The sequence below is a fragment of the Chironomus tepperi genome, unplaced genomic scaffold (assembly GCF_022539635.2).
Source record: "Chironomus tepperi strain 1889 unplaced genomic scaffold, CSIRO-AGI_Ctep_v1 contig_7, whole genome shotgun sequence".
NCBI classification, from domain to species: Eukaryota; Metazoa; Arthropoda; class Insecta; order Diptera; family Chironomidae; genus Chironomus; species Chironomus tepperi.
The window spans coordinates 871,210-1,108,365 of NW_027226129.1; the positions used below are offsets into that span (position 1 = coordinate 871,210).

A 237,156-nucleotide genomic window follows, 5' to 3' on the forward strand; every position below is an offset into this window, starting at 1 on the left:
CTTAAAAGTGGAAAATGAATACTTAAAACTTAGCAACTTTACATGAACAATTTTTACTGTTAAATTTTTCATCAATAAAACTACAAAACTGTAACAATAAAGTTGAAAAAACTTCATTTTAATGACGGAAAGTTTTGAGTTGATATGAAGGGTGGGGTGGGGTTGGGAGTGGGGATGGAAAATGTTCAACTCACTTGTTGAACTTCAAGTACGAGCTGCTTAAATGCCTTTTCGACAATTTTAAAATAATTGGAAATTAATTTTAATTAAAAACTGGAAAATTTTCAACTTTTTTTTTCGACGGTTAAAATGCAGAGTTGGAAGGACTGGATTTTGGAGTCTGGACTCCAATGGGGTCAGTATACTTGGTGGAAGAGTAGATGAGTGCCTTAGATGTAGATTTAAGAGACACCAATACATCTGCCCTATACTAACCTAATTCCTTTAAGTACCCTGGGTATGCACCAAGAGTGCTCCAGGGTACGGTGTCAGGTATCAGGGTTAGGTGCCATGTGGCAGGGTTAAATACCAAGTACGTGTCAGAGTATGTCTAGGTTAGGTGTAGTGTAAGCTAACAGCACTCTACAGCTATCAGTGTGCTGACTGTATTGACAGACCTGCAACCAGCCCTTTTGGTGTCCAATTGGAGTATCGACTCCCAAAGTCCTCCCAACTCTGGACCAAAAATTTCAATTTTTAACCAATTTCTTCTTAATTTCCCAACAGAATCTCCCAAAAAATTTAACTTCAAATAATCAAAAAACATGAAAGAATGAAAATTAAAGACATAAAAAATCAAGTGTTGGAATTGATAAATATAAAGCAATAATAACAAAAAGTTAAAGGACATATAGTAATTTAAGTGTAGCACATCATAGTAGTCTGTTAGTTTATTTTTGTGTGTAAAAAAGTCAAAAAAACTTAAAAAAAATGATCGATCCAAGTTCATCTGAAGAGGAATCGGATGAGGAGCATCCACAACAATTGCCAAATGAACACGGTAGAGGACATCATCATCAGCCACCATCATATAGTGCTGGACGGAATTTGGATGTGCCAAGTTCAACACCAAGGTGAGTTTAAATTTTTTTTTGGGTCTGTTTTGGGTGCATTTGGGTCTGTTTGGCGCTTCCTTAGTCCTTAGTGTTACCCCAGGGCTCCTCAATCTACCCCAGGGCTCCTCAGTCTACCCCAGGGCTCCTCAGTCTACCCCAGGGCTCCTCAGTCTACCCCAGAGCTCCTCAGTCTACCCCAGGGTTCCTCAGTCTACCCCAAGGCTCCTCAGTCTACCCCAGGGCTCTTCAGTCTACCCCAGGGCTCCTTAGTCTACCCCAGGGCTCCTAAGTCTACCCCAGGGCTCCTCAGTCTACCCCAGGGCTCCTCAGTCTACCCCAGGGCTCCGCAGTGCTCTTCAGGCCTTTCCGATGCTCCTCAGTCTCCTCCAGTCCTTTCCAACCCTCCAATGTCCTCCGCAGTCTTGGTTAGTCCTCCTCGGTCCTCCCCCATCGTACCCCTTGTGCTTGAAATTCGGTTACAAGCTATTCTCCGCGGCACACCTTGATGGTAAGGCTCGATCGAAACCTTACACGATATACGGTTCATGACATATCCAAACTAGTGTGCCGCAACACCACAGGTTGTCCACCACTGCTCTTGAGTATAACCATACTCTGTGTACATCAATGAAATGGATTTAGCAACAACTTGAATGTCCTGAATCACACAATTGCACATGCCAAGCCTTAAATAGTGAAGAAAATACTCAAATCTACCTTAACAATCCCAAGACTTAAGCTCAGCACATCAACATACTTAACCGACCTCCTTACAACATCCGCTTACCCAACAACCAACAAAATTCATTTCCTTTAAAAGTTCAACGTCTTAAGGCGCCTTTCCTATTTTAAAAATTACGCGTCATGCTTCACAAAATAAGAATTTAATTGAAAAAAAAAGTCGTCCTTTTGTTGTGCTCAACATCAGCTTGAGATCAATGAACCAACTACACAATTATGTATGATTTATGAAGCAATCATGAGCATGAAGCAATAATGCATTTTCATAAGATTATGTACGAGTACTGAAAGAACTGATTTAATGGGTATTTAAGTGAGGAAAATGAGGCTGAAAAGGGGTTGTTTTGGTCGTGGTTGAAGGGGGTATGGAGGGTAAAGTTGGATGATGGCCATGAAAGGATACTTGAATCTAGATTTTGAGACAAAACTACAAAAAAAATGTCTACAAAGAACCGAGAAGGACCGAAAAAAACCGAAAAATGCCGAAAAGAGCCGAAAAGAGCCGAACATAACCGAGAAACACCGAAGGTAACCGAACAAAAACGATAAGGTCCGAAAGTAACCGAGCAGTACCGAGAAGAGTTGACTAAAATCGGGAAGGACCTAAAGCAACCTAGAAACAGCCAAACAGAGCCGAAATTAACCGAACAAACCGAATAGCAACCGAAAAGGACCGAAAGTAGCCGAACATAGTTAAGAAGAACCGAGTAAAATCGGAAATTACAGAAAGTTACCGAGCTACATCCGAGAAGAGCCGAAAATAATCGAGCAGAACCGATAAGAACTGTAAAAACTAGAAAATTGTCGATTAAAGCCGAAAAAAGCCGAACAAAACCGAACAGAACCGAAAAGGATCAAAAGTAACCGAGCAGAACTAATGACAACCGCAAGTAACCAAACAGCACTGAACAGAACCGAGAAGAAAAGAGTAAAACCGAGAAGGGCCGAAAACAACCGAGCAATAGCCGAACAGATCCGAAAATAGCCGAACAGATCCGAAAATAGCCGAACAAAACCGAAATGATTCGAAAACCATAGCTGAGCTAGCTAAATTCATGGTTAGATTAGAAAGGGCTAGATTTAGAAGAAGTCTGACAAATTAACCTCAAAACCCCAAAATGCGCCTTATTCACCCAAACAAACATAAAATTACATTTCTAACTTGATATTTATTTTCTCATCTTATTTTCTCTTTCCATAATCGACTCATAATCCCCCACCCCACACCCCACACAGAACATTATCACCATCAACACAAGAAGTCTCACAACATTCCAGCTCAACACGCGGCAATCAATTACAACGTCCAACATCACCATCACCATCCCTACCACCGGAACAACAAGATCCAGCCGAGTTAGCCGAACGACATAAAATCGAAGAAGAAGAACGAAAAAAGCGCATTCAACTTTATGTCTTTGTGTCACGTTGCATCTCATATCCATTTAACAGTAAGCAACCAAATGACATGACCAAGCGACAACCAAAAGTCACAAAACAGAACCTGGACACGATTGTTAATCGATTTTTGGCATTTATGAAAGGCGAAACACAAATTATGGCCGATGAGGCATTTCAGAATGCTGTACAATCATATCATGATGTATTCCTTAAATCAGATCGTGTACAAAAGATGGTACTTAGTGGTGCATGTACGCAACATGATTTTCGTGAAGTCTTTCGGAATAATATTGAGAAACGGGTGAGATCATTGCCAGAAATTGATGGATTAAGTAAGGAGACGGTGCTGACATCGTGGATGGCTAAATTTGATTGTATTTTGAAAGGAACTGGTGAGTAGTTGGATTTGGGAGGGGTTTGGGGATGTGGTGCTGTAGATTATAGCAATTGTAGTCGAATTTCGGTCGAATTTCAGTGATCAGATTCGGTCAAATTTGGTCAGATTCTGTCAAATTTTGGTCAAATTCGGTCAATGTTGGACAAATTCGGTCAAATTTGTGGCAATTTTGGCCGAATTTGATCAAATTTGTGGCAATTTTGTATCAAATTTGGTCAGATTCGGTCAAATTTGGTCAGATTCGGTCAAATTTGGTCAGATTCTGTCAAATTTTGGTCGAGTTTGTTGCAATTTTGTGTCAAATTTGTGGCAATTTTGGTCAGATTCAGTCAAATTCGGTCAAATTATTGGTCAATTTTGGTCAAATTTGGTCAGATTCGGTCAATTTTGATCATCTTTGGTCAATTTTTGTCAGATTCTGTAAAATTTTGGTCAATTTTGGTCAAATTTAGTCAGATTCGGTCAAATTTGGCCAGATTCGGTCAAATTTTGGTCAAATTTGGTTAAATTTGAGGCAATTTTGGTCAAATTTAGCCAGTTTTGGTCAGATTTAGTCAGATTCGGTCGATTTTGAGTCAAATTTGGTCAGATTCGGACAACTTTGATCAAATTCGGTCAAATTTGGTCAGATTCGGCCAAATTTTGGTCAAAATTGTGGACTTTTGGTCAAATTTAGCCAGTTTTGGTCAGATTCGGTCGAATATGAGGCAAATTTAGTCAGATTTGGTCAAATTTAGTCAGATTCGGTCGATTTTGAAGCAATTTTGATCAGTTTTGGTCAGATTCGGTCAAATTCGGTCGATCACAACAACCAACTAATAATTAATCCAAAATCCAGGTGACGACGAGCACAAGAGACCAGCACGTATGCAGCCCCTAAACAGTGAGAGTATCCTCACCAAGGAACAACTTTTTGACATGTTTCAACAAATTCTCGGCGTTAAAAAGTTTGAGCATCAAATTTTGTTCAATGCATTGATGGTAAGTACCCCAAAAGTACCCCAAAATTACCCTCAATTAATCTACCCCATTCAACCCCACAGCTCGACTCAGCCGACGAGCAAGCAGCCGCAATTCGACGTGAACTTGACGGTCGTATGCAGCGTGTTCAAGCCATGGAACATAATCGTAAATTAATGCCAAAATTTGTGCTCAAAGAGATGGAATCGCTGTACATTGAGGAGCTTAAGTCAAGCATAAATCTACTTATGGCGAATCTTGAGTCATTGCCAGTATCGAAAGGCGATCCAAAGTATGGAATTAAAAAGAAAATTGGAAAGTACAATCACAGGTGAGGAAATTGACACTGGAAGAAATTGGACTTGATTTTATTGGCATATTCTTATGGATCAGGCTAGCCATTGACAGAAATTGAGAATCTTTTTTTATATAATTTCCTTATTTTTATGGCCAACCCCCTCCTTTCTAAAATTTTTTGGTTTCTTTTTTTTGGTCCTGTTTCAAAAAAGTTTTAGTCTCAATATTTTTAAATATATGGAAATTCTTGTGCTTATTTCTAATCTATGCAGCTGTTCTATTTTAAGCATTACACATTTGAGCTATTTTTAACGGTTTTTTTTTGAAAATTTTAAAATAAAATATGGGAAAAAAAATTGAAGTTTTGGCATTGTTTTGAGGGAATTTTGGAAGATTTTGAATGGATTTGATGGAGTAGAATTGGGAAAATTCGGAAAATCTGAAAAATTGAGGAAAATTTAGAAAACTGAGGAAAATTTGAAAAATTGAAAAAAATTTAAAAAATTTGGAAATTGAGGAAAATTGAGGAAAATTGAGGAAAATTGAGGAAAATTTGGAAAATTGAGGAAAATTTGGAAAATTGAGGAAAATTTAAAAAATTTAGGAAAATTAAAGAAAATTTAGGAAAATTTAGGAAAATTCAGAAAATTTGGAAAATTCAGAAAAATTTGGAAAACTCAGAAAAATGTGGAAAATTCTGGAAAATGTGGAAAATTCAGGAAAATGTGGATATTCAGGAAAATTTTGGAAAATCGAAGAAAATTGAGGAAATTTTTGAAAATTGAGGAAATTTGGGAAAATTGAGTAAAATTGAGAAAAAGTGTGAAAATTGAGGAAATTTGGGAAAATTCAGGAAAATTTGGGAAAATTTAGGAAAATTTTGGAAAATTCTGGAAAATTTGGAAAATTCTGGAAAATTTGGAAAATTCAGGAAAATTTTGGAAAATTGAAGAAAATGTTGAAAATTGAGGAAAATTCTGGAAAATCTTCAAGTTTTTCCATGAAAATCCACCAAATAATCCCCAAAAAAGTCCACCAACAAGCCACAAGACTCATCCACAGCATATCCAAAAATCCAAATAATCCACTCAAGTTGTACGACCAATTGAAGCCTAATTCAATCCACATTTTCGCGCTTTTATTGCTTCACATTTTACGCAACACACAAAAATAAAAAATTTTCCATTTCTAATTTCCATAATTTTTCCATTCATTCAAATTTCAAGGCGAGCCGTCTGGTTTCTTTATTACTTTTTTTCCTTCTTCTTACTTTCCCGCCACAATCGTTGCTTGCTATTTTATTTTATGGATTTATAAATAGTCAAACTGCTTCTTTTTGTTCCTTCATATTAATCCTTTGGAATTTTCAATAAAATTTGATTTTAACGGTTTTTAGAATTTCAAATTGTTTAACGGATTTTTGGAAGCATTCTAGTGAATAATAGACCCGAAAGTCCTGTACTGACCCCAAGTCAGCTTGACTCTGTCCAAAAGTCATTTGCATTGGGTCATCATTGTTAGTCCAGGGGCGGATTCTTAACCCATCCCAAGATACCCAATTTGTCCTAAACTATCTTGTCTCTTTTCTATCAGTGTAGGTATGGTTATATGGCGAAGGGTAGCACTCCTATACCAACCCTAGAGTACCTAGGAAAGGATGAGATAGGGTAGTCTAGGGCAGCTTGGATAGGGAAGGGGTTAGAGTAGGGACAGAAAAAAAAAACAGTGAACAAGGGAACAGGGTGACAAAGGTACAGGGTGACAAAGGTACAGGGTGACAAAGAACAGGGTGACATAGAGAAAGGAAGAGAGCGAATAGTGGAGAGGGAATGAGGGGGACTTAGGGAGATGGAACAAGGACAAAGGGGTGTACAATTATGTTCCTTTTTCCAATTCCATTCATTTTCTTCTCCAATTTTTAAAGAGAATTTTTCCAATTTTTTTTCAATTTTTCCAAATTTCCTTCAATTTTCCAAATTTTTCCAGAATTTTCCAAATTTTCCACAATTTTCCATTATGTTATTCTCCAATTTTAAAGAGAAATTTTCCGATTTTCCTTCAGTTTTCCTCAATCTTTCCTTTACGACTCTCAAGAGGATAATTATTTCAAAATTTTCCACCAAAAACAATAAAATCAAAAAAAAAATTAAAATAAATTTCCCCAAAAAAATGTAGCACAACAAGCACCTGCTTTATTGTTATTGCAATGCGTGCAAATTGCTAGATTTTCTATTTTCTTTTGTTATTGTTATCTCAAGTCGATGCATTGGACATAAAAATGGGAAAGAAAGAAGACATAAATTTTACAAAAAGTAAATCGACTGATAAAGTTTCAAGTTTTTATGACTTTTTGTGCTGCTTTTTTATGATTTGATGAGGGATGAAAGTGCTTTATTGATGAAAATTTAGGAGTTTTTTGGTTTTTTTGTTTGATGGGAGATAAAATTGAAGATTTGAAGATGTTAAGGGTCATAGACAGGGGGGTAGCTAGATTATTATTAAGGAGGTTGACCCCAAAAAACCCCAATTTTGATCAACCAGCCCTTTAAAGCACCTTAAACCCAATCTAACGTTAATTCAGGGTTAAGTCGGTCTAGTGCCGGTTTCTGGATCGATTAACCGACTTGTGCTATTCGGGTAGAAGACACAATATGAAGATAAGTTGCAATATCGAGTGTCAAGCCGGTTTAATTTCGGAATAAGTCCGTATTTGATGATATCCAGATTAAGGGATGGTTGAGGGAGTGACCCTAGATGTAGGGTGTCTTAGGTAGGGATGTATATCGTGGAATTGGTCTCCGGAGGGGATGAACTCCTGGAAATATTGAAATTCATTGAATTTAATGTAGAAATATGTCAAAAATTCCAATTCCTAGCAAATCCATTCGGGTCAAATTTAACCAATTATTGACATTTTTTTTTGATCAGTCATTCCTTTTGCATGACGCCTCTTGCTGCTCTTTGATGCCAAAATTTTAAATTTTTTTTTTCTCTTTTTTATTTCAATCGATTTTTTTGATTTTATTTATTTATTCTAAGTCAGGGTATGGACATGAGATTGAGCATGAAATTTGGGTTGATAAATTGAGAGTTAAGACCGAATTTTAAATTTATGGAACTTAAAATTTAGATTTGGAATTTAAATAACTGAAAAACAAATTCAAATTTTTGATCAATTTTTGATGATTTAAAAAAATGAAAACTTTAAAAACAAAAAAAATTAATAATTTTAAAAACTTTAAAAATTGTAAAAAATTGAATTTCAGTTTTGAATATAATATCGGATTTATTTAGAAATTTAATTAAATATTTCAAATTTTCTGCATTTTTAAAAATTAAAATTTGACCACAAAATATCAAGTATTATTTAATTTAATATCTAATTTATTTAAATCACAATTTAATGAAATTTTTGCACATTTTTTTCAATTTATTTTCCTTCTTCTAAGCAAATTAATTTAAATAATTTCAAAGGATTATAACTTTTATTTCCGAAAACTGAAAAACTAAATTTGCAAAACTTCAAGCATCAAAAAAAAAATCAAATTTGAAAAAATTCAATACATTTACAAGTGAAAACGGTGTGAATATAAAAAATTTAAAAACTTTAAAAATTGAAAAAAAAAATCAAATTACTATGAATTTAAAAATTTTCAAAATTTTAATTTTTCAAAAAAAAATAAACTTTAAAATTTTTTATAAAATTTTATTTGAAAATTTTTAAAAATTTAAGTTTTAAAATTTAAAAAGTTCAAATTTTTAAATTGAAATAATTAAATTTTCAAGAATTTAAAAAATTCAAAATTGCAAATTCACAATTTATTATAATTCAATTTCAAAATTTCAAAATTTTGATACAAAAAAAAAGTAAATTAACAAATTTTCTTCCATAATTTCCTCAGCTATATGATTTTAAATAGCTCAAAAAAGGCGCCCTTTTAAAATGCTAATTGAGGAAATATTTTGAACAAAATTGCAGAATTTTTGAGATATTTAATTAAATTTTTATTAACATTCCTGAGCGGTTATGTGCTGTATATTCTCATTTTTCAATCAAAATGAGTCAAAAGTAATCATCAAGGTGTGACCAGAACACCTCAATTTGTACCGCTCGGGATTAATTTCCTAATAAATCCTCACTAAAAAATCATCCAAATTCTAACAAAAATCCGGGAAGGCACATGGGGTGTTAGGGGTTGATTTCGCTGGTTTTTGGTACTGACCCATGCATAACCTAACCCTAACCTACACCTAACCTACACCTAACCTACACCTAACCTACACCTAACCTACACCTAACCTACACCTAACCTACACCTAAGCTGGATAGTCAATTGAGATACCCAACCTAGTCTAAGTGACCCAGACACCAAACCCAGACACCTAGCCAAGACTCCTAGCCAAGACTCCTAGCCAAGACACTTAGCCAAGACACCTATCCAAGACACATAGCCAAGACACATAGCCAAGACACCTAGCCAAGACACCTAGCCAAGACACATAGCCAAGACACCTAGCCAAGACACCTAACCAAGACCTAACCTATATCCTGCCTATACCAGACCTAACCTAGACACCGTACCGTACCACAACAGTCGATATCAACCAGTATACAGCCATAGAACATGTCATGTGCCAACCCCCACCTAGCCACCCAACCCATCCCCCAAAATATACTCATTATGTCCACATCTTGACTTCCTTTATTCTTCTCGTTGAACTTTGTTGTTGTTTATTTCTTTTCCTATTGATTTATTTATATTTTTTTACTGTTTTTTTTTTCTTCTCAACATTCAATCAAATCAAATCAAAAAAAACACACTCAAAAATCAATTCGATTCCATTGAACCATTCTGAACACCACAAAAAAAAATCTCTTTTTTCCATCCTAATACACAAAAAAAAAAAAATTGAAAAAAATTTCTGTTGGACATAAAAAATAAAAAAAAAAAAAAAATTGTGACGTCGAACATGCAACAGCTCGGGGAAGAAAAGTATGAAAAGCTCAAGCTCATTCAGGTAAGTGTCAGATCCAATTTCTACTCTACACTCTATTTTCTTTATATTTATATATGTCCTTAACTGTTTGTTTTCTTTTGTTACTGGTGTCCTTGTGGGAATTTTAGGCAGAATTTTTTGGGGTTATTAAATTATTTTGGATATTTTGGAACTGAATTCTGGCGGATTTATGATGCTAAATTTTTGATTTAGACAAGTAAATTTGTCGGATTTTTTCAAACCAGAATTTTATCCGATTTTCGGAACAAGAATTATAACGGATTGAAAAATCGAAATTGTGTCAGATTTTTCTAACCCGAATTCTGCCGGATTTCTAAAACCAGAATTTTACCTGATATTTGAAACTAGAATTCTACCGTTTTTATTAAACTAGAAATCTGCCGAATTTTAAACCATAAATGGGCTAGATTTTTTCAACCAGAAACTTGACGGATTTTTAAAACTGGAAATATTCCTGATTTTTTTCAACCGAAAACCTGCCGAATTTTTAAAGTCGGAAATCGACCTGATTACCCTTACAAGAATTCTACCAGATTTTTAAAACCAAAAATCTGCCGATCGAGAAATCGACTGGTTTTTATGACCGGAAATTGGCCGGATTTTTAAAACCAGAACCAACAAAATTTTAAGTACCAAATTTTCAATACCGGAATTTTCGTCGATTTTTAAAACCGGATTTTTGGCCGATTTTTAAAACCCGAATTTTGGCAGATTTTAAAATTCAGAAATTTTTTGAGATCATCAAAATTAGAATGGTAAATTTTTAAATTCAGATTTTTGGCCGATTTTCAAACCTGGATAACTGACCGATTTTCCAAAACGGTTTTCTGACTGATTTTCAAAATTGTTTCCCTGATTTCGGATTTCTGGTGAATTTCTAACGGATTTTTAAAAGAAAAATTTAGCAAAAAAATAAGAAAAATTCCAAATACTTTCTGACCAAAATTCCCACAAGGACATCCCCCAACTCCAATCTAAACTTTCTATTTTTTGTTCCCTCACTCCACTTTTTTTCACTTCCCTAACTTTTAAGCTCACACAATTTTCTTCTTCTTTTTTTTTTGCTCTTTCTTCTGTGTTTTTGATTTATTTTTTTGTGGATTTTTTTGTTTTTTTACTTTATTGTAAGATCAGATTTCAGTTTTGCTTCATTTCCTTCATTCCACTTGATGTTTTAGGACACATGAGATGGAAATATTTTTTACTTCCCCTCTCTTCTCTTTTTGCCTTTAATTTTGGTGTTGCTGTTGTCGTCTTAATCGTGAATAAGTTTTGGTAATGTGAGATGATCAAGGGGATGAAAATTTGGATTAAATTGTGAATTTAAGGGGGTAAATTGGGTAATTTTGGGGTTTTTAAAGGAAAATTTAGATAATTTTATGAATTGTAAACAGTACACAGCGTGGAAGTTGAGAAATAATCGATTCTTTTATCAACTTCCACGCTGGTTTCTTCTTACAGAATTGTGTTGTAATTTTGAGAATTTTGTGGCAATTTTAAGAATTTTAAGAGTCATTTCAAGCATTCTGGGGCTCAAACCAAGGTCTGGTTTAATTTTTAAACAAGTAAGAAAGCCACAATTGAACAGTGCTTAAAGCGAAGTTTTTCAAAATTTGAACATAAATTCCAATTTGACTTAATAAACTTTAAAAATTGCAACTTTTAACCAAAATTTTGTTTTATTCTGATTTTTGAACAATTAAGAAAGTCAAAGTTAAGTTGTGTTTAAAGCGCATTTTTGTTAAATTTAAATAATATTTCTAAGTTAACCTATAAAGTTGAATATTTTGTGACAATTAGTCAAAATCTCATTCTATTCTGATTTTTGAAGAAGTAGGAAAGTCACTATTGAAATGAATTTAAAGCGCATTTTTAAAAAATTTGAATAAAAATTCTAATTTAACCTTCAAAACTGAATATTTTGCCAAAATTAGCCTGAATTTTGTTCTAATCTAATTTTCAAACAAGTAAGAAAGTCACAAAAAAATTATGTCTAAAGCGCATTTTTCGTATTTCATCCCCTTGTCAACAACATCATCTCATCGTCTTGTAATCTCAACTTACAATTTGCTCTTCAAAAATTCAAAAAAAATTCTTTATTCGTTCCTGTTTTGTTAAAACTCACAAAACTTCTTGGTGTAATTTTTTTTATACCCCACTTCACCCCCTCCCCCATTTCCCCCACTTTTCTTCTTCTACTTACTCTTACTTAACTCTAAATCCTCAAGTAAATGTGATATGTCTCGAAAAGATTATGTGACATATTTTTTGTTGCTGTTTGAATGAAACACGAGAGTTAATCATGCAGGAACTTGAGGAGGAAATGTCGACAGGAACTGGCAACATTTGAAGGGATTTTCGAAATTTTTTCGAAATTTTTCGAAATTTTTCGAATTTTTTCTTTAATTTTTTATGATTTTTGATACTTTTTTGGGTATATTTAGCGTATACAACACATGCTTTACTACAATACAAGTTATCCGCACTGTAATCCGATCTGAGATTGATTGTCAGGCGGACATCTTGGAACATGACATATGAGAACTCAAAAATCATGCTCATTTTTTCAGAAATGTCTCTAAAGTCATTTTCATCTCTTTTTTAAACTACTTTTGACTTATTTTATCTGAAGCTATGCATTGCAAGTTTCTTATTCCACTTCTAGCATGTTGTCTTTACAATTTTTAATGATTTTATTTGAATTTTAAGATTTTATTTAGTCGCAATTTTTGTAATTTTTTATGATTTTGAGGATTCTTATCTGAATGGTGCTAACAAGAAAGAAAACAACTGATTTTACTGTCGAATCAATGCAAGGTTTCAAAGTAAGCTTATTCGACATCGAGACCGGAACCTGGAAATTCCGACCGGTTCCGGTTCCAATCCCGTCACGAGTCCCGAAAATCTTCCGGGACCGAGATTTCATCAAATTTTATATCAAATTTTGATGAATTCTGAGGATTTTCTATCAATTTTGACTTGACAAAGGCACCACCTAGCCAATGGCGATGGTTTTTTTGCCTTTTTATGCCTTTCCTAAGGCACTGCCTATAAAATGAATGATTGTTACAAGGCACACCTAGTAGAGATTTGAGTAGTAGGTACCTAATGATGGACAATCGATATGTGATAGTTCTGAATTCTAGAATTCTCATAATCTAACCGGTTACTTACTTACTTACTGGAACCATGCTCCGACTTGGAGCCTAGGTTGCTACAAAAGGCCTTCCATCTGACTCTGTTGCTGGCTGTATCACAAAGCTTGTACAAGTTCTCAGTTTTGACATCTAACTGGCATTCCTTCATTACCGTCCTACGCCATGTTGCTCTTGGAGCACCTGATCAAATTTTTTAATCGATCGAAAATCTTGCCGCATTCCGTGACTTCCTAGCCCCATATCCTTCCAGAATACGCCACTTACTTATAGTGATAAGAAGCAGTATTGTTACGGTTGAATCAGTTGATGTTGATGCCATTCAGTTAAAAGAAACTTTAATAATTTTACTATCCTACTCTTAAGTAGCCTAGCTTCCTCAGAGAGCACAAAATGACCAAAAAATTCGGCATTAGTCCAGCGTCAGGTCAATGCAAAGTCAACTAAGACATGCAATTGTTCCAACTAAGAGTTTCCTGATGTCGAGACCGATTCCAAGACTTCCTAGGTGGTCTCGGGTCTCCTAAATTCCCGGAACCGACTACTCGGTCTTGATATTGGTTTCGAAAGGCTGTCGAGAGTAGTTCTAACCAGTTCACAAGTGCTTGAAGTCGTCTCGAGTACCATGCGGAGTCAATCGACGCCAAATTGACTTTTCCATCCAAATTTCGAGCTAACTTCAAGTTTCACTGACTCTGGTTCCAAAAATTCACTGTCTTAATGCCGAATTTTTGATCATTTTGTGTAATCTGCTTCTTTATTATTTAAACTAAACCAAAAATCCAACACTAAATTTACACCAAACAATGTCCTCATCCTTTTTAAATCACAACAACAACTACAACAATTTTTTAATTATATTAATAAATTTACACTCACAAAAAAATTGACACAAACATTCAGTTTTGAAAAAAAAATACTAAAAAAAAAATTAAATATATTATACATGACTGTTGATGTAACATTTGTACCAATACAACAATCTAGAAAAATGATACTCAGGTCACAGGGCTCGCTGGCAAAAATGGAAGGCGATGCCGATGGCAGTGATACACAACTAACAAAAATGGATGTTGTACTTACATTTCAACTTGAAATTGTTGTTATGGAAGTTAAGGGACTCAAATCATTGGCACCAAATAGAATTGTTTATTGTACAATGGAAGTTGAAGGTGGCGAGAAATTGCAGACGGATCAGGCTGAGGCATCAAAACCGATGTGAGTATTTTATGGACTTTTTTGGGTCTCTTTAGACTCTCCTGTCTCTCTGGAGACTCTCCTCTCTCACCTAAGACTCTCCTCTCTCACCTAAGACTCTCCTCTCTCACCTAAGACTCTCCTCTCTCACCTAAGACTCTCCTCTCTCCCATAAGACTCTCCTCTCTCACCTAAGACTCTCCTCTCTCCCATAAGACTCTCCTCTCTCACCTAAGACTCTCCTCTCTCCCATAAGACTCTCCTCTCTCCCATAAGACTCTCCTCTCTCCCAAAAGACTCTCCTCTCTCCCATAAGACTCTCCTCTCTCCCATAAGACTCTCCTCTCTCACCTAAGACTCTCCTCTCTCCCATGAGACTCTCCTCTCTCACCTAAGACTCTCCTCTCTCCCATAAGACTCTCCTCTCTCCCATGAGACTCTCCTCTCTCATCCAAGACTCTCCTCTCTCACATAAGACTCTCCTCTCTCCCATAAGACTCTCCTCTCTCACCTAAGACTCTCCTCTCTCCCATGAGACTCTCCTCTCTCACCTAAGACTCTCCTCTCTCCCATAAGACTCTCCTCTCTCCCATAAGACTCTCCTCTCTCACCTAAGACTCTCCTCTCTCCCATAAGACTCTCCTCTCTCACCTAAGACTCTCCTCTCTCCCATAAGACTCTCCTCTCTCCCATGAGACTCTCCTCTCTCATCCAAGACTCTCCTCTCTCACCTAAGACTCTCCTCTCTCCCATAAGACTCTCCTCTCTCACCTAAGACTCTCCTCTCTCACCTACGACTCTCCTCTCTCCCATAAGACTCTCCTCTTTCACCTAAGACTCTCCTCTCTCACCTAGGACTCTCCTCTCTCACCTAGGACTCTCCTCTCTCCCATAAGACTCTCCTCTCTCCCATAAGACTCTCCTCTCTCACCTAAGACTCTCCTCTCTCACCTAAGACTCTCCTCTCTCCCATAAGACTCTCCTCTCTCACCCAAGACTCTCCTCTTTCACTTAAGACTCTCTTCTCTCCCATGAGGCTCTCCTCTCTCACCAAAGACTCTCCTCTCTCACATGAGACTCTCCTCTCTCCCATAAGACTCTCCTCTCTCACCTAAGACTCTCCTCTCTCCCATAAGACTCTCCTCTCTCACCTAAGACTCTCCTCTCTCACCTAGGACTCGAATAATCTCTATTTCCTCTCACAGGTGGGACACACAAGGTGACTTCACAACAACACATCCCCTTCCATCGGTAAAAGTGAAATTGTATACAGAAAATCCAGCAATGTTGGCATTAGAGGACAAAGAGCTCGGACGTGTCGTACTTAAGCCCACACCACTATCATCGAAAGCACCCGAATGGCATCGACTAACAGTGTCAAAAAATCTTCCCGATCAAGATTTACGTATAAAAATTGCATGTCGTATGGATAAGCCACTTAATATGAAACATTGTGGATATTTATATGGTATTGGTAAAGGTGTATGGAAGAAATGGAAGAAACGTTATTTTGTGTTAGTTCAAGTATCACAATATACATTTGCAATGTGCACTTATAAAGAGAAAAAGTCTGAGCCATCGGAGATGATGCAATTGGATAATTTTACCGTTGATTATATTGAGGCAGCTAGTGGTGAGTATTGTGGGGTGTGGACAGAATTTTGGCGGAAATTTGATGTAATTCGGACAAAATCTGCCGAATTTTAGAAATATTCTGTTTTTGAGCTGGAATGTTAGCGGATTTTGACAAAATTTTACCAAATTCTGACGAAACTTCATTCAAGCCCCTGCAAATTATTCGGTCAAAATCTGGCAAATTTTTTGAACGATCCTTTTAAGCAACCAATTCAGCCAGAAATCTACAGGAAATTTGACAGAATTCTACAGAATATTTGACATGATTCTGACAATATCTGTCAAGTTTTAAGCAAATTCTGACAAAATTCCATCTAAAATTTGTCGGATAAAGTTCAATTTTTAAAAAATCTGCTAGAATTCAGGCAAATTTTCTGCCGAAATTGAGAAAGCTCTTTGAATCACATTTTATGTGGTTAAGCATTTCTGCCAGAATTTTACCGAAAATTTGAATTTCTGGACAATTTTTTCCTAGTTTGAACAAATTCTGACAAAGTTCCATCCAAAATTTGTCAGATGAAATAAAGTCTTCGAAAATTCGGAAACACTTCAGGCAATAATTCGGCCAAAAATCTGACAAACCTTTGGAACGATCACATTTGTCATAATCTGTTTGAAAATCGGACAAAATTTTGTCAGAATATTAAGAAAACTTCTGACTAAATCTACCAAAACTTGTGTAAATCCTAAAAAATTCATCAAAAAATTGTCGGAAAAAATTTAGTTTAAAAAAATCCGGTAGAATTCTGATCAAAAATTCAGAAAATTTGACTGAATCCAACCGGAAATTTGACACGATTCTGATAAAATTAAAAAAAAAATCCGATGGGAAACAGTCCAAAATTTGACATAAAATTCTGGCGTTTCTTTTAAACAATCACAAAAATCACAACAATTTTGCCAGAATTTTACCAGACTTTGTCAGAAAATTGACAGATTTTTGTCAGATTTCTACCAGAAAATTGAATTTTCTGAAAAAATATACCTAATTTTGAACAAATTCTGTCGAAACTTCACCCAAAATTTGTCGGACCAAATTTATTTTTTGAAAAGTCCGGTGGAATTCTGGCCATAATTCGGCCAAAATCTGCCAAATTTCATATATCAAACCTAAGAATTTCAAAAACAATTTCATAATAATTTCCCATTTTTTTCCACCAACCTCCACAGCCGCTCTAATGGTCGGCATGGATCTCGAAGGCGGTCGATTTTTCTTCAATGCCGTACGCGAAGGTGATAGCGTCCTATTCGCCAGTGACGACGAAAACGAATGCAGTTTATGGGTTATGGCACTGTATCGTGCGACAGGACAATCGCACAAGCCAACACCGCCAATAAGTTCAGGACAAAATTCATCAATATCAAAACTTCAAGGCGATGCCGATAAAGCCCGTAAACATGGCATGGAGGACTACATAAGTGCCGATCCATGTCAATTTGAGCATGCCCAGCTATTTAAATTATTACAAAATTTATCATTAGATTATCGATTAAATGATCCATTTTCATCAATGGGATGGTTCAGTCCGGGTCAGGTCTTTGTACTTGATGAATATTGTGCCAGATATGGCGTACGTGGCTGCTATCGACATCTATGCTACCTATCGGATCTTCTCGATCGTGCTGAGAAGAATTTAATGATTGATCCGACACTTATACATTATTCGTTTGCCTTCTGTGCAAGTCACGTGCATGGAAATCGTCCTGATGGTGTTGGAAGTATTACGCATGAGGAAAAGGAGAAATTTCAAGAGATTAAAGAGCGCTTACGTGTCTTATTAGAATATCAAATAACTAATTTTAGGTGAGTACCATTGTGGAAGTGTCTGTGGGTCGGGAAAATGGCGGGAAAATGACTAAAATGGCGGGAAAATGACTAAAATGGCGGTAAAATGGCTAAAAAGGCGGGAAAATGGCGGGAAAAGACAGAAATTAAGTAAAAATGGCGGGAAAAGAGAGGAACTGACTTAAAATGGCGGGAAAAGACAGGACCTGAGTTAAAATGGCGGGAAAAGACAGGAACTGACTTAAAATGGCGGGAAAAGTCAGGAACTGACTTAAAATGGCGGGAAAAGACAGGAACTGAATTAAAATGGCGGGAAAAGACAGGAACTGAGTTAAAATGGCGGGAAAAGACAGGAACTGAGTCAAAATGGCGGGAAAAGACAGGAACTGAGTGAAAATGGCGGGAAAAGACAGAAACTGATTAAAAATTGTGGGAATAGACAACAGCTAACTCAAAATGGCGGAAAATACATCAACTGACTCAAATTGACAGCAAAAGCAAGAAACTAACCTCAAAATGGCGCGAAAAAACTCATAATCTAATCCAAATCCTCAATTTTCCTTTTTCCACAGATTTTGTTTTCCATTTGGACGGCCTGAGGGTTCATTGAAAGCAACACTTTCACTCCTCGAACGTGTTCTAATGAAAGACATTGTAACACCAGTTCCACCAGAAGAAGTTCGTTCAACAATAAAGAAAAGTTTAGAGAATGCAGCACTCGATAATTATACGAGATTGTCAGCTGAGGCTAAAATTGAAGGTGAGTTAAAGTTTAGTTATGAGTGTCTTAGGCAACTCAAGTGTCCTGGGTAACTTAAGTGTCTTGGGTAACTCAAGTGTCTTGGGTAAATATTGTGGCTTTGGTTCACTAGTATGTCTTGGATAACTAGAGTGTCTTGGATAACTAGAGTGTCTTGGACAACTCAAGTGTCTTGGATAAATATTGTGCCTTGGGTGACTAGAATGTCTTGGATAATTAGAGTGTCTTGGGTAACTAGAGTGTCTTGGGTAACTAGAGTGTCTTGGGTAACTTAAGTGTCTTGGGTAACTAATGTGTCTTGGGTAACTTAAGTGTCTTGGGTAACTAATGTTCTTTGGGTAACTAATATGTCTTGGATAACTTAATGGTCTTGGGTAACTAGACTGTTTTGGGTAAATAAAGTGTCTTGGGTAACTTAAGTGACTTGATAAACTTAAGTGTCTTGGGTAACTTAAATGTTTTGAGTAACTTAAGTGACTTTTGTAACTCAAGTGTCTTGGATAAATAATGTGTCTTGGGTAAATTTTGTGTCTTGGGTAAATAGTGTGCCTAGAGTGCCCAGGGGAGATTAAGATGCCACCCCCTGACCTAACCTAAAAATGAGCAAAATTAACTAACTTTACATCATTAACAGAGGATCTTCGTGGTGAAATGATGGTCGCACCAGCCAAGAAACTCGAAGACTTGATTCACCTAGCTGAACTTTGTGTCGATCTCCTACAACAGAATGAAGAGCATTACGCCGAGGTGAGTAAATCTGTCTATAATGTCAATGAAAATTTTATTGATGTCATCCAGAAGAACAACAACAACAACAAATTCTGTGTTTTTTTACCACTAACTTTTTTCCTTCCTTCTTCTTGAGTTTCTATTTTTGTGTGTATTTCGACCAAAATAAAAACAACAACAACAACAACAAACAAACTCGACATTTTTTCGGCGAGAATATTCAAAAAAAAATGACATTTTTTCATTAATTTTTCACATTCATTATCATTCAAGGCGCGAATGCCTTGTCATCATTTTCATGCATGTTACTGTGTAAATGTTAATGATTTATTGTGCATTTGGATGTTTGTATGTGTGTGTATGTGTGTCCTTGCATCCAAACATATTCATATATTCTTATTATCATTCTTTATATTTTTTGGGTATCATATCTGTGTCTCCGGTTTCATTTACATACACATTATACGATTTGACGGGTTTTTTTGGGGGGGAAGTTACCGAGGAACATATGAGATTTGCTGGTTTTCGGAGGTTTTTATGTTGCACTGTGGTTTTGTGGAATTGCAGCTATGTGACAATGTTGCTTTGTGGCACTATGGCTATGTGACATTATGGCTTTGTGACACTGTAGCTATGCTGCACTGTGACTATGTGACACTATGGCTATGTGTTTCTGTGACTATGCCATACTTCTGTTTTGTGTCACTATGATCATGTAACACTCACATTGACTTTATAACTTGTGTCAACATTGACATTGTGGCTTTGCGACACGGTCACAGTGACTCATAGACACTGTGGCTATAGCTTTCACTTTAACCATGTGGCTCAGTGACTATGTAGCACTATAACTATGTGACATTGTGTCTATGTCACACGGTGACTTTGTTTCACTATATTTATGTGATATTGTATCTTTGTGACACTATAGCTTTATAACACTGTAATCATATATTACTGGCACTGTGTCAATGTGGCACTGCTTTGTGACAATGTGACCATATGACACTGTGTCAGCTACAGAGACCCCAGAGAGTTGCGAACTAACTGTCAACTTCCTCACAGTGTACTTAAAATCTCAAAACAACAACTTCATGTGTTCCTCAGTCTTCCAGTTCATTTGTCGCTCAAAAAGCTCCACTGCAACATCTACATAAGCTTAATATTCAGTCCAATGATAACAAAATAGCCGCAGCTGTCAAAAAAAGCAGCTGAACTAAGATTCAATGTTACTTTTTATGTCCTTCCGTTCCTAAAATCATCTCTTCATACTTTCATATTTAACCAACTGTATTTTATCTCCATCTACATCCAACAAACAATGAAAAATATTAAAAAAAACCTAAAATGACATTGAACTGAACTGCTCGTCTTTTTAAGCTTCATTGTCGTACACAGAATGGCAAAAATACTTTCGCATTTTGATGCCAAAGAATGCAATATTGTATGAACAATGAAACTATTCTAGCACAAATTCCATAGAATGATGATGTTCTGTTATGTACGACTAGATTGTGTGGGGATAATGGGATGATAAGTTGGGATGGATTATGTGGTTTGGTGTGGAGCTGGAAAGCTTTTTTTGTGGTACGACATGATACAGTGTGGTATGACATTGTACAGTGTGGTATGACATCGCACAGTGTGGTATGACATTGTACAGTGTGGTATGACATTTCACAGTGTTGTATGACATTTCACAGTGTGGTATGACATTGCACAGTGTGGTATGCCATTGCACAATGCAAAATGACATCACACAATGCAATACAACATCTTATTTTGCAGTACGACATCGCACCCGTTACATAACATCCAAACCATCCCCACCACTCTATGCAAAATATTACAAAAATTCCATTCAAACTAGAATTTATAATAGACGATATCATATGAATCTCAATTGACTTGCAATTGACTCATGTCAATGGACATTCTTTATTTCAATAGAAATTCTTCAATAATCGTCTATGATAGCTGAACACTTGCATTAATTTTTAATCAAATAAAAATTAAATATTTTTCCCTAACCTCAAAAACAAGGAACAAAAAAAAGACAGAAAATCAATAAGCAGAGCATTAAAAAGATGCGAGATGTCACACACATTCGAGTCTTAAAAAAGAGTTTTTCGATGCTATAAAAAAATGAGAAAAAAAATTGTTCGATGGAATGAAAATAAGACAGTTTTGTGTGAATATTATTGTGCTTTATTCATGGTTGGTAGCTTGAGATGTAGTTGGGGATGTTTTGTAGTTTGGGTATGACACAACACAGTGCAGTATGACATTGCACAGTGTGACATGACACAATACGGTGTCAAAGTGGTATGGCAAAGCAAAGTGTGGTACAACATCGAACGGTACAGTACGACATGTTACAGTGTAGTATGACATTCTACAGTGTGATATAACATTGTGCAGTGCGGTACGACATTGCACAGTGTGGTACGACATGATACAGTGTGGTATGACACAGAATAGTGTGATATGACACAACACGACCCCAACCATCCCTAACTCCACCCCATGCTCATCATGTCATCCATTAAAATTTCAAATACTTGGCAAGACACAAGACATAAGAATAAGAAATAAAAAAAACACAAAAAAATTCCACTTGAGACATATTGCATATTTTTCTCATCTCCATCGTGCCTAACTGTCTCAAAAAATTTTGTTGTTGGAATTTTTTATGCCTTAAAGCATTCGCACTTCATTCACAACTTCCAACATAACTCCAAAAATTTGAGCGATAAATTGCGGAATCGTCAATTGTATAATGTGTGACTTGATATTAAATGCGTGATTGTTGTCATCATTCACATTCACATTCCTTTATCGGTTCCTTTACATTTTTATCATTTGTCATTCACCAAAATTATTTTTTGTTTTTTTGTTCAATACGAATATCATGAATAAATTTGAGAAAATAAGCTACGATGATGGGAAAAAATATGAGAAAAAACTTCCGTGTGGATATGGGCCTATCCCATTCTTGAATTGGTTTTTTGGGTAGAAATTGAAAAATAGGGGATTTAAATTGGGAATTAAATTAAAATTTTACATAAAAATTAATCACAAATTTACGCACGGAAGTTCATCAAAAGGCAAAATCAACCAAAATAATCAAGAATACCTTTAGAAAAATAAGAAGAAGTGAACGTCAATGCTAGTGCCGCGTGGAAGTTTTAGACAATGTCATCCATTAAGAATCCATTCCAAAATGGCTGCCATATGAAGTCTTGAGTCCAACGGCAATGCTAGTGCCGCGTGGAAGTTTTAGACAATCCTAGTGCCGCGTGGAAGTTTTAAAAAAACATTTTAAATTCAAAATTTAACGACAAAAAAGCAGTCAAAAATTGTCTAAAACTTCCACGTGGTCAACATAACAGCCCACTTCCACCTGGAAGTTCATAACCTCAAAAAAAACACAAAAATTAAAAAATTCCAACTAAAAATAAAAAAAAATTCGTAATTAAAGTTACGCGCAATTGAACCGGAGGCGCCAAAGCAAGAGGAAGTCGAACCAGTCGAGGAAGTCGGTCCGCCAAACACAAAAGCTGGCCATGCTGCGATACAAAAGAAAGACCCAAGTCCGCCTGCTCCGTATCGATATTGCATGCCAACGCATGCCGTCTACACGCCTCCTAAACCAACGGCACGTATTTTTGTTTATAAAATAACAAAAAAAATTAATTCAGATTAAAAAAAAAAGTTTTTTGAGTTTTTTGAGCAAAGCAAAGTGCTTCAGAATTTAATTAAAGTGATAAAATAACTAATAATTTAGGCTGACTAAAATTATTTTTCAATTTTTTTAAGCTTAATTTTGATTTATTTATTGCACAATATTTGGAATGTTTTAGAGATTTGCATGAGATTTTTTGTCAACATTTAATGGATATTTTGAGTTATTTTACATTGAGGTTAAGTTTGATCAATCATTTGCCTATGAGGCAAATTGTGCATGCTCTCAAGAGCAGGGTATGCAAGCGAGCATGGTGAACTAAATATTGCAAGTTCTCAAGAACATGCTATTGGAGTCGTTTCTTTAAAAATCGTATTAATTAGCATTTCTGACCCCATCCTCCCTCCTCCAATCGTATCCATTCCTAACAGAATAATATTCCCATATTTGAACTCCGACTATCGACTATAGCATGCAAGTTTATACATAATGTTTGAAAGCATTGAATTCAAGTCCTAGAAATCCATTTAAATTTCCTAATATATTCAAAATTAATTAAAATGTTGACAAAAAAATGATTGTTTCATATTTGCTTGCTAATTGCACGTTTTATGCTTAATATAATAATTTTACCCGACGTCATGTAAATTTCTATCAGCATCATTTATTTATTGTTTGGTTAATTATGTTTCAAAATGTACACAAAAATTGTTTAAGTTTAGCAAATTTACTGTTAAATCCATATAAAATTCGAGTCCACTTGGGTCTCTGAAAAAGATGAATCGGATCCAAATAGCACATGTCGGTTAATCAATCTAAAATCCAAACCACACCGAATGGACAAAAATACAATATTCGTAGTTAATGGTTCATGGTGTGCAGCTTCTCTCCCTTATGAAGCTGGCTCTATAGCTGGCTACCATTTGCCAATTGCCAATTCCAAGTGTGGTACTATCTTTATCGACAGGTTATTTCCATGAGTTCTTTAATGTTATAACGCATTTTTGTCCATTCGGGTCACAATGCCAAAGTGACGCTGTATGCACACCCGATTCAAACTGAATCTGATACCAATTCGTAGTCACATTGGTCCGAGACTGATTAATCAATTTGTGCTATTCAAATGACAACGAAATTGACAAATTTTGTTAAGTTAATTTTCTAATGTTATGGACTCTGGAGCTCTAGACTCTGGAATTCAGTAAAGCCGCATTTCAATCATTTAATTAGACTTTAATTTAAAGTAGTTTTTTTTAACAATATTAAATTAAATTTGCATTTCTAGTCTTTAACACTCGCTTGCTTAGTTGCTTCAAATTGTTAATTAATTTTATAATTAAATTTAATTTTTTCTCATTTTTTCCCTAATTAATTTAATTAATTTTTATTTCCTCCCGAATGAAATTTGGTATAAAAAAATCATAAAAAAAAATTTAACAAAATTATCAACTTGATGATGATGAATATGTGACTATAATTATTATCTATCTATATATATAAATGTATATGTTTTGTGTTTGATGTATAACAAAAAATATAAAATAATGTGTAACTTTATCAACATCCAAGCAAAAAAAATAAAAAACAATTCTGATCAAAACAACAACAACAATTGCAAAAATTCTACAAAAATTCAATTTATTGACATTAAAGCAGTGCTTCTCAAACTATGTTTTATGGCACATCAGTATGTCGTCTACACAGCAATGGCTGCATGACTGCTCAAATCAATTCAATATTAAAATAATCGATCACAAACTCTAACTGTGAACCGCGGCACACAGGTTGCCTAACACTGAGGGGCTGTTCATTCATTACCGTAGCATAAAAAATTGACTTTTTTGAACCCGAATCCCTTCTTAGAGCGTTACATAAAAAGTGAACGGCCACTAAGTTAAAAGATCAAATTCAGATTAGGTCTAGACTGAGGAACTAGGCGGCAATGCCGGGATATCCGTCCAAATACCTCTAAATACCACGGTACCGTCTACTTTCTCATCCTGGCATTAGGATTTGTTCATTTATTACTAGGGTTTGTCCTAGTAATTTAGGTGCGCAGAGAGACCCTCAAAGAGATTTTATTTGCTGCGTCTAGCTTCAAAATAAAAGTTTGAGAAACACTGCATTAGAGCTCAAAGTCGATTAAGATTTTGTATTGAACAATTAGGATTGATTCATGAAATTCATCGAATATTTAGCAGATTTAATCTGAAAATTGGAGATAATCAGCTGATAATCGGTTGATAAATGGCCATAATTCAGAATTGTAGCCATTTTATTAGTTCTTTTAATCAGAACATTGAATAATTCTACGAAACACATCCAAAATATCAACTAAATTTCATACAAAATTCTACTCGACTTAAAGCTCTTCCAAATAGATTTTTTCCTAATTTTCTTCCTGTAATGACACAATTTTGATGACCAACTTTCCCTCCGTCCAACCCAAAACAAAATCAAAATTTTAATTAATTAATTTTTGTTGTTAAAATTCAAACCTTTTTGCTGTGCATCATTGGCATTTTTTGTTACCTGAACACAGTGTTGGCAGGACTCTGTTTTTAAGTCTGACTGCAAACTGGGGTTTAAGTCCGATTTTACATCCGATTCCAATTTAGTGTCCGATTCCAATTTTGGTGTCCGATTCCAGTTTTGTGTCCGATTCCAATTTTGGTGTCCGATTCCAGTTTGGTGTCCGATTCCAATTTTGGTGTCCGATTCCAAATTTGATGTCCGATTCCAATTTTGGTGTCCGATTCCAATTTTAGTGTCCGATTCCGATTTTGGTGTCCGATTCCAATTTTGAGTAAGATTCCAAATTTGAGTCCGATTCCAATTTTGTTGTCCGATTCTAATTTTGGTGTCCGATTCTAAATATGTGTCCGATTCCAATTTTGGTGTCCGATTCCAATTTTGGTGTCCGATTCCAAAATGTTGTCCGATTCCGATTTTGAGTCCGACTCCAAGTTGTTGTCCGACGTTGTCCTGCCAACTCTGCCTTAACCTTTAATGTTTTTTTTTGTCATTTTCACCACAGTAAAATGTTGTTAATTGGATACTGTCTCTATCTCTATCTCTCTCTCTCTTCCTCACACACATTTGCAAGCAAATCTAAAAATATTATCAATGACTGTATACAATACCTTGATGTCATGCATAAATTGCATGAGATACTTTATATGCTCTGTCGATGTTCCTTAATTTTTTTTTGTTTAAATGTTTTAAGTTTTTGTAATGCAAATTTTTTTTCTAATTTTTGGACAGACAAAATAAATGCGAAAATTGACATGTTTATTTGGTGCTTGCTGAAGCTTAAACTTGAAGATTTTGCTTGAAAATTTTTTAAATCAGAAAAAATCGTTAAAAAAATAAATTGGGTCACATGCGAATAATAATGACAAGGTCAAGCGATATAAGAAATGGAATTGACATTTTAATCCTCAAATTTCATATAGACCGTCGAACTTATACACAAACACAAACATATCCAATGGAAATAATCAAAAAATTGATCTAAATTCTAAAATAAAAAATTCCCGTTTTTTTTGGTTATTTTTTAGTTATTTTCGGATGTGAGATGGATTGGAGGGGATATGGGGGTTGGGGGGTCAGACTTGGCATATCTGGGTTGACTCCCAACCTGCCTGACTGTTCAAATTTGACTCCCGACCTGCCTGACTGTTCAAATTTGACTCCCGACCTGCCTGACTGTCCAAATTTGACTCCCGACCTGCCTGACTGTTCAAATTTGACTCCCGACCTGCCTGACTGTTCAAATTTGACTCCCGACCTGCCTGACTGTTCAAATTTGACTCCCAGTCTTCCCTAAATTGCAGGGAGCTTTCCTGCCTCAACTGACGAAGGTCACGGTCAATTTTGACAGTTCCTGTTCATCCTTAAGTCCACAACATCTCACATCTCAACACAAACTTTTTTACTTTATTTTTCTCTTTGAATCTTTCTGCTAGTTTCTAAGTTTTAATTTGATTTTTGGTTCCTTTGTCACAGATGAAAATGACACATTTTATTTTAGGCTAGGTCGCTTTTTTTGACTCTCTTTCTACTCAATTTCTTAGTTTTTATTTTCCTAAGAATTTTTTACTTTTTTTTATGCCACAAAATCTAATTTTTTTACTATTTTTTTTTCTTCTCTTTCTTCTTTCCATGGCACCATCCATGCACATGAATTTGAACAATTTCTTTTTGTTTTGTGACTATTTAGGCATTCGCATGGTTCAGTGATTTACTTGTGGAACATGCTGAGATGTTTTGGTCGATGTTTGCTTGCGATATGGAGCGTGTTTTGGCTGAGCAGCCGCCGGATACGTGGGATTCATTTCCATTATTTCAAGTGCTCAATGATTATCTTCGTACGGATGGTGAGTAATTTGAAATATTTAAATTTTGTCACCTAAAAATTTCAAATTTTAGTCACTTGTGACTCAAAACATTCAAATTTTGAACAATTTTGTCTCAAAACATTCAAATTCTGGTTAATTTTGAATCAAAACATTGAAATTTTGGTCACTATTGATTCAAAACATTCAATTTTTGGTTGTTTTAGACCAAAAAACATTCAATTTTGGACATTTCTTACTTAAAACGTTCAAATTTTGATCATTTTAGACCGAAAACATTAAAATTTTAGTAAGTTATGACTTGAAATTTCAAAATTTGGTCTTTTTTTTGCTTAAAACATTCAATTTTTCATCAGTTATGAGTTAAAACATTCAAATTTTGATCCTTTCTGTCTCAAAACATTCAAATTTTGGTCAATTATCACTCAAAACATTAAAATTTTGGTCATTTGTGTCTCAAAACATTCAAAATTTTGGTCTTTTGTGACTTAAAACATTCAAATGTTAATCATTTGAGACTCAAAACATTCATAAAACATTAAAATTCATTCCAGATAATCTCAAAAATGGACGATTTCATCATCAACTTCAAACAATATTTGCACCACTTGTGGTACGCTATGTGGACCTGATGGAGTCATCAATCGCACAATCAATACATAAGGGCTTCGAAAAGGAGAGGTGGGAGAGTAAAGGGTAAATTATCAAGGACATATAGATGTTTATTAACTTTGTGCCTCTTTTTCTACTTTCTCTCTCTCTCTCTCTTTCTCTCTCTTTTGGCTAAATATATTTTTGTATCCTGTGTGTGCTCTGAAAACTCACTTGTGTGAATAAATTATTGCTCCTGTATATATCTCTATCTCTCTCTCTCTCTCTCTCTCTCTTCCTATACTTGGTGGTGGATTTAACGTACAATTCTTATTTATATAATCCATATTATATTATACTATAAATATCGAAAAATTATGTGTATAAATTATTCATATGCTATATGCTATATGCTATATGCTACATGTGTCCATATTACCATTTATCGATTTATATCCATCTCACTCACTCACTCACTTCCTGCTTTTTGGTTCATCATTTTGGTATTATTTTGATGAATTTTGAATTTTTTTATATTTTTTTGATTTTTTTAACCTCAAAAAATTGAATCTAACCTCAAAAAATTGAACCTAACCTTAAAAATATTGAACCTAACCTCAAAAAATTGATCATAACCTCAAAAAATTGATTTTAACCTCAAAAATTTCAATCTAATATCAAAAAATTGCTCCTAACCTTAAAAATATTGAACCTAACCTCAAAAAATTGATCATAACCTCAAAAAATTAATCCTAACCTCAAAAATAATAATCCTAACCTCAAAAAATTGAATTTAACCTCAAAAATATTGATTCCTCCTTTAAAAAAATGAACCTAATCTCAAAAATATTGATTTTAACCTCAAAAAATTGATTTTAACCTCAAAAATATTAATTTTAACCTCAAAAAATTGATTTTAACCTCAAAAAATTGATTTTAACCTCAAAAATTTTCACCATAATTTCAAAAATTTCGATCTTAACTTCAATAAATTGATTTTAACCGCAAAAATGTCAATCCTAACCTCAAAAAATTGAATCTAACATCAAAATATTGAACCTAACCTCCCAAAAATTTAACCTAACCTCAAAAAATTTATTATAACCTCAAAAAATTCAAAATTTTGCTTACTAAAATTCCCAATCCTTTTCCAAATTTACCCATCATCAACCCTCCATGACATAACCTCATTTATGCTTTATATTCCATCTTATCTCAATGTCATACCTAAATGTCTAATTAAATATTCCAAAAAATGATGCATTTTCGTGTACTTTAATTCCCTATAAAATCTATGACAAATGTAATGTAATGTAATTAAATTAATTAATTTACCCCCCGTCCCCCAACTACCCCCCATACGCTATTTAAATGTTATGTTAATGTCTTTTTTTGTACTTTAATATGAAAAAATGGAATAATTAATTAATTTATAATCTTTTTTTCAACAAATTCTTTCTGTTTTTCTTCTTTTCTCTCTCTCTACTTGTTATACTTACTGTCTGTCCTTATGTCTGTCTTATGTCTTATCGACTCCTTTTTTGATAATTCGCGCGATTATTTGGAAAATTTTCATCATTTTTTGTTTGTTTTTTTTTGCAAAAATAATCACAAAATTGACATCCGTCTCACAAATTCACCTACTTAATGACCCCCACTTGACCCCATCACTTGACCCCCATCACATGACCCCCCCACTTGACCCCCCTATCTCATCCCCCCCACTCTATCCACCCTTCAATTTTCCACCTATTTTCTTCTTTAAAATTATTAATAATAATAAAATATAGAAATGGATGTGCAACATCAGAAGATTTATTTTGGAAATTGGATGCACTACAGTCATTCATACGTGATTTACATTGGCCCGATGCTGAATTTCGTCAACATCTTGAACAACGTTTAAAGCTTATGGCATGTGATATGATTGAATCGTGTCTACAGCGTACCGAACAGTCATTTCAGCAGTGGCTTAAGAAATCTGTGACATTTATATCGACAGATTATATTATAAGTACGGAAATGTGTGCCATGGTTAATGTGATACTTGATGCCAAAAATCAATCATTTAAATTGTGTTCGGTTGATGGAATTGATGTGGTGAGTTATGATGTGTGGGGACAATTTATAATATTGGGAATTAGTTTGTTATTTTGAGATTTAATTAGAGAATCATTGTAGAGTTGAATGGGGGATTTTTGTGAATCTTTTTAGTGGATAATTTGGGAGAAATTTGCATTTTTTGATAAATTTGCGTCATGTGTTTCTGGATTTTGTGAGGAATTGAGTTCTGTATTAAGAAAATCAGTAAATAAGTCAAAAATATTGAAAAACTTTCAAAAAATATCAAAAAATTCAGCTTTAACTCAATTTTTTTGAATTTTTTGTCCACCTCGAAAAGTTTTTTGCCTCAAAAATCACTGTAATGAGCTTTAAACCAGTAAAGTGCTAATTTTCAGATAGAAAAAAGTGGCAAAGATCAAACTTAACTATTTTAGAGTCAATTTAGTTCTCCAGATGAGAAATAATGAGCAAAAACCTCAATGTTACGCAATAATGTGTTAAACCAAAAAGTAAAAATTCATATTTAATCCATTGTGATCGCTGGATCGGTGTTGCAATAATTATGTACCGAAATATTAAATTTTTCTGCCACCGAGCCACTTCGACTAACTTTAATTCATATTTAGTACAGAAACTGGAGAAAATTCTTGAAAATTCAGCTAAAATTGAAATTTTTGAAATTTTTTCTCCACCTCGAAAAGTTTTTGGCTTCAAAAAGCTTCGTAATTAGCTTTAAAGCAATTTAGTGCTATTTTTCGGATAGAAAAAAGTGGCAAAGTTATTACTTAGCCATTTTTGAGTTAGTTTGCATCTCCAAATGAGAAATAATGAACTAAAGCCTAATGTTATGCAATAATGCGTTAAGCCAAAAAGTTAAAAATCACATTAAATCCCTTAATTAATCCAAATGCATATTTAGTAAAGTAACTTATGAAATATCAAAAAATTCAGCTTTAGATCAAAATTTTTGAATTTTTTCCACCTCGAAAAGTTTTTTGCTTCAAAAATCTCCGTGGTGAGCTTTAAACCAGTAAAGTGCTAATTTTCAGATAGAAAAAAGTGGCAAAGATCAAACTTAACTATTTTAGAGTCAATTTAGTTCTCCAGATGAGAAATAATGAGCAAAAACTTCAATGTTTCGCAATAATGTGTTAAGCCAAAAAATAAAAGTTTATATTTAATCCATTATGATTGCTGAATCGGTGTTGTAATAATTATGTACCAAAGGACTAAACCATTATGCCACCGAGCAACTTCGACTAATTTTAATTCATATTTAGTACAGAAATTGGTAAAATATCAAAAAAAAATCAGCTTAAATTGTAACTTTTGGAATTTTTCCCCCACCTCGAAAAGTTTTTGGCTTCAAAAATCTTTGCAATTAGCTTTAAAGCATTAAAGTAATATTTTTGAGGTAGAAATAAGTTGCAAAAATCAAACTTAACTATTTTTGAGTTTGTTTACATCTCCAGATGAGATGAAATGATTTAAAACACTATTGCTATGAAATAATGAGCTAAGCCAATAATTGAAAAATACTATTTAATCTAGTTTTTAATCTTAATTCATATAAAGTACAAAAACGGCTGCAAAAACAAAATAATTCAGCTTTAGATCACATTTTCTGAATTTTTTCACCACCTCGAAAAGTTGTCATCCTCAAAATTCTTCGCAATAAGCTTTTAATCGGTGATCTGCTGTTTTCCGAGTAGAAAAAAGTGGCAAGGATATAATTGAACTGTTTTTGAGTCAACATCCTGCTCCAAATGAGAAAAAATGAACTTAAACCTATATGTTATACAATAATAAGCTAAGCCAAAAAGAGAAAACTGCACTGTAAATTTACCAGCAATATTCAGAAACATGAAATATCCAAACATTCTCAATAAAGATTCACAAAATCTTCATTATTAAAAAAAATTCATCCTTATATTAAATATAGAGTAGACAATTTTCTAAATCTAGCAAAATTTCTCTTCCATTTGTGCTCTTTTTATGATTTTCCTTCGCCTCCTTCTTCTTACTCTACTGTTTTTTTATGATTTTTCTCTTGATTATTTACTTCTTCTTTCCTCTAAAATCAATAATAAATATTTCTTATCATTTACTGCATGAAAATTATCATTTTTTTCCTTCTCAAAAACACAAAAAAATTAACCTAAAAAATTACATAAAAAAATAACAACAACAACAATCAAAACAAAAAATACAATACAAAAATACACGTCTCTTCACATCTTCTTCTTCTTCTATCCACCTTTTCTTCATTCTTTCCTTCGTTAAGCATCAATATCATTCAAAGATCGATGATCAAATCGATAAGGCACTTGCATCGATGACACAAGGTTTAATCAATAAACTTGTGTCGGTTTTGGAAGGTGTTTTAGGAAAATTGGCGCGATATGATGAGGGTAGCTTGATTGGATCGCTGTTAAGTTTTACGGTAAGGATGACTTTTGTGAGATATTGTTGGAAACTTAACCTCAAAAATTTTGTCAGAATTTTGGTTACTTAACCTCAAAATTTTGGTTACTTAACCTCAAAATTTCGGTTACTTAACCTCAAAATTTCGGTTACTTAACCTCAAAATTTTGTCCGATTTTTAAGTTACTTAACCTCAAAATTTTGTCCGAATTTTGGTTACTTAACCTCAAAATTTTGTACGTTTTTGTCTGATTTTGGGTTGCTTAACCTCAAAATTTTGTCAGAATTTTGGTTAATTAACCTCAAAATTTTGGTTACTTAACCTCAAAATTTCGGTTACTTAACCTCAAAATTTTGTCAGATTTTTAGTTACTTAACCTCAAAATTTTGTCCCAATTTCGGTTACTTAACCTCAAAATTTTGTCAGAATTTCGGTTACTTAACCTCAAAATTTTGTCAGAATTTTGGATACTTAACCTCAAAATTTTGTCAAAATTTTGGTTACTTAACCTCAAAATTTTGTCAGAATTTCGGTTACTTAACCTCAAAATTTTGTCCCAATTTAAGGATACTTAACCTCAAAATTTTGTCCCAATTTCGGTTACTTAACCTCAAAATTTGCCCAAATTTTGGTTACTTAACCTCAAAATTTTGTCCGAATTTCGGTTACTTAACCTCAAAATTCATTCAATTTTCAACCAAAATACCCTCTTTAAAGTTTCCAACAAAATCAAATTTCTGTGCAAAAATAAAGCTCAACTTAAACATAACCTCAAAACATAACCTCATAACATAATTCATTCCAGAATGTTTCCGGCTCAGGAAAGGATCTCGGTCAAAGCTATGTTAATTTTACACGCAACAATATCGACTTAATACGTAGCAAAATAAATGACGATTTATGGATATTGAATTTCTTTGAGCAATGGTATACAAAGACGATAACATTATTATGTAATTGGCTGTCCGAACGTCTCGATCATTCATTACACGTTTTTCAATGTTTATGTTTATCGCATATTGTTAAGGTGAGTGATATTTATTGATAGATTTACAAGGGGGGTTTGGATTGGGGTACGGGTGAAGGGTAAAGTCAGACTTTATACAAGACATTGGCGAATTGAGCTACAATGTCATTTTTGGATTAAAATTGAGTGTCTATAAAGATTCTATCAAAAAGCACATGCCCTGTTACACGTGGAAGTTAATACTCGGACTCGGATACACTGACTCGGTTCCGAAATCGGTCATGATTCAGGATTAGGTTCCGATCTTGGTTCCATTTTAGGTTCCGAACTAAGTTCCGATCCAGGTTCCGATCTAGGTTCCGATCTAGGTTCCGATCTAGGTTCCGATCTAGGTTCCGAACTAGGTTCCGATCTAGGTTCCGATCTAGGTTCCGATCTAAGTTCCGATTTAGGTTCCGATCTAGGTTCCGATCTAGGTTCCGATCTAAGTTCCGATCTAGGTTCCGATCTAGGTTCCGATCTAAGTTCCGATCTAAGTTCCGATCTAGGTTCCGATCTAGGTTCCGATCTAGGTTCCGATCTAAGTTCCGATCTAGGTTCCGATCTAGGTTCCGATCTAGGTTCCGATCTAGGTTCCGATCTAAGTTCCGATCTAGGTTCCGATCTAAGTTCCGATCTAGGTTCCGATCTAGGTTCCGATCAAGGTTCCGATCTAGGTTCCGAACTAAGTTCCGATCTAGGTTCCGATCTAGGTTCCGATCTAGGTTCCGATCTAAGTTCCGATCTAAGTTCCGATCTAAGTTCCGATCTAGGTTCCGATCTAGGTTCCGATTTAAGTTTCGATTTAGGTTCCGATCTAAGTTCCGATTTAGGTTCCGTTCTAAGTTCCGCTCTCGAAAACCAAAACTTTTCATTTATTTCCACTACAAATTAGCATTAAAAGTGTGGCTGCTTTTCAACATTCTTATCAGTCACTATATTTATCATTATTTGTAAATGAATTACATTTTGATAACATTCTAGTTGATATTAAGCAATAACAATTCAAATGCTTTATAATCACATCAAATAGATAAAACATTTTATGACTCAATAATGTTGACATTTTGGATGAATAGACAACTAGTTTCCATTTAATTCCGCGTCTGATTCATCAATGTGCGTTAATTTGATGACTTTTTTTGGTCTATGGCTGATTATGCTATATAAAATTTAGTTTAATACTTTTAATGTTCACAATCTAGTCTTATTGTGTCGCTTTGATTGTCTGTATATCTAAAAAGTAGTCCCTCTAGTTCCTCTCTCTAGTTCCTCTCTCTAGTTCCTCTCTCTAGTTCCTCTCTCTAGTTTCTCTCTCTAGTTCCTCTCTCTAGTTCCTCTCTCTAGTTCCTCTCTCTAGTTCCTCTCTCTAGTTCCTCTCTCTAGTTTCTCTCTCTAGTTCCTCTCTCTAGTTCCTCTCTCTAGTTCCTCTCTCTAGTTCCTCTCTCTAGTTCCTCTCTCTAGTTCCTCTCTCAAGTTCCTCTCTCAAGTTCCTCTCTCAAGTTCCTCTCTCTAGTTCCTCTCTCTAGTTCCTCTCTCGTCTCTCCACAGTTCCTCTCTCTAGTTCCCCTCTCAAGTTCCTCTATCTCGTTCCTCTCTCTCGTTCCTCTCTCAAGTTCCTCTCTCAAGTTCCTCTCTCTCGTTCCTCTCACTAGTTCCTCTCGCTCGTTCCTCTCTCGAGTTCCTCTCTCTCGTTCCTCTCTCTCGTTCCTTTCTCTCGTTTCTCTCTCTAGTTCCTCTCTCAAGTTCCTCTCTCTTGTTCCTCTCTCTCGTTCCTCTCTCTCAAGTTCCTCTCTCAAGTTCCTCTCTCTCGTTCCTCTCTCTAGTTCCTCTCTCAAGTTCCTCTCTCAAGTTCCTCTCTCGTTACTCCTTCGTTTCTCCCAGTTCCTCAATTTGACAGATTTATAACATACTGGTGTGCCGCGGTACACAAGTTGACCACAGGATGCCCACAGGTTGTTCACCACTGGTCTAAAGGCTGAAATATCTCATAAATTTGCTTACATCTTCAATATTTGAACTATATTAATTCACACACAGTTCCTTATCCCTTCCAATTTTGTTATCTTATCATGGACATACATCTGATAAGATTGTCAACTATTAAGTTTTATGTCTCATACCAAGTCAGTCGCTCAGATAGTAAAGTCGTGATTTGTAGTTTGTGTACAGCTGCAAATATTCAGCAATGGATATCCAATGTCAATTTGAAAACTCAACAACAATTGATTCCAAAACATATTACACGTGCTATGTTGAAGACCAGACAATTCCTGAATATTCAGACCTAAAGTTCATCGGTCGACATGATTTTCGTAAATCCAACAGTACAGTCACAAGAATTTGGTTCCTTAACTGTAAAATGACGTCATTTCCGCGTGGATTAACAAAAATTTTTCCAAATTTAAAATCATTTGTTATTTTACATACAAATTTATCGACAGTCACGATGGATGCAATAGCTGAATATAAAAATTTAGAGACACTGTCAATTAAACGTAGTGAAATTGAATTTTTGGCGGGAAATTTATTTCAAAATTTTAAAAATTTAACGGAAATTGAATTTTGTAATAATAAATTGAGAATTATTGAGCCAAATTTGCTGGATGGACTTGATAAGTTGTGTTGTGTCAACTTTAGGGATAATCCAAATTATGATATATGTTATTCTATTGATAATGATAAGTCGAATGCGACACTTGAGGATGTTAAAATGGATTTATATGAAAAATATGAAAAATTTGTTAAATTAAATAATTAGAAAAAAAATTGTTAATAAAAAATTATTGTTGAATTTAGTCTAAATGGGATTGACTTTAGTGGACTTAAGTGCGTTGTAGCTATGTCATGTGTCTTGTCTAGTCATGTGTCCAGGCTAGTTTGATTCTTATGCCCAGACTACTCATGTATCTATTCTAATCATATGTCCTGACTAGTCATGTGTCCTGACTATTAATGTGTCTTGACTAATTATGTGTCTAGGCTAGTCTTTTCATGTAACTAGGCTTGTCTAGTCATGTGTCTAATCTAGTTATGTGTCCTGAATAATTAGGTGTCCAGAATAGTCGTGTGTCCTATCTAGTCTAGTAATGTGTGTTGTCTGGTAACGTGTCTAGTCTAACCATGAATTCAGGCTATGTGTCCAGGATAGGTTAATTCTTGTGTCCAGACTTGTTAGGTGTCCGGATTCGTCATTTGTCTAGAAAATATATGTGTCTAGTCTAGTCATGTGTCCAGACTAGTCGTGTGTCATTTCTAATCATGTGCCTAGTCTAATCTAAACATATGTCCAGTCTAATCTAAGCGTATGCCCAGTCTAATCGTGTGTCCAGTCTAATCCAGCCTAGTCTTGCATAGTCATGGTTTGTTCTGAATAGTTGTGTCTAGCCTAGTCATGTCAAGCCATAGTTGTTGTTTTCTTTAAAATAAATTGAATTTTAATATCAAAAACTTCATTGACTGACTTTTATTTAAAAGGGACTTAAGGTTGGTTTGAGGGTTGATTATGATTGACTCTGGGGAATTTGGGAAGCCAAAGTCTGACTCCAAAGCAGACCAAATATGTTAAAAGTCTATCCAAACCCTGCCTGAAGAGTGGCAACCCCACAAATCAGGATAGGAATGTTAAGGCTTACAACCTGCCATCTCCGAACCCAACATGAACATAAAAAGCAACAAAAGGATGCGGAACTGATCAAAATATGACAAATCAGCTCTATATCCTTCCATTGTGCTGCATATTCTCAGTTCCTTAATATTAATTATGTTCCTTAATATTTTCTATGTATAATTATTTTAGAAAATTTACTCGGATTTTGAGCTTCAAGGCGTAATGGAAGACAAATTAAATTCAAAGGCATATCAGACAGTTGCTCAGCGTATGCAAGCTGAAGAGGCTACATGTGCATTAACCATGCCTAGTGAGGATGGTGAAGATGAGTAAGTATTGCTTTTATAGATATTTGGGTGTCGGTTTCTCTTGCGGTGCATTTGGTATGACTAGGTATGTGTCTGGGACAGTTGTGTCATACTAGGTGTAGTATGGCAAGTGAAACGTACATAGGCAGCTCACCTTAGAGGTAGGCAACCCCATTGCTCAAGCACGGAACGTGTGATTGAGCAATGGGGTTGCCTACCTCTTAGGGGAGCTGCCTATGCTGCGCATACCAGGTGTACCCTACCAAGTGTATCATACTGCGGTGTCATACCAGGTGTACCCTACCAAGTGCATCATACTGCGGTGTCATACCAGGTGTACCATCTTAATGCTAAAACTCCATTGTCTCATTTTTAGGTTTGCTGACGGTGACGATGACGACGGTGCAGTATCGGTAGCAGCCAGTAAGTCCTCAAAGCACTTACCAGTATTAGATAAGCTTGGTGATGAAGATGGCAATATTAACATAGGCAGTGTAACGAATGCTGTCAAAGGAAAAGTTGGAAATTTATTGGGAAAAGGAATTGGCGGTATTGGAATGGGTGGATTAAATAAATTAGGTGGAAGTTGGTTCTAAAATAATTTTTTTTTTACTTCCTTTATTCGCATCCTCTAAATGTTCATTTTGTCTCTCTCTCCAATTTCTATTTAAATCTTGTCGAAATATATATATATATATAAATATATAAATCCTTTTTCCTTAACAGAGAAATTGTGAACAAAAAAAAAAATATTTTTCCATGCTTACTGAACAATAAATAAAAAAAATTTAAATATTTAATGATGAATTTTTGCCCAAACAACTGAACAAATCCCAAAAATAAATAAATTTAAAAATTACAAATATTTAAAAAAAAACTGTTAAAAAAAATATTTAAAAAAAAGTCAATCAATCTTATAACTAAATAGAATAGGACAGTGCTTCTCAAATGATGGTGTGCGGTGGGCTATTGACTATTGAGCTGTGCAAAAGTTCAGCTAATTTGGTTAAATGGGAATGTTTGAGAAACACTGGATTTGGATATGATGATGGCATATGACAGCGTGGAAGTTTTCAATTTCATCACCACCTGGAAGTTAAATTGAAATTTTTCTAAATTGTCGCAAATTCAATTTTTATAGGTTCAATCCTATTACCACCTGGAAGTTAGTTTAACATTTTTCTAGTGGTGGAAAATCCTATTTTTATAGGTTCAATCCTATCACCACCTGGAAGTTTATTGAACATTTTTCTAGTGGTGGTAAATCCTCTTTTTGTAGGTTCAATCCTATCACCACCTGGAAGTTTATTGAACATTTTTCTAGTGGTGGCAAATCCTATTTTTATAGGTTCAATCCTATAACCACCTGGAAGTTTATTGAACATTTTTCTAGTGGTGGCAAATCCAATTTTTATAGGGTCAATCCTACAACCACCTGGAAGTTTATTGAACTTTTTTCTAGTGGTGGCAAATCTATTTTTTATAGGATCAATCCTATCGCCACCTGGAAGTTACTTTAACATTTTTCTAGTGGTGGCAAATCCAATTTTTATAGGGTCAATCCTATCACCACCTGGAAGTTATGTTAACAATTTTCTTTTAATAACCTCAAAAAATGAAAACTTCCACGCTGATAAGGGGTTGGTTATTTATTATGCTAATTTTCAAGCTTAATAAGTAAACAGCCCTAAATATGAACCAATTTTTTCTAAAAATAATTTAATTTTACTCTTTAAAAACCATTAAGTTAACCAAATTCATTCAGTTGTTCCTTAATAACCTTCAAATATAAGAAAATTTCGACAAAAAAGAGTGTTTTATTTTGAAAAAAAAAAATTAAAAATTCCCAAAAATGCTCATCTTGTAAATAATTACAAAAATTAATCCTCAATCACTTAACCATCTACGCTTCAACAACCTTAACATTTAATCCATTAAGCTTTACGCGTGGAAGTTCATTAATCATTCTCATTATTGACTGAAAAGCTTTCATTTTCCATGAAAAAATATTTAAAAGTTGACGAAGTTTTTTGAAAAAAAAATGAAAAATTTAAAAAAAAACTTCCACGTGGAAATGGGCATGTTGTATGTAAAAAGCTCTTGGTGATATCTGAGCTAAGCTGTAATAAATAATTATTAAAATAATTAACAATAATGGGACCTAAATGAAATCTTAGAAAATGTTTTTAATTTTTTTTTGGTGAATTTTGTTTAAATTTATTGTAGTGAAAATATTTTAGGGGAAATGTTGAAAATAATTCATGGAAAATGGAAGTTATAACGGTCATTTTTTAAATTTTGTTGAGTTTTTTTGTGATTTAATTGAAAAAAAATTATTGAATTTTTAATATTAAATATTTGAATTTTAATAATTTTTAATGAAAAGTTTTGAAAAATAATTTAAAAAAAATAAATTTTAAATTTATTATTTTCAGAAATTTTAAAAAGAATTTTATGTTATTGGTGCCATCCCTGCCAATTATTAATTAGACTATAATTTTGAGCTTTTTAAATTTTTTAAATTTTTTAAATTTTTTAAATTTTTTAAATTTTTTAAATTTTTTAAATTGAAGTTTTTAAATTTTTTAAATTTTTGAATTTTTTAAATTTTTCAAATTTTTTAAATTTTTTAAATTTTTTAAATTTTTTAAATTTTTTAAATTTTTTAAATTTTTTAAATTTTTTAAATTTTTTAAATTTTTTAAATTTTTTAAATTTTTCAAATTTTTTAAATTTTTTAAATTTTTAAATTTTTCAAATTTTATTAAATTTTTTAATTTTTTTAAAATTTTTAAATTTTTCAAATTTTTTAAATTTTTTAAATTTTTTAAATTTTTTAAATTTTTTAAATTTTTTAAATTTTTTAAATTTTTTAAATTTTTTAAATTTTTTAAATTTTTTAAATTTTTTAAATTTTTTAAATTTTTTAAATTTTTTAAATTTTTTAAATTTTTTAAATTTTTTAAATTTTTTAAATTTTTTAAATTTTTTAAATTTTTTAAATTTTTTAAATTTTTTAAATTTTTTAAATTTTTTAAATTTTTTAAATTTTTTAAATTTTTTAAATTTTTTAAATTTTTTAAATTTTTTAAATTTTTTAAATTTTTTAAATTTTTTAAATTTTTTAAATTTTTTAAATTTTTTAAATTTTTTAAATTTTTTAAATTTTTTAAATTTTTTAAATTTTTTAAATTTTTTAAATTTTTTAAATTTTTTAAATTTTTTAAATTTTTTAAATTTTTTAAATTTTTTAAATTTTTTAAATTTTTTAAATTTTTTAAATTTTTTAAATTTTTTAAATTTTTTAAATTTTTTAAATTTTTTAAATTTTTTAAATTTTTTAAATTTTTTAAATTTTTTAAATTTTTTAAATTTTTTAAATTTTTTAAATTTTTTAAATTTTTTAAATTTGTAAAATTTTTTAAATTTTTTAAATTTTTTAAATTTTCTCCTCATTACGTCCCCACGTAACTGCTATTGCTATATACATACACAAAAAAAAACATATTTATAAATATATTTACATAAAAAAATGATAATAATTCATATATATAGTCTATATATACTTAAATATATTGAACTGCATTCCATGTTACGCGTGGAAGTTCAACAATAATAAAAAAAAAGTTTGTTTGTAATTTTTTCATTTTTCTTTAATTTTTTCCTCTCAAATGTTAAATTTTTTTCTTTATAAAATAATATCTAAATAATCTATTATTATTAATTATAAGATAGCGAAAAAAACAAAACAAAAAAAATATCAAATTTGAGCTTTTTTGATGAGAGCGCCCACAGTTACACTATTACAGACATAAACAATGATAAACTTAATTATTATTATTATTATTATTAAATAAGAATGAAAACTGTTAAAGTTATAAATTAAATATAAAAGAAGGACATGTAATAGATTAATGAATTAAATTGTAGGTCATGAATGAAAATTATGGACATAAATAGGAATTTCGAAAGAATTTTTATGATTTTTAATTAAAATTACGTTTTTTTATTCCGAAAATAGAAATAAAAATATTTAAAAATAAATTGAAAATTTTATAAAATTGACAAAAAAAGTAAAAATTAAATAAAAATTTTTTAAATTTTATTTTAAAAATATTTTTTTAATTTTTTTTTATTTTAAAATATTGTTAAACTTTTTTTTTATTTAAAATTTTTTTGAATTTTATTTAAATTTTTTGAATTTTATTTAAAATTTTTGAATTTTATTTAAAATTTTTGAATTTTATTTAAAATTTTTGAATTTTATTTAAAATTTTTGAATTTTATTTAAAATTTTTGAATTTTTATTTTTAAAAATATTTGAAATTAAAATTATTAGAGTTAAAAATATTGATAATAAAATTAAATTTTTTATTTTTTTTTTTTTTTATTGAAATTTTAGGATTTTTTATTAAAATTTTTATTTATTTAAATACTTTCAAATTTATTTTTAATTTTAAAATAATAATTATAATTATAATTAAAATAATTAAAAATTTCGAAAATTTAAAAACTATAATTAAAAATATTTAAATTATAATTATTTAATATTTTTAATTATAGTTTTTAAATTTTCCAAAAAATAACAAATTATATTTAATAATTATTTTGAAATTAATTTTGAATACAAATTTAAACAAAAAACTAAAAAAGTTTAAATTTTTAAAATCAATAAATTTAAAAAATTTGTTTTTTGAAAATTCAAAAAATTTTAAAAAATGATTTTTTTTAAAAAAAAAGAAAATTTTCAAATTAATAAAAATTGAGAATTCAAATTTAAATTTTAATTAATAGCTTTTTTATTATTTAATTTTAAATAAATTTTAATAAATAAATTAAGTTTTTGATATTTTAACAATACTTGACAAAAAATGGCAATTTAAATTTCAAAAAATGTCCAAATATTTTTTTTTTGATAAATTCAATTTTCAAAAAATGTGTGAAAAATAAAATTTAAAGTAGGACAAATGAGTATGAAAACAAAACAAATATATATAAATATATATATAAAAATATATCATTGTGAATGAAAATAAAGTAGAATGAAAATGAATGAAAAACTTAAAAAAATATTTAAAAAAAAACATATTTTCATGACGAAAAAAGCTTTAAAATATTTAACTACAACAAAAAAAACTTAATATTATTAAAATAAATTATATAAATGCATAATTGCTATTGTCGACTATCGTTAAATCGCAAATATTGAGATAATGACTAACATGCATGCCGCGTGGAAGTTTTTAAATACGTTAAATCATCAAAAAAAAGTCATTTTTTAATTATTTTTATTAAATTTGAATTTTTTTTAATAATTTTAAATTCATATTTGACTGATTTTTTAAATTAAGGTACATGACTACTGTGGGGGGGGGGGGGTACACCAGGGGAGGGGGGCGGGTAATGCACTAAGGTAGTCAAGTCAACTTGAGTTGATTTAAACTTGAAATTTCTCTAAAAATCTTCAAAATTATTCAAAAAAAAAAAAATTAAAATTTTCTCATCAAATTTAAATTTAATTTTTGAATTGGCAGTCGCTAGGTTGCTGACCCGAGCAACACATTATCCCAAAAAAATTATATCGCTTAAAAATCAAATTTCATTGTAAAGATTTCATCATTTTGTGACAAATAATTGTGAATTTAATTTAAAATTTTTATCGCCTCTTTCGAAATTTAAAAAAAAATTTATCAAAAATCGAACAAAATTAAAAAAAATTTTTGAACATAACAAAAAAAAAAAGACAACAAAAAATATAAAATAAATAAATTCACACAATACAGAAATAATAAAATGTGTAAAGCACGAGCATGCGAGCTCATTTAGAGATCAAATAAAATTAAATTATATAAAAAAATGAAGTTATTTATCAATAAATTAAAAAAAAATTAAAAAAAAAGTTGTGAACAAAAAAATGGAAATTAAACAAAATTTCAATAAAAATAACACACGTTTGTTATGCATTAATGATTATGAAAATAAATTAAAAAAATTGTGTTTTAATTGCGATAATTTTTTGAAATTTTAAATTTTTCTAATTTTTTTTTAAATTTTTTAAATATTTTTAAAGTTTTTTAAATTCTTTTAAACTTTTGAAATTCTTAAAATTGTTAAATTTTTTAAAATTTTTATGATTTTCGAAATTTATTAAATTTTTTTTAAATTTTTTAAAGTTTTTAAAAATTTATTAATTTTTAAATTTTTTTTTTTTTTAATTTTGCTTTAAATTTAAAAATTTTCTTAAATTTTTTTAAAATTATTTTAAATTTGTTTTAAATTATTTTATATTTTTTTTAAATTTTTTTTTAAATTATTTTAAATTTTTTTAAAATTTGTTAAAATTTATTTAAAATTTGTTAAAATTTATATAAAATTTGTTAAAATTTTTTTAAGTTTTTTTTGAAATTTTTTAAATTTTTTTTTTTTGAAAATTTTTTAAATAAAATTTTTTTAAATTAATTTTTTTAAATTTTTTTATATTTTTTTTAATTTTTTTTAAATTTTTAAAATTTTTTTAAATTTTATTGAACATTCATAATATCATGTCCATCGTACATCCAACAGAACACATTTTGACTCAATTTATTCCAAAATTAGTCACAATTGTGGCACTTCCGGTAAATTAAAATAATTATTTAAGTAGAAATTTTGTCATAAAAAAATTAAATAAAAATTTTTAAATTTGTTCATTACAGTCATGAAGTATTTAGCTATCATTCTTGTACTATACAGCATAACTTACATCACCAAATGTTCAAAAACTTATCGTTTTGTGTCACTTGACGACTGTAAGACTGACCACGAGTTGATTGTCGCATTCACAAAATGTGAAGTTGATGGAATATTTTTGACATTTAATGCTGAAGTTAAGGCTCCAATTACTAAGCTTGTTGTAAGTTTTAAACTTCCAGGTGTAAATGGGATAAGACATTTTACAATTTTTTACTACTGCTAAAGATCCAGAAATTGAAATAATTTGTAAATATGAAGCTTTAGTAGTTTAGATGCACTACTGTATGGTATGGATGTATATCCTTAATACCAAACTTCCAGGTGTAAATGGGATAGACCATTAAAAATTCATTTTAAATTTCAGATGAGTACACAAATGAGCATCATCCAAAATGATAAAAAGACGGTCCTTAAAGAGTCAATAACAACATTTAATTGGTGTGCCTTGTTTGGAAAGAATGGCAAAGTACCAAAATCACCTGGATGGAAGATTGTAATGAAAGGATTTGGAAAATATTTTAAGGATTACATGACATGTCCAATTATAAAGAATATTGAACTTAATCGTATACATGGTGATCCAAAAATGATGCTTTTTATTCCAAATATTAGAGCACAATTTCATCTTGCAATCAGTGCTTATAGCGTCAATGGATCAAAGGAATTGGGTAATATTACATTTACAGCTGAGGTTATTGATTAGATATTGATATTGTATGTAAAATTATTAAATAAATAAATAGCCTCAAATACCATTAATAATAATCTTTGATTATATTGTGACGTCACTGTGCATTTACATAACCTCAAATAAATCATGTCACAATTTCAGTATAGCAAGCTTGTATCTCTTGTCGCTTGTGAAAGGATTCGAAATTGTAAGCAAAAATTCAAAAAATATTTTACCGTTAAATTATTTTACAAAAATTATCAATACTTCTACTAAAATTCCATAAAATTAAGACTCAAATGATCATTGATATCATTGTTTATTTGAAAGAAAACAGTTACATGCAGCAGAATTTAAATAAATGTTTATTTTTTGTTTGTAACGTATTTTTTAATTTTGAAAAATTTCAACGGTCATTTATTTTTTAAAAACATAGTTTTTATCCCCGTATCGTATTTTCATTCAAATAATAACGGTCAATATTTGAAATGATTCAAGCAGAAAATAACGGTCAAAAAAAATTTGAAATTTGAAAGCAATTAACGGTCACTTCTGAGACATTCACACTCTGGGTGTAAGTATGGTTTAGTCGTCATATTAGGGATGCCATGAATCACATCTGATCTGTACATCCATCAAAGTAAGTCCAGTAATATCCAAATCACAGTTTGACTTTCTCAAACTTACTTACTTGCTTACTGGAACCATGCCTCGACTTAGAGCCTAGGTTGCTATAAAAGACCCTTCATCTGACTCTGTTGCTGGCTGTATCGCAAGGCTTGTACAAATGTTGCTTTCTCAAAGAGAACCGTTAAATTTTTTTTTAAAAAAATAATATTTTTTGTCGTTAAAATTCAAATTTTTTTTGACCGTTAATTTTATTTTACTTCGTAACGGAAATTTGTATTTTAAAATAAGTTGAGTTTGAATTTTTGCAGTAATCTAATGTCGAAAATCTTGAATTTGAGACGGTTACACTCTGATCCAAAGTAAGGTTTTTCTGTAAAAAGCTGTAACGGTTTTTAAAAATTTGAATTAATTTGTCACATAAAAAAAAGTCAACTGGATATCCCCTTGTTATTGTTTTGTTATCAGTTTAAGGACATATTAAGGCATAGATCAGAATTTAATAAAATAAAATGAATATCCAGTGTACATTTGAGGATAATATATTTTTATGTGGTAAAAGCTTCTATACCTGTATAGTCAGTAATCAAGTCATACCGGACAATACTGACTTAATATTAACAGATTATCATGACATAATGACTGATCATGTTAAAGCTGTCGTATTTAAAGATTGTCAAATAACAAAAGTACCAAAAAAATTAACAAAATTATTTCCAAATATTAAAATATTAAGCATATGGCGATCAAAATTGAGGATTGTAAGCAGGTCTGACTTAATTGAGTATCAAAATATTGAAAGAATTGGATTTTGTAATAATTTAATTGAATTCTTTTCCGGTGACTTATTTAATGGATTTAATAATTTAATTGAAATTGGAATGTTTGGTAATAAATTGAAAATAATTGAACCAAATTTGCTGGATGGACTTGATAAGTTAGAGCATGTTGATTTTAGAGATAATGATAATTATACAAAATGTTATTCAAAATTGGCAATATGTCAGTCAAATGGGACGTTGGATGATGTTAAGAATGAGATATTTGTGACATTTTATAAAGGATATAAAAATATTGAAAAAATACTTAAATTTGAGGATGAAAATAAGGCATTAATAGACACGAATGAGATGTTGGTCCATAAACTACATCGACAGGATGATGAAATTCGTGATTTGAAGCTGAAATTGGACAGAAAAAATGTCAAAATTAATGACAATATTATTAATGACCTTAAAAATCTGTTCCAAATTGATGAAACCTTCAAGGACTTCCAGATCCAAATTGGCGACCATAAATTCCCAGTTCACAAGTTCCTGATTGCTGCACGATGTCCAACTCTGGCTGAGATTCTCAAAAACAACCCTGGAGTTGAAAACCTTAAATTAATTGACATTCCAGTTGACATTTTTGAGATAATTTTGAAATATTTCTATACTGATGAACTTCCAGGTGTCGATGGGATGAACTTTTTGCATCTTTATGCTGCTGCCGGGAAGCTTAAGATCCCAAAATTGATGGAATATGCAGCAACAAATTTAATTAATCATGTAACTGACGACAATGCAATGGATGTCCTCAAAATAAGCAATAAATATAATCAAATGGAATTAAGACATGCTGCATTTATGACAATTAAAGCTAAATATCCAAAAATTATATTTGACGATGAATGGGCATTGGATATAGAAAAAGTAACAAATATTATTGATGCATATAAATTAAAGGAGGAACTGATTAATAAAGCTGAAAGAGATTTTCAAAATTTAATGTTAAAAAGTAAATATTCCTCATAGGGTGCGGCCAGATGCTGCATGCCTGCATCTAATTTTGGCAATCCCTAGTTCCTCATAATTGGAAGTAACTTTTTATATACTCAATAAATGACTGAAATACCTCAAAAAATTGTTTTATTTAATTCAAGTCAGAATTGGCAGGTCTTTGGCATGTCTGGACTGTTAAATTCCAAAAAGTCAAGTCCGCATTCCGTCAAGTCCAGCCAACTCTGGATCACCCCAGTCTGTGGAAATCTGAGTGTCGAAATCCTTTGTTTCAGGATTCAAAAAACGTCGAAATTTTAAATTTATTTTGACCGTTATAAAAATCGATGAAAAAAACGTCGAAATTTCAAATTTATTTTGACCGTTATAAAAATCGATGTAAAAATCAGTAAATTTATGACTTAAATTGTCACATCAAGCTTGATTGGTAGTTGCACAACCTAAATATAGTCCAAAGTTTAGGAAATATTAAAATTTCGTAATCATTTTTTGATTTTCTAAATAATAAAAATTTTATAACGGTCATTTTAAATTCAAATATTTTGAAAATAAAAATAACGGTTAATTAGGACATTTCCACAGTCTGGATCACCCAAGTACCATCCCAAGAAGTCGAATCTGATCAATTGTGATCCACGACCATCCTCAAATGACTTCTTCCTCTATTGCAGGCTTCTATTTTGCTGTCTCTGTCAATTGACTCCTTTCAGGTGTTCCTTGGTCATCCTCATGACGTCCTGCCTTGTTGTCTATACTCTTTTGGCATCACGACACGATTTGGTGATAATCCACAACCAAAATGGCATTTCCATGCGACTAATGTGGCACTGCTCATTATTTAGACAGTTTAATTCATGTCCTCTGGCTGTTGATGTCTGAAACTGACTCTATAGCTGACTATCCATTGTCAATTACCAATACTAAATGCTGATACTGTCTATATCAATTGCTGAGGGTTTTATGGACATCCTCGTGCTGTTTTGCGATCTACAAAGTCAGAATTATATCCATTTGGACATCAGCATAGATTTATCGACCATAAGGCACTTCCGAGTGACCACGTCAATTCTAGTTTCACGGTACACAGTCTGCTGACTACTGTATTAGGATATCACATATGATTAGGTCGGTCATCTGCTGTATTTTTGCCGAGACGCTGCTGTCCTTTTCAGTCTTGCTGCTGTGTCCCGTCAAAGCCTCAAAATGTCCCGAAAAGTATCCTGAATCCTCTTGCCATCCTACATTTGATGACATCAGCATAGCATGTAAAATAAAGCTCGAGAGCATGCAATTTACATGTCTGCAGTCATGGTATCATGTGATTGCCATAAAGGATGGTCATGTAGGTGTCTTAAGTAGCTAATTTGTTGGTAGGACTTTAAATTTGACATAAACAGCTGTTTTTAATCAATTTTTTTATAAGCAATGATTAGATTAAGCACATGGCTTCACATTACACCCCCCATTCTCCCTGATACCCCTCAATTTTCGCGTGGCTTCCGTTCATGTATCAGCAAAGGAATTGGATGTTTAAAATATAGATATGACCTTTAGGGATAGAAGGGAGGGAAGAATGTGAGAATGTAAAGGAAAGAAAGTCAAAAAAGCATGTTACGGAATAAGTGAACAGACCCAAAGTTTCATGGTCATATCCATATCTTATCAATATTCACTGTTATCTTCCAAGCATGCAAAGGACATTCAGATTGACTTGAGAAAGCATTCGAGAGCATGTTCTGTTGCCTGTTAGTCACTTACTTACTTACTGCAACCATGTTCCTGTGTGGAGCTTAGGTTAGGCTTTCCATCTGACTCTGTTGCTGACTATGTCACCTAGCTTGTACAAATTCTATGTCCGCATGTTGCAGCTGACATTCTTTCATTACTGTTCTGCGTCAAGTAGCTTTTGGAGCTTCTGGTCGCCTTCCATCCAAGGACTATGGTAGGTACGGCCTATCCAGCCATACTTCCTCATCTGTATCTCCATGTTGATGTCTTGTTGACCTTCTTTTTGTCACAAATCATGTCTCACAGCCATACAGCATGTATTGAATTGTATTCTCGGTGGATATACTTACTTACTTACTTTCGCTGGCCGTACAGATCAAGTGTGATCCATGACCTCCCTCAGTCGGTTCCTGAAGCTGGCTCTATCGCTGGCTAACGCTTGACAATTTCCAATTCCAAATATGACACTGTCTCTATCGACAGCTTCCTTCCATGATATACGGTTGATATACAGCACATATAAATGTGACTTAAAGACAGCATTGAGTCAGGTTAATGTCAGACTTACTGCCAAATCTTCTCTTATCAGTTGTAGCTGTTTTGTGCAATAACTTAATGTTATCCATACTATCTGTGGATTAAAGTTATAAATCATATTGACACGTTGTGTTGTGGCTTGCTTTATTTCATCATTTACTTGCTAAATTTGATTCATTTTCAGTTGATATTTAGTGTGGAAAGGAAGTAAATAAGCAGTTATTGTGTGTGGTTTAATTAATAAATTTTGATATTTTTAGGCAAATTCTTATTAAAATGGAACCAGAAATGAAAGTTAAGTGTCGCTACTATGACTCTACATATCCTGGCAATAAGAAAGTATATCAATGTCTTTTTGTTGTTCAAACAATTCCTGAAAATACAACAATAATACCCGATGGAAAACATGAGTCTGCTAGAGGAAATGAACATGTTAACAGTGTCGAATTTATTGCATGCAGCCTTACAAAAGTACCGCAAGGATTAACAAGAATTTTTCCAAATTTGAAAGTTTTATACATTCAGAGATCAGGACTAACAACAATAACCAAATCTGACTTGGCCGAGTACAAAAATCTTGAAAGGATTTACATCAACGGTAACGATATTAAGTTCCTGCCAGGTGACCTGTTTGATGGATTTAAGAACCTGGAAGTTATTGGGTTTAATGACAACAAAATAGAACTCATCGAACCAAACATTTTAGACGGACTTGATAAGATTAAACATGTGAATTTTAGGGGTAATCCAAATTATACAAAATGTTATTCACAATTTAGTTATTGGAATCCAAATGCGACACTTGAAGAAGTTAAGGACGAGCTTATTCTGATGGAAAATAAGAATTTGAAGGACAAAAATGCTGAACTTAATGCAGACAATCAAAACCTAAAGGATGAAGTTGATGACGTCAATGCACAAAATCAAAAATTGCAGGCCGAAAATCGAAAATTCATAAGCTTCCTAACTGATGAAACCTTCAAGGACTTCCAAATCCAAATTGGCGACCGTAAATTCGCAGTCCACAAGTTCCTGATTGCAGCACGAAGTCCAACTCTGGCTGAGATTCTTAAAAACAACCCTGGACTTGAAAATCTAAAATTGGTCGACATTCCAGTCGGCATTTTTGAGGTAATTTTGAATTATTTCTATACTGATGAACTTCCAGGTGTCGATGGGATGAACGTTTTGCATCTTTATGCTACTGCTGGGAAGCTAAAGATTGAGGAATTAAAGGAATATGCAGCAACAAAGATTATTCAATCTTTAGATTCCAAAAATCCACACGAAGTCCTTAAATTAAGCAACAAATACAATCACGATGAGATGAGATATCAAGCATATGAAGCTCTAAAGAAGAAATATCCAGATGTAAATTTCCGACCTGAATTGGCTGTCGACAATGATCAGCTTGATGCTTTAATGTCCCAAATTAAACGCAAGGAAGAAGCTGACAGGAAAATGGAAGAAATGTTCAATAATTAATCAAATTTGAGGTTAATTAACGTAGTAATCTGTGTAAAGATTGTAGATTAATAAAAATTGGTGCTTGGGACAATAAAACAGCTGTTTTTTTTTTATCTATATCCTGTATCTGATAAGTTGGTACTCTAACAACACGACACATCCATATCCACTCAATATCATCAACCAAGAAACAGAAAAAAATTTCTCATTTTTTACAGCAAAAAAACACCAAAAATAAAAAAAACTGCACCAGACTGTCGACAGCATAACATTCAAGTCACAATGACGCCAGAAATGCATTTTTTTTTTCTATTCATATCTCATATTATTCTCTCTAGTTTTTTTTTATTTGTTATTGTGTATGCCTTAATATGCCTTAAATCCATTGAAATCTTTTATGTTATTCATCGATGTGATTTAGCTTAAATAATCGATTGACAATGGGGCTGTTTACTTATTATGTAACGCAATTTTTTTGAATTCATCAACAAACCCTTAGTCGACCCCCACATACCCACACTTCCTTCCCCACAAACCCCACACTTCCTTCCCCACAAACCCTTAGTCGACCCCTCCAAACCCCACACTTCGTCCCCCACAAACCCCACACTTCCTCCCCCACAAGCTCCAAACTTCCTCCCCCACAAACCCCACACTTCCTCCCCCACAAACCCCACACTTCCTCCCCCACAAACCCTTAGTCGACCCCCACATACCCACACTTCCTCCCTCATAAGCCCCACACTTCCTTCCCCACAAACCCCACACTTCCTCCCCCACAAACCCCACATTTCGTCCCCCACAAACCCCACACTCCCTCCTCAATTTCCTCCTTGGTAGACAAATATCAACTCAATTCCCCACAACCCCTGAGGGTTATGTACCAAGTCAACTTGCTAGATATAAACTTGGCTAGATTCTGATCCTTAATCCCTAACCTACCCTGGTCTCTTGATGCACTGCTACCTTGCCACAACAAAACTATCAGCATTACAGTGCGTCCACACTAGATCCACACCATGAGACCAGAAAAACTGCTAAAATAGCACAATATAGTCACTGACTAACTGTTACATAAAGTCAAAGGTAACAGCATAGCCTGGGGCATATCCAGAATTAGATGAAGAAGGGTCCCTAACCCCCTCTATCCCAGAATATGTCCTTGAACTCAGATGGTCGAAATTTGTCATATTTTTAACTCTTTTGTCACTTTTAATATTTGGTGTCGGAACTACCTCAACCCCACATCATCTGCCTCTTACCCTATTTATCGCTAACTTGCCCCTCCTAGGCTTCCCTTTATTCCAGTTCCTCTACCCCACTTGCATGAAGCTCCGAATGCGAGTTGACTCAATTTTTGGTCAAATTTTAATCAAATTTTAATCAAATTTTAGTCAATTTTAGTCAAATTTAGTCATTCAAGTCAACTTGAGTCACTCAAGTCAACTTGAGTGTTTTTGAGTCAAGTTAAACTTGCATGACTCAAACACTTCCTCACATTCTACTTGATCAACAGCTTCCTTCCAAGAGTTTTATAGTCTTTAGTGGATGATAATACGTTAGAACTAGACATTAACTGGGTATTACGTCCATTTGAGTATGGACAATGTCATACTCAGTTCCACATTGACTCCATCCACCTAACATGATGCTGACTTGCATGTTTATATCTTTTAAATCCACAAATATTCATCAATTTCATATTTTTGATCCACTTTAACTTCTTGCAGCATTTTCATGGTAAATTTATCTCCTCACATTTAAGTCTATATCCACAAATGCATGCTTACATGGATTATAATTTTATAGACTCACTAAAAATGCAAAACTATTTAATCTCATAAAGTACTTTGTTGATTTATTTGACTTAATTTTTGTGTCGCTTCCTTTTTTTATTGCTGTTGTTGGTGCTGTGCTTTTTTAACCTTTTGTCTACTGCTGTGTCTAACGAATGGAATGTGAAAATTATTCCATACTGTATTACTGTATTATTATTATTATTATTATTATTATTATTATTATTATTATTATTATTATTATTATTATTATTATTATTATTATTATTATTATTATTATTATTATTATTATTATTATTATTATTATTATTATTATTATTATTATTATTATTATTATTATTATTATTATTATTATTATTATTATTATTATTATTATTATTATTATTATTATTATTATTATTATTATTATTATTATTATTATTATTATTATTATTATTATTATTATTATTATTATTATTATTATTATTATTATTATTATTATTATTATTATTATTATTATTATTATTATTATTATTATTATTATTATTATTATTATTATTATTATTATTATTATTATTATTATTATTATTATTATTATTATTATTATTATTATTATTATTATTATTATTATTATTATTATTATTATTATTATTATTATTATTATTATTATTATTATTATTATTATTATTATTATTATTATTATTATTATTATTATTATTATTATTATTATTATTATTATTATTATTATTATTATTATTATTATTATTATTATTATTATTATTATTATTATTATTATTATTATTATTATTATTATTATTATTATTATTATTATTATTATTATTATTATTATTATTATTATTATTATTATTATTATTATTATTATTATTATTATTATTATTATTATTATTATTATTATTATTATTATTATTATTATTATTATTATTATTATTATTATTATTATTATTATTATTATTATTATTATTATTATTATTATTATTATTATTATTATTATTATTATTATTATTATTATTATTATTATTATTATTATTATTATTATTATTATTATTATTATTATTATTATTATTATTATTATTATTATTATTATTATTATTATTATTATTATTATTATTATTATTATTATTATTATTATTATTATTATTATTATTATTATTATTATTATTATTATTATTATTATTATTATTATTATTATTATTATTATTATTATTATTATTATTATTATTATTATTATTATTATTATTATTATTATTATTATTATTATTATTATTATTATTATTATTATTATTATTATTATTATTATTATTATTATTATTATTATAAAAATCAATTGTGATTCTTGTGATTCTCATTCTCCCCAACATGCTACATGCTACATCTACCATTTCAAGAGAGACTTTCTCTCAAAACATTCCAAAACTTTCGCTCATTCTCAACCCTCCCACCCCCCACATGCATCTCACAACTACCCCACACCACTCAATCCCCATTCTATCTGCACACTGGCGACATTAAAGTGCGCTTCCTCATCCCAACACAATTTTCGTTTCTCATCATCTCGTGCATGTGTGTAAGGAATTGAATTTGTTTCTCGTCTCTCGACTGTCTCGTGAAGGCAACAACAACGATTTTAACGTTGAGTATTTTAAAATGGATAAAGAAGAAGGATTTGAGTCGCCCGCGTAAATGAGACTTTTTTTTTGTGGTGCTGCTGCTGCTGTTAAATGAAAAATAAAATAGTAATTTGGGAATTTTGGGGTTAGATTGGGGATGGAGCGCATTTGGAGAATTTTTAGGTATTTTTGGTGTGTTTTTATTGACGTCATTGACTTATTTGTCTGGATTGATCAGAATATGACTAAAAAATGAACCAAAAATTGAGTCAACTTTCTGACGAAGCTTCATGCAAGTTCAACTTGACTTGACACAAAAACTCTCAAGTTGACTTGAGTGACTAAAAATTGACCAAGATTGACTTAAATTGAGTCAAACTGCTGTCAAAGCTTCATGCAAGTTCAACTTGACTTGACTCAAAAACACTCAAGTTGACTTGAGTTGCTTCAAATTTGATTAAAATTTGAAATTTGAGGAACTGAGTCAGTAGTGCAGTCGACGCTTCATGCAAGTTCAACTTGACTTTTGTGTCACTCAAGTTGACTTGAATTGCTTCAAAAAAAAAAGTCAAAATTGTCTTCAATTTATTCCAATCTTAAGCATCAAATCATTAAAAATCAGCCAAACTGATTCCAAAAAAAAAAAAAGTCATCAAATTCAGTCGACATCCTCAAAGAGAGTCAGAGAATCATCTACGTGCTTGCCATAGCTTACAAAACAGCCACAGAGACTCAAAAAAGTACTCTCAAGTTCACAAGAACCGATAAAGAGCGCGCGAGAGTAAGTCCAGTGCCGAACTCATCCAACACACATATACAGTCACGTTGTGCATTGCAACTGCACTTGCCATTCTCTCCCAAACAGTCACAACAACAACAACAAAAAATTGAGAAAAATTTTTTTTTGAGTCTCGAAAAAATAAAAAAAAATTTTTTCGCCTTTTTTCATTCGCTTTTCTCGCTTCATTCAGACTGCTCAGCTGTGTGTGTATAGCTCTAAGTGTCGGGAATCAAAAAATTAAAAAATATTTAAAAAATTTTAAATTTAAATTTAAATTTGAAATTTAAAAAAAAAAAAAAAACTTTTTTTGTGGACGAAAAAAATTGAAAATTTGAAAAAAAAGGAAAATTTTTGTGTGGAAAAATTGAGGAAAATCTTTTTTTTATATAATAATTTTTCACACAAAAGAAAAAAATAAAAGAAAAATTTTTCTTTTTCTGAAAAATTTTCCCAACTTTTTTTTTTTTCACTCGCAGACAAAAAAATACAAAAAAAATTGAGAGAAATTCTCAAAAAAAGAAAATAAATTTTCTATTTTCGTGCCTTTTTGTAACTTTCGTGGGAAAATTGAGGAAAATTTTTTTACAGTTTTTCCCTCAATTTTTTTCACTTTTTTTTAATTTTTTTTTTTGTTGTGTGTGAAAAAAAAAGTTCAAAAAAAATTGATGAAAATTGAGGAAAATTGAGGCTGTGTGATGTGGGAAAAATTGAGAAAATTTATCGGAAAAACTAGTTTTTCTTCATTTTCCTTCGTGTGTGTCTCGATGTAATTAAAAATAAATAAAATTGAGAGTCTCAAGGATGACTTTAAAGTTTGTGAATTTTTGATGAATTTTACCTTTAAAAAGGAGCATTTTTGGGTGCCTTCAATTAAGGTTCAGTTCCAAAAATCTCAGGAAGTTCCAATATGTCTCCAAAAGTCAGCTTTATTTACTCAATGTTAAGACATTTTGATGATTTTCAGTTACACAATTTTTGTGTACAATTTTGAGTGATTTTGATTCATTGAAGTTAATTTTTTATTGACTGTCTAGACAAGACGTACCTCTGGATTCACCCTTGGGATCATGTGACTCATGGCCCACCTTAAAATGGATCTCAATTCCAACAATTTAAGTTTTTTTTGGGATTTTTTCATAAAAAACCTCAACAAACTGAAGAATTTTTATGCATAAAAAGGCGAGTGGGGGAGGGGAGAGGGGTTTTTGACCCTACCCTCCCAAAACCCCTTCCTCTTAAATATTCCCCATGTGTCTTCCTATTGCCAGAATAGGGTAAATCCATAGCATAGTCAATTGTGCAATCATTTCCTTTTCGCACCTCACCTTGGTTATAAACCTCGACCAAAACCGCACACGGAATACGATTATTGACCTTTCGAGGCATTTTGGTGGATTTCCTCAACTTGGACCTTAGGTTGCTCAAAAAGGCTTTAAAGTTGACTTTATTGATTGCCGAATCACAAAGCGTGTTCAAATTCTCAGTTTTTGACATTTAACTGACATTTATGACTTTATGATGCTTTTGAAGCACCAGATGTCCTGGATTCCAACAAAAGACGGTTTCACAAGCTTGAGCCGTACCCTCAGCTAGTAGTCATAGGCTAAGTTTTTCACTCTATATTAGGTGACCTAGAGCTGCAGTGTAGATTGAGTATGTTGGGATGTTCTAGTACAGTCATTTCTGCTAAAGTAGGATAACATTGATGGAAAGATTATCAAATTAACGTCGAGACAGTTAATTTGTACGAAATAGGTGACAGGGCCTGCAATAGAGTCAAATTAAATGGATTTTTCAGTAAACTAGGCTTTGCATAGTAAGCACATGGGTAAAGGAAGTAAAGTAGACCAAGTAGGATAAGATATGAGTAGGATAGGGTAGGATAGGGCATTCCGAGTATACCAATTTGACTAGTTAGTCAAACCTAGTCCACAATACTAGAAATATTCGAAATAAATCCACAAAATTCAATTTTCGTCCACAAAAAAGTCAAAAAAATCCCAAAAAATAATAAAATAATTTTTATTTCAAATTTCAATTACAGAACTTAATAATTTTTTTTATACCAAAAACTTTAAATAAAAAAGTGCAACAAAGAATATAAAAAAAAATGTGAAAAAAGTGAGAGAAAATCAATCGCAGGAAAAACGAAAAGTCGAGCAAAACAGAAAAAAAAGAGAAAAAAATCTCAAAAAAAAAAGATGAAAATTTAATTAAATGTTGTGAAAAATTCTTCGTTTTTTTATTTTTATTTAAAAAAAAGTTCACAATTGTGTGCGTTTGTGTGTCAATAATTTTTAATATTGAGTTTACAGTCGGACCAGCTGTTTTGTTGGATGTGCTCTTTAGTTTCTCCGGTTTTATTTTTTTCTGTAATTTTGTAAATAAAAAAAAATTAAATTTTTTGATAAGAATTGAAGTGAAATTAACTTGAAATTTCGGTGAGATTTTGAGGTTAAATAGTCAAAAATTGTCAAAAAAATCTCAAAATTATTCAAAAATTTAGTTAAAAAATTCAAAAATTCAGTTAAAAAAAGTGAATTTAAAATTTGAAAATTTAAAAAAATTCAATAAAAAATCAAAAAATTTACAAAAAATCTCAAAAAATTCTCAAAAAATCCAGAAAAATCCAAAAAAAAATTCACAAAAAAAGATGAAAAACTCAACCAAGTTTGCGGACAACAACACTAAGTGACATCAGTGTAAATTCCCACAAAAGTGCTTGATTGACTTCAGTTCCTTAAATAAACAAAATCAATAAAAAAGTGAATAAAATTGTTAAAAAAGTCAAACTTGATTGAATAAGTCACAATTTGTTGTTTAATGGTAAGATCCCTAACTTTTAGAATTATTAATTTAAATGCATAGCATTTAAGGGGGTTTTTGGACAAGAACAGACACATTTTGACTTAATTTCTTGGTTGGGGCGCGTTCCTGCCCAAAGGAAATGTCTAAAGACAGTTCTATCCTTCAAAACCTTCTGACAATTTGAAATAATAAGGACTTTAGCATCCTTAATGCTTTGTTAATGTATTATGATTCACAGTGGATTATACTTACTTACTTCGCTGGTCGTACAGATCAGTTGTGATTCATAGACTCCCTCAGTTGTTGTCTGAAGTATGCTTTCTCGCTATCGAGATCGGAATTTTCCGGGATATCCTTAAAATTTATCGGGACAGGGATTTCGAGAAACCAAAGTCTGAAGCTGACTTCCCCATCCAGGAAGTCTCGGCATCCAAATTGTAATAATTGATAGCAAATTTAGCTTATCTAAAGATTGTACTTGATATTAGTGATTCCTGACATTTGATTTGTTGTAATTTTAGTAATTATCACAAAGCACTTACTTGCTTACTGGAACCATGCTCCGCTAACTGGCAATCCTTCATTATTCCGTCCAGGGTCATGTTGATCAAAGCCCTGCTTATTGAGCATCTAAATAAATGTTGTTGAAATTTGTTTTTAGCTACTTTGAAACAACTGAGATTAATATATGGCCAACCACTGTACCGTCGCACACAGTTTGGACAACACTGAGTCAGAACATGTTAAGATTGGATCAACTTTGCTGTCAAAATATACTATTCCTAACTTACTTTGCTGACCGTTCAGTTCAGTTGTGATTCATGACCTCTCTCAGATGTTGCCTATAACCAACTTTACCGTTTGTCAATTTCCGATTCCAAATGCAATAATATCTCGCATATTGATGGTATAACCTCAAAAAATCCATCAATAACTCTTAAAACATCCAATTCCCAACTCTAAATTGCCTCCAATTGACGACAATAATCTTTATTAAGTAAAAATTTCCAATTCATAAATTCCTCAAAAAAAAAATCCAAATCAGAGCAAGCACAAAAAAAAAGTCAATAATTTTTGCATCCACAACATCTATCCAAACAAGCCACCCACCCAGTTCCACCCTCCCCAAAATTCGCATCAAATTCTTCCTCATTTTCTTTACATCACAATGCTCTGCTCTGCTTTAACTGTGCACCAAACTGTCGCGACACAAAAAAAAAAAAATCCTCACAATTTTGCAGTTCCATTTTTGTTTGTATTTGTGGAACTGCTAAACTGCTGTGCCTTCACATGGCATTTGTATGTAAAAAATGAGAGAAAATTGAGAGCAACAAAAAAAAAACACTTTTTTGGGGTGGTTGGGGTGCTAAATGTTCAGTATGATTTACATCCTGGAATAGAGCATAAAAAAAAGTGCACACGACTATGCTGCTTGCTTTTTCAATCGAACACAGCCACCCCAACTTTTGGGATGAAGAAAAAAACAACGACTTTACTCATTCACTGGCGGGTTTAATGTGTCTGATGTCTAGCGCGGATCTTTTTTCTTCTTGTGATGATGATGTGCAGGGGTGTAGTTGGGAATTTGGTGTAAGGGAGAGTCCTTTAGCCTCCTTGGTGGGTGGCATGCTGCATGAATTATGTGACATGCAACCTGGTTTAGGTGGCATGGAATCTGGATTAGGTCAAATTGAGCCTAGATTTGGTGTCATGGAGTCCGATTTATGTTGCATGCAGTCTGGTTAAGATGAGATGTAGCTTTATTTTGTTGGCATGGGATGTGGATTAGGAATCATTAAGCCTTGTTTCAGGTTGCATGTAACCTAGCCTAGATGGCATATAGTCTGGACTAAATTGCATTGAGACTGGTTTAGATGGCATGGAGCTTGACTTATGTGGCATGTAGCCTAATATTAGTGGCATGCAGCCTGTTTGAGGTAGCATGGGGCCTACTTTAAGTATCATAGAACCAAGTCTAGGTGGCATGGAACCTAGTTCAGATAGCATGGAGTCTGGTTAAGGTGATATGTAACTGAGTCTGAATTATGAGGCATGTGACCTTATTTTGGTAGCATGGAGCCTACTCTAAGTGTCATGGAACCTAAAAATTGAAGGGAAACTAATTAGAAATTAGAAATTTATCTCAAAAAACCCTTAACAAATTCTCAAAATTCATCCAAAAACGAAGGAATTAATCCTCTTTTCAACCCCTAACTACACCCCTGACTGATGCTGTTTGTTGAGTTTTTCTTTGAATATTAAATAAGATTTACAGTTTTGCAGATGATTTTATTTTTTTTCTTCAAAGAGGAAGTGCAGTGAATAGTTGGATTGCCTTGAATGTTATGAATGATGATTTGAAGCTCTTAGTAGCTGTATTCCTTTGTGAAATCTAATCCAAGTATGTCTTATAAATGATGTGATTAATCCAGTGATTATTTGTAAGCCTCTATTGAATCCTTATATGGCATATGGTTCATGGCATTCAGGATACTAGTGCTATGTTTTCTCAAAATTCCGGTTCCAGTAAATTTTCGGGATAGGAATTGAAATTTTCGGGATTTCCGGGCTTCCGGGTAGATAACTAGTGTGCCGCAACACACAGGTTGCCTACCACTGGCTTAATCAATAACAGATCAAATTTGACTTAAGTTAGCTCAATATGAAGCAAACAATGAGTAGACTTTGAACTCTTAATTAAACTGTCAGTCTGATAGACACATGAGATCCAAATTAACCCAAATATAGTCTAAGAACATTCAATATTACTTCAAGTTCATGTCAAATGCATCTTTGTAGCTCTTTATGGACTTTTGTCGAGTTGTGCCTTTCGAGTAGTCTGGATTGAGGGCTGATAATATTGATTGGACACTCAGAATCACACTCAAGACAGTGAACCAATTTTCAATCCCTTGCTGGTTACTCAGGGGTTTTTAGGGTCCTCATAGTATACCCGAAGACATCCCAGCTCACAATCCTTTGTTGACCTCATCCAAAACCCTTCAAAAATCTAATTTTTCATTTCTATCCATCATTCACATCCGTCCCCTAATTACCATCAGTCAAAATCAACTCTCATGGGAAAAACGCACTCACCACAGCCTGATCAACTGATGTAAAATGATGAAAAAGTAAAAAAAAAAATGTCGAGCAAGTTCGGCTGACATGACAAGAAAATCTAATTTTAACCAATCTTCTCAATTTTTATTTTCTACTTAATTGTGTTGGTCGTGAAGCTGACTTGTTCCTCACCTCTCAGTCAATGCTCAATTCTCTCACGCTTTTTTCACTGACACAAATGCATGGGAAAATTTTTTTTGTTTTTCATTTTTTTTTTTTGCTGTAAATTTTTTTTTTCTACTGAAATAAAAAAAAAATAAATACAAGCTTGACGTGATGTGGACGATGAAGATGAAGAAATTTATGATGTGAGTGTCGCGATGTGATGAGCAAGAAAAGAAGGAATTACGTAAATAGCGCGGACTTTATAGTTATTTTTTTTTTCGAGGTTTTGATGCACAATTTGATGCATTTTGAGGATGAATTTTTGTTGAGGAAGGGGTTTGGGGTGGGGTTGGGGAAAGGGGGGGTAATATAAACTGTACTGAAACTATGCCTACTCTATACCTACTTGTTAAATTGCCTAATCCTAACCCTATACCTAACCCTATACCTAACCCTATACCTAACCCTGTACCTAACCCTATACCTAACCCTATACCTAACCCTATACCTAACCTTATACCTAACCTATACCTAACCCTATACCTAACCCTATACCTAACCCTATACCTAACCCTGTACCTAACCCTATACCTAACCTTATACCCACCCTATTCATATAGGTAACTATAAGTATCTATACCGTACCTATACCTACACTATATCTACTCTAGTACCTGCACATGTCTGTACCTACCTACAAATGCCTATACCTCCCCTAATAAGCCCCAAATAAAATCAAAAAGCAATTTCCAATTCAGTTTTTAAATCAAAAATTTATTGACAGTTTTTTTCAAACATTTTTTAACATTCCAATCACATCCAATAACTTCATTCTTAGACCATCCAGCTCATATTCAGCACATTCTCAGGCATTCTCTTCATCAATCAGTTGTTCCTTCAATTCCTCAATCTTCAGATTCTCAGCAGCAGCTAAAAAAATTCAAAAAGTTATTCACATTAACACCTGGAAGTTTGAAGTCAGAGTGTTGTTGTCTCAAATTCGAGTTTTTCGAAATTAGATTGTCGAAAAAGTTCAAACTTTTCGAAATTAAATTGCGAAAAATTCAAAATTTCTAACTCAACTTATTTTAAAATAAAAATGTACGTTACGAAGAAAAATGAAAGTAACGGTCAAAAAAAATTTGATTTTTTTTTTGAAAAAGCGTTAACGATCGTTTTTGAGACAGCTACAGTATGTTGGAAGTCGAGCGTAAACGAATAGAAAAACTGACCGTTAATTTTGTACAGTTTAGCACGAATTTATAAAGTTTTTAGCACCAAAAATTTGAATAAAAATTTAACGGTAAAAACACGAAATTTTTATTGTTAATATCAATTGATTTTTACTGAATTAATCATGTATATAGCATAATTTCTGCAATTTATCAACTAATTAACAGTAAAATTTAAAATTAATGATTTAAATTCATGAAAAAGTTATATTTTTTGTAATAATTTTTAACGGTTTTTTAAATTTCAAACAGAATTCTTGATCCATTTACGCTGGGTTGGAAGTATTAGAAAATTCAAAATTACCTCAAAAAATGTCCAACTTTAGATTCCCAACCAGAGAAAATTTCCAAACCATTTCCAGGGTTGGTTTTTTAGAAATCTCATCCAGAGTTGGACATCGAGCTGCAATCAGGAACTTAACGCATATATCTCGCAAATCTATTAATCATAACATCCAGTTCATTTTGAAATTCATTAAATTCATTATCAGCAGGCATGCTCGGTTGCTGTGGTCGAAATCGTGGATATTTTCGAAAAAGTTGATCCTTAACATCCTGAAGTGTCGCACTTATTGGATAGTATGGATGACTAGTATAGAATGCATTATAACTTGGATTATTACGAAAATCGACATAAATCAGGTCATATAAGCTATTCAGGATGAATGGATCCACACATGTCAATTTATTGTCATTAAATTCAATCCATTCAAGCTGCTCAAAATTGGCAAATAATTTAGCAGGCAGTTCCTCAATCCTATTGTGTCCAAATCTCAGTTCCGTTAAGTTCTTATACTCAATTATGTCACTGTTGCTTATTTCCTTTAATTTTGAGTTATTAATCCACAGTCGGTTCAAATTTGGGAAGATTTTGGTCAGTCCTTGCGGTACTTTTGTGACTTTACAGTTACGAATTTGGACACTGTGGACGTCATTGTTGGTCTTGTTGGCATCGTGATTACCAACTATGTCCAGTTCCACCATTTCCGGTATTATTTGATTCATAATTCGACAATTGTAGTATTTTAAGCCATTATATTCCACTTCCATGTAGTCAGCTATGATTTCCATTTTTGATGATGATTTTTTGGGGCTAGTCAGCAATACGAAGGTGTTTGATGTCTGAATGTCAGGACTTGATGTTCCTTACTGATTTAAATTTAGTTGACTTTCTAGCTTATAATTGCTTTTGGTTTGGAAACTTTAGAATTTGGAAAGTTTATTTACATTAATTTTGGGACATAGTTGAAGGCCCCTTAGGTAATCTGAGATGTATAGTTGCTGCATACGAGGGGCGTAGTCCGACAGTTTATTTTTGAAACTTTATTAAAAAATCAAACAAAAAAATTTAAAAAATTCATTCAAAATTAACGGTTTTTGCAACTCTCGGAGGGGGTGCTCGTGCCCCCCAATGGCCCCCATTATTCATAATCACATGCATCAGCCATAAGTCAATCTTATCCCACAAAATCCTTCAAAAAATCCCAAAAAAAACTACAAATTCCTGCATTTTATGTCCAATTTTATTTCAATGACTTAATCTAACATTTTCAAATTCTTCTTCTAGCTTCCTTATTGCTTCCTCCTTTTTCATATAAATTTTAATAATATTTGATACACTTTCAGGCTCTGTCTCCCATTTGTCCTTAAAAATAATTTTTGGATATTTTTTCTTAATTTCATCAAATGCTTTGTGCCTTAATTCATCATGTTCATATTTGTTGCTCATATTCAGCAGTTCCATTGTATTGTACTTGTCAATCTGATCGATCAGCTTACGTGCTGCATAGTCCTTAACTTCCTGAATCTTTAACTTCCCAGCAGCAGCAAAAAGATGCAAAAAGTTCATCCCATCGACACCTGGAAGTTCATCAGTATAGAAATATTTCAAAATTACGTCAAAAATGTCCACTGGAATGTCGATTAATTTAAGATTCTCAACTTCAGGGTTGGTTTTGAGAATCTCAGCCAGAGTTGGACTTCGTGCTGCAATCAGGAACTTGTGGACTGGGAAGTTGTGGTCGTTGATTTGGATCTGAAAGTCCTTTGTGGTATTGTCATTAATGAAGCTTTTAGGTCTCTAAACAGGCTGGATTGAAGTTTAATTTCATTTTCCAGGGTTGGATACTCACGTCCAGCAACTTCCTCATCAAATTTCTTCCTCAATATCGCATGCTCTTCAACATGCTCACCATAAACTCTAGCAATTTCAGACCTAACTTCTACATATGTCGACTGTGCCTCATCATCATCATATAATGAGAATATTGTTGTATATCTTGGATTATCACTAATATCAAATACTTTAAGCTTATCATATCCAAATAATAAATTAGGTTCAATCATCAGCAGCTTATTGTCATTAAATCCAACTTCCTCTAAGTCCTTAAATCCATCAAATAAATTTCCAGGTATAAATTCAATTTTATTATCGATCATGTAAATCATCTTCAAATTTTGGTACTCAATTAAGTCATTGTTGGTGACTAACTTAAGGTTTGACCTCCATATGCTTAAATCAATCATATTTGGGAAGATTTGAGTCAATCCAGCTGGTATAATTGGAATGTTACATTTTACGAATCTTATTTCCTTGCTCTTCAAATGTGCATGTTAGAGACATTGTGACTGTTTGGTATGGAATATTTGCAGATTATTCAGGAATTGCTTGATTTTTTGATGTTGTGGTCCAATAAGCAGCTGTGATTGACATTATGTTGTGTCTTATGCTGTATATATTGATGAATTCAGCTTGGTAATCACCAAAGTTGTCTAATCTGTATGAAAATGATGAAAATTGTCGGAATTTTAATTAAATTTTGTAATTTTTGTAATTTTTTGCAAATTTTTGTAATTTTTTGCAATATTTTGATTAATTTCACCACAAAATACCTTGAACTTTATGGATTTGTACCTGATTTTGCCAAATTTTGCTTAATTTTATTTAATAAACTCACTTAAAATTAATAAACTTAAAATATAAACAATAACAAGGGGATAATCAGCTGTTATCTTTGTCTATGAACTATTTCAAATTCCAAAAAACCGTTAATCTAACTTTGATTATTAATTTATTACCGAAAAGCAGTAAATTTATGGGTGACGTCTTGAGACAATTTTTCCTGAAAATTATCGATATTTAAATGAAGAGAAACTCTCAATTCAAAGTATTAATTTTAATTAATTTATTTAATTTTAATTTGACGAAGTTCAAAAAGGGGAGTGAAAATATGAAAATTCGGTAAAATAATTCAAAAGGGATAAAGCCGTTACAAATTTAAATTTTAATTGACCGTTAATAATAAAAAATAATGAAAAGTAAAATGAATTTGTCGCAAATTGTGACATTTATGGTCGGCTGATTTGAGTCAAATCGAGGCTGACTTGACACTGGCTTGGCTTGGAGCTGACTTGAGGCTTATTTGATCCGACAAAAGCTAACTTGAGGCCAACTTGAGACCTACTTGAGGCTGACTTGTAGCTAACTTAAGCTGTTTTGAGTCAATTTGATGCTGAGTTAAAACTGACTTGAGCTGACTTGAGACTAACTTGAGGGTGACTTGAAGCTGACTTGATTCGATTTGAGGCTGACTTGAAGTTGACTTGAGGCTGACTTGAGTCAACTTGAGGCTCACTTGAGCCAACTTGAGGCTGACTTAAGTCAACTTGATAATAACTTTGGTCGACTTGAGCTGACTTGAATCTGACTTGAGGCTAGTTTTAGGGTGACTTGAGCCGACTTTAATCAACTTTGTCCGACTTGATCCCACTTGATCCCATTTGATCCTACTTATACTATTCAATTTAAATTAAAATTTAAAAATAAATCTAATTTTTCCTCAATTTTTTTTATATATTTTCAGATCACAACAGCCAATTTCCATCAAATCAACTAACTTAAAAAATACAATAAAAATCCAACCAAAAATGTGAAAATCGCAATAAAAAAAATGAGATTAAAATCAAAAAATTTAATTTAAAAATCAAAAAAACGTTAAAAAAAAGTTAAAAAAAAACTCCAAGAAAAAAAAAAAAGATTTTATTTATGTTTTTACCTGACACAATACGCAACTGCATGATCGAGACAGACGTATCATCGTATCTACAAACAACATCAACTGGACAGGTGGACACAAAAAAATCCCCCAAAAAAAATAAAAAAATTTAACTAACACAAAAAAAAAATGAGAAAAAAATTTTTGTTGTAACGTTTTTTTTTTTTTAAATTGAGTCAAAATATTTTTTTTTGGCTATGGCGCGTCGAATCTTAGACACCAACAATGATAAGACACACAGCGATGATTGTGCGCGCCTATTTATTGATAATAAATGATCCAAAATAGCAAATGTGTAATTAAAAAAAAAAAATATTAAAAAAATTAACTAATTTTTAAAAATTTGCATGCTTTTTTTGTGTGGTGTTTTTAGGGTTATTTGGTGGATTTATGTTGCATGATTTGATGTTGGGTTGTCAATTCCGGGAGCTAAATGTGCTGAATCTGTGGATTTATCTATGGAATTGCCCTGGAATTGAGCAACCTTAATTTGGTGTAATTGCATGTAGATTTGTGGCTTTTTGTGTCTATTTAATGGCTATTCCGTTGTTGAGGCTGACTTAAGTCAACTTGAGGCAGACTTTAGTCAACTTGAGGCTGACTTTAGTCAACTTGAGGCTGACTTGAGTCAACTTGAGGCTCACTTGAGCCAACTTGAGGCTGACTTAAGTCAACTTGAGGCAGACTTTAGTCAACTTGAGGCTGACTTTAGTCAACTTGAGGCTGACTTGAGTCAACTTGAGGCTGACTTGAGCCAACTTGAGGCTGAATTAAGTCAACTTGAGGCTGACTTGAGTCGACTTGAGCCGACTTGAAGTTAACTTGACGTTGACTTGAGGCTGACTTTAGTTGACACCTGTATTACACCCTTTAGATCTACAGTTAATAGTCCCGAAGCACATGACGTATAAATGACTGAAAATTCGGCTACAAGACGACTTGACTCTATCAAGGCTAATCTTGAGACTTGATACCATCGAATTTAGTCTATAGAGTCATAGTGCTGATCTGGAGCTGACATTTTAGCCAATTCTATGTCATGTGCCTTTAGGGTGTGTCATCTGAACCACTTGCAAGCTCTGCACATTGCAAAGACACAAGTACGTCATAAGACCTGATGTATCCTGCAATGTATACAGTTACAATTCGTTTGCTTAAGGTTTGGTCAAGAAAATCTTCCAAATACTAATATATCCTTGTATACTTAGCAGTGGAGACACATTATGTGCCAAAAACCTCAAAACTCCACCCAGCACACGAACCGAGCTTTATAACTAGAATGGTAAAAGAACTTCGAAAATAAGACATGAACTGGAATTGATCCTAGGGAATTCGGCATGTAAGACCAATATTCTACCATTTAGACCACTGATGCTAATTCACTGCTGAACAATATAAATAAATTAAATAATTTTTCAAAAGAAGTTAGCAGAAATAGCCGTTTTATCCAGGAACAGAAACCTGTCCAACAGCTTTATTAACGCCCTACAATTCAAAGTGGATCAATAGGAACCAATCATCATCAAATAATTTTTATTTTAACGATTGTCAAATTTTCAAAAATGGTATATTTTATTAAATTGTTATAGCTATGTTATCATCTGATAATTTTATTACTAAGTAATGTTATAGGCTATAACATAATATGTGAATTTTAGATTAGATAAGAGAGAAAAAACACCCAAAAATTGATAAGAAAATTTAACAAAATTGTTCAAATAATTTTAAACAGTTGTTCATTCTACCAGCCAGGATACTCACCTGAACTAGTGGTCTTATGAGCATTAGGGTATTCTAGAGGGTGAATGGGAGGTTGAGGGGTCATAACCCTACCCCCACCTTTTTGGAATCATTTTCTTAAATTTTCTTTGAATGACTTCCGTAGTCATACAGACAATGGCGTATCTTTTGGGGAAAGAGGGGTTTGAGATTACCCTTGAGTCAACTCCGGGTTACCCATACTTCTGACTATGCCCCTTCATACAGATCAATTTAAATTTAGTCAAAAAATTTTAAAATATTTTCAATTTCTCGAATTTTTTAATTAATTTTCTTTAATTTTATTCAATTTCTTCAAAAAAAAGAACGGATGGAGGGAGAAGGGATCATTTTGAGTTAACCTTTAACCCCAACAACCCCCCAAAATTTACCATCCCCATTAATATCCTCAAAAATTACCTCAACCACTTCTCAACTTAAAAATTATAAACTTTTAAATAAATAATTCAATTCAACAATAATACGAGTGCATTAATGAATGTAGATCAGTGACCGACTAACGGTCCTTATTGTCCACAAGACTATTACCATAATTCTTTAAAAATAAAAGAGACACAAATAAAATAAAATAAAATTTCACATGCAAAGAAAAGAAACACAAAAAAAAAACAATAAATGCACTCAAGTGAATTGAACGAATTGCATTTTGAATACTAAATTGAGTCAAATTGGTGAGTTATGAGTGTGGGGGACTGCAGTGAGGTGGAAGTGAGGGGAGGGGGGGTTGCTTTTTAAGATCATTTCTCGGATGGAAGAGATTGTTCTGGATAGAAGATGGTTAATGTAGATTTTGAGGGTGAATACAAAGTTGTCTACACACGTCAACCTCCTGTCGGTTCCCCAAGGGGGCCACTGGCCAAACTAGTCATCAGCTGGCCACCGTTCCCTCTCCCATTACCCCAGGCGATCACTGAGCAATCTAGTCACTTGCTAGCCTTCTGCTCTCTCCACTAACCCCAAGCTGGATCTTCGGTCTTCGGTTCTCTTCGGCTCTCTTCGATTATCTTCGGCTCTCTTCGGTTCTTTTCGGTTCTCTTTGGTTTTTTTCGGCTCTCTTCGATTATCTTCGGCTCTCTTCGGCTCTTTTCGGTTCTCTTTGGCTTTTTTCGATTCTCTTCGGTATTCTTAGGTTATTTTCGGTTCTCTTCGGTTTTCTTCGGTTCTCTTCGGATATTTTCGGTTGTTTTCGGTTCTCTAGTCTGTTCAGTCTTCAGTCTCTTTGGTCTTTAGTCCAGTAATCACATAACCAATTCATAATCCATCCTCATTATTTAATAACTCATCAATCTGAATTTCAATTCCACAAACTCATTTATTTAATCTTTTAATTCTACCATCACACAATCTCCCTTTCACATGTCCACATTCAACTGCACCCATTTTGCAATTTGCTTTCAAAATTTTTTTATGATTTTGTGCACACAATTGTGCACTTCTTTTTTTTATACAATTTACCGTTAATAAAGTCACATCACATAAGAATTTGAAATTAAAAAGGCTAAAAAAAAAATGTTCAGATGTGATTATAAATTCATCAAGTGTGTCTCGTTCATTGTAAGTGGACAAATGAAAGCAGAGTGAGGAAAAAGAAGAGATTGTGGACGAGTTTAGAATTTTTGATTCCGTTTTTGTATGGCATGTGGATTGAGGGAGAATTTAAAGCAAATAATTGTTAAATTGGTCTTGTTTTGATAAATTTTGTGAGGATTTTTTGGTCATTTTAAATCGATATGTTTAGGTTAGCTAATGACTTAGTTGCGAAGAGACTCGAAAAGACCGAGGAGAACCGAAGACAACCGAAGAGAACCGAAGAGAACCAAAAATAGCCGAAGAGAACCGATGAGAACCGAAGATAACTGAAGATAACCGGAGAAAACCGAAGAAAAACGAAGAAAAACGAAAAGAACCGAAGAGAACCAAAAATAGCCGAAGAGAACCGATGAGAACCGAAGATAACTGAAGATAACCGGAGAAAACCGAAGAAAAACGAAGAAAACCGAAGAAAAACGAAATGAACCGAAGAGAACCGAAAAAACCGAAGAGAACCGAATAGGACCGAAGAGAACCGAATAGACGGAACGACATCAGGACGTCAAAAAACCCCAAATCCACATCTCTCATTATAGCTCGATAATCCCCCTTCAAAATAATTTCCAAACCCACCCAATCACCCTACCAAAAAGAGCTAACAAGACATCCATTAACCATTATTACATTTAAGATAAAAAATGCAATTTTCTTGCACATATTGTTTAATGATGTGTAACATTTGATAAAATAGCAAAAATTTACTAATGGCTAATGCTTTCCATTTTTCGTTCCTTTTGCTGACTTTTTTGTGCATTCGTGCAGTTTTCTCAACAAGATTTGCTCACATTAGTGTCTTTCGATGTGCTATAAATTGATCAATTATGTCTCGTTAGATATAAAGTGTTAAAGGGATTAAGAGTTGAGCAGCAAAGGAGGTAGGAATTTGTTGGAATCAGCTCAGGGGCTGAATAGGCGATCCTCAGGATCTAGTCATGCAGTGTTGCCCTTGGAGCTGATCGGGTAGTGATGCTCTGGGGTAGATCAAGCAGTGATGCCCTGGGGTAGATCAAGCAGTGATGCCCTGGGGTAGATCAAGCAGTGATGCCCTGGGGTAGATTAAGCAGTGATGCCCTGGGGTAGATCAAGCAGTGATGCCCTGGGGTAGATCAAGCAGTGATGCCCTTGGGGCTGATCAGGCAGTGATGCCCTGGGGTAGATTAGGCAGTGATGCCCTGGGGTAGATCAAGCAGTGATGCCCTGGGGTAGATCAGGCAGTGATGCCCTGGGGTAGATCAAGCAGTGATGCCATGGGGTAGATCAGACAGTGATGTCCTGGGGTAAATCAGACAGTGATGTCCGTCAATTTTCGAGGTTAAATTCTAAATTCTTCAAAAAATTCCCACAAAATCGTCAATTTTTACCACAAATTCATCTCAATTTTCACTCAATCAGTCACACATAGCCTCATACAGTCACAAAATTACATCCAACACAACAAAACAGACTGTAAATTCTCCCAGAGATGATCACAAACTTTATCTCAATTTTTTCACATATTTTCACATCAGCTTCATCTTGTGTATATAGCCTGTAATGTTTACGATCTATTTTTATTTCCTTTTTTTTCACAATCGCGCTTAAATCAAGAAAATGAAAAATTCAGAGAAAATTGAGAGTGATTTTTCCGAGAGAGAGAAGAGGAAGCGAAAAAGAAGTGACAATTTTCATCTCACAGATCGTTTGACTTTTACGACTTGAGTCGATGTTTGTTGATGAATGATGTGCACTGACAGATGAGATTGGGTGCAGTTGGACACGATGCGTTTTTTTATTTGATATTAAATGGCGTTTTTTGATGGGAATTTTGAGTTTTTTGAAATTTTTGGTTTTTGAGTCGAGTTTAGTTGAGTCTAGTGGAGTCGATCCAAGTTGTTCCGAATGATACCGAATCGTCCCGAGTTGTTCCGAGTCGTTCCGAACCGTTCCAAATGTTTACGAGTCGTTCCAAGTCGTGTCCGAGTCATTTTGAGTCGTTCCGAATCACTTTGAGTCATACCGAGTCATTCCGAGCTGTTCCGAGTCGTTCCGAGTCGTTTCGAGTCATTCCGAGTCGTTCCGAACAGAACCGAGTCGTTCCGAATCACCCCGAGTCATTCCAATTCGTTCCGAGGCGAGTTCGGGTCGTTCCGAGTTGTGGTTATTCATTCCGAGTCGTGTCCGAGTCATTCCGAGTCGTTCCGAGTTAATCCGAGTCGTTCCGAATCTTTCCGAGTTGTGCCGAGTCGTTCCGAGTTATTCCGAATCATTCCGAGTCATTCCGAGTTTATCCGAGTCGTTCCGAGTCATTCCGAGTTAATCCGAGTGTTTTCGAGTCAATCCGAGTCATTCCGAATCAAATCCGAATTGTTCCGAGTCATTCCGAGTCGTGCTGGAGTCGTTCCGAGTAGTTTTGGTTTGTTCTGAGTCATTCAAAGTCATTCTGAGTCAATCCGAATCAAGAATTCCCTCAAAAATACCCAAAATTCCACTTAAAAAGTCACTGATCTTCGAACGACCGAATTAAAATCGTAAACAGCCATGCAATTCCCTTCTGTCGTGCATCAACAAAAATCCCCATTCTCAACACCTGTTTCAAAATTTTCTTCTTCACATTTTTCGTAATTAAATTAATGAAATAAAATAAGATTTTGAAATTTTATATTCACACTTACACACATAAATTTTAAAAATAAAATTGCATTGAAATAAGCAAAAAAAAATGTTGACGATGCAATTAATCATTAGTTGCGGAAGTTAGAGGAGATTATGACGGTCGTGTGATTGAGAAAGGAATTTTTTCATCAGATTTTTGATGAAGTTGTGAACTATAAACTTGAATTTAATTGTTTATTTTAACACTTTTTGATTGATTATTTGGATTTTGAGCATGAATTCTGTGGAAAATTGATTTATTGTGCTTGATTTTTGATTGATTTTGTAGTTTTTTTGTGGATTTATTTAGCAATGTAATTCCAATATTTTGTGTAATTTTGAATTGATTTTAATGACTAAAATGGGATAAAATTGCATGACTATAGTTAATTTCGACTTCCCGGGTAGTCTTGGCCTCAGCTGAGAATAGGTCGAGACCGAGACTTCAGGAAACCATAGCTTGAACATTGAGCTGGACGCCTGAATTAATGGAAGGACGACTGAGCGTAATTTCTAAAAAATCCAGTCCAAAGTCGTCATAACTCTTGTTCCAGGATAGATTTAATCAAATCTGTCCTCATTTTTACATCAATTTGGATGTGATCCTCAGAATTGACAGTTGAATTACTCCAGGCTGAGAAACTCCGCGGTAGTACCGCGGTATCCATACAAATACCGTCAAATACTGCGGTATTTCATATAAATACCGCCCATACCGCCTAGTTTCTCAGCCTGGAATTACTTCCTTTTAATTCCAAAATTGTCGAATGTTTCTGCATGTCAATCCCCTCACTTTATTGCATGATTTATTCATTTTTACATTAATTTCGCTTTATTTAACCTTTCTAACTATTTATTATCTAGACGACCACACTAGATTTGGTAATTATTTGTCCTATCAAAAAAAAACTCAATGTTTTAATTTATAATTTATTCTTTAACTATCTGTGTCACTTGATGGTTGGTGTATAAGATTTGTATCCAATATTTTTAAACCCTCAATGTGTGTTCCTTAATTTTTTTTTTTTTAATTAAAAAATCAACTTTAAATGTGTCATAAAATTGCAGAACCTTAACAGGCAATGAGCGTGGTCTCAGTGAATTTGCTGGCCTTAAATGGACAGCCAGATGAGCTACTCGTGATGCAGCTCATTTGAGAGCACGCTCATTGCCTAAAATTGAGGAATTTTGAAGAAATTGCCCAAAATTGCCCGAAATTTGTCTAAATTTGACATTAAAAATTCCAAATTTTTCTACAAAATTCGTCAAAATTTCTCAAAATTCCTCAAATTTCCCTTATCTGTGGTAGACTAAATGTGTCATTTTTTTGCAAGTTTTTGTCGTACAAATTTAACAGCCATTAATCCACAAAACTTCTAATAATTTCAATTTCTTGTTTCAAATTCACAGGATGAGTTTCATCCGTTCATTGAGGCACTCCTGCCATTCGTTAAATCATTCTCATATACATGGTTTAATTTGCAAGCAGCAAAACGTAAATACTATAAAAAGCATGAGAAGAGAATGTCATTGGAGGAGGAAAGGCATTGCAAGGATGAGTTGCAGGTAAAAAATTCAGCACTCGAAAATTTCAGTTAAAATTTCATAAATTTCCTTAAAATTTCAGAATGAAAAGCCAGAAGTAAAGCAAAAATGGGCATCGAGACTATTAGGAAAGCTTAGAAAAGACATTACACAGGAATGTCGCGAGGATTTTGTGCAAAGCATAACTGGAAAGCGACAATCAATTTGTGTTTTATCAAATCCTGATCAGAAAGGCAAAATGAGACGAATTGATTGTCTTCGGCAGGCTGATAAGGTATGGAATGATAATTTAGGACCGTTTGGACCAACTTGTGGTTCTTCTGTCACCCCCTGCTACTCCCTGTCATCCCATGTCACTCTTCTGTTACCCATGGTCACCCTATGTCACCTCATGTCTCCCCTGTTACTCCAAATTACTCCCTGACACTCATTGTTGCTCCATGTCACCTTCTCTTACCTCCTGTTACCCTCTGCCACTCGCTGTCACCCCCTGTTATCCGTATGTCGCCTTATGGCACATCTTATCACTCCTTGTTACCCTTTGAGCACTCTGTCACACCCTGTCACTATTCTATCATTCCCTGTTACCCCCTGTCACTCGCTGATACATCTTGACACCTTCTGTCATTCTCTGTCTTATCTTGTTACCCCCTGTCACCTTCTGTAAACCCCTGCTAGTCTGTTATAAATTCCTGTCACTCCTTTTTACCCTTTGACACTCCCTGTTACCCTTCAACCCCCTTCTGGTATTTCCTGTTACTCTCTATTACCTCCTGTCACCTTCTGTCACTCTCTGACACTTTCGTTTACCCCCTGTCACCTTTTGCCATCCTCTGTTACCCAGAGTCACCTTGTTGTTAGCCCCTGTCACATAATATCAACTTTTGGTCGCTCCTTACTACACCTTGCCGCTCCTTGTCACTCATAGATACCTTTTGCTACCTCCTGTCACACCCTGTCACCAAGTGTCATCTTGTGTTACTTCCTATTAACCCTTGTTACTCTCTGTCACCTCCTGTCTCTCTTCGTCACCCTGTGCTACACCCTATGACTCCCTGTCACCTTTTGTATCCCTTTGACAGCTCCTTTCACTCCCTGCTACCCATTTTTACTCCTTGTTACCCTTTGACACACCCTGTCACATATTGTCATCTACCGTCTCCCCCAATTACTCCCTGTTAACCCTTCCAACACCTTGTTACATCCTGTAACCATATTGTCACCCTCATCCACCTTCTATAGCCGCATGTCTCCCTTTTGACACCAATGTTACTTCATTATCACCTCCCTCCTACACCCCTGCAACTCTTTGTCACCCATGGTCATCTTATGCCACTTCCATTCCCCAAAATGGTCCCATAAATCACCAACATTCCCATAAATAGTTCTTAATTAAATTAATTTTTGGTAAATTTTTAGGTATGGAGATTGGATCTTGTGATGGTGATTTTATTTAAGGCAATACCACTGGAAAGTACAGATGGTGAACGACTAGAGAAGAATCCTGAATGTTCACAACCTGGTCTATGTGTTAATCCTTATCACATTAATGTTTCTGTTCGTGAACTTGATCTTTATTTAGCTAATTTTATTAATAGTCATGGTAAGTATGAACAACCTCAGAATTCAGCCTTCTTTTAACTAAAATCCGCTCAAAATTCCCAAACATAACCTCAAAAAATTCTAAATTCTTTCAGATTTCATAAGCTGCAGTAGTTATACGATTAACAATAACAATAGTCCAAATAGCAATAATAATAATAATAATAATAAAAAGGATGAAGAACGCAAGCATAAAGTTTATGCACACAATCCATACAATGGTGTCGTCTACAACGACATAATATTAGCGACGGGCGTATTTTCGTCCAAGGAATTATGGAAGCTATCAAAAGGTAGCGGTGAGTTCGTGATGAACTGAGAAAATCAAATTTTTAATGAAAAAAACAATTTTTTTGACATTTTGCAGCATCAATTTTACAGGACACGAGTGATCAGAACATCCTACAGACATCAACATCCAATAGCAGCAATGGAAGTTCTGCTAATAATCCAAATACTGGAAGTATAAAAATTGAAAATTCAAATTCTTATTATTGTAACAGTTATTCGAGTCCATTGCAAGGCAGCACACCGGCAATATCGGCTATAACTGGTGGATATAGTAAGTCATGTACAGAGTTGCAAGGCAGGCAAAAAACAGTACAATTTATTAATAATTTGTCATAAAACCATACAAATTATCAATAAACCAGACTAAAACCGTACAATTTCTTACAATATCATAAAAATTATCAATAAATCAGACTAAAACCGTACAATTCCTTACTAAAGCACACAAATTATCAATAAATCAGACAAAAACCGTACAATTTCTCACAAAAACATACAACTTAACAAGAATTTGTACGGTTTTTTGCCTTTTTTGCAACTCTGGTTCCCATAACATCAATGAAATCCACAATTTTAACCCCCAAAATTCCATCATTTTAGTTGACACAAATTCAGGCTTTTCCGTGATTTTACGTCCGAATGACACCCAACTTAATTCAAATCACGATCAACTGTCACTACAACGTTACGCAACACATCCAGCAACACGTCTCGTATCGCGTCACGATAGTGCCCTATTAAGTCAACAGCAACAAGTTGTTAGTCCAACATCAGTATTCTTTCAACATAGTCCATCGGCATCGGAACATGAGAATCAAAACATTGAGACAGATGGATCGTCAGCAAGTGCTGCAACCGGTGGCAGTAAATATGGTGAATGTCCATCAAATGGACATGATACGCTGTCGGATTTTGTGACTTTTGTATGTCAGGAGAGTGAACAATCGGGACAAAGTAATGGACATCGACATAGTCCAAAGACACAACAGTATACGCAATATAATACAATGTTACCACCGCCACCGATGCCAGCTGTGACTGGACCACTACCGCCGATGGCTGTTCCTGTTACATCGGGATATTCAGGTTGGTATGGTGCAGTTTATGGTGGTCAATGTGGTTGCTGTTAAGGGTTGGGTGATGTGGAAATGTTTGGGGATATTTGGGGATATTTAGGGATATTTAGGGATATATTTGAAGGATATTTGAGGATATTTAGGGATATTTTGAGGGATATTTGGGGATATTGAGGGATATTTTGGGGATATTAAGGGATATTTTGGGGATATTTTAAGGATATTTCGGGAATATTTTAGGATATTTTAAGGATATTTAGGGATATTTAGGAATACATATTTGAAGAAATTTAGAGATATTTAGGGATTATTAAGTGGGTATTTAGGGGACATTTAAAGGATATTTACAGCATATTTTAGGGGATATTTAGGGGATATTTAGAGGATATTTAGGGATATTTTAAGTATACTTTTGGGTGTTTTTTGAGGATATTTAAGGGAATAATTTGGGGATATTGTGGGGATATTTTTAGGGGTTATTTGAGGATATTTAAAGGATATTTGGGGATATTTTCCTTCACATTTTCAAACCTTCCATGTCAATTCCATTCCAGGCGAATCAATAAAAGGCGAAACAGACATCCGCGACTTTCCCCTACCCGTACCCATGGCACGTCCCGTCGCAATAATACGATCAAGTGATCTCACAATGGTTAATTCACCGCCAACTCCACCTGCCAATTCAATGTCATCACCACATCCCGATCATTCCGATCATGTGGGACAAAATGACATCAATCAATCGCCACCGGATAGTCCACAGGCTCAAATGGAACGTAAAGGATTGAGTCGTATTGCAAGTCCATATGCACCGAGTCGGGACTATGCTTTTAATCATTTTCATAGTCAACAGACGCAGGTTAGTGAATTTTGATGGTCAAAAATTGTTCAAATTGTTCCTAATTGCTGCTCATTTATAGCTTTTCAGTTATCCATCATCAATCTCAACGATGTCGGGTGTCATAAGTCCAACGAATTTAAGCTTATATTCATCACCTGTTACAACACCTAGGACAACGCCCAGGACACGATGGAATAATCCATTTCTATTGGAAGAGGACTTTAATATGATGACACATCCGGTGTCGAATAATAATCCGGATTCGGTTATACTTATGGAGGAAGGTAATGTTGGGATTTAGAGGATTTATGGAATTTTTGGAGTGGGGGGAAATTTTTGGTCGGATTTTTGGCGGATTTTTTGTCGGAATTTTGGCCGACTTTTTTGAAGAAAAAAAATTATTTCGGTGAAATTTAGATTAAACTTTTGAATTTTGGCAGAAATTTGGTCGGAATTTTGGCCGACTTTTTTGAAAAAAAAAAAATTTTAATTCGGTAAAATTTAGAATAAACCGGCTTGATTTTGGCAGAAATTTGGTCGGATTTTTAGCAGATTTTTGGTCGGAATTTTAGCCGACTTTTAATAAATTTCTTCTAGTGATAGTAAATTAAGTTTTAAAAAATTTTAGTCGTTTTCTGAATTTCAGCAGAAAAATGACGAATTTCTGGCGGATTTTCTGACCGGTTTTTAACCGAAATTTTTGACAAATTTATCAGCTGAAATTTAAGCAAATTTTAGAATTATTTAGGCAAAATTTCAATTTTAATTTTGGAATTTTGATGGAATGTTAGCGGATTTTTTGACCAGATTTTTAGCCGAATTTTAAATAATTTTTTTTAAATTTTGCATTTTTTTTTCAATTTTTTGACTGCACTATGGCTAAATTTCATGCCAAAATTCGTCCGAAATTCCATATCACGCCTTTATTACCCCAACCAAAACCCCCCAATCTTCCCCATAAAAAAATTTCAAACTAATTTCTAAAAACTATTTATTTTAGATAGATTTTTTCAAACATCATCAGCATCTGATACAGCAACCACACATTTAGATCATGGACTAATTGTTGCCTCAACAGCCGCCATCACATGCTCAAGTGATCATGTAATAAGTCATGGCGATGACACCCATCACATCGATAAGCATGGAAATTTAATTATTTCACCAAAACCCGAGGTGCTTTAAACTCAAATTTTTTGTTGTGAGCCAATCGCATTTTGTTTTGTAAAAATGCGCTAACCTAAAAATATGTCAATTGAGAATGAATTTTGGCACTTAAGTTAATATTTAGAACTGTTGTTGATTAAAAAATAAGGTAAAAAAAAAATTGACTTACATGAACTGAAGCCTAAGGTAACGTGCCTTAGTAATTAACTATTCGATGAACATTTTTGAATGTAAAAAAAATAATTGAAAAAATATTTGAGAAACAGACAGCAATAATAACAGAAAGACGTAAACATTTGGACACAATTTTGTGGGTGAATTTGGGTTGATTTGATTGATTTTTGGGGTTTGTGAGGCATTAGACATGATATACTCACCTAAATGAGTATGCTCTTAAGCTCATGAGTCTTAGTGGACATTAGGACAGTTCAGAGTCCTCTACAAATTTAACTCCAAAGTTCAGACTCCATTGGAGTCCTGTCAATAAGGGTTTCTCGAAGTTTCGGCAAATTTGATCGGTCTCTGCCTGGGTAAACTAACATTGAGTAAACGAAACTACCCGAAATTATCCGAGACCACCCGATATTTTCCGAAACTACCCGGAAATTTCCCGAAACTTCCCGAAACTACTCGAGACTATCCGAAACTACCCGAGAAATCCCGAGACTACCCGATAAAACCCGAGACTATCCGAAATTACCCGAGAAATTCCGAAACTACCCGGAAATTTCCGGAAAATCCCAGTCTCAGCATCGAGATCCCTTTTCGGTCAACTCTGAAACTAAGTTGACAATATTCAATTAATCCGCAGTCCTAAGACACAAAGAGACCACTGTAGGTACTGTAGAGCCACTCAATGTCCAAAATGTCAATCAAAGAAACTACCAAATTGACCCTCAATCCGTGTGTCCAAATTCAAAAGAAAAACTAAACTAAAAAATGCTTTAAAAACACTTACACATGTTATAAACTATGAAAAAATAAAACTGTTAAAAAATATGGCACGAGGCCGAAAAATCTTGACAAGAAAAATTTCACAACTAATCTGAAAAGGGACATGGGGTAGACCAAGGGGAGACAAATTATTGGATTTAAGGTTGAAGTGACTCTATTGTGGGGTCTAGTGCAGCTATGATGAGTCTAGGAACATCTGACAAGACTTTATTTACTCCAGGATGACTCTAAGAACTTCAGCTTGACTCTATTGGCTCTGAAATGACTCAAACGACTTCTAAAGGACCCCGACATGACTCTATGGTTTTGGGAATAACTCTAGTGACTCTGTCAGGACTCTATTGACTCCAACAACACTCAAATGACTCCAGCAAGGCTATATTGAGTCTGTCATGACTTTAATGACCCCGGAATGACTATAATAACTTTGATATGAATCTAGTGACTTCTGCAGGACATTAGTGATTCTAAAATTACTCTGTTGACTTTGGGATGACTGTATACACTTCAACATGGTTCTATTAACTACAAAATGACTGAAGTGACTCCGATAAGGGTCTATGGACTCCGACAAAACTCTAGCGACGTCGTTATGAGTCTAGTGACTCTGAAATGACTCTACAGACTCGAGTAAAGCTCTATTGACTCCGACGTAGCTCTAGTGACTCTGGAATGAATCCAAAATAAATCCAGATTCAGTAAACTTCAGCCTAGATCCACAATTGTCCCCCTTTTCTACCGCATGTCCCACTCCGGGTGCGAAATTTTGTCCTAAAAAAACTCTTTTTTTTTGTTAAAAACTTTTTAATGTCATTTTGTTTCAAAAAAAATTCACAATTTTTTGTTTCGTTTTTTTGTTCTTAATTAATTGTAGAAAATACTTAACATTTAGTAAAAAAAATGATGAAAAAAATGAAAATGAACTGAAAGCTTTGATAGAAATTAATGATATAAAAAAACAATTATTAATCCTTTATATAGAGACAGAACATTACACACAATAATTAATGAATTTATAATGGAAAAAATTGTAAAGAAAATGGAAAATTTTGTGAGGAAAAATTGTGCTGAAAAAAAAAAGTATTAATTATGGAAGTCATGATGATGATTTTGATGGAAATTGTCCTGGACAACCTGGAAATTATTAAAGTCAGTGATGGACAACCTGTGTGATGCGGTACACCTTGATGGTGAGCCTCAACTGAAACCGCATAAGGCATACGGTTCATGATATTTTAAATGAAAACTTAGCCATGAACCGTATACTGTGTGCAGTTTTTGGTTGAGGCTCACCACCAAGGTGTACCGCATCACACAGGTTGTTCACAACGAGATTAAACCAGAGTTGCAAAACAGACACCCATGACAGGCAAAAACCATACAAATTCTTGATAATTTCTATGGATTTGTCAGAAAAACCATACAAATTATCAGGAATTTGAACGGTTTTAGCCTATTACAGGTGGTTGTTGACCACAACTGGACTAAACTAAGGCATAGATACGACATCATGTCTAATCTCAACGACAGTCATTGAGTATAACTTGTGTCCAGAAATAGCAATAAATAGCAATAATGCGTCGACATCTAAAAAGGAATCCAAGAATTGAATTGAGCACAAATAGCAATAAATAAAACGTAAAAAGTGCTGACTGAGATTTGTATTTTTTTATTAGAGAAATTTTGGATTTTTGAAGATTAAATTTGAAGAATTTTTGGTGGTTTTTTTGGATAATTTGAATTTGAGGAAGCCGTTGGACATCATTGGGTCATTGAGGACATAGGGGTGCCATAGAGGGATTATGATTCATAGGACCGATAGAAGTATTGCTCGACTAAGCCTAGGCTCCCTAAGTGCACTAAGCTCTCTTGGTTCCCTAGACTTTCAAGACACCCAAGGCACCCAGGTTGGCAGGGTAATATCTCACTATCCATCTGAGACGTCTTAGGCTACCCTGTTCTACACTTTCTTATATAAGAGTAAGTTAAGGCAATATAAGGTAAGTTAGAGCTTCTTAGATAGGTTAAGACACCGGTTCAAGGGGTGCATTCAGGGGGAGTCAAAAATCTTTCAAATTTGTCCCAAAAAATCTCAAAATTTCCTTCAAAAATTTTAAAAAAAACTTAGAAATTCTTTTAAAAGATTCAAAAAAAAATCCAAAATTTTTTTAATAAAAATTTCATAAAAAATTCAAATTTGAAGAAAATTCATTTTTTTTTTGAAAAATTTGAAAAAATGTCAAATTTCAGTCACAAAAATAAAGAAAATAATCAAAAAACTTAATTAAACATTTATAGAAGCGCGAAAAAAGTTGAAAACTAAAAATTGTAGCCAAAAATTGCCTTTGAAAAAAAAAAATAAAAAAAAAATAATTTTTGAACTCCCAAAACTAAAATAAAATAAAAAGTAAAAAAAAACTGTTTGATAAAAAATTTAAAAGAAGTAAAAAAAGCAGTTAGACAATAAAATATTTAATAAAATAATTAAAAAATGGAGTTTTTTTCGCTATAAATACCAGGGAGATGAGATTTAAAAATTGTAATCAAAAAAACCGTTATATTAATTATATAATGATGAAATAATAACAATAATGAAGAAAATATTAAAATTAATTATAATAATATTCTAAATTCAACAACTATATATACGTAAATGACATTCAAGCATGCTCAATAAAAACTTTTCTTTTTTTATTTGACATTTTTTTCGGTTACAAAATGTTGAAAATTTAAAAAAGTTTTAAATTTTTTTGATGCTCAAATTATTGAAATTATTGCAAATTTGGTCGTGTCTTATAAAAAAAATTTCAAAAAAGTTCAATTTTAAATTATTTTAATTTTAAAATTGAAAGTTTTTAAAATTCAAACTCTAAAATTGAAATTAAAATTTTAAAAAATAAAAATTACAATTTAAAATATTTTAAATTTCAATTTTTAAAACTTTAAATTTCAATTTATAAAATTTAATTTCTTTTCAATTTAAATTTTTTATTCTTCAAAATTTAATGAATTTTTAAAATTCAAAAATCAAAATTTCGTATTTTTGAAATTTAAATTTAAATTTTTTTTTTGAATTTATAGATTTAAAAATTCAAAAATATTACATTTTAAAAATAGGAAATTGAAAATTATCAAATTTTAAAATCTTAAAAATTGAAAATATGAAAATTTGAATTTTGAATATTTATCAGAGACTAAAATTATTTTAAAAAATCATGAGCAAAAAAATCATTTATTTTCATGAGTAAAAAAATCACTGATTTTTTTGCTCATACGTAAATATTTACGTAGAAAAAAATCACGTAACGAAAAATATTTACGTAGCAAAAAATCATGACGTCACAATTTTTCGTAAAAATAATTTTTTCTTCGGGAATATTTTACTTATGATCATTCGTGTCAATGATAGTGAATTTAACTAATCAAATTTTACTTGACATGTGATTTTAACATAATTAATGTAACTGTTTACTCTTAAATTCAATTACTTTAATTAAATTATATTAGAAAATTCGTCTTAATTAATTAACTACAGTATAGTTATATTTAGTACTTTTTTGTCAGATTAGTCAAGTCAAATCCATTGAAAAGTTACTAAATACATGCAACAAAATTTGATGAATTAAATTAATTAAGACGAATTTTCTAATATAATTTAATTAAAGTAATTGAATTTAAGAGTAAACAGTTACATTAATTATGTTAAAATCACATGTCAAGTAAAATTTGATTAGTTAAATTCACTATCATTGACACGAATGATCATAAGTAAAATATTCTCGAAGAAAAAATTATTTTTACGAAAAATTGTGACGTCATGATTTTTTGCTACGTAAATATTTTTCGTTACGTGATTTTTTTCTACGTAAATATTTACGTATGAGCAAAAAAATCAGTGATTTTTTTACTCATGAAAATAAATGATTTTTTTTGCTCATGATTTTTTAAAATAATTTTAGTCTCTGATATTTATTGATTTTTTAAATTGAATTTTTTTAATTTTTTAAAAATACAAAATTTTCTAATTTTTAAAAGTTAACGGACATTTAAAATTCAAAATTTTTAACAATTATTTAAATTGTCCAAAAAAATAAAAAACACAAAAATTGGTGCTAAAAATTCTGCGATTTTTCTTCGATTGCTTCTCAAAATTCTCTTAAATTTCAATTTTTAATCATTTAATTTAATTAAATTTAAATTTAAATTTAAAAAAACACTAGAGTGATATAGTAAAAAAATGATATAAATTTAGTAGAACTCAATCTATCTCTATCTCTCTCTCTCTTTCTAATTCTATCCTTTTAACTTCCCACTTCTTTTTACTTTCTAATTTGTTCCTTAAAAATGTAGAAAATAAGAAAAAAAAATAATAAAAAAATTTGCGAATAAGAAAATTAAAAATTAAATTTAAAAAAAAAGTGAGGAAAAGTTCACCTGTTGATATACAATATTTGCATATATTTTTATAAAATATATATACATACATACAGATATATACATAATTAAATTATTACGATTATTAAAAACAATAAATTAATAAAAAATTATTAACGACAACCGCAACAACAACAACAACGATTGAATTGAATTATGTAGAATTAAATGGTTAATTTAATTAATGAACATGAAGATGAAAAATGTGAATAACATCAAAATTTAAATGATTTTTAAAATTGACATTTTTAATTTTTATTTTTTAAGATTTTTAATTTTTATTTTTTAAAATTTTTGAAGTTAACTTAATTTAAAATTTAAAAAAAAATTGTTAAAATTTTAAATGAATTGAATTGAATTTTTTGTACAATTTAGAAAAATGATTTAAAAATAATAAATTTATAAATAAATTGAATTTAAAATCGGAAATTTGAAATTTTTAAAACAAATTTTAATTTTTTTTGAAAATTAAAAAAATTTAAATTTTAAAAGAATTTAAATTTGAAATTTTAAAAATTTTAAATTTGAAATTATGAAATTTTTTTTTAATTTCAAAACTTAAATCTTTTAAAATTTTAAAATTTAAATTTTCAATAAGATTTTCACTTTTTTTTGTAATTTTGTGAAAAGATTAAAATTTAAAATTCAATTTTTAGTGTTATTTAAATTTTGAGGTTATTCCTAATGAAGTGAGCCAAACTATGAAAATGAACATCGAACTTTTTTGAGAATTAAAAAAAAATAAAAATCGTTAAATAATAATTAATTAAAATTAAGTGAAAAACTAGAAATGACTTCCATAATAATTTAGATAGCTCGTCATAGTGCTTTAAAAATTTTATTTTTAATTTTCTTTATTTTTGTTTTCTTTTTTTTTTTAATAAATTTTTAAATAATTTTTTTATTTTGCTGAGTTGTGAAAAATTCCTCTCAGTGTAGAACTCGTGATTAGATTTAAGGTTATTTTTGTGAAATTAAAAAGAAATTTTAGAAAAAGTTAAGATTTTTTGGAAGTTTTTGAAATTTTAAAATTTTTTAAAATTTTTCAAATTTTTTAAATTTTTCAAATTTTTTAAATTTTTTGGAAATTTTTTAATTTTTAAAATTTTTCAAATTTTTTGAATTTTTATATTTTTTTTAAATTTTTCTAAAATTTCTTTAAATTTTTTTGTTTGTTAATTTAGTTGAAATTTAATATTTTTTTGTAGAAATCGTTTTGCATAGTTGAAAAAAAAAAGTGAAAAAAGTTCTTCCTAATTTATTGACAATTTAAATGTTAGCACAAAAATAGAAATTAAAAAATAAAAAGTAAAACTTGTAGAAAAAAAAAGAATTAAAAAAGTGAAATAAAAAAAAAATCCAAAAAAATTGCACAAAAAGTCCTTTTTTCCCTTTCATTAAGTTATGTATTTTTGACATTTATATGAATTTGAAATGAAAAATTAACAAATTAAAAAAAGAAATAATAAAAAAACATTAAAGTGCCAACTAATCGTAGGAAATTTATAGAAAATTAAAAAAATGAATTATTAAAAAATTTTCAGCATTTTTTAATTTTTTTGAGATTTTGTGAAGGTTTAATTGGAAAAATAAGTTTAAAATTTTGATGTTAGAATTTTTAATTTTCATTTTTTTAAATTAATTTTTAAAAAATTGTGATTTTTTGCAAAAGATTGCAAAAGTTTAAATTCAAAACTTTAAAATTATAATTTCAAATTAAAAATTCAAAATTCAAATTTTTAATTTAAAATCTTAAAAATTTGAATTTTTTGAATTTTTTAAAATTCTAAAATTTTAAATTTTTAAAATTTGAGAATTAAAATTTTTAAAAATTAAATTTAAACTAAAAATTCAAATTTAAAAATTTCGAATTTAATTTTTTTCAAAAAACCTTCACGAAAACTAAAAAAAAAAACATTTTTTCAAAATAATAATAAAAAAACAAAACTCAAAGTGCTGAAAAAAAAATGAAAACTTTACAGTTAAAAAAAACAATTTAAATAAATAAAAAAAAATATTTTAGAATTTTTAATAAGAACAAAAAAAAATATTTAATAAAAATGAAAAAAAAAGTTTAGAAAACGCAGAAAATTTAAACTCATCGAAACTAAATAAGAAAAGTTAAAAAGAAAATAGTGAAACTATATACAACATTTATTAATGAAATAATACTCATTTAAAACAAATCCTTGAAGTTTAAAAGTTTGTCATTATTGGACATGACTTGACTAGTAAGTCATAGCTGATAATGATGGACTTGATGGACACGAGGAGCTCTTATGTTAAATTAAAAAAGCTGAAAAAATAAAACTTAAAAATGAAAGAATTTTTTATGGAATTTTATTGCCTTTTTTTTACAGATTCTGTCACAAGCACATGTCACACAAGAGACACAAGTCACACAGGAGACGCAGGACATAGATGAGAAACAAGAGACACACAAGATGCACAAGAGACACACAAGAGACACAAGAGACACAAGAGACACAAGAGACACAAGAGACACAAGACACACAAAAGACACACGTGAGACAAAAGAGACACACAAGAGACACACGTGAGACACTCTAGAGACACAAGAGACACACGTAAGACACAAGAGGCACACAAGAGACACATTAGAGACACAAGATACACAAGAGATACACTAGAGATACACAAGACACACAAGAAGCACACAAGAGACACACAAGAGACACAAGAGACACAGATGACACAAAAGACACATGAGACACATGAGACACATGAGACACAAGAGACACAAGTGACACAAGTGACACAAGTGACACACAAGATACATAAGACACAAAGCGACATTTAACGACAATTAAGGACACTAAGCGACACTAGATGACACTTGATGACACTAGGAGACTTTGAGCGACACCAAACGACATTAAAACAATAAAAAACAAATTTTACTAAATTCAATAATTTGTAAAAATTTTAATAAATCCTCAAATTAAAGCTTCAACTTCACTTAATTAATCTACAGCACCTTAAAATGACTTATTATCTCCAGTTTTCATTTTAAAATAATAAGTAATCTGCAGTCCATCAGGATCATCACCCGAAAAGATCCTAATTGATGTCTTATAATCACCATCCGGATACCAGGAACCGCCTTGCAATATCGGCCTATTAATATTCGTAACTGGACATCCACCCGGTTCAACACCTTCAGTATAGTTTAATGCAATAATACCCGGCAGTACTGGACATTTACGACATAAATTTGGATATCGTCGACTACAGTCGTCAAAGAATTTACCAAAGACATGAACTAATGGATTTGTCACAATTTCACATACTTTGATGGACTTGAAGTTGAAGACTTGATTGAAATTTCGTGAATTTGATGATTTGTAGGACAATTGGAGATCCAGCTGAAATATTAAGAGGTTTTAGATACTTTAAGTGATACAGTTGACTGTCTTGGATCCCCTGACAGGCAAAGAGCATGCATTCATGGTCTATGGTACCTAAAAAGCGGTTTTAGGGCAGAGACTGCTTTGAGGTACCGTAGAGACCATGAAAGTATGTTCTTTGCTTTTTAGGGATCCCCAAGACAGTTAGGGATCCAAAGTAGAGTTGGCAGGACTGTCTAAAGATGGATAGGCGACTGTACTGGAGTCTGCACTCTGGATCAGAGTTTGGAGGACTTTGGGAGTTCAGAATCTGGTCCAGATTGCAGTCCGGACTCTAGTCGAGGTGCCTTCACATTAGAGTTCGGCCAACTCAACCTTAAATTGGTGCAAATGGTCTTAAATTGATGATTAATCAGTTCCGAACCCTTAGACGGTGTGTATTGGTATGGTACAGGTATGTCATGCTGTGTTACACTACAGGTACGTACTGGTATCACGTGAGGTTGGGGTAGGGGTTAAAAAACTCATATCAGAGTGTGGCTGTCTCAAATTTGAGTTTTTCGACATTAGATTGTCGAAAAATTTGAACATTTTAAATTCAACTTATTTTAAATTAAAAATTTACGTTACAAAGAAAAGTTAAAGTAACGGTCAAAAAAATTTTGAATTTTGAAAAAAATTACGGTCGTTTTTGAGACAGCCACACTTTGACTCATATAATCTTGTGCTTTTTGATAGATCAATAGCCATTAAAGAATTGATCAACCCCACCCTACCCTCGTTTGAGCTACCCTCCTACCTGAGGGTAGCCTAGTACCATACCAGTACCATACAAGCACCTCCACCAATGACTACAACAAAATAGAAAAATAGTTGTCTTACAAATATTGGATTGACCTTTTTCAGCAATTCAGCTTCAAAGATTAACATTGAATTGTATCGAGCTATTGGAACTGTTCGGCATTTTAAGACTCTGATTGTTTTGTTACTCGACGTGCATTCTGATTTGTAGTGATAGTGACAGTACTGGAAATATTAAAAAAATGTTATGTAGTTGATTATGGCATAAAAGTGAGGTTCGTCGAAAAATTTAAGGCATGTATTTTCTGATGTTCTGGATGAGCATCGAGGTGCACAGGCCTGCTGCAGTTCTGAAGACCGGTACAAAAAATTTTGGCAAACTTTCATAGAAACGAAGGCAAATTAATTCTGGGCAAATTCTTGAGACCGAGTAGCCGGGAAGTCTCGAACTCGGTCTCGATCTCGATTTTGATCTGATCTTGATCTTGATCTTGATCTTGATCTTGATCTAGATCTTTATCTTGATCTTGATCCTAATCTCGATCTCGATCTCGGTCTCAGCATCGGCATCAGCATCAAGACTCTTTCTTAGTGCTGGATCCAGTTAAAATTCAAATCCCGGCACCATAGGTAGTCTCACCCTAGCCCATTTCAATTGACCGACTCATGCTGTTCGGATTTTACTTACGTAAGCAGCAGACACAGCCGAAATGTATGAAATAAAATATAAATTTAGTATAATTCCCATTTATATAAAAGATACAGTCTTGTCAACACGCCACGATCTATTGGAAAAAAAACGTTGAAAATACAAAAAATTTGTGAAATTTTTTACTTCCGCAAATTAAAGCTTTTTTTTGAAAATAATTTAAAAAAAATTTAAATTCTAATTGAAGATTCGCTTCGACGATGTTATAATCTGAAACTAAGCAACATTGATTTGAGTCGGGCATGTCTAATTCTAAAAGTGGGACTTAATAAGTGAAAATCAATTAGATTTTTAATAGACATAATATAGTTCTACATTTACAGCTAGTCAAAATGGACAAATCAACAAATGTGTGACGATGCTTTAAATTTTATGTCGAAGAACCTTAACAAGCTGAATATCATTTTTAATTCAGGAATTAAATGTACTCAATCCAAAATTTGATCCCGTAATTTCATACAAATTAATCAAGGTATAGCAATTCCTATTGCTGAAGAAATTGATCTAAAAATGTCGCAGTGCCTGGCAGACTAGACCTAGAATTTGAAACGTATTGCAATGCTGTCTATGCTTTTTATGCCATTGTTCCGGATGGAAGGTTAAAAAGCCTCGATTTTTCATGTTACTTAATATGTGAACAGTCTCTGGACTTGCATCATGACATTTGGATTGGACAGCATTACTATGTTTTGTAAATCGCAAAAGATCACGAGAGCGGCCAACGAATGTTTTGAAGGAGGCTGTTGATGGAGACTGAAAAGTATTTGATATTGGTAATTGGCAGATGGAGCTTAGTAATTGGTAATTGATCAGCAATAGAGTCAGATTCAGATGCCAAATGAACTGAATGCTAATTCTGATCAATTGTGATCCATGGTCCATCCTTCAGATAGGACCTAAAGCTTACCTAGAGCTAATCACACTCTAAAGTTTCTCTTCAAGAATTCTTTGTGAACGTCCACAAGCTATTTTGCAATCTAAAAAATAGTACATTATTTAATGAAGCTTTTGTTTTTTTCGTCAAAAATGACGCTTTTTTCCAGATCTGCACAGTTGCATGACCCAGCATATAACAAGCCTATTTACCTAGCCATCATTTTTGTGCCACGAATCACATAAACTGAATTGTGACTTTAACAAAGCTTACAGGATTTTGTGAATCAGATCCCAATCAGACTCTAAAGTCCAACTTGAACGAACTCCGACTCCATTTTACTCTGAACTTCACTAAAGTCGTACTTAAAAGTCCATTTGGAGTAAAATTTTAGAAGTTTTTACTTCGATTTTCCTTTAAGGAGTGAAACGTCATCTTCAAAATGGTCTCCTGCCAACTCTAGGACTTATTTACTTACTTCCTTTGCTTGGGCTGTAAACAGTGCTATTTTTTGATAACTCCTGAAAGTTCGGGATATTAGGAGCCCAAGCGTCATTATCAAATCTAGAAATGTAAACAGTAAATGCATCCGAATCTGACTAGACTTCCCAGGAATCAAACCCGGGTCATTAGGATCGGGAGGCAGATGCTTCAACCGCTACGCCACTGCTGCTGCTATTTCACTTCCTCTACAGAACTTCCACATACACACTAATTTAGATTAATTTACATAAAATACACAAAAAAATTTAACAAAATTTTCTTACAGATTTCTCAAAAATTTTAATCAGATTTTCCTCTCATCATCGACTTAATTACTACAAAATGTTCAACTCATCATCATGATTCATCAACAGAAACAACAAATTTTCTTCCTGAAAATAAAACTCAATTTTTTTCATGTTTTTTCATCCGAGCCGATCGCGTGTTTTTTCATCTTAAAAATGCCGACTTTCTCTTCAATTTTCTCAGAGACGATCGCAGAGAGAGGAAAAGTCGGAAAATTGTGAAAAATTTTCTCGCATCCCATTTTTCAGTCGATCAAGCCTCGGTGGAAGTAAAAAGTGTTAAAAAAGTGTGGATTTAAAATGTGCCTTAATTTAATTAAATTTAAGCCTTAAAATTGTCAAAAAGTTGACGAAAATATCAAAAAAAATGTAAAAAAGTTCAAGATTTTGTGGAAAATTTGTGGAAAATGTGGAAAATTTTGGAATGAAAATTTTCTTTTTTGTGAAAATTTTTTTCTTTTTGCCCCAGAAAAAAGTGCTCAACATTCGCTCGGGCTGACTTTTTCTGACTTTTTTTTTTCTTTCTTTCTTTTTTGTGATGCGAAAAGAAAGAAAAAAATTTTTTTTCATTTGTGATCTGGCGATTCTTTTTTTTTACTCAACACATTGTTGCTGTTATTGTTGTTGTTGTTTTTTTATATACATTTTTTGTGTCTGTTTAGTGAAATTTGAGGAAAATTTTTTTTTTTTATGATCATTTATTGAAGTGAAATTTAGATTAGACGATAAAACTTGTGAAGTTTTTTGAAAAAGATTTAATATTTTTTGAAAAAATTTATTTTTTTTAAATTTCTAATTTTAAATATATTAATACAAATTTAAAAACTTTTTAACAATTATTTTCAAAAATTTAAAAAAAATAATTCAATAATTCTAAAAAAAAATTCAAAAATTAAAAAAGAAATTCAAAAAAGCTTAAAAAAGTTTAAAAAATTAAAAAAATTAAATTTGAAATTTTTAAAAATTTTAAGAAGTTTTTAGAAATTTTTAGAAATTTTGAAAATAATTTTTTATTTTTTTAAATTTTTTAAGTTTTTTAATTTTTTTTTGATTTTTTGAACTTTTTTGAACTTTTTTTTAATTTTTGAATTTTTTTAGAATTATTGAATATTTATTTTTAAATTTAAGAAAATAATCAAATAATTTCATAAATTTTTCCACAGTTTTTTAAAATAATAATTGAGTGAATTTTGAATAGATTTTAATTAAATTTGAATTAAATAGCTTTGTAGCTAAGTAAAAAAAATAAATATTAAGTGAGAAACAAGTGACTTATTTAAATATTACACAATTTATTTTAAATAAAATCGACAATTTTTGTATGAAAATTGAAAAAGTAAATAAAAAGAAAAATAGTTTAAAAAATTACAATTAGTGAAAAATAATTAAAAGTGATTAAATTAATCAATTTGATCAAATCAACGAAAATAAGAGCAAATTAAGGATAATTCACAAAATATTCAGCAGGTAAGACACTAATTTGTCTATAGAGTCTTAAACCGACTTTGATGGAGACTCGACTTTAACTTCAATCAAGTCGACTTGAGTCTACCGTTTACTTCCTTACTTCACGCATCGTGCATATCGATCCATGATCTCTCATAAATGTTTCCTAAAGCTGGCTCTAACACTGGTTATCATCTGCCAATTATCAATACCAAAAGCAACATTATTTACATCAACAGCTTCTCTTCATGAGTTGTTAGGCCTTCCTTAAGCCGTACTCATTTGCCATCAAATGAATCCATATGAAATCCGACATCTAATTCTACATCTTAAATAAGAATTTCAATCCCTGCAGTTTAAAATGTACTAAGTCCCAGGAATTATCCAGCACTGGAGGCCACTTTCAGTGGAGATCTGCTAGTTCTGCCTGAAACTTAATATCCGGCTATGCAACCAAAATCTTGAAAATCTTAAATAATCTCCAAATTCTCAATAAACATATTCCCAAAGGTTCATTGTCTTAAACTGATCAAACAAACTCAATAATTAGTCAAATTTTAATCAATTTTTTTTCACATTTTCAATTTCTGACATTTTGCGTCACAAAACTCAACCTGAAACAGAGCAAAAACACTCAAAAAAAAGTAGCCAATAATTACACCAGACATGTGTTTACAGTCAAGCCACAACACAAAGATAATCTTCAATATTTTCAAATTTCATCATCAATTCTATTTTTAGTTCCAACAGCAGGCACAAAAAATTCCAGCTGCGAATTTTTTTTTTTTGTGTATTTTTTTACGACTTTTTGCAGCACAAAAAAAAACAGCCAGAAATTATTTATCATTTTTCAAAACATTTCCACGTCACTGGGATGTGCCGTGTCGCACCAAATATGCAGCACAGAGCATTTTATGAGTCACAGAGAGGAAAATTTTCGTGAAAAATTCTCTCGGAGAGGACTTTTTTGGATATGCTCTCGACACTCAGCTTTACTCATTTGTGCGAAAATAAATTTTACGATGAATTTTTTTTTGTTTAAGGTCGCGTGATCTACGCGTACTTTTAATGCTGGTGATGTTGACTTTTTCTTGACTGATTATTTGGCTTTATTTTGGAATATTTTAATAGTTTTTTAGACGATTTTTTGATGATTTTTGGGATGATTTTGACTTTCTGAAGAGCATATGGTGTGATAGAATTGAGAAATAGACGTCGTCCGCAGAACTGGATGGACTCCTGGAGTCTAAATTTGAAATCCATTTAAAGCCTGATATCTCGTCAGATTTTTGCTAGATCATCGTGAAATCATTCCATAAATTTTAATTTCACATCCTTATTTGATGTTTGTGGAAGGTGAAAAAAATGTACCCGGTCGACACAGGTGGCTTCCACTTGGCAATCAGGTGACAATCCATTCAAGTGACAGTTTTTATGACAATTAACATGAAAATTGGCTCAATTTGGAGTCTGATTCTGTGGTCTGGCTTTTAAGTCGATTTGAAATTTAAAGTCATTTTGAAGTTTAGTGGAGTCTGAATCAGGAGACCTGTCAGTTCTGCTGACGACGCTAGACGGTTTGAGTTAGACTCTACTGAACACCAAAGTCGAATTCGAAAGTCAGAATCTAGATTCCACTAGATTTGATCTTCAAAAAGATATCAAAAATTGAACTAATTCTGGTATTGTGGACAGCATGACTCTGGAATGGTCAAATTCACTTAAACCTGAGGACTCTATCTATTCCTATATAACTTTTAGACTTTTTCGTGCTATTTTCCATTAAGAGTTGTAATTATTGAAGATATTCGCATTTGAAATTTCCATTTATTCAATTTTATTAACAATTTTTAAGCTCTTATATCTATTAAATGCTTTAAAGACCCAACCATATGGGCTGAAGACCCATCCGTTCCCTTAAAAGATTCAACGATTACCCTAATATTTAATAAAACACAAAAATCATCAAATGATGTTGTAGAAGTGAATTCTATGCTGTTTATGTCAATATTTATAACAAAATAACTTAACTCATGTGACACTTGGCTGCAACTTTCCAGCCATAAGTTCTCCCAATCTCGAGAATGGCTCTTCAACAAACAAAAATGTCAACAATATTGGAATTGATATTTTCAGGATGTCCATCAAGAAAATCAGAATCTGCAAAATAATTTCAAATTTTAAAATTCAATTTTTTAATGTTTTAAGTTCAGAGTTGGCAGGACTTTGGTGAGTTAAGACTCTAAAATTTCGAAAAGGGCACCTTCTATGGATCCCGCACTCTAGAGGAAGGCGTCTCTTTATTGAAGTCTTGTCAACTCTGATTTCGACTGCATTAGAATGTCAGTTTTTAGCGCATTTTTGAAACTTGTTTTCAAATTACAAAAATCAAGTTAAATTATATGGAAGTGACTTGGATCCTACTGGATCTTGGTTTTGTGGATCTGGGAGTGACTTGGATCCACTGGATCTTGTTTTATTGGTCTTAAAGTGACCTGAATCCTACTGAACTGACTTATTAATCAAATACTGATCGCTGGGACAAAAATGCGCTTAAGTCCCTCGATCAATAACACGAGGACTTTTGTAATTTTTTTCTAATAGACAAGATTCAGACTAAAGTTACAAAACAGGTAACTGTTAGCAGCAACTCTGGCTCAGACACTCATGACAAAATTGTTCAAATTGTACAATTTTTATACATTTTCCGAGCCTAGGTATGTCATAGGACTAAGTTCGAGACTCGAATCCGAAATTTTGACAAATTCCTTTGAAGTCTCGACTGCGGTTTCTTTCTGGGAATTAGTTCCACTCTCGGTTCCGATCTCGGTCTAGGTTTCGATCTGGATCTCGGTTACAGTCTTGGTTCCGATGTCAGTTTCGATTTTGGTCTAAGTCTCGATCCAAAGTCTTGATTATCCATCAAAAACGAGGCTTCAGGAAGTTTTAGTTCCCTAGCAGACAAAAAGACCGCTTTTAGGTACCGAATTAGTCATTCTGAGCCACAAAAGCATGCTCTTTGCCTGTTAGGGGTAGGCATGCCACATTTTGTCCTGTTTTACATCATATCCACCCAAAGCACTGCCTCAAATCTCATAAATTCCCCAAAAAATACTCACAAAATCCAATTCATTTCTTATTTCAATCGGTTCCAGTTGTCGTTCATAAATTGTAAATTGAATGTAGGCAGACATTAGATAAATGCTGAAACCCATTTTTGAGATTGGTGTCCAAAAGTCGCTCGATAAGAACTTCTTGATCGTCCCATCCGAATGGTAACAGGAATTGAGGAGAATTAACAAGGAATAAATCGTAAAAATGTCAAAAGTTGATGCCAAAATTGAAATTTGCATTTTTCCGCATGTAAAAAATGACAGCGAATGGATGAAAAACAGGATGAAGGTTGGAATTACTGTGATCTGCAAGAAATTGAGGTTAAAATATGAATTTTGAGGTTAAAAAAAAATTAGAAAAATTCTCACAAAATCTTTGACTTTTGAATCTTTGGTCAAGAACTGCTCCAAAATAAATCCACCAAAAAATGGAAGCAGTCGGTAGCATGCTGCAATGTATTTGATGAAGATTTCATCATGATATGTGCTGAAAATAGGTTGAATTTAATTAGAATTTGAAGGAATTATGGGAATAAGATGGGGATGTTGGGGTTGATACTGATGGGACTAGTCAAGCATATAACAAGCATTATCGAGATCGAGATCAAGACCAAGACGTAGTCAATAAGACTAAGGTTAAGACTTATCAGTCTCAATCTCGAGTTTTGTTGAAGAATTCCTTGGATTCTTAGTCTTGGTACGGTTCTCATTGTCAGTCTCGGTCTCTGTTTTGGTTCCAATTTCTGTCGTCTTTGTGTCCGTCTCTGTCTCGTTCTCGCTTGGTCCTTGTTTCGATCTTGGTCTTGGTCTTGATCTTGATCTTAGTCTTGATGTCTTGATCTTGATCTTGATCTTGAACTTAATCTTGATCTTGATCTTGATCTTGATCTTGGTCTTGATCTTGATCTTGGTTTCGGTTCTAGTCTCGATCTCGATCTCGGTCTCGGTTGTGTCCGTCTCTGTCTCGTTCTCGCTTAATCCCTGTCTCGGTCTTGGACTTGATCTCTGTCTCAGCCTCATTCCTAGTCTCGGTTTCAATCTCTGTCCTGATTCCAGTCCTATTTCTGAACCTCAGTTCCTGTCTTGATCTCGTTCTCTGTTTCGATTTCTCCAAAAATTGGAGGTCTACTCCCTTATACCCCTTTGAATCCTCCCCAATTCATCCTATATCCTCATCCCCAAACTATATATACTCACTCAAATCCCTTATCAGTAAACAGCATGTAATAATATCCATCATATGTGTGATAAAATCTGATGACTGTCGATGCAAGCAAAACCAGTGCTTTGATATAATTTCCAAATTTTTCATGTTTAATCGCCCAAAACACAAACGGTGCAGCAAGTGTCAGTTGTAGATAGACTGATACAAACCAGATAAATGCTGCATACTGAAAAAGAAGAAGATTGTTTAAAAAATTTAGGATTGATTGTTGATTTGGGTAGTTTGGTGGAGGTGAAAGGGGGGAGCAATGGGGTAAAAGAGGGTACATTGGGTAATAGGAGGAACGTTGGGGTAGTAGGTGGTAGTAGGGGGAGCATAGAGTTGATAGGGGAGCATTGGGGTAAAAGCATGGGGTAGAAGAGGAAGCATTGGGAAATAGAGGATGCATGGGGTAAAAAAGGGCACATGGGGTAGAAAGGGGAGCATTGGGAGAAGAGGAAGCATGGAGTAGAAGGAAGTGCATGAGGTAGAAGAGGGATGCATGGGTTTAAAGGAGGAAGCATTGGGTAGAAGATAAACATATGGTAGAATAGGGGACATGGGGTAGAAATGAAAGCATGAGTTAGAAGGAAAAAATGGGGTTGAGGCAAAGCATGGGGTAAAATAGGGAGCATTGGATAGAATTGGGAGTATTAAGTATAAGGGGATGCATGGGGTAGTAGGCGGTAGTAGGGAGTGCATAGGGGTAAAAGGAAGAGTATAGAAAGATAGAAGGGAGAGAATTGAGGGTAGAAAGAGGTGCATGGTGTAGAAAGGGGGGGGGGGGGAGCATGGAGTAGAAGGGGCAGCATGGGGTACATGAGCATGGATTGGGTAAAAAGAGAAAGTATCGGGTAGAAGGAGGACAATTGGACTAAGAAGAAGGAGCATGGATGAATAAATAAGGGAGCATGAGTGGTAGCGGTGGGATCATGGGTGGTATAGGTGGTAGAACGACAACCATGCCGGAATCAGCCCTTCAACAACTCACTATCTGCTTCGCATCCATAAAGTTAAATGTCAATGCCATCCACCAATATTTCTTGCATGTTTCCTTCTCAACCCCAAAGCTATAAGGCGCAAAATTCTCAGAATTAGATGTGATTGTCAAAGCCACAATTAGCATCGTAACTGGAACTAAACGAGTGAATCTCTTGATGTAAAAGCTTAAAATCCATTTGATCTTGCTGGTTCCATTTTCACATCCCTTTTTTAAACTTTTAACTGCCAAAATTCCACCAATTATGAAGAATATTTCCATAAGTGACACAATAACTTGTATTGACTGATAAAAGGCACCGGTCAGCAATTCTTGTAGATTTTCACCATTTTTAAATGGAAATATGAGTCTTGATATTAAGCAGTGATACAGGATGATTAAAATAGTTGCAATAGCTTTAAATCCATTGAGATAAGCTGTTGATGAGGCATTGGAACTAAAGTTGAATAAGTCTTTGATTATGCTGGTTAATTTGAGTTTCTCGGGTCCAATTATTGAGAAAATGAGAGTAACTGATGTAATTCCGATGAAAATTCTGGAAGGATGATGGAATTAGGGATGAATATTATGTAAGGCTTCCCTGAGTTCCGGAATCCATGAGTTCCGGATTCTCTGAGTTCCGGATTCTCTGAGTTCCGGATTACCCAATAGTCCGGATTTTCTCAGTTCCGGATTCTCTGAGTTCCGGAATCCATGAGTTCCGGAATCTTTGAGTTCCGGAACCTTTGAGTTCCGGATTCTCTGAGTTCCGGATTCTCTGAGTTCCGGATTCTCTGAGTTCCGGAATCCATGAGTTCCGGAACCTTTGAGTTCCGGATTCTCTGAGTTCCGGATTTTCTGAGTTCCGGATTCTTTGAGTTCCGGAATCTTCGAGTTCCGGAATCTTCGAGTTCCGGAATCCATGAGTTCCGGCTCATCCTTCAAATTTACTCACAAAATTCTCGGCAAATTCAACCAATTCAGCATCGGAAGCTCCAATCTCTCAATTACATCATCAGATTGTCTATTAAATTCCTTTCGGCAGTAAATGACGTCCTTAAATGTCAGATTCTGATCACCAAAAGCCAATTCCAAAATATTTTTAACATCCACACTGGAACAGCTGTTTGGAAGACAAATTGAACCCAAAAATGACTCATCGAGGTCAATCCAAATGTTTTGGTATGAAAGTGATTTTGGTGGAACTAAAAACATCAAGTCTGGACTAAAATATTGAACTTGACAATATTGTGTCGATAGTTTGTTGATATTGATGCTTTTGCAGGCTAATATGTCACCAAAGTCATGTGAATTTCCATATTTGTGGCTGATGTTGAAGCTTGACCATGCGGAAAGTACTGAAAAATAATTAATTTTTGGATTATTATTGTCTGGGTAATGATAATTGCTTATAAATGAAGGTTAAAGTTCATGGGAATTTTTGACAGACTTTTTGACATAAAATGGTAGTTGGTTGGGACATGTTGGAATGAAGTTCGTTAAAAATTTGCAGACCTGGAGCTTTTTGGTCGAATTCTATATTGAAATAAAGTCAACTGCATTGGGAAAAAGGAATCCCGGGCGGAAAGTGTCTCGGGTAGAAAGTGTCTCGGGTAGAATGTGTCTCGGATAGAAAGCTCCCCGGGTAAAAAGTCAAATTTCCCAGTTCTATCCCAAAAACTAAAGTAGAAAGTGTCTCGGATAGAATGTGTCTCGGATAGAAAATGTCTCGGGTAAAAGGTGTCTCGGGTAAAAGCGCCCCGGGTAAAACAGTGAAATTTCCCAAAAACTAACCCAAACTCTTAAAATTCTTACATTCAAAAATTGTCAAATTATCAAAATATCCATTCCTAAAAATGTCACCACAAGCACTGCTGATTCTTGTATCATTTTGAATAATTTTGTCAATAATATCAGCATACTTAGTTGGTCTACAATAATTAAAGTTAATGATGATCAAGAAAATTGCACAAAAATTTAAAGCCATTAAGCACAACTTTAACAATCGGAACTAAAAACTCGACTGACTGAAATTCTTGAAATTTTTTATTTATTTATTTAATACGCAAAATAATCAAGCTTTACATTTTTACAGACAGATCATTTAGATTCGGAATTATTTGATTGCAGACATATTAACAGACAACAATTTTTGGGGTAATTAAGGGGGTTAAGTAAAATATATGAAAATTGAGCAAATATTTAGGGTAAATTGACTTAAATTTTTGTGTGTAAATTACACAGTGTAATTATGCAATAAGCAATTAATTTTGGAATTTTTTAGGTCCTTTGATGATGATGCTCGGGAAGTAAATGTAAATATCTTTGGAACGACCGAATTAAAATAATTTTGGTCTTTTTGTCCAAATTTTGACCGTCTTCTGGACCGAATTTTAGTCGTCTTTTGACCAATTTTTTTCAGTTTTTTCGACCAAATTTTGGCAATCTTTCCTTCCGAATTTTCGTTGTTTTTTGGCCTTATTTCAACCGTCTTTTTGTCCGAAATTTTGACATCTTTTCGTCCGATTTTTTGCAGTCTTTTCGCCCAAATTTTAGCCGTCTTTTCGTTCGAATTTCACCTGTCTTATTGTCCAAATTTCGGTCTTTTTGTTCAAATTTTGGACTGAATTTTTCTGAATTTTAAAGTTTATTCAGTTGTTGGATAGTTGACAAAAATTGGTAAAAAAAAAGCAAAATTCGATCAAAAAATGACAAAATTCATTTAAATAACGGCAAAATTCAACCGAATTAAGGCAATAAGTATGTGGAGGATAAGAGGGTTAAGGGCTCTTTATGCCGAGACCAACACAGAGACTGACACTCGAGTAGTCTCAGTCACGGTCATTTCAATTTGTCAAGAAATGACGACAAAGTCAAGAATTTTGACTTTCTCTTTATGTCACCAGAATATGGAATACACCCTAGCTATTGCTCAGAAGACACCACACAGAAAACCAACTTTGGGCCAGATACAAGTAAATCAGGTCTCAAGCTACAGTAAAGATGGACTAAAGCTAGATTTTCGGCAATTTTTACTTTATTGGAGACTTGGGGAACCATAGGTAGGGTTGGGGGGTTGAAGGATCAAAAAGTCAATTCCTTACGTTACCTAACATATGAACAACCCGCGTCAATGTCTCAAATCATCACAAAAAAGTGCGGAAGTCAAGAATTTTCTTTTCAAATTCTGTCTAATGCGAATAAAGAGAAAAATTTCTCTGAAAATCCAAAAGGAAAATAAAAAAAATAAATTTTCTCAATAAGATAAACAGAACCAAAAAGGAAGTAAAAAATTGTGTGTAAAAAGTCTTAAAGGAGACAAAATCCTTATCGGTGACTTTTCATCTCAAATTTATTGTTTATTTTGAGAGAATTTTCACAAATTTTCTCTGGCTGTGTCTCTCAAGGACACCTGTTGGACATTCTTATATCCACAAATTGGAGAGCATTTGGGGGTACTTTGGGGTTCTGAGGGGTTATCGGGGCAATTTTGAGGTTAGAATTGATGAAAATTGTGGAAAATTGTCAAATTTAAGTCGGAAAATTCAATTTTAAATCCTTCAAGTCGCCACGCATGCCCAGCACGCCGACTCTCATCCATAAAATGAGAATGAAAAGTGAAAAAATTGAGTAGAAATTTTCATTAATTTTCCTCAGTCGATAAGAGCTAGTCGCGACATTAACAGCGCCAAATTGTCGGATATCCAATAAAAAAAATATAAAAATTATTCACAAAAAAAATAAGAAAAACTTTTTAAGACGAAAAAATTATCAAAAAAAAAAAATTATTTTTTAAAAAAAGAAAATTCGGAAAATTCGGAAAATTCGGAAAATTTTAAAAATCCAAAAAAAGCTCCTTTTGTGCCTAAATCCCCCAAAAAGTGTTAAAAGTGCGTAAATTTCCATGCCAAATTTTTCTTGCCACTCCTAAAAGTGATGGAAAAAGTCGGAAAATTCAGTCAGTCGGAGAGGAAAACTCTCGAAAAAAAAGAAAAATTTTCCACTTTTTTCACATTTTTTTCCCCATCCAACCATGTTGTTGAGGACATTCAAGGAATTATCTAGTTGGTGTCTAGTGATGAATAATTAAGACATTTTTTGTTGTTGTTGTTGTTGGTGCTGATTGTGCTGCTTGTGTGGATGTGTTGGACTGATTGTGAATTGTGAACATCTGGTGGATATTTTTTTTTTTTTTTTTTGGCGGGATATGACTTGATTTTGGGACTGTTGTGATAGAATTGCGGTTGATTTTCGAATGTTTTGAGTAAAAATTGTTGTGGATTTTTGGGAAAATTTTGAAGAATTTGTGTAGAAAATTGGAAAATTTTTTGAATTTTTTAAATGAAAATTTGTGAAAATTTGAAAAACTTTCGAATTTTTTTGATGAAAGTTTGGAAAATTTTTGGAATTTTTCGACTTTTTCGAAGAAAATTTGACTTTTTAATGAAAACTTTTGAAATTTTGACGAATTTTGCAATATTTTAACATAAAATTGATAAGTTTTTGGAAGTTTTAATGTTTTTTAATGAAATTCTTGAATTTTTTGGTGAAATTGATTTAAATTTTAAGAATTTTCCAATTTTTTTGAAGAAAACTTTCAAGATTTTTATAAAAATTTCAACTTTTTCGCTGAAATTTGTTAAAATTTTGAAATTTTTTGATGAAAAATTGAAGAATTTTGAGAAATTTTTGAGTTTTTATGAGAAAAACATGCAAAATTTTGCAAAATTTAGGCATTTTCTGATAAAAATTGTCAGAAATTTGCAAAATTTTGATGAAATTATTCAAAAATTTTCAATAATTTTGAATTTTGTCGAAGAAAATGTTTCTGAAATTAATGAATTTTATTCAAATTTGATGAATTTTTGACCGTTTGATTAAATTTTTCAAAAATTCAAAAAAATTAAGGAATTTTTAGATTTAATTGGAGATTTGATTGGTATTTTGGCAGTTTTGTTAAGAAAATTGATGATTTTTGATGAAAAAAATGGAAAATTTAACAGAAAATTAGCAAATTTTGAAAGGAAATTTGAGAAAAAGTGCGAAAAGTTGACTTGGTTCTTTTCAGAAGTTGACCAATTTATCTCAGAAATTTGTAAAATTCTCCAAAAAATTTCACATTTTTACTAAAATTACGAATATAAAAAAAATTGCAAATTTCTCAATTTCACCCCAACTAACCAGATACAACCCCACCTTACCCATCCCCTCATCAAATCCCCCAAAAATCTCCACAAAAATTCATTACATCCAACACACACATGTGTCCATAACTATGTAAATTATATGTCATGACCTCTGTGTAGCACCCATGTCTGTCTATGTCTGTCTACATCTATGCCTGCCTGCCTAATAGTTTCCTTTGTCTCTCATTTTATCTTCTGTTCCCAACGGATGCTTTTAAACTTATTAAGATCTCATCTTTCACATGCATTATCAGTTCCTTTTGATGATAAATCTTCAGCCTTACTTGACATCCTTTTTAATGTTATCTTTGAGAATATGTCATGATATCCTTTTTGGATTTGGATATGAGATTCTTCTTATGGGAATATTTTGATAAAAAAAAATTATTTGAGATTTTTTTGGTTGAGATTTTTAAATGGTTTTTTGGAGTTTTTGAGATTTTGAGGCTGAAATTGGCAATTTTTGGATGGATTTTGGGAAAATTGTGGCAAATTTTGAGAAATTTCATCAAAAAAATGGTCAAAAATTCTTCAAATTTGGATAAAATTCATCAAAATTAGGAACATTTTGGTCAACAAAATTCGAAATTTTTGAATAATTTCATCAAAATTTTGCAAATTTCTGACAATTTTTATCAGAAAAAGTTCACATTTTGTAAAATTTTAAATGTTTTTCTTATTAAAACCCAAAACTTTCTCAAAATTCTTCAATTTTTAATCAAAATAATCGAAAACTTCTTAAAATTCTCCAAATTTGCTTCAAAAAAGTTCGAAAATTTCACAAAATTGCTAAACTTTTTACCAAAAACATCAAAAATTCTTCAATTTTTCACCAAAAAATTTCAAAATTTTGACAATTTTCATAGGAAAAAGTTGAAATTTTTGTAAAATTCTGAAAGTTTTCTTCAAAAAAATTGGAAAATTCATCAAAAAATACACAAAATTCTTTAAAAATTCAACAAAAAATTGCAAAATTCGTCAAATTTTTGCAAATTTTTATCCAAAAAAGTCAAAATTTTATTAAAAAAATCAATTTTCCTTCAGATTTCCATTTGTTTCAATCTGTCAGTTATTTGCCATTATTCTATTAACTTTTCTAAATTTCGGCTCAAAATCTGCCAATTTTCTACTAAAATTCCATTTTTTTTTATCAAAAAAAGTTGAAAATTCTGACAATTATCATCAATTTCAACTCAACAATTTCGCATTTTCCATCACAATTTTTCATTTTTTCTCAACAAAAATGCCAAAAAAATCTCAAAATTTTCCAAATTTTCAGAAATTTCCTTCAAAATTTGATTAAAAAAAATCAAAAATTTCACAAAAATCGTCAATTTTCCAGAAAATTCCTCAATTTTCCCCGACAGAACTGCCAAAAAAATCATAAAATTCATCAAAATTGAATCTCCGCAAAGTCCAATTCCCCCACCCCCACCCATCCAGCACATTGTCCCCTAATTTCCTAATCTCCATTGTTCCTCTCATTCCCCCCAAATTCCAACTTCATTCCTATCTAATTCACTGCCTTAAAATACATTTTATCATCATTTTTATTACCCATATATCAAATCCGCTCAAAACATCCCGTCCACCCGTCCATAAATATCCAAAAATCAGCTTCCCATCCCTAAAAATTCTCACAAAAAACTGCAAATTGCTTCGATGATTACGCAAAAAAAATTTATTATTTTGATATTTTTCTCTCTTTTTTTTGTGACAAGTGGCAGCAGTGGATTTAAAGGCGACACAGTTCCTTCGTCGTGTCTCTTTTGTGCTTCTTGTGCATTTTTTTTCTCAATTTTTTCTCAATTTTTTTTTTTTTTTGAGCTTTTTTGTGAGAAAATTGAATGAATTTTGTGAATGAACTTATGGAAGGAGTTCGTGGATCTTTTTTTGGTATTGATGACTTCTCTCTGGTTACTGTTGTTTGTTGTTGTTGTTGGAATGGTTTTGTGGTGAAATTTTGAAATGCGTTTTTGTGGCAGAAAATGGGAAAATTTTGATGATCTTTGTGGTTGCTTTGTGGATTGATACTGAGAAATTGGGAAGCATTGTTGGAAGGTTTTTGGATGATGTTTTGGGTAAAGCAAGGGGTAGGTACTATGGTATGGATCGGGGTAGTCAGAAATTTTGGGAATTTGGAATCTAAAAGTGCAAAAATACGACAAATTTTTGAGCAATTTTGAGGTTTTTTGAAGCATTTTGAAGGGCTACTCAACACTCTCATCACTTTCACTCTTCTCAATATTCTCACCATTTTCACCTATCCCACCACTCTCACCAATTTCACCACTCTCACCACTTTCACCACTCTCACCAATCTCATCATTCCCATCTCTTTCACCATTCGCACCAATCTCACCTCTCTCACCACTTTCACCATTATCATTATTCCCACTTTTTCACCATTCTCACCATTCCCATCATTTATACTACTCTGACCATTCACATTACAATCACATTTCCCACCAATCTCACCTTTCTTACCACTCTTACCATTCCCACCTCTCTCTCACTATATCCAACACTTCCACCTCTCTCACCATTCTCATCTCTCCTAGGTCAGATCTATAGCAACTCTAACACCAAGACTGGATCACTTTGTCTTTAAAACCGGATTTAAAACCGAATCCGAAACCAAGTCAAAGAGTCAGATTCACTTTAGATCTGGCACCAGCCTTTTTATATTCAAAATGCTCCAATTCTACTTCCTCTGCCTGACAACTCATTCCACAAATAAAATCCTCTCAAAAACAAATCAATAATCCTTACAATAACCAAAATAGTCGTTCTCATTACCGATTAAAGTCATGAAAATTCTCCTAAATCAAGACAAAAAAAAAAAGATAAGAAAAAGAAGCTCAAAGAAAATAATAATAATTTTGTGTTGACTATCAATTTCACATAAATCACTAATAATTCTCTCAATATAAGCCAAGAAGTAAAGCCAAAAAAAAAAAAAAACACAAATTCTGCTGACATGTGAGAAGAAAGAATGCTTTGACTGTGTTTAGACTTGAAGAATTGTTGAATGGAGAAAATAATAAAGGAAATTTAAATGAAATTAAGAACATTTTCACCACTCTCACCTTTTCCACCATTTTCACCAACTCACCATTCCAAAAATTTCCACCATTTTCACTATTCCAACAATGTCTATCATTCTTAACATTTCTACCACTTTCACCATGCTCACCACTTCCACCATTTTCACCATTTTCACCACTCCTACCACTCTCACAATTCAGACGACTTCCACGACTCCTACTACTTCCACCACTATGACCATTCTTACTAATGTCACCATTTCCACCAAATTCACCACTTTCATCATCTCCACCATTCCTACCATTTTCAATAGTTTCAACACTCTCACCAATCTCATCACTTTGACCAATTTCAACAATTTAACCACCTCCACCATTTTCACCCTATTCGCCGATCCCACCTTTTCCACCACTTTCACCAAAATCAAAAATTCCCCAATCAGTTCCCATTCCTTGAATTTTCTTCTTCTCATTTTTTTCTCTATGAAAATTCATTGAATTTTTTTTCTTTTCTTCTTTCTCAATTTTTCCTATAACAAAGTAAAGTTGAAAAATTGAGAATAAAAAAAAGAGAAGCAAAAGAACTTTCAAATTGTGCAACCAAATCGAATCATTTGTGAAAGTAAATTGAATTAGTTTCGATTGAGATTAAAAAAAAAAAAACGGAATTCTCGAGTGAATCAAGTAATTCAAGAAAGAGTGCAGTGAAGTTTTTGAAAAGTTTTGTCTTTGTGGATTTATTCACATTGAAATGTGGGATTTTGAACTTATTTAAGGTGGATTTGGGGTGAGGGGTTGATGGTAATGTGATGGGGTAAGGGGAGATAAGGTGGGTTAGTTCCTAGGCTGAGAAACTAGGCGATATCGGAGGTATTTATATGAAATACTGCGGCATTTCTTATAAATTTTGCACTGGGTTAGTTCAGTGGCAATCCAGCCTCATGGGGTGAGATTTATGGGGCATTTTGGATAGTGTCTGATGTTGATTCTGTTGTTGACTAATTGTCAATATTTAGTGAGTTGCTAAAATACCGTAAATTGGAAGAAAAATGTGCCAAAAATCTGGCAAAAATTGTTATCAAATTGACCAAAAAAAAAACTGAAAACTGAAGGAATTCGACAAGAATCTGACAAAAATTGACATAAATTTGACGAAAATTGACAGAAATTTCACTATAAATTGCAAAATGGCTGAAAAATTTACAAAATTTGACAAAGAATCCGGTTGAAATTGCCATAAAAGCAGCCATAAGTGACTAAAATACTAAAAATTGGTGAAAATAGGAGCAAAAATTGTAGAAACTAGAAGAAAATTATCCAAAAAATGCAAAAATTGGTCCATATCTCAAATTCAGATCACATTCATCCTCAATTCTCAAAAAACTCGCCCCCACCTCGCTTAATCCCCCAAAAAGCCGCCTCAAAACAATCAACACATCCCCAAAAAAAGCTCATTATCATCATCCCAATAAAAGAACGAGAGAAAAAAGCTATTTATCTCGAAACGCAATGACATTTTCTTAAATTATTAGCCAACTTTTTCATTTTTTTACTTCTCTCAAGCACGTTCCAATGATGATGATGATTGATTTCTTACAATCTACTCGTAAATGAGAAATAAGTTAAAAGAAAATGAAAAGCTTGTACTTATTTTTATTATTTTTTTTACTTTTTTTTCATTCAAACGATTGTAAAATGAAAGAGGAAATGCTGTAAATTATTGAGTGAACGTTTTTCTTTCCTATGCTGTGGGAATTGGAAATAAAGCTTCAAATAAGAAGAAAATTCTGTTATTTTGTATTAGATATTTTGTGTAATATTGAGGAAATGAGACTTTTAATGAAGGGAGTTAAATGGGTGCATGGGAAGAATCATGAGGTGGGGTAATCCCTTTACCACCTGGAAGTTTGAAGATTCCAACCTATCCCTTACCCACCTAGGAGTTGAAAATTATTCGATAAATCACTTAAATTATGATATTCTACACGAAAATTCCAAACCAGCCTATTTCCACCTGGAAGTTCAAAAATTCAAATCTAACCTCTATCCACATGGAAGTTTAAATTCCAAACAAATTCCTAAAACCCAAAAATTATGACATTTTATTCTAAAATTCCAACCCATCTCCTGTCCATCTGGAAGTTTGAAAATTCTAACCCTTCCCATACCCACCTGGAAGTTTTAAAATTCTAACAAATTCCAAAAATCCTCTAAATTATGAGGTGTTATGCAAATATTTTAATCTATCCTCTATCTGTCTGGAAGTTCAAAAATTCCAATCCAGCCCCTCTCCACCTGGAAGTTAAAATATTCCAACCCATTTCCTTCCCACATGGAAGCTTAGAAATTCAACTAGATCCCAAAAACCCTAAATTTCAAAATTCTACACAAAAAATTTTAACTCAGCCCCTCTACACCTGGAAGATGAAAATTTAAACCCATCCTCCATCCACCTGGAAGTTTCAAAATTCAAATAAATCCCAAAACTACCTTAATTATGAAATTTTATTCAAAATTTCCAACTCAGCCCATTCCCACTTGGAAGTTTAAAAAATCCAAACCAGCCCTTACCCACCTGGAAGTTCAAAAACTCAAACCCACCCCCTTACCCACCAGGAAGTTCACAAACTACTCACTAAACCTTCCCCATTGAATGTCGCGGATGGATTTAAAATTTATGAGACTTTTCGTCTGTCGTGTAATCGAAAAAAATTGTTAATGGATGTTGCTCAATGCATGAATTTTTTAATGTCTTTGACTCATGAAATATGAGTAAGGAAGTGTAATTAGAAATGTAAAGAGTGCATGACTTGCCTGGGGGTTGAAAGTAATAGCTTTAGATTGTCTATTTAAATGACATTTATTAAGAATTTTGAGGTTATGTTGTGGTATATTTAGATTGTGGATGGCTTTTGGGGGTTGGGATGACTTGAGGTAGTTGCAGGGGCAGTTTGGGTTGTTTTGGGATTCTTGGGTCGGTTTGAGTCGACTTCCTGGATAGCATGAGTCGGTTAGTTGATCAATAATCCAGTCATAAGTCGGTATGACTCTGAATTGTTACTGGATTCGGTTTTAATTCAAGTCAGAGCCATGCTGACCACTGCCGCAAATGTCATAAACTTTTGTGCCAAATTCTGACAGATTCTTGTCAATTTTTTTCAGTTTTCTGTCGAATTTCGACATTAGATTGTCAAAAAATTCGAATATTTCGAACTCAACTTTTAAAATAAAAATTTACGTTACGAGGAAAAAGTAACGGTCAAAAAAAATTTGAATTTTGAAAAAATTTAACGGACACTTTTATGTCAATTTCTGCTATTTTTCCGTCAACTTTAGCAATTTTCATCCGAATTCTCCAAATTCCAATTCCATCACACTTCCCCCACCCAAAAAAACTAAAAGTTTCCCCAAAAATTAGTCATCTAAAGCTTACAACTCCCAAAACTATCATTTCCATGCTATGTCCACACATGCAGCATAAAGGACTAACTTTATATCCATACACAATTATAAAAAAAAACTTTAAATCTATGACATAACATCCACACTCAATAACAATAATAAGTCAACAGCAAGCCAGAGACACTTTACACATCATTGTGTATAGGAACGAATGGAAGTAAAATTTTTTATTCATCTTATGAGTTTTTACAGTTCTGAGTGGCAGGCTTAAAAGGAAGGAAGGAAAGAAAATGAGACTTAAAGTTTGTCATTTGTGAATGTTGATGAAGTGTGAAGGAAGCGCGAATTTTTAATGAATGGAAATTGTTAAAAATTAATTAAGAAGCTTTTTGGATATGATGAATGGATGTGTTGCAGGGAAGGGAATAAGTAGGGGTGGGGTAGAGTGTCTGCTATACGACCCTAATGACTAAGGCTGCTCAAAATCTCGGTCTAGACAAATTCCCAAAGCCTGGACTGAGACCGAGACGGAAACTCTCCGGGAAGTCTACCCCGGACGTCTTCCCAGAAGACTATCCGGGAAGTCACAGTCTCGACATCGGCAACTCTCACTCACGACTCAGATTAAATCCCAGGCAAAGTCTGGTCAGATTTGGTAGCTTTTTTTGGGAGTTTTTAGTCCAAGACTCCATTTTGGAGAGAATATTCAGGAATCTGCACAAAAATGGAGTCGGACTACGTTGAATTCGGACCTAAGACTTCAATTGGACTCCGAGACTATTTGAGTACGGGATTGGTATATCACACTGTCATAAAAGGCTCTCTATGTCGGGTCCAAGACCCGGACTACTTAAAATAGTCAAGTAATTTTTCCTGAAAACTTCGGAAACTTCAAACATTACTTGCCAATGACTATTCGGCTAGGTCTCGACATCGGGAACCCTTAATGGCGAGGTGTTATAACTAGTCGGTACTACCGGTAACTGTGCACCAATGGGTGGGTGAACCAAGCTAGTTTTGGTCTTCAAACAGTGTCCTGAGCTAGTCTAGGTATTCAAAAAGTGTCCAAACAGTGTCATTGGTACAACATTAGTGTAGTAAATTAATAAATCGGTCAAATGATAGTCATATCCATATTTAACCCTAAAATATCCTAAATTCCGTCTCTTAAGTTCAGAATCCCCCTAAATTTTGCTATCCCGGATCAGTTCATGAGCGGAGGCTGCTTCCATTTGGTATTAGTAAAAAAAGATTTACCGGAGCCTTAAAAGCTCCATGTCAGATCCTTCTTCACATGTGTTGCTCGGGGTTAAATTGAGAAATTTTCACTCAAAACTCATCAAAGCCAATCGAAACAGCTTTCACAATTTAACCGCAGAACCGTCTTTAAATTACATAACATCCACAAAGACAAACCCTCAGCACAAAAAAGTCTAAAAAAGACCCAACAAACAATTCCGAGTCATCATCACACAGAACAACTAGAAGAAGAAAATTAAAAAATAAAAAAAAAAGTTGTGAAAAAATTTTTCTTTATCGCCTGACTTGTTGTTGTTGCTTACTGCTGCCTTGCCTCCCTCAAGGACAGCAACGTTGAGTGAATAACAAAAAAAAGTCAGGTCTTTTACAACTTTTTCTTCCTTATCATCCATAGAGATTGTGCAGTTCCCGATCCAATTATGAAGTGTCCACTTGGCATCTTCACATCACATCCATCCAGTTCCATTATTATTATTATTACAACTGTGTTAAATGCAATGGATATGAATTGAAAAGAAAATAAAAAAATCATGTCATGATAAAAAAGAGGAAGACAGTCACAGCACATAAACATAGAGTAGTGAATATAGATTAAGAAGATGATATAAAGGCACAAAAAGAAGTCACAGCGTAATAATCATAAAATAATATAAATAAAATAGATATTAGGTGGGTGCATTCAATTCTGGATTGTATTTTATCTTCTAACAGCTTGTTATATTAGTCTTGGTTATTCTAAGCTATTCCTATTCTTAAAATCAGTGTTCTAAGTTAGTCTTGTTCTTCAATTCGGTGTTCTAAGTTAGTCTTGTTCTTCAAATCAGTGTTCTAAGTTAGTCTTGTTCTTCAAATTGTGTTCTAAGTTAGTCCTGTTCTTCAAATTGTGTTCTAAGTTAGTCCTGTTCTTCAATTCAGTGTTCTAAGTTAGTCTTGTTCTTCAATTCAGTGTTCTAAGTTAGTCTTGTTCTTCAAATTGTGTTCTAAGTTAGTCCTGTTCTTCAATTCAGTGTTCTAAGTTAGTCTTGTTCTTCAAATTGTGTTCTAAGTTAGTCTTGTTCTTCAAATTGGTGTTCTAAGTTAGTCTTGTTCTTCAAATTGTGTTCTAAGTTAGTCTTGTTCTTCAAATTGTGTTCTAAGTTAGTCTTGTTCTAAAATCAGTGTTCTATGTTATTCCTGTTCTAAAATCAGTGTTCTAAGTTAGTCCTGGTATTCTAACTGTGTTCTAAAGTAGTTTTTGCTTTCTATTCGTTGTTCTAAGCTAATTTTGCTCATTAAACAGTGTCAAACTCCCCAGATAACCCCAAAAATCCACAATAAACCAAAGAACACGATCGAAAGTCATTGAATCTTACCAAACAACCTCCATCTTTTAACCTTCCATTATTCTCGCTTGTCTTTCTCTTAAAAACACCCTTAAGTGCTTGTCTCATCTCATTACTAATAAATTAAAGCTCATAAAATACAATAAAAAAGAATCTTCAGAATTGAGTGCATCCACCTAACAATCCATACATACATAAAAAATAGTAGAGTAGAGCTACGTGCTGCTCGCGACCGAGCGTGAGTCAAAACCATCCCAAAAGTACTGAAAATATAATAAAAAAAATTGTTGTTTTTGTTGTTATTGTTGTGAAATATAAAAAAAGTTTAACTTAGTGACTGACTGACTGACTGACTGTGAGAGTCCGTGAGAGTAAAAAAAGACAGCAAAGTTGTGCACATGTGTATGTGAAAAAATTATTTTGTTGTTGTTGTGAGAAAAACAAAGCAAAATCGAGGAAAAATTTTAATAAGGACGGGAAAATACAGCGCGGACAATACAACAGTCACGAGGGTACCGACTCAATTAATATGGATAAAGACTTTACTAAAAATGGTAAACGAAATAGAACAAAAAAAAAAGTTTTTTTTTACTTCTTTTTTTTTGGATCGGAAAAGTTTTTTTTTATCTTTTTTTGTTCTTTGTTTTTGATTTGAAAAAAGGTGGAAAAATTTCTTTTGTTTTTATGGTGAATTTTATCGGGAAAAATTGTGGGAAAAATAGAAGATTTCTTTCTTTTTTGTTGAGGTTTTGGTATTGTTTTGGAGACAATTTAAAGAATTTTTAAGTTAATTAAAATAGTTTAATATTTTTTTAATAAATAAATTTCTTGAATTTTCAAATATTTCAATTTTTACATATATCTAGAATTTCTTCAATTTATTTTAAAAGTTTTTACAATTTTAAGAATTTTCAAACTGTTTTGAAATTTTGAATTTTCTCTTAATCCGAACAATAGTCCAATCAGTAATCCGAATGAGAAGAATCCGAACTATAATTCGAACAATAATCCAAACTGCAATCCTAATGACAGTCCAAACATGATTATGAAATACTGTCTTAACTGTTGAATGACAGTCCGAATTTTAATCCGAACCACAGTCCGAATTTTAATCCGAACCTTAGTCCAAATTTTAATCCGAACTACAGTCCGAATTGAAATCCAAATGACAATACAAAATTTAATCCGAACAAAAGTTTGAATAGTAATCCGAACAGTAATCCGAATGTCAGTCCGAACTGTAATCCGATCAACAAATTCGAACTGTAATCCGATCGATTGTCCGAACTGTAATTTGAACGACAGTACAAACTATTATCCGAACGACAGTCTGAAGTGTAATCCGAATGACAGATCGAACGGCAATCCGAACGACAATCCGAAATATAATCCGATCAGTAAAAAAATCCAAAATACAAACAACTCGTCAACATGCTTAACCTTAAAAAAATTCACAATTTATTCACGATATCCATACAAATTACATTACAAATTTGCTATTGAACTTGAAATCATTAAGCATGTCAATGTCAACAACAACAACAAAAACAGTAAAAAGATGCTGTAAATCGTTATAATCCATCATAATCAATCACAGAATCTCGATTACATCTTCACAATGTTAACCAGATGCAGAAAAATTTTGTTCCTTTTTTTTAAATTTGAAGCTTTTATTGACGAAACTCGATTAATGTTTTGAAAAATTTGTGTGCTTTTTATTTTTTTTTTTTTGGGTAGTTTAATTGAGATTTATTAGAATATTTATGGCTAGAATTTGTCATGATTGAGCGATGTTGTGTCTAAAAACCAACAATGATGTGGAATATGTTGATGGAATTTCGAAGAATTTTTCAAATTCGTATCTTTATTTAAAAAACGGATTAGTGTTCGGATTGGCGTTCGGATAACCGTTCGGATTAATGATCGGATTAATGGTCGGATTAATGATCGGATTATTGTTCGGATTATCGTTTGAATTACTGATTTGAATTGAATTCTAAAATATCTTTTGCAATCAAAATAGACCAATAAGGGCATTCTTGGTGTTGTCAGAGAATCAACATCAATATTGACTTGGCGAAACTGTCTCTGACTTCATTTCAGTCACAGATCTGTCTAATAACATCCAAAATTGCTCATTTCCAACCAAAAAAAGCATGAATTTGCATGTTAAATCCACAAAAAAAAACAACAGAAATCCTCAATATGATACTTAAATGCACAGCCTTAAGGCAAGACAACTAACAGATCCAAAAAGAATTTTTTCAATTTTCCATCCACAACAAACAAACATACAATCGTGTATGCCTTAAAGCTCTAAACGACCCTAAAAATCCACCAAATTATTTCACAGCCAAAATAAAGGCTTCGACTAGCTTTTTGAGACCCAAAAAAGGCAGCAGTTCCAGCAATAACAATTCCCATTTCAGCCTTTAAAGCTTCATTTCCATTTCCATTTCCATTTTTTTCTCTATTTTTTGTCATTAAGTTCCATTCGTGATTCCCTTCAGGGGTAATTAAAGACAAGCTTGCCTTGTTGTTGTTGCTTTATGGCACAAAAAGCAGAGGAAATTGAAAAAATGCTTACGGTTATGTGATGTTATGGCTTATTGTGAGGAATTTTCTACTAAAAATAAAGGAATTTTATGGAATAAAGATTGGATTTTGAGATGAAAATTGGTTTCGATTCAGTGAACAATTTTTGAGGAATTTGTATGTGTAGAAAGTGGAGGAAATGGGAGGTTGTGGAAGGAAGTTGGTGATGAACAATAGAGGAATGAGTCGAAAATTAGTTGAAATTTTTGATATTAAAATTTGATGGATTTTTAAAACGGAATGGAACTGAGAATGAGATCTAGAAGATGCCCAATGTCATGGCTTTGTCTCATTAATTGCTTCCGTTTTGTAACTGGGTGCGATCCTAAGACTCAGCTCCATCTTGTTATTCGATACCACTTTGTGGCTTTATTTTGTTTTTTGAATCGATTCTGCAATGTGATTCAGTTCTGTCTTGAACCTTAATATAAATTGTAAATTCAAGCCTCAATCCGAACCAAAATCCGAACTCTAATCCGAATATTAATTCGAACGTAGTTTGAACCGTAATCCGAACAGTGGATAGCTACCTATAATCCAAACAGTAATCCGAATCATAATCCGAACTATAGTTCGGACCGTGAACAATAATCCAAATCTGAAGTTTGAATTTGAAATCTGAACAATTTCCGAGTAAAAGTTCGAAAAGAGGTCCAAAATACAGTTCGGATTACGTAGTTCAAACTATAATCCAATCCAAAGTTGGTAGGACTTTTGGGAGTCCGGACTCTTGTCAATTCTAAATTGGAGACTTGCCAACTCTGATCTAAGAAATCCGAACTACTGTTCGGATTATGGTTTCCAGATTGGTATCAAATAGACTCAATTTTGTCTTTAGCTTTAATTCCATATTGTGGCTCAGTTCTGTTTTATTACTCATTTCTGTCTTGTCACTTTGTTCCATCAGGTAACTCTCTAGTTAGCATCTAGATGTATCCTTAATTCCCTGATAATCTCCATAATTCAAAGCGTCACATCAGAATCCAATCCCAATTTTCAATTTCTAAAATGGAATCAATTTTTTCAATTTTTCTTCACAAAATTCTCAAAAAAAACTCATCAAAAAATGTCTAATTTGAGTCAACAAAAGCTCCATTCTCATCAGAAATCCATTAAAAAATTCCCAATCAAAACTACCTTATCATTAACAAAACTTCATAAGCTCACACAATCCAGGATCAATATCACTAAAAATCCATCAATATTCAGCCTTACTTAACAAAAGGACCCCATTTTGTGGGTCAAAAAAAAGAGATGAAAAATTTGTGAAAAATTTCACTGAAAAGCTCAGGAAAAAAGGATGGAAAAATAAGGAACAAAGCAGCTATGCTGAATATGAAGCTACTGCAAACTTTCTTATCATTTACTTCACATTAAAAATTTATACAAAAAAAATGGAAGGCATTCTTCAGGTTGTTGATTATGATGACGACACGTGTAATTTACTTCCTTTTTTGTGCTGCTTATTGTGGATGTAAACTCTCTCTCGTGTGTGCCTATCTATAAGGAATTGAATGAATGAATGGAGAATTGTGCCTTGATATTGTGAAGCTGGGATGGGATTGAAATTGAGGATATAAAATGTGTAATCTAAGCAGTGCTTTATAGTCAAGTAGAAGGTGGAGCTTTAGAGGCAGTTGAGGTTAAGGCGACGCTTCATATATTAATTATCATATTAAAAGCATTGCTTCAAAATTCAAAATTTTAACCATTGCTTTAGAATTCACACTTTAAAGCATCGCTTTATAAATCAAAATTTGAAGCATTGTTTTATAATCCAAATTTCAAAGCATAGCTTTAGAATTAAAGCATTGCTTTAGAATTAAAGCATCACTTTATAATTAAAGCATCACTTTAAAATCAAGTTTGTCTTCAAAATTCAAGTTTTTTTTTCCTTCAACACAACTTCCAACCGTTCTCTGTTTCACCATGCACACCATCCACATCCACCACTATCATCATCATCATCATCATCATCATCATTAATATTGCATAGAATCAATAAAAATAAAGCAAAGCCTCGAAAGTGATATCAAGGCAAAAAAAGGCAAAAAATCTGTTCCAGTTTAGTAAATGATAATTCTGAGTAATACAGATTCAGCATGCTTTTTGGGACAATTGCCAAGGCATAGATTCCTAATATGCCATTGCCAAAAGAACTAAGACTTTCCATTATTTCCTATCATTTCCCAATAATCTCATCAATCGAATCCTTTTTTGTGTGCTTTGTGCCTTGCCTGCCTGCAAATAAAGACAAAGACCAGCCGAAAAAGATTAAGATAATAAAGATCGGAACTGCTTGGTTCCAACAACAACAACAACAACAACAAATCCAATTAAATTATATGAAAATTCTTCAGACATTTATTTGTGAGGCGACGCTTCATAGATCATAAAAGCGCACAAAAAATCGTTAAAAAAATTCCGTTATTAGGAGACATTAAGCCGCGTGCATGCACACACACATGTGTGCGGAGTTTACATTCCATTTGAGAGTAAAAAAAGAAAATTGGAAAATGGGAAATGAATTTTTCACAAGGAAAAGCTTCAAAAGGCTTTTCATTCGGTTAATGTCTTCAGGCATTAAGGCTAAAGAGTTTCGAGATGCGATGGAAATAAGGAATAAAAGATGGGGTGACTTTAATGATTGTTTGAAGATAATTAGAGTGGGGGAAGCTGAGGGGGAGGGGATGAAATTGCTTATTTTAAGGATGATGGAATGAAGTGTTAAATTGCCAATAATTTTAAGGAGGGATCGTTGGAAATTTATTGCTTGATTTTACAGAATTGAGATATACTTGAATTAGAAGCGTTGCTGTGAATTTTTATACTGAAATATAACCTCAAATTTGATTTAAAATCACCGCTTCAAGTCAATTTATAAAGCTATGATTCTAAATTAACCATAAAGTGATGCTTTATATCATTATTGCGACAATTTAAAACATAAGCTTTATTTAAAAAAAGGAAAAGCAAATAAATTCTAAAGCGACGCTTCAAAATAAAATTTAAAACGACGCTTCAAAACTAAATTCTAAAACTATGATTTAAAATTGAATTTTTAAAGTGACGATTTAAATTCTTTAGAAATATTGATGCCATAAGTATCTTCAACTACCTTTCAATTCCTCCTTATTACAGTCACAAAACATTAACTTAATTAACTTCCACAATTTAAATTCCCCACTTTTAAGCTCACAAAGTCTTTTTAAAATACTTCCAAAAATGTAAAATTTTCCACAATTTATTCAGTATCGTTCAAGACTTGCTGCATCATTCCCAATGTTCTACTTGAAGAAAATTGCAGAAAAAGAAGGAAAATTTGTGTATTAAAAATTTATTTTCATTATGTTGTGCATAAAAAATTGGAACTGCTGCGTCGTTTTGATTTGATTTCATCAATTTTTATTCATTTGGTGACTTACATGCTTGAGTAGGGAGTGTGGGTGAGCTGACTGTCGTGGATATGGATGGTCTGGAGATGGCTGTACACTTTGTGGGTCTAGTAAGCACTCGTAGGCCACCTTGGTGTCCTTAATCTGGCAATTTTTGGGAATTTAGTACTTATTATTCAGCATAGCTTGTTGGACTGCTCCAGGGGGGCTCTGGGTTGCTTGTCAGGGCTAACCCAATCCTTATCCACAAAATAGACATTAATCTTCAATTTTCTAGGCTTTTTCGAGACCAAAACCCCAAAATCCCCCTCAAAACCCCCAAAATCCCTCTCAAAACCCAAATGCGCCTTAACCAACATTCCTCCAAAAATTTCCTTACTTGACGTTCCTCCACATTCTTATCAGCCACAAGCCATAAAAATGAAATTCCAAAGCACACAAAAAAAACTTCATTTTCATTCCCAAAATTTGTCATTAATTTAACAACTTTTCAACTTCCGCATTCCAAAATCGATGCGACATCAGTGCCTTCATAATAATGATTTTTTGTCGAGTGTAAGAGAGATTCAGCACAACAGCCGGACATGTCATTTTCCATCAGAAAGTCATCGACCAAATTGAGTTAACATGAATGTAACATAAAAAAAGGAAGAAAGTTCTGAATTTTGTGGATTTGTGCGGATGTGATGTCCATTGTGACCGACAAAGACCGATGAAGACCGAAGATGACCGACAAAGACCGAAAATGACCGAAGATGACCGACAAAGACCGACAAATACCGAATATGACCGACAAAGACCGACGAAGACCGAAGATGACCGAAGAAGACCGAAGAAGGCCGAATAAGGCCGACGAGGACCGACAAATACCGAATATGACCGACAAAGACCGACGAAGACCGAAGATGACCGAAGAAGACCGACAAAGACCGACAAAGACCGAAGATGACCGACAAAGACCGACGAAGACCGAAGATGACCGAAGAAGACCGAAGATGACCGATGAAGACCGATGAAGACCGACAAAGACCGACGAAGACCGACGAAGACCGACGAAGACCGACGAAGACCGAAGATGACCGAAAAAGACCTACAAAGACCGACGAAGACCGAAGATGACCGACAAAGACCGACGAAGACCGAAGATGACCGACTAAGACCGAAGATAACCGACGAAGACCGAAGATGACCGACAAAGACCGACGAAGACCGAAGATGACCGAAGATGACCGACAAAGACCGACGAAGACCGGAGATGACCGACAACGACCGACAAAGACCGAAGATGACCGAAGAAGACCGACAAAGACCGACAAAGACCGACAAAGACCGACAAAGACCGAAAAAGACCGACGAAGACCGAAGATGACCGAAGAAGACCGACAAAGACCGAAGATGACCGAAGAAGACCGACAAAGACCGACAAAGACCGACAAAGACCGACAAAGACCGACAAAGACCGAAAAAGACCGAAAATGACCGACAATGACCGATGAAGACCGACAAAGACCAAAAAGGAACGAAAAAGTTCGAAGACCCAAAACTAATCAGCCATCATACCCACTCAATCTCCTCCCAAATTATGAGCATGCAATTTACATTCAACATAATAAGGACATAATAAAAAAAAATTCCAATCATTGACAGAAACTTAATGACAATTTTTGCACTGAACTGGAAAGGAAAAAGTTTCGACAGTTTTCAAATTGATGTCCGAGGTTTTTTTTGTGTTGTGTCATGTCATACTTGTGCTGTACAACAGGATTCATTTTTTATGTATTTTTGATAAAAAAATATGTGGACAAAATTATGGAAGCGAGTAAGGAATGTCTTGGGGGAATTGAGGGGATGTAAGCGCATTTTTTGGAGGTTGTTGGTGATGTTGAGACATTGATGGTTATTTGTAGGACTGTGTTGGTATTCTGCGAGGTACAAGGAATAGAATATGGTTGGAGATACAGCTTTAAGTGGACATGAATCTGGATTAAAACCGAATTTCATGGACTTTGACATAAAACCTTAGCCATGCTGACTTGGATGTGGATTTTTGGTATTTTTCATGCCGTGTGCCTTTCTGGTGTCCTTACTGACTTCATTAGCTAGTCATGCAGCTCATTTGTGATCCGTGACTTCCCTCAGACGTCCCCTAAAGCTGACTCAATCATTGCCTTCTATTTGCCAACTTCCAATACCAAATCCAACACTATATCCATCAACAGCTTCCTGCTAAATGTCTTATGGTTATCCTCAACCTCTTTTAGCACCTTCTGGATATGATTCAGTCAACTTGCAAGCCACACTTCAATCTTGACATTTTAAAAAAGACGTTCCAAAAATCCAGGCTGAGAAACTCTGCGTTAGTTCCGCGGTTTTTCATATTAATACCACCTAGTTTCTCAGCCTGGCCAAAAATTGATGCATAGTCATCTTTTGTGCTATTAAAAAATCCATCCGTCATCTGTTTTGTTCACTGTCTGTAATTTAAAGAGGCACAAAAATAACTTTTTTTTATGTCTTCTTTTTTCATTGTAAGCCTATTACAGGATTCATGTGCTGTTGTTGTTGCATTGTAAATTGTTAGTTCTGTTGATGCTGTTTAAGATCATTTAAAGGAAGAAAATTTGAGGAAATTTTTTTAGGGGATTTATTGGAAATGGAACTGGAAGTGAATTTTTGTGTATTTTTAACAAACTTGCAGGTCTGCAGCCTTTTGATGGTTGCGTATCTAAAATGTATGCCTTTGGTTTTTGACCGTAATTTGTAAATTAATCTTCCCAACGGCGTATTCAGGGGTCAAGGGGCTTCGGAACATTTTTTTGTAATCCTGGCTACTCGCTTTGGTTTCCTCAAAGTCCTTGAACCTGACATACCATACCACATATGTGTCTAGTGTGGATTTAGTATGACCCAATCCCTTCTTTGTCCAAATTTAGGTGTAATTTGACCTGATGACAGTCTTATGGTTACTAATTTGTCAGGTATAGGAGGAATAGCCACCTGCACTTTGGGATATATTTTACCAATATTCTGGATAGTTGTTTAAGTCTAGATAATGTCAATATTAGGGCAAATGCTATGAATATATAGCTCTAAGTCATGATATTCATAAGCAGGGATTGAAGTCGGTTGACATTTTGTTTAGAGTCGGTTGGTATTTCCATATGAAATTTGAGTTGACTTCGAGCATTGTCCATAATTGAATAATTGTCTGTGGATATGAATCAAACTAAAAATGCTCATAGTTACCATTGATTTCTCCAAAAAATCATCATTTGTTGATAATTTGACCAATTTTTCAATTAAACGTCAGTGTTGAGAAACCTGTGTGTCGCGGTACATCAAAAAAATCATTAAAAATTCCTCGAACCGTACGCCATATACGGTTACAGTCAAATCTCACCACAAAGATGTCCCACGTCACACAGGTTGCCCACCACTGCCACACATTAATCCATAAAAACATCCAAATCCCCAACTAGTTAATTACTCAAAATATCAAGCCTTAATCAAGCCTCATTGCTGGATATGGTTCACATTAATTACATTAAATTGTCATTAAATTTATTGATTATTTTACACATTATGAAGTATATCCAAAAAATGTCGTGCAGAACTAATCAATTCCAATTTTTTTATTTCTATTTCCATTGCCATTGCCGATTCAACCCTAAAAATTTGGACATAAAACCCACCAGGGGACCATCAACAAACATTTTACGACCAACAGCCATCATTGGCGCCAAACGACATTACAGCCACAACAACAACAACAACTGAACATTTAAAATCAATCGAGGAATCAAGTCCAATAGCTGGTGCTGTACGTACATCCACCGTACCATTAACACGACATCATAATCATAAACGATCAATATTCTTCCGACGTCGTCGTCCATCATTAACGGATGTATGGCAAAAGACATTATCAGCAACAATGACAACAGCAGTCGCAACAAATGCAAGTGGTGGTGTCATATATCCAACACAACCGTCACAACCACAACCACAATTTAGTACGGATGATGCACAAACGACAATTAATGCAAATGGTGCACCGGGATCGACAACAGGTGGACCAAATGCAGCTGGTGCTGCACCGGCGGCACCACCAAAACGACCTGTAAGGAGGGGTGGGAAACCACAACCGGATCGGCCTGTACGGGCTCTATTTTGTTTGTCACTTAAGAATCCTATACGGAAGTTGTGCATTGATATTGTCGAATGGAAGCCATTCGATTATTTAATTTTATTGACTATATTTGCCAATTGTATTGCCTTAGCTGTCTTTACACCTTATCCAAATAATGATTCAAATTTAACAAATAGCTATTTGGAGAGAATTGAGAGCATTTTTTTGGTCATATTTACGGCTGAATGTGTTATGAAAATTATTGCATATGGACTGGTGATGCATCAGGGCGCATATTTGAGAAATGGATGGAATTTACTTGATTTTAGTATTGTTGTGATAGGGTGAGTATTGGGTGGGGGGTGTAGGGTGGGGTATGCGGAGTGACTTTAAGATTTTAACTGAATTCTGGCGCCAAAATTGAGTCAACTTTGAGTGTTGGCGCCAAAAAAGCTCAACTTGAAATTTTGGCGCCAAAATTAGGTCAACTTGAAGCTCAATTTGGAGTTTTAGCGCTAAATTTGGGTCAATTTAGAGTTTTGACTCCAAAATTTGCTCAACTTGGAACTTTGGAGCCAAAAAAATTAGCTCAACTTGGAGTTCTGTCGCCAAAAAAAGGTCAACTTGGAATTTTGGCGCCAAAAAAGCACAATTTTAAATTTTTGCACCAAAAAAATTAAATTTTAAAATTTTGGCGCCAACGTATGAATTTTGAAGCTCAATTTTGGCGCCAAATTATGAATTTTTAAAGCTTCATTTTGCATTTAGGCGCCAAAATTTGCTCAACTTGGAGCTTTGGCGGTAAAAAAGGTTAACTTGGAATTTTGGCGCTTAATTCAAAACATTTTGAAGCTTCATGTTACATTTTTGCGCCAGAAAGCTTGATTTAGAATTTTGGTGCCAAATTTGGAATTTTTAAAGCTTCTATTGACATTTTGGCGCCAAATTTGGTCAACTTAAAGTTTTGGTGCTAAAAAAGTTCAATTTGAAATTTTGGCGCCAAGTTATAAATTTTTATGCTCAATTTTGGCGCCAAATTATAAATTTTGAAGAGCAATTTTGGCGTCAAATTTAGAATTTCCGAAGCTTCATTTTACATTTTGGCGCCAAAATAAGTTTGATTTAGAATTTTGGCACCAAAAAAGCTCAATCTGGAATTTTAGCGCCAAATTTAGAATTTCTAAAACTCAATTTTGGCGCCAAATTACCCATTCTAAAGCTCCACGTGGTATTTTGGCGCCAAATTTCGCATTTTGGCGCAAAATTAGAAAATTGTAAGCTCAAATTTTGGTCCATTTTAGGAATTTTAAAGCTTAATTAGGAGCCAAATTAAAATTTTTGGCGCCAAATCTGAAATTTTAAAGCTCAATTTAGCATTTTGGCGCCAAAACTAACCTCAAATTTGAATAATATCCTTAATACAATTTATATCTACTTCCAGTATGATATCAGTAGTGCTATCAAGTATCCTGGGTAATTTTGATGTGAAAGCGCTACGTGCCTTTCGTGTATTACGTCCATTACGTCTTGTATCTGGCGTACCATCACTTCAGGTCGTTTTAAATTCAATATTGCGCGCAATGGTGCCTTTACTTCATATTGCATTACTTGTACTGTTTGTTATCATAATTTATGCAATAATTGGATTAGAATTATTCTCGGGTAAATTACATCGGACGTGCTTTCAAAATGGAACAAATTTAATGATGGATGATCCAAATCCATGTGGTGAGGATGGATTTGATTGTGGTACATTAGATCCAGTTGATGGTAATCCAATGGTATGCAGTTTATATTGGGATGGACCAAATAAAGGAATAACAAATTTTGATAATTTTGGATTGGCAATGTTGACTGTCTTCCAATGTGTTACACTTGAGGGATGGACTGATATGCTTTATCATATACAGGATGCTATGGGTAATAGCTGGCAATGGATATACTTCATTTCTATGGTTATACTTGGTGCATTTTTCGTCATGAACTTGATTCTTGGTGTTCTTTCCGGGTAAGTCCTAGTCATGTGCCTGGTCATGCCATGCATCCCGAGGTGTGCCTAGTCATGCATCCTAAGGTGTGCCTAGCCATGCATCCTAAGGTGTGTCTAGCCATGCATCCTATGGTGTGCCTAGTCATGCATCCTAAGGTGTGTCTAGCCATGCATCCTATGGTGTGCCTAGCCATGCATCCTATGGTGTGCCTAGTCAAGCCTAGCCATGCATCCTATGGTGTGCCTAGTCATGCCTAGCCATGCATCCTATGGTGTGCCTAGCCATGCATCCTATGGTGTGCCTTGTCATGCCTAGCTATGCATCCTATGGTGTGCCTAGTCAAGCCTAGCCATGCATCCTATGGTGTGCCTAGCCATGCATCCTATGGTGTGCCTAGTCAAGCCTAGCCATGCATCCTATGGTGTGCCTAGTCATGCCTAGCCATGCATCCTATGGTGTGCCTAGCCATGCATCCTATGGTGTGCCTTGTCATGCCTAGCTATGCATCCTATGGTGTGCCTAGTCAAGCCTAGCCATGCATCCTATGGTGTGCCTAGCCATGCATCCTATGGTGTGCCTAGTCATGCCTAGCCATGCATCCTATGGTGTGCCTTGTCATGCCAAGCCATGCATCCTATGGTGTGCCTAGTCAAGCCTAGCCATGCATCCTATGGTGTGCCTAGTCATGCCTAGCCATGCATCCTATGGTGTGCCTAGTCATGCATCCAATGGTGTGCCTAGTCATGCATCCTATAGTGTGCCTAGTCATGCATCCTATGGTGTGCCTAGTCATGCATCCAATGGTGTGCCTAGTCATGCATCCTATGGTGTGCCTAGTCAAGCCTAGCCATGCATCCTATGGTGTGCCTAGTCATGCCTAGCCATGCATCCTATGGTGTGCCTAGTCATGCATCCAATGGTGTGCCTAGTCATGCATCCTATGGTGTGCCTAGTCATGCATCCTATGGTGTGCCTAGTCATGCATCCTATGGTGTGCCAAGTCATGCATCCTATGGTGTGCTTAGTCATGCCTAGCCATGCATCCTAAGGTGTGCCTAGTCATGCAGTCAACCTAACCTCAAAATTCTAAAAAAATTTCAAATTTTCCAGTGAATTTTCCAAAGAAAGAACAAAAGCCAAAAATCGCGGTGACTTCCAAAAGCTTCGCGAGAAGCAACAAATCGAGGAGGACTTACGCGGCTATCTCGACTGGATAACACAAGCCGAGGACATTGAGCCCGAAAATGAGAGCAGTACAATGCAGGATGGCAAGGGTAAAATAACAAATGACATGGATTCGACCGATCAGCTGGGCGATGAGAGTGAAATGGTCCAAGAGTCGTGGTTCTCGAGGAAAAAGAAGGACATGGACAGGATAAACAGAAGAATGAGACGAGGATGTCGTCGGGCTGTTAAGTCGCAGGCATTTTATTGGCTGATTATTGTTCTTGTGTTCCTGAATACATGCGTATTAGCTACCGAGTTCTATCAGCAGCCAGAGTGGCTTGATCACTTTCAAGGTAAGGCATTGCTTAGTTCCATTTTTGAGGTCTAATTTGAGTCTAAATCCTTCCAGAAATAACAAATCGAATATTTGTCGCACTCTTTACACTCGAGATGTTGGTCAAAATGTACAGTTTAGGATTTCAGGGTTACTTTGTATCATTATTCAATCGATTTGACTGTTTTGTTGTCATCGGTAGTATAGCTGAAATGGTTTTAACAAATACGGAAGTTATGCCACCGCTTGGTGTATCTGTGTTGCGTTGTGTTCGTCTACTGAGAGTTTTTAAGGTTACAAAGTGAGTATAAGGAAGGATTCTTTGAAGTTTAGCGATGTCTAGTGCAATGTTGTTCATTCTGTGTGGTGTGGTAGACTTGGTCTAGTTCAGTGGTGGCTAACCTTTTGGCAATCAAAAATTTTTCAAAATACTATGGACGACATGTCACATGTCACACGATACATACCACATGTTACAAGTTATATGTTACATGCTACATGTCATATTCTACATCTTGTATGTTACATGTCACACTCTGCATGCTACATACCACATTCTACATGCTACATGATACATGTCACATTCTACATGCTAGTTGTCACGTTCTACATGCTACATGTCACATGCAACATGTCAATTTTACATGCGACATGCCTCATTCAACAAGTTGTATCCTACATGCTACATGTCACTCTCTAAATGCTTCATGTTACATGCTACGTGTCGCATGCAACGTGTCACATTCTACATGCTACGTGTCGCATGCAACATGTCACATTCTACATGCAACATGCCGTATGTCACAATCTATATGCAACATGTTACATTCAATATGCCACATGTTACATGCTAAATGCAGCATATAACATGCTACATTTCATATGCTACATATTACATGCCACATGTTTCATGTTAAATGCCACTTGTCACATACCAAATGTCACATGTTACATGCTACAAGTCACAAGCTACATATCACATTGGCACATGCTATATATCACAGGCTCACAAGCCACATTTTGCATCCTTTATGCCGCATTAGGCACGTTACATGTCACATACAACATGTTACATACACCAAATGTCAGATTGACCACCACTGGTGAACTCAGTCATTTTGAGGTTGATTCTTAGTCCTAGACTAAGGACCAGCCCCAATACCTCCTTACAATCAACTATCTAACCTCTAATTCCATCTTCATCTTCATCTATCCACAGGTACTGGCGTTCACTATCGAATCTCGTCGCATCACTTTTAAATTCAATTCAGTCAATTTTCTCGCTGTTGTTACTTTTGTTCTTGTTTATTGTGATTTTTTCACTACTCGGAATGCAAGTATTTGGCGGAAAGTTTGGTAATGTTAAGAAAATCAGCACCGAGGATAAGCCACGATCAAATTTTGATAGCTTTTGGCAGAGCCTGCTGACTGTGTTTCAGGTGAGTTTGGGGGGTTTTGGGGTTTTTGAAGGGGATTGTTGGGTACTGAGCCATATGTTAACCTCAGGTACCCTAGGGACCAAAGTTCGGATTGGAGTTCGGATTGGAGTTTGGATTATAGTTCAGACTGGAGTTCGGACTGGAGTTCGAACTGAAGATCGGACTGGGGTTCGGACTGGAGGTCGGATTGAAGTTCGGATTAAAGTTCAGACTGGAGTTCGGACTGGAGTTCGGATTATAGTTCAGACTGGAGTTCGGACTGAAGATCGGATTAGAGTTCGGACTGGAGGTCGGACTGGAGTTCAAACTGATCCTCAAATCAGTCCCTATACAGCTCCACATCCCCCAAAAATACCCAAAAAATTCAAATTCTAACCTCAAATTTCATCCTATTTCTACAGATCCTAACCGGTGAGGATTGGAATGCAGTCATGTACGACGGTATCGAGGCCTACGGCGGTGTTAAGTCATTCGGTATCCTAGCCTGCATCTACTTCATTATCCTCTTCATATGCGGTAACTATATCCTGTTAAATGTTTTCTTGGCTATCGCTGTCGATAATTTGGCTGATGCTGATTCGTTAACGAATGTCGAGAAGGAGGAGGAAGAGGAGGGTGCGGAAGAAGAGGGCGAGAAAAAGTCACATAGTCCAACGCCAATTGATAATGATATGGAATTGGATGAGGATATGGAAGGTGAACGTGATGGAGATATGTAAGTGATGTTGCTTTGTAGGCAGAGTTGGAAGGAGGTTTGGTGGAGGCTGGAGTCAAAATTCCCTGAACTGGTGTTCGGACTAGAGTTCGGACTAAAGTTCGGATTGGAGTTCGGATTAGAGTTCGGACTGGAGTTCGGATTGAAGTTCGGACTGGACTTTGGACTGGACTTCCAACTAGAGTTCGAATTGGAGTTCGGACTAGAGTTCGGACTGGAGTTCAGACTAGAAATCGGGTTAGAGTCCGGACTAGAGTTCGGATTAGAGTTCAGACTAGAGTTCGAACTAAAGTTCGGACTGGAGTTCGGACTAGAGTTCAAACTAAAGTTCGGACTAGAGTTCAGACTGGAGTCCGGACTGGAGTTCAGACTAGAAATCGGGTTAGAGTCCGGACTAGAGTTCGGATTAGAGTTCAGACTAGAGTTCGAACTAAAGTTCGGACTGGAGTTCGGACTAGAGTTCAAACTAAAGTTCGGACTAGAGTTCAGACTGGAGTCCGGACTGGAGTTCAGACTAGAAATCGGGTTAGAGTCCGGACTAGAGTTCGGATTAGAGTTCAGACTAGAGTTCGAACTAAAGTTCGGATTGGAGTTCGGACTAGAGTTCAAACTAAAGTTCGGACTAGAGTTCAGACTGGAGTTCGGACTAGTAGATCCTCATCCACATTGGAGTCCTTCCAACTTTGCTATCAAAATTCTTATTGGAAATCTTGACATTGTGGATTAATCGACAGGTACGATCGAGATGAGGAGACGGAATCAGAAACGAAAATTCGAATGCCGCAGGATGGATATGAGAATATGGAAAGTGCAGGTAAGGTTCAGTTCCTCAAATATTTGCATATTTTCATGATATAAAGTCATCTGCATTTAAAAGTTAATACACAAATTTCAAATTTAGAGGTTAGGTAAAAAAAACTTTAGTTTGTAGCCATCACTAAACTTAACGATTTTGTGATGTACTTGAATTGTCCTTCTTGAGTTTTTCTTGACTTTTTTTTTTTTTGATTATTACTTGACTTGACGGTGTTTAGAATTTCAATTTAGAATAGAACATTTAGTGGAATTAGTTTTGAGTTTTTGATTTTTGATGGAATTTTGAGGAATAAGATTTGAGGTTAATTGGAAATTTATATTTAATTTTAATATTTGAGTATTTTTAAAAATTTTTGAAATTTGAAATTTTAAAAATTTAAAATTTTTAGAATTTTTTTGAAAAAAAAATTGTTAAAATTGAGTTTGTTTAAAAAAAAATTAATTTTAAATTTTTTTAATTTTTTAAATTTTAATTTTTAATTTGAAATTTTAAATATTTTTTAAATTTTTTAATTTTTTCAAAATTGAAATTTTAAAATTATTAAAAATTCAATCTTTAAAAAAATTTAAAATTCAAATCTTTTTAAATTTTAAATTTTAAATTATTGTATATTTGAATTTCTCATTTTTTTTAAACAAAATTGAATTTTTATTATTTTTTTTTTAATTTAGTTTAATATCTTTTAACAATTGAAATTTTAAATTGTCTTAAAATTATGAAATTTAGGTTTTCTAAATTAGATTTTTGGAAAATTAAAACTTTTACAATTTTCAACTTTGAATATTTTTGAATTTCTAATTTTCTGAATAATTTAATTATTATTAATTTTAAATTTCTGAAACTTTCTGAAAATGTTTAAATTTTTATATATTGAAATTTGATAAAAATTTAAACTTTTAAAAAAAATTAAATTTAAAAAGTTTCAATTTTTTCTAAAAAATTCTTTGTAAATTATATTTTTCAATTTTTTTTATATATTATAACACTTTTCAATTTTTTGTTAAAATTTAAATTTTTTTTTTAAATTTTAATTTTTTTTTCAATTTTTAAATGTTTTTTAAACTTTTTTTTTAATTTGATTTAAATTTGATTTTTAATTTTAATTTTTTTTAAATATTTTCATGTTTTTAAAAATTTTAAAATTTTAAAATTTTTTTTAATTTTAATTTTTTTTTAAATTTCGAGGTCTCCTTAAATTTTAAAAAAAAATTGTTAAATTAAATTTCAATTTTTTTTCAATTTTTAAAAAATTATAAATTGAAAATTCAATTTAAAAAAAATCAAAAATTATCAAAAAATTCAAAAAATAACCTCAATCTTATTTGTCACCATAAAAACTCCTTTAAAATTTTTGCATGAAAAACTCAAAATAATTTGCCAAAAACAAAAAATCAAACAAGACCCCCAAAAAATAAGAATAATTTTTGATTTATATCCACTGCACTGGACATAAAAAAAAAGAATATTTTAATAATTCACATTTGCATCACTTAACCTAAAATACCAAAATAATAATAAAATTAAAAATTATAAAAAATCACACAAAAAAATCCCAAAAAAAAGACGAGGATGAGGACGACGACGATGATAAAATGGAACCAATAACTGCACGTCCGCGTCGAATGTCGGAAATAAGTGTTAAAAAAAGCAAGAAGCCAATACCAAAAGGAAGTGCTTTTTTCATTTTCTCGCACACAAACAGGTAAATTTATTGTGTGACTGCCTATTTTGTACTTACTTTAGACTCGACTTGACTTCACACTCAAAACACACACAAAATTATTTATTGTTGTTGTTGCTATTGCGTGAACGGATGTTCCTTAATTTATTTCTATTTATTGATGTTCAACGTGCTTCAAATCAGAGTTGGAAAACAGGTGCCTGTGACAGGCAAAAACCTTACAAATTCTTGACAATTTATATGGTTTTTCCTACAAAACCATACAAATTATCAATATATTGTACGGTTTTGAAGAGTTTTGTAGGATTTTGTAGGAAAAAAACCATACAAATTATCAAGAATTTGTATGGTTTTTTGCCTGTCACAGACACCTGTTTTGCAACTTTGCTTCAAAACACCCTCCATGACCCGGGCAACCTACTGAATGTTTATGATATCATGTATGATGGGACAGAAGTGGAACTAAACACATACATATGGTTATAATATGTTCATTAAAGGCAAAAAGGCCGCCAATGGCTAATCTCAAAGCCAAAGTCTCGATCATGTGAACCCTTAGGGAAGGAATAGGTTGAAAGGATTTGACTCAAGCATCATGAAGAGGAAGGGGGAAAAGGGACGTCTTGAATAATCCAGAAAAGTTTTGACATATTGACACCATTGAACTCATTTTGGGCCCACGATTGCCTATTTGAAGGCGCTTGGTTTTTAAGCTTAATTTTAAATCACTTTTGGTGTACTTTTTTATTATATAATGTAAAGCTTTAGCAAAGGCTGCTTATTGATAGAAGCTTAAACAAGATATGTTAAACATTCTGTGTTGCCTGGGTCTGTTGGTTTAAGGTTATTATAATTTTATATGTTTTTTTTTTTTTTTTTTGCTTTGCGTTTAACTGAAGAGTTTGAATTGGATGGAAATTGTGTATGGTTTAGTCAAATTTAAGGCTTAAATTCATATATGCTTAAATTATTGCTGATTATTTTATTAAATGTGATTGGATTTTAAATTTTTTTTAAAAAAATGTGCTTATGCTTATGATTTTTGCTTTGAATTAATGTTTTTCAATCTCGGAATTAAATTTTACTGAATTCCATGATTGATCAAAGTCAAACTTGAAAATCTTATTTAAATTCATCAAATTTAGTTCAATTAAAATGTGAATATTGTACTTAAAATATATGAAAATTCATAGAAAATCAAAATTGCCACCGAAAATGTTATGCTTTTAACCTGAGTAGCATAAATATCATAAGTTTACTTACTTCGCTGACCATCTTGATCAATTGTTATTCATGACCTTCATTTGAAACCCTTTCCAATAGGGTTACGTAATTTACAATCGTTCCTTTAAATTGGTTATAAATTTGGCTTTATTTCTAGCCACTGATTGTCAAAAAAGCTATTAAGAATTCATGTAAGGGTTTTCCAAAGTCTCGGTTTTAATGAATTCTTAGATTGAGATTGAGACCGAGACAGAAAGCCCTTACCAAGACCACAAGGCAGAGCTCAAAGTCGACTCGAATTACTCGACTCCATACAAAATTCGAGTTGATTTCGAGCAATGCTTGGAAGTATTGGTTTTGGCAATGCTGAGAAACTCCGCGGTATTTCATATAAATTCCGCCTATACCGCCTAGTTTATCAGCCTGGGGTTTTGGTCTAGAAAACTCTTAGTACTGCCCAAGATCAAGATGTTCCTATATTGCCTCAATCTTTATTACTAGAATTAGTAGGTTCTTGCAAAATGATGTGGAATCGATTAACTGTCGTTTGATTATGGATCCTAATGGAATTAGCTGGAATTAGTCAACCTTATGCATAGTAATAAACTTGACATATCCATGTCTGTTCCATTTGAATTCCGATCATTTTTTGACAATTTGCATCAATTCCACTCCTTATATCAAGCCCCAATACCAAAATAGCCTCACAAACCGATGGTTGAATAATCAGACGGTCAAAAATTCAAATTTTTTTTGACCGTTACTTTTAATTTTTTTTTCGTAACGTAAATTTTTATTTTAAAATAAGTTGAGTTCGAAATGTTCGACAATCTAACGTCGAAAAACTCGAATTTGAGACAACCACACTCTGGTCATAATCACCAAAATACATCCAGACATCAACCACGCCAGCCAACATACCTCATGCTACTCGGGTTAAAGCTGATAATTAATGACAGTCATTAATTAAATTAAATAGAAGCTAAATTAGTTCCATTTAGTCATTCCATTGCTCTCCTTCCTTCCCCCATTAAGTAGTCAATTAGTAAAGCAGCTCAATCATTTGTAGTCAACATCAACTAGATCGTAGTTCCATCATCAACTCTTTTTAGTTCGTCCATATCCAAAAAAAAAAAATTGTTGTTGTTGTTAAATTTTGTAATTCCAGACGATGGAGATATTGACGATTTAGTATGTGATGATGATGATGATCAAGCAACAGCACGTCCACGACGAATGTCTGAAGTTAATGTCGTCAATAAAGTTATTCCAATTCCGCCAGCATCGTCGTTTTTTGTCTTCTCACAGACCAACAGGTTTTTAAGTTTTTTTCAAACTTTTTTTTTCACTTTTTTTTTTTGAAATTTTTAAAAAAAAAATTTTTTTTAATTTTAAAAAATCCACAAAAAAATTTCATTTTTTTTTTAATTTTAAAAATCACAAAAAATTTCACTTTTTTTCACTTTTTTTTCACTTTTTTTTTAATTTTTTTTAAATTAATCTCAATTAGTTTTTTTTTTATTAGTTTTGAGTTCTTTTTTTGGATGACCAAAAAAGGATTATTTTAGTTATTTTAGAATAGGTGAACGAGATTTGAATTTTTTTAAGTCTTCTTGTCCTTTTTGGTTTTGTGCTCTGTGTTGATGAATTTGAATTAGTTTAAAAGTAGATTTGTGATGAGATTTTTTTTTTTAAATTAATTAATTGAATTTGTTCAGAAATTATTCAATTTTATCAAAAATTATTGAATTTTTTAACATTTTTTATATACATTTTGGATGATTTTTTATTGATTTTTATTCAAAAAATTTGTAAATTTATCTGAAAAATTTGTGATGAATTTTGATAAATAAGATAGGTTATTTAGTCGACTATAGAGTTTGGCAGAGAGTCTAGACTTCAAAAGTTAAATTTTCAAAAGTCTCGGTCTCGACTAGTTCTCGAGACTTCACAAGACTATCTTGAAATTATAGATTTTGGTTTCGACATCCGGAATTCTTTTCCAAAAGTCCAAAAAGGTCGTGTCCACAGGATTCTGAATTTCAAAATAAGTGAAAGTCTGGACTCATGTGCAGGCCTCTCTACAAAGAAATCTTACCGGCTCTAGTCAACTATGTTAAGTTAAGTCGATTAAAATCAATTATTTCATGTATAATCTCAATTGTCTTTGCATTATTATCTAATTTAATGCTGTTTCATAGCTAGTTTTGAATGAATATTGAAGTTAAAAGCTAGAGAGTGTAATCATATAGGTAACCCAAAGATCGCACAAATTTTAAACAACTCATTTGATTAGAAGTGCCAAGGGAGAATTCAAAGTCGTCCTTCTCCCATTTTGAATACAATTCCTTGATTTGCTACGGTTCATTGAGAAATAAAGTCAAAAATCTTCTGCGATTCAAACAAAATAATTTCAAATCACTCGTCAAAAACTGAATACGCACCTAAATAGTCTGGAAAGCCCCTATTCAATTCGATATAACTAGAAAGGATACCTGCCTGAGACTAAAATACGTTATAACTAGTTGAAGGCTAGTTAATGACTAGTTAGTGACTAGTTTTAACGGTTTTTTGTTCACTTGGGCTGAAACTTAATGACATTTTAACGCCTAAATGTTAGTCAGACATTTTGGTTAACTCTACTGATCAAATCTCTACCTATAGACTACTAGGAAAGGCTTTAAGTTAGTCCGAATAGCATCGATTGAAAATCCGGCTCTAAACCGGCGTGACTCTGACTTGGTGTTGGATTTAAACCAATTTAAAGCAAGTCAGAGACATGTCAGACTGGTCCCGGAGTTTAGAAATTATAATCGAATTGTGTTTTCGGCATAAAGTTGTCATTAGCTTTGTTAGATTATTACTTTGGAATTTCAAATCAAGAAAATTAAAAAAAAAAAATTCATCACAAAAAACTTATAATTAATCACATTCAGATACTCAGAGCACATTGACTGTATTTTTGTTTATTTTATTATTTTTCACTTTTTTTTATTTAATTTTGTCTGTTGCACTTGAAAGGTTGTTTAATTGTGAGAAGTAAAAGAATTTTCTTGTTTTCTAGAATAGAAGTTGTTTCAGATCCACAGACTTACAAATTATATATCCAAAATACAAAATATCTTGCTCGAGTAGACAAATGGATGAGCAGTTCGAGTTACTCACTACGGATTCATGATGCCGAGACCCAGACCGAGAATTTACGGTTAATCTCGGTTTCGGTTTCAATGCCGAGGCTTTGTGAAACCTTAGTTTGGACTAGTCAAAGGCAGAAAGGACAGGACTTTGGGATTCTGGAATCCAAAATTTCCAAATAGGCGCCTCCAAAAAAAAGTGGAAGCGCATCAAAATTGAAGTAATGCCAAATTCAATTTACGACAAGTTAATGTCTCATTAATGACTGAGCTCAAATGGATTTTTGTCCACTCTGTAGTTTGGAGTTGTCCGAATTAAGGGCTCTTCAGACTAAGACTTTCCAGTCTTGGGTGACTGTGACTTAGAAGCATTTGTATGAGACCAGGTCTTCGGTCTTCGTTTTGGTCTTGATTCCTGTTACAGTTTCGGCCTCGGTCTCGGTCTCGATCTCAGTCTCGGTCTCGATTACGGTCTTGCTCTTGGTTTCCATTTTAGTCTCAAAATAGACACTTTGGGACATCATGATGCAAATTGACATCAGCAAAATCACCCAAATAGCACAAGTTGGTTAACCGATCAAAAATCCAACAATAGCTCGGTATAACTCTGGTGGAACTTAAATCCGGATTTAAACCAAAATCTACACCAAGTCAGAGTCAGGGTCAGGCTAGTTCTGGATTTTTGATCGATTAACCGACTTGTGCTTTTAGAGTCAATCGCGACTTGTCATTCAAGCAGTGAAAAATCATGGAAAATCGACGGAAATTGAGCAAATTCCCAAAAAATTGAACCCAAATCCCCTCAAAACAGACTCACATCCGTTGTCTACTCGAGTAAACCAACCAAAAAAAAATCCAAAAATATTTAACTACAAACCACCTTAATTTGACAAAACTGCACAAAACTACCCGCAAACGATTCGATCAAAAAACACCCCAAAAAAAAGCAAACATTTTTCACCCAAAATTGACCTCCTTTTTGTGTCCATTCACAGAAAAAAAGGCAGGAAATTCTCACCTGTTAGCTTTTTTTTTCACTTGTTTGTGTCTAAATCCACAGGCACGACACACAACACACAGCACATCATGTCCAACAGTAGAAAATAATCACGCATCTTTTCCATTATTTAAGCATTTTTTGTTGTTGTTGTTGTTGTTGTTGTTGCTGCCTTCTTGACAACCTGTTGAATTTGAGACTAGAATAGACGTTTAGATTAGAAGCATTTTTGTGTGTATGTTGGCAATTAATGGACATACTCACAGCTGCTAGCATTTTTTTTTATTCATTCCTTTTTTTTTTTTTGCTTCCGATTCCGTCCCTTTTGAGCTATTTCCGTGTCTTTTTTGTATGTAAATGGCCTTCAAAATTGGGCAATTTTATTTAAATTATTTATGAATGATTTGATGGTTCCGGGTGGTTATTTTGGGAATTGATGTCGCATACATGATGCCTATATGGATATGACATATATTGTGACTTAATAGGGTGAATATGGGATATTTTGACAGCTGAATTAATGCTGATTCCATAAAAACATAAACTTTATTCTTCTGTAGAGTTGGCAGGACTCGATTGTGGAGGCGCCTCAACTGGAGTCCGGACTTCAAAAGTCATGACTCCAAAAAAAAGTCGAGTCTGACTCAACAAGTCCGGACTTTTAGTATCCGAACTCCGAAGTCCTGCCAACTCTGTTTTTCTGTAAAATAGAACATGATATGCAAGGCTTAGACATTGATATTATTGTCAATTATTCAAACTAACACCTCCCCATCCTCCCCACGTCCCCTCGTTCCCACGTAACCCCCTCCCCCCCCCCCCCCCCAAAGTCTTTAAGATGTCACACTAGTCAGCCACGACACATAGCTTGAATAACAATGTACTTTATGATACCTAAACAGCAATTGTCTGACTACATAAAATATTAAACCCCTTTAAAGTTCCAACAATTACATGAGCTCATTGTAATTAAAAAACATATAATCATCCCCATATCTACCACTTGGATTGAGATTTTTTCTCAATGCGAGCGATTTTGATTGATTGAAAATTAATGAACAGACTTTAAACTTTATTGGATGTTTAGGGAAAAGTTTGGATTGGATTTTGATAAAGATGTAAACGCCTGTCCAGTGGTGGGCAACCTGTGTGACATGGCACAAATATTAGCACAACTGTAGTTTCATAAAACACAAGCTGAACAACTGTTGTGCCACGACAATTAGATTGTGTAACTATTGTGCCGTGACACACTTATTGTGTAGATGATGTGCCACGACAAAGAGGTTGTACAACTGCTGTGCCGTGATACGCAGTCTGTGCAATTATTGTGTTGTTATTCTTAGACAGTGAAAGTTTTGTTCTGCTACACACAGGTTGTGTAACTGTTGTTCCACGTCACACATACTGTTCAACTATTGCGCAACAATCAGACAGACTGTGCAACTATTGTGACACAATACACAGAGACTGTGTAACTTTTTGTCATGACACACAGCCCGTAAAAATGTTGCGACGCAATACACATATTGTTGAATTGTTATACCACAACACAATTGATTTGGAACTGTTGCGCGACTACATAACTGTAGTGAAGTGACACATAGAACAAACAGATTGTATGATTGCTGTGCAGTGACACACTGGTTGTTCAGCTGTTGTGCCGTGACGAGAAGGAACTGATGTGTCAACTGTTGTGTCACGACATACAGATTGCCAACCACTGGACTAGCCTATTTCGCTGAACGTAAAGATTCATAACTTTTTCGGATCAGATCAATTACGATTTATTGCATATTTTTCCAAACTATGTGCCGTGACACATATTGTTACAACAGTTGCATATCATTTGTGTCGTGGCAAAATAGTTCAACAATCTGTGTTTCGCGACGCAACACTATTACAGATTGTGTGTCACGACACAACAGTTACTCAGATATTGTGTATTTTAGCACAACAGTTGCACAGTGTGTCTGATTGTCGCGCAATAGTTACAAATCGTGTGTTTAACAAGTGGTTCGTGGCATACACACAGTTTGAACAACACTGACTAATATATCTTAAATCATGATTGCGGAACTGATCAGTTCCGACTAATTCTCGATTTGGAAAGCAATTTGATGAAAAATTTCGAATGTCCATCGACGCTGCACATTCTCAACTCATTCCGCAATGCACAAATTCAGCTCAAACTACATAATTTAATACATTTAAAAAAAAAAGAATCCAATTAACAAAGTCAATTTCAAATTCTCAAAACTCATTCAATATTCAGCATAAAGTTCCACCTATCCATTGAGCATATTTTTCGTGACTGACAGCCATAAATAACCTCAAACTTTATCCAAAACATTCATTTTTATCGTAATATTAAGCATTAAGCATTCCAGCTCGTCTATGGCAATGAAAGTCAAACGTTTTTATTGCTTTAAACAGAGTTGGCAGGACTTTAAAGTGGAGTCCGGACTTTGAAAGTCCGGACTTTCAAAGTCCGGACTTTGAAAAAAAAAGTGGAGTCCGGACTTTCAAAGTCCGGACTTTAGTGGAGTCCGGACTTTAGAAAAGTCCGGACTTTGAAAGTCCGGACTTTGGGACTTTGGGAGTCCGAAAAGTCCCATACAAATTTTTTTTTTTTTTATTACAAAGTATATTAATATTTTTTTTTCGGTACCAGTGCGTAACCCGACTTGAAAAAATGAATTTTTTGACATTTTTTTCGGTACCAGTGCGTAACCCGACTTGAAAAAATGAATTTTTTGACATTTTTTTCGATACCAGTACGTAACCCGACTTGAAAAAATGAATTTTTTGACATTTTTTTCGATACCAGTGCGTAACCCGACTTGAAAAAATGAATTTTTTGACATTTTTTTCGGTACCAGTGCGTAACCCGACTTGAAAAAATGAATTTTTTGACATTTTTTTCGATACCAGTGCGTAACCCGACTTGAAAAAATGAATTTTTTGACATTTTTTTCGGTACCAGTGCGTAACCCGACTTGAAAAAATGAATTTTTTGACATTTTTTTCGATACCAGTGCGTAACCCGACTTGAAAAAATGAATTTTTTGACATTTTTTTCGGTACCAGTGCGTAACCCGACTTGAAAAAATGAATTTTTTGACATTTTTTTCGATACCAGTACGTAACCCGACTTGAAAAAATGAATTTTTTGACATTTTTTTCGATACCAGTGCGTAACCCGACTTGAAAAAATGAATTTTTTGACATTTTTTTCGGTACCAGTGCGTAACCCGACTTGAAAAAATGAATTTTTTGACATTTTTTGCGTCGACATTTTTTTCGGTACCAGTGCGTAACCCGACTTGAAAAAATGAATTTTTTGACATTTTTTTCGATACCAGTGCGTAACCCGACTTGAAAAAATGAATTTTTTGACATTTTTTTCGGTACCAGTGCGTAACCCGACTTGAAAAAATGAATTTTTTGACATTTTTTTCGATACCAGTGCGTAACCCGACTTGAAAAAATGAATTTTTTGACATTTTTTTCGATACCAGTGCGTAACCCGACTTGAAAAAATGAATTTTTTGACATTTTTTTCGATACCAGTGCGTAACCCGACTTGAAAAAATGAATTTTTTGACATTTTTTTCGATACCAGTGCGTAACCCGACTTGAAAAAATGAATTTTTTGACATTTTTTTCGATACCAGTGCGTAACCCGACTTGAAAAAATGAATTTTTTGACAATTTTTTCGATACCAGTGCGTAACCCGACTTGAAAAAATGAATTTTTTGACATTTTTTTCGGTACCACTGCGTAACCCGACTTGAAAAAATGAATTTTTTGACATTTTTTTCGGTACCACTGCGTAACTCGAGTTGAAAAAGTGACATTTTTTTAGATTACACTGTGTAACAATGTCAAAAAATTAATTTTTTTAAGTCGGGTTACGCACTGGTACCGAAAAAAATGTCAAAAAATTCATTTTTTCAAGTCGGGTTACGCACTGGTATCGAAAAAATGTCAAAAAATTCATTTTTTCAAGTCGGGTTACGCACTGGTATCGAAAAAAATGTCAAAAAATTCATTTTTTCAAGTCGGGTTACGCACTGGTATCGAAAAAAATGTCAAAAAATTCATTTTTTCAAGTCGGGTTACGCACTGGTATCGAAAAAAATGTCAAAAAATTCATTTTTTCAAGTCGGGTTACGCACTGGTATCGAAAAAAATGTCAAAAAATTCATTTTTTCAAGTCGGGTTACGCACTGGTACCGAAAAAAAAAATTAAAATACTTTGTAATAAAAAAAAAATTTTTTGTATGGGACTTTAAAAGTCCCAAAGTCCCAAAAGTCCGGACTTTCATAGTCCGGACTTTCGTGGAGTCCGGACTTTCAAAGTCCGGACTTTAGTGGAGTCCGGACTTTCAAAGTCCGGACTTTTGGGACTTTTGGGACTTTTAAAGTCCGGACTCCAAAGTCCTGCCAACTCTGGCTTTAAATGTTAAGCAGTAAGGAACAACAACAACAACAATTTTTCATCCAAAACTAATCTAATTAACCTCAATTTTTTGCTGCTATCGTAAATGACAAAATTTAATTGGGAAAATTTTTGAAAATTTGCATTTTTTTTGTGCTGTTTAAATCAACAAGTCAGTCACATTGGATGACTTGCTGCTTCTTGACGATTCTCGCACGTAAAGTTTGTCAAAAATTATTATTTAATTTACTTTTCACTACGCTCAGGTGAGATTTTGTTAACTTTTCGAGGATATTTACTCAACCGTTTAATTAAATTTGAACTTAATTTGAATGTTATTCGGTGCGAATTTGGATGTAGTTTGTGGAATTAGGTGTTGAATTTGTGTTTTAATGAACTTTCATTTTGATGAGCTAGAATGGGAGTGGAATATGAATAGTTTGGAAGTTAAATTCGGTCTTCTCGGGTCGAGCTAAGTTCGGTCTTCTCGGGTCGAGCTAAGTTTGGTCTTTTTAGGTCGAGCTGAGTTTGGTCTTCTCGGGTCGAGCTAAGTTCGGTCTTCTCGGGTCGAGCTGAGTTCGGTCATTTTGGGTTGAGCTGAGTTTGGTCTTCTTGAGTCGAGCTGAGTTCGGTCTTCTTGGGTCGAGCTGAGTTTGGTCTTCTTGGGTCGAGCTGAGTTTGGTCTTCTTGGGTCGAGCTGAGTTTGGTCTTTTTAGGTCGAGCTGAAAGTTTGGTCTACTTGGGTCGAGCTAAGTTCGGTCATCTTGGGTTGAGCTGAGTTCGGTCTTCTTGAGTTGAGCTGAGATTGGTCTTCTTGGGTCGAGCTGCGATCGGTCTTCTTGAGTCGAGCTAAGTTTGATCATTTTGGGTCTAGCTAAGTTTGGTCTTTTTGGGTCGAGCTTAGTTCGGTCTTCTTGAGTTGAGCTGAGATTGGTCTTCTTGGGTCGAGCTGAGTTTGGTCATCTTGGGTCGAGCTGAATGATTGTCTTTACAATTTTCAATTATTCTACCACGCCTTATAGCACACGCGTGCACAATTTCAAACTGATGATGAAATCATACCGGTAATGTTGCATAAGTATGCAGCAACAACATCCACCCACAAACAAAACAACAAGAAAAAAATTTAATATAAATTTAATTTTAATTCTAAATAATTTAAATTCCTTTTGACATTCGTTGGCTGCTGAATATCAACAATTTATTATTAAGCACAGAATTTAGCTCATAAAGCACTCGATCCTGAAACAGATACACATTCTGGGTAAAATGGTTGCTAAGCTACAGTTTAATAACTTTTTTTTTTTGAGAATATTAAATTCACGGAATTAATGATGACAGGGGAGGGAAATTTAATTTAATTTAAAACTCAAAATTGAGCCGCAGTAAATATGAGATTAATGTAATATGCTTATATGCTGTAGCATGTCATGTAATCATGGGAATATTTAATGTTGCTGTCTTTTTGGGGCACTTAAGGGTTTATTTAAATTTTTTCAAATTTTTATTTAATTTTTTTTTTTATTTTTTTTAATTTGAAATTTTTAAAATTAGATTTTTAAAATTTGAAAAAATTTTTATAATTTTAAAAGAGTTTAAAAATTTAAAAAAAAATCGAAAAAAATTTAAAAAAATTTTAAAAATTTTAAGAAATTTGAAAAATTTAAAAAAATTTGAAGAAAATTAAAAAAAATTTAAGAAAGTTAAAAAAACTTAAGTAACTAAAAAAAATTTAACAATTATAGAAAAATTGAAATTATGAAAAATTGAGAAAGTTTAAATAATTTTGAAAAAATTAAAAAATTTTGAAGAAATTAAAATAATTTTAAAAATCGAAAATACTTTATTTTTTTTTTAAACTTTAAAAACTTTTTTTTTTAAATTTTTCAAAATTTTTTTTTAAATTTTTCAAAATTTTTTTAAATTCTTTTTAAATTTTTTTTTATTTTTTTTAATTTTTTTTTATTTTTTTTAATTTTGTTAAAATTATTTTTTCAAATTTATTTAAGTTTTTTTTTAATTTTTTTCAAATTTATTTAATTTTTTTTTAATTTTTCATTTTTTTTTAAATGTCTTAAAATTCCTATTTGCTTTCCCATTTAAATTTCAACTTTAAAGCTCACTTTACGAGCTCATCCACTCCTCAACAACATTTTACCCACATTCAGTTTATATCCACAACAATTTTTTCTATTTTTATGAACCACTTGTACCGCACTAAATTTTTATTATTTTTTTTTGTTCCCGTCATCGAAAAAAATATAACAAAAAAAAAAAAAAGAAAAATTGACACGCAATGAAAATAAAAACGAAACAAATTTTTACTTCCTTTTTCTCACCTTTTTTGTTGCTGTTGTTGTTGTTGTTGTTGTTGCTGCTTTTGAGAGTCAATATTGTTTTGTTTACTTCTTATTGCTTTTATTATTCCTATTTTGTGAATTGCAATAAAAGTTTTTCTTGCTTCCGTTTTTTTTTATTTTTATTTTCAATTTGACTGAATGAATGGAAATGGTTAACATACAGACACACAAACACACACACATACACAAAAGCTCCCTTATTGAACTCAATTTTTCTCTCTTTTTTTTTTACTATCATCGGAACATTATTTACTATGAGCTGTCGATAGCATTTTAAGAGTTGATTAATGGAAGTATCTTAAATTTCAGCAATATTGAAAGCATTGGCATGTCCTTTTACATTTGAAGTTATGCTAAGAATTTAGTTATAAAAATTCTAAAATTTAACGGTTTTCAAAATTTTGAATTTTTAACGGTTTTCAAAATTTTGAATTTTTCAAAGGATTTCAAATCTTTGAATTTTTAACGGTTTTCAAAATTTTAAATTTTTCAACGGATTTTAAAATATGAATTTTTCAACAGTTTTCAAAATTTTGAATTTTTCAAAGGATTTCAAAATTTTGAATTTTTTAACGGTTTTCAAAAATTTGAATTTTTTAAACGTTTTTCAAAAATGTGAATTTTTAAGACGCGATTCAAAATTTGAATTTTTGACAACCTTTAAAAAATTCAAAATTTTGAAATCCGTTGAAAAATTCAAATATTTGAAAATCGTTAAAAGTTTCAAATTCAAAAGCTAATGCAAATTTTATAACGGTTTTCAAAAGTTTGAATTTTATAAAAAATTTCCGATTTTCAAAAAATCAAATTTTTTAACGGTTTTCAAAATTCAAATTTTGCTTTTAAAAATTTAAAATTCATAACGGTTCATAAAAATTCAAATTTTGTCATGTATAGCTACATTGTAAGACTAATGAGAGCCATTAAGAGGCATTATAGAGCAGGCAACAAATAAGCATAATACTCAACATTCCTACCACAATCTCCTAATACACAACACATGTCTGAGATTATATCAATTACCAAACCAATCCACGTCTCGATTCCTCAAATACGTCATAAATCCATCCACAAAAGCCCACAAAACATCGAGCATAGCTTACTCGTCAACTATTCATAATCAATCTAAACAACTTTATTTCGTCATACAATAAGCTTAACACATTCAGCATACAGTCGTGTCTAAAAAATAAGTGGATGGATAGATTACATCCACACGTTCCCCAGCTCACACTTTATCCATTTATCTATCCATCCACAAAAAAGCTTCATGTCTCGATCGATAATTTGTGGCATTTTTTTTTTTTTTTGTGCTATCCTCAATTTTTTTCTACTTCTTTTTTACTTCCTTCCTTCCTTAACTTGTGGGTGATGTAAAAATGTGCAATGAAGCTTGTTAGTGTGACTTGATATTGATGCCTTCATGTCACTTTGCTATTTTTCGAATTTGAATCTTTGAAATCTGTTAAAAAAAAAATTTTGAATTTTTGAAAACCGTTAGAAATTTTGAATTTTTGAGAACCGTTACAAAATTTTTGAATTTTTGAAAATCGTTACTAAATTTGAATTTTCAAAATCCGTTACATAATTTGAATTTTTAAAACCCGTTAAAAAATTTGAATTTTTAAAAACCGTTATAAAATGCGCCGTATCCATCCGTCATCATCATCAATAAACAAAAATTCCCCATCGATACTCAATCTTTATTCAACTCAAGAGCACTCATGAATGAAATTGTAAGAAGAGAAATGAAACGAGATATGAGAGAAGTGATGATGAGGAGGATGGTGGATGTCATGACATGGAGAAAAAGAATTGAAAATTGCGAATGGCATAAAAAAAGAGAGAAGAAAAAAAAAATTGATTTTTACTGAATAAGAAAATTGATTTCTGTAATTGAGACTTAATTTCATTTTGAGAATGGAATTTTGGTGCGTATTCTTAATGGGAATGTTTGCTCCACTTGGGGTTGATTGGGTTTAATTGAAATGATGGAAAATTGATTTTAGTGTTGATTGAATGGGGGAAATTGGTGGACTTCCTGATGATGAATTACGGTTACATCCTCAATCAATTAGGGGCTGTTCACGTATTACGTAACGTGTAGAATCGATTTTTGATAACCAAGTTAAATATTGAAGGTTCAAACAACCACTCACCTGGAAGTTTTGAGCCTGAAGGTTTAAATCCTTATCCACCTGGAAGTTTTGATCTTGGATGTTCAGACCCTCATCCACCTGGAAGTCTTAGTCAATAGGTTCAATCTCCCATCCATCTAGAGATTCAAACCTCAATCCACCTGGAAGTTTAATCCTGAAGATTCAAGTCCTTCCCCACCTGGAAGTTTTTGAACCTGAAGGTTCATGTCCTTACTCACTTGGAAGTTTTGATTCTAGATGTTCAGACCTTCACCCACCTGGAAGTTTTGATTGCGGATTTTCAAACCCTTACCCACCTGGAAGTTTACGTTACCCAAGAGATGAATGGCCCCTTATTTTTCATGACACACCTTGTTGGTTACCCTCAACCAAAACCGCAAACTGATCAAAAGTCGTGCACATTGTACGATTTAGGTACAAAGACTCCTAAAAATGGTCGAAAACCGTTTACAATGTACGATTCTTGCTAACGGGTCAAAACAGGTCAAAAGTCGTGTATAACGTACGATTTTAGTACACAGTCTACTAAAAATATGACCAAAAGTCGTGTAAAACACACAATTTTATGCTCCCTTATCACCAGTATCATCCATATCATCACCAAAAGTCGTACTTTGCCCACCATTTCATGCCAAATTCACTCAATTATACAACTTAACAGCCTCATATCAAGTCACGCAAATCACATCTCAATCAGCAATTAACACTAAAATATTTCCATAATAAACACAAACATTTATGTCTCATTTTATATTCAGCATAAAGCATAATCAGTTCCGCATTTTTCACCATCAGTTCCGGAAAATGTTTTTCCTCATTTTCCATTTTTCGAGGGGGAAAATTCAAAATATTTTCCAAATTTTCACAAACATTTATCTACCTTAAAGGAACTGACAACAAAATAATATTGGAAGTGAGGCTGAACATATTGATTTGGTGGTGAATGGGAAGCATTTGTGTAATGAGTGGTGTTGAGTACACGACTTTTGGGGAATGTGTGAGTGATAGTAAGGTAGTGTAAAAGGAAAAATAGGTCCAAAGTGGTGTGAAATGTACGAATTTAGGCATTAGTGATCAAACGTGGACTTGAATACACAAGCAATCAAAATTGGTGTAGATCGTACAATTCTAGACACAAGTGACCCAAAATAATGTGAAATGTACGATTTTATGCACAAATGACCAAAAATGGTGTAGAATGTACGACTTTAGACACAAGTGTCCAAAAGTGGTGTACACAGTACGACTTTAGACACAGTAAACCAAAAGTGGTGTAGAATGAACGACTTTAGACGCATGTAACCAAAAGTGGTGTGCAATCTACAATTTTAGACAAAAGCAACCTCAAGTGATAGAACGCCAATAGTAGTGTGCAACGTACGACTTTTGACACATTTAATGACTCTAATGCATTTTAGTGTTGTTAATAAGCTCAAATCAACCCAAAAACAGTGCACGGCACACGACTTTGAACACAAGTACCCTAAAATGGTGTAAAACACACGACTTTTGACACATCAACCTGAAAATAATTCAAATTTAATGACTTTAGAGACAATCCAATAAGCAATAACCAAAATTGCATCTCTAAATCACCCAAAAAATCAGCATAAAGCCACACTTAAAATTACCATTTTTATCGTCCATCCATGATTTACCAAAAAAGTGCTGTACAGCATCAATATTGGATGTGTCTCATGAGAGAAATTATCACAATAGCTTGAATCTTGTTTCCATATCCAACAGTCAGTTCCTTTTTTTCATTCATTTATCAAGTTTTTTTGTGGATTTTTATCGTTATTGAGGTGACATTTTGGTCCCTTAAGTCATTATTGAGGTTAGAATTGGTTGGATAGGTGATTAAAGGTCAGATGATTATGCTTTATCGTTTACTTTGGAACATGAAATTGTTGTTATTTTAAAGACGGATGTGGATGGGCAGAATGTGGACATTAAAGTTGGGGAAAACTTGATTTACGGTTGAAAGGTGCAAAAGTCGTGAGATGCACACGGTTTTTGGCATTACAGTGACTCTTTTTGAATAATTCCAAATAAATCAGATAATCCGAACATTTTATACAATTCTAATATTTTGGGTAATCCGAATAGTCCAACTATTTTGAATAATCAGAAAATTTTTGGATAATCCGAACATGTTTTTGGATAATCCGAACATTTTTTGATAATCTGAACATTTTTGGATGATCCGAACATTTTTTGGATAATCCGATCATGTTTTGGATAATCTGAACATTTTTGGATAATTCGAACATTTAAAAATATATCCGAATATTTTGGATAATCAGAAAATTTCGGATAATTCGAATATTTTTCATAGTCCTGAATATTATTGATAATTCGAATATTTTCGATAATCCGAACATTTGGACAGTCCGAATATTTTTAGGTAATCCGAAAATTTTAGGTAATCCGAAAATTATTAACTAATCTGATCTTTTTTTGATTATCAGAAAATTTATATTTATTTCGAATATTCTGAATAAACCGAACAGTCTAGATAATCCGAAAGTTTATTGGATAATCCAAACAATTTGAATAATCCGATTATTTAGCAGTCTGAAGATTTTTGATAGTCCGCAAATTTTTGAACATCCAAAAAATCTTAATAATTCGAACATTTTTGGATAATTCGAACATTTAAAAAAAAATATCCGAATATCTTGGTTAATTCGAACATTTTATAGAAAATAACCATTCTGGATAATCCGAACATCTTTGGATAATCCGAATATTTTAGATAATTCGAACATTTTTGGATAATTCAAACGTTTTCTGGTATTCCGAATATTTTGAACACTCTGAACGTTTTGGACGGTCCGAATTATAATCCGAATATTTTGGATAATCCGAACATTTTGTGATCATTTTGCAACCAAAATTAGAACCCCTCAGTGCACATATGGACACCCTACCCACCTCCCATCCATATAATCTACAAATTCAAATTCAATTTGACTATTTTTCTTCAATAAATAATGAAAAATTGACTGCGGGAAAAACGAAGGAAAAACTCGGAAAAATACAAGAATTTTCTCGCGCAATTTTCCCAATAAAAAACAAGCTCAATTCCGCGACATGAATGCATACATTCGCATAAATTTTATGTTTGGCATGACATTTTACCATTAATCGACTTCCAATTCCGTTGTAAATGGATTTTTATGTTTCATCGCACATGGGGATATCCATATAAGCTGATGGTGGGCAAATTTAAGGAAGTTGGAATGCGGAATTGATGCGGTTTCGATGATATGGTAATTAAATCTTTAAATTGGTGAGGAAGTCTGAAGTGGAATTGGCATGGGGTTGAGGATTTAAGGGTATTTGAGGTACAGGGTTGGCTATTTGATGTCATAGTCGTGAATTCTGTACGGTTTGGGTGTCTTAAGGTTCAAAATCCTCAGTTTTCATGTCAAATGACCCAAAGTCGTGCATTCTATGCGGTATTGATACCAAATGACCTAAAATCATGCAATTCATGCCATTTTGGTACCTTAAGACCCAAAGTCGTATGTTTTATGCGATTTTGGTACCTTAAGACACAAAGTCGTCTGTTTTATGCCATTTTGGTGCCCTAAGACCCAAAGTCGTGTGTTTTATGCTATTTTGGTATCATAAGATCCAAAGTCGTGTGTTTTATGCGATTTTGGTACCAAATGACCTAAATTCATGCAATTTTTGCCATTTTAGAGTAATTTGACCCAAAGTCGTGTAACCTACACCATTCTGGTTCAACAAGACTTCAAAGTCGTGCAAATCATGCAATTTAAGTACCAAGAATGCCAACAGCACGTGCTGAAAACAATTCCAACCACCACAAAGGCCAAAAAATTGCCCATTTTTTGAGATCATCGACATTATCATGACCAAAAAGCAGCATAAAGGAGATTACATCCTTTTTATATCCAATAACACTTAAGTCTGCAATTCTATTTTTAATCTCCATCGCCTACATCCTACACATTTTGTCTCTGTATAGTTTTTGTATGAATTTTATTGATTATTACTGTGTCTATGGAATGTATGTGCTACACATGAATGTGAATGGCTTGGGAAATGTAATTAAAAATAGAAAAAGAAAAAAATTGAGGTTATGGAGTGGGAATGAGCAGCACAGAATAAAAATGGGAATTGGGAAGAAAATGTGAGGTTATGTATGCATGGATAAACGAGACAGTCATTGTTGTACTGAAAATACGGTTGTGGCATTTTTTTTTTATGTGACATGAAATAAGGCTGCGGATAAATTGTTGTGGATATGATTTTGGAGGGAAAAATGGATGATGGCAATTTTGGAAAATTGTTAAGGATGGAATTTGATGGTTTTTGAAGATTTTTGGAGGGTTGTTGAGAAATTATGTCTAATTTATCAATTCTAACGGTTTTTGAAAATTTGAATTTTTTTAACGGTTTTCAGAATTTTGAATTTTTACCGGCTTTCAAAAATTTAAATTTTGTTGCGGTTTTCAAAAATTGAGATTTTTGTTTCGGTTTCTAAAAATTCAAAATTTGAAACGGTATTCAAAAATTCAAAAAAAAATTTTTAACGGTTTTCAAAAATTTAAAATGATTTTCAAAAATTCAAAATTTGGAACGGTTCTCAAAAATTTAAAATTTGTAACGGTTTTCAAAAATTTAAAATTTGTAACAGTTTTCAAAAATTCAAAATTTGAAACGATTTTCAAAAATTTATATTTTTAAACGGTATTCAAAAATTCAAAAAAAAAATTGTAACGGTTTTTTTAAAAATTCAAAAAAATTTTGTAACGGCTTTCAAAAATTAAAATGGTTTTCAAAAATTCAAATTTAGTAACGGTTCTCATAAATTCAAATTTTGTAATGGTTTTCAAAAATTCAAATTTTGCAACGGTTTTCAAAAATTCAAATTTTGCAACGGTTTTCAAAAATTCAAAATTTGTAACAGTTCTCAAAAATTTCAAAATTTGTAACGGTTCTCAAAAATTCAAAATTTGTAACAGTTCTCAAAAATTTAAATTTTGTAACGGTTTTCAAAAATTCAAATTTTGCAACGGTTTTCAAAAATTCAAAATTTGTAACAGTTCTCAAAAATTTCAAAATTTGTAACGGTTCTCAAAAATTCAAAATTTGTAACAGTTCTCAAAAATTTAAATTTTGTAACGGTTTTCAAAAATTCAAATTTTGCAACGGTTTTCAAAAATTCAAAATTTGTAACAGTTCTCAAAAATTTCAAAATTTGTAACGGTTCTCAAAAATTCAAAATTTTGCAACGGTTTTCAAAAAATCAAATTTTTTTTTCTTCAATTTTTTTTAAAAAGCTTTAAATTTAAAAGCTTTTTCGTCCATAACGTCAACCAACAATAGTTCTAACAAATTTAAAATCTGTCACTATTCCTCTCAATCCTCAATTCCTCCCCCCATATTTCCCATCCATCACCGCTGTAATTTGATTGCGTTTTAATTGAATTTTCAGTTTTTTTTATCACATAACATCGACATGGTTTGCTCATAAATATCAAAGCCTTACATATACAGCTACACATGTGCTTGCTATTTTCTAATGAATGAACATCCGAATGATGATAAAAATACACAAATTTTTTGTTACCGTGTGCTGAGTTGTGGAAATTCCTTTTTTTTTATTTGATAATTTTTAATGGAAATTCATGCTCAATTTTTTTTATTATTGTATATCCAATTTCACAGATTTCGGGTATTTTGTCACAGAATATGCAATCACAATCAATTTGGCAATATAATATTGGCGTGCATCATGTTGTCGTCTGTTATGTTGGCTGCTGAGGATCCAATGGATGCTAATCATGATCGAAATTTGGTAAGGAATTTTAGGGTTTTTTTTTGGGGATTATTGAGGGTTATAAGAGATTATTGGGAGTTTTTGGGTTTTTTTTTTGGTTTTTTTGGGGTTATTAATGATGATTGGGGATTATTGGGGGTTTTTTGGGGATTATTGGGGATTATTGTTTTTTTTTTGGGATTATTGGGGATTATTGGGAGTTATTGGGGATTATTGGGAGTTATTGGGGATTATTGGGAGTTATTGGGGATTATTGGGAGTTATTACGGATTATTGGGAGTTTTTTGGGTTTTTTTTGGGTTTTTTGGTTTTTTTTGGGATTATTGGGGATTATTGAGGGTTTTTTTTGGGGATTATTGAGTGTTTTTTGGAGATTTTTGTTTTTTTGTTGGGGTTTTGGGGGATTTTCGGGGTTCTTTGGTTTTTTATTTTGAGGATTATTATGCGATTTTGGGGGATTTTGGGGATTTTTGGGAGCTTTGAGGATTTTGGGGTTTTTTGGGATTTTTTGGTTGGTTTGATTGGGGTTCTTCAAGTTCTTGGTGGTCTATGGGATCTAAATGAGCTCTATGAGTCGAAATAGACTCAAAATGGCTCTTTTATGGTTATGTTGCATACTTTGAGTTCTTTAGAAGATCTTTGGTATCTGAACTGGTCCTTTTAAAGTTAATGTATAGCTTTGGAATTCCCCATTTAAGTGTGCATCTAGGCTACTTTTTATGCAATACCAGAGTGTGTACTTCTCAAAAATGACCGTTAATTTTTCAAAAAAAAGGTATTTTTGGTATGTAAATTTTCAAATTTTTTTTGACCGTTACTTTTATTTTTCTTCGTAACGGAAATTTGTATTTTAAAATAAGTTGAGTTCGAATTTTTCGACAATCTAATGTCGAAAAGCTGGAATTTGAGACAGCCGCACTCTGGACAACACATTTACAGCACTAATTAATCCTTAATTCTTTCCAATTTCTAATTCACAGATTCTTAACAAATTTGATGTCTTTTTCACCACAGTGTTCACAATCGAGCTATTGTTAAGGCTCGTCTCATACGGGTTTATTCTACATAAAGGAGCCTTTTGTCGTTCCGCATTCAATTTACTCGACTTGCTTGTCGTTTGCGTTTCATTGTCTTCATTTGTTGGCGAGTAAGTTGCTTCAAATTTAGTCCAATTTTGAGGATGTCGATGACTAACTGCCACAAATTTTTTTTAATTCCAAATAATTCAGCTCCGAAGCCATGTCGGCTGTGAAAATTCTTCGTGTTTTTCGTGTCTTACGTCCACTTCGTGCCATCAATCGTGCCAAAGGATTAAAGGTATTTAAAAAAGATTTTTTTTGCCATTTTTTTTTTAATTAAATTAATTAAATATTAAATTTCAAACAAACTTTTAGCATTGAATTAAATTTACAAATTTATTAGCAAAATTCTTTATCAACTTTCTTAAATTAAAAATAGTGCAATTTTATATAATTTTTAAATATTTTAAATAATTTTAAATTTAGTCAATGAGTGTCTTTAAAAAATTTTGATCAATTGTACAATATTTTAAGGCTATTTTTCAAAATTTGACATTTTTTTAAATTCAGTTGTGGTCAATCTGTGGTCTGTGACATGAAAAAGTGTCCTAGATGATAAACAGGTGTAATGCACCTGTTCTTCAGCTATAAAGTGACTCAAATTTTGTATAAAAAGTCGACATGAGTTGACTCAATTCCATACAAAATTTCAGACGAGTTCAACCTCTGCAACAGTGCTATTGATGATCCCAAATAACACAAATCGGTTAATCAGTCGGTAAAATCCAGCCTCAAGTCGATGTGAATCTGATTTGGTGCCAAATTTGGTTGAAATCTGCTACTATATCAGAGAAATGCCGACATGATGCGAGATTTCGGATTGATTATCTTACTTGTGCTAGTCTGATCCCTAACTAGCCAAATTAAGCGTTCTTTTGGGTATACTCAATTAATAGGCCTCAACCGAAAGCTCACACGGCATACTACTTATTGCATTCTTGGGAACTCACAGATTGTCCATCATAGGCCAGGTTGGTCAGAGGATTTTCGCGAAATATCGGGACACTTTTGGTTAAATTATGTACGAAACTTGCAAAAATGTGCAGAAAATAATTGGAATTCCAAAAAAAATATTTTCAGTCTTGGGCTTGAACCCGGACCTTTAAAATAAAAATGTTCAAAATTTGTCAAAAATTCCAAAATTTTTATGAAGTTTTCGACTTGTTGAAAAATCGGGACATTTTGAAGCTTTGTCAGGACACAGCAGCAAGGTAGAAAAGGACAGCAGCGTCCCGGCAAAAGTACAGCAGATGGCCATCCTAGTGCAAGGCCATGCAGGTCACATACTTTGTTTTTAGACAAGATCCTTCAATTTTGTTAGGGTTTTGAGACAGAAATCATCAAAATTTTGGCATTATATCCTGAAAAGGATTCAAGTATCTCAATTTATGGTCACATTCTTGATAAGGTGTATTATGGGTTAATGACAGGTTGCCCGTCACTGCCTTAGATTGTCTATTTGACTAGTTGTGGGCATTCTTTCATTTTTTCGTGGAAAATCTTGTTAGAATCCCCAAACATCATACAGTTCATGCCATTTTCTACATTTTTAAACAGCACACAAGTGTGTCGCATCACACAGGTTGTCCACCACTGCAATACACCCACTGACACTCATTGACTAAATTCTAAAATTTTCTTTGACTTTTTATCATAAAAATTCTAAATTTTTTTTTTATTCAATTTTTAATTTTTTTTTTCTTTATTTTATTTTATTTTTTTTTCTCATTTTTCGAATAATTTTTAAAACGCACAAAAAAAAAATATCCGAAAAAAAAAATTATATTTTTTATTTAATGTTACATAGCATGTAGTACAATGTGTAATTGTGGCTGTAAAAACTATTGGAAATATCGTACTTGTTACATGTTTACTGCAATTTATGTTTGCTGTTATAGGAGTTCAGTTATTTAAGGTAGGACATAACAACAACAACAACAACAACATTTCCTTTTTTTCATTCATTTTTTTATTATTTTTTTTTCATCGAACATTTTTTCATCCATTGGAAAATCTGTTACTTTTTTGGAGATAAACATTGACATTGTTTTCATTTCTGAATTAAAAAAATCATGGCTGCGAGCTGATATTGATTGAAGCTGGGTATTTGACATGACATAAAAATTATTAAATTTTATTAAAATGTTGAGAACAAAAAATGTCAATTTTTGGAGGGGTTTTTGCATCTTTTTCAATAGTCAGGTCATGACCTGACCTAGGTACATGATTGTGTCATCAGCAGAGATCGAGGTCGATTTATAGTTTCTATGAAAAAGTCATCTTGAGTCGAGTCTATTCCTTACAAAATTTAAGTCAATTTAGAGCTCACGTCTTCAGCTATGGCTGGATCATTCAAATCAATTGTTACTGACTATCTTGCCGAGTTGGCAGCCCCGACTGAAGTCGGAATTCAAACTCCAAATATCGAAATCCTGCCAAATCTGGTCGCTCTTGTTCTACACTTGAATAACACAAATTATTTAATCCAGATTGTGATTTTCTCAAAAACGACCGTTAATTTTTTTTTTATTTTCAAAAAATATTTTTTGTCTTTAATATTCAAATTTTTTTGACCGTTATTTTTAGTTTTCTTCGTAACGGAAATTTGTATTTTAAAATAAGTTGAGTTCGAAATGTTTGAATTTTTCGACAATCTAATGTGCGTCTATGAGGACAACTCAGGGTAGAATGAATTTAGCGACATTTTGGGGGTTTTTGTTTCAAAAATACTAGAATATTGCCAATTTAGAGGAGTTAAAGCTTAATTAGCAGAGCTCGAAGTTGATTCGGATTTTGCATGAAAAAGTCGATTCCAGTTGATTCGACACCATATAATCTTATCAATTCCTAGATTGATCCCGTAATGGCTCATGGAGCAGACATAATCTTTCAAATTTTTACCCAATTTCTTGAAGAATTTTGGCGAATTTTTAATTGATTTTCATGCAAAATTCAGCTGTTTTTGAGGAATTAATTGAGTTATTCTGGCGGATTTTTAGCCGATTTTTCTAGAGAATTCTGTCCAGTTTCAAACTAGATTCCTGTTTATTTGCTGCTCCGGTTTCAAACTTTTTTTTTTGCAGAGCTTCAGTCGGATTTTTGACAAATTTTTGAATATTTCTTGGAAAAAAAAAATTGTAAAAATTGTAAAAATTCAGTAAAAATCCCTGAGAATTGAGTCTTTTGAACCACAACTCCCATTAACCCTACCAACCCCCCCATCCCCTCTAGTTATCCACCCCACCCATAATCTCAACATAAATTATCCAAAAAATTCCACATCGATTCCACACAAAATAAGAACAAACTCAATGAACCCAAAAATTTTCATCCTCAAAAATCTACTTGAAAATCACTCAAGTAAGTCACCAATGTGCTGTGCTTACTCAATTTGAAATTAATAAACCCAAAACCGTGAATTTACAATGCATAATAATTTGCGCATTACCTTTATCCGTCTGTAACTTTACTTCCATTTTGCCATGCCACAATTTAAATCCAATTAATATTTTTCATTTGAAATCATTAATGGATATCCACTTGGACATGCTTTATTTTTTGAGAATCAATTAGAATCATAATTATGGCTGCTTATGGCACAAAGTATAGGAAAAATAAATTAATTATTTACGTCCTTGAGGTCAAATATGTGTTCTGGTCATAAAAGGGCGTTGAATATGCTGAATTAATTGACTTTGTAGACCAGACTAGCGCCATTTCATTTCGAAAAAAATTCGAAAATATTCGAAATTGATTTTCGAAAATTCAAAAAATATTTTTCCGTTGATATAAATATAAACCAGACTTGTGTCATTTCATTTCGAAAAAATTCGAAAATATTCGAAATTGAATTTCGAAAATTCAAAAAATATTTTACCGTTGATATAAATATAAACCAGACTTGTGTCATTTCATTTCGAAAAAAATTCGAAATTACTTCGAAAATATTCGAAATTGATTTGCGATAATTCAAAAAATATTTTACCGTTAAATTATTTTATAAAAATTTTCAATTCTTTTCATGAAATTAAGACTCAAATGATCATTGATATCATTGCCTATTTGAAAGAAAACAGTTACATGCAGCAGAAGTTAATTAAATATTGATTTTTATATTTGTAACGTATTTTTTGAATTTAAAAATTTTAACTGTCATTTATTTTTTTAAAAAACATAATTTTTATCCCCATTTTTTAATTTAAATAATAACGGTCAATATTTGAAATGGCGATAGTCTGTTATAGACCAGATAGAAGTTAAACTTTTAAAATGTGACTCAAGGGTCAATTTTGCCATTCTTGATACACAGACTTAAATGGATTTAAAAGAAAGTTTAGATCTATCCTTACGGTGAATAAATGATTAAAAACTTTTTCGAGAATTAAATGGAAAAGATTGTTGAGATGAATGGCCAGGGGATGGACAATTGTTGCAGACTAGCGCCATTTTAAATATTGACCGTTATTAAATGAAAAAACGGGGATAAAAACTAAATTTTTCAAAAAATAAATGACCGTTGAGATTTTTTAAAATCAAAAAATACGTTACAAACAAAAAAATCAATATTTTTTGAATTTTCGCATTCAATTTCGAATATTTTCGATGTAATTTCGAGTTTTTTCGAAATGAAATGACGCAAGTCTGATTTGTTGTTGGATTTTTTGATAGTAAAGGATGTAAATGTCAAGGTGGGTGGGGGATTTGTGGAATTTAGGGATACGTAGAGCGTTTTGGACCATAATTGGGCACAAGATGATTAATCTAGATTAATCGATCCAAAATCCAGTTCTACCTAGGCGTGACTCTGAGTTTATGTCGTATGGCCAATTTTCGAATTTTAGACCGATTAACCAACAACTGCTGTATAAGTCCCTAATTTTGATTACGACTCCAACCAAAATTCAAGCTACTCCAAGCAATTTCCCCCCTTAAATCAACATTCATCCCAGAAAAACAAAAAGTTTCCATCCCTTGCATCAAACAAAAGGTTTTTAACTCTCAACAAAGCAAATAAGTAAATCTGAAAATTCTATTTGGGTTGAATCTCATCATTTACTTTAATTTCTAATGGACATGGGGTTATGTTACCAAAAAAATAAAATATATAAAGTTGAATCTCATCTGTCTATCCAAAATTCATTCATTCTTAACGTAAATATTTAATGGCTGTAAATGTCTTTATAGTTAAAGATTTAGGATGGATTTCAATTAATTTTTGGATTGAATTGTGGGAATGTTGGGTGTGAATTGAATTGTAAATGAGGTTGGATGGGATTTTTTTTGGGGGTTTTGGGATTTTGAGGAAATTGAAATGATTCGTGGAATTTTTTGGAAGAAATTCTCAATTTTATGTCCATTTTGTTCAAAAGTAATTGACAAAAATCAATAAAATCTTCTCAAAAAAGTCTCAATTTAAATTGTTTTATAAAAGATTAAATCAAATTTATGACTGTAGAATTGACAATAAAGTCAAGATCAGAGTTGGTAGCTAAAAGACTCCAGAAAGCACATGGTGTCGACTGAACTCAAAATCCAACCAAATCTTTCTCGTTCCCGATTTCAAATCGGTTTCGGTTCCGATTTTGGTTCCGATCTCGGCTCGATTTCGGTTCCGGTCTTGGTTCGATTTCAGTTTCGATCTCAGTTTGGTTTCGGTTCCGATTTTGGTTCCGACCTCGGTTCCGATCTTAGCTCGATTTTGGTTCCGATCTCGGTTCGATTTCAGTTCCGATCTCAATTCAGTTTCGGTTCCGATTTTGGTTCCGACCTCGGTTCTGATCTCAGCTCGATTTTGGTTCCGATCTCAGTTCGATTTCAGTTCCGATCTCAGTTCGATTTCGGTTCCGATTTTGGTTCCGACCTCGGTTCCGATCTTGGTTCCGACCTTAGCTCGATTTCGGTTCCGATCTCAGCTCCATTTCGGTTCCGACCTCAGATCGATTTCGGTTCCAACCTCAGATCGATTTCAGTTCCTTTCTCGGTTCCGATCTTAGTTCCGATCTCGGGTCATTTTTGGTTCCAATCTCGGTTCGCTTTCGGTTCTGATCTCTATGTCAGTCTCAGTCTCGGACTCCAAAATTCATCAAAACTGAAACTTCATATAACCCTCCATACCAACCCTGCAATCAAAATCTTCAAATGCCATTTTATGTCTCATAAAAATTATCCAAAAATTTTCCTTCATTCTCTTTTATACAAAGAAACAAAAGCACAAAATCACATCAACGTCGGTCAATACCCAGCTCAATCATCTTATGACTTTATACATCTACACAGTAAGACACAAGTGGTCTTTTTTTTTGTTGTTTTATTAGATCGAAAATTATATTACCGAGAATAAATCAATTAAATTTAATTAGATTTTTCCTGTAGGCTGTGTTACTTCCACCCACATCTACTATTATTTTGTCGATACTTTTTCCCCTCAGCTTGTCCAAAACGGAAATTTCATTTGATGCCTCTGGTTTGTTGCTTTTTTTATACTCTATCTCACTTATTTATGATTTTATAAAGCTTTATTGTTGCTACTTTTGTTTTTTTAAAGGGAGGGACTGTTCACATATTACGTAACGCTATTAGGACCCTTTTTTTCTAGATTTAGGGGGGTCTCTCTAGGGTTAGGAAGTTTTTTAACCATTTTGAGAGGCCTTTGGGACTCTTCGGGGGGCTCTTCCCATTTTAAGGTGGGCTCTCCTCATCTTAGGATCTTAGGGAGCCTCTCCCCTTCTTTGTGGGGGACTCTTTCCCATCTTAAAAGGGCCTACTCCAATTTAGGGAGCCTTTTCCCATATTATGAAGGTCTTCCCCATCATAGGACGGTCTACTTCATCTTTGGAAGATCTCCCCCATTTTAAGAGGTCCTACCCTATCTTAGGAGGGTCTACCCCCTCTTAAGAGGGTCTACCCCATCTTGGGAGGGTCTACCCTATCTAAGGAGGGTCTCATCCCCATCTTAGGAGGGTCTACCCCATCTTAGGGGGGTCTACTCCATCTTAGGAGGGCCTACACCATCTTAGAAGGGCCTACCCCATCTTAGAAGGGTCAACTCCATCTTAGGAGGGTCAACTCCATCTTAGGAGGGTCTACTCCATCTTAGGAAGGTCTACTCCATCTTAGAAGGGTCTATCCCATCTTAGGAGGGTCTACTTCATCTTAGGAGTCTCTTCTCCATCTTAGGGGGTTATTCCTAATTTAATGGGTTATTCCCCATCTTAAGGGACTATTCCCCATCTAACAGGGTCCCTCTCTATCTTAGAGTACCCTTCCCCTCCTATGTGGGACTTGAGATCACAGAATGAACAAGTCGACTCATCATGTTACGTAATAAGTGAACAACTCCCCACCCTCTTTTGTAGATATAGACATGATTGTTGGTAGATAGACAAAGTTGTGAATGAAAAGTAGATAGTCAAGTGCATAGAAAATGAGAAACTTTTTAAGTGCAGTCATAGATATGAGATTATAAACTTCTTTTTTTTGTTGTTGTGTGTATGATATTTTGTGCTCTTTGTGTTGTGAGGATTTACGGAGTGTATGCAAAGTTGTGTGATATTTTGATGAATTTATGGATGGCAGATGAATTGTGTATGTAACTGATTTTTAATCTCATAAAGTGAATGAATTCATTAAAAATAAAAAAAATTGATACAAATTGGATTTTATGTTATGAAATTTCATGTGATTTGAATGATAATTCGGCTTCAAGTCGAGAAAGTTCGGCATTTAGTCGGGAAAGTTCGGATTTTAGTCGGAATTATTCGGCTTCTAGTCGGGGATACTCGGCTTTTCATCGTAATTGTTCGTCTTTGAATCGGAATAGTTCGGATTTTTATCGGGAAAGTTCGGATTTTAGTCGAGAAAGCTCAGCTTCCAGTCAAGAATGTTCGGCTTTTAATTGAGAAAGTTCGGCTTTGAGTCGGAATTGTTCGTCTTGAAATCGGAAAAGTTCGGCTTCAAGACGGAAAAGTTCGTCTTCTATTCGACAAAGTTGAGCTTTTAGTCAAAATTGTTCGTCTTCAAATCGGCAAAGTTCGGCTTTTAGTCGGAACTTTTCGTTTTCTATTCGGCAAAGTTCGGCTTTTAGTCAAAAAATTCGTATTCTAATTGGAAATGTTCGGCTTTTCATCGTTATTGTTCGTCTTTTATTTGGGAAAGCTCAGCTAATCGTAAGGACTGGTAAGAGTGCACAATTAGTACGATATGGATATACCTCATTACCATACCAGGTGTATCACCATACCATACCATACCATACCACCATCGAAGCAATCGCCCATAACCTTACATAACCTTAAAAAAAATTATTATATTAAATCATTAATAATTAAATTACAAGACATAAAAAAAACAGTTGTTCCTCATAACAAGTCACATCCGTACTATGACAACAGTAGATAACAAAAAATAAAAAAAAAAATTTTGTTATTCACAAATAAAAGGTCATGTTATGTCATGTCTCTCATATTCATCCAATCATCTCGACTATCTCATTAATCATCACAACACATCCACAACATGAAATGACAAGACATCACATCCATTAATTACCCTACCAAAAAAAAACAGAAAAATCAGAATGCAAAAAAAAAATAAAAAATAAATTATTTCATAAATCTCATCCGCACTCCTTTTTGCTGTCCATTCAACATAAAATCATGACCATTTTTGGACTTCCTTCCTTCTTTTTTTGTGGATGGAAACGGCAGTAAAATCAGAAACTCATTCAACCTAAATTTTTTTCCTTTTTTTTTACATCTCGCATATCAATTTGTAAGTATCATCATCATCATGGTCGTCGGCATGCACACTCAATGGTCATAGATGAGCATACATAGAAAATTGGGGCTTTTGGAATGTTTGGGTATAAGGAGATGAGATAAGAAGGTGTAATCGCGCAGTTTATAGAAGAATTTTTGGGGATAGTTTGAGTGGATTATTGGATGTAAATGGGAGGACATGAAGAGATAAGAATGGAATTTTGGGATATGAAATTGAAGCTTTAAGGAATGGAAGGGTGGATTTTGATTTGAATAATCACATTTTTGTCTTAAATTCCATTTGGAAGAGTTTGTTGTCAAATGGGATAGTTCGGTTTTCTTCGGAAAATTTCGGATCTTTTCGGAAAAGTTCGGGTCTTTTTCGGAAAAGTTCGGGTTTTATTTTTCGGAAAAATTCGAGTCTTTTTAGAAAAGTTCGGGTATTTTCGGAAAAGTTCGTGTATTTTCGGAAAAGTTCGGGTCTTTTCGGAAAATTTCGGGTATTTTCGGAAAAGTTCGGGTCTTTTTCGAAAAAGTTTAGGTCTTTTCAGAAAAGTTCGTTTCTTTTCGGAAAAATTCGTTTGATTTCGGAAAATTTCGTGTCTTTTCGGAAAATTTCGGGTTTTTTCGGAAAAGTTCGGGTCTTTTTCGGAAAAGTTCGGGTCTTTTTCGGAAAAGTTCAGGTCTTTTCAGAAAAGTTCGTTTTTTTTTCGGAAAAATTCGTTTGATTTCGGAAAAGTTCGTGTCTTTTCGGAAAAGTTCAAGTCTATTCGGAAAATTTCGGATATTTGTCTCAACATTGTTAAGCTTCTGATCTTCAAAATTCAGCATATCAAGCAGTTGACAGCCTGCACTCAAAAGCACTCACTTTCATCATTTTCAAGCTATGATCTCCGAAAAAAAAAGCTCTGTTTGTAACAATAAAACATCAAGTTTCATTTTATTCATCCTTTGTATATCCTTTGACCCATTTCATCACTAAAATATAAAAAAAAGGTTCCTTTAAGCATTTTATTAGTAGTCATCTTAGAGGATATCCATTTGAATTTATGATGCAGAAGATTTAGGAAGCTTCTATGGATTTTGAGGGTTATTTTGGTGTCATGAGAGTGTGCATGCTGTCAGGGGTGTGTTTATGGGGAAGGGGGGTTTGAAGGTTTAACCCCAATCCCCTGCATGATGTCCTTTTAAGTCGGATAAGCAAATTTTGTATTTAGACCCAAAATTGACATAAAATCACAGTGGTGGACAACCTTTGTGCCACGGCACCTTCATGAAATGTCGTGAACCGTATGTCCCGTGTGGTTTCGGTTGAGGCTAACCACCAAGTTGGTCCGTGGATAATAAAAGGTTGTCCACCCCTGCAATACCCTCAAAAATGCTTTAAAAGCATCTCACAGACTGTAAATTTAAATCACAAATGTTCCGTTAATATTACAACTGTGGATAGCATATAGACGCTGATTCAAAGTCAGCACATCATTGTGACGTCACAAATCAGAAATATGACGTCATTTAAGATTGATTTTGGCCCATTTTGATGTGAAAAAAATTGAATTTAAAATTCATGACATTTCCAGATTTTTTTTTTGGTGCTTATTCTAAACTTTATGCATAAATTTACAAGAATTTGAATATTAATCTTCATTTTCTTTTCCTTTTTTTTCTCATGAAAATCGGTTGAAGTTGTGAAAGAAATTGTGTTTATAATTTATTGCCAAATATCCTTGGGGTTCAAGATTTTTTAGTATCGTGTAACACTTGGCAGAACTTTTGGATTTTTGTGTGGATGATATAGCATTGTTTTGTTTAAATTAGCTGTTGTCGGGTTCAGCTGAGGTTTGGGAATGTTTATTGGAGATTTTTTTAAATAATTTTGAAACATATTTTGAACATTTTAATCAATTAATTGAGATTTTGTAGTAAAAAAACGAACTTTTACCGAAGAAAGCCGAAGTTTTTCTGAAAAAAGTCGAACTTTACCGAAGAAAACCGATCTTTTTCCGAAATAATCCGAGCTTTTATCGAAGTAATCCGAACAATTGCCGAAATAATCCGAGCTTATACCGACGAAAACCGAACATTTGCCGAAATAATCCGAGCTTTTATCGAAGAAATCCGAGCTTTTAAAAAAGAAAGCCGAACTTTTAACGAAGAAATCCGAACAGTTGTTGAAATAAACCAGTTGTTGAAATAAACCGAAGAATTCCGAACTATTCCCGAAGTAATTCGAGATTTTAGCGAAGAAATCCGAACAATTGCCGAAATAATCCGAGTTTTTAACGAAGAAATCCGAACATTTTCCGAAATAATCCGAGCTTATACCGAAGAAAACCGAATCATTGCCGAAATAATCCGAGTTTTTACCGAAGAAATTCGAACAATTGGCGAAATAATCCGAGCTTTAACCGAAGAAAGCCGATCTTTTTTCGAAATAATCCGAGCCTTGACCAAAGAAATCCGAACAATTTTCCGAAATAATCCGAGCTTTGACCGAAGAAATCCGAACAATTTCCGAAATAATTCGAGTTTTGTCGGAAAAAGCCGAATTTTTACCGAAAAAAACCGATCTTATACCAAAATAATATAAAATTGTACCAAAATAATATAAAATTGTACCAGATACAGCGGGGAGTTGGGGAGGCCGGATATTGCTATAAATGATCCAAAAATCTTACCAACCACATCCCAAATTCAGTCTCAAAATCCCCTCCTGAATATTAATCCCACATAACTTATGCTAATCCCACTACAAACTAACCTAAATCGTCCATCAATTTCCTACAAAATTTCATCTTACATCCCATAAGATATCAACTACATCTGATTCAACACGGATGAGCAACATATCCCATAAATATTACGGATAGGTTGTTGGAAGAGGAAGTTTAAGTTGATTTGCATCCGTACATTTTGTATATCTGTGAATCACTGTGACTGTTGATAAATCTAATAACTTTTTTTTTTTTTTTTTTGCTGCTTCCTTCTTCCATATTTCAACTGTGGGTGCCTGCAAGGAAACTTTTATCATATGTGAAAATGATATGGGATGTGCTGTGTAGGAATCAAGACAGACAGGCAGTGAATATGGATATTTTATACTGAATTGTGTTGGCTGTTAAATTGTTTTTTTTTTTTTTTTTGGGGGTGAAATTTAGGTGTAGGGAGCTTAAGTGGCTTGATTGTGAAGAAGATTAGGAGATTAGGAGGGTTAACTACTGAACACCGGAGTAGGAGTCATGGGTTTAGGCTTAGGGCGGGGCATAACCAGAAATATTGGGAGAGACAACGGGACAAGCGGAGGATCGGAAAATCGGTCAATCGGACAAAGCGGACAATCAGATAATCGGACGAGGAGATAAGGGGACAATCGGACGAGAGGACAATCGGACAGTCGGACAATCGATCAGAGACAAGGAGACAAGGGGACAAGGATACAATCGGACAATCGGACAAAGCGGACAATCGGACAAAGCGGACAATTGGATAATCGGACAGTCGGACAATCGGAAAAGGGGACAGTTGGAAAATCGGACAAGTTGACAAGAGAACAATCAGATAATCGAACAATCGAACAATCGGACATGGATACAATCGGACAAGGGTACAAGGGAACAATCGGACATGGGTACAATCGGACAAAGCGTACATTCGGAGAATTGGACAATCGGACAAGGGGACAAAAGGATTGTCGGACAATCGGACTAGGTGACAAGGGGACTAGGAGACAATCGGAATATCATGCCAAAATTCAAGTTCAAATCGCATTATATTTATCAAAATAATGTCTAAACAGCAGGCTTTAAGCTAATTTGACAAAACATTTTGTCAAAACATTACGAATTAATTTATAATAAAATATTATTTCTGTAACCAACAAAACAACCGAAAGCTACAAATGAACAAAACAAGCCAAAAAAATCACAACAAAACCAAAACCCGTGCCTCTATAAAGCCCCACATAAAAGTAAATACATGAAATTAATGATAAAGTTCTTTAAGCTCTTCCATATTAAAGTTCTGGCTGTGATTCACATAGGATTAATAAATTATTTAACTTACAAAATTACAAAATAGTTCAAAAACTTTTTTTTTTTCATAATTTTTGTTCCATTTATAAAGTTGGATAATTAAAGTAGACATGATGAACTAATCTTTGGGATTTATATAATTGAAAATGTGTGTAAATGTACTTAATGCTTGAACGGTAGAGCTAATTTGGAGTTAAATGGAATTGTAGGATGAGGTAGACAGATAAATGGATAGAGGAATTTAGGGCAGGAGGGTATTAAGGGGGAGGTGGAACAGGGGTGTTGCACAATTCCTATTGAACGCCCCCGGGGCAACAGTTTCTTCAAATTTGAGCAGAATTTTGACAGAAAATGTCAGATTTTTGATAGAAATTGTCCGATTTTCGGCAGAAAATTTGAAACTTTTGGCAGAAAATGTCAGATTATTAATAGAAATTGTCATATTTTGACAGAATTTGTCAGATTTTGGTGAGCAATTTTCTGTTTTGTGGCAGTAAATGTCAGATTTTGGCAGAAATTGTCAGGTTTTTGGAAGAAATTTTAAGGTTTTGGCGAAAAATGTCAGACTTTTGGCAGAAATTGTCAGATTTTTGATAAAAATTGTCAGTTTTTTGGCAGAAAGTGTCAGATTTTGATAGAAAATGTCAGACTTTTAGCAGAAATTGTCAGATTTTTAATGGAATTTGTCAGATTTATGTCAGAAAATGTCAAATTGTTGGTAGAAATCGCAAGATTTTTGTCAGAAAATGTCAGTTAAGCCGGAATTCAGTCAGAAAATGTCAGAATTTTGACAGAAAATGTCCAAAAACTGTCAGAATTCATTCTTAATTCAACAATACTTTAATCCACATTTTGTATTACCTCAAACAATCCATGACACATCATTAACTTCCATTTCACACACATAACAATTCCTCATCTTTTCCACTCGTTTGACAATAAATAAAAGCAAAATTTTAGATCTTAAGATGACTGTCAATTATCATAAACAACAAAAGACAAAAGACTAAAAAGGATTCAAATTGAGCATAAAATTTATGCCCATTTTAAATTTTCCATCAACACTTAACCCCAAAAAAAAGTATCTCAAAAATGGATAATATCAAGAAGTAACAAAAGACATCCCAAAAAAAACATGGAAATGAGATCAAAGTTGTGTCCTTTGAAAATAATCTTATGATGCATAAAATTGAGACTCATTTTCTTTTATTGTTCCTGATAGTTATTTTATGTTCTTTTTTTTATAGAAAATGATGTTTATAGCTTTTGGGGTGGAACTGCAATTGCCGATTGAGGTTAGAATATTGGTGTAACTAAGTTGGTCAAATTAAATATTTTTTAGTCCATAAAATGCATCAAAATTGATTTTGACTGAGATTTAGGATGAATTAGTCAACATAACCTCAATCTTGGGGGGTTGGTTTCTTGACAAGCTGGATGTACCCTAGTCTGCACTATCCTACTGGGGAAGTTAGGGTACGTTAAGCTCTGTACTAGTTGTCCTAGGTCACCCTGTCCCACTTTATGTTGGGTATTTTGAGGTTAGGTCGATGTCAGGGTAGGTAGGATAGCCAAGGATGGTCTTGCTTATTTGGATACGACAGAATTGGATAGAATAGGATAGAATACGACATTTGACTGTCGAAAAATTCGAACATTTCAAACTTAACTTATTTTAAAATAAAAATTTACGTTACAAAGAAAATTAAAAGTAACGGTCAAAAAAAATTTAAATTTTGAAAGAGAAATTAACGGTTGTTTTTGAGACAGCCACACTCTGATTTGACCAATCATGACTCGGTGCCGGATTTTGGATCGATTCTTGTGATATTCTTGTCTGGATGTTCCAACTCCAAAAGTCCTGCCAACTCTGATCCAAACACCCAAAAGTTGCCCATCACTTGCATTAAGACAATAAAAAGCAACTCAAGTTATTTTTAAGTCCATGAGGAGGAGTTCCATTTGCTTTTTGTGTCGACGATAAAGCATGAATCAAGAAATGAATCTAAAATCCTTTTATTGTTTTTGCGGTTCTTTAGCAATTATTCAGCAGCACAAAAATCCTTTTCATGTTCATGACATTTGTGATTCTACACATTTAAGGCTTCAATTATTATAAAAAAAAAAAAAAATTCTCATTTTAAACTCTTTTTTTCTATTGTTTGAGGGGGATTTTGTGTGTGTGTGTGTATGTATGTATGTATGTATGTATGTATGTATGTATGTATGTATGTATGTATGTATGTATGTATGTATGTATGTATGTATGTATGTATGTATGTATGTATGTATGTATGTATGTATGTATGTATGTATGTATGTATGTATGTATGTATGTATGTATGTATGTATGTATGTATGTATGTATGTATGTATGTATGTATGTATGTATGTATGTATGTATGTATGTATGTATGTATGTATGTATGTATGTATGTATGTATGTATGTATGTATGTATGTATGTATGTATGTATGTATGTATGTATGTATGTATGTATGTATGTATGTATGTATGTATGTATGTATGTATGTATGTATGTATGTATGTATGTATGTATGTATGTATGTATGTATGTATGTATGTATGTATGTATGTATGTATGTATGTATGTATGTATGTATGTATGTATGTATGTATGTATGTATGTATGTATGTATGTATGTATGTATGTATGTATGTATGTATGTATGTATGTATGTATGTATGTATGTGTATGTATGTATGTATGTATGTGTATGCAGCACCTATGTGTGTGTGTCTGTCTGTATGTCAGCACGACAATGCATAGCTTTTCTGTAAAAAAAGCTAGTTGACTGTAAGACAAGCAAGAGTAATGGAAAATGAAAAATGTGGTGTGAAATTGACAGAACAAAAAGGATGCAAAAATGCAAAAAAATGATGCGGAAAATTTGAAAAGAGTTTGGTTTTGAATTGTGACTGCTGGATGCAGCTGTTGTTGGATGGGAATATTTTGAAAGGTTTTTCAGTCAAGTTGATCATTATTTCAGTCAACTTGACTGTTTTTCAAGTCAACTTGATTGTTTTTTCAGTCAACTTGATTAATTTTTCAGTCAACTTGATCGTTTTTTCAATCAAATTGATTGTTTTTCACTCAACTTGATTCTTTTTTCAGTCAACTTGATTGTTTTTCAGTCAACTTGATCGATTTTTTAGTCAACTTGATTGTTTTTGTAGTCAACTTGATTGTTTTTATCAGTCAACTTGATTGTTTTTTTCAGTCAACTTGATTGTTTTTCAGTCAACTTGATTGTTTTTTTCAGTCAACTTGATTGTTTTTCAGTCAACTTGATCGATTTTTTAGTCAACTTGATTGTTTTTGTAGTCAACTTGATTGTTTTTCATTTAACTTGATTCTTTTTTCAGTTAAGTTGATTGTTTTTTCAGTAAACTTGATTGTATATTTATACAATTTGATTGATTTTTCAGTCAACTTGATTGTATTTTTATACAACTTGATTTTTTTTCAGTCAACTTGATTATTATCTCAGTCAACTTGATTGATTTTTCAAGTCAACTTGATTGTTTTTAGCCAATTTTATTGATATTTCAGTCAACTTGAATGTTTGTTTGTCAACTTGAGTGTTTTTCAAGTCAACTTGATTAATTTTTCAGTCAACTTGATTGATTTTTCAGTCAACTTGATCGATGTTCAGTCAACTTGATTGTTTTTTTCAATCAACTTGATCATTTTTCAGTCATTTTGATTGTTTTTTTCAATCAACTTGATTGCTTTTTCATTCAACTTGATTGTTTTATTTCAGTCAACTTGATTGTTTAATTTTAGTCAACTTTATCGATTTTTCAGTCAACTTGATTGATTTTTCAGTCAACTTGATTGCTTTTTCAGTCAACTTGATTGCTTTTTCAGTCAACTTGATTGTTTTTCAGTCAACTTGATTGACCAAAATTGACAGATTGATCCAAAATTCAACAAAAAACATGATCAAAACTCCTACTAACCATAATCACAACAAAGCTGTAAAAAGCCAGCAATAAAGTCAACATCAAGCATCATCAAAGAAGCTTCACATTCCCCAAACTGATCAACACAACCAGCAAACTAAGCAAAACTACAACAATCAACAATGAATCCCCAAAAATAGTCTACAAACAGCTCTAACAAAGCCACTTTAATTAAAATCGTCTACCACATATCTTGTACCTGTACATGCTTACCTGTCACTTTTCAAAAATAGCCCAAACCATATCCAACTCAGCCACAACATACAGCAAAGTGTGCAAGTACAGCACACAATATAAGTAAAAATTGTCACGAAATTCCCATTTCGAAAATTTTTATTTACATTTTTTTTTTGTGTCCCAACGACCGATGAACAAAACAAAAAAGCTCCCAAAGCTCATTTTGTTGCTGTTTGATGTGCGGAATGGACACAAACACAAAAAAAAAATAACTGAAAATGAAAATGATGTAGGAAGGAAAATTACTTTGTGTGCTCAATAAATGAACTTTTTTGGGGTGGGATGTAGTCGCAGAGGTAGGGGAGGAACTGGTGATAAGTAGTGGGATGGGGGGTCAAGTGAGGTTATGGTCAATATTCCTATTCAGAAGCTCTTTGATTTTGAGGCTTTTGTGACAAAAATTTGCAACATTTTCATGTATATGTTTGATTTAGTTTCAACTGAGTAATGGACTAAGCGAGGAAAGGATTAGAGGGGTCAAAATCAATGGGTCTAGGTTTGGGTCTAGGTCTAGGTCTAGGTCTATGTGACTATGTGTCTCTGTGTGTCTCTGTGTGTCTCTGTGTGACTGTGTGTCTGTGTGTCTGTGTGACTGTGTGTCTGTGTATGACTGTGTGTCTGTGTCTGTGTGTCTGTGTGTCTGTGTGTCTGTGTGTCTGGGTGTCTGTGTGTCTGTGTGTCTGTGTGTCTGTGTGTCTGTGTGACTGTGTGTATGTGTGTTAGTGTGTGTCTGTGTGCCTGTGTGTGACTGTGGGTCCGTGTGTGACAATGTGTCTGTGTGTGTCTGTGTGACTGTCTGTATGTGTTAGTGTGCACAAAATCTCAGTCAATTCAGTCCCTAAATTAAAAACCCTACAATACAAAATCAAACGACCATGAACATGAAGTCTAACCCCAAAAAAATCGTAATCAAAAGTATATAACACGTATGTGAGTGTGTATATGTGTAAATGTGAGTGTGTGTGGGTGCGGAAGTAATTTTTGAATGATGGGAAAAGTTGTGCATTGACATCTGTTTCAACTTTATACGACAAAAAGCTGAATGAATGAGTTCAATTTTGTGTTTTTTGTTTCGAAACAAAAGTAAAGTTGATAAAATTTTCTTGAATTATTGTCATGCTCGGAAAAGTCAGAAGGTGTTTCAAGCACATGACAAACTTTATATTGAATTACTGAATTTGATTGATTTTTTCAGAGGTTTGTTCTTCAAGTTTAATAGCAATTTTGGCGATTTTTGTTCAATTTTGAGTTCACTTGAGTTTGTATTTACTTGACTGTTGCGGACTTGTATACATTGTTGTAGGGCAACTCATCTGACTGACAGATTTTGAGTCAAATTTGAACCAAGTTGGCTTCCATATCGAATAAACTCGAAACAAAATCAATACAATCAAGTTGACTTGAAAGCTTTTAAGTTGACTTTAAAGCTCTCAAGTTGACTTCAAAACTCTCAGATTGACTTTAAATCTCTCAAGTTGACTTCAAAGCTCTCAACTTGACTTCTAAGTTCTCAAGTTGACTTTAAAGCTCTTAAATTGACTTTAAGGCTCTCAAGTTGACTTTAAAGCTCTCAAGTTGATTGCAAAGCTCTCAAGTTGACTCTAAATCTCTCAAGTTGACTTCTAAGTTCTCAAGTTGACTTTAAAGCTCTTAAATTGACTTTAAAGCTCTTAAGTTGACTACAAAGCTCTCAAGTTGACTTCAAAGCTCTTAAGTTGACTTCAAAGCTTTCAAGTTGACTTCAAGGCTCTCAAGTTGACTTTTAAGCTCTCAATTTGACTTGACAACCATCAAGTTGACTTCAATGCTATCAATTTGATTTAATGGCAATCATTTGAAAACAGTTAAGTTAATATGAGAGCAATAAAGTTGACTTAAAAACAATCAAGTTGACTAGAAAGCTATCAAGTTGACTTAAAAGTAAACATGTCAATTTTAAAGCTCAAATTGACCTAAAACTATCAAAATGACACTAAAAGAAATTCAAATTGGCACTAAAAAAAGTCAAGTTAACAAGAAAAAAAAAGTCAAGTTGACACAAAAAAAGTTAAGTTGACTTGACATAACTCGACATTGAGCTTTGCTTGAAACTATCAAACTTACATTATTGCATGTTCCGTTGCTATTCTCAATAATTGTCTCTTGTCTACAGAACAGCGTCAAATGTGTCTAAAAAAGCAAGCAATAATGTTGATGCTGGAAGCTTTCAATGCTTAAACTGTAAAATAAATATTTTATGTGTAGCTGCTTGGCTGCTTGGGAAGATTGTTGATGTCAATAATCGGTTTTAGTTCTCAACTATCTTGCATGTCATGTGCATCCTGCCAACTTTTCTTGCTTCTTTTTTGATGTGTAAATTTGCATATTTTTTTGACTACATTTTTGTGTTCACTGATTGCATCAAGTTTTAAAATTCAATTCCGATTTTTGGGTAGAAACTTTTTTTTTTACATTTTTTGTATGCTTTAAGCTTTTGCTTGACTTTTTTTTTCTCAAAATTTATTTTTGCTTTTTTTTTTCTTAGATTAATGAAATTTTTTATGAATATTCTTCTAAAGGGATGGACACTTGAGGGTGGGTTTAGGGATAAATATCAATTTAGTATCAATTTAAATAAAATTAATAATTTATAAATTTTTTAGAATTTTTTTTAAAAAAATTAAATTTTCTTTGATTTAAAATTAAAAAATTTAAAAATTTTAATTTTTTAAAAAAAAAATTTACTTTTTTTAAATATAAAATTTTTAAATAGTTTTGATAATTAAATTTTAAAATTAGGTTAAAATATTGAAAAGAAAATCGTGGGAAAGAGAAATATTTTAAAATTTTTAAATTAAAATTTGATAAAAAAAGAATTTAAATTGTAGGTATTAAAAAATATTTTATTTTGTTTAATTTAAAGCTTTTGATTTAAAAATGAAAAAAATTTTATTTGTTAAATTTTTGAGCCGTTTAAATTTGTTTATTTTTTTTTAAAAATTCTGTACTTTAATAAGTTTTTAAATTTGTTAAATTTTTCAATATTTAATTTTTAAAACTTTTGAAAATTATTATTTTTTTTGAATTTTTTAAGTTCTTTGGTTTTAAATTTAAAATTAATTTTTTACTTTTTTTTAATAAAATATTTTTTTTAACTTTTGATTTAAACCTTTTAAAAATATTTAAATTTTTCGAAAAAATTGATTTTTTATATTTAAATTATTAAATTTTCAAAATTTTTAAATTTTTATATAAATTAATTAATTCTTTTAAATTTTTTTAATTTTTAAATTTTTAAATTTTGCATTTTTAAAATTTTTTTTTCTTTAAAAATTTCAAAATATTTAATGAATTTAAAAAATATTTAATTCTTTTAATGTTTTTAAATCTTTTTAAATTTTTATTTTTCTATTTTTTTAAATTTATTTTAATTTTTAGAAGAATAAAATTTTTGTTGAATTTCTTCAATTTCATTCAATTTTTTAAAAATATCAAATTATTATTTAATTATTTATTTATATTTACAATTAAAAAACTATATAAAATAGATTACGAGTGTCCATCCCTTGCAAACTTTTTTTTTCAATTTTTTTCCCTTTCAAATTTTGATCAAAACTTTTTTTTAAAAAAAGTAATTAGAAAAAAAAAATCCTAAAAGTTTGAAATAATACAAATTTTTTTTTAAAAAAATCCACCAAAAAGTTTTTTTACTAAAAATAATTTTTTTCTCTTTTTTTTTTCTTTCTACCACAAAACGAATTAAAAACCAACATAAAATCACAATTTTTAACTTTTTTTTATCCTATTTTTCCTATCCAAAAAATTTTTTTGATAACCCCTTGTACCCCCATCAACCCCTAAAAACCCCCTCACCACCAAAAATCATTAAAAAAAAACCAAAAAATTTGAAAAATTAAAATATAAAAAAAAATCACTAGTATGTAGTGAAGTGTGTGATTGTGGCAATTAAAACCATTGGCAACATAATGCTGGTCACTTATCTGCTACAATTTATGTTTGCTGTTATTGGAGTGCAGCTGTTTAAGGTAATGGCTCAACTTTTTTTTCCTTTTTATTAATAATAAAAATTTAATAATTTTCAAAATTTATTGTTTGTTTTTTTCATTTTTATTACCCAAAAAAAATTAGTAATTTTAACCTCAAATTTGACAATTTTTTCTTTTTTGACATTTTTTCTAACATTGCAATTAATTCTGATGAAATTTAACCGACTTTTAATCGTTCTGAACTTTAATCCGAATAGCTGAAGTCGGATAGTCGATCGGATATTTTGCACCAGTTTTGGCATAAATCTGGCTTGGTGTTAAGTTTGATTTATTCGAATTCGGATTAAATATGGCTGCATCGTGTCATATTCGGATTAAATCTGGCACTATCATGCCAGATTCGGATAATCCGAATACCAACTCCATCTTGCTAAATTAGGATTGTCCGAATATCATTCTAATTTGGGATTAAATCTGGCACCATCATGCTAGATTCGGACTATCCTAATAATATGCCAGATTCGAGTAATCCAAAGATCAGTCCAAAATCGAATTAAATCTGGTATTTCAGATTCGGATTTTCCAAATGCCATTCAAGATTCGGACTAAATCTGGCTCATTCGTGCCAGATTATGATAATCCGAACATCATTACTGAATTCAAATTAAATTTGGCATCCTAATATTAGATTCGGATTGACATTCGGATTTCATTCGAAATGTTATTCCAGATTCGGATTAAATATGGCAGCATTGTGCCAGATTTGGATTATCCGTACATCATTCAAGAGTCGGATCAAATATGGCAGCATTAAATTAAGCAGTCGGATTGAATATGGCAAGATTCTAAATTCGGATTAAGTCTGGCACTATCACGCCATGTTCGGATTATCCGAATATCTTTCCAAATTCAAATAACATTCAACACCATGCAAGAGCCACGCCATCCTGATGCCAACTTTTGTATCGATTAACCGACTTGACTTCCACCACAATATCGTCAAAAACAAATAAATTATTGCAACTAAATTGAACAATTTTAAAAAAATTAAATTTCTATTGTTGGAACTAGTTCATTAATATCAATAACAAATCCACTTGAATGCTCACAAAAACTTCAATTTCATTCCTGAATTCCTTACGGTTAACTTGTTGCTGTCATTTACAGGAAATTCTCTCAAGTTTATTAAATTATTCTCCAACCCGAGCAGCACAGGCCTCTGCCAAGTCGTCATATTTGCTGATTTTCACCCATTTTTATGGCACTGTGCTGATCGGGCATAAGATTTAATTTAAAACTTTTCAAATTTGACATAATTCAGGTGATGATAAAAAGCATTTCTTCCAAACTTATTGTCGTCGTTTTGATAGATTTCTTCCAATTTTCTCACTTTTTTCTTTGTCTGTTCTTGGAACTTTTTCCCACCCACATACTCAGCATCAAATTCATTTTCATCTTATATCCTTTTTTTTTTATTTGTTACTTTTGGTTCCGCATTTTCTCATCTTCATCTTCATTTATTTCATTCATTCATCTGAAATAGATTGAGAAGTTTAAAAGGCATTGGGGGTTGATGTATAAAGCGCATTTTTGGGGATGTTGATCGCTGGCTGTAATTTAGAAATTTTTAAAAAAAGACTCAATATTTTTAATTTTTTAACGTTTTTCAAAAATTCAAATTTTTTAATAGTTTTCAAAAATTCAAATTTTTTAATAGTTTTCAAAAATTCTAATTTTTTAACGGTTCTCAAAAATTCAAAAATTTTGTAACGATTTTCAAAAATTCAAAAATTTTGTAACGATTTTCAAAAATTCAAATATTTGTAACGGATTTCAAAAATTCAAATTTTGTAACGCTTTTCAAAAATTCAAATTTTGTTTAATTTCTAAATTTTGAAATTTTTAACGGACTTTCATAAATTAAAATTTTTTCGTTTTTTAACGTTTTTCAAAATTTCAAATTTCATAATAATTTTCAAAAATTTCAAATTTTGTAACGCTTTCCAAAAATTTAAATTTTGTCCAATTTCCAAAATGGGAAATTTTGAAACGTTTTTCGAAAGTTCAAAAATTTCAACGGTTTTCAAAAATTTATGTTTTCAACGGTTTATGAAATTTAAATTTTTAACGGTTTTTTGAATTTTGAATTTTAAATCAAATTTCTGTTTAAATTATCAACTTCAAAAGCACGAATCTGGATCCCATGTAGCTGATCATTCAGTCATAATTAAGCCAATAAACAGCAAATCCTCAAATATCCACAAAAGTGCGCTAAAAGTGAGACACAGACACAAGTAGAAGTTTCATGTGTCAAATTAATGCCAAAAAAAAAAACTTTATTTAATTTTTCTTCACATTTTCTTTTTACCGTTGACATCCTGAAATATTTAATCAAATTTTCTTTTCATTTTTCCTTTTTTTTTCACATCCACGACCCAAAATACATCAAAATTACAGGGAAAGTTCTTCAGTTGCACGGATGGCTCAAAACGTACGGAAGAGGAATGTCACGGGACATATTTAGTGATATCAGGTGATGACTCTGAGAGTCCAGAGATTAGAGATCGTGTGTGGGACAATAATCGCTTCCATTTTGATGACGTTGCCAAAGCCATGTTGACATTATTTACAGTATCAACATTTGAGGGATGGCCTAACTTACTATATGTGTCAATTGACTCAAATGCTGAAAATTATGGACCAATACACAATTTTAGACCTATTGTTGCTGCTTACTATATTGTATATATTATTATTATTGCATTCTTCATGGTTAACATATTCGTCGGTTTTGTTATTGTCACATTTCAAAATGAGGGTGAACAGGAGTACAAGAATTGTGATTTGGACAAGAATCAGAGAAACTGTATTGAATTTGCGCTCAAGGCGAAACCTGTGCGGAGGTAAGTTCTGATGACTTCCATTTTAACGGTCATTTGAATTTTGAATTTTAACGGTAATTTGAAATTTAAGTTTTAACGGTCTTTTAAAATTCAAATTTAAACACTTTTCTGAAATTGAAATTTTAACGGTCTACTGAAATTCAAAATTTAAAGGTCATTTGGAATTTAAATTTTAACGGTCTTCTAAAATTTAAACATTAACGGTTTTCTGAAACTCAAATTTCAACGGTCTTCTAAAATTCAAATTTAACGGGTTTTTAAAATTCAAATTTTACTGGTTTTTTGACATTCAAATTTGAACGGTCATTTGAGTTTCAAATTTAATGGTCATCTAAAATTAATATTTCAACGGTCACCTGAAATTCAAATTTTAACAGTCTTTTCAAATTCAAACTTTGACGGTCATTTAAAATTCAAATTTTAACGATCATCTGAAATTCAAAATTTAACGGTCATCTTAAATTCAAATTTTAACGGTCATTTAAAATTCAAATTTTAACGGTCATCTTGAATTCAAAATTTAACGGTCATCTTAAATTCAAATGTTAACGGTCATCTGAAATTTAAATTTCAACGGTCTTCTGAAATTCAAATTTTAACGGTCATCTTAAATTCAAATTTTAACGGTCATCTGAAATTCAAATTTTGAAAATTTTCTGAAATTCAAATTTTGAAAATTTTCTAAAATACAAATTTTAACTGTCATTTTAAATTCAGAATCCTAACAATTTTGGATATAATTCCAACAACTAACACAAAATCACATCCAATGGAACAGACATGTCCTGAATCGAGATCCAGACTAAGATAAAATTACATAACCTCATAAAAAAAAATCAATAATTTTTCAAAATTGTTCCTTTAAGCACTTATTGACATAAAAAAGAATGTGCTGAAGCATGCCAACATGCAGCATAACTTTCAATATTCACACAAAAAACAGGAAGAACTTTAACATTTGCAGCACATTATCACCCAATTTCTTGGTGACTCTACCATCAGACATGATAAAATGACATAGGAAATATAACGGATAATAATGTAAAGTTTTATAGCATAGCTGAATAATGCAGATAAAGTTTTGATAGTTCAGGGTGGTGTAGTGATTGAATATTTGAGGTTATGTTCAATTTTGAGGTTATGAATTATTGATGGTTAGAGTCTATTTGGGGATATGACTGGTATGTTGGGGTTTGAATCTTAGGAATGATTTGTGGACCTTAACTAAGTCCTCTTGTTCTTAATTTGGGTTTCTGAACCTCAATTAGGGCTTTTGAACCTTAATTAGAGATTTTGGATCTTATTCAGAATTTTCGGACCTCAGTCAGAGTTTTCTGGACCCTAATTATTGTTCCTGGTTCTTATTTTTGGTTTTTGGACCTAAATCAGACTTGCTGGGACACAATAAGAGGTTTCCGACCCTAATTAGAGATTCTGGATCCAAGTGAGTCTTAATCAGAGCGTAAAGACATCAGACTGCGTGTCTGGATCTCATTTAGGGTTACCAAACCTCAGTCAGTAATTGTAGACCTCAATCAGGGGCTTTTGTACCTCAAACGGGTTTTTTGGACCACGATCAGGGTTTCGAGAACTTTAATTACGGCTTCTCAACCCTAATCAGTGTTTCCGGATTTAAGTCGGGGATTCTGGACGTCATTTAGGTCTTGTGATCCTCAATCAGGATATCTGAATCTCAATTAATGATCAATGCTACTTCCTTTTGACCATTATTATCTCCAAAAAGCACAACAATGCTTCCTCCTCCTCTCAGTCTGAATGTTAATCCCCTCTTGATTGTTAATCCTCACCCCATTAAGCATAAGCATCAACAATAATAACAAACTATAAACTTTTTAGCGCATTTTTGAATTTTTTTTTTCAAAAAGGTAGCTCAATAAGACACAATGTCCGGTCGGTCCTTAAGTCGTTGAGAGCTCGGGATGGTTTTCAATGATCAGTTCCATTAAGTTGTTGCGGCACCGGGCATTTAAAAGTTTCAAATCAACGCATCATTTTCATAACAACAAAAACACGTTTTTTCATTGTTTTACAGTGTTTTTCAATGTTTTTTCGATGTTTTTACAGTGTTTACTGAACAATATTTGAAATTTTTTTGACCGTTATGAAGTTTGAATTATAAAAATCCGTTAAATCTTGTTTTTTGTGGGTCTGGAAGTGACCTGGATCCTACTGGATCTTGTTTTGTGGATCTGGAAGTGACCTGGATCCTACTGGATCTTATTTCGTAGACCGGGACAAAAATGCGCTTAAGTCCCTCGATCAATTAACACGAGGAGTTTTGTACTTATTTTATATCCATTACATCACATTCCAATAAAAATATGCAATTCCGTTATAGTCAAATGAACTTATCTATCAATATTATTTTCCATTTCCATTTGCATTCTCACCAATACACAGATACATCCCAAAGCATCGTATCCAATATAAAGTATGGTGGTTCGTTACATCACAGCCATTTGAATATGCTATATTCATCCTTATCATGATAAATACAATAACATTAGCAATGAAATTTTATCGACAACCACGCGAATATACGGAAGCACTTGATGTACTTAATATGATATTCACAGCTGTTTTTGCACTCGAATTTGTCTTTAAATTAGCTGCATTTCGTTTTAAAAATTATTTTGGTGATGCCTGGAATGTCTTTGACTTTATAATTGTACTTGGATCATTTATTGATATTGTTTATTCGGAAGTAAATACAATGAATGCTGTGGCAAAGGATGCGGCAGCAACGACAGCTGCGGCAGCTGCTGTTGCATCTGGTGCAACAGCTGGGACTGTTAAGGCTGCATCTGGTTCCATCATATCAATCAATTTCTTTCGACTATTTCGTGTTATGAGATTAGTCAAGTTATTGGCGAGAGGTGAAGGCATACGAACATTATTGTGGACATTTATCAAGTCTTTTCAGGCATTGCCATATGTTGCGTTGTTGATTGTTATGCTGTTCTTTATTTATGCTGTTATTGGAATGCAGGTGAGTTGAACTTTTTTAACTTGATTTTGATTAAGGGTATGAAACTGATTTAATTGGGTTAGGGTCGAAATTCGGACAATTTTGGGTCAAAGTCTGACAATTTTGGTCAATTTTGAGCAAAATTCGGACAAATTTTGAATCATTTTTGAGTCGAATCCGGACAATTTTGGGTCAAATTCGGACAATTTTGGGTCAAATTCGGACAATTTTGAGTCGAATTTTTAGCAGAATTTGGTTAATTTTTGAATAGAATTCGGCCAAATTTTGAATCATTTTTGAGTTGAATTCGGACAATTTTGGGTCAAATTCGGACAAATTTTGAGTCGAATTTTTAGCAGAATTTGGTTAATTTTTGAATAGAATTCGGCCAAATTTTGAATCATTTTTGAGTCGAATTCGGACAATTTTGGGTCAAATTCGGACAAATTTTGAGTCGAATTTTTAGCAGAATTTGGTTAATTTTTGAATAGAATTCGGCCAAATTTTGAATCATTTTTGAGTCGAATTCGGACAATTTTGGGTCAAATTCGGACAAATTTTGAGAAGGATTCAGACTATTTGTAGCAGATTTTGGACATATTTTGAACTGAATTTGGTTAATTTTGAGCAGAATTCGGACAATTTTGAGTAAAAATTAGTCAATTTTCATCCGAATTCAGTCAAATATCGTCAAATAAAAACTAAAACTCAAAGCCAACTTAAATTTAAAATTTAATTTATCATAAAACCTTAAAAATTCTACAAAAACAATTGCCATTAATTCTAAGAATATTTAACACCGATGTGACACTCATTAGCATATTGCTGTAAAGCTTCACATTCTGTTGATTCCGTCATATTTGGACATTTTCTAAACAGCTCAGTTTGAAGACATCCAAAAATGTAGCCCGAAATTGGATGACAAATTATTTCACCACTAAATGTCGGCACCGATTGTGGGGCGTTGAGCTTTGTGTCTCGATACACGACACGTGCTGGAATTGATTAAAATAAAATTTAAATTTCAAGTTAGGAAGTAATTGGTGAAATGTGGATAAGGCGCATTTCTTGAAGGGGGTTTGGGAATTGATGACTAGCAAGGCATGGAAGGTGTCTAGGCTGGAAGGTATCTAAACTGGAAGGGTGTCCAGAATAGAATGTGTCTGAACTGGAAGGGTGTTCAGACTGGAAAGTAATCAGACTGGAAAGTGTCTACTCTGGAAAGTGTCCAGGCTAAAATGTGTCTGGGCTAAAATGTGTCCAGGCTAGAATGTGTCCCGGCTAGAATGTGTCCAGGCTAAAATCTAATCTACTATCCCCAACCCCCATTTTCATATACTTACTCTCCATTACACACAAATCAACAGCTTTTGCAGCAATTTCACCCCACTCACGATTACCACTAACCGCATTCATAAATAGACGCTTTAATGTTATTGCATCAAAGAATCCATGTCCTTTATAAATTTTCGTTTGATTAGCTATGCATTCCATGACACAATTACCTTTTGGCGATTCACCCGGTTGAAGATCTTGAAGTTGTCGTTGTGTATTTCGTGAATATTTTGTTATACATGAGTCATTAAGATGAGTGTCTATGATGTTTGGCAGGGTGAGACAGCAATCGGTGGCATCCTGGGTGGGAAATTGAGATTATTTTGAGGTTATGTTGTTCAGGGCTGCCCAAACTGTGTGCCAAGGGACTCTTTGATTGGATAATGACAGGAACCGTGTATGGCATACGATTTATGGGGTATTGGGTGACTCGGTGCACAGTTTGGACAGCACTGGGGTAGTTCTGGTGTTGGGATTGAGGTTATGTTGTTCAGGGTTGTCCAAACTGTGTGCCAAGGGACTCTATTGTGGAAACATTGACTAAATTTGGACATAACATGCGGATAATTGGGTTTTTGAGTTGATTGTTGGTGCCGCGACACACAGTTTGGACAGCACTGGGCAATACTTACCTTAGTAGTCGGTGGACCATCCGAACACAGTCGTTGACTGTCCGAAATCACAAAAAGTCGAAAAAAAATTGAAAATTTAATTAAAATTCGATTCATTGTCAACCAAACGACACAATGTACAGTCACTAAATGACTTAAAAAATATTAAGCTACAAATTGAATATATTAATGACAAGGTCGCGTGTCTAACGAGCCATTTAATGACATCCGATTACATATCAATGACTAATTACATATTTTTCACTTACTTTATAGATGTTTGGAAAAATTGCACTGGATAATGCGGACGAGGAATCAGCCATAACACGTAATAATAATTTTCAGACATTTCCGCAGGCTGTTTTGGTGCTGTTTAGGTCGGCAACGGGTGAGGCATGGCAGGACATTATGTTGGATTGCTCGAATCGACCGGATGCTTATTGTGATATGGCATCGGATTCGGCATTTGAGGGACAGACGTTGAAGGGGGTAAGTTGACATGTGTTGGTCGGGAAATTGATGCTTAATTATTTTATGTGACTTTGCAGGTTTTTCCGGTGGATGCGAGGCGAAAGACGTGCGGAACTAGCATTGCATTTCCTTATTTTATTTCATTTTATGTCCTTTGCTCGTTTTTGGTGAGTAGTTTTTTGGTGGATTTTCCGGGATTTTTCCTTCATTTTCCACAGTTTTTCAAGATTTTCCTTAAATTTTTCACAGTTTTTCCTTCATTTTCCACAATTTTAGATAAAAAAATATGAAATTTTTTTATATAACCTCAAAATTTCCTCAATTTTCATTTGATTTGCCCCAAAATTTCCAAGATTTTCCCTAAAATATCCACAATTTTCTTCAAGTTTTTCTCAATTTTCCAATTTTCATCAATTAATTTCAAAAAAATTTCAATTTTCCTCACAATCTCCTCAATTTTCATTTGATTTTCCTCCAAATTTCCACGATTTTCCTTTAAATTTTCACAGTTTTCCTTAAGTTTTCACAATTTTCACCAATAATAATTTTCATTTTTGCTGAAAATTTCCACAATTTTTATTAAACTTTTACAGTTTTTCCTAAAATTTACATAATTTTTCTTCGGTTTTCCCTAATTTTCCCCAATTTTTCCATTTTGATTCTGCAATTTTCCACAAATATTTTCCATATTTATCAATTTGTCCTTTTATTTGAAAATTTCTTAATTATACATTAATTTTCCTCAAAATTTCCTCAATTTTCATCACAATTTTCATAATTTTTCTCGAGTTTTCCATAATTTTTCCGAAATTTTTCTTTAGTTTTCCTGAGTTAATTCAAGTTTCCCACAATTTTCTCGAAGTTTTCATATTTTTCCGATATTTTCCACAATTGTCAAATTTTTCAAATTGTCCTAAAAATTTTCCACATTTTTCCACAATTTTCCTCAAAATTTCAATATTTTTCTCAAATTTTCCATAGTTTCCCCAAAAATTTTTCCACAATTTTCTCAATTTTCCCATAATATTCATCAAAATTTTCCATATTTTCTTCAAATTTCCCAGTTTTTTTCAAATTTTCCTAAAAATTTTCCACAGTTTTCCACAATTTTTCCTCCAAATTTTTCACAATTTTCCTCAAATTTTCTATTATTTTCCACAATTTTCTTTAAATTTTCCTTTATTTTCCAAAATTTTCCTCAATTTTTCCAAAATTTTCTTCAAAATTTTCCATATTTTCTTCAAATTTTCCATTATTTTCTATAATTTTTTTCAAATTTTCATAATTTTCCTCAACAAACTTCAAATTTTCCAAAATTTTCCTTAAATTTCCCACAGTTTTTCTCAATTTTTCGCACAATTTTCCTCAAAATTTTCTCAAATTTTCAATATTTTCCTTAAATTTTCCAAGATTTTCCTCAAAAAAAATTTTCCTCAATTTTTCACATATCAATTAATCCCCCTCGCAGATCATCAACTTATTCGTGGCAGTCATCATGGACAACTTTGACTACCTAACCCGCGATTGGTCAATTCTCGGTCCCCATCACTTGGACGAATTCATTCGTCTATGGTCCGAATACGATCCCGATGCAAAAGGTCGTATCAAGCATCTCGACGTAGTCACACTCCTTCGTAAAATATCCCCACCCCTTGGTTTTGGCAAGTTATGTCCACATCGTGTTGCCTGCAAACGTCTCGTATCAATGAATATGCCACTCAATAGTGACGGTACAGTGCTGTTTAATGCCACCCTATTTGCTGTCGTCCGTACATCCTTAAAGATTAAAACCGAGGGTAATATTGACGATGCCAATGCTGAATTGCGTGCAACAATTAAACAAATTTGGAAGCGAACCAGTCCCAAATTACTTGATCAAGTCGTTCCACCACCAGGCAATGATGATGAAGTAACTGTTGGCAAGTTCTATGCCACATTCTTAATTCAAGACTATTTTAGACGATTTAAAAAACGTAAGGAACAAGAAAGTCGTGATGGTGACTTAAATGACTGTAATACAGTCACATTACAAGCTGGTTTAAGGACATTACATGAAGCTGGACCGGAACTTAAACGTGCTATATCTGGTAATCTTGATGAGCTTAGTGATGATAATCCAGAGCCAATGCATCGCAGGAATCATACATTATTTGGTAGTGTATGGTCATCAATGAGGAAGCAGAAGCCATTTTCAAGGAATCGAATGCTTAAATCAGCCAACAACAACAACAACAACAACAACAACAATAATGCAATTAATAATAATACAATAAGTTTAGCAACAACAGCAGCACATAATATGACATCAACAACTGTTGCTTTATCAAGTGACTTAATTGGCAATGACTTTAATAAGATGAATAATACGGGACAGAGGTTGACTGATGGATTAAATAATATAACAAAAAGTATCATGCAACAACGTGGTGTACAGCAATTGGATGTACATGATGATATACCATTGAGACCGTTGTTGTTGAATGGTAATCAGAATTCTGGTGTTAATCAGTTGCAGACACAAAATGAGTGAGTTTTTGAACAAATTTTTTGATAATTTTTATAGTTTATTTTTTTTTGGATGGAAGGAGTTACTGGGGATTTGTGGGGTTTTTGGGGGGTCCGGCATACTGAAAAGTGAGGTTAAAATTCTAAGAAGTGAAGTTAGCTTCCAAAAAGTGAGGTTATATTCACAAAAAGTGAGGTTAGGTTCACAAAAAGTGAGGTTATGTCCCAAAAAGTGAGGTTAGGTTCGCAAAAAGTGAGGTTAGGTTCACAAAAAGTGAGGTTAGGTTCACAAAAAGTGAGGTTAGAATTCTAAGAAGTGAAGTTAGCTTCCAAAAAGTGAGGTTATATTCACAAAAAGTGAGGTTATATTCACAAAAAGTGAGGTTAGGTTCACAAAAAGTGAGGTTAGGTTCACAAACAATGAGGTTAGGTTCGAAAAAGTGAGGTTAAGTTCCAAAAAAGTGAGGTTAGGTTCACAAAAAGTGAGGTTAGAATTCTAACAAGTGAGGTTAGGTCTTCAAAAAGTGAGGTTATATTCACAAAAAGTGAGGTTAGCTTCCAAAAAGTGAGGTTAGCTTCCAAAAAATGAGGTTGTGTCACAAAAAGTGAGGTTAGGTTCGCAAAAAGTGAGGTTAGGTTCACAAAAAGTGAGGTTAGGTTCGCAAAAAGTGAGGTTAGTTTCGCAAAAAGTGAGGTTAGGTTCACAAAAAGTTAGGTTAGAATTCTAAGAAATGAGGTTAGGCTCCAAAAAGTGAGATTAGAATTCAAAGAAGTGAAGTTAGCTCCCAAAAAGTTAGGTTATGTTCACAAAAATTGAGGTTAGGTTCCCAAAAAATGAGGTTAGGTTCATAAAAAGTGAGGTTAGGTTGACAAAATGTTAGGTTAGAATAACAAAAACTGAGGTTAAGATATTAAAAAGTGAGGTTAAGTTCCCAAAAAGTGAGGTTAGGTTCACAAAAAGTGAGGTTAGGTTCACAAAAAGTGAAGTTAGGTTCACAAAAATTGAGTTTAGGTTCACAAAAAGTGAGGTTAGCTTCCAAAAAGTGAGGTTAGGTTACAAAAAGTGAGGTTAAGTTACAAAAAGTGAGGTTAAGTTCACAAAAAGTGAGGTTAAGTTCACAAAAAGTGAGGTTAGATTCACAAAAAGTGAGGTTAGGTTGACAAAAAGTGTGGTTAGGTTAACAATTAGTGAGGTTAGGATACTAAAAAGTGGACTAAACCCTCCGTACCCCCAAAACAATCCCAAATGCAGTAATTTTTCATCCAAAAATTCATTTTTTTTTTAATATTTAAACAATTTTTTAAAACCAACAAATTTTTTTAGCAAGAAAGTTAATTTTAGATAGAAAATTTTGAGCGAAACAATTTTTTAACAATTTTTTTAAATCACACAACTTTTGATATTTTACGGATTACCAAAAAAAAAGCCCCATCCAAAAAAAAAAGTTAAAAAGCACAAAAATTTAAGCGATCAAAAAATTGACAAAAAAAAAAAAAAAATAAGCAAAAATCCCAAAAATCCTCAAACATTTTTCTGCCATTATTATTTGTTGCAGCACTAAAAAATTTATTAAAAGGGATTCATTTCTTCATCCTACCAATGGTAAGCAGATGCTGATGCATTCCGTAGACATTTTTTTGAGTTTTTTTCGTGCATTTTTTTTGAGTTGATTTGAACTTTTTTTTGTTTTTGTTTTATTTTGTTTGGTTTTGTGTTAGAGTTGCTGTCTAGGACTGGTCCTTGATACTGTGTTACTAAAAAGTTAGGTTAAATCACTAATTTTGAGGTTAAGTCACAAACTTTGAGGTTAAGTTACTCAAAAGTGAGGTTAAGTTAAGTTTGAATTTTGAGGTTAAATCACTAACAAGTGAGGTTAGGACATGCATTTTGAGGTTAGGTCACTAAAAAATGGGATTAGGACATGCATTTTGAGGTTAGGTCTTTAAAAATTGAGGTTATGTCACGAATTTTGAGGTTAAGTCACCAAAAAATGAGGTTATGTCATAAATTTTGAGATTCAGTCACTAAAAAGTGAGGTTAGGACACTAATTTTGAGGTTAAGTTACTAAAAAGTGAGGTTAGGTCACGAATTTTGAGGTTAAGTCACCAAAAAATGAGGTTAAGTCACGAATTTTGAGGTTAAGTCACCAAAAATTGAGGTTAGGTCACGAATTTTGAGGTTAAGTCACCAAAAAATGAGGTTAAGTCACGAATTTTGAGGTTAACTCACTAAAAAGTGAAGTTAAGTCATAAATTTTGAGATTCAGTCACTAAAAAGTGAGGTTAGGTTTACAAAAAGTGAGGTTAAGTTACTAAAAAGTGAGGTTAGGTCACGAATTTTGAGGTTAAGTCACCAAAAATTGAGGTTAGGTCACGAATTTTGAGGTTAAGTCACCAAAAATTGAGGTTAAGTCACGAATTTTGAGGTTAAGTTACTAAAAAGTGAGGTTAGGTCACAAATTTTGAGGTTAAGTCACCAAAAAATGAGGTTAGGTCAAGAATTTTGAGGTTAAGTCACCAAAAATTGAGGTTAGGTCACAAATTTTGAGGTTAAGACACAAAAAAGTGATATTAGGAAACGATTTTTGAGGTTAAATTATTAAAAAATGAGGTTAGGTAACAAGCTATCCATTTATACAGCAGCTCTCAAAATTTTTTCACATTTTTTTGTTGACATTTTTCATTTCGAGTGAATCAGAATCGCTTTCGTCATTTTAGAGGATCGCACCTAGACACACAAAATTTTACTGCTTACCTTCATCACATTTGTTGACCTTTTTTTTTGTCATTTTTCATTGGATTTGAGTTGTTTTTTTAGTGAAAAACATTTGGTGCTTCATTTTCATTTGCTGCTTTCATTTTCACCACTTTATTCACCTCAAATCGTCTGCAAAATTTTTCTATTTCTGCTTTTAAGTCCCCCTTCATAATTTTTTCAATCCTTTCACATTCCTCCTTATTTTCATCCAAAATATTCGTGCGACATCAACAACATCAACAACATTTTACTTTGTGATGACGTCATAGTGCAGTTGTGGACAACATGTGACACTAATGTGTCATGAACCGTATGTTGTGTGCGGTATCAGTCAAGACTTGCCATAATGGTATGATGAGGCACAGATAATGTTGTCGACAACTGTCAGAGTGACATCAACAACATTGGTTGTTGCAGTTGTTGTTGTCGTACGCAACCTACTTTTAATTAAATTTTATTCACCACCGAATTATGAAAATTTGAGAAAAAAACCAATCAGGACTGAATATGGATTTTCAAATGATGCAAAAAAATGATGCAAAAAAATGATGCAAAAAATGATGCAAAAAAAAATATTCGTAAAATGAAAGTTTGATCGCTTTTTAGATAGAAAAAAGGACTGAATTTAATGCTGCTTGTTTTTGCACTGAATTTTAAAATGAACTAAAATTGGTTTAGAATTTAAAATTATTTAAAATTCTGGTCTGTTTGAGGTTTTATTTGATGCGAGTTTTTTTTTAATAGTTTTGTTTGATTTGCTTTTTAATTAGTTTAATTTAAATGATGACATTTTTGAGGGTTTAATATGCAAAATCATTGAATTCGAACTCAGCAACATAGATGCAAAAATGTTGTTGAGATCAGCAACAATAGATGCAAAAAAACGCTGAATTCAACAACAAAGATGCTAAAATGTTGCTGAATTCAACAACAAAGATGCAAAAAAGTTGTAGAATTCAACGACAAAGATGCAAAAAAGTTGCTGAATTCTACAACAAAGATGCAAAAATGTTGTTGAATTCAGCAATAAAGATGCAAAAAAGTTGCTGAATTCTTTTTTTTTTTTTCTTTCTACAACAAAGATACTAAAAAGTTGCTGAATTCAGCAATAAAGATGCAAAAAAAGTTGCTGAATTCAGCATCAAAGATGCAAAAAAAATTCAAAAATATCCTAAATTAAAAATAATTGATTACAAATTTATTACCAATACCCTTACTATAAATTCATTCCAAACTCCATAAACTTAACAATAAAAAAATCTACAACATCAATCAAATTACTAAAAAAATCATAACAACCTCGAATACACTCGAAAAAAACAATTTAAAAAAAAAATTTTTCTAAAAAACAAAATTTTCAAGATGCGAAAATGTCGACGAAAATTCAGGAAAATCCGATGGAAAAATTGAAGAATCGAGACTTGATTCATCGCCACATCCATCATTGTCAGGTCAATCATCCGTTGCCAGTTACAGCTTTGACTCATCCACTGTAGGAAGCTATAAGGCACCGCATCGACAACGATTGCTTCTATTTCGATACAGTCGTTATAGTCAAAAGAATCAAAATATTGAAAATTTAATACAAAAAACGGCAATGGGATCACAAAATTTATTAAGACGTGGAAGTTCATTGGACACGGCATCGTTGTCGAGTCAGAAAAGGATTAGAATAAGGAAGGATAGTCAATATCAGTCAATGATTGAGGACACATCTGTGGATTCCGATGGATCTAATATGACATCGGTTACTACAACAACTACGGGTGAATTAACAATTTTTTGTGATGAAATTGAACTTTTTTTTGGAATTTTCAGCAACAATTGTTGTTTATTGCTGAATTAAACAACTATTATTCTGAATTGCTGAATTCAGCAACTTTTGTGCTTAATTACTGAATTCAACAACTATTATGCTGAATTGCTGAATTACTGAATTAAACAACTTTTGTGCTGAATTGCTGAGTTCAACAACTTTTATGCTGAATTTTTGAGTTCAAAAAGTTTATTGCTGAATTCGGCAAGTTTTGAACTGAATTGCTGAATTCAGCAACTTTTATAAGAAACAGCGGAATTCACTAATAAAAGTTCTGAATTGCTAAATTTAAAGACTTTTGAGCCAACTTTTACGCTGAATTTAGCTACATATGAACAACTTTTATACTAAATTCAGCGGAATTCAGCAACTTTTGCTCATAATTAAATTTTTTTACTAAAAAATCTGAGTTCAACAACAATTGAGCTGAATTGCTGAGTTCAGCAACTTTTGTAATGAAGTGCTGAGTTCAGTAACTTTTGTGCTAAATTGCTGAATTCAACAACTTTTGAGCTGAACTGCTGAATTCATCAACTTTTGTGCTGAGTTCGGCAACTTTTGTGCTTAATTGCTGAGTTTAGCAACTTTTGTGCTTAATTACTGAATTCAACAATTTTCGAGCTGAATTACTGAATTCAACAACTTTTGTATTGAAGTGCTGAATTCAACAACTTTTATACTGAATTGCTGAATTCAACAACATTTGAGCTGAATTACTGAATTCAACAACTTTTGTATTGAAGTGCTGAATTCAACAACTTTTATACTGAATTGCTGAATTCAACAACATTTATGCTGAATTCAACAACATTTGAGCTGAATTACTGAATTCAACAACTTTTGTATTGAAGTGCTGAATTCAACAACTTTTATACTGAATTGCTGAATTCAACAACTTTTGTGCTGAATTGCTTAACTGCTGAATTCAGCATCTCAGGTGACAAAAGTTGTTGCTGAAAATTCGTCAAACAAAAACAAAAAGTTCAATTTTCATCACACTAATCCACAACAACATCCCCAAAAACAAAAACAAAAAAAAAAATCCCCTCTCTAGCCTCATCAGCATCATCACCACCATCAACAACCCACACACGACAACTTCAACACACACCAACCATACAACAACGTCAAATACAATTTCGTCGTCGTATGCAACAACAAAAGGCAATCGCATCAAATGCAATGATGAGAATTCAACATCAAAATCGTTCAGATCCATCATCATCCGATGACGGTATGCCACAGCCAATAAGTCATCGTATTGCAACGGGTATACATTTAGCACATAATAAGACAATCGTACCAGCTGGTCTCATATCGGAGACAATTGAAATGAAGACATTATCATCACCGCCATCATCAGTCTCGTCATTTGACATAAAGTCATCAAATGTACGTCATGAGACTTATGGACATACAATAAGTCCAACAACAATCGATTCCGATCGTGATACATTGGATACGACATTATCGATGCGTGGCAGTCAGGACGATACTGGATATAAGCGATCGCAATCATTTCATGGAAAAGGTGGACATAAAAAAAAAAATTCTTGATGTTGTATGGATGGATATCCGATAATATCATGTCAAAAATCTATTGCTGTCTCTCTCTCTCTCTCTCACTCTCTTTCTTACTTGCTGTCTACTTCCATCTCTCTCTCTCTCTTTTACTTTTGCTGTATTTTACTTTATTTTTTTTTTTTTTTGGGATAAAAATTCATTTTTTTTGGTGTATTTTAACTTGCAACTTGATACTTTTGGAGCTTGATGCTTACTGGTAAAGTAAAGTTGATTGAAAATAATGAAGGATTTTGAGGTTAACTTATATGTTAAAAGTATCGAATGAGACTAAGAAAAATATGAAAAAATTTATGAAAATTATCCGACTTGATATTCGATTATCCGACTTGACTTTCGATTATCCGACTTGATTTTTGATTATCCAACTTGACTTTCAATTATCCGACTTGATAGTCGATTATCCAACTTGACATTCAAGTATCCAACTTGACATTCAAGTATCCAACTTGACATTCAAGTATCCAACTTGACGTTCAATCATCCAACTTGACATTCGAGTATCCAACTTGACATTCAAGTATCCAACTTGACTTTCGATTATCCAACTTGACGTTCAATCATTCAACTTGACTTTCAAGTATCCAACTTGACATTCGAGTGTCCTACTTGACATTCGAGTGTCCAACTTGACATTCAAGTATCCAACTTGACATTCAAGTATCCAACTTGACATTCAAGTATCCAACTTGACATTCAAGTATCCAACTTGACATTCAAGTATCCAACTTGACATTCAAGTATCCAACTTGACATTCAAGTATCCACCTTGACATTCAAGTATCCAACTTGACTTTCGATTATCCAACTTGACGTTCAATCATTCAACTTGACTTTCAAGTATCCAACTTGACATTCGAGTGTCCAACTTGACATTCAAGTATCCAACTTGACATTCAAGTATCCAACTTGACATTCAAGTATCCAACTTGACATTCAAGTATCCAACTTGACATTCAAGTATCCAACTTGACATTCAAGTATCCAACTTGACATTCAATTTTCTAACTTGACTTTCAAGTATCCAACTTGACTTTCGATTATGCAACTTGACAATCAAGTATCCATCTTGACATTCAAGTATCTGACTTGACTTTCAATTACCCAACTTGAAAATTGATTATCCGACTTGACAGTCGATTATCCAACTTGACATTCAAGTATCCAACTTGACATTCAAGTATCCAACTTGACATTCAAGTATCCAACTTGACATTCAAGTATCCAACTTGACATTCAAGTGTCCAACTTGACATTCAAGTATCCAACTTGACATTCAAGTATCCAACTTGACCTTCAAGTATCCAACTTGACATTCAATTATCCAACTTGACATTCAATTATCCAACTTGACTTTCGATTATCCAACTTGACTTTCGATTATCCGACTTGATCATATTACTTACCCCAAAAACTAAAAATATGCCCAATTTTCTCATAACATCCATAAATTTTGACATCAATTCCTTTACCCATCTAAAGTATCTCATCAATGTTGTAATTTTGGTCTTTAACTCCAAAACAGTAACAAATGTGCAGCATGTATTCGTGATTATTAAGTCAATGGAATATATTCGAGTACATTTTAGACATAAAGAATCCCAAAATATATCCCATAGTCTAATTAGTGGTAAGAACAGACCATTAAACCAGAAATTTAGCAAAATTAAATCACAGACTAATCCAGTGATGGACAACCTGTGTGCTGTGGTACACTAGTGTGTCATGAACCGTATGCTGCGTACGGTTAACATCAGTGTGTTTCGTGACACACAAAAATAAAGGTTGTCCACGACTGGATTTAACACAAAAATGTAATTGATTGATGCTTGATGAACAGCTTGGCATGTTTGTTGATTTTTATGCTTGCCTTTGTAGAACATTAGAGGAACTGCATGACTTGAATTGATTTTGTGATCAGTTATACAGCTTATAATCCTTATTATAGGCTGACATTGTATTTAAATATTTTTTTTTTTTTTTTTATAAAATTACAATTACAGCGGTGATGGAAAGGAACGGTATTAATCAGCGTGCCATCCATTCAACACCATCAAGTCCACAAGGTGCACGACCATCGTTCGAAGTTGTTGGATCAGCCGAGAGCTTGGTTGGACGGGTGAGTTGAAATTTTTAAGGAAATAAATTGAATTTTGATGAAATTATTTGAATTAAAACGAAAATTTCCGAAGATATCCGAAAATTTGTCGAAGTTCTACGAAAGTTGCCGAAGTTTTCCGAATCATCTCAAACTTTTCTGTAATTTTGTAAGAATTTTCTGGAATTTTACTCCAACTTAGTCAAAATTTAAGGACTTTTTCCAAAATAATTCCGAAGTTTTCCGAAGTTTACCGAACTTTACCGAAGTTACACGAAGTTTGTCCGAATAAAATAATTTTTGTATGAAATAATCTTCCAAATTTCTCTAAATAGGAAATTTATTTTGTGATGCTTTCCGGAATTTAACGAGATTTTCCGAAATTTTTGAAACTTTACCGAATTTTGCCGGAATTTTTAGGAACTTGACGAAGTTTATTGCCAATTTTTCCCGAATTTTTTTCGATTAATCTGAGTTTTTCCAAAATTTTACGAAGACTGCCGAATTTTGCCGAATTTTACCGAAATTTACAAAGCTTTCCGATTTTTGTTGCCGTTTTACGAGTTCTGCCGAAATATTCCGACATTTACCGAAGTTTGCCGAAGTTAATCCGAAGTTTGCCGAAGTTAATCCGAAGTTTGCCGAAGTTAATCCGAAGTTTTCCGAAGTTTTCCGAAGTTAATCCGAAGTTTATATGAACTTTTACTGTCAAATTATTTAAAATTCTGTCGTTTTTTATCTAAATTTTCTGCTCAAACCTGACATAGTCCATAGATAACCTTCTGTAATCATATTAATCACTAATCAATCAATTTTTTTATATTGCAATTTTAGGTTCTCGCCCAGCAAGGCCTCGGTAAATATTGCGATGAAGACTTTGTCCGTTATACATCGCGGGAAATGCAAGAAGCTCTTGAAATGACGCAAGAAGAAATGGATCTTGCTGCCCATAAACTTCTCCAACGTGAACAGCAACCATTTGTACCAAAACAGCCCCAACAATCACAACAACAGCAATATCCAAAACCACCACCACGTCAAAATCGCTCAGATAAATTATAGCATGATTCAATTGCCAATATTTGATTTATTTACTTTGCGACTACTTAAAAAAAAAAAAAGCCAAAAATTTTGCTTCATTTTTGATGGCATTTAAGGAATCTGTAGGCACAAAAAAAAAAAATTTAAAAAAAACTGCCTTTTTTAAGAATTTTTTTTGTTTTTTTTTTTTTTTTGAAATAAATTTCCAATTTTTTTTTTTTGTCACGTGGAAGTTCAAGAATTGCTGTCACGTATAGAATTTTTTTTTTATATATATATATATAAAATAAAAGGTGAAAAAGACTCAAATTAATATTGTTAAAATAATAATCAAAATTAGAAAAAAAAATTTAAAAAAATTGTAGATTTTAAGTTGAAATTTTAAGTCAAATTTTTTGATTATTTTGAGTCAAAAAATGATTTTTAATTTAATTAATGGAAGATTTTTGAATTTTAAATCGAAAATTTAATTCAATTTTTAGCTTTGTGGCGGTTAATCCACTCAATTAGGACAAATTTGCTCAATTTACGTCAAATTTAGTCTTCTTGGAACTAATTTGGTCTTCTTGGAACTAATTTGGTCTTCTTGGAACTAATTTGGTCTTCTTGGGGACTGATTTGGTCTTCTTGGAACCTCATTTGGTCTTCTTGAGATTAATTTGGTCTTCTTGGGGACTAATTTGGTCTTCTTGGAACCTCATTTGGTCTTCTTGGAACCTCGTTTGGTCTCCTTTGGACTAATTTGGTCATCTTGGGACTGATTTGGTCTTTTTGGGACTGATTTGGTCTTCTTAATACTGATTTGGTCTTCTTGGAACTAATTTGGTTTTTCTTGGGGACTGATTTGGTCTTCTTGAGATTAAATTTGTCTTCTTGGGGACTGATTTGGTCATCTTGGGACTAATTTGGTCTTCTTGGAACCTCATTTGGTCTTCTTGGAACCTAATTTGGTCTTCTTGGAATCTCATTTGGTCTTCTTGAGATTAATTTGGTCTTCTTGGGGACTGATTTGGTCTTCTTGGTACTAATTTGGTCTTCTTGAGATATATTTAGTCTTTTTGTGACTCATTCAAGCCTCATAAAGTGTAATTTTTGTGTAAAAAATCAAAATTTTCCATTTAATCATTTTAAATAAACTCAAAAAAAAAAAATCACGAAACCTTAGTAAAAAGAAATCAAATAATTTCATTTTTATACCTTAAATAGCTGCTAAACGTTGTTAAATTCATGAAAAAGATAAAAAAAAAATTAATTTTTAATAAAAAAAAATTAGGAAGAAAAAATAAAAAAAAAAAAAAACTGAAAAGAAAAACGTGAAGAAAAATGAAAAAATTTGTTAACATTTTATACTCGAGAAACTGATGTGAAACTCAAAGAGTTGATAATACTGACCATAAAAAAAAAAAAATTTGTAAAATTTTAGTGACTAAATTGAGACGAGATGTAGTAAAAAATAATGAGCGTGTAAGCCCACACACGCGTGGAAGTTTTTTTTTAATGAACAAAAATTCTAATTCTTGCAAGCTCAAAAAAAATAACAATTTTTACTGCAAATACACAAGTTGTAATGGAAAAGATGAAACTTTACAGACAGACTTAGCGTTAACACTTTCTAAATAGATGAATATACTCGAATAATTAATAATATTAACAGATTTTCTACAAACATAATAAAAATGAATTAATTTTTTTTGGATTATTTTCTAAGTTAGCGTGGAAGTTTTGAAATTTCAAAATTTTCATCATTTGCGCCCAATTTAAAATCCAATCCAGGAATTCTAGTCGATATTAGGTCAGTAAAAACAAAAATTTAGTATGGAACAAGCCCTTAGCCACCTGGAAGTTTTGAAAAATTCAAAATTTTCATCATTTGCGCCCAATTTAAAATCCAATTTAGGAATTCTAGTCGATATTAGGTCAGTAAAACAAAAATTTAGTATGGAACAAGCCCTTAGCCACCTGGAAGTTTTGAAAAATTCAAAATTTTCATCATTTGCGCCCAATTTAAGATCCAATCCAGGAATTCTAGTCGATATTAGGTCAGTAAAACAAAAATTTAGTATGGAACAAGCCCTTAGCCACCTGGAAGTTTTGAAAAATTCAAAATTTTCATCATTTGCGCCCAATTTAAGATCCAATCCAGGAATTCTAGTCGATATTAGGTCAGTAAAACAAAAATTTAGTATGGAACAAGCCCTTAGCCACCTGGAAGTTTTGAAAAATTCAAAATTTTCATCATTTGCGCCCAATTTAAGATCCAATCCAGGAATTCTAGTCGATATTAGGTCAATAAAAACACAAATTTAGTATGGAACAAGCCCTTAGCCACCTGGAAGTTTTGAAAAATTTGAAATTTCCATCATTTGCGCCCAATTTAAAATCCAATCCAGGAATTCTAGTCGATATTAGGTCAGTAAAAACACAAATTTAGTATGGAACAAGCCCTTAGCCACCTGGAAGTTTTGAAAAATTTGAAATTTCCATCATTTGCGCCCAATTTAAAATCCAATCCAGGAATTCTAGTCGATATTAGGTCAGTAAAAACACAAATTTAGTATGGAACAAGCCCTTAGCCACCTGGAAGTTTTGAAAATTTGAAATTTTCATCATTTTCGCCCAATTTAAAATCCAATCCAGGAATTCTAGTCGATATTAGGTCAGTAAAAACAAGAATTTAGTATGGAACAAGCCCTTAGCCACCTGGAAGTTTTGAAAATTTAAAATTTCCATCATTTTCGCCCAATTTAAAATCCAATCCAGGAATTCTAGTCGATATTAGGTCAGTAAAAACACAAATTTAGTGTGGAACAAGCCCTTAGCCACCTGGAAGTTTCGGGAATTTGGTGAGCTGAGCATCGTTTGTGATGGTTAAGACCGAGTTCTATGCTGAATCAAGCATTTTATTGACTTTAGACTGAATTTATGTCAATTTTTGGATCATTTAGTTCAAGTAGACTAGAAAAAAGTTAAAAATTTCCACAAAAACTGACGAAATATTTCCAAAAATTAATTTAAAATTTTTGTAAAGGAATCCAATATACGACATAGAAATTTAATACGACAGAAATATAATTAAATGTTTTTTAATACCAAATTTGAGACAAAATGGAAATTCCTTAAATGTTGAATGTTCAAATTCATGACAAAAAAAGGTGTAATTTAATTAAAAATTGTAACAATTTTGGATATGAATTTGTTACTTGCTAAATATTTATACAAACATACAAGAATAAATATGAATATTAATATATTTAGTAAAAATATAGAAAAAAAATTTTTTTTTTATTAAAATGTTAAAAAATTTATAAATGTTTAGATAAAAAAAAAAGAAAAAAATTATGTAAATTTGAAACAAAAAATTAACTAAATTTTATGAATTTTAATTTTTGTTAATTATTGAAAATTGTTTATTTTTAAAAGTTTTGAAAAAGTGAAAAATTTGAGGTTTGAAAACACTTTTTTTTACATTTTATAATTTTAAAATAAATTTGGTTTTAAAAAATTTAATTTAAAAGTTAAATTCGAAATCAACTAAAAAAAAATTAAAATTCTAAAAAACCTCAAATTTTTCATTTTTTTTTCAAAAAATTTAAATCAAAAGCTCAAACTGCATTGAAATCAAGTGGATCCAAAAAAAAAATATTGAAATTTTAAATAAAAAATTTAATTGTTTTTAATTCAAATAAAAAAGTTCTATTCGTGTTATTCAAAAAAAATCAACTAAAATCTTTGTAAAGGAGCAAATTTAAATATTTCTGTATGTCCATTTACGTCTATATTTTTATAAAAATTTCTTATAAGTGATGAAAATTAAAATTGAAAAAAGAATTTTGTTGAATTTAAAACTGATTTGATCAAGTTTAAATTTTTTAAATTATTTAAATTTTTTAAATTTTTTAAATTTTTTAAATTTTTTTTTTAAATTTTTTAAATTTTTTTTTTAATTTTTTTAAATTTTTTAAATTTTTTAAATTTTTTAAATTTTTTAAATTTTTTAAATTTTTTAAATTTTTTAAATTTTTTAAATTTTTTAAATTTTTTAAATTTTTTAAATTTTTTAAATTTTTTAAATTTTTTAAATTTTTTAAATTTTTTAAATTTTTTAAATTTTTTAAATTTTTTAAATTTTTTAAATTTTTTAAATTTTTTAAATTTTTTAATTTTTTTAAATTTTTCTAAATTTTTTAAAATTTTTATATTTTTTTAAATTTTTCTAAATTTTTTTAAATTTTTAATTTTTTTTTAAATTTTTAAAATTTTTTAAAATTTTTTAAATTTTTTTTTTAAATTTTAAATTTTTTTTTTAAATTTTTTAAATTTTTTAAATTTTTTAAATTTTTTAAATTTTTTAAATTTTTTAAATTTTTTAAATTTTTTAAATTTTTTAAATTTTTTAAATTTTTTAAATTTTTTAAATTTTTTAAATTTTTTAAATTTTTTAAATTTTTTAAATTTTTTAAATTTTTTAAATTTTTTAAAAAAAAAACATTTAAATTTAATTTAATCAATTTTTAAATTCATCAAAATGAAATGTTAAAATAAAAAAATTTTTTACTCCGTCCAAAAAACCAAAATTAAATTAAAAAGAATAAAAAAACATGAAAAGAAAGTTAAAAAAAATGTGAAAAAAAAACTCGGAATGAAACAGAATTAAAAGGTGGATAATAAAGTTAAATTAGATCAATTGTTACGTAGACTCTTTTAACAGTAGTTAGCATAAATTTAATAAAAAAAAAGGTTCTCAATAAGTGAGTCCAACTAGGCACGACTTAATCGACTCTAGTCAAAGATTTTATATAAAAATTTAGTCAAACTTCCATCGGCGGTAGGTAGACCTAGACATAAATAGACACTTTTGTTTTTTTTTTTTTTGAATTTTTTTAACGGAAATATTTTTTTTGAAATCCAAACTGCGCACAAAAATCAAATCCAAAAAACATTTCCTACTTTTGGCTCACATTGGATGTACCTAAGACGATTGATCAATGGTTAAGTCCAGGCATGGGCAACCTGTGTGCCGTGGCACATCAACAATTTCTTTGAAATACCATAAATCGTGTGCAATGTGCGGTTTCGGTCGATACTAAAAAATGAAAGCTGTCCTTGATCCTTCTGGACCAGGTTCCAACACTGGAATCATCCGAAGATAAAAATCAACTTCCAAGTGCCTATCGCTGTTAAAATCTATTCCAAAATTTTGTCAAAAATCATCAATTAAATAGTCCAAGGGATGGACACTTGAGGATGTAAAGTCTCTAAGAGGGTGGGAAATTGGCTGGAATTTGATTGATTAGTTCCTACAAGCTAGGACGCTGCCTGAAAATTTTACTAGAGGGGGGGTTAGGGAGGAAGGGGGGGATTACGAACGTTATTTTTTAAATTTGAATTTTTAATAAAATTTAAATTTGGAAAAAAATTTAAAAATAAAAAAGTCGTTACAAAATAAACGGTTTTCTAATTCTCGGACCACTCCCCCCCCCCCCTGCCTACACCCTTGCATGGCAATTCCAAATGAACAAATAAATCTAATAAATGTTACGAATTTAACATATTGTGAGAAAATAGTTAAAAAAAATTAAAAATGTGCTCCTTTTTCACGAAATTTATTTGAACTTTTTTTTATTGAAAAAAAATAATTTATTAGAAAATTTGTGAAAGATTTAAAAAGAAATTAAAGCGGACAAAACAAAATTTGTCATTTTCTAAAAAAAATTAGATAAAAATAATTATTGAAGAAATTTGTAAAAAAAAAAAATAAAAATTGTTGTTGATGTTGTTTGTATATGAAAAATTAAAATTAAGGAACAAATAATTTAAAAAAAAATATATAGAAAATTTGATATGATATAGGAAATTTTAAAAAAGAATATTGTTAATGGAAATTTAAATTATGTTGAGAGAATTTTTTTTAAAAAAGTTTAAAATATAAGTTTAAAAATAAATTTTATTTTTTATTATTTTATTTAAATTATTTAAAATTGAATTTAAGTTAAAAATTTTAATTATCTGAATTTAAATTTTAATTTTTAAAAAGTAAAATTTAAATTTTTTATGGTGAAATTTTAATTTTTTAAATTGAAACTTTAATTTTTTGAATTGATTTTGTTTTTAAATTAAAAAATTTAACTATTTAAAATTAAATTTTAATTTTCCAAATTATAATTTGAAAAAAAGAAAAATTTAAATCTTAAAATGAAATTTAATAATTTATATATTTTAAATATTTAGAAATTTAAAATTTTAAATAACAAATTAATAACTAAATTACAATCAAAAAATTTTTTAGACAATTTCTTAATTGAACAATTTATTTTAAAAAGATTTAAAAATTTTCTAAATTCAAATAAAATCAAAAAAAAAAAACTTGTTTTAAAAATTTGAAATATTTTTTTAAAAAATTCTTAAAAATTAATTCAAAAATCCATTAATAAAAAATAATTAAAATAAATGTATCAAATAAAAAAAAAGAATTAAAATAAAAAAGAGTCCAAATCAACTAAGTTTAAATGTTTATAAATATTTAAAAATATATAAATATAAATAATTGTTTCCTCGTCTCACTTTATTTTTTGTTTAATAATAATTAAAATTATTCAAATAATTTTAGTCAATAATAAATTTAATTTATAAAATAAACTTATTAAAATTAAATCAAAAATTCTTCCTGAATTTTTTAAAATATTTTTTTTTTTTTTTGTAAAATAAAAAAATTATTTTGTGAAAAAATAAATTTAAAATTCTTAATAAAGTTTTAATAAACGAAAAAAAAAATATTTAAAAATAATTTTTTATCAATATTCAAATTTTCTCCAGTCCCCTCAGTCTCTCTCAGTCTCTCTCAGTCTCTCTCAGTCTCTCTCAGTCTCTCTCAGTCTCTCTCAGTCTCTCTCAGTCTCTCTCAGTCTCTCTCAGTCTCTCTCAGTCTCTCTCAGTCTCTCTCAGTCTCTCTCAGTCTCTCTCAGTCTCTCTCAGTCTCTCTCAGTCTCTCTCAGTCTCTCTCAGTCTCTCTCAGTCTCTCTCAGTCTCTCTCAGTCTCTCTCAGTCTCTCTCAGTCTCTCTCAGTCTCTCTCAGTCTCTCTCAGTCTCTCTCAGTCTCTCTCAGTCTCTCTCAGTCTCTCTCAGTCTCTCTCAGTCTCTCTCAGTCTCTCTCAGTCTCTCTCAGTCTCTCTCAGTCTCTCTCAGTCTCTCTCAGTCTCTCTCAGTCTCTCTCAGTCTCTCTCAGTCTCTCTCAGTCTCTCTCAGTCTCTCTCAGTCTCTCTCAGTCTCTCTCAGTCTCTCTCAGTCTCTCTCAGTCTCTCTCAGTCTCTCTCAGTCTCTCTCAGTCTCTCTCAGTCTCTCTCAGTCTCTCTCAGTCTCTCTCAGTCTCTCTCAGTCTCTCTCAGTCTCTCTCAGTCTCTCTCAGTCTCTCTCAGTCTCTCTCAGTCTCTCTCAGTCTCTCTCAGTCTCTCTCAGTCTCTCTCAGTCTCTCTCAGTCTCTCTCAGTCTCTCTCAGTCTCTCTCAGTCTCTCTCAGTCTCTCTCAGTCTCTCTCAGTCTCTCTCAGTCTCTCTCAGTCTCTCTCAGTCTCTCTCAGTCTCTCTCAGTCTCTCTCAGTCTCTCTCAGTCTCTCTCAGTCTCTCTCAGTCTCTCTCAGTCTCTCTCAGTCTCTCTCAGTCTCTCTCAGTCTCTCTCAGTCTCTCTCAGTCTCTCTCAGTCTCTCTCAGTCTCTCTCAGTCTCTCTCAGTCTCTCTCAGTCTCTCTCAGTCTCTCTCAGTCTCTCTCAGTCTCTCTCAGTCTCTCTCAGTCTCTCTCAGTCTCTCTCAGTCTCTCTCAGTCTCTCTCAGTCTCTCTCAGTCTCTCTCAGTCTCTCTCAGTCTCTCTCAGTCTCTCTCAGTCTCTCTCAGTCTCTCTCAGTCTCTCTCAGTCTCTCTCAGTCTCTCTCAGTCTCTCTCAGTCTCTCTCAGTCTCTCTCAGTCTCTCTCAGTCTCTCTCAGTCTCTCTCAGTCTCTCTCAGTCTCTCTCAGTCTCTCTCAGTCTCTCTCAGTCTCTCTCAGTCTCTCTCAGTCTCTCTCAGTCTCTCTCAGTCCTCTCAGTCCTGAGTAATGCTGATTAAATAGAAATTCTGAATGAAAAAATACTGATTTTTTTTTTTAAATTTAGCAATTTATTTGATTTATTTTTTAAAAAATTTATAAAAAAGCTATAATAAAATCAATATAAACGTATAGATGATGGTTATTAGATATCGTGCATAGATGTATGTCAATTCATCATTAAACTTTCAATGCTCTTCTCCATTTCCTCAATTTTCATGAAAATTTCTATCATTTTTACAACTTTTTCAAAATCATCAATAAGCTCATCATTAAAATTAATTTTTGGATGATTTTGCTTAATTCTATTAAATGAAATTTTTTTCATATCATCATGTCTGTACTTGTTGCTTAATTTAAAAATTTCCAATGCATTATCTTTATCAAGTTGTTGTAATAAATTCTCAGCTGCAAAGTTCTTCAGTTCCTCAATCTTTAACTTCCCAGCAGCAGCAAAAAGATGAAAAAAGTTCATCCCATCTCCACCTGGAAGTTCATCAGTGTAAAAATATTTTAAAATAACCTCAAAAATGCCGACTGGAATGTCAATTAATTTAAGGTTTTCAACTCCAGGGTTGTTTTTCAGCAATTCAGCCAGAGTTGGACTTCGTGCAGCAATCAGGAACTTGTGGACTGGGAAGTTGTGGTCGCCAATTTGGATCTGGAAGTCCTTGAAGGTTTCATCAGTTAGGAAGTTCTTGATGTCTGATTTTTTAAGTTTATGAATTTCAGACTGCAACTTTTGATTTTGTGCATTGACGTCATCAACTTGATCTTCTAAGTTTCTAACCTTACCATTGACGTCATCAACTGCATCCTTAAGGTTCTTGACCTCAGCATTAAGTTCAGCATTTTTGCCCTTCAAATTCTTGTTTTCCTCCTTAACTTTGAGTAAGTCTTTGGTAGTTTTGGGGAATTCTTTACAAAATTTAACCATAAGCTCGTCCTTAACTTCTTCAAGTGTCGCATTTGGACTACAATCCTTAAATTGTGAATAACATTTTGTATAATTTGGATTATCCTCAAAATTCACATGTTTAAGGTTATCAAGTCCATCCAAAATGTTTGGTTCGATGAGTTCTAATTTGTTGTCATTAAACCCAATAGCTTCCAGGTTCTTAAATCCATCAAACAGGTCACCTGGCAGGAACTTAATTGAAGTTAAGTTGATGTAAATCCTTTCAAGATTTTTGTACTCAGCCAAGTCAGACTTGGTTATTGTTGTTAGTCCTGAGTACTGAATGTATAAGACTTTCAAATTTGGAAAAATTCTTGTTAATCCTTGCGGTACTTTTGTAAGCTTGCAATCAGCAAATAGGGCACAGTCAACATGTTCATTTCCTCTACTAGCAGACTTATGTGTTCCATCAGGTATTATTGTTGTATTTTCAGGAATTGTTTGCTTATAAAATCGACATACATACACTTTTTTATTGCCATAATATGTATCGTCATAGTAGCTACACTCAACTTTCATTTCTGGTTCCATTTTTAATTAGAATTTGTCTAAAAATATCAAAATCTTCAGAATTATTTAAATCACACACAATAACTGCTTATTTACTTCCTTTCCACACCAAATATCAACTGAAAATTGAGAAAATTCAATATTTGATATTTTTTGACAATTTTATTTATAATTTACCTAATTTTAATGTTGTAAATTATTGATTAATTTTGTGACAACGACGTCGAAAATTGATGAAAAACTTTAAAGTTTATTAAATGAAATGTAAACATAAACAAATGAAAGTTTTGTACCCCAACGAGGTTCAATTTTGATTGTGTTAGTGACTTGTTGATATTTTGTGTATTTATATGCTGGCATATAAATTATAATTTTTTTTTTTAACTATCGAGTGACTTGAGCGCATTTTTTTTCACTTCCAGTAGGATTTAGGTCACTTCCAGACCCAAAAAACAAGTTCCAGTAGGATTTAGGTCACTTCCAGATCCACAAAACAAGTTCCAGTAGGATTTAGGTCACTTCCAGATCCACAAAACAAGATCCAGTAGGATCCTGGTCACTTCCAGATCCACAAAACAAGATCCAGTAGGATCCAGGTCACTTCCAGATCCACAAAACAAGATCCAGTAGGATCCTGGTCACTTCCAGACCCACAAAAAATAAGATTTAACGGATTTTCATAATTCAAACTTCATAACGGTCAAAAAAATTCAAATATTGTTCAGTAAACACTGTAAAAACATCGAAAAAACATTGAAAAACACTGTAAAACAATGAAAAAACGTGTTTTTGTTGTTATGAAAATGAAAAATTGTTAATTATAGCATTTATGCCTTGATTTGAAACTTTTAAATGCCCGGTGCCGCAACAACTTAATGGAACTGATAATTTAGGCGACATCTGAGAGTGTCCATAGATCTGTACGTCCATCGAAGTAAGTAAATAAGCAAGTAATATTTTTGAAATAATTTTATTGATTAAATCCATGAATTTTCTTAATTTCAACATCCAATTCCTCAACCATATTAGCAAAATCTTTATATCCACACAATAAAATTGCATCAGTTTTATTTAAAAATTTAAATTCCGTATGTTCATCCGACAATAATGGATTTTTTGTTGCATCTCTAAGCTGTGCTAGCCAATAAATGACAACTTTTGACTTTCCATTAACTTGATAATTTAAAATTTTATATAAATTTTTATAAATAATTAAGTCATCTTCAGTATATCCAGCTTCTTCATGTGTTTCACGTAATGCTGTTTCATAGTCTGATTCATCTGCATCAACCTGAATTATTTAAAATAATATTAAGGATTTGTACGGTTTTTAAATGGAATTGTTTAAATAAAACCATACAAATTATTAAGGATTTGTACGGTTTTATATGGATTTGTTAAAAAACCATACAAATTATTAAGGATTTGTACGGTTTTATATGAATTTGTATGTATTTGTATTATCAAGAATTTGTACAGTTTTTGTCTGTCCCTGGTACCTGAAACTCTATTTTGAACATCCAAAAATGACTTTAAAATTCAACTTACATGTCCTTTTGGTGGTGTCCAGTGAAAATTTCCATAACTAGCTTTCATTAATAAATATTGAATTTCATTCGAAATAAGTCGATAAATAAGAAATCCAGCAGCTCGTTTTGGTGCCATTTTAAGTTCTATAAATTTAATTTTTTCAATTTAAATAAAATTTTAAACTTTTAAAATAATTAAAATTTTAATTTTTCAAAGATATAATTTTAAAAATACAATTTTTTGTGCAAATTTAATTAATTTTTTTGATTAAAAATTAAAATTATTCTATTTAAATATTTAAAATTTGGCTTTTTTTAATTTAAATAAAATTTTAAACTTTTAAAATAATTTAAATTCAATTTTTTAAAACAATTTTAAATTTTATAACTTTAAAAATTAAATTTTTTGGCAAATTTAATTAATTTTTTTGATTAAAAATTAAAATTATTCTATTTAAATATTTAAAATTTAGCTTTTTTTAATTTAAATAAAATTTTAAACTTTTAAAATAATTTAAATTCAATTTTTTAAAACAATTTTAAATTTTATAACTTTAAAAATTAAATTTTTTGGCAAATTTAATTAATTTTTTTGATTAAAAATTAAAATTATTCTATTTAAATATTTAAAATTTGGCTTTTTTTAATTTAAATAAAATTTTAAACTTTTAAAATAATTTAAATTCAATTTTTTAAAACAATTTTAAATTTTATAACTTTAAAAATTAAATTTTTTGGCAAATTTAATTAATTTTTTTGATTAAAAATTAAAATTATTCTATTTAAATATTTAAAATTTAGCTTTTTTTAATTTAAATAAAATTTTAAACTTTTAAAATAATTTAAATTCAATTTTTTAAAACAATTTTAAATTTTATAACTTTAAAAATTAAATTTTTTGGCAAATTTAATTAATTTTTTTGATTAAAAATTAAAATTATTCTATTTAAATATTTAAAATTTAGCTTTTTTTAATTTAAATAAAATTTTAAACTTTTAAAATAATTTAAATTCAATTTTTTAAAACAATTTTAAATGTTATAATTTTAAAAGTAATGTTTTTAGGTTTTTTTAAAACTTTTGCTAAATAATTATTTAAAATTTAACTTTTTAACTTTCCTTTATTAAATTAAAAATCTCAAAAATTAATTCAATTTGTAAAACTTTTTTTTTTCACATTTATTTTTGTTTTTATTTTTTGAACTTCCGCTAAAGTTCAAAAAAAAAAAAGAAAAAAGACAGCATTGTACCCCTCCATTACGATCATATGTTTCTGAAATATTTTGTAAATAAAACAAAATAAAAAACACATTTTTTAGTGATTAAATTGTAAAATTTTGTGAATTTTGGTAAATTTTGAGGCATTTTTTTTTATAAAATTTGATAAAATTTAAAGAATTTTATAAGAAAATTGAGAAATTTGATGTTAAAATTGTAAATTTGAGACTTAATATGTCAATTTATTGCAGCAGCAGTTCAAATCTAACGTGGATATCATCAAATAAATAAGAAAATTCCCAATTTTAAATCAAAAACCAGCATTTTAAGTAAATTTATCAAAAATCACATCTAAAAAGCTCAAAAATTGTCAATTTCCAATAGAAATGTCACCAAAAGTCCAGTCCAGATAATAAGCAGCACCAAATATTCCAATGAATTCACCCAAAATTGAGCCAACAATTAAAAAATCCATCAAAATTATCAATTATACATCCATCCAACAATCAAGTCCATCATCAATAATCATGTTTAAATGTTCATCATGTCCACAAACATTTGAATTTAAATCACAACAAATAATACATGAAATGAGTCATAAAGTCAAGTCAACATGTCAAGTATGTTCAAAAAAAATTTATCGTGATAATATGAAGTCACATATGGATATACATTTAATGAATAAAAGTTACATATGTAATTTTTGTAATGAAAAATATGCAACAAAATTTTTAATGATTTTTCATTTAAGATCACAACATATAAAGACAAAATGTTATTATTGTAATGAATGTGGACGTGGATTTAATGATAATCGACATTATAAGAATCATTTAGTTACACATATTGATAGTCAACCATATAAATGTGATTTATGTCCAAAAGGTTATAAACGTAAACAATTACTTGAATTTCATTTAATTGGTTCACATCAGACCGAACGTAAATTACAATGTACAAATTGTGATTATGAGACATTAAATTTACAACAATTAAAAAAGCATCGAAATATTCATTTAAAAAATTTTATATGTGATGTATGTAAAAAAGAATTTAAGGAACGACGTTATTTGACATTACATTATGAAGCTGTTCATGTTAAGGAGAAAAATTATCAATGTTTGGTATGTGAGAAGGACTTTATAACTGTACAGTATGTAAAGAGGCATTTGAAGAGATTACATGATGGTGATTTGACTAAATTTAGGTGAGTTTTCATTGATTTGTAACGGACTTGTGTCATTTCATTTCGAAAAAATATTCGAAATTGATTTTCGAAAATTCAAAAAATATTTTACCGTTGATATAAATGTAAACCAGACTTGCGTCATTTTATTTCGAAAAAATATTCGAAAATATTCGAAATTGAATTTCGAAAATTCAAAAAATATTTTACCGTTAGTATAAATGTAAACTAGACTTGTGTCATTTTATTTCGAAAGAATATTCGAAAATATTCGAAATTGAATTTCGAAAATTCAAAAAATATTTTACCGTTAGTATAAATGTAAATTTGTTTTTGATTGATTTGAAATTGATTTTCGAAAATTCAAAAAATATTTTACCGTTGATATAAATGTAAACCAGACTTGTGTCATTTCATTTCGAAAAAAATTCGAAAATATTCGAAATTGAATTTCGAAAATTCAAAAAATATTTTACCGTTAGTATAAATGTAAACTAGACTTGTGTCATTTTATTTCGAAAGAATATTCGAAAATATTCGAAATTGAATTTCGAAAATTCAAAAAATATTTTACCGTTAGTATAAATGTAAATTTGTTTTTGATTGATTTGAAATTGATTTTCGAAAATTCAAAAAATATTTTACCGTTGATATAAATGTAAACCAGACTTGCGTCATTTCATTTCGAAAAAAATTCGAAAATATTCGAAATTGATTTTCGAAAATTCAAAAAATATTTTACCGTTGATATAAATGTAAACCAGATTTGTGTCATTTTATTTCGAAAAAAAATTCGAAATTATTCGAAATTGATTTTCGAAAATTCAAAAAATATTTTACCGTTGATATAAATGTGAACCAGACTTGCGTCATTTCATTTTGAAAAATATTCGAAAATATTCGAAATTGATTTTCGAAAATTCAAAAATTATTTTACCGTTGATATAAATGTAAACCAGACTTGTGTCATTTCATTTCGAAAAAAAAATTCGAAAATATTCGAAATTGATTTTCGAAAATTCAAAAAATATTTTACCGTTGATATAAATGTAAACCAGACTTGTGTCATTTCATTTCGAAAAATATTCGAAAATATTCGAAATTGATTTTCGAAAATTCAAAAAATATTTTACCGTTGATATAAATGTAAACCAGACTTGCGTCATTTTATTTTGAAAAAATATTCGAAAATATTCGAAATTGAATTTCGAAAGTTCAAAAAATATTTGACTGTTGATATAAATGTAAACCAGACTTGTGTCATTTTATTTCGAAAAAAAAAAATTCGAAAATATTCGAAATTGATTTTCGAAAATTCAAAAATTATTTTACCGTTAGTATAAATGTAAACTAGACTTGTGTCATTTCATTTCGAAAAAAAATTCGAAATTATTCGAAAATGATTTTCGAAAATTCAAAAAATATTTTATCGTTGATATAAATGTAAACCAGACTTGCGTCATTTTATTTTGAAAAAATATTCGAAATTATTCGAAATTGATTTTCGAAAATTCAAAAAATATTTTATCGTTGATATAAATGTAAACCAGACTTGCGTCATTTTATTTTGAAAAAATATTCGAAAATATTCGAAATTGAATTTCGAAAGTTCAAAAAATATTTGACTGTTGATATAAATGTAAACCAGACTTGTGTCATTTCATTTCGAAAAAAAAATTCGAAAATATTCGAAATTGATTTTCGAAAAATCAAAAATTATTTTACCGTTGATATAAATGTAAACCAGATTTGTGTCATTTTATTTCGAAAAAAAATTCGAAATTATTCGAAATTGATTTTCGAAAATTCAAAAATTATTTTATCGTTGATATAAATGTAAACCAGACTTGCGTCATTTTATTTTGAAAAAATATTCGAAAATATTCGAAATTGATTTTCGAAAATTCAAAAAATATTTTATCGTTGATATAAATGTAAACCAGACTTGCGTCATTTTATTTCGAAAAAAAATTCGAAATTATTCGAAATTGATTTTCGAAAATTCAAAAAATATTTTATCGTTGATATAAATGTAAACCAGACTTGCGTCATTTTATTTTGAAAAAATATTCGAAAATATTCGAAATTGAATTTCGAAAATTCAAAAAATATTTTATCGTTGATATAAATGTAAACCAGACTTGTGTCATTTCATTTCGAAAAAAAAAAAATTCGAAAATATTCGAAATTGAATTTCGAAAATTCAAAAAATATTTTATCGTTGATATAAATGTAAACCAGACTTGCGTCATTTTATTTTGAAAAAATATTCGAAAATATTCGAAATTGAATTTCGAAAATTCAAAAAATATTTTATCGTTGATATAAATGTAAACCAGACTTGTGTCATTTCATTTCGAAAAAAAAAATTCGTAAATATTCGAAATTGAATTTCGAAAATTCAAATACATTTTACCGTTGATATAAATGTAAACCAGACTTGCGTCATTTCATTTCGAAAAAAAAAATTCGAAAATATTCGAAATTGAATTTCAAAAATTCAAAATTAATATTCAAATATTTTTACATTCTGTTCAAAAACCCTAATATGTAGCATTAAAAGAGCATAGTCTTGGATAAAGTCAGTCTGGATAATCATGGATTCAGATTAGCGTCATTTCAAATATTGACCGTTATAATTTGAATGAAAAAACGGTTATGAAAACTATGTTTTTAAAAAATAAATGACCGTTAAATTTTTTTGAAATCAAAAAATACGTTACAAACAAAAAATTCAATATTTTTTTGAATTTTCGCATACAATTTCGAATTCTTTCGAAATCAATGTCGAATCTTTTCGAAATGAAATGGCAGACTAGCCTGCATGGATTGAGGACTAAGAGAACTGGACTAAGATACAGTTGACTGGAGGAGGCACCTCAACTTGAGTTCCATTCCTTCGGAAGGGTCTTGGCTAAGGCTCAGACACTTGTGTGCAAAATTGAACACTTTCTGGATCCTTAATCTAAATCTTCTTATCATCCAGACATTAATTTAAAGTTCCTATCCATAAACTACATCCAATAACACATTTACTGACATATGATATCAATCCAGTCCTTAATATTCTTTAATAATACCAAAGTGTGGCCGTCTCAAATTCGAATTTTTCGATATTTGATTGTCGAAAAATTCGAACTCAACTTAATTTAAAATAAAAATTTCCGTTACAAAAAAAAATTAAAAGTAACGGTCAAAAAAAATTTGAATTTTGAAAGATAATTTTTGAGACAGCCACACTCTTAATAATACCTAATTACAGATGTTTAGCACCAGAAAAGATAGCACAAAGAAAAATACCCGAAAATCGTGTTCCAGATCAAGCAATAAAGCGTAAAAATATGCTGTCAATGCCAAAACAAATGAAAAAATCAGCTCCAAAAAAATGTTTAGGACATGAGAATGTGGCTGAGACTGTTGAGCATCAGAACTATAACAACATAGTCAGTTCCAATGAATTACCAGAAGAGCATCAAATCAAGTCAGAATATGATATAAAGTCAGAAATAGAAGTAAGTTCAGACATGATTGATGAAATTAAGACAGAATATGCAGAACATGATGAAAATAGTCAAGAATATCAGCATGTAAAGGATGAACATCCAGAGGATGTTACACAATATCGTATAACACCGTATCAACCAAGAATGTCATTTTCGACAATCCGTTATATGGAGAATCAAACCTTTACATGTCCAACATGCTCAATCAACTTCCAAACACGATCAGCCTTACTTTTACATGAACCAAAATGTAAATTAAGGAATAAAGCTGATGACAATTTAAAATGTGAATTTTGTGATAAAAAATTTAGTGATCAATTTACATTAGATGTTCATGTTAATGTACGTCATGTAAATGCAAAGATACATAAATGTCGGGAATGTGATTATGAGACACATCAATATTTTGACTTTAGAAATCATCGTATGACTCATATGAATTTAATAAAATGTCAAAAATGTTTAAAAGAATTTCCAACTGAAAAATTAATGTTGGAGCATGCAAAGGATGCACATATTGGACCTAGTGAATTTAAATGTGAAACATGTTTGGTTGGATTCAAGTCGAGTGTATTTTTGCAGAGACATATGAAGACGGCTCATTGTAAGTATGATTTTAACAAACTAGCGCCATTTCATTTCGAAAGGATTCGAAATTGTATGCGAAAATTCAAAAAAAATTGATTTTTTGTTTGTAACGTATTTTTTAATTTCAAAAAAAAATTCAACGGTCATTTATTTTTTAAAAACATAGTTTTCATCCCCTTTTTTTCATTCAAAAAATAACGGTCAATATTTGAAATGGCGCTAATCTGGATTTTAATACAGTCGTGTACAAACTTGGTGCCGCGGCACACTTACGATATTTGTTGGAATTGCCATGAACTTTATACCTTGATGTGGGACAAAATTGACATCAGAGTGTGGCTTTTTCAAAAACAACCGTTAATTTTTTTCAAAAAAAAAAAAATTATTTTTTGTTAAAATTCAAATTTTTTTTGACCGTTACTTTTATTTTTTTCTTTGTAACGTAAATTTTTATTTTAAAATATATTGAGTTCTAATTCATAGCATGCCACGGACTAGTCCAATCTACTCCAAACCCAAAATCGAGTCATCAGACTCATCCTCAACCTATGTCGATTTTCTAATAATTTTGGCTAATTTTTCAACATTGTTTTTTATTCACAGCTGTTTCAAAATTTGACTGTAAATATTGTGAAAAATCATTTGAAACAAGAAATGAATTGAATCAACATGTGGGAAATTTATGGAAAATTAAGAAATGTTCGAGTTTCATCAAGCCTGAGTTAACGACAGAAAATTGATAAAAAAAAATTTTTGTTACTTCTTTTTTTTGTTGGTAGATTAAAATTAATAAAAATTTAAGATTTAATTGGAATTTTTGTGTTTTATTGAATCTCTGCTGTTCCTGCTCTCCCGGCTCTCTCTGCTCTCTCTGCTCTCTCTGCTCTCTCTGCTCTCTCTGCTCTCTCTGCTCTCTCTGCTCTCCCGGCTCTCTCTGCTCTCTCTGCTCTCTCTGCTCTCTCTGCTCTCTCTGCTCTCTCTGCTCTCTCTGCTCTCCCGGCTCTCTCGGCTCTCTCGGCTCTCTCTGCTCTCCCAGCTCTCTCTGCTCTCTCTGGTCTCCCTGCTCTCTCGCCTTCTTCATCTCTCCCATCTCCCCTCATCTGTTCCGTCATTTGCCATCTAGCCCCATCTAAACTCATCTAATCCCATTTTTCCCATCACCTCTCATCTCTTCCTTCCATCTCTTCTCTCCTCCCCTCTATCTCCCTTCATCTACTCTCATTTCCCCCTCATCTACCATCTACCATCTACCCCATCTCCCAATTCTCCCCTCCTCATAACCCTACTTCTCTATTCCACATTTTAATTACATAAATTCAAATTCATAGAAATTCTTCAAGGATGTACCGATCAGGAATGACATTATTGATCATTTTCAAAAATTCGTCAAAACTGAGGATTTATAAAACTCTAATTTCACACGATGGACACATTGGATGAAACGAGCAAATTCGTAGCAACGCCTAGACCAGGGACCAGGGTCTAGACCAGTTTCAGAGTCAGAATTCGGCTTCTTCAATCTGCTTTGACTCCTGAAGGGATCTTCCTCAGTCTTCTGAAGGTTGACAGCCCCAAAAACAGGCTATGTATGGTAAAGCTTACAACCTTCAATTACCGATGTCAACTTGTACAAATTTCATGTAAACAACTTTTTCTGATCAAATCACATCACTAACTCCATCTATTGTTGAGAATTAAAAATTTAATAAAAATAACAATTTTTCGCATCACAATCAGCTGCTGCTGCTTTGTTTTGATCTCAGTTTTTACTAAGTTTCCATAAAATTCAGGCAATTTTTAACATAAATCTCAAAATTTTAATAGTTTCTAGACCTTAAAATGAGAATCTGTATTTAAACTTAATTAAATAACCAAAATTGTGTAATCAGTTCAGCATAAAGTATTGCAGTATATCCATCAAATAATGTCAAAACGCCGACATAGTCAACATTCACTTCCAGATCACATAAAAATTAAAATTGAAAAGGATTGTGAGGAGGAAGAATCGCTGATCGTTCAAAATATCCAGCAGACATCAAGCTACGATGACGTCAATAAGATTAAAAAGGAAATTGAGCTCATTGTTGACGATAAGGATGAGGATGGTCCAACATCGGACGATGAAATTGAGTCCAGTTCCGATAATTCAAGTCATAAATTGATTGATGTTAAGCTAGAGCCACAGGAATGTCCAGCAGAGGAACCAGATGACAACATTAAGGATGAATTTATGATAATTAAGGAAGAAATTGATGGATTTGGAGTTGATTTGGTTAAAATTGAAGTTAAAATATCAAAAGTTGATATGGAAATTGCTGAACCTTATGCAAAGAAGCTTAGACTTGATCAGGGCAGGATGGCAAGTCGACAGACAACGAGTGGGATGAAGTTGAGTCAAAAATTGACTGAAAAAAGTGGGAAAATTGAAAATTCAGCTCAAAATGAAGGAAATAAAGTAAAAAAATCGACAAAAAACAGCAAAATTCAGGACAGGATGTCATTATCCAGCATAAATGATGCAGGTTCCGAAGATTTTGATGGTTCCGATGACATAAACTACGAAGATAATGACAGGCTATCAACATCTGATGACAATTCATTAAAAACAGCAAATAAAGTCAGACAATCTAAAGAATCAGCGCTAAAAGGAACTAAAAATCCTCAAAATGTGAAAAATTCATCAAAATCAGCAAGAAAGGCTCCTCAATCAACCTCAAAATCCAGAAAATCTGATTCAAATTTGAATAAAATCAGCAATTATTTCAGTAAATCTGAGGCTGGTGCGAGTATGGAGGCTGGAAATAACAGTAAGCAGCAAATGGATGAAGGAGGATTGAGCAGCAATGAGCAAGATGTGGAAAATAGTCAGAAAAGTAGCAAAAAGACAGCAGAAAGTGAGGATGTGAAGGGACAGACTGAAGATTCTGGTGAAATGTTGGGAAAATCGAGTGAAAATTTGAGGACGGCAAGCAGTAAGTCAGGGATGGCAGCCAAAAATTCGAAAAATTCCGGGAAAAGTTCAGAAAATTCAAGGAAAAATTCAGGAAATTTAAGGAAAATTCCAGAAAGTTCTGACAAAATTTCAGGAAAAACAAGGAATTTTGGGGAAAATTCAGACAATTTTGCTGAAAATTTGAGCAATTCTGATGAAAATTTGAGAAAATTTAACGAAAATTCAGGCAATTTTATAGGAAATCCAGGAAATCCTCAAGAAAATTCGAGAAGTTCTGATGAAAATTCAACCAATTTTCCATCAAATTCTAACAATTTGGCTTCAAATTCAGACAATTTTCCAGAAAATTCCTCAAAAATGTCAAAAAGTTCCACAAAAATGCCAAAAAAATCCGCAAATTTAAGCAAAAAGTCACAAAATTTAACAGAAAAATCACAAATTTCAACCGAATCTCCACAAAATTCCCAAAAATCGACTTCCGTCCCATCCAAACCACCTCGAAAATCCCGAAATTCCTCAACTAACCCGTCAAATTCCCCAAATCCCATCCCAAAACTCACTAAAGTCACCTCAAAATCCTCAAAATCCCTAAAAATCACCAAAATCGACTCAAAAAGCAAAAATCCCTCAAAATCCCCATCCACCGCCACCAACGATCAAAATAATTTTGAAATCCACTCAAGCCTCAGCATCGAGGACACCAAAGATCCAAGATTAGCAGCCCTATTCAACCCCATCACCATCAAAACCGAATCAAATCCAAAATTAACCTCAAAATCACCACAAATTGACAATGCAGACATCCAAAAATTACATGAAATGCATTTAGATGCATTAGGTATAGGAACAGGAGATGCAGCATGCAGTCAAAAATTATCATCCCCAAAAAAGGAGTTCCAATGTAAATTATGTCCAAAATCGTACGACAAACGAGTCAGTCTTTTTAATCATCAAGCAGCACATACGTCATATGACTATCCATGCCTTAAATGCGGACTAAAATTCAAGTCCCAAAGAGCCATCAACAACCACGAATGTCCAATTTGTGAATATTGTGGTAAAAAATTCAAAAATAAGCCCAAACTTATCCGTCATGTGACTTATGTCCACTCAGATCAGTCAAATTTGGAGCTATTTTCATGTGACTTGTGCGGCAAGTCACTAAAATACAAAATATCCATAGACAGGCACATGAAGGAACACCTGGAAGTGACAAAAAATTTACAATTTAAATGTGAAATTTGTCATAAAAGTTTCACAAAACGGATGGGACTTCAAAATCATCAGATCCTTCATGTCTATGCGACACTGACATGCAACAAGTGTGGAATGAAGTTTAAGAAGCAAAAGCCATATGATCAGCATGTATGCTTAACATGTACACACTGTCCAAAGAATTTCTCATCAAAAACTAAACTTAATGATCATATCCGTAATATCCACACGGATGAGTCACAACTGAGCCTTTACATCTGTGATATTTGTGGTAAAAGCTTTAAATATCGTCCATCCATTGTCCGTCATGTCCTGGATCATCGTGAAGAAGCCAAATACAAATGTGAAGTTTGTGGTAAGAAATGGAAGTCCGATATAGCATTAAGGGATCATATCCGTATGTGTCATGCAGTTGAGCTTATAACATGCAAAATATGCCATAAGGAGATGAAGCCACAGTGTATATATCAGCATATGAAGTATGTCCATACAACAGTTAGAGATTTTACTTGTAAAATATGTGATGCTGCATTTAAGACCAAGGAGAAGCTTAAAAGACATTTGGACACGCACAACAGGAAGTTCAACTGTGTCCAATGCGACCGGAAGTTCTCGTCACTGTACGAACTGACTGAACATCTTAAATGGCATGAAGATCCTGACATCTTTAAATGCAGCATCTGTAAAAAGTCATTTTCAACCAGGACAAGCTTAACGACACATTCTAAGCTACATAAAGGTATTGTCAGGAACCTTAAATGTCCACATTGTCCATTTACGACTCATCGGAAGGAAAGCATTAAATATCATTTAACGACACATGAGAAACGTGATAAAATGGCTGAAATGAAGAAAAATTGGCATAAATGTGATAAATGTGGAGCACTGCTGAAAAATAAGGCATCACTTTGGGGACATCATAGGAAAGTTCATCCGACTGAGAAATTTACATGTGATTATTGTGGTGTTATTGTCAAGACAAAGCATAGCTTGAAGCATCATATTGATGTTAAGCATGTTGGGAATTAAGGGGATGGGTAGTTGGGGTATGTCATGGACTTAAATTGTATTAGAATTGAATAATAAAGTTTTGAAAAAAATTGAAATTTTTGTGTTTGTTTCTACTACTCCCCTCAAACCCCTCAAACCCCTTAAACCCCTCAAACCCCTCAACCCCTCAACTCCTCAAACCCCTTGAACCCCTCAAACCCCTCAAACCCCTTAAACCCCTCAACCCCTCTTCCTTCCTTAGGGCTCGTCTTTAATAGCTTGAATCAGAACCGATGCGTTCCGATTATTAAATAGTAATCTGAACCTCAATCGGTTCCATATTTTTTGTGGACATAAAGCAATGCTGTGTCTACATTTCCGACTGATACATATGTGATTTATCTGATTCCTTTACCCCTCATGGGGGAATAACGTGCATCCAATCTTCAAATCATTGTAGTTCTACGTGATGCACAAGACATGATCCACATCCTCGTTGGAATCACTGACATTAGCATTAAAATCATCCATTAGCACAATCATATCATGTTTCCCCATGGACAACCTGTGTGCCCTCAGAGTTTTGGGGAAATGTCATAAACCGTACGGCGAGTATGGTTCTGATCGAGGTTTACTATTAATGTGTAGTAAAACCATTAAGGTACGGTCGTTAATGCCGCGAAAATTCCAAAGTTGCCCGAAGAATTCCTGAATTGGATGTGTTGAAAAGGAAGTCCTTAATATGGCCCGAACTGGCAGAAGGTATCGAAGGATCAAAGTGTCTTTAGACGTTCTTTATGTCCGGCAATGAGCTCTAGTGCGCCTCAGCCTTGGAAGTTAGCAATGATTCTCACCTGTTCCTCAAAATTCATCATTACTTACTTTGATGGTCGTACAGATCAACTGTGATCCATCACCTCCCTAAAATGTCGCCTATAACTGGTTCTATTGCATGCCTATTGCTAATACCAAATGCACTGCTGTCTTTATCGACAGCTTCTTTCCAGGACGTTTTTCGGTCAAAATTCAACAATACAACTTGGTAATTGGCAACAAGCTGTAGCTAGCGATAGAGCCAGACTGATTGAGGCCATGGACCACACTTGTTCTGTACAGCCAGCAAAGTAAGTAAGTAACTAATTCAATTTAACGGAAATTCAATTTTTAAAATTTGCATCACTTTTTTTCTGGATCTGTTGACACTTTTTTGTTTATATTTTGATTCCTGCTACCTGTTGGTACACAAAAAAGTATGTAAACAATAGTTATGGTTGTGAAATTGTGATTTAAGGAAGTTGACTCAATTTCTCCAGTTCAGTGCTGCATAAGTCATCAAAGTAATCATTGAAAAAATGGACAATTTGCCACTGGAACTTCTCCTTCAAATCTTCAGACACTGTCAAGCATCTGATCTACTTAATCTGACTGAAACATGCTCATACTTCAACAACATCATCAGCACATCCAATGACTTGTCATCAAAATTAACAATTTACTTCCGAAATCATGAAAATGTCTTTAAAAATGGCCAAAATCGTAAATATCGTCGATTAATAATTGACAATTTTATCGAGCGACTACACATTGATGCTTTAGACTCAATTGGATGTGATATTGAGCATCTGGAAGTAAGACGATGGAACTGGAATCTACCAGCAAAATTATTACTTCTTATACTCAAAAAATGTCAAAATTTAAAATTAATTAAATTAAAAAATATTTTATTTTATTATAATTTTGAATTTACGGAAAGTATCAAGTACAGGAACGTGTTGGAACTGGAAGTACTTGGAAGTGACTCAAGAATATTTCAAATATTTCAACATTCAAAAGTTCGTCGTCTTGTGTACGAGTATGTACCGACCGGCGGTACTTTTCCCATACCAGACATGATCAAGTTCTTGGATGTACAGGACATGCTGACTGACTTGACATTAAGTGGATTTATGGCATTTTTTAATGCTGGAATTGGACGTATTATATTTCATGATGCAGCATTGTCGGATGTACAGTTTAGACTTGAGAGGCTGACAATCAGGATGTCACCAATACTTGAGACAATTCACTTCCGCAGATTTATGGACCGGCATGTCCATACCTTAAAATATTTAGAAATTGATGGAACTGAATTTTGGGACTTTACGGACTATATTAATCGATGTCATGTCCTTAAGGAACTGAGGATTGGCAATAAGAGTCGACAAGTCACACTTGACAGTCTACAGCCAGCACCAAGTGTCAAAATATTAAGGATTGAAGGTCCAATTGACCAAAAAATTCTTAAAAATTTTCCAAATTTGACAATTCTTGACGTATCAAGCCTTAAGACTGTTAAGGATCAATTTGATCAGGAACTGGCATGCAATAAAGTTGAGGAACTGACAGTCAGCAAAACGTGGCTTGGTGGATTCTTTAAATTTCCTAGGTTGAGGATGTTGTGGCTGAAAAATATTCGAGTTATGGATTATAGAATTTTTGATGAACATCCGGACATTGAGGAACTGATTATTGAGAATTGTGAACGTTTGGAGATCCGAGAGGATAAAATTCATCAGAAATTGACCAAATTGAGGATTTTTAAGAGAATTTAATGAGAAAATTGAATAAAAAGTTAAGAATTTAAATGCTGTCTTAATTGCCATTTTCAGAGTTTCCAACAGGGTCATAACAAGTGCTAGATGCAGGTTAGGTGTAGGTTAGGTGTAGGTTAGGTGTAGGTTAGGTGTAGGTCAGGTGTAGGTTAGGTGTAGGTTAGGTGTAGGTTAGGTGTAGGTTAGGTGTAGGTTAGGTGTAGGTTAGGTGTAGGTTGGGTGTCTGGGTTGGGTGTCAGGGTTGGGTGTCAGGGTTGGGTGTCAGGGTTGGGTGTCTGGGTTGGGTGTCTGGGTTGGATGTCAGGGTTGGGTGTCAGGGTTGGGTATCTGGGTTGGGTGTCAGGGTTGGGTGTATATCATAAAATGTAGACTAAAGTTTCTAAAGTTAATAGTTTCTGAAGTTTAAAACTTAAGTCAGGTAAATTTGATCTTTAGCAATGCAAGTATGATGGATATGAGAACATGCTGCATATTATATTCAAGATTTAGGTAAGAATTTCCATATTTTGATTGAAATTCAAGACAAATTCACAAAAATTCATCAAAAATTCATCAATTTTTCAATAAAATTCAAAAAAATTCACAAATTCTCTAAAGGATCACACAAAAACCTTACAAATGTTTTACACAAAAAAAATCCCAAAACCCCTCAAATGTTTCCCATCCAAACCACCGAAAGCATCGAGGATACGAAACTACATAGAGTGGCCATCAAACAGTCACAAAACCATACAATCATTCAAAATAAAACTTCGGCTCAAGCAGCGAAATTATTTTAAAAAAAATATAAAAAATAATATTAAATTAAATTTAACTAAATTAAAGACAAAAAATTTCAATAAAAATCATCAATGTAACATCAACGACCACAAAGACATTAAAATTCAGTCAATAGTCATCCATCAAAGTGATGAAAAGTGAAAAAATCCCCAAAAAGTGTCATAAAAATCAAAAAAATTGCTAAAAAAGTGAAAAAAATTAAAAAATTAATTAAAATTAAATTAAATTAAGTTAAATTCACATAAATTTCAGTGAGAATTTACAGCATAAAAGTCAAAAAAAAAAAAAAAAAAAAAGGCAGCAAATCAGATTGGCCGCGGCCGCGTACCAAAAAAACGAAACAATTGAATTTAGTGTTAGTGACGGGCCACAGCGGCTACATATCCCCAAAATTCATATACAGTAAAAATATATAAAAATAATGTTAAAGTGGAAGAAAGTAACAAACACGACCGGGCCACAACCGCGGCCGCGTCATGGTCATCGGGCTGTTGCAATACGTGAATTAATGGTTGTTTTTGGCGGTGGTAATGAAGGAATTGTTGATGAACTTCATGTCTATAATACATGTAAGTTTATGTCATATTTTATCATAATTTTTATGCTTTAATTTTTTTTGTTGGATGTCCGTTGACGATCATGAAGCGATTTGAGCGAATTTTTATGTTTATTTGATGTAAATGTATTAGTAAAATTGAGGACGCCAGCGACCCGGTTGCTGTACGGCCACATGCATCGACCCGGCCATCCGTTGTTGTTGTTTCACACTGATGGAATTTTTTTTTTTTACTTCTTTTGCTGCCTTTTTTTTGTGTTGTTGATGGTCTGAAAAGTCGTCTTTAAGAGTCTTACTGTGTATGTGTGTGTGTGTGGACATAGACATGTAATCCATAGCTATATAGTATTTTCTAATTTTTTTTATTATTTATTATGGATAAATACTATGAATGAGGCTTGTGCATTAAGCGTTGGCTGGAATGTATGATATTTTTTATTTTTTATAGTACTGTTGAGTGTCAAGATGCGAATGAGATTCTTGGACATGCACAAAGTTAATAGAAAGCGACAGGCACTAGGATGGCGTCATGTTGGAAGGACGCCGACGCCGGGTTTAGTGTGAAATTTGATACTAAATTGTAAAAGTTTGGGGATAAATAGCCATAAGGGTACTTGTTATGCTTAATCGCTTCCGGGATCGGAATCGGGGAACCCGAGAAATTCCGAAAAATCTCGAAGAATCCCAAAAAATTCCGAAAAATCCCGAAAAATTCCGAAAGATCCCGAAAAATTCCGAAAATTCCCGAAATTCGCCGAAAAAATCCCGAAAAATTTTAAATTCCCGAAAAATTCCGAAAATTCCCAAAATATGCCGAAAAAATCCCGAAAGATCCCGAAAAATTCCCGAAAAATTCCAAAAAATCCCAAAAAAATTCCCGAAAACTTCCGAAAAATCCCGAAAATTTATCGGAACCGGGATTTGGAGAAAGCATAATATTGGTTCCGACTTGAAGTTGATTTTGACTAAACAGTATGATTGTCTAGTTGATAGGACTGTGAGGGTTCGAACTTTAAATGTCCAAAAAGGCGCCTCCACTATGAAGTTGCTTCCAATAGAGTCCAGACTCTGGACTAGACAAGCAAAGAGACAGCACGTTGATTTTGACTAGACTGGATGTTAACAGAACTGGGCTATTGAGTTCCACTATTGAGTTTCCTCAATTATGGACGCGCATTAACATGGTTCAGGACTCCTTCCAGTTCTGGATGGTACACTAGATGCCGCCCTATCCCTAACTCACTCAATTGCCAATACTTAAAAGTGTCCCGATATTTTCCGAATATCCTCTGACCACCCTACCCTAACACATCCAACATAATGTCATAAATTCCACACTAAACCTTGAAATTTCTTCTTAATTTCCACCTTTTTTTCTTCAAAAATTCATGCTGACTTGCTTCTTATTTTCAATTTTCAACCAACGCAAAAAAATACGAAATTTTTTTCTTAATTTTTGTTGTCTCGTAACTGAACAGAAACTGCAACATTGTAGTCGATTGATAAATATTTCCCATATGGTAATCAGAGTCTCAAAAGCGACCGTTAATTTATTTCAAAATTCAAATTTTTTTTGACCGTTATTTTTACTTTTCTATGTAACGGAAATTTTTATTTTAAAATAAGTTGAAAATTACACAAAATATTAATTTGAAATTTTTTTAATTTTTAATTCTCAATTTATAGTCACAAATCAGTGGTATGTGCCAGCAACAAAAGGAGACGTCCCACCAGGCTGTGCTGCTTATGGCTTTGTTGTTGATGGAACTAAAATTTTAATATTCGGTGGAATGGTTGAATATGGAAAATATTCAAATGATCTTTTTGAACTTCAGGTAAATTTTTTTAATTCTTTTTTTTTTTAATTTTTAAATTTTTTTGAATTTTTAAATTTTTTTAATTTTTTATAATTTTTTTAATTTTTTTTAAATCTTTTTAAATTTTTTTAAATTTTTTTAATTTTTTTTTAGATTTTTTTAAATTTTTTTAAACTTTTTTTAATTTTTTCAAATTTTTAAATTTTTTTTTTTAATTTTCTTAAATTTTTTTTTAAAATTTATTTCTTAAAAATTCCTTTTTTGATATTCTTAAATTTTTTCCATAAATTTCATTTTTTTTAAAATTATTTAAATATTTAAAATTTTTAAAATTTAAATTTTTTGATTTTTTTAATTTTCAAATCCATTTTCCAGGCAACAAAATGGGAATGGAAGAAAATCCACCCAACCCCACCATTTTCCGGTGAAGCACCATGTCCACGTCTCGGTCACAGCTTCACCCTCGTCGGCGATCGAGTCTTCCTCTTTGCCGGACTTGCAAATGAATCCGACGATCCAAAACACAACATTCCCAAATACCTCAATGACCTATACATTTTAAATACAAAAAATGGAAGTTATAGCTGGGAGATTCCAATAACATATGGTGAATGTCCACCGCCACGTGAATCACATACAGCTGTTGCATGGCATGATAAAACAACGAGTAGACACTATCTTGTGATTTATGGTGGTATGAGTGGATGTCGATTGGGTGATTTGTGGATATTGGATATTGAGACGTTGTCGTGGAGTCGTCCGAAGTGTAGTGGAACTCCGCCGTTGCCAAGGTAAGCATGTGGGGTTAAATGTGGTCATTTAAGGGATAGGGAGGGTCCAAGGTAAGGATGTGGGGTTAAAAGGGGTCATTTAAGGCGTAGGAAGGGTGATTTAAGGGGTAGGGAGGGAGAAGGAGGGGAAAGAAGGAGGAGGGAGGGGTAGGGAGGAGTAAGAGGGGGTAGAGCGGAGTAGGAAAGGGTAGGGAGGGGTAGAAAGTGGTAGGGAGGGATAGGGATAGGGAGGGATAGGGAGGGATTGGGAGGGATAGGGAGGGGTAGGGAGGGATAGGGAGGGATAGGGAGGGATAGGGAGGGATTGGGAGGGATAGGGAGGGATTGGGAGGGATAGGGAGGGGTAGGGAGGGATAGGGAGGGGTAGGGAGGGATAGGGAGGGATAGGGAGGGGGAAAGAGGGGTATGGAAGGGCATCGAGGGTAACTGCATGTATATTGGCCTTTAAGCACTTCTAGACACTCCTTAAGGCTTAGTCAATGCTATAGATTGATACCCTAAAGTGAACTATACCCCCAGGCTACCCCACATGCTGTAAAATTGACCCAAAAAATTAATAAATTTTTCAAAATTTTAGATCACTTCACTCAGCAACGCTCATCGGTGACAAAATGTATTGCTTTGGTGGTTGGGTTCCATTAATTGTTGACAATTTTACATGCGAAAAGGAATGGCAATGTACAAATACACTTGCCGTACTTGACTTAAAGTCAATGTCATGGGAAAATGTTGATATAAATATTGAGCCAACGCCTGGTGTTGAAATAGAGGATATACCACGTGCTAGAGCTGGACATTGTGCTGTTGGTATTCATGGACGTTTATATGTATGGAGTGGACGTGATGGTTATCGAAAGGCATGGAATAATCAGGTAAAAAATTAATTTAAAAAACGACATTTTTTTATTGCAAAATTTAACGGCTTTTCAAAATTTGAAATTTTCTGTGTCTCTCATTTTAGGTCCGGGTGAGCGAAATAAGCTTTTCAGACACAGAAAGTTTACAAACTGGTCTTATATTTGCTTAGTATTGATCTTCAAAAAAAAATACACTGAGAGAAAAAAAAAATTTACACTCAGAGAAAAATTTAAAAAAAAAATTTCTCACAGTGTAAAATACCGTCTAATTCATATCCAATATGGATCTTCAAAAAAAAAAATTACACTGAGAGAAAAAAAAAAATTTACACTCAGAGAAAAAATTTAAAAAAAAATTTCTCACAGTGTAAAATACCGACAGTACCCAACTAATGTCATAATCTTATCTAATTCTAGGTATGTTGTAAGGATTTATGGTATCTTGAGGTCGGTCCACCACCTCAAGCACAACGTGTCCAACTCATCCGTGCCAGTACATCAGCACTTGAACTCTCATGGACATCAATACCAAATGCACAATATTATATACTTGAAGTTCAAAAATTACCACCCGTTATTGTCAATGAAAAGCCACCAATATCATTAAAAGATGAAAATGACATAAAGCCACAAGTAGCACCAATAGCTGCATCAACATCACAACCGAAAATAATTTATCAACCATCCCAATCTGGTGATAAGAAGCCAATGATTATATTACAACCAAAAAAATCAATTCAACTTCCAACCGTACGTGCACCATCCGTATTTAAAGTAATGCCATCCGGTACAACATCAACAGCTAATGTCTCATCAGCACCAATTAAAGTCGTCCAAAAACAAACAATTATGTCAACAGCACCAACTGGTACAAATGTCATACGACCAGCATTTTCTGGTAATGTCATTAAATTAATGCCTGGTGCCATATTAAGTGGTAATAAAATAATTATGAAACCAGCCACAAGTGGTACAGTCTTATCAAAACCAGCAACATCACAACAAATTATTGTACAACGTCCAGGTGGTGTTAATATTACAACAACAAATGCATCAACTGGCTTTAAACTGAATACAGTACAAGCACCAAGAATTGTTATGCCATCAAATTCAGGACCACGTCCAATAACAATTGGTGGACGTACGGTGACATTACAATTGGCACCAGGACAAAAGAAAGTAACACTTGTTAATGCAGCACAAGGATCAAGTCCTAAAATTATTATGATGCCAGCAACATCAACAAATGCATCAATTGTACAGCAACAGCAACAGCAACAACAACAACAACAACAACAAAATATGGAACAACTTGATGGATGCTTTAATATTGAGCAATTGGATGGTGCTGTTGATAATGAGGATGATATTGAGAGTCAAATTAGTACTGTAAAGATTGAGAAGCATGGTGATGGTGAGGATGTTAAAGTAACGACAAGTGGTGCTGGTGATAAGATTGAGGATAATGAAGCAGCAGCGATATTGAGTACAATTAGTGAAGTTAGTCATTTATCATCACATACGATAAATACACATATTGGAATGCATGATGAAAAGTAAGTTATGATTATCAAGTTAGATCATCTCGGGTCGAGCTGGATTAGGTCTTCTCGGGTCGAGCTGGGTTAGATCTTCTCGGGTCGAGTTGAGTAAGATCCTCTTGGGTCGAGCTGAGTTAGGTCTTCTCGGGTCGAGCTGGATTAGATCCTCTCGGGTCGAGCTGAGTTAGATCCTTTTGGGTCGAGCTGAGTTAGATCCTCTTGGGTCGAGCTGAGTTAGATTCCCTTTGGATCGAGCTGAGTTAGATCCTCTTGGGTCGAGCTGGGTTAGATCCTTTTGGGTCGAGCTGAGTTAGATCCTCTTGGGTCGAGCTGAGTTAGATCCTTTTGGGTCGAGCTGAGTTAGATCCTCTTGGGTCGAGCTGAGTTAGATTCCCTTTGGATCGAGCTGAGTAAGATCCTCTTGGGTCGAGCTGAGTTAGGTCTTCTCGGGTCGAGCTGGATTAGATCCTCTCGGGTCGAGCTGAGTTAGATCCTTTTGGATTGAGCTGAATTAGATCCTTTCGGGTCGAGCTGAGTTAGATCCTCTCGGGTCGAGCAGGATTTGATCCTCTCGGGTCGAGCTGAGTTAAGTCTTCTCAGGTCGAGCTGAGTTAGATCTTCTCGGGTCGAGCTGAGATAGATCACTTTAGGTCGAGCTGGATTAGATCCTCTTGGGTCGAGCTGAGTTAGGTCTTCTTGGGTCGAGCTGAGTTAGATCCTCTTGGGTCGAGCTGAGTTAGGTCTTTTTGGTTCGAGCTGAGTTAGGTCTTTTTGGATCGAGTTGAGTTAGATCCTCTCGGGTCGAGCTGAGTTAGATCATCTTGGGTCGAGCTGGATTAGATCCTCTCGGGTCGAGCTGAGTTAAGTCTTCTCGGGTCGAGCTGAGTTAGATCTTCTCGGGTCGAGCTGAGATAGATCACTTTAGGTCGAGCTGGATTAGATCCTCTTGGGTCGAGCTGAGTTAGGTCTTCTTGGGTCGAGCTGAGTTAGATCCTCTTGGGTCGAGCTGAGTTAGATCCTCTTGGGTCGAGCTGAGTTAGATCCTTTTGGGTCGAGCTGAGTTAGGTCGAGCTGGATTAGATCCTCTCAATCCGATCTAAATCTTTATGATATTTTAATTCCATTTTGTATCTTCTAGAGCCCTTCGGAACTCGCTAAACGAGAACCTGTTAGCATCACCAATCATCTCCCATTCATCAACAGACTTTAATGGTAGCACAGACAGTTATGGACGTCAATCACTCGATGCACTAGCGGCAGCTGCATTACAAGCATCAAACAGTAAAGCCGTTGCAAATCTCTCACAACTTAATGATACAAAACCGAAAGATCTTGTTGGTGATGATGGTGAAAAGTGGATGGTCGTTGGTATTTTTAAGACATTAACACAAAATGTAACAAATTATGTTGATTATCAATGGCAAAATGCAACAGAAAAATTAACAAGTGAAAGTATACCAGATTTAAGTTTATTGGATAAAATACCATTGGAACAAGGACGAGCTTATAGATTTAGAATTGCTGGTGTTAATGCATGCGGTGTTGGAAAGTTTAGTGAGGTATGAAAATTTATTAAACACAGTGTGGCTTTCTCAAAATTGACCGTTAATTTTTTTTTTCAAAATTCAAATTTTTTTTGACCGTTAATATTCAATTTTTACCGTTAATATTCAAATTTTTTTTTGACCGATAATATTCAAATTTTTTTTGACCATTAATATTCAAATTTTTTTTTGACCGATAATATTCAAATTTTTTTTGACCATTAATATTCAAATTTTTTTTGACCGATAATATTCAAAATTTTTTTGACGGTTACTTTTAATTTTCTTTTTTTTGTAACGTAAATTTTTATTTCAAAATAAGTTGAGTTCGAAATGTTCGAATTTTTCGACAATCTAATGTCGAAAAATTCGAATTGAAGACGCCCGTTATTAAATTTTAATTTTAAATTTTTTAATTAAAAAAATCAACTTTTTTTTTTGAAGGTCACAACATTCAAGACATGCCTACCAGGATTTCCAGGTGCCCCATCCGGCATTAAAATTACAAAATCACAAGAAGGTGCACATCTTAGTTGGGAGCCACCATCACAATCGCAAGGTGAAATAACAGAATATTCTGTTTATCTTGCTGTTAAGGATCCAAATCCATCAAAAGCTACACAACTTGCATTTACACGAGTTTATGTTGGTAAAGAGAATCAATGTGATGTTGGAAATGATATGATTAAGACAGCGCATCTTGATATGACAAGTAAACCGGCCATTATTTTTAGAATTGCTTGTAGAAATGAGAAAGGATATGGACCGGCTACGCAGGTTAAATGGCTACAAGGTATGTTGAGTTTGAATTAATTTAAATTCGGTCTTCTTGGGTCGAGCTGAGCTCGGTTTTCTTGAGTCGAGCTGAGTTCGATCTTCATGGGTCGAGCTAAGTTCGGGTTTTTTTTTGGGTCGAGCTGAGTTCGGACTTCTTGAGTCGAGCTGAGCTCGGTTTTCTTGAGTCGAGCTGAGTTCGGTGTTCTTGAGTCGAGCTGAGTTCGGTCTTCTAGGGTCGAGCTGAGTTCGGATTCCTTTTGGGTCGAGCTGAGTTCGGACTTCTTGGGTCGAGCTGAGTTCGGTTTTCTTGGGTCGAGCTGAGTTCGGTCTTCTAGGTCGAGCTGAGTTCGGCCTTCTTGGGTCGAGCTGAGTTCGGTCTTCTAGGTCGAGCTGAGTTCGGTCTTCTTGGGTCGAGCTGAGTTCGGTCTTCTTGGGTCGAGCTGAGTTCGGACTTCTTGGGTCGAGCTGACTTCGGTCTTCTTGGGTCGAGCTGAGTTCGGTCTTCTTGGGTCGAGCTGAGTTCGGTCTTCTAAGTCGAGCTGAGTTCGGTCTTCTTGGGTCGAGCTGAGTTCGGTTTTCTAGGTCGAGCCGAGTTCAGTCTTCATAAGTCGATCTGAGTTCGGTCTTCTTGGGTCGAGCTAAGTTCGGTCTTCTTGAGTCGAGCTGAGTTCGGTCTTCTTGGGTCGAGCTGAGTTCGGTCTTCTTGAGTCGAGCAGAGTTCGGTCTTCTAGGGTCGAGCTAAGTTCGGATTTTTTTTGGGTCGAGCTGAGTTCGGACTTCTTGAGTCGAGCTAAGTTCGGATTTTTTTTTTGGGTCAAGCTGAGTTCGGTCTTCTAGGGTCGAGCTAAGTTCGGATTTCTTGGGTCAAGCTGAGTTCGGTCTTCTTGAGTTGAGCTGAGTACGGACTTCTTGAGTCGAGCTGAGTTCGGTTTTCTTGAGTCGAGCTGAATCCGATCTTCTAAGGTCGAGCTGTAGTAGATGAAATTGATAATAAATTCTAATAAATTCTAATTAATTCATTACAGATCCATCAGCAAAGGCAGCACCCACAACGGGACCCGGAATTAAGCGAACAACAATGGTAACAGCTCAACAGCAACAGAAGCGCTTCCGAACACAGTAAAAATAAAAAAGTTGATAATAATCAGTTTTAAAAAATAACAAAAAAAGGTTTTATGTTTTGTATAAATTAATTTAGGACATAAGTAAGAATGAAATTAAGATTATAATTAATAAGGCGCTTCTGTTAATGAAATTGAAGCAAAATTGAGATAAAAATTAAGACACTGTAAAAATAATTATCATAAGATCTACAACAACTTGAAGATGCAAGAAAAATCCTAAAAAAAAAAACGATATTTTTATAAAAATCATCACAAAAAAAAATTATTAAATTAAAATTTTTTTTGAAATTGACTAAAATTAATAAAAAAAAATTTAAATTTTAAAATGCTTTAATTAACTTTTTTTTTGTTAATATTTATTAAGTTAGCTATAAATAAATTTCAGAATAATTTTGTTGAATTTATTTTTTATATTTAAAAAAAATTTTGTGGTTTTTTTGTGTCTCAGAACTTAACATAACCTCAAAAAACTACTAAAAGTGTCTAAATTTATCGAATAAAAAAAAAAAGCAATTTTTGGTGGTTTTGGAATTTGAATTAAAATCAGTCTTGAGATCACTTTTGTCTCATATTATGCAGTCTTAAATTGGATGGGAAACAGGAACTGAAGATTTTCGGTCAATTTTGGTCAATTTTTGAGTCAGTTTTTGAGTCAAATTTAGCCAACGTCGAGTACGATCAGTTCCGCATCCTCAAATCAATCAAAATAAAATATCAATCTGTAAAAAAGCTTAAAAATCGTGTAAATAAATAAAAAAAAAATTTTAATCATTAATTTAAGCATTTTTTTTATTGACATTTACAGGAACACCGTCCATGACACATCATAGTTGCATAACCTAAAACATCTTTGGACATGAAAAATTCAAGCTTTGATGTTAAATTGTCTATGTAGACTGTGCGCCTGGAAGTTTAACTGAAAAATTGGATTTAAATTTTTTTGTAATTTTTTTTTTTGGGGTTTAAAGTACTTTACCCCCACTCTTAAGGCACCTGGACCTCAAAAATCATATTGTGAAGGCACCTGAATCTTCACATTTTTAATAATTGTTAACGGAAATCCAAAAAAACTTTTGAAAAATTTGACAATTTTTAACTTTCCACATTCATTTTTGTGTCACTTTATTAAAAAATATTAATTATTTTTGGTTATATTTTATTGCATTTTTTATCATAAAAATAATTAATTTTAAAAATTTAAAATTTTTTTTTTAATTTTTAATTTTTTTTATTTTTTTTTTTTTGTAAAATTTTATTAAATTTTTATATTCCTCACAAAATGATAAAATTGTTGTTGATATTGACATTGTTGGAATTAATATCCTTAAATTATATAATAAAATTGAATTAATTACATATAAAAAAATATAAAAATTTTCATTTATATTCGAATTTGAATTAAAAATTATGAATATTTTCTAATTTTATTCAGTGGCTGTCTCAAAAACGACCGTTAATTTTTTTCAAAATTCAAATTTTTTTTGACCGTTACTTTTAATTTTTTTTGTAACGTAAATTTTTATTTTAAAATAAGTTGTGTTCGAATTTTTCGACAATCTAATTTCGAATTTGAGACGATCACACTCTGATTTTTTTATTGCAACTGCTTTACATATCCTAATGTTGATTTTAGTCATGCAATATACTGTTGAATTTTTCCTGTAATTTCATCATTTCCGATTCCATTTTTTCATATCCATCAATAATATCAATAATCTTTTGGACATTTCCAATCCATTTATAATCAAATTTAATTTTTGGATATTTCTTCTGCAGAGCTTCATATGCTTTATGTCTCATCTCATCATGTTCATACTTGTTGCTTAATTTTAGAATTTCTAATGCATTTTCAGCATTAATCAACTTAATAATTTGTAATGCTGCAAAGTTCTTCAGTTCCTCAATCTTCAACTTCCCAGCAGCAGCAAAAAGATGAAAAAAATTGATCCCATCTCCACCTGGAAGTTCATCAGTGTAAAAATATTTTAAAATAACCTCAAAAATGACGACTGGAATGTCGATTAATTTAAGGTTTTCAAGTCCAGGGTTGTTTTTCAGCAATTCAGCCAGAGTTGGACTTCGTGCTGCAATCAGGAACTTGTGGACTGGGAAGTTGTGGTCATCAATTTGGATGTGGAAGTCCTTAAAGGTTTCATCAGTTAGGAAGGATTTGAACTTGCGATTTTCAGACTCCAATTTTTGATTATTTTGTATTAATTTTGTATTTGAACTTTCAAGCACATGCTGCTTATGGCTCAACAGTTGACATTCAATTCTTAAATTTTGATTCTGATTGAGAAGCTCATCGACTACATTACGTGTGCCTTCATCATTTTCCTTCAATTTTTCCAACATTTCCGTTAAATTTTCATTTTCATGTCTCAATGACTTGACGTTCAGGCTCTGTTTAAGCATGTATTCAGCCACAATTGAACTACTATTTTGACAAAATTTCTTACATAATTCAAATTTAATTTGAGCCAAGTCAGAATCCCAATTTGGTGCTGCTGGACTTAAATTCATATATCCATACTTTGTATCACCACGCAAGTCAATTGTCTCTAGCTTATTAAGGCCATCAATAAGGTTTGGCTCAATAATTGACAATTTATTTCCATTAAATGAAATGTATTTTAAATTATTAAAATTATCAAATAAGTCATCAGGCAGGAAGTCAATTTTGTTGTTGGAAAAGTCAAAAAAATTGAAATTTTTGTACTCAATTAAGTCAATTTTTGATAATTTTTTCATTTTTGTGCCTGTTAATGTCATTGACTTTAAATTTGGAAATGATTTTGTGAGTCCTTGTGGAACTTTTGTGACTGTACAGTCTTTAAAGTTGATCTCAGTTACGTCATTGTTGGATTTACCAATTCTATGACTGCCAATGAATTTTAGATCGGTATTTTCGGGGATTTGTTGGGATTGAATTGTGCATCGATATCCAATGTGGATGCTGAATTCGCATAAAATTTCCATTTTTTATTTCTGTGAAAGACAATTTTGGGGAATTTTTAGAAATCTTCGGTCTTCTTCGGTTTTCTTCGGTTTTCTTCGGTTTTCTTCGGTTTTCTTCGGTTTTCTTCGGTTTTCTTCGGTTTTCTTCGGTCTTCGGTCTTCTTCGGTCTTCTTCGGTCTTTCGGTCTTCGATCTTCGGTGTTCGGTGTTCGGTCCTTCGGTCTTCGGTCTTCGGTCTTCGGTCTTCGGCACTTACATTCGAAGTTAATATTCCAACTTTCTCAAACAAGCTGTAAATGTCAACTGAATCAATTCACAAAAACAAAAGATAATAATTATCAAAAAAAAAAAATGAATTTTATTCAGCGATAAGATTAAAAATGATAAAAATTGATAATAATGAGTCACAGATTATCATAAGAATTAGTGACGTAATCGATGGATGGTCCCACTAAGTGTTTAAAAATGTTTTAAAATGCAAAATTTTAGTCGAATTCAAATTATTTTCATTTAATTCAATATAATCCAACAAAAATGTTTTAACGACTTTCCAAGATTTGAATTTTTTGGCATTTATTAAAAATTTCCAATTTTTGTCAAAATTGCTGCTCGAAATGTGATTTTTAAGTAAATTATCAGCAAAATATTGAGCCATAAAATAAGCAGCAAAACTATCGTCAATAAATTTAATTTCATTTTTTGAATTTTTATAAATTATTTCAAAATTTTCTAAATTTTCACTTAAATTAAATTTTTTATGATATAAATAATTAAAAGCTGCAATTTGGTGAGTTTTTAAGAGCTTTTGTGGTGAATTTAAAGCTTCTTCAATGTCATTTAATTCATAATTTTTAAATAATTTTTCAAAATTTCTATTTAAAATTAATTTTGTAAAAATTAAATAAGAATTTGAAATATTTTTATAATTTTTAAAAATCTCAACAATTTCCAAAATTATTTTTGGATTTTCAATTTTTCCAATTTTTTTAAACAATTTTAAAATTTCCATTTCAACATTTTCATTAAAAAATTCTAAAAAATTTTCAATTTCCAATTTTGAAAAGTCAACAAGATGAAAAATTTTAAAATTTTTTAAGTTATGTACAAGATTAATTAAGCTATTTGGTCGGGTTCCAATCCAAATTGTAACGGAAAATTGTTGAAAAAATTTAAAAATTTTTATTGAATTTTCTTTTGATTTTTCATCAATTTTATCAAATTCATCAAAAATTAAAACGACTCGATGCTCATGCAGCACATGATTGAACATAACAGCATCAATTTTTGTCAAATTAAGGACATTAACGGTCAAAAATGTCAAAATATTTTCAGAAAAATTCAAATTTAAGTCAAATTTTGATAAATTTATGTAATTAATCCACAAAGTTGGTGAAATTTTGCGAATTTTTGCAGACATTTCTTTTAATGTTGCTGACTTTCCCGATCCTGGTGGACTTGACAAAATAAATGTTGTCGAATTTCTTGGAATTTTAAAATTTACTTGAAAATTTGTCAAATTTTGTGACTTTTTTTGGAATTTTTTGCCAAATTTTGACAAATTTTTCGACTTTTTGGTCAATTTTGAGAATTTTTTGACAGATTTTGTCAATCTTGACGAATAAATTGATGTTGGATTAGTGAATTTGGGACTTAAAAATGACTCGGAATTTTTAATTGAATTTTTGTGCAATTTTTGAGATTTTTTGAGCCTGTTGACAGATTTTTGAGGTGAATTTGAGTGATTTTGTGGTGAAGTTGGGGAATTTGGTGAAAAAGTTGAGTAATTTTTTGGTAAAACTGAATAGTTTCGTAGTGAATTTGTTGAATTTGGATAATTTTGTGGTGAACTTGAGAAATTTTGTGGTGAATGTGCTAAGCTTTGTGATGAATTCGGTAAATTTTGTGGTGAACTTGGTAAGTTTTGAGGTGAATGTGTTGAATTTTGTTGTAAAGTTGTTGAATTTCGAGGTGATTTTGGTGAATTAAAGGAGTTTTGTGGTAAATTTGAGAAATTTTGTGGTAAATTTGTTGAATTTGGTGAGTTTTGAACAAATTGTTCCAATTCTTCTCGATTTTCACCAAATTCGTCCATAATCAAGTCCTTTGACAATCCATGGACCTTCCTTCGTGCCTCATCTTCATCCTCAGCTTCCACTTCCCCATCCTGATCCTCTTCATCGTCCTCAACCTCAAATAAATCCCTAATAATCCTATTCAGCCCCAATATCCTCCCATCCTCATCCATTAATCTCCTATCAATCAAAAATTCACCATTTTCAGGCACAGAATCAGTTCCAATGGTGTAAAAATCTTGATTATAAATTTTATCAATTTCAAATTCATTCAAAATTGTTTTGTTATGTCCAATAATTTTATCCAATTTTAGCTCATCATTTTGGAAGTAAAAGTCGTAGCTGGATATGTAGTCTTGACCATTTGGACACAAATCATTCCAATGGACTGAAAATTGTCGAATTTCCATTTTATTTTCGTACTTTTTAAAATCCTCAAAATCGTTAAAATCAGCAACAAAAATGACATGCTTAAATGTGTAGCCATGCAGGACATCAATCAACCACAAATTCTCAATGTCATCACATTCAATGACAATAAGGATATCCGATTTAAGATTTGATAAGTCATTGATGATTTTGTGGATGTTGTCGAGATGTCCTGTTGATAATTTCATGAAAATTGTTAGTTGTTGGTTGTTGTTGTTGACTTTATTGACGATAAATTTGAGAATTGATTTGGGAAAATTTGTGAAAATGGCGTGGTGAGATTGATTTGATGAGAAATTGAAGCCTAAGTTGACTATGAAGTTGTCTAGATGATGTTGTGGTTTGGATGTTGATGAGTTTTGAGGATTTTGGAGAATTTGGGGATTTTGAGGATTTTGTTGATTTTGGGCATTTTGTAGATTTTCAAGATTTTGGGCATTTTGTAGATTTTTATGATTTTGTTGATTTTGGGCATTTTGTAAAATTTGAGGATTTTGTTGATTTTGGGCATTTTGTAAGTTTTGAGGATTATGCTGATTTTGGGCATTTTGTAAATTTTGAGGATTTTGCTGATTTTGGGCATTTTGTAATTTTTGAGGATTTAGGAGAATTTGGGGATTTTGGGGATTTTGAGGATTTTGTTGATTTTGAGGATTTTGTTGATTTTGGGCATTTTGTTGATTTTGGGCATTTTGTAGATTTTGGGAATTTTGTAGATTTTGAGGATTTTGCAGATTTTGTGGACTTTTCTTTAATTTTAAGGTATTCACAATCCTAAATCCACCTAATCCCTCAACAAATTGATCTGAATTCCTCAAACTTTTCATAAAATCTTCCTCAACTTTCAACTTTAAGCTTCCATTCGACAATTTACGTCCATCAACTGGCTTCCTTTGTTTAAAGTAATTTGAGTCATTTTCATCTTCATATTCGTCCGAATAGTTTAAATTACCATGACTATTTAGGTCTTGTGATTCATCTAAATGTCCTGATCCGTGATAATCTTCATCATCTGTTGGAAAAATTGTTGCTGTTGTTGCTTTTGTTGCTGATGTTGTAGTTGTTGTAAATAATCCTGCAATGTTGTTGTCATGGATGTTTTCTCTTGCATTAGGGTAGTTGGGGATTGAATTAATGTTTGGATTAAGAGTTGATTTAGGCGTTGTTGTAGAAGTTGTGCTGGGTATTAGACTTGATGGCTGATTTTGACGATTATGTGAGGTTGGATTTTGAATGTCATTTTCGTTGTGTTCTGTATAGTCATTATTTTCATCAGATTCAAAGTAGTCTTCATATTCTTGACTGTTTTTATTATTTTTATTATTTTCACCAAATTCAACATTTTCACCAATCTCACCATTTCCACCTAATTCACCAAAAATCACCATCTTTAATAAATCCATCATTTTTACCCATTTCACCATTTCCACTAAATCTATCATTTCCACTGATTTCACCATTACTTCCATTTCTGTTATTACCACCAAATCCACCAATTTTACCAATTTTACCAATTTCACTAATTTTACTATTTTCACCAAGTTTGCCAGTTTCTTCAATTTCACCATTTTGTCCAAGTTTACCATTTTTACTGATTTCACCAAATTCACCAAAAATACCATCTTTAATAAATCCATTGTTTTTACTATTTCCACCATTTTCTTCAATTCCACTAATTCCACCATTTTCACCATTTCCACCATTTCCACCAAATTCACCATTTTCACCATTTTCACCAATTTCACGATTTTGATGATTTTCATTCGTCCGATTAGCAACTGAGTTTTCAGTTCGATAAGCATCATTATTGACTTGAGAATCAAGAGACTTTTCGGTGCTTGTATCCCCTAAATTCCCACCACCACCACCACCACCATCATCATCATCATCATCATCTAGTTCCTCAGTGCTGTCATCAGATTCATTATCATCAATTAAGCAATCAATGTCTGAATGATTAACGATAATATCAAATTCAAATTCCTGAATTTGACGCTTAACATCAAGCCACTGATTAACAAGTCGAATCTGCTCCCTGTCATGCATTGTTGCTGTCATGTGCCTTAAATCCTTAACAATTGTTCCATAATAAAAGTCAAATAAATCAATAAATTTTAATTTAATTATATCCAACATTAATGGCTTATTCTGCCTCATTAATAAAATGTCCGGAATTCTTGCAATTAATTCAACATGAAAATCATCAGGTTCAGTGCCATCTGGATATGCCAAATGTGGCTCAATTTTTTCATACATTTTACCAATTTTGGTGAATTTACGAAATTTATTTTTAGTCACCAAATCATGTTTAAGGTACGGATATGCTTCATTATCATAAATCATATACATCGCATAATGCATCAACTCATGTGCCATTGTACCCAAGGCATAGTTCCTCTCATCAACATCTATACTCAAATAGTCTTTAGATCCAATTACAATATAGTCATATTGACGTTGTGTAAGTCCAACTGCTGCATTTCCAGGCTCAAATTCATCAATTATTGCATAATTAAAGTCAAAAATTATCAAAAAATTGTCAGATTTTGAACAAATTTCAAGAATTTCGGGCGTGATTTGATTGACATCCTTGAATGCCTTGCGGATTTCAGCTATGATTTGATCTTTTGTGTATTGTGACTCATCGTAGATGAATCTTGACTTTTGGACTAACTTTTCAATGTAATTCTCATCATCTTTAGCTACTGCTGTTAGGTATTTGGTGTTGGAATGACGAATTAGACTCTTTTCCGACTCTTTCAGGTCCTTGATCTGTGGATTATTATGGAAAGTACTAGATTAAGTCAGTGAAGTACCAGATTAAGTCAATAAAGTACTAGATTAAGTCAGTGAAGTACTAGATTAAGTCAATGAAGTACTAGATTAGGACAATGAAGTACTAGATTAGGTCAGTGAAGTACTAGATTGAGTCAGTGAAGTACTAGATTAAGTCAATAAAGTACTAGATTAAGTCAGTGAAGTACTAGATTAAGTCAATGAAGTACTAGATTAGGACAATGAAGTACTAGATTAGGTCAGTGAAGTACTAGATTAAGTCAATGAAGTACTAGATTAGGACAATGAAGTACTAGATTAGGTCAGTGAAGTACTAGATTAAGTCAGTGAAGTACCAGATTAAGTCAATAAAGTACTAGATTAAGTCAGTGAAGTACTAGATTAAGTCAATGAAGTACTAGATTAGGACAATGAAGTACTAGATTAGGTCAGTGAAGTACTAGATTGAGTCAGTGAAGTACTAGATTTAGTCAATGAAGTACTAGATTAGGACAATGAAGTACTAGATTAAGTGAAGTACTAGATTAAGCCAATGAAGTACTAGATTAGGTCAGTGAAGTACTAGATTAAGTCAGTGAAGTACTAGATTAAGTTAGTGAAGTACTAGATTAAGTCAATAAAGTACTAGATTAAGTCAGTGAAGTACTAGATTAGTCAGTGAAGTACTAGATTAAGTCAATGAAGTACTAGATTAGGACAATGAAGTACTAGATTAAGTCAGTGAAGTACTAGATTAAGTCAGTGAAGTACTAGATTAAGTCAATGAAGTACTAGATTAGGACAATGAAGTACTAGATTAGGTCAGTGAAGTACTAGATTAAGTCAATGAAGTACTAGATTAGGACAATGAAGTACTAGATTAGGTCAGTGAAGTACTAGATTAAGTCAGTGAAGTACCAGATTAAGTCAATAAAGTACTAGATTAAGTCAGTGAAGTACTAGATTAAGTCAATGAAGTACTAGATTAGGACAATGAAGTACTAGATTAGGTCAGTGAAGTACTAGATTGAGTCAGTGAAGTACTAGATTTAGTCAATGAAGTACTAGATTAGGACAATGAAGTACTAGATTAAGTGAAGTACTAGATTAAGCCAATGAAGTACTAGATTAGGTCAGTGAAGTACTAGATTAAGTCAGTGAAGTACTAGATTAAGTTAGTGAAGTACTAGATTAAGTCAATAAAGTACTAGATTAAGTCAGTGAAGTACTAGATTAGTCAGTGAAGTACTAGATTAAGTCAATGAAGTACTAGATTAGGACAATGAAGTACTAGATTAAGTCAGTGAAGTACTAGATTAGTCAGTGAAGTACTAGATTAGGACAATGAAGTACTAGATTAAGTCAGTGAAGCACTAGATTAAGTCAGTGAAGTACTAGATTAGTCAGTGAAGTACTAGATTAAGTCAATGAAGTACTAGATTGAGTCAATGAGGTACTAGATTAAGTCAATGAAGTACTAGATTAAGCTATTGAAGTACTAGATTAAGTGAAGTACTAGATTAAGTCAATGAAGTACTAGATTAGGACAATGAAGTACTAGATTAAGTGAAGTACTAGATTAAGTCAATGAAGTACTAGATTAG

The 237,156-nt window shown here is 32.6% G+C and overlaps 11 protein-coding genes and 1 long non-coding RNA gene across 24 annotated transcripts; 6 read left to right on the plus strand and 6 right to left on the minus strand.

Annotated features, from left to right (window-relative positions):
• The first annotated feature begins 738 nt into the window (after window positions 1-738).
• Window positions 739-38,572, plus strand: Cadps (calcium-dependent secretion activator 1). Of its 7 annotated transcripts, none has more exons than XM_070641907.1 (18): window positions 739-1,073; window positions 3,033-3,589; window positions 4,433-4,575; window positions 4,638-4,885; window positions 9,832-9,870; window positions 14,013-14,243; window positions 15,428-15,855; window positions 17,028-17,661; window positions 18,216-18,403; window positions 19,038-19,150; window positions 22,614-22,790; window positions 27,040-27,196; window positions 27,730-27,871; window positions 29,557-29,866; window positions 32,115-32,273; window positions 33,061-33,282; window positions 37,061-37,200; window positions 37,556-38,572. In XM_070641907.1, the coding sequence occupies exons 1-18, from the start codon at window positions 931-933 to the stop codon at window positions 37,773-37,775; spliced, it is 4,251 nt and encodes a 1,416-aa protein (XP_070498008.1). In that variant the 5' UTR covers window positions 739-930; the 3' UTR covers window positions 37,776-38,572. The 7 variants fall into 7 exon arrangements, with proteins under 7 accessions (XP_070498008.1, XP_070498250.1, XP_070498093.1 ...); XM_070642149.1 differs by having other exon boundaries at window positions 32,133-32,273; XM_070641992.1 differs by having other exon boundaries at window positions 27,730-27,856.
• Window positions 38,573-49,401: 10,829 nt separating this feature from the next.
• On the plus strand, window positions 49,402-50,817 carry LOC139088802 (uncharacterized). The gene is made up of 2 exons (XM_070638136.1): window positions 49,402-49,461; window positions 49,515-50,817. Exon 2 carries the CDS (start codon window positions 49,531-49,533, stop codon window positions 50,737-50,739), a length of 1,209 nt encoding a protein of 402 aa, XP_070494237.1. The 5' UTR covers window positions 49,402-49,461; window positions 49,515-49,530; the 3' UTR covers window positions 50,740-50,817.
• Window positions 50,818-57,461: 6,644 nt separating this feature from the next.
• On the plus strand, window positions 57,462-81,999 carry NfI (Nuclear factor I). Of its 3 annotated transcripts, none has more exons than XM_070638381.1 (11): window positions 57,462-57,731; window positions 66,034-66,296; window positions 73,636-73,791; window positions 73,853-74,044; window positions 75,190-75,373; window positions 75,468-75,671; window positions 75,740-75,934; window positions 76,264-76,749; window positions 77,294-77,598; window positions 77,660-77,864; window positions 78,581-81,999. In XM_070638381.1, the coding sequence occupies exons 2-11, from the start codon at window positions 66,216-66,218 to the stop codon at window positions 78,763-78,765; spliced, it is 2,193 nt and encodes a 730-aa protein (XP_070494482.1). In that variant the 5' UTR covers window positions 57,462-57,731; window positions 66,034-66,215; the 3' UTR covers window positions 78,766-81,999. The 3 variants fall into 3 exon arrangements, with proteins under 3 accessions (XP_070494482.1, XP_070494567.1, XP_070494640.1); XM_070638466.1 differs by having other exon boundaries at window positions 75,468-75,665; XM_070638539.1 differs by having other exon boundaries at window positions 78,585-78,762.
• On the minus strand, window positions 63,676-65,152 carry LOC139088542 (uncharacterized). The gene is made up of 2 exons (XR_011544235.1): window positions 65,063-65,152; window positions 63,676-64,947 (listed from the first exon to the last, which is right to left on the minus strand). It is a non-coding gene; the product is annotated as an uncharacterized lncRNA (long non-coding RNA).
• Window positions 82,000-90,936: 8,937 nt separating the features above from the next.
• On the plus strand, window positions 90,937-195,441 carry Ca-alpha1D (Ca[2+]-channel protein alpha[[1]] subunit D). 4 transcript variants are annotated; one of them, XM_070652474.1, is made up of 23 exons: window positions 90,937-91,044; window positions 91,900-92,142; window positions 121,320-122,097; window positions 123,195-123,761; window positions 124,855-125,264; window positions 125,321-125,546; window positions 126,465-126,684; window positions 127,086-127,399; window positions 128,134-128,213; window positions 129,780-129,918; window positions 149,923-150,052; window positions 151,015-151,181; window positions 151,264-151,351; window positions 152,921-153,028; window positions 174,568-175,013; window positions 177,435-178,023; window positions 180,225-180,437; window positions 180,497-180,586; window positions 181,888-182,945; window positions 187,046-187,449; window positions 188,554-189,030; window positions 191,084-191,199; window positions 192,013-195,441. In XM_070652474.1, the coding sequence occupies exons 3-23, from the start codon at window positions 121,559-121,561 to the stop codon at window positions 192,238-192,240; spliced, it is 6,609 nt and encodes a 2,202-aa protein (XP_070508575.1). In that variant the 5' UTR covers window positions 90,937-91,044; window positions 91,900-92,142; window positions 121,320-121,558; the 3' UTR covers window positions 192,241-195,441. The 4 variants fall into 4 exon arrangements, with proteins under 4 accessions (XP_070508575.1, XP_070508569.1, XP_070508562.1 ...); XM_070652468.1 differs by lacking the exons at window positions 90,937-91,044; window positions 91,900-92,142; window positions 152,921-153,028 and adding exons at window positions 110,856-110,981; window positions 111,840-112,188; window positions 172,042-172,149; XM_070652461.1 differs by lacking the exons at window positions 90,937-91,044; window positions 91,900-92,142 and adding exons at window positions 110,857-110,981; window positions 111,840-112,188.
• On the minus strand, window positions 93,917-97,612 carry LOC139092785 (uncharacterized). The gene is made up of 5 exons (XM_070643354.1): window positions 97,430-97,612; window positions 96,432-96,625; window positions 95,604-95,721; window positions 95,241-95,540; window positions 93,917-94,281 (listed from the first exon to the last, which is right to left on the minus strand). The coding sequence occupies exons 1-5, from the start codon at window positions 97,562-97,564 to the stop codon at window positions 94,153-94,155; spliced, it is 876 nt and encodes a 291-aa protein (XP_070499455.1). The 5' UTR covers window positions 97,565-97,612; the 3' UTR covers window positions 93,917-94,152.
• On the minus strand, window positions 97,576-99,366 carry LOC139101016 (uncharacterized). The gene is made up of 4 exons (XM_070653902.1): window positions 99,233-99,366; window positions 98,373-98,775; window positions 97,657-97,973; window positions 97,576-97,604 (listed from the first exon to the last, which is right to left on the minus strand). The coding sequence occupies exons 2-4, from the start codon at window positions 98,630-98,632 to the stop codon at window positions 97,576-97,578; spliced, it is 606 nt and encodes a 201-aa protein (XP_070510003.1). The 5' UTR covers window positions 98,633-98,775; window positions 99,233-99,366.
• Window positions 178,722-180,087, minus strand: LOC139092875 (odorant-binding protein 47-like). The gene is made up of 3 exons (XM_070643468.1): window positions 179,970-180,087; window positions 179,346-179,637; window positions 178,722-178,997 (listed from the first exon to the last, which is right to left on the minus strand). The coding sequence occupies exons 1-3, from the start codon at window positions 180,063-180,065 to the stop codon at window positions 178,786-178,788; spliced, it is 600 nt and encodes a 199-aa protein (XP_070499569.1). The 5' UTR covers window positions 180,066-180,087; the 3' UTR covers window positions 178,722-178,785.
• Window positions 195,442-200,388: 4,947 nt separating the features above from the next.
• Window positions 200,389-202,028, minus strand: LOC139096702 (protein roadkill-like). Of its 2 annotated transcripts, XM_070648477.1 has the most exons (3): window positions 201,936-202,028; window positions 201,855-201,877; window positions 200,390-201,796 (listed from the first exon to the last, which is right to left on the minus strand). In XM_070648477.1, the coding sequence occupies exon 3, from the start codon at window positions 201,777-201,779 to the stop codon at window positions 200,460-200,462; it is 1,320 nt and encodes a 439-aa protein (XP_070504578.1). In that variant the 5' UTR covers window positions 201,780-201,796; window positions 201,855-201,877; window positions 201,936-202,028; the 3' UTR covers window positions 200,390-200,459. The 2 variants fall into 2 exon arrangements, with proteins under 2 accessions (XP_070504652.1, XP_070504578.1); XM_070648551.1 differs by lacking the exon at window positions 201,855-201,877 and having other exon boundaries at window positions 200,389-201,796; window positions 201,936-202,027.
• A 684-nt stretch (window positions 202,029-202,712) lies between these two features.
• Datp (purine phosphoribosyltransferase family protein Apf) lies at window positions 202,713-204,489 on the minus strand. The gene is made up of 3 exons (XM_070651006.1): window positions 204,407-204,489; window positions 203,307-203,431; window positions 202,713-203,049 (listed from the first exon to the last, which is right to left on the minus strand). The coding sequence occupies exons 2-3, from the start codon at window positions 203,421-203,423 to the stop codon at window positions 202,729-202,731; spliced, it is 438 nt and encodes a 145-aa protein (XP_070507107.1). The 5' UTR covers window positions 203,424-203,431; window positions 204,407-204,489; the 3' UTR covers window positions 202,713-202,728.
• A 762-nt stretch (window positions 204,490-205,251) lies between these two features.
• On the plus strand, window positions 205,252-215,056 carry LOC139101103 (uncharacterized; the record flags this gene model as incomplete). The annotated part of the gene is made up of 4 exons (XM_070633638.1): window positions 205,252-205,712; window positions 208,954-209,798; window positions 210,386-210,517; window positions 211,672-215,056. Coding segments are annotated over 4 exons (4,746 nt in total), but the record flags the coding sequence as incomplete, so codon positions are not given.
• Window positions 215,057-218,295: 3,239 nt separating this feature from the next.
• Window positions 218,296-227,563, plus strand: Hcf (Host cell factor). Its single transcript, XM_070645278.1, has 8 exons — window positions 218,296-218,880; window positions 220,554-220,702; window positions 221,060-221,475; window positions 222,053-222,347; window positions 222,750-223,888; window positions 225,012-225,432; window positions 225,862-226,210; window positions 227,220-227,563. Exons 1-8 carry the CDS (start codon window positions 218,733-218,735, stop codon window positions 227,315-227,317), a joined length of 3,015 nt encoding a protein of 1,004 aa, XP_070501379.1. The 5' UTR covers window positions 218,296-218,732; the 3' UTR covers window positions 227,318-227,563.
• Window positions 227,564-237,156: the final 9,593 nt, after the last annotated feature.

Bases quoted from the DNA above. Each gene is read 5' to 3' on its own strand.
- Cadps (XM_070641907.1), top strand. From the start codon at position 931: ATGATCGATCCAAGTTCATCTGAAGAGGAATCGGATGAGGAGCATCCA. The intron at 1,074-3,032 runs GTGAGTTTAAAT...CACCCCACACAG, and splicing joins GTGCCAAGTTCAACACCAAG to AACATTATCACCATCAACAC. The intron at 9,871-14,012 runs GTAAGTGTCAGA...ACAACAATCTAG, and splicing joins AAAAGCTCAAGCTCATTCAG to AAAAATGATACTCAGGTCAC.
- LOC139088802 (XM_070638136.1), top strand. From the start codon at position 49,531: ATGGAACCAGAAATGAAAGTTAAGTGTCGCTACTATGACTCTACATAT.
- NfI (XM_070638381.1), top strand. From the start codon at position 66,216: ATGTTTTTACCTGACACAATACGCAACTGCATGATCGAGACAGACGTA. The intron at 75,935-76,263 runs GTAAGTCATGTA...CCATCATTTTAG, and splicing joins GGCTATAACTGGTGGATATA to TTGACACAAATTCAGGCTTT. The intron at 77,599-77,659 runs GTTAGTGAATTT...GCTCATTTATAG, and splicing joins TTCATAGTCAACAGACGCAG to CTTTTCAGTTATCCATCATC.
- LOC139092785 (XM_070643354.1), bottom strand. From the start codon at position 97,564: ATGCTAATTGTGGCTTTGACAATCACATCTAATTCTGAGAATTTTGCG. The intron at 96,626-97,429 runs GTGAGTTGTTGA...CTTCTTTTTCAG, and splicing joins TTATGGATGCGAAGCAGATA to TATGCAGCATTTATCTGGTT. The intron at 95,722-96,431 runs GTGAGTATATAT...ACCTATTTTCAG, and splicing joins TTTACTGATAAGGGATTTGA to CACATATCATGATGAAATCT.
- LOC139101016 (XM_070653902.1), bottom strand. From the start codon at position 98,632: ATGTTTTTAGTTCCACCAAAATCACTTTCATACCAAAACATTTGGATT. The intron at 97,974-98,372 runs GTGAGTAAATTT...TCATCCTTCCAG, and splicing joins TTGAATTTGCCGAGAATTTT to AATTTTCATCGGAATTACAT. The intron at 97,605-97,656 runs GTTTAAAAAAGG...ATGGATTTTAAG, and splicing joins TGGAATTTTGGCAGTTAAAA to CTTTTACATCAAGAGATTCA.
- Ca-alpha1D (XM_070652468.1), top strand. From the start codon at position 112,164: ATGGATAAAGACTTTACTAAAAATG. The intron at 112,189-121,319 runs GTAAACGAAATA...AAAACCCACCAG, and splicing joins TAAAGACTTTACTAAAAATG to GGGACCATCAACAAACATTT. The intron at 180,587-181,887 runs GTGAGTAGTTTT...TCCCCCTCGCAG, and splicing joins ATGTCCTTTGCTCGTTTTTG to ATCATCAACTTATTCGTGGC.
- LOC139092875 (XM_070643468.1), bottom strand. From the start codon at position 180,065: ATGAATCGAATTTTAATTAAATTTTCAATTTTTTTTCGACTTTTTGTG. The intron at 179,638-179,969 runs GTAAGTATTGCC...TTTCCCACCCAG, and splicing joins ATGGTCCACCGACTACTAAG to GATGCCACCGATTGCTGTCT. The intron at 178,998-179,345 runs GTAAGTATATGA...AATCAATTCCAG, and splicing joins TGATTTGTGTGTAATGGAGA to CACGTGTCGTGTATCGAGAC.
- LOC139096702 (XM_070648551.1), bottom strand. From the start codon at position 201,779: ATGGAACCAGAAATGAAAGTTGAGTGTAGCTACTATGACGATACATAT.
- Datp (XM_070651006.1), bottom strand. From the start codon at position 203,423: ATGGCACCAAAACGAGCTGCTGGATTTCTTATTTATCGACTTATTTCG. The intron at 203,050-203,306 runs GTAAGTTGAATT...TAAATAATTCAG, and splicing joins GGACACCACCAAAAGGACAT to GTTGATGCAGATGAATCAGA.
- Hcf (XM_070645278.1), top strand. From the start codon at position 218,733: ATGTTAAAGTGGAAGAAAGTAACAAACACGACCGGGCCACAACCGCGG. The intron at 220,703-221,059 runs GTAAATTTTTTT...TCCATTTTCCAG, and splicing joins ATGATCTTTTTGAACTTCAG to GCAACAAAATGGGAATGGAA. The intron at 222,348-222,749 runs GTAAAAAATTAA...ATCTAATTCTAG, and splicing joins GAAAGGCATGGAATAATCAG to GTATGTTGTAAGGATTTATG.